Source organism: Pan troglodytes, chromosome 20 (assembly GCF_028858775.2).
Source record: "Pan troglodytes isolate AG18354 chromosome 20, NHGRI_mPanTro3-v2.0_pri, whole genome shotgun sequence".
In the NCBI taxonomy this organism is placed as follows: Eukaryota; Metazoa; Chordata; class Mammalia; order Primates; family Hominidae; genus Pan; species Pan troglodytes.
In genome coordinates, this window is record NC_072418.2 from 21,601,692 (window position 1) to 21,866,555 (window position 264,864).

General features: G+C 52.1%; 8 protein-coding genes across 99 annotated transcripts; 3 read left to right on the top strand and 5 right to left on the bottom strand.

Moving 5' to 3' along the window:
• Window positions 1–43,653: 43,653 nt before the first annotated feature.
• Window positions 43,654–86,635, bottom strand: SUGP2 (SURP and G-patch domain containing 2). Of its 50 annotated transcripts, none has more exons than XR_010153749.1 (14): window positions 86,261–86,355; window positions 83,705–83,836; window positions 77,370–78,977; window positions 71,857–72,025; window positions 62,571–63,058; window positions 61,032–61,143; window positions 56,907–57,385; window positions 54,358–54,419; window positions 47,913–48,049; window positions 47,135–47,255; window positions 46,416–46,508; window positions 46,045–46,233; window positions 44,101–44,503; window positions 43,654–43,910 (listed from the first exon to the last, which is right to left on the bottom strand). XR_010153749.1 is itself a non-coding variant. In XM_063801377.1 (11 exons), exons 2-10 carry the CDS (start codon window positions 83,823–83,825, stop codon window positions 47,135–47,137), a joined length of 3,297 nt encoding a protein of 1,098 aa, XP_063657447.1. In that variant the 5' UTR covers window positions 83,826–83,836; window positions 86,534–86,635; the 3' UTR covers window positions 43,654–46,508. The 50 variants fall into 50 exon arrangements, 16 of the variants coding, with proteins under 16 accessions (XP_063657447.1, XP_063657452.1, XP_063657448.1 ...); XR_010153753.1 differs by having other exon boundaries at window positions 71,857–71,977; window positions 86,209–86,324; XR_010153752.1 differs by having other exon boundaries at window positions 46,406–46,508; window positions 71,857–71,977; window positions 86,209–86,324.
• On the top strand, window positions 86,313–113,024 carry ARMC6 (armadillo repeat containing 6). Of its 23 annotated transcripts, none has more exons than XM_024351163.2 (10): window positions 86,313–86,702; window positions 86,902–87,009; window positions 95,483–95,649; window positions 96,769–96,851; window positions 104,403–104,976; window positions 106,936–107,105; window positions 108,049–108,180; window positions 108,575–108,712; window positions 110,197–110,439; window positions 112,045–113,024. In XM_024351163.2, exons 2-9 carry the CDS (start codon window positions 86,981–86,983, stop codon window positions 110,407–110,409), a joined length of 1,506 nt encoding a protein of 501 aa, XP_024206931.2. In that variant the 5' UTR covers window positions 86,313–86,702; window positions 86,902–86,980; the 3' UTR covers window positions 110,410–110,439; window positions 112,045–113,024. The 23 variants fall into 23 exon arrangements, with proteins under 23 accessions (XP_024206931.2, XP_003316264.2, XP_054528877.1 ...); XM_054672902.2 differs by having other exon boundaries at window positions 86,566–86,702; window positions 112,048–113,024; XM_054672903.2 differs by having other exon boundaries at window positions 86,619–86,785; window positions 112,048–113,024.
• A 3,702-nt stretch (window positions 113,025–116,726) lies between these two features.
• Window positions 116,727–165,664, top strand: SLC25A42 (solute carrier family 25 member 42). Of its 4 annotated transcripts, none has more exons than XR_010153769.1 (9): window positions 116,727–116,822; window positions 148,882–148,996; window positions 154,576–154,681; window positions 157,706–157,731; window positions 158,352–158,518; window positions 159,060–159,176; window positions 160,673–160,824; window positions 163,345–164,474; window positions 164,954–165,664. XR_010153769.1 is itself a non-coding variant. In XM_016935560.3 (8 exons), exons 2-8 carry the CDS (start codon window positions 148,916–148,918, stop codon window positions 163,650–163,652), a joined length of 957 nt encoding a protein of 318 aa, XP_016791049.1. In that variant the 5' UTR covers window positions 116,727–116,822; window positions 148,882–148,915; the 3' UTR covers window positions 163,653–165,664. The 4 variants fall into 4 exon arrangements, 2 of the variants coding, with proteins under 2 accessions (XP_016791049.1, XP_001138344.1); XR_010153768.1 differs by having other exon boundaries at window positions 116,770–116,891; XM_016935560.3 differs by having other exon boundaries at window positions 163,345–165,664.
• Window positions 165,665–173,114: 7,450 nt separating this feature from the next.
• Window positions 173,115–192,035, bottom strand: TMEM161A (transmembrane protein 161A). Of its 4 annotated transcripts, none has more exons than XM_016935561.2 (12): window positions 191,918–192,035; window positions 188,275–188,407; window positions 186,602–186,682; window positions 186,128–186,225; window positions 185,823–185,979; window positions 183,649–183,800; window positions 175,257–175,317; window positions 175,023–175,166; window positions 174,806–174,919; window positions 174,490–174,664; window positions 174,263–174,359; window positions 173,115–173,681 (listed from the first exon to the last, which is right to left on the bottom strand). In XM_016935561.2, exons 1-12 carry the CDS (start codon window positions 192,018–192,020, stop codon window positions 173,428–173,430), a joined length of 1,569 nt encoding a protein of 522 aa, XP_016791050.2. In that variant the 5' UTR covers window positions 192,021–192,035; the 3' UTR covers window positions 173,115–173,427. The 4 variants fall into 4 exon arrangements, with proteins under 4 accessions (XP_016791050.2, XP_512520.4, XP_016791051.2 ...); XM_512520.8 differs by having other exon boundaries at window positions 188,275–188,378; window positions 191,918–192,011; XM_016935562.2 differs by lacking the exon at window positions 186,602–186,682.
• A 7,018-nt stretch (window positions 192,036–199,053) lies between these two features.
• MEF2B (myocyte enhancer factor 2B) lies at window positions 199,054–223,728 on the bottom strand. Of its 5 annotated transcripts, XM_063800216.1 has the most exons (10): window positions 223,631–223,728; window positions 210,482–210,598; window positions 204,144–204,226; window positions 202,699–202,902; window positions 201,185–201,319; window positions 200,523–200,670; window positions 200,229–200,362; window positions 200,042–200,135; window positions 199,760–199,871; window positions 199,054–199,509 (listed from the first exon to the last, which is right to left on the bottom strand). In XM_063800216.1, the coding sequence occupies exons 3-10, from the start codon at window positions 204,195–204,197 to the stop codon at window positions 199,284–199,286; spliced, it is 1,107 nt and encodes a 368-aa protein (XP_063656286.1). In that variant the 5' UTR covers window positions 204,198–204,226; window positions 210,482–210,598; window positions 223,631–223,728; the 3' UTR covers window positions 199,054–199,283. The 5 variants fall into 5 exon arrangements, with proteins under 5 accessions (XP_063656286.1, XP_063656287.1, NP_001192124.1 ...); XM_063800217.1 differs by lacking the exon at window positions 199,760–199,871; NM_001205195.1 differs by lacking the exon at window positions 210,482–210,598 and having other exon boundaries at window positions 223,631–223,715.
• A 6,613-nt stretch (window positions 223,729–230,341) lies between these two features.
• Window positions 230,342–245,355, bottom strand: BORCS8 (BLOC-1 related complex subunit 8). Of its 6 annotated transcripts, XR_010153473.1 has the most exons (8): window positions 245,213–245,355; window positions 240,006–240,118; window positions 239,147–239,211; window positions 235,974–236,084; window positions 234,091–234,166; window positions 231,945–231,995; window positions 231,505–231,773; window positions 230,342–230,899 (listed from the first exon to the last, which is right to left on the bottom strand). XR_010153473.1 is itself a non-coding variant. In XM_016934034.4 (7 exons), exons 1-6 carry the CDS (start codon window positions 245,247–245,249, stop codon window positions 234,133–234,135), a joined length of 465 nt encoding a protein of 154 aa, XP_016789523.1. In that variant the 5' UTR covers window positions 245,250–245,336; the 3' UTR covers window positions 230,342–230,899; window positions 234,091–234,132. The 6 variants fall into 6 exon arrangements, 4 of the variants coding, with proteins under 4 accessions (XP_016789523.1, XP_009433311.1, XP_016789524.1 ...); XR_010153472.1 differs by lacking the exon at window positions 231,945–231,995; XM_016934034.4 differs by lacking the exons at window positions 231,505–231,773; window positions 231,945–231,995 and adding an exon at window positions 242,392–242,496 and having other exon boundaries at window positions 245,213–245,336.
• Window positions 245,356–245,560: 205 nt separating this feature from the next.
• Window positions 245,561–254,963, top strand: RFXANK (regulatory factor X associated ankyrin containing protein). Of its 5 annotated transcripts, none has more exons than XM_001139746.7 (10): window positions 245,561–245,686; window positions 246,093–246,233; window positions 247,066–247,260; window positions 250,079–250,162; window positions 250,302–250,367; window positions 250,637–250,737; window positions 251,223–251,348; window positions 251,773–251,839; window positions 252,270–252,350; window positions 254,746–254,963. In XM_001139746.7, the coding sequence occupies exons 3-10, from the start codon at window positions 247,074–247,076 to the stop codon at window positions 254,814–254,816; spliced, it is 783 nt and encodes a 260-aa protein (XP_001139746.2). In that variant the 5' UTR covers window positions 245,561–245,686; window positions 246,093–246,233; window positions 247,066–247,073; the 3' UTR covers window positions 254,817–254,963. The 5 variants fall into 5 exon arrangements, with proteins under 5 accessions (XP_001139746.2, XP_009433350.1, XP_009433352.1 ...); XM_009435075.5 differs by having other exon boundaries at window positions 250,082–250,162; XM_009435077.5 differs by lacking the exon at window positions 250,302–250,367.
• On the bottom strand, window positions 254,506–256,530 carry NR2C2AP (nuclear receptor 2C2 associated protein). 2 transcript variants are annotated; one of them, XM_009435071.5, is made up of 6 exons: window positions 256,117–256,530; window positions 255,885–255,975; window positions 255,570–255,675; window positions 255,409–255,498; window positions 255,028–255,122; window positions 254,506–254,660 (listed from the first exon to the last, which is right to left on the bottom strand). In XM_009435071.5, exons 1-6 carry the CDS (start codon window positions 256,152–256,154, stop codon window positions 254,571–254,573), a joined length of 510 nt encoding a protein of 169 aa, XP_009433346.1. In that variant the 5' UTR covers window positions 256,155–256,530; the 3' UTR covers window positions 254,506–254,570. The 2 variants fall into 2 exon arrangements, with proteins under 2 accessions (XP_009433346.1, XP_009433345.1); XM_009435070.5 differs by having other exon boundaries at window positions 255,028–255,144; window positions 255,431–255,498; window positions 256,117–256,508.
• Between the last annotated feature and the right edge of the window lie 8,334 nt (window positions 256,531–264,864).

Here is a 264,864-nt window from a genome sequence, read left to right on the forward strand (position 1 = left end):
AACAGGGGGCCTTGGGCCCAAGGCCTGAGAGTCTTTGGCACCTAGCCAGAGGTGGCAAGATCTGGAGGGGCATGGCCAGGCACGATGGCTCACACCTGTAATCCCAGCACTTTGGGAGGCTGAGGCAGGTGGATCACGAGGTCAGGAGTTCAACACCAGCCTGGCCAATGTGGTGAAACCCTGTCTCTATTAAAAATATAAAAAATTAGCCGGGTGTGGTGGCGCATTCCTGTAGTCCCAGCTACTCAGGAGGCTGAGACAAGAGAATCGCTTGAACTTGGGAGGCAGAGGTTGCAGTGAGCCGAGATCGCGCCACTGTACTCTAGCCTGGGCGGCAGAGCGAGACTCTTGTCTCAAAAAAAAAAAAAATTCTGGAGGGGTTGAGAATCAGCCAGCTCCATGGTGGATTGGTTTGAAGTCTTTTTGTTTTGTTTTGAGACAGAGTCTCGCTCTGTCATCCAGGCTAGAGTGCAGTGGCACAATCTCGGCTCACTGCAATCTCCCCCTCTCAGGTTCAAGCAATTCTGCTGCCTCAGCCTCCCGAGTAGCTGGGACTACAGGTGCGTGCCGCCACACCCAACTAATTTTTTCATTTTTAGTAGAGATGGGGTTTCACCATGTTGGCCAGGCTGGTCTCGAACACCTAACTTCAGGTGATCCGCCTGCCTGGGCCTCCCAAATTGCTGGGATTACAGGCGTGAGACACCACGCCCGGCCCAGGTCTGTTTTTGATGTGATACCATGGCCGGGAAAGGGGCTGCCAGGGGGTGGGGGTGGAGGTAGTCAGATGGGCCTGGTTTCATATCCCAAGTCCCACCAGCTTGCTGTGTGTTCCTGGGCATATAACCTTTCATGAACTCTTTGCACCTTTCCTGAGGGATGAAACAGGTGTAATTTAAAAAGGGTGCTTTAGGCACTGGGGGTCGGAGCATGGGCAAAGGCCCTGAGGTGGGGCCAGGCAGGACATGTTGCTGGTACATTAGAGAGGTGTCTAGAGTGGAGTAAGTGGGAGAAAAGCTTATGGGACTGCTGAGACCTAGGGGGTCACAGGAACTGAGCAGAGCCTTGTGGGTCTTGGTGAGTTGTGTGGGTTTCATTCTGAAGGCACTGGGGAGCCATGGGGAGTTTGGAGCCAGAGAGAGAGGGAGTGGTCACATTGACACTGCAGGCCCTGGGCAGGGTTTCAGCTCTTAGGAAAGAACGAGGTGTCTGTCCATGTGCAGAATGGTCACAGACCCTACCATTCTCTGAGCCTCAGTTTCCCCACACTGAGCAGAGTCCTGAGACTAGGGCAGCCCCAGAACACAGTGAGCCCTCTGCCGGGGAAGCCCCACTCTACCCTGGAGCTCCCAAATGCTGGCTGTGCAGCCTACACGGCCTCCTCCCCGCCTGTCCCCCCATCCCACGCTCCTTCTGTGGCCTTGGGGGAGCAGCTGTGGGAACAGAGAGCAGAAGCCCGTGGGGAAGGCAGCTCAGAGGGCCTCTGGGGGCCGTGTTCCTGCTTGGTGACAGCCCACGTGGGGCTGCCGCGCGCCGAATGTTCTCACAGCAGCCGGGTGACTCACATGCTACAGCCTCTTCCCTGGGTCTGCCAGAGGGAGAGTATTCCTAGTCCCCAGGCACAGGCCGGGGTCTCTGGTTTGGCCACCTGTGCCCTGGCTATGCCCTCTAGGATCCCCCCCACCAACACACACCAAGGGACCCCTCTAACTGGCGATGCTGCCCACCTTCTTGCTCCAGCATCTTCCGTGGCTCTCCTGGACACCTCAGAGAGAGGCTCAAGCTCCTCATTGCCCATTGGTCAAGCTGCTCAGCCCCACTTCAGAGCACTTGTACTGGGTCCCACGTATGGCCTGAAATGCCAGCTCTAAGGCCATCTCCTCCAGGAAGCCTTCCAGCCCTCCCCACAACTCTGACAATCCTGACCCCCAGGACGAGGATGCGTCTGTGTCTGGCCCTGCCTCCCTCCCAGACTGGGGGCTAACTGGAGTCCAGGCCCGGGACCCAGGCCTCTCAGGGGCTCCACTGTTATCCAGTATAGGAGTGCACAGCAGGGGCTCTGGGGGAGGAAGGCAAGGTCCAAGTCTGGACCCCATGGGCCTGACATGTAACCAAATTATTTATGTATTTATTTATTTTTATTTATTTTTTTTTTTTTGAGACAGAGTCTCACTCTGCCACCCAGGCTGGAGTGCAGTGGCGCGATCTCGGCTCACTGCAACCTCCATCTGACAGGTTCAAGCAATTCTCGTGCCTCCGCCTCCTGAGTAGCTGGGACTACAGGCACGTGCCACCACACCCGGCTAAATTTTTTTTTGTATTTTTAGTAGAGATGGGGTTTCACTGTGTTAGCCACAATGGTCTCGATTTCCTGACCTTGTGATCCGCCCGCCTCGGCCTTCCAAAGTGCTGAGATTACAGGCATGAGCCACCACGCCCGGCATTAATTTTTATTTTTTGAGAGACAAGGTCTCACTCTGCCGCCCAGGCTGGAGTGCAGTGGTGCGATCTCAGCTCACTGCAGCCTCAGCCTCCTGGGCTCAAGCGATTCTCCTGCCTCAGCCTCCTGAATCACTGGGATTAGAGGTGTGAGCCACCAAGCCTGGCTAATTTTTAAATATTTTGTAGAGATGGGGTCTTCCTATGTTGTCCAAGCTGCTCTCTAACTCCTGGGCTCAAGCAATCCTCCTGCCTTAGCCTCCCACAGTGCGGAGATTACAGGCATGAGCCACTCACTGCACCTAGCTAACCCATTTCATAGAAGAGAAAACTGAGGCTCAGGGAGCTTGTCAGTTCCCCAAAGTAAAAGTCAGCAGAAGGCTGGAGGTGGTGGCTCATGCCTGTAATCCCAGCTCTTTGGGAGGCGGAGGCAGGCGGCTCACCTGAGGTCAGGAGTTCAAGACCAGCCTGGCCAACATGGTGAAACCCCATCTCTACAAAAATACAAAAAAATGGGCCGGCCATGGTGGCTCATACCTGTAATCCCAGCACTTTGGGAGGCCGAGGTGGGCAGATCACAAGGTCAGGAGATAAAGACCATCCTGGCTAACACGGTGAAACCCCGTCTCTACTAAAAATACAAAAAATTAGCCAGGCATGGTGACAGGCGCCTGTAGCCCCAGCTACTGGGGAGGCTGAGGCAGGAGAATAATGTGAACCCGAGAGGTGGAGCTTGCAGTGAGCCGAGATCGCGCCACTGCACTCCAGCCTGGGTGACAGAGCAAGACTCCGTCTCAAAAAAAAAAAAAAAAGAAAAGAAAAAGAAAAAAAGAACCAGGCACGGTAGCTCATGCCTATACTCCCAGCACTTTGGGAGGCCGAGGTGGGTGAATCACCTGAGATCAGGAGTTCAAGACCAGCCTGACCAACATGGTGAAACCCTGTCTATACTAAAAATACAAAAATTAGCTGAGTGTGGTGGCACACGCCTGTAGTCCCAGCTACTCGGGAGGCTGCGGCAGGATAATCACTTGAACCCTTGAACCCGGGAGGCAGAGGTTGCAGTGAGCCAAGATCACGCCATTGCACTCCAGCTTGGGTGACCGAGTGAGACTTCATCTTAAAAAAAAAAAAAAGGCCGGGCATGGCGGCTCACGCCTGTAATCCCAGCACTTTGGGAAGCCGAGGCGGGTGGATCACGAGGTCAGGAGATCGAGGCCATCCTGACTAACACGATGAAACCCCGTTTCTACTAAAAATACAAAAAATTAGCTGAGCGTGGTGGCAGGCGCTTGTAGTCCCAGCTACTCGGGAAGCTGAGGCAGGAGAATGGCGTGAACCTGGGAGGTGGAGCTTGCAGTAGGCCGAGATCACGCCACTGCACTCCAGCCTGGGCAACAGAGCGAGACTCTGTCTCAAAAAAAAAAAAAAAAAAAAAAAAAAGTCACCAGGAGGCTGGAGGTGGTGGCTCATTCCTGTAATCCCAGCACTTTGGGAGGCCAAACCAGGCAGATCACTTGAGGTCAGGAATTCGAGACCAGCCTGGCCAACATGGCAAAAACCTGCCTCTAGTAAAAACACAAAAAATAACCCGGGCGTGGTGGTGTGCACCTGCAACCCCAGCTACTCAGGAGGCTGAGGTGGGAGAATTGCTTGAACCCAGGAGTCAGAGGTTGCAGTGAGCCCAGATCACACCACTCCACTCCAGCCTGGACGACAGAGTGAGACTTTGTCTCAAAACAACAACAACAAAAAGTCAGCAGAGAGGAAAGGCTGGTCCTGGAACCCCAGTCTGAGAGGCCAAGTCTGCTCCTTGCAACCTCTGGAGCTTTGCTTACCCAGGGAGCAGGTTGGGGGGTTTGCTCATCCACCTGCAGGTGGATTTGGTGCAGCCTGGGCTCAAACTCAAGGGGTCCAACAGCCCTTCCTCCCTGAGCCTCTGTTTCCTCCTCTGTAAAGCAAGGATTATTCATCATTAACTCATGTTTATTAAGCACTTAAGGCATCCAGGTCTGTTAGGACACCCTGCCCTCAGGGACCTCATGTCTGGTAGACCAGGGAATGAGGAAATGACTTCTGACAGGATTTTGCAAAAGAAAGAAAACCAGGCAAAGCACCAGGTCAAGACTGCAGTGGTTGCTGAAGGCTACTTTGTGGAGGTGGTGATTCAGGGCAATAGCACGCCCAAAGGCCCTGAGGCAGGGATGTGTTCAGCCCCTTGGGACAGCATTGAGGAGGCGGCTGTGACTGAAGCAAAGTGAGTTGGGCAGAGTAGGGAGGGCACCATGTAGGCAGGGAGGGCTACAGGCTGGGCATCAGGGACCTGTGGGTCCCCAGGAAGGAATGCAGACTTTATACTTAGAGCACTGGGGAGCCACATAAGGCTTTTGAGCAGGAGAGGGCATGATCTGCTTTTTTTGTTTGTTTGTTTTTAGACAAGGTCTCACGCTTTCACCCAGGCTGAAGTGCAGTGGCATGATCATGGCTCACTGCAGCTTCGACCTCCTGGTCTCAGATGATCCTCCCACCTCAGCCTCCCAGGTAGCTGGGACTACAGGTGTGCACCACTATACCCAGTTGTGATCTTCTTTTGTGTTTAAATATTTGCAGCCGGGTGCGATGGCTCATGTCTGTAATCCCAGCACTTTGGGAGGCCGAGGCAGGAGGATCACTTGAGTCCAGGAGTTCGAGACCAGCCTGGCCAACGTGGTGAAACCCTATCTCTACTAAAAATACAAAAATTAGCCAGGTGTGATGGTGCATGCCTGTGGTCCCAGCTATTTGGGAGGCTGAGGCAGGAAAATCGCTTGAACCTGTGAGGTGGAGGTTGCAGTGAGCCGAGATGGCAGCATTGCACAACAGTCTGGGAAACAGCAAGACTGTCTCAAAAAAAAAAAAAAAAAAAAAAAAAAAAGATTTGCAGCCAGGCACAGTGGCTCACACCTGTAATCCCAGGGCCTGAGGGAGGAAACTTGTCTTCATAAACCCTTTCCCATCTTCCTCTGTCTCTCACGAGGTCCTGGATGCTGGCCTCCGGGTCTTATCGCTGAAATCTCAGGCCTCCAACAGCAGGGAAACAGCTGCTTTCCGGAGTTCAAGGATCTTCCAGCCCGGACGGAGGTCACAGGGAAGGAGGATCGCTGAAACAAAGAGAAAGGGTCACACTTGGGCGCTGACTGCATCAACAGGGGAGACACTGGCCGGGTGCGGTGGCTCACTCCTCTAATCCTAGCACTTTGGGAGGCCGAGGTGGGTGGATCATTTGAGGTCAGGAGTTTGAGACAAGCCTGGGCAACATGGTGAAACCCTATCTCTACTAAAAATACAAAAAAAAAAAAAATTAGCCGGGCATTGTGGCACACACCTGTAATCCCAGCTACTCAGGAGGCTGAGTCAAGAGAATCGCTTGAACCTGGGAGGCGGAGGTTTCAGTGAGCCAAGATCACGCCACTGCACTCCAGCCTGGGTGACAGAGTGAGACTCCACCTCAGAAAAATAAAAACACACAAACAAAAATTAGCCGGGCGTGGTGGCACACATCTGTAGTCCTAACTACTGGGGAGGCTGAAACAGGACAACTGCTTGAGCCCAGGAGGTCAAGGCTGCAGTGAGCTCAAATTGCACCGCTGCACTCTAGCGTGGAGGACAGAGCGAGACCTGTCTTGAAAAACAACAAAGAAAAAAAAAAGAAAAACAACAAAGAAACAAATCCCAAAGTCAATGGGGACCAGAGTCTGGGGAAGGGTGTCAGTACACCCACATCTTGGGGTCCCCCCTAACACTTTGGGGTCCCTCAGGCTTTGGCATCTATCCTGGGACCCAGGAGGGATATAGCTGCTGGTGGCTGGGCCAAGCCCTTGGTGGTAACCCCACTGTTCTGGGGGGTACCATCCAGGGAGGTCATGACCAGTAGCTGAGGGGTTCCTGCAGGGCCCTTCCAGGTGGTAGGTGCTCAGGAGTTGGCTGTTAACAGGTCAGGAGAGTGAGAAACAGAAAGAAACATAGACATACAGACTTGGAGAGCAGTTGCTTGGGGGCTGGCCTCTCGCTTCTAGATGAGACCCTCTCCTGGGGGGCCACTCAGAGTCCATCTGGGACACCACAGCCATGCCCACATGCAAAACAGACATTGTGTAACTGGCCAGTGACCTCCAACTCACATCTGCCAGAGCCCTCCACCTTCTAGCAGTCACAGGGCCCAGGGTGGGTGTTGAGCGCATCTGGACCTGGCTCGAAGGCAGCTGTCTGGAGTCCTGTGGGAGGAGGGGCTGGCCCTTGAAAAGGCACCTGGGGAGACCAGGTTGGATACAGGGATGCAAGGCACAGGCGCACTAGGGCCACTACCAGTGTGACAGTCTACACTGGGCTCTTCAAAGGGTAGGCGGGGTGCTTAGAGAGTGTTGGGGCTCAAGCTACAACTTTCCACTTCCTCACATGTTCATGCACCCACTCAATGCCTATCCATCCATCCACCCACCTATCCACCCACCCATCCACTCATTCGCCCATCCATCCATCCATCCATCCACCCACCCACCCATCTGCCTGTCCATCCATCCATCCATCCATCCATCCATCCATCCATCCACCCACCCATCCATCCATCCATACACCTATCCATCTTCCCATCCATCCAACCATCTATCTGTCCACCCATTCTTCCATTCATCCATCCATCCATCCATCCACCCACCCATCCATCCATCCATACACCTATTCATCTGCCCATCCATCCACTCATCCACCAACCCATCCATCCATCCATACACCCATCCATCTTCCCATCCATCCAACCATCCATCCATCCACCCATTTACCCATCCATCCACATATCCACCTACCCATCCATCCATTCACCTATCCATCTTCCCATCCATCCAACCATCCATCCACCCACCCATCCACCCATCCACCCACCCATCCATCCATCCATACACCTATCCATCTGCCCATCCATCCACCCATCCACCCACCCATCCAGCCATCCATACACCCATCTGTCTTCCCAACCATCCATCCATCCATCCACCCATCCACCCATCCATCCATCCACCCATCCACCCATCCATCCCATCCACCCGCCCATCCATACATACATACACCCATCCATCTCCCCAACCATCCAACCATCCAATCATCTATCCATCCACCCATTCATCCATCCATCCATCCATCCATCCATCCATTCATCCATCCACCCACCCATCCATCCATCCATACACCTATCCATCTGCCCATCCATCCACCCATCCACCCACCCATCCATCCATCCATCCACCCATCCACCCATCCATCCATCTATCCATCCATCCATTCACCCAGCCATCTTCCCATCCATCCAACTATCCATTCATCCATTTACTATCCATTTATCTATCTATACACCCATCCATCCAACCATCCAACCATGTGTACACTCATCTTCCCATATATTCATCCATTCATCGATCCATTATTTATCCATCCATCTGCCCATCCATCCACCCAGTCACCCATCCAGTCATTTATCTTCCATCCCCCATCCATCCCCATCCATCCCACCATTCACCAATCCCCCATTCCTATCCCATCCATCCATGCTTCCATCCATCCACCCTCATATGCAGTCATCATCCATGATCCACCCAACTCTACTTCCACTTCTCATACTTCTACTCATTCTTCAAGCCCCAACTCCATGTGCCTTCCTCCTTGCAGCCCTTGGTGTGGCCCAGACCCTCCCTGTCCCTTCCTCTCACCCAGGCCCGACCCATGGAGCGAAGAGTGAATGCACCTGGCTCAGCTTTCAGACTGGAGGCTGCTCGAGAGCAAGGCCTGGGGCCGAGGTTTCTTGGGGGCCCAGCAGCACCAGTGTGAGGGGGCGCCGAGGAGAAGACCAGCAATTTCTGCCTGTGGGCCATTGAGGCATCAGTCCTCCAGGTCAGGGGGGATACCACCCCACCCACCAATAATAAAGCCCCTGTGATTTAAGCCCAATAAAAAGGCCCGGGGAAGGAATTAAGGCTTGGCCTGAGGCCACTCTGGGGTCAGCAAGAACTCCAGGGACAGATATATGTGGGTTTGTGCTCCACTTTGTCACATGTGCACTGTGTGACACTGAAGAGGTCACTTTACCTCTCTGAGCCTCAGTTTTCCCATTTGGAAATCAATCTGTCTCATGTTAATTGCACATTTACAAGGAGTTGAGGCCCACATCAGGCCCCATCAGCTGGGATGTATCAGCTCCACTCCAGGCGAGGGGCCAGGAGGAGCTGGGGCGAGGAGAACAGGAAGGGAGGTTGAGAAGGTGGATGGGGCCAGGCCCAGTGGCTTATGCCTATAATCCCAACACTTTTGGAGGCTGAGGCAGAAGGATCATTTGGGGCCAGGAGCTTGAGACCAGCCTGGGCAACATAGCGAGACCCCATATCTACAAAATATAAAAAGATTAGCTGGGCATGATAGTGTACACCAGTGGTCCCAGCTACTCGGGAGGTTGAAGTGGGAGGATGGCTTGAGCCTAGGAGGTCGTGGCTGCAGTGAGCCGTGATGGCGCCTCTGTATTCCAGTCTGGATGACAGAGTGAAACCCTATCTCAAAAAAAAAAAAAAAAAAAAAAAGGTGGATGGCACTGGTGGGGGGATGGGAGGGGTGTGGGACATAGGTGTGTGTTTCCTAATGGATTCAGAGTTCCATATTTTCTTTTTCTTTTCTTCCTTTTTTTTTTTTTGAGATGGAGTCTCACTCTGTCACCCAGGCTGGAATGCAATGGGATGACCTCGGCTCATTGCAACCTCCGCCTCTCAGGTTCAAGCAATTCTCCTGCCTCAGCCTCCCGAGTAGCTGAGATTACAGGCACGCGCCATCACGCCCAACTAATTTTTTTTTTTTTTTTGAGACAGAGTCTTGCTCTGTCGCAGAGCTGGAGTGCAGTGGCATGATCTTGGCTCACTGCAACCTCTGCTTCCTGGGTTCAAGCGTTTCTCCTACCTCAGCCTCCCCAGTAGGTGGGATTACAGGCACTCACTACTATGCCCAGCTATTTTTTTTTTTTTTTGTATTTTTAGTAGAGACGGGGTTTCACCATGTTGGTCAGGCTGGTCTTGAACTCCTGACCTCATTTTCTGCCCACCTCGGCCTTCCAAAGTGCTGGGATTACAGGCGTGAGCCACCACACCCAGCCAATTTTTGTACTTTTTAGTAGAGACGGGGTTTCACTATGTTGGCGAGGCTGGTCTCGAACTCCTGACCTCAAATGATCTGTCTGCCTCAGTCTTCTAAAGTGCTGGGATTACAGGCATGAGCCACCGTGCCGGCCTCTTTTCTGATTCTCCAAATAATGTGTGCTCATTGTAAAAACAGTTTTAGAAAGCACAGACACGTGTAACGTAAATAATCTAAATAGGTCCCTTGTCATAGCGTTTAATTTCCTTTATGAATTTTTAATACCTATTTACTTTATGCCTGGTGCTTATTGATAAATTTTAAAATGCTGGCACAGGAAACAAACTAAGTAAACAAATTCAGATGCCATCCTTGCCCTTGGCCCTAGCTGACACCGACCAGGTGCTCTGTAAATATCTGTTGAGTGAACAAAATTTTAAAAATAAAATCAATGCCCAGAAATAACTGTTACTAACACGATGGTCTATTTCCATCTAGATTTTTTTTCTTTCTTTCTTTCTTTTCTTAGCCCAAATGGAATTATACTATACACATGATTTGTCAGTCAAGGCCAAATTCCAGTGTACATTCTTGAGTTCAGAGACTTCAGCATCACTCATCTTGAAGCTTTTCTATGGTTTGTTAAACAGATCTCCTATGGTTGGACATCTAGGTCACTCTCTGGGGACAGCCTAACAAATAGAATAACACATTTTCTTTCTTTTTTTTTTTTTTCTGAGACAGTCTCACTCTGTCGCCCAGGATGGAGTACAGTGGCGCAATCTCGGCTCACTGCAACCTCCACTTCCTGGGTTCAAGTGATTCTCCTGCCTCAGCCTCCCAAGTAGCTGGGACTACAGGCACCCACCACCACGGCCGGCTAAGTTTTGTGTTTTTAGTAGAGATGGGGTTTTACCATGTTGGCCAGGCTGTTCTCAAATTCCTGACCTCAAGTGATCACCGGCCTCGGCCTCCCAAAGTGTTGAGTTTACAGGCATGAGCCACCGAGCCCAGCCAAACACACGTTTTCAAGTTTTCTCCTTCTCCTTTTCCTTTTTTTTTTTTTTTTGAGACAGGGGTCTCAGTATGTTGCCCGTCTGGAGTGCAGTGGCTATTCACAGGTGTGATCCCACTACTGATCAGCACAAGAATTTTACCTACTCAGTTTCCAACCTGGGCTGGTTCACCTCTCCTTAGGCAACCTGGTGGTGGTCTCCCGCTCCCTGGGAGGTCACCATATTGACACCAAACTTACTGTAGTCACCCAATTGGCATAGTGCACTACAGCCCAGAATTCCCGGATTCAAGTGATTCTTCCACCTCAGTCTCCTGAGTAGCTGGGACTACAGGCATTCGTCCCTGAACCCAGCTTTTCAGCATTTTTGATGAATACTTAAGACCACACCACCTTCCATACAGGGGACCTTACTTGGCTCCCAGCAGTGATGGATGAGTGTGTCCATTTCTCTGAATGTCTGACATTTGCAAATGGATGTTAGAGATATTTGCTTTGCAAGATGTAGATTAAAATCAGAAGTCATAAACCAGGCATGGCGCCTCGTGCCTATAATCCCAGCACTTTGGGAGGCCCAGGATGGAGGATCGCTTGAGTCCAGGAGCTCGAGACCAGCCTGGGCAACACAGCAAGATCCTGTCTCTACCAAAAAAAAGTTTTTGTTTTGTTTTTGTTTTTGTTTTTTTGAGACAGAGTCTCACTCTGTCATCTAGGCTGGAGTGCAATGGCACGATCTTGGTTCACTGCAACCTCCGTCTCCCAGGTTCAAGCGATTCTCTCGCCTCTGCCTTATGAGTAGCTGGGACTACAGGCACGCACGACCATGTCCGACTAATTTTTGTATTTTTAGTAGAGACGGGGTTTCACCATGTTGGCCAGGCTGGTCTTGAACTCCCGACCTCAGGTGATTCGCCCACCTCCTTGGCCTCCCAAAGTGCTGGGATTGATTACACACGTTTCCAAACAGTGGATCCCACAAGAAAAGAAGGTGTCATCGTAGGTGACAGAATGGAGGTCCCTGTCTGAGGGAGGGACCGCTGAGCCTCAAGTGAGTAGGCTACAAGGCTGGCAGGGAGGTCACCCCGTTGTATGGCCTAAGATTGTCCCCAAACATAAAGCTTGAACCCTGAGGCCCCTTGATTGGTTTCCTTGGTCCTTGGCCAGCATTTAAACTCTCCTTTTTTTTATTTTCTTGAGACAGTTTCTCACTCCGTCACCCAGGCTAGAGTGCAGGGCACAATCTCGGCTCACTGCAACCTCTGCCTGTTGGGTTCAAGTGATTCTCCTGTCTCAGCCCCCATGAGTAGCTGGGGCTACAGACATGCGCCACCATGCCCTGCTAATTTTTGTATTTTTAGTAGTAACAGGGTTTCACCATGTTGATCAGGCTGGTCTTGAACTCCTGACCTCAAGTGATCCACCTGCCTCGGCCTCTCAAAGGTGCTGGGATTACAAGGGTGAGCCACCGTGCCCAGCCTACACTCTCTTGACAAAGGTTTTTATAAATCCCAATTTGGCTGGGTGCCGTGGCTCATGCTTGTAATCCCAGTACTTTGGGAGGCTGGGGCCAGGGGATCACTTGAGCCCAGGAGATTGAGACCAGTCTGGGGCAACATGGCAAAACCCATCTCTACAAAAAATAAAATAAAATTAGCCAGGCATGGTGGTGCATGCCTGTGGTCCAAGCTTCTTGGGAGGCTGATGTGGGAGGATCGCTTGAGCCCAGGAATTAGAGGCTGCAGTGAGCCATGATTGTGCCACTGTACTCCAGCCTGGGTGACACAGTGAGACCCTGTCTCAGAAAATAAATAAATAAAAGACTGTCTGGGCCAGGTGCCGAGGCTCACGCCTGTAATCCCAGCACTTTGGGAGGCTGAGGCGGGCAGATTGCTTGAGCCTGGTAGTTTGAGACCAGACTGGCCATCATAGTGAAATCCCATCTCTACTAAAAATAAAAAAATTAGTTGGGTGTGGTGGCGCACACCGATAGTCCCAGCTACTTGGGAGACTAAGGTGGGAGAATCACTTGAGCCTGGGATCAAGGCTGCAGTGAGCCGTGATCACACCTCTGCACTCCAGCCTGTGTGACAGAGTGAGGCTCTGTTTCAAAACACCACCAACGACAAGAAAACCCATGACTGTCTGGGCGCGGTGGCTCGTGCCTGTAATCCCAGCACTTTGTGAGGCCGAGGTGGATGGATCCTGAGATCAGGGGTTTGAGACCAGCCTGGCCAACATGGTGAAACCCCATCACTACTAAAGATACAAAAAATTAGTCGGGCGTGGTGGCACGCACCTGTAATCCCAGCTACGTAGGAGGCTGAGGTAGGAGAATCGCTTGAACCCGGGAGGTGGAGGTTGCAGTGAGCCGAGATCGTGCCATTGCACTCTAGTCTGGGCAACAGAGCAAGACTCCGTCTCAAAAAAAAAAAAAATAAAATCTATGAGCACTCAGACCTGCAGCCAGTGAAGGCAAGGTAGAGATGGGACCCCACCCTTCAGCCTGTGTCTTACATTTTTAGGGGGCTAATTTAATTTAGAATGTCCAGCAGGGAAGTGTGTCTAACTGTTCAGTGAGGGGAGCCTCAAGCTATCTTCCCACGTCAACCTCCCAAACCACTGGGATTACAGGCATGAGTCACTGTACCTGGCCTGAAGGTCCCTTTTACAGATAAGAAAACTGAGGTTCAGGGCCGGCTTCTGCCCCTGCCCAACCTGCTGGCTTCTTCCTCAGCCAGCCCTCTCCAACTACTGCCTATTTCTTTTTTTCTTTCTTTCTTTTTTTTTTGAGACGGAGTCTCGCTCTGTCAACAAGGCTGGAGTGCAATGGCATGATCTCGACTTACTGCAACCTCTGCCTCCCAGCTTTAAGTGATTCTCCTGCCTCAGCCTCCTTAGTAGCTGGGATTACAGGCGTGCACCACCACGCCCGCATAATTTTTTTTTTTTTTTTTTTTTTTTGAGACGGAGTCTCGCTCTGTCTCCCAAGCTGGAGTGCAGTGGCGCTATCTCGGCTCACTGCAAGCTCCGCCTCCCGGGTTCACGCCATTCTCCTGCCTCAGCCTCACGAGTAGCTGGGGCTACAGGCGCCCGCCACCACACCGGGCTAATTTTGTTTTTGTATTTTTAGTAGAGACGGGGTTTCACCGTGTTAGCCAGGATGGTCTTGATCTCCTGACCTCGTGATCCGCCCGCCTCGGCCTCCCAAAGTGCTGGGATTACAGGCGTGACCCACAGCGCCCGGCTCTTTTTTTTTTTTTTTTTTTTTTTTTTTCTGAGACAGAGTCTCACTGTTGCCCAGGCTGGAGTGCAGTTGCGCCATCTCGGCTCACTGCAACCTCCGCCTCCTGAGTTCAAGCGATTCTCCTGCCTTGGCCTCCCTAGTAGGTGGGATTACAGGCGTGCACAACCATGCCCTGTTAATGTTTGTATTTTTAGTAGAGATGGGATTTCACCATGTTGGCCAGGCTGGTCTCGAACTTCTGACCTCAGGTGACCCGCCTCAGCCTCCCAAAGTGTTGGGATTACAAGTGTGAGCCATCATGGCCAGCCACTACTGCCTATTTCTACATCTCCTGTTCCAGACAAACGGAAGAAACAAGGCCATTTATTGAGCGCCGGTGGTATGCTGAGCGCTCAACCTGCATCCTCAAAGATCGTCGATCCAACAGCCTGCTAGGAGTGGATCAATCGAGTCACAGAGGGGGCTCGACCCCCACTCACTGTAGAGAGGGGAAAGCTGAGGTTCAGAGGTGAAACGATACTCCCGGGGTCACACGGCAAGGACATGTAGGGGCAGGTTTTGGTAAGAGGCTATTCCTGCATCCACGGTATAGAAAGAGAAGGCGAGGCGCAAAGGTCAGCAGGTGCTAGGGACCAGACAGCGGCCCATAGGGAGGAGTGGACTTGGGTCCGGGATGCGCCTGATGGGGCGGGGCTATCTTTATTGGGTGGGCAGTGCAGGACCGGGCTGCCCCATCAGGTGGAAGAGGGGCGAAGTGCACCTGTGCAGAGGGCTTGGGGGCGTGGCTAGAGGCTGAGATGCGCCGGGTGGGCTGGGGCTGGGGCTGGGCGGAGCGGGCGGCTCAGCACTGCAGCGGAAGAGCTTTCTTGCTAGACGCAGTTGAGGCTAAGCTACCAGCAGGATGAAAGGATCCTGCTGTGGGTGATCGTGCACAAATAAGGCTGCGAGGTCACGTCGTCCATGCACTGAGAGAAACGAGAGGACCCCCGGCCTCAGCTCCTAGTCCTGCAAATGGAGCCACCATCCTTGACTCCTGTCTGTGCCTGTCTGCGCCTCAGCAAGCCTCAGTCTCCATATCTGTCGAATGGGCATGGCATCCCCGAGATGGAAGGGACCTTTTGTGCACCAGAGCTGGTCCCTTCCTTGTGCCCCCACAGCCTCAGAATAAAGCCAAACACCTCATCTGTCCACCCTCAACTCCCTCCACCATCCCCCTTATTCACTGTACTCCAGCCACAGGCTTCCCAGTTGGTCTTTGCACAGGGCAACAACATTACCGCCCCAGAGCCTTTGCATATGCTATCTGAGCCGCCTACTCTCAATTCTTCCCTATGACTAACTACTCCTTTAGGAGTCGACTAAATGCTACCATCCTGGCCAAAATAGCCTTCCCTCTCTGCAGTTTCAAATCCATGGAGGGAGTGGATTTTGGGCTAACTGGATACTACTACAAAAAATATACATATATATGCCCGGTGCAGTGGCTCACGCCTGTAATCCCAGCACTTTGGGAGGCCGAAGCAGGTGAATCACCTGAGGTCAGGAGTTCGAGACCCATCTGGCCAACATGGCAAAACCCCATCTCTACTAAAAATACAAATAAATTAGCTGGATATGGTGGCACACGCCTGTAATCCCAGCTACTTGGGAGGCTGAGGCAGGGGAATCGCTTGAACCGGCGAGGCGGAGGTTGCAATGAGCCAAGATCGCGCCACTGCACTCCCTGGGGGATAGAGCGAGACTCTGTCTCCAAAAAAATAAAATAATAATAATTCCAAATGGACCTGAGATGTGAATATGCACCCTGCGAACACTAGAAGAAGCTATGTGCAGCCAGGTGTAGTGGCGCATGCCTGTAATCCTAGCATTTTGGGAGACTGAGGCAGGTGGATCACCTGAGGTCAGGAGTTCGAGACCAGCCTGGCCAACATGGTGAAACACTGTCTCTACTAAAAATACAAAAACTTAGCCGGTCATGATGGCAGGTGCCTGTAATCCCAGCTACTCCAGAGGCTGACCCAGAAGAATTGCTTGAACCCGGGAGGCAGAGGTTGCAGTGAGCCGAGGTCGTGCCACTGTACCCCAGCCTGGGCAACAAGAGCAAAACTCCATCTCAAAAAAGAATAATAATAATAAGAGGGTATGTGTGCATTTCTGTAAGGTCTGGGAAGGGAAAGAGCTTTCATAATGATCAATCAGAGCCCAGGAGCAACAATGGGAAGGACGTGTGTATTCATACATGTATGTGTGTGTGTAAGAGTAAAATAGGCCGGGTGCGGTGGCTCATGCCTGTAATCCCAGCACTTTGGGAGGCCGAGGCAGGCAGATCACTTGAGGTCAGGAGTTCGAGACCAGCCTGGCCAACATGGTAAACCCTGTCTCTACTAAAAATACAAAAATTAGCCAGGCATGATGGTGCGTGCCTGTAATCCCAGGCACTCAGGAGGCTGAGGCATGAGAATCGCTTGAACCCAGGAGGCGGAGGTTGCAGTGAGCCGAGATCACGCCATTGCACTCCAGCCTGGGGGTCACAGCGAGACTCTGTCTAAAATACAAAAAACAAAAAAAGAGTAAAATAAAACCTTTGGCCAGGCACAGTGGCTCATGCCTGAAATCCCAAAGCCTTTGAAGGCTGAGGCAGGAGGATCACTTGAGGCCAGGAGTTCGAGATGAACCTGGGCAATATAGCAAGACTCCGTCTCTACAAAAAATAAAAAATTAACTAGGCACATTGGTACGTGCCTGTAGTCCCAGCTATGCGTGAAGCTGAGGTAGGAGGATCACTTGAGCCCAGGAGTTTGAGGTTACAGTGAGCTGTGATTGTGCCACTGCAACTGCACTCCAGCCTGGGAGACAGAGTGAGAACCTGTCTCAAAATAATAATAATAGGCCAGGCCTGGTGGCTCACGACTGTAATCCCAGAACTTTGGGAGGTTGAGGTGGGTGGATCATGAGGTCAGGAGTTCAACACCAGCCTGGCAAACATGGTGAAACCCAGTCTCTACTGAAAATACAAAAATTAGCCAGGCGTGGTGGCGGGTGCCTGTAACCCCATCTACTGGGAAGGCTGAGGCAGGAGAATCGTTTGAACCCGGGAGGCAGAGGTTGCAGTGAGACGACATCACGCCATTGCACTTCAGCCTGGGCGATAAGAGCGAGACTCCGTCTCAAAAAACAAAAAACAACACCAAAACAACAAACAATAATAATAATAATAATGCATTGAACAATGATCATGAGTTTTAAAAAATGAAAAAAACCAAAACAAAACAATGAGCTGGGGCCAGGTGCTGTGGCTCACACCTATAATCCCAGCACTTTGGGAGGTTGTGGTCGTGATACAGGAGATAGAAATTATTTTGGCAGACAGTGAGGGTAAAAGAGTCCTGGGAATTTCCCTTTTAACAAAAAGCAGCCCCCCAAATCATTTCTTTCTTTTTTTAATTTTTATTTTTTGAGACGGAGTTTCGTTCTTGTCACCCAGGCTGCAGTGCAGTGGCACGATCTTGGCTCACTGCAACCTCTGCCTCCCGGGTTCAAGCAATTCTGTCTCAGCCTCCCGAGTAGCTGGGATTACAGGCGTGTGCCACCACGCCCGGCTGATTTTTGTATTTTTAGTAGAGACGGGGTTTCACCATGTTGGCCAGGCTGGTCTCAAACTACTGACTTCAGGCGATCCACCCACCTCGGCCTCCCAAAGTGCTGGGATTACAGGCGTGAGACACTGTGCCCGGCCTTCTTTTACGAGATGGAGTCTCACTCTGTCGCCCAGGCTGGAGTGGAGTGGTACAATCTCGGCTCACTGATACCTCTGCCTCCCAGGTTCACGCTACTCTCCTGCCTCAGCCTCCCAAATAGCTAGGATTACAGGCATGTGCCATCATGCCCAGCTAATTTTGGTATTTTTAGTAGAGATGGGGTTTCACTATGTTGGCCAGGCTGGTCTTGAACTCCTGACCTTGTGATTCACCCACCTCGGCCTCCCAAAGTGTTGGGATTACAGGCGTGAGCCACCGTACCCAGCCCCAACTCATTTCTTTTTTCTTTTCTTTTTTTCTTTTTTTTTTTGAGACAGAGTTTCACTCTTTTTGCCCAGGCTGGATTGCAACGGCGCAAGCTTGGCTCACCGCAACCTCCGCCTCCCGGCTTCAAGCGATTCTCCTGCCTCAGCCTCCCGAGCAGCTGGGATTACAGGTGCCTGCCACCACACCCGGCTAATTTTTTGTATTTTTAGCAGAGACAGAGTTTCACCATGTTGGCCAGGATGGTCTCGATCTCTTGACCTCGTGATCTGCCCACCTTGGCCTCCCAAAGTGCTGGGATTACAGGAGTGAGCCACAGCGCCCGGCCAACTCATTTCTTTTCTAACAAAGAACAGCCTAAAAAATCGAGCTGCAGACATGGATAAGCAAGCGGGAAGCTTCCAGGGGTGAATACCAGCAGCTGTGTCAATGGAAAAGGGCCACCTGAGGGCCTGGCATGTTCAACATGGGGGCTCCAGCTTCCCTTTTTTTTGGTCACTACGTGTACAGTAAAGAAACAGGTTTTAGTTTGGCTGGGCACAATGGCTCATGCCTGAAATCCCAGCACTTTGGGAGGCTGAGGCAGGTCGATCACCTGAGGTCAGGAGTTCGAGACCAGCCTGGCCAACTAAACCCCGTCTCTACTAAAAATACAAAAATTAGCCAGGCATGGTGGCGGGCGCCTATAATCTCAGCTACTCAGGAAGCTGAGGCAGGAGAATCGTGGGAACCCAGGAGGTAGAGGTTGCAGTAAGCCAAGATCGAGCCACTGCACTCCAACCTGGGCGACAAAAAAAAATGAACAGGCAACATGGCGCCAGCCAGCTAGAGAACTCGTCTGCATAATAAAAGATTAAGAAGCCAGGCGCAGTGGTTCATGCCTGTAATCACAGCACTTTGGGAGGATGAGGCAGCAGATCATGAGGTCAGAGTTTGAGACCAGCCTGGCCAAGAGACCAGCCTGGCCAACATAGTGAAACCCCACCTCTACTAAAAAAATTAGCCGGGCATGGTTGCAGGCACCTGTAATCCCAGCTACTCAGGAGGTTGAGGCAGGAGAATTGCTTGAACCAGGGAGGCAGAGGTTGCAGTGAGCTGAGATCGCACCATTGCACTCCACCGGGGAGACTCAAAAAAAAAGAAAGAAAAAAAAGATTAGGGTGGGAAGGCCAGCTTTTCACACCCTATGCAAATTACACACATAGCCTTAACCAGGTTTTTACACCCTATGCAAATGAAACACCTGGTCCAACCAATCTTTTGTGCCCTATGGAAATCAGACACCAACTCCTTAAGCTCATCCATAAAACTCACTGCTTTTTACTGAGGAAGTGGAAACCCGTTCAAGATCCCTCTCTCTGCAGCAGAGAGAGCGCTTCTCTTTCTTTCACTGATTAAACTTCCACTCTGAACCTCACTCTTTGTATGTCTGAGTCCTAGTTTTCCGGGCCTGTGAGACAACAAATCTTGGGTATTTGCCCCAGACAACAACACTACTCCAGTGGGAGGGAACACTTGAAGCCAGGAGTTTGAGGCCGGCCTGGGCAACTTAGTGAGACACCATTTCTATAAAACAAACAAACAATAAGCGTGGTGGCTCATGCCTGTAATCCCAGCACTTTGGGAGGCTGTGGCGGGCAGATCACCTGAGGTCAGGAGTTCGAGATCAGCCTGGCCAATATGGTGAAACCCTGTCTCTACTAAAAATACAAAAATTAGCCAGGCATGGTGTCAGGTGCCTGTAGTCCCAGCTACTTGGGAGGCTGAGGCAGGAGAATCACTTGAACCCAGGAGGTGGAGGTTGCAGTAAGCTGAGATCGCACCACTGCACTCCAGCCTGGGTGACAGGGCGAGACTCCAACTCAAAAAAAAAAAAAAAAAAAAGCTGGGCACGGTGGCTCATGTCTGTAATCCCAGCACTTTGAGAGGCTGAGGTGGGTGGATCACCTGAGGTCAGGAGTTTGAGACCAGCCTGGCCAACATGGTGAAACTCCGTTTCTACTAAAAATACAAAAATTAGCTGGGAGTGGTGGCACACGCCTGTAATCCCAGCTACTAGGGAGAGTGAGACAGGAGAATCACTTGAAAGACAGGAGAATCACTTGAACCCGGGAGGCAGAGGTTGCAGTGAGCCAAGATTGTTCCACTGCACTCCAGTCAGCCTGGGTGACAGAGAGAGACTCTGTCTCAAAAAACAAACAAACAAAACAGTCAGCAGGGACAGGCTCCAGGGAGAGACGTTCTGCTGCCTGGGTTGGGAGGGCTATGAGAAGTTGGCTGAAGGAGGAGCCTAGGGAGCTTCCTAGATTTTTCTGAGTGCTTGAGGACTCTCTCTCTGATTTGGGGAGGCTTAGGGAGCACTGGGCAGCTCTGAGAGTGGCCTGGGAGCCTGGCTGTGCCCCCTGCAATCCTGATGCTTTGGAGTAAGCAGGGGTTTGCCCCACCAGGCCGGAGGGCAGAGCAGTTCCTCTGGAACATCTCCCAATGCACAAAGGTTCTGGATGTGGGTATGACTGTGAACTTCCCCTCGGCAAATACCTCCCCCACGGTAATGCACACGCAGCCTTCTCCCTTGGAATAAGGCAGGAAAATAAAAAAATAAAAATAAAAAATAAATGTATAAGAAGGTGAAGTCACAACGGGCAGTAGACAGTTGGGGATATTGCACCATCCCTGCAGGAAGGAAGCACCTTGGAGCTGACCCAGGCCGCCTCACTCTGCTTCCTTTTGAAACGCTTGTGACTTTTCAAATACTGCATTTTGCTGACAGGGCAAAGCATGCTCAGCTGGCCATGATGACAGGCCCTCTGGAGACTTGGAGAATGTTCCAGGTTGACTCAGAGGAATGCAGGTTGGAATCCCTGCTTCATCTCTGGTTACCTCTGTGAGCTTGGGCAAGGATGGGCTTTTTATTTTTATTTTTATTTTATTTTATTTATTATTATTATTTTTTAAGACAGAGTCTTGCTCTGTTACCAGGCAGGAGTGCAGTGGCAGGATCTCGGGTCTTCGCACCCTCCACCTCCTGAGTTCAAGTGATTCTCCAGCCTCAGCCTCCTGGGTAGCTGGGATTAAAGGCACCTACCACTACACCTGGCTAATTTTTGTATTTTTAGTAGAGACGGGGTTTCACCGTGTTGATCAGGCTGGTCTCGAACTCCTGACCTTGTGATCCACCTGCCGTGGCCTCCCAAAGTGTGAGCCACTGTGCCCAGTCCCAGGCTTTTTAATAAACTCTTCTGGAGTAACTGGGTATCTGTGTGGCACAAAATAAACCTTGATCCCTACCTCACACCCTACACACAAAAATTCACCTTTGGGGAAAGCCCTTTCTCACTCTGAGTCTCTTCTGGGCCATGGTTTCCAACTCACAGAGCTGCTGTGGTACTGGGTCCCAGCAGCCCTGCCTGAACACTTCGCAAAAAGTAACTATCATTGGAGGTGTGGGGGTTCATGCCTAGAATTCCAGTGCTATGGGAGGATGAGGCAGGAGGATCACTTGAGGCCAGGAGTTCTAGACCAGCCTGGGCAACATATGCAGACCTCATCTCATATATATATATATATATATATATATATATATTTTTTTTTTTTTTTTTGAGACAGAGTTTTGTTCGTTCCCCCAGGCTGGAGTGCAGTGGTGCAATCTCAGCTCACTGCAACCTCTGCCTCCCAGGTTCAAGCAATTCTCCTGCCTCAGCCTCCCGAGTAGCTGGTGTGTACCACCATGCTTGACTATTTTTTTGGATTTTTAGTAGAGACGGGGTTTTACCATGTTGGCCAGGCTGGTCTCTAACTCCTGACCTCAAGTGATCCACCCACCTTGGCCTCCCAAAGTGCTGGGGTTACAGGTGTGAACCACAGCGCCTGGCCCCCACCTCTTCATATTGTCACATGGGTCTTAGGCTTCCACATATGAATTCCAGGAGGACACATACATTTGGGCCATAGGAGAGACAACACATCAGACTCTCAGGAAGGACTGAAGGGGTGGGAGTGGGATTCTGTATTCGATGGGACTCTGCAAATTTGAATTGTTCACATAGTATACAGTGATTCCCTTTTATCTGAGGTTTCACTTTCTTTCTTTCTTTCTTTCTTTTTTTTTTTTTGAGATGGAGGCTTGCTCTGTCTCCCAGGCTGGAGTGCACTGCTGCGATCTTGGCTCACTGCAACCTCCACCTCCCAGGTTCAAGTGATTCTCCTGCCTCAGCCTCTGGAGTAGCTGGGATTACAGGCACACACCACCACACCCAGCTAATTTTTGTATTTTTAGTACAGATGCAGTCTCGCCATACTGGTCAGGCTGGTCTTGAACTCATGACCTCAAGTCATCCACCTGCCTGGGCCTCCCAAAGTGCTGGGATTACAGGCGTGAGCCACCGCACCCGGCCTGAGGTTTCATTTTCTGTGGTGTTGGCTACCTTCCATCAACCTCAATCCAAACATATTAAGTGGAAAATTCCAGAAATAATTCGTAAGTTTTCAGTTGCCTGCCGTTATGAGTAGTGTGATGAAATCAGCCCCCGCCCCGCCCCCTCCCACCCTGGATATGAATCATCCCTTTGTTAAGGGTGCCCACGCCGTAGACACTACCAGCCCGCTAGTCACTTAGTAATCTTCTGGGTGATCAGATCAACCGTGTCAGTATTACAGTGCTTATGTTCCAGAAATCCAAATTTTATTAATTTTCTATTTTATTATGTTATTGTTGTTAATCTTTTACTGTGTCTCACTGATAAATTAAACTTTATCATAGGTATGTATGTATGCATAGGAAAAAAACAGTGCATACAGGTTTGGTATTTTCTGAAGTTTCAGGAATTTACTGGCAATCTTGGAACATATTCCCCACAGGCAAGGGGGAACTATTGTATTATTTTGGTATTCAAAATAAAAGAGGCTGGGCATGGTGGCTCATGCCTGTAATCCCAGCACTTCGGGAGGCCAAGGCAGGAGCAATCGATCCCTTGAGCCCAGGAGTTCAAGACCAGCCTGGGTAACATAGCGACAGCCCGCCTTTACAAAAACTTTGAAAACTAGCCGGGTGTGGTAGCTCGCGCCTGTAGTATCAGCTACTCTGGAGGCTGAGGTAGAATTGTCTTGGGCCCAGGAGGCTGCAGTGAGTTATGATCACGCCACTGCACTCCAGCCTGGGGGACAGCATGAGAGCCTGTCTCAAAAAATTAAAACAAAATAGCACACAGAAAAAAGTTTTTGAAATTAGCCTCAATAACTTGACAGTTTCATCCATGTCAGGGATCAAGCCTGAACTCTGGATGAATCACATATCTATTTTTTTTTCTTTTTTTTGGGGAGACAGAGCGAGACTGTCTCCCAGGCTGGAGTGCAGTGGCACGATCTCGGCTTGCTGCAACTTGTCTCTTGGCTTCACGCAATTCTCATGCCTCAGCCTCCCAAGTAGCTGGGATTACAGGCATGTGCCACCACGCCCGGCTAATTTTTGTATTTTTAGTAGAGACGGGGTTTCACCATGTCAGCCAAGGCTGGTCTTGAGCTCCTGACCTCAGATGATCTGCCTGCCTTAGCCTCCCAAAGTGCTGGGATTACAGGCGTGAGCCACCGCCCCGGCCTTGAACTTTAATTTGTCTCCTGTTCTGACCTGCCTCAGGTGGAGCTCTGCTGGGTGGGTGGGGCTGATAGCCTTTCCCGTCCTACATGAGTTGTAGCTATGTGTGTGTGTGTGTGTATGTGTGTGTATATATATGTGTGTGTTTATGTGAGTGTGTATGTGTGTGAGAGAGATGAATTCTTTTTTTCTTTTTACTTTTTTCTGTTTTTTTTTTTCTAGGCGGAGTTTTGCTCTGTTGCCCAGTCTCAAGTGCAATGGAGCGATCTTGGATCATTGCAACCTCTGCCTCCCGGATTCAAGTGATTCTCCCACCTCAGCCTCCTGAGTAGCTGGGATTACAGGTGCCTGCCACCATGCCTGGTTAATTTTTGTATTTTTAGTAGAGATGGGGTTTCACCATATTGGCCAGGCTGGTCTCGAACTGCTGACCTCAGGTGACTCGCCCTCCTCGGCTTCCCAAAGTGCTGGGATTACAGGTGTGAGCCACTGTGCCTGGCCAAGAGATGTATGTTGTATTTTTTTTTAAGCAGAGGAAAGAAGTATAAACATTAAATTTAAAAACAAAACTTTTGGCCAAGCATGGTGGCTCAGTCCTGTAATCCCAGCACTTTGGGAGGCTGAGGCAGGTGGGTTACCTGAAGTCAGGAGTTCGAGACCAGCCTGCCAACATGGAGAAACCCTGTCTTTACTAAAAACACAAAAATTAGTTGGGCATGATGGCGCATGCCTGTAATTCTAGGCACATGGGAAGCTGAGGCGGGAGAATCACTTGAACCCGGGAAGTGGAGGTTGCAGCGAGCCAAGATTGCGCCACTGCACTCCAGCCTGGGTGACAAAAGGAGACTCTTGTCTCCAAAAAAAAAAATTTTTTTTAATTATTTATTTTTTAGAGACAGGGGTCTTACTATGTTGTCCATGCTGTTAAACTCTTGGGCTCAAGCGATACTCTCCCCTTAGCCTCCCGAGTACCTGAGATTACGGGGCGTTTGCCACCACACCCGGCTAATTTTTTATATTTTTAATAGAGACAGGATTTCACCATGATGGCCAGAGTGGTCTTGAACTCCTGACCTCAAGTGATCCACCTGCCTCGGCCTCCCAAAGTGCTGGAATTACAGGTGTGAGCCACCATGCCTGGCCGTTTATTATTATTTATTATTATTTTTTTGAGACGTAGTTTCACTCTTGTCACCCAGGCTGGAGTGCAATGGCGCGATCTTGGCTCACTACAACCTTTGCCTCACAAGTTCAAGCAATTCTCCTTCCTCAGCCTCCTGTGTACCTAGGATTACAGGCACACGCCACCACGCCTGGCTAATTTTTTTTCACGCCATGTTGACGGGGTTTCACCATGTTGACCAGGCTGGTTTCAAACTCCTGACCTCAAGTGATCCGCCTGTGTCGGCCTCCCAAAGTGCTGGGATTACAGGCGTGAGCCACGGTGCCCGGCCGAGAGGTATACTTTCTGTTTATTTTTTCTCTCTGCTTATCTTGTTGGCTGTTTCTTCTCCAATACAGTCACATTTCTTGGATAAGAACAAAAATATAATAAGACCGTTTTGAAAATGCAGGCAAAGAAATGCTGGAAGGCGGTCATGAACATGCCAACGGAGATTATCTCTTCGAGCTGAGCGATTAAGGGAGGGGTTGCGGGGTTTTTATTTGTTTTCTTTTCTGCTTCTTTGTTTCTCCATCAGGAAATTGACCAACATTTTTTTAATTAGGGGAAATGACAGTTACCCCATGTGCACTTTTTGGCAGGACCTGGCCTTCAGCGTGGGTCTTGGGGCCCCCTGGCCAGTCTGAGCTCCTGTGGGGCAGTTTTTCTGGTCATCTGCAGAGGCCCTGGGTGCAGGCAGGGGAGCCCCAGCTCCTACGCGCTGCATTTCCTCAGAGGCTCCAGCACCACGATTTTTTTTTTTTTTTTAGACAGGAAATTTCTCTGTCACCCAGGCTGGAGTGCAATGACACAATCATAGCTCACTACAGCCTCGACCCCCAGGGCTCAAGTGATCCTCAGCTACCTCAGCCTCCTGAGTAACTGGGGCCACAAGCGTGTACCAACACCCATGGCTAAATTTTGTATTTTGCGTAGAGACAGGGGTCTCACCATGTTGCCCAGGCTGGTCTTGGACTCCTGGGCTCAAGTGATCCGCCCACTTTGGCCTCCCAAATTGCTGGGGTTACAGGTGTTAGCCACCACACCCAACCGAGAGCTTCATTCTCTCTGACGCTCTGTGAATAGAGTTTAGACTGTCCTCCCACCAGCACTGGGGTGAGGTAATGCAGGAAAGGGCTGGTCCCACTGGCCCAGAAGCAGATAAGAGCACCCTCCATCTACAGCCAAAAGTTAAAATCCAAAATCCAGAACCTTCCTGAGCCACCCTTTCTGTCTTTGGTGCTGGCACGGCACTGGCATGCAGTGGGTGCCATATTATTGCTCTCCAGCGGCATGGCAGGTCTTACCACTGTGGCATCAGGACCCCGGGTTTCTCTAGCTCGGGTGATGTGGATCACTTGAGAGGCCGAGGATCGCTTGAGCCCAGAAGGCTGAGCCTGCAGTCAGCCCTGATGGCACCATTACACTCTAGCCTGGGCAACAAATTGAGAATCTGCCGCAAAATAAAAGAAAAAAAGAGAGAGAGAGAGAGAGTTTCTCTTATTTGCAGTCTTGAGTAAGGCGTCCTGCAGGAATTTTTGTTTGTTTGTTTCTGTTTTGAGATGGAGTTTCGCTCTTGTTGCCCAGGCTGGAGTACAATGGCATGATCTCGGCTCACCACAACCTCTGCCTCCCAGGTTCAAGTGATTCTCCTGCCTCAGCCTCCCTAGTAGCTGGGATTACAGGCATGTGCTACCATGCTCGGCTAATTTTGTATTTTTAGTAGAGATGGGGTTTCTCCGTGTTGGTCAGGCTGGTCTCGAACTCCTGACCTCAGGTGATCCGCCCGCCTCGGCCTCCCAAAGTGCTGGGATTACAGGCATGAGCCACCACACCCGGCCATTTATTTTATTTTATTTTATTTTATTTTTTTGAGATGGAGTTTCACTCCTGCTGCCCAGGCTGGAGTGCAATGGCGTGATCTCGGCTCACTACAACCTCTGCCTCCCGGGTTCAAGCGATTCTCCTGCCTCAACCTCCTCACTAGCTGGGATTACAGGCGCCTGCCACCATGCCAGGCTAATTTTTTTTGTTTGTTTGTTTGTTTTTTTGAGATGGAGTCTTGCTCTGTTGCCCAGGCTGTAGTGCAGTGGCACGATCTCAGCTCACTGCAAGCTCCACCTCCCAGGTTCAGGCCATTCTCCTGCCTCAGCCTCCCAAGTAGCTGGGACTACAGGCGCCCACCAGCGCCTGTATTTTTAGTAGAGACGGGGTTTCACCGTGTTAGCCAGGATTGTCTCGATCTCCTGACCTCATGATCTGCCTGCCTTGGCCTCCCAAAGTGCTGGGATTACAGGTGTGAGCCACCACGTCCGGCCTAATTTTTGTATTTTTAGTAGAGACGGGGTTTTACCATGTTGGCCAGGCTGGTTTTGAACTCCTGACCTCAGGTGATACACTTGTCTTGGCCTCCCAACCTGCTGGGATTACAGGCGTGAGCCACTGCGCCCAGCCAATTTTTGTATTTTTAGTAGAGATGGGGGTTTCACCATGTTGGCCAGGTTGGTCTCAAACTCCTGACCACAAGTGATCCGCCCACTTCAGCCTTCTAAAGTGCTTGGATTATAGGTATGAGCCACCACACCTGACCTGGAGAATATATCTTTTTCTTTTTTAGATAGAGTCTTGCTCTGTCACCCAGGCTGGAGTGCTATGGCACAATCTTGGCTCACTGCAACCTCTGACTCCCTGGTTCAAGCGATTCTCCTGCCTCAGCCTCCTGAGTACCTGGGATTACAGGCATGTGCCACCACAGCACAGCTAATTTTTGTATTTTTAGTAGAGACAAGGTTTCACCATGTTGGCCAGGATGGTCTCGATCTGCTCACCTCGTGATCTGCCCACCTCGGCCTCCCAAAGTGCTGGGATTACAGGCATGAGCCACCGCGCCTGGCCGAATATTTCTCATACCAGGAAAAGTTGGAAGCAGCCCACAGATCTAGCCTGAGAGGCCTGGTTAAATTAGTGTCTGGCCGGGTGTGGTAGCTCATGCCTGTAATCCCAGCACTTTGGGAGGCCAAGGTGGGAGGATTGCTTGAGCCTAGGAGTTTGAGACCAGCCTGGGTGACATAGGGAGCCCCCATCTCTACAAAGAATAAAAATTCAAAAATTAGCCAGGCATGTGGCATGAACCCATGTTCATGCCTATGGTCACAGCTACTTGGAAGGCTGAGGTAGGAGGATTGGTTGGGCCCAGGAGGTTGAGGTTGCAATGAGCCATGATTGCACCACTGCACTCCAGCCTGGGTGACAGAGCAAAGCCTTGTCTGAAAAAAAAAAAAAAAAAAAAAAAAAGATTTGTGTCTGCATGACACACCATGATGTGGACAGGGAAGGGATGGAAAGGACACCGTGCATGCAGATAGGAGACCACATACACTGCAGCAACTCCACTTCTGTGAATGTATCCGACAGAAATGGGACCTTCATTCCGCTGGGTGCGGTGGCTCACACCTGTAATCCCAGCATTTTGGGAGGCCGAGGCGGGCAGATCACTTGAGGTCAGGAGTTTGAGAATAGCCTGGCCAACATGGCGAAACCCCATCTCTACTAAAAATACAAAAAATTATCCAGGCGTGGTGGCACATGCCTGTAATCCCAGATACTCGGGAGGCTGAGGCAGGAGATCTGCTTGAACTTCGGAGGTGGAGGTTGCAATGAGCCAAGATTGCGCCACTGTACTCCAGCCTGGGCAATAGAGGAAGACTCCGTCAAAAAAAAAAAAAAAAAAAGTCCTGTTGCAGTGGCTCACACTTGTAATTCCAGCACTTTGGGAGGCCAAGGCAGGCAGATCACCTGAGGTCGGGAGTTCAAGACCAGCCTGACCAACGTGAAGAAACCCCATCTCTACTAAAAATACAAAAATTAGCCAGGCGTGGTGGTGCATGCCTGTAGTCCGAGCTACTTGGGAGGCTGAGGCAGGAGAATCGCTTGAACCCGGGAGGTGGAGGTTGTGGTGAGCCGAGATCGTGCCACTGCACTCTAGCCTGGTGACACAGCAAGACTCCATCTCAAGAAAAAAAAAATAAATAAATAAAGAACATTCTCAAGAGGAAATAAATTATCCGTGACAGGGCTCAATGGTTCTCCTTCATTCATGTGAGGTTTTTAATGCTTTTTCATATGCCTTGGGGGAGAGTTGTCAAATCTTAACAAATCAGAGAAGAATTATAACTCGTAGAAGAATGTCAAAGGCATTTGGAGGGTGGAAGCTGCAGAAATTGAGCCCCATCTGCAAATGGGATGGACAGATGAAAGATGTACATTCTCAAGTCTGCGTAGGAATGTATATTAAGCCGAGCATGGTGGCTCACGCATGTAATCCCAGCATTTTGGGAGGCCAAGGCGGGTGGATCACCTGAGGTCAGAAGTTTGAGACCAGCCTGGCCAAAATGGCGAAACCCATCTCTACTAAATATACAAAAATCAGCCGGGCATGGTGGCACGTGCCTGTGGTCCCAGCTACTCAGAACGTTGAGGCAGGAGAATCGCTTGAACCTGGGAGGCAGTGGTTGCAGTGAGCCGAGATCGCGCCCCTGCACTCCAGTCTGGGTGACAGAGTGAGACTCCGTCTAAAAAAAAAAAAAAAAAAATTGATCCATTCCATCTTGCATTTTTTTAATAAAGTTTTTTTTTTTATTAAAAAACATTTTTTTTTTTGGTAGAGATTGGTGTCTTACTATGTTGCCCAGGCTGATCTTGAACTCCTGGACTCAAGTAATCCTCCCACCTCAGCCTCCCAAAGTGCTGGGATTACAGGCTGAGCCACTGCACCTGGCCTTGCAGATGTGGTTAACACCTCCAATCAACTGACCTGAAGTAAAGGAATTTATCCTCCATGACCTTGATGTTTCTTTTTTTTTTTTTGAAACCAAGTTTCGCTCTTTTTGCCCAGGCTGGAGTGCAATGGCGTGATCTCGGCTAACCGCAACCTCCACCTCCCGGGTTCAAGACATTCTCCTGCCTCAGCCTCCTGAGTAGCTGGGATTACAGGCATGCACCACCATGCCTGGATAATTTTTGCATTTTTAGTAGAGACGGGGTTTCTCCACGTTGGTCAGGCTGGTCTGAAACTCCTGACCTCAGATGATCCTCCTGCCTCGGCCTCCCAAAGTGTTGGGGTTACAGGCGTGAGCCACTGCACCCAGCCGATGCTTCTTATCTAATCAGTTGAAGTCCTTCAGAGAGCAAAAACAGCTTCTAGAGGGAAAAAGGAATTCGTAAGCTTGCAACAAATAAAGACTCCCTGTTTCCAGCCTGCTAGAGTGCCCTATGAATTTTGGGTTTATCAGCCCCCACGATTGCATGAGCCAATTCCTTAAAATACATCTTTTTTTTTTGAGAGAGAGATAGGATCTCTGCCACCCAGGCTGAAGTGCGGTGGTGGGATCATGGCTCCCTGCAGCCTCGACCTCCTGGGCTCAAACGATCCACCCACCTCAGCCTCTGGAGTGGCTGGGATCACAGGCACACACCACCATGCCCAAACTTTTTAAAAACTTTTTTGTAAACATGGGATCTTAAACTCCTGGGCTCAAGCAATCTTTCCATGTCAGCCTCCCAAAGTGCTAGGATTCCAGGCGTAAACCACCATGCCCAGACAAAATAAATCTTAAAAATTTTTTTTTTTTTTAGAGAAAATCTCTTTCTATATATGTAATATGTATATTTCCTGTTGGTTCTGTTTCTCTTGTGAGCCATTACTGATACAGGCACCCAGAGGCCCGGTGATGGGAAGGAGGTGGGGTTACTTTCCAATATATACTCAGGGAATTTCTTTTTTTTTCTTTTTTTGAGACGGAGTTTCGCTCTGTCGCCCAAGCTGGAGTGCAGTGTATGATCTTGGCTCACTGCAAGCTCTGTCTCCTGGGCTCAAGCGATTCTCCTGCCTCAGCCTCTGGAGTAGCTGGGATTACAGGTGCCCGCCACCATGCCTGGCTAATTTTCGTATTTTTAGTGGAGACAGGGTTTTACCATATTGGCGAAGCTGGTCTTGAACTCCTGGTCTCAAGTGATCTGCCTGCCTCAGCCTCCCAAAGTGCTGGGATTACAGGCGTGAGTTACCGCGCCCGGCCACTCAGGAAATTTCTGAGATAGTGACAGCTTCCGGTGGCAGGACCTCAGCTGATTGCCTTGGCCTTTGTCCGCTGAACCCAGGCCAGCTTCCTAGCCTCGGGCGCCACCCAAGACACCTGCAGATCAAGGACACACATTAGAGGCCTTGGGTTTCACGGTCCTGGGCAGGGCCAGGCCTGAGGTGCTGACCAAGCCTGCTACCCTCAACCAAAATAAACCTAGGGCAGGATGCTGCTTGATCAGCCATCCATAGAACACCACAGCCCGAGCCGGGTCACAGATCTGCTTTGGCTGGCCTGCGGACAGGGAGGTCCTCAGCCGCAAAAGGCCTGAGAGGTGGACACATTGGATTTGAAGACCAAAAATGGCCCCCTTCTGGTTGGGTGCAGTGGCTCACACCTGTAATCCCAGCACTTTGGGAGGCTGAAGTGGGCGGATCACTTGAGGTTGGGAATTTGAGACCAGCCTGGCCAACATGGTGAAACCTCGTTCTCTACTAAAAATACAAAAATTAGCCGAGCTTGGTGGCATGTGCCTTGTAGTCCCAGTTACTCGGAAGGCTGAGGCAGAAGAGTCACTTGAGGCTGCGGTTGCAGTGAGCCGAGATCGCACCACTGCACTTCAGTCTGGGTGACAGAGCAAGACTTTGTCTCAAAAAAAAAAAAAAAGGCCCCCTTCGGAGATGTGGGAGTTGGGGGTGGGGGCAGATTTCAAAGCCTGGGGGATTCGATCTGTCATCTGTGCAACCCAGCTGACTATGTGGCTAAAGTTTAACAAGTTTCACAATAATCATTAGACATTGACTGACACTGCCAGGGAAGTGCACCAGAGATGGGGAAACCCACGTCCACACAAACACCTGTCCATGCGTGTCCACAGCAGCTCTAGTCATGGTTGGCAGAAAGTGGAAACCTCCCCATGCCCATCAGCTGGTACATGGATAACAGAGTGTGTTCCATCCACACAGGGGGATATGATACAGCCATGGAAAAGAAGGAAGCACTGATCCATGCTACAGCGTGAATGAACCCCCAAAACACGATGCTGAGTGAGAGAAGCCAGACACAAAAGGCCACACAGTGTGAGATTCCATTGATCTGAAATGCCCAGAACAGGCAAATCCATAGACAGGAAGCAGATTGGTGGTTGCCAGGGACTGGCGGAGGGGAATGGGGAGTGACTGCTGATGGAGACAGGTTTCTTTTTGAGGTGATAACAATGAGCCTGGGTGGCTGGGAGTGGTGGCTCACGCCTGTAATCCCTGCACTTTGGGAGGCTGAAGGGGACAGATCACTTGAAGTCAGGAGTTCAAGACCAGCCTAGGCAACATGGCGAAACCCCATCTCTGCTAAAAATGCAAAAATTATCTGGGCTTGGTGGCACGCGCACATAGTCCCAGCTACTCGGGAGGCTGAGGCAGGAGGATCACTTGAACCTGGGAGGTGGAGGTTGCAGTGAGCCGAGATGGCACCACTGCACTCCAGCCTGGGCAAAAGAGTAAGACCCTGTCTCAAAAACAAACAAACAAACAATTTATTATCATTATTATAATTTAAGATGGCATCTCAAGCGACAGAATGAGCCTTCGTCTCAAAAAAAAAAGAGCCTGAGCAACATAACAAGACCCCGTCTCTGCAAAAACATAAATAAAATTAGCCAGGCGTGCTGGATACACCTGCGGTCCTAGCTATTCAGGAGGCTGAGGTGGGATCGTTTGAGCCCAGGAGGTCGAGGCTGCAATGAACTATCATTGCACCAATGCATTCCAGCCTGAGCGATAGAGTGAGATCCCACCTAAACCGCATTTATTGAGTATCCACTGTGTGCCAGGCACTGAGTTGGGTGCTAGAACAGAGCCCAGAGTGGGAGAAACAGCTGTAAACAGACGATCATAGTGCCAGGGGAATGCTTCTTTTTTTTCTTTTTCTTTTTTTTTTTTTTTCTGTTTTTTTTGAGATGGAGTCTTGCTCTGTCACCCAGGCTGGAGTGCAGTGGCATGACCTCGGCTCACTGCAACCTCCACCTCTCAAGTTCAAGTGATTCTCCTGCCTCAGCATCCTGAGTAGCTGGGATGACAGGCGCGCGCCACCACGCCTGGCAAATTTTTTTTTTTTTTTTTGAGATGGAGTCTCGCTGTATCGCCCAGGCTGGAGTGCAGTGGTGTGATCTTGGCTCACTGCAAGCTCTGCCTCCCAGGTTCATGCCATTCTCCTGCCTCAACCTCCTGCGTAGCTGGGACTACAGGTGCCTGCCACCACGCCCGGCTAATTTTTTGTATTTTTAGTAGAGATGGGGTTTCACCATGTTAGCCAGGATGGTCTTGATCTCCTGACCTCGTGATCTGCCCACCTCGGCCTCCCAAAGTGCTGGGATTACAGGAGTGAGACACCGCGCCTGGCCATTTCTATATTTTTAGTAGAGACAGGGTTTCACCATGTTGGTCAGGCTGGTCTCAAACTCCTGACCTCATGATCCGCCCACCTTGGCCTCCCAAAGTGCTGGTATTACAGGCGTGAGCCACCGCGCCCAGCCTGGATGTTTCTCTTATAGCACAGAGAGGGTAGAGATGTAGCATTTTATGAACCTTTGAAGAATGGAGGAGGGGGTGTGGGTGTTGGGTTTTGGGGGATGAATATGAGTTTGCCAAGTTGAAGGTGGGGGCTGACCATGAACTGAACTTTATGGAATCTAACCAACACAACAAAATAAATCTAATTTTCAAAATGAAAATGAAAATGAGCATATTCTCCTTTGTTGGCGTGAACTGCAGGAATGTTTATATGTGGACACTTCACAGGCCAGCCTGCACCAGGCCTGGCTCATGCCGGCCAGTTCCTTCCTGAAGCTATTCATGTCTGCTGCAAAGATGGGATTAAAAACAGCATGTCGGCCTCTTCATTCATTAGGAGAGTGGAGAAATGGGAAAATTTGGGCTGCCCAAACTCCTCATGATCTATGAGGATAAACAGAAAGTTCAAAGCCAGCCCTGACTGAGGACCCCCCACAAGGACTTATCTTCTATGTTTTTCTTTTCTTTTTTTTTTTTTTTGAGATGGAGTCTGGGTCTGTTGCTCCGACTGGAGTGCAGCGGCATGATCTCAGCTCACTGCAACCTCCACCTCCCGGGTTCAAGTGATTCTCCTGCCTCAGCCTCCTGAGTAGCTGGGATTACAGGCTTGTGCCACCACTCCTGGATAATTTTTGTATTTTAGAGATAGGGTTTCGCCACGTTGGCCAGGCTGGTCTCGAACTCCTGACCTCAAGCAATCCGCCCGCCTCTGCCTCTCAAAGTGCTAGGATTACGGGCGTGACCCACCACGCCCAGCCTCCTTGCTCTCTGAATCTGGATCTCACTTTCTGTAAATCCAATGTGACCTTTGGCTGTTTACTGAGTACAAGACGCTCCTGATGACCCATTTTACAGATGAGGAAATTGGGGCTCAGAGAAGGCGAGAGAGCAGAGACTGGGATTCAGTGAGGAGGGTCCCAGGGGGCCTGATGATGATGATTATTATTATTATTATGGAGACTTGCTCTTTTGCCCAGGCTAGAGCGCAGGGGCGTGATGTCGGCTCACTGCAACCTCTGCCTCCAGGGTTCAAGTGATTCTCCTGCTTCAGCCTCCTGAGTAGCTGGGATTACAGGTGTGTGCCAGCATGCCCAGTTAATTTTTGGGTACAGACAGTGTTTCACCATGTTGGCCAGGCTGGTCTTAAACTCCTGACCTCAAATGATCCACCTGCCTCGGCCTCCCAAAGTGCTGGGATTACAGGCATGAGCCACCCGCACCCGGCCGGGCCTGAATTTTTTTAAAGACAGGGTCTTGCTATGTTGTCCAGGCTGAAGTGCAGTGGCACAATCATGGCTCGCTGCAGCTTTGAGCTCCTGGGCTTTAGTGATCCTCTCACCTCAGCTTCTCAAGTAGCTGGAACTACAAGGCATGGGCTACCACACCTGGCTAGATTTTTAAATTTTTTATAGAGACTGGGTCTCCCTATGTTGCCCAGGCTGTTCTCCAACTCCTGGGCTGAAGTGATCCTCCCACTTTGGCCTCCCAAAATGCTGGGATTACAGGTGTGAGCCACTGCACCTGATTGATGGTGAGTTTGAAGTGGAAGGTGTTTGAAGGGGTGAAAGTGTCCATCAGAAAGCAGCTGGCCAGGCGTGGTGGCTCATGCCTGTAATCTCAATCCCAGCACTTTGAGAGGCTGAGGTGTGAGGTGGGTGGATCACCTGAGGTCGGGAGTTCAAGACCAGACTGATCAACATGGAGAAACCCCATCTCTACTAAAAACACAAAATTAGCTGGGCATGGTGGCGCATGTCTGTAATCCCAGCTACTCAGGAGGCTGAGGCAGGAGAATCGCTTGAACCCGGGATGCGGAGGTTGTGGTGAGCCGAGATCATGCCATGGCACTCCAGCCTGAGCAACAAGAGCAAAACTCTATCTCAAAAGAAAAGAAAGCAGCTGAGACCAATATAGCTAAGGAGTGAAGAGCTGGGTTCCGATTCTGATTCTGCCCACTTGCAGGGGCTCTTCCTAGTCCTTCTGTGAACAGCATCTCGTTGTGCTTGGGGTCTTTCTCCCTTCTTAGCCAATGAAGCCCTAGCTATCAGTGTATTGTAGCCCTCTGGCCACTGTGATTGGTTCAGAGACAGGCATATGCCCCGGGCTGGGGCAATAATAGACAATCTTGGTGTCTGATAGGTGCCACCCCTATCAGACAACAGAGCTCTTGTGATGTTGCTTAAATGGGTAAGGCTAGGCTCCGAGTTGCTGGCGTCCATCTTGCCTGCCTGGAAACAAAGGACAGCAAAGCCAAGAAATAGAGAGAGAGGCTACACTGGTGGTTTTGGTTGAGTGCCTTGATCCAGCTGATCCTGAAGGTGTCCTTTCCAATTCCATCCACCAATTAATTCCCTTTTTGGCTTTATGCAGCCCAAAGAGTTCCCATGTATTCAGCCCTTAGTGCTGCAGAGACAGCACTATAAACATGTCAGTTACTTCATTCATTAGGAGAGCAGAGAAATTGGAAAATTGAGGCTGCCCTCATTGCTGTCTATGAGGATAAACAGAAAGTCAAAGACCAGGCAGGCTGCAGTGGCTCCTGCCTGTAATCTTAGCACTTTAGGAGGCTGAAATAAGCGGATCACTCAAGCCCAACAGTTTGTGACCAGCCTGGGCAACATAGTGGACCCTGTCTCTACATAAAAAAAAAAAAAAAAAAAAATTAGCCAGGCATGGTGGTGCATGCCTGTAGTCCCAGCTACTTGGGAGGCTGAAATGGGAGGATCACCTGAGCTCAGGGAGGTTGAGGCTGCAGTGCCACCGCACTCCAGCCTGGGTGACAGAATGAGACTCTGTCTCAAAAAAAAAAAAAAAAAAAAAAAAGGCTAAAGACCAGCCCTAAGAACTGACCTTTCTGGAAATGGCTTGGACGTCCCACCTGCCTGCCCCAGAGAGTTGTTAACCAACGTCTCTGGGCCTCAGTTTCCTCGTCTGTAAAGGGAGCTGTGGTTGCCTAAGGTGAAAGGAGCACAGGTGCCAAGCGTTCTTTGCCATGCCTGGTGCTATAAGATATCCAGTGCTATCTAGGGATGCCCCCCGGGTGCCCACCCTGGACTCCTGCTTACTTGGACTTGGATAAAAGAAGGTTTTCTGGCCAGGTGCAGTGGTTCATGCCTGTAATCCCAACACTTTGGGAGGCAGAGGCGGATGGATCATCTGAGGTCAGGAGTTCAAGACCAGCCTGAGCAACATGGTGAAACCTCATCTCTACTAAAAATACAAAAATTAGCCAGGTATGGTGGTGCCTGCCTGTAGTCCTAGCTACTTGGGAGGCTGAGGCAAAATAATTGCTTGAAACTGGGAGGTGGGGGTTACAGGGGGTTGCAGTGAGCCCAGATCGAGCTGCTGTACTCCACCAGCCTGGGCAACAGAGTGAGACTCTGTCTCAAAAAAAAAAAAAAAAAAAAAAAAAAGAAGAAGAAGAAGAAGAAGGTTTTCTGAGTTCTGAGGGACACAATTGCTCCCAGACATCTCTGCCTCTTGCAACAACCTGCCAAGAATGTGGAGAGCCAGAAAGGAGAGGGTGAACATCTCTGGACTGAAACAGGGAAACTGTCAAAGGCTCTAGAGTAGGCAGGTGGGACGTCCAAGCCAGAAAGGACAGGTTTGCTCTGGGTTCCTTGCAAGTGACCTCCATGGGGTTCGGGGCTGAGACGGAGCCTACAACGTTGTCTAAGGCCACATTCCAGACAACTGCCAGAGAATGGTTGTTTTACCAAATAGCTGGCCAGCACACGGGGTCTATGTCTCTGTGTCTTTTGGCTAGGTTATTCACACCCCACCCTCGTCAGCTGTCAGGGTTACCCTGGGGAATGTCAATTCCAGGCACTTCTGGTTCCAGTGGGCATTCAGGCAAAGGGTGCTCCAGCAGCCCAGGGTAGCCCTGATACCCTGCACAGGTGCCTGCCATTAAATGGGGCTGGAACCGAGGGGTATAGATGAAACAGTTCAGAATTGCTTTCATTCCTGCCCTGCCCTTCCAGACTGCTCTTTTAAAAGGTGTAAATCAGGCCAGGCATGGTGATACATGCCTGTAGTCCCAGCTACTCAGGAGGCTAAGGCTGGAGGATCATTTCAGCCCAGGAGGTCAAGGCTGCAGAGAGCTATGATCATGCCACTGTACTCCAGCCTGGGCTACAGAGTGAGATGCCGTCTTAAAAATAATAATGATAATGATGATAAATTTTTTGTTTGTTTTTGAGACAGAGTCTTACTCTGTCACTCAGGCTGGAGTGCAGTGACGCCATCCCGGCTCGCTGCAACCTCCACTTTCCGGGTTCAAGTGATCTTCTCGCCTCGGCCTCCCGAGTAGCTGGAACTATGTGTGTGTACCACCATGCCTGGCTAATTTTTGTATTTTTAGTACAAACGGAGTTTTGCCGTCTTGCCCAGGCTGGTCTCAAACTCCTGACCTCAAGCGATCCGTCTGCCTTGGCCTCCCAAAGTGCTGGGATTACAAGCATGAGCCACTGCACCATGACAAAAGCCCCTCTCTACTAAAAAATACAAAAATTAGCTGGGCATGGTGGCGCGTGCCCATAGTCCCAGCTACTCAGGAGGCTGAGGTGGGAGGATCGCGTGAATCTTGGAGGTGGAGGTTGCAGTAAGCCAAGATGGCACCACTACACTCCAGCCTGGGTGACAGAGTAAGACCCTGTCTCAAAACGAAAACCAACAAATAAAAATGTGTGGTGAATGAATGAATGAATGAATGAGTGAACAGACAGATGTAAAAAGCCAATCAGAGCCTCTGCCAAGGAGATGTCAGAGGGTTTTTCACAGCAGCCTTTGAACAATGGCCCTGGGAGGAAGCCAGGCTTATTTCCCCATTTGACACAGGAAGAAACTGTCTTGGTTCAAATCTGATCCTTTTTTCTCCTAAGACCACAGCTGCCTCCGAAACAAAGGCCGACAATTGCTGCCAGCAAGTGCTTTGCTGTTTTTACTTCCTCTAAACATTCTTCAGTGGATTTTCCTTTCAAACTGGTTGCAAGGAGGCACATGGCTGGGTGTTGGTGGGGGGTGGCACCCCTGCCCGGACTCCACACGCTTCCCTACCACGTGGCCGGTTTGGAGTAGACCCATCTTTGTGCTGAAACACAGCCCAACATTGCCATATACGGGGGGCTTGTCTACATTTTACAAGATTTTTACAAAAATGATGCTACACTTTGCAAATGGATTTTTTTTTTTTTTTGAGACAAGGTCATACTCTGTCACCCAGGCTGGAGTGCAGTTGTACAATCACAGCTCACTGCAGCCTTGACCTCCCGGGCTCAAGTGATCCTTCCTCCTCAGCCTCCCAAGTAGGTGGGACTACAGGCATGTGCCACCATGCCCGGCTAGGGTTTTTTTTTTTTTTTTAAATAGAGATGGGGTCTTGTTACGTTGCCCAGGCTGGCCTTGAATTCCTGGCCTCAAGCAGTGCTCTTTCCTCTCCCTCCTAAAGTGCTGGGATTGCAGGTGTGAGCCACCACGCCCAGCTTGGAACATCTTTATTTTAAGATGAGCATGCTGGGGCCTCAGGGAGTGAAGTGAATTTTCCAAAGTCACTCGTTGTGACCAGGACACTGGAGTCAAGGCCCTTTCATCATGTCACGGGGTCTACGTAAGGACTCAGAAAACTTCATTTATTTATTTATAGATAGAGTTTTGCTTTTGTAGCCCAGGCTGGAGTACAGTGGTGCGATCTCGGCTCACTGCAACCCCCGCCTCCTGGATTCACGCGATTCTCCTGCTTCGGCCTCCGGAATAGCTGGGATTACAGGCATGCACCACCACACCCAGCTAATTTTTGCATTTTTAGTAGAGACGAGGTTTCACCATGTTGGCCAGGCTGGTCTCGAACTCCTGACCTCAGGTGATCTGCCTGCCTCGGCCTCCCAAAGTGCTGGGATTACAGGCGTGAGCCACCACGCCTGGCCTTTGTTTTAAGGAGGAGGAGTCAGCCAATGGGATGCCTCAAGGACTGGGTCCACTGACACAGAACAGTGGAAACAGATCAGCGATGTCTGAGTTCACAGCATGCGGGTGCTGCTCCTAAGAACCCTTCTGTAGATGCTACTGTTCTCCCCATTTGCAAATGAGGAAGCTGACACTCAGAGATGTGGATCACCCGCCCCAGGTTACACAGCACAGAGAGGACATGTTAGGACTGAGGATTCAAATTCTTAAGGTTTGTTTTCCTCCTGGCAAAAGCAAGTCATGAAGGCGTGGAAGCTGAAATCTCGAGGCTAACGCTCCCCTTTTCACACCTGGCCACAAGCTGCAAGAACTGGGAGTTGGTGCTCCCATGAGTCCAACCTGAGGATTCACTGGAGAAAAATTCAGCCAAGGAAAGCTCAGCTCGTGAGGTCCCCCTCCTGGGCTGTGAAGGAAGCGGATAGTGCCAGTCATTACAGAGCCGCAATCCCTGAGTGTTAAAGTTCTCAGGGCCATGAGTATGGACTTCGTGGGAAATAGAAGCACCGTGTAGACCTATGCATGTGTGTATGTCTGTGTGCACACGTGTGCATGTCTCTGTGTATGTATGTGCATGTGTGCACGCATGCGCACATGGCGTTGCACAGGGTGTGTCCATGTGTACGCAAGTGTGTGTATATAGGGAGCTTCTAAATCAGATGAAACCAACTGGAAATCCGGATACTGATGTTTAGAATTCAAGCTCTGGAGTCAGACTGCCCCAGGCCTCAGTTTTTCCATTGGGAAATGGGCTGATCCTCCCCGGATGAGAGCACTGGAGTCCAGAGAGGACAACGACGATCAGATTTATCTCAGTATATGGTCTGTGCTGTGGGCCTTGAGGTTGAAATTTTGTGAGCTCCTTTAATTCTCTTTTTTGTGTGTGTTGGGGGTTGGCGGCAGGGTCTTGCTCTGTCGTCCAGGCTGGGCTGCAGTGGTGCATTCATAGCTCACTGCAGCCTCCAGCTCCTTGGCTCAAGCAATCCTTCAACCTCAGCCTCCCGAGGAGCTGGGACTACAGGTGGGACTATCATGCCCTGCTAACAAAAACGTTTCTTTTTGTAGAGGTGGAGTCTCCCTATGTTGCCTAGGCTGCCGCCCCAGCATTCATTAATCATCCCCGGCTCCTACCTCTGCCCAGCCCTTAATCCCCCGAACATATGATGGGGATTAATCCCCCAAACCCTTGGGGGGATTAATCCCCCAAACCCTTGGGGGGATTAATCCCCCAAACCCTTGGGGGGATTAATCCCCCAAACCCTTGGGGGATTAATCCCCCAAACATATGGGGATGGGGGGACTCGTGACAACTTACCACTCTTTCCCTGGATAGCTCCTCTGTGGAATGTGGTAGAGTTTGGGGGCCACCCAACCCTCAGGCTGGCCAGGGAGGGGTGGGCAAGGGGAGCTGAGAAGGGCTTGGGGATCCTCACGAGGGAAAACTGAGGCCCAAGCGGGTGGGATGTGAAAGGATCAGTCGGTAACAAGACCAGTCCCTCTGAACCCTCTAAGAGAGGTCCTGGGTAACCGTATGTATTTAACCCTGCAAGCTGTTGGCTACATTTCACTGGAGAAAATGCAGGCGTGGAGGGTCCCACCGCTTGACCACCTCGGGGAGGACTGACTGTGAGCAGAGGGTCAGTAATAGCGTCCCTGTTGCTGGCACGTCTCTGGCCCTCAAAACACCACCCTCCACCATGGGTGGGCATTGGGGTAGTATGTGGACACAGGGGAGATAGAGGCCTGGCTGGGCCTCTCAGGGAACACGGTGACCCCAAACCACCACAGGCTCCTGCACTGTTGAGGTGGGGCTGGTGACAGGGTGGGGGTGACAGGGACAGAGTTGAGGGACCTGGAGGAGGTAGAGAGAGTCAGCAGTCAGGTCCATATCCCAAGGGGTCAGGGTTTGGGGGGTGAAGCTGGCATTGGAGCCCAGCCTAAGGGCCAGTGCCTGCCAGAGACACCTGCAGGAACCACAGCCCCCACTGTCCCGGAGAGGCAGGGAAACTAGGGAATTGGGACATCAGCAGGGTCACCCCAAAGTTAGATGGCACATGAACTGTGTGGAGGGAGGCAGCAAGGTGAGGAGACCCTCAGGAGGACCCTTTGTTCTCATATGCTATTTCCTGGACTTTGTCCACAAAGAAGCCCATTCTAGGATGTAGGGCCCAAACCCAAATGGCTAGGCGTGGAGAACCTGTTAGCTAAATGACAAGCCATCATACATACACGGGTATATGTAAGTTTATTTCAGGTTTGTATTTTTAGATATAGGGTTGCCCAGGCTGGAGTACTGTGATGCAATCTCAATTCACCGCAGCCTCCAATCCTGGGCTCAAGTGATCCTCCCACCTCAGCCTCTCCAGTAGCTGGGATTACAAGCACAGGCTGCCACACATGGCTTCAGAATTTTTTTTTTTTTTTTTTTTGAGACCGAGTGTCGCTCTTGTTGCCCAGGCTGGAGTGCAGTGGCGCGATCTCAGCTAAACGCAACCTCTGCCTCCAGGGTTCAAGCGATTCTCCTGCCTCAGCCTCCCGAGTAGCTGGGATGACAGGCATGCGCCACCATGCCTGGCTAACTTTTGTATTTTTAGTATAGATGAGGTTTCTCCATGTTGGTCAGGCTGGTCTTGAACTCCCAACCTCAGGTGATCTGCCCACCTCCACCTCCCAAAGTGCTGGGATTACAGGCGTGAGCCACCGCGCCCAGCCTCAGAAATTTTTTAAGTGAAAAAAAGCAGGGAGCAGAATAGAACTTGAAGTATAATTTGCATTTTAAAGGTTCCATCTAAAACACGATTGTGCCTACGATCGTTTACACGTGGAATATCCTCTGAAGCCAACCCAATACCTGCTCTTTTCCCACGGGCCATGGAGACTGCTGAGACAGCCCGTGGGGAGAGGAAGGCAGTCTCCGAGTGGCACCCTTGGAGTGTCCTGTCATTTGTTTTGACTTATGGGAGGAGAAAGCCTCTGTGCTCCATTCCGCATACATCTGGGTTTGGTTTTTCATCTTTTACAAGGAAAACGTCCTCGCGTGCTGCTTGAACATGCATGCGCACACATCTGTACGTGGGCATGCATGCACAGCAAAGGCCTGGACTGAAGCCACACCTTGCTTTTGCTACTGGGGCTTCTTGGCAGCGCCTTCTGCCTGTCTTGCCCCAAGGAAGCTCCAGGGAGGAGAAAGGCCATGACAGGGATCTTGTGGTTCCACTTAGTCCTAAATTATTAGGTTGGTGGAAAAGTAATTGAAGGTTTTGCCATTACTTTTGCACCAACCTAGTACAAGGCAGCAGGGGAGATTTTACCTTCCAAATGAGATCCTTCCCAGTCTGTAGAGGGGAAACTGAGGCCTGAGATCAAGTGACCTGCCTGGGTCAACGCCAGGACAGGCATCCTGGGCTGGAGACCACTCCTCCTGTCCTCCTAAGACACCCTGACCGGCCTTAGGGTGATATTAAGAGGAACTAGGGGAAGAAGGGTTCCACTACTGAAGAGAAATTCCTGGTGGTTCCTCACCCCCTGCAGGTGAGCCCCACATTTTCCCTGCAGGCTCCGGCCTTTCTCAGGGAGTGCCACTGAAGCTAGCGGTTAGACATCGCTAAGATGAAGGCAGGGTGAGGGTCTTGGCTGGCAATAGCTTCCCCCGGGACACGGTAGAAGTGAGGCTGGGGGTCCTGCCTCAGCTTCCTAAGGGCTCTGTCTCAAGGCTCCCGCTAAGCTGCCCACAGGGACCTTTCTACATGAGCATCACCTGCCCTGGGCACAGCGCCTTCCCCCTCCCTGCAGTCTGGCTCCTCCCCTCACCCTGGTCAGGCAGAGGCCCCTGCAGGCCCCCTGGGTGCTGCCTTGGTCTCTGCTGTGCCCTCTGCACGCCCCTCCTCACCTGGAGGGCCAAGGGGCTGTTGACAGAGGAACCATGGGCAGGCTGGCAGCACCCAGGGACGGCAGGGAGTGTGAAGATGACAGAGAGGCAGCTCCGCAGTCAGAGGGAGGCCCAGGCAGGCTCTGGTTTTACTCTGGCAGCTGGAACCCCAGCCCTGGGATGATGGGGCAAAGCCCTGTGGGGACAGGTGAGTCGTAGGCAGCAGGGGCACAGCTCCCACTGCCCTGATACCCCTCAAAGGCAGCTTCTGTACTTGGCGGTACCGATTACCCTCCCCAGCCTCCCCAGAAGGGAATTGCCCTCCCTCTGGTGGGCGCTTGGTCCCTTCCTGCTCTCTGGCATCTTCCAAGCTTTCCTGGTGACAGTGACACAAGGTCCCTCAGGTGGGGCAAGCCAGTGAGGAGGGGCCCGAGGGAGGAGCACCACGCCGGCGGAGGGCACGTCCTGGGAGGCAGCCATAATCTGGTTCTACACTGCACTCCCATCTGCGTGCACTGGTGTCTGATCTGATTTTAAAAACACAGCCATGGAGACCCCAGCACACTGCATTTCCTCTACATTTATTGCAACGGCTAAATGATTAACAACATTCACAACTTCTTAGATCTTAAAAAACAGAAACAAAAGAAAACTTCCATTTTGTAACATCACAAATGTCTTCTAGGCTTTATCAAGGACCAAAAACACTACAATTCTCTAAGTGATTTCCAGTGATGGAAACAAGCCAGAGACAGTAAAGCACCCAGAGTGGCGAGAGAGCACTTCCAGATGCCTGTTGTCCTCTCGGGGGTGACCCTGGAACTAGAACGACAGAAAAGACACTGTGACTTTGACACGGCTGTGCCACCACACATCACGCGCGACATGAGGATCCTGCAGAGCGGCCTCTGCAGAGAGCAAGGACAGCCTCGGTTAAGAGGGAGGGGCTGGGGGCACGGAGGGCCAGTGGCATCTCCTCTATCCCGGCTGGCCAGCAGCTGGCAGCACGCACCATGCTCTGCTGGCTCCCGACACCTTCACTGCCCCAGCGCTGAATCCACAGGAGAGGCGTCCTCTGAGAGTGTAGGGGGCTTTCTAGGTTCAAGGAGATGTGCCCTTTGACCCCTGCCAAGGACTCACAGAACCATCTCAGCTCAAACTTGGAGGAGTGGCAGGAGGTGGGGGGTGGTCAGTGGCCACACGCCACAGATTCCTAAAGCATTTAACTTTTTAGTAAAATGAAGTGGAGAAAGTCAAGAATGAACATGCTAGGACAAAGCACATGGAATGGTCAGGGCGATGCTGGAGAGAGTGCGCTTGATCCACGCTGCAGGTGTGTGCGCCTCGCTCGGGCCAATGGGCTGAGCCCCGCTTGGAGCTCCATCCATTCACCTGACCCATGGCCAACATGGAAGCTGTCGGAGGGGTCAGGAAAGGAGAAGGAGAAAGGAGAAGATGAACCCCCCGCACCTGTGACTCCCCAAAACCAGCTCCACTCCAGGCCCCCACAGGCTGGTTCGTTCGAGGGTTGGGTTATAAACCCAAGCTCCATCCTCCATGCTGGCACCTCTACTGCCATAAAGATCTGCCAGTTGCCAAAGCTACAGAAGCCACTGGAAGCAAGCAGAGCCCCTGGGGGTGGTGGCACTGCAAGGTGACAGGGACCAGGCAGACAAGGAGCTGGGACCACAGCCTAGGAAGTCTGTGGCTTAAACAAAGCCAGGATTTCCTTTTTTTTTTTTTTGAGACAGAGTCTCGCTCTGTTGCCAGGCTGGAGTGCGGTGGCACAATCTCGGCTCACTGCAACCTCCGCCTCCCGGGTTCAAGTGATTCTCCTGCCTCAGCCTCCTGAGTAGCTGGGACTACAAGCGCCCGCCACCACGCCCAGCTAATTTTTTGCATTTTTAGTAGAGACAGGGTTTCACCATGTTGGCCAGGATGGTCTCGATCTCTTGACCTCGTGATCCACCTGCCTCGGCCTCCCAAAGTGCTGGAATTATAGGTGTGAGTCACCGTGCCCGGCCTTTTTTTTTTTTTTTTTTTTTGGAGATGGAGTCTTGCTCTGTCGCCTAGGCTGGAGTGGAGTGGCATGATCTCAGCTCACTGCAACTTCTGCCTCCCCGGTTCAAGTGATTCTCCTGCCTCAGCCTCCTGAGTAGCTGGGATTACAGGTGCCCACTACCACGCCTGGCTAATTTTTTTTGTATTTTTAGTAGAGACGGGGTTACACCATGTTGGCCAGGCTGGTCTCAAACTCCTGACCTCAGGTGATCCACCCGCCTCAACCTCCTAAAGTGCTGGGATTACAGGCTTGAGCCACTGCGCCTGGCCCAAAGCCAGGATTTCTTTACAGCCAATACAAGTGGCATTTCCCGCTCAGTTCTGTGGCTGATGCCCTAGCCACTGCTGTGTCCCCTAATCCTGGGGTGTCAGGGGGATCCTAAGTTTTCCAGATTTTTGCCCATACTTAAAACTTCAACGCTCCTGCTTCACAAGGAAGGATGAGTGGAGAATTGAGTGGAGTTACACGCAGCAGAGTGCTGGGGAATCTGGAGAGCGGCGGCGATCACATGCCTGGAAATAGAGCAGCTGCAGAGCCCACCCCAGGAGGAGCCTGCCTCTCCTTACAAAGGCTGTAATAAGACAGCACTTGACGATGCCATACGTGCGAAAAGTGCAGAGTCTCAGAGGGTTTACAACCCCCATCCCTTTGTAACTGTAGTTTGCTTACACTGTGGATTCTAAAGAGACATGTAAATCTGGGGCCGATTTCATCTGTTTAATGATTACTCCCCACCCGATAGAGCTATTCTATACTGTTGCTAAAATTTCATTAAGTCTCTCAAGATGCATTGATGAGATGAGACACCATGAATAACACATTCATCAACTCAAGTATGGCAACTGTTCAGAGAGCTTCAGAGCTTTGGTACCCGAGTGCAGACTTGGTAATTACCGGGAATTTGTCTCCCCCGTATAACTTCTGGCGAACAACGAGAAAACACCATCTGTGATCGTTTCCACATCACGTTTGCTAACAGAGCACTTCTGGAGAGCAATGGCCAGTCCAACTGGAAAATCAGCCAGAGGAGCTGGTTCCTCAGCACTCACAGGCTGAGGTGCCTTTCGGGGGCAGCGCCACCTTCTGAAGGGGAACCAAGACAGATTTGGAGGGGACTTGCTGCTAAAAGCACGTGAACAGAGAGGAGAGGCAAAAGCACATTGAAAATGGTGCATGTTTTTTTCTTTGAGAGAAAGAAAAGCCAGCGAAACCTCCGCCCCAGAGACTGCAGAGACGTTTGTTTTCATGTACACACCAAACCGTACTTGGGCACTGGCTCCAGGCCGATCCAGGGCAGGGATGATGTTTTAAGGGCAATTGCTGCTTCAAGGCTTATCTTTCACATCAGTGGTTTTGATCTATTCAGGAAGAGAACGATTTTGTTCAAAACTGAGGTGGAAATTAGGTGAGGGGGCAACTAAAAAAAAAAAAAGAATAGAAAGATGAGGATATTTACAGGCCCAAGGCCCTGCAGAAGGAAAAGGATTTGAAGACCCTCACAAAGGGACACAGCCAACTGCCATCCTCTGTGGCAGTGGCTGTCACAGTCGCCCTTCCACTTGCATGATGGCAAGGCCCTCTGGACTAGGAACAGTCCGTTTGCTGGTCATGTTATGTGGTAGGTGGCTGTCATCTGTGAGAGAAAACTTGAGCAAGAGAAGAGACAGGCGTGGCCTATTTCCACACGCACATCCACGGAGGCTGGCCTGGAGGCCTTGAGGGGCTCACAGCCGGGGCACCAGGCAGGCCATGCGCAGCTGCCCTTGGCCAGTGTGAGGTTTGCTCCTTCAGCAAACCTGGAAGGTAAGAATGGGGCATATCCACATCCATAGACCCTTTTGTTTCCCTCACAGAATTTTGTGATTTTTTTTGTGTGTGGCATTTTTAGGGGAGCAGGGAACATCAACTTTGTTGGGGGAAATTTCTCTGCATACCAGCATGCCGGCGAGGGCAGACGGCCTTACACACTGGCCTGTGAACATACCTATTTGTTGGCCCGCTTGTGTCTGTACATCTGCATCATCCTCTGTCGGAACACATCGAATGTGTCTTCTTTGTGCTCCTGCCCGTCAGCACCCAACCCTTCCCCTTCCGAGGGGGTTCCCCTAGGGAGTGAAAAAGAGAGTCAGTTGTGCACCTGAGCCCAGGGCCTGGCATGCCAGGAACTGGGCATGGGCACAAACAGTCCATGAGATGCAGGTGTTTGGGACACACACTGAGACATCGAAGAAAGGGAAAATTAAGACGCGACTCACAGTGGAAACAAGGAGTACTCACCCTCGAAGAGCTGGCTTTTGAGGGGGTGCCCAGAGGGCCCTGGTTACCTCGGAATGCCTTACCCAGCAGGAACTAAGCTCAGTATTAAATGAAATGCCTGCTGGAGGTTATGATCGGGGTTTAATAAACTTTGGGCCTGTGTTCGGGACCCTGGCTGGCCCGGCTATGGGTTCCCGGGAATGGGAAAGCAGTTCCAGACGGAAACTACACAGAAATACCACTTAGCTTTTATGATGGTCACAAATGTGGCCAAAATGACCAGGGCCAACAAGCTGGTTAAAAAATCTACACCAGGACAGAAAGGAGCCCTGTAAACACCTGCACATGTAAATGATCAGCTTCTCATCTGAAGATGCCTTCTGTTTAAAAAACAAAAATCAACTGCCAGCTGTAAGCCATCTTGGCTGTGAAGGAGCCAAGCGGCAGGCTGCAGGTGGAAGGACTGAGGCCCCACCCACTCCCACTCCAGGCTGCCTGCTGCGTACACGCTGACCGGCTCCCTGATGCCCTTTCCGAGGGAGCCCAGGCCATGGCCCTCCTTCCAGCCCATCTTCTGCAGCATCTGGAAGCCCAGGTTCTTATCGGTCAGCTTCTGCTGGGCGAAGTCCAAGTCCTTGGGTTTCTGAGGAGAGAGGAGAGTCCAGGCATGTGGGCCACAGGGAGATGCCTGGATCAAGGGTCTGTCCTAGGCTATGCCTGGAGCCCCTCACCCCCAAATGCCCTCCTGACTCCCCAGATGCTCAGGCTCAAGCTCCAGTCACTTTCCCAGTTCTCTGCAACATCCCTGGGTGGGATGGAACTTCTAAGTCAGAGGTCACTGGCCTGAGGTCAGTCGTGCCTCTCAGCTACCACTATAACCCTGGTGCCAAGACTGTGAGGAAAACTGGGTAAGGGAATGGCCAGTCCCAGGGTCAAGGAGTCAGTAGGAAGGCCCTCAGCGGAACCCTGGATAAAGAAGGGTGGCCCTGTGATGACCACAGGGCGCAGCCCAGGGAAGAGTGGGGGGCACCAGGGCACAGGCCTGCAGGCAGGATGAGGGCCAGACAGTGGGTGAGAACTGGCTGGCAGCACCCTCCCTGAACCACGCCAACATACCCCTCCCCCAGTGCTTCATTCACTCCCTGGCTGCATTGTCTGTCTGTCCTCGGGACTGAGTTCTACTTGGACACTGGGGTCTGTGTCTAGCACAGAGCAGACCTCACTGAGAGCTAGTATAGCTGTGATTGCTCCTGTGGGTGGTGGGGAAGTGCAGCAATCTCTGGGCCACTAGATGGAGATCTGGAGACAGACAGGGCCCTGGGGCCTCTGGAGGAGGAGCCTGCAGGGCTGTAGCAGAAGGAATTTCTATTCACTCATGAGTATTCATGACACACTGCTGTGTGACAGAGCCCAGCTGGGCAGTCCAAGACCTTGCCATGTATTCCTTGGCTCTTCACGAGTCAACTTGTGTGGGTGGGCTGGGCATGGTGGCTCATGCCTGTAATCTCAGCAGTTTGGGAGGCCGAGGTGGGTGGATCACTGGATGTCAGGAGTTCCAGACCAGCCTGGCCAACGTGGCAAAACCCCGTCTCTACTAAAATACAAAAATTAGCCAGGCATGGTGGCAGGCACCTGTAATCCCAGCTACTTGTGAGGCGGAGGCATGAGAATCGCCTGAGCCTGGGAGGCAGAGGTTGCAGTGAGCAGAGACCGTGCCACTGCATTCCAGCCTGGGCAACACAATGAGACTGTCTAAAAAAAGAAACAAAATACAAAACTTGTGTGTTTTTTTTTTAAATATAGAGTCTTGCTATGTTGCCCAGGCTGGTCTCGAATTCCCGGCTTTAAGTGATCCTCCCACCTCAGTCTCCCCATTAACTGGAACTACAGGTATGTGCCACTGCACCCAGCTTTTGATGTTTTTTTTTTTAAGATGGAGTCTTGCTCTGTTGCTCAGGCTGGAGTGCAGTGATGCAATCTCAACTCATTGTAACCTCCGCCTCCTGGGTTCAAGCGATTCTCCTGCTTCAGCCTCCCGAGTAGCTGAGATTACAGGCGTGTGCCACCACGCCCACCTATTTTTGTATTTTTAGTAGAGACGGGGTTTCGCCATGTTAACCATGCTGGTCTTGATCAAACTCCTGACCTCAGCTGATCTGCCCACCTCAGCCTCACAAAGTGCTGGGATTACAGGCATGAGCCACTGCGCCTAGCTGATGTATTTATTTAAGGCATTTACTGAACGACCTGGGGAGGCTGTGAGGGTTCATGTGCTCTTGAGAGGGAGGGAGGAAGGTGCTGAGGAGGATCACGGGGGCTGGTGCTGGGGGTCTGAGCAGCGGACAGGTGGGAGTGGCTGGGAGAGGGTTAGATGACCCTGGGCATGGGAAGCAGGGTGAGAAGGGCATGCTGAGTGCTGTGAGCTCAGGTCTTCGGGCAGTCAGCCCTCATCAGCTTAGCAACCTGCCCCATGATGTCATGCAGGCCTCATGAGGTATAATTCAACCAAAAGACAAATCCCCCCCTTGCCATCTGCATTGAGGTGCCCAGGAATCAGCTTCCCTAACGTTAGGGGTGCATGTGGGAGGCACTCCAGAGACAAAGGAGCTTGGAGACAAGGCACAAAAGGCTGAGCCTGGGGGAGCCAGGGGCTGGGAGAGGAAAGAGAGAAGGGAGAGAGCAGGGCCTCAGGTCAGGAGGGAGGGAGGGAGGAGAGAGCAAGTGCTCCCATAAGGAAGGCCTGGGCCTCTGGAGCTCCTGGGGCCTCAGTGTTCTCACCCTAGAAAGGGACAAAACAACCTGGAGAGGTGCTGAGAACTCAACATGCAGCAAGATGTAGGGGGTCAGAAACGGATACCCTAAGGCTGGGCGCGGTGGCTCACGCCTGTAGTCCCAGCACTTTGGGAGGCCAAGGTGCGTGGATCACGATGTCAGGAGTTTGAGACCAGCCTGACCAACATGGTGAATCCCCATCTCTACTAAAAATACAAAAATTAGCCAGGTGTGGTGGCGCGCCCCTGTAATCCCAGCTACTCTGGAGGCTGAGGCAGGAGAATCCCTTGAACCTGGGAGGCAGAGGTTGCAGTGAGTTGAGATCATGCCATTGCACTCCAGCCTTGGCGACAAAGGGAGACTCCGTCTCAAAAAAAAAAAAAAAAAAAAGAAAGAAAGAAAGAAAGGGATACCCCGAATTATAGCACTTTGACAGGTGGGACTAAAGTAGCAGCCTCAAGGTCCCTCCCAAAGCACAGGAGGAAGCTGTTTTCTTCAAGTTCCCTATCTACCTAGAAACTGGACTTGCCAAAGAAGAACACAAGGGCCTTGGATCCCTTCCCTGAAATGTCATTAACCAGAGTTGAAAACTCCTATCACACAAGAAGAGATGGAACATGAAACACCACACCTAGAGCCCAGACCACTGGCTGTTCTCTAGTCCCATTCAATTCTCAATGAGGATCATTCACAAGATGATGCCTGCCTCCATTCATCTCTCCTAAAATCATCTGCTTCCCCTCTAAAGTTACCTACAGCCTCCCATCTGCCCTCTCCCCTACAAAGAAGTATTTCAGCTTCAACCACCTGGCCCTTCTTTGAGTTTTCATAATGTTTTATATGGCTCCTGTGCTTATGCACGTGAATAAATATGTATAACTTTTTTGTTTCAAGACAGGATCTTGCTCTGTCACCCAGGCTGGAGTGCAGTGGCTCCATCATGGCTCACTGCAGTCTTGAACTCCCGGGCTCAAGTGATCCCCCTGCCTTGGCCTTCCAAAGTCCCGGGATTAAAGGTGTAAGCCACCGCACACCTTTTTTTATCCTGTTAATCTTCTTATTGTCAGTTCATTTCAACAGGCTTAGACTTGGACCTTCAAAGGCGGAGGGAAATTCCCTTTGTTCTCTTCAGAGGCATCTCCGAGGGTATTATATAAAGTAGCTGTGTGTGTGTATGCATGTGTGTGTGCATATGCGTGCACATGTGTGTATCTTGTGTGTGTGTGTGTGTGTGTGAGTTACTGGATGCAGGTGGCCCCTCCATAATGGCATGAGGTGGTCTTGGTGAGGCGGTGTGGGCAGAAGTGTCTCTGCAGGGCAGTTAAGGAGGGGAGGTATGAAGGGAGGAGCTATGCTATGGGCTGGGACAGGAAGAGGGGCACAAACAGTGAAGAGACACCCCTGCAAGCCAGGGGACACCAGACAGGACCTGCTACACTGGGGGGCCCCTTGCCATGAGAAAGTGGCCTGGAGAAAAGAGGTGACAGAACCCACCGGCTGAGATGAGAAACGGGGCATCCGTCAGGCCCTCCTGGGAGCTGTGCACGACCTGGGCCCTGGGATGACGGGTAGGGAAGGAAGGGGAAAGGCTGGTCATGGCAGGGCACAGGGGTCCCCAGAGGGCAGGTCGGTACTCTTTTCCCTTTCAGGAAGGCTGCTTGGAGGTGCAGTGGGAGGAAGAGGGGTTGGCTCAGCCTGGAAGTTTCTTCGTGAATGTTCAAATCTGTGTTTAACAATCATGATGGTGGTTTCCTGGACAGCTGGAGGAAAGCCAAGCCCTGTGGGCAAGCTGGAGGTTTGCAGAGGAAAGCTGCAGCCACCACGGCCTCCCTTCCACCCACAGTCACTGGCAGACAGGAGGACAGGTGCAGAGCCCCAAGGAGACAGCAGCATGTGCAGGACACCCACCAGGAACCGCGTTCAGTTTAATCCTCACTGTACCTCCTACCTGCTGGGTAAGTGTGGCCATCCCATTTTACAGACAAATCCGTGGCTCGGGGGTTACACGCCAAGGTTACAAAACTACTCGGTGGCAGGGCTGAGCTAGAGTACAGCTGTGCCTGACGCCAAGGCCCTGCTGTGCCCTCATCTGGCCATGCCCTTATCCAGGCCACACAAAGGGGCACCAGATGCCAGCTCAGCCTAAAACCTGGCACATCAGTACGGACTATGAGCTCTGGACTCGGGAAGGTCCCTCCTTCCTGCCATAATTGGGGTCAGACTGACCTAGGTCACTCGGAAGGGGTTGGAAGCAACATGGCACTGCCTGACACCAGCAGAGCGATCTCGCCTGGCTCCCCGCCCTCCTCCCTGACCATGAAGGACTGGTGAAGTCTCTCCACATGTGTCCCAGGTGACCCTGCTTGCCCCCAGCACTGTGTCCCCCAGGCCATCTGGAGTGTACCTGCCCCCTTTCCATAACCTGGCTCCAGGTCAGTGAATGGCAGTTCTGTCCCTCTTCTGCCCAAGCTGACTACCCTGGGGTCATCTGGACTCCTGGCTTTTGCACACCCAGCCCACAAGCAGGTGTCACCCACTCCATCTTCACCCCTTCTCATTGCTCCTCATGCCCTGGTCCAACTGTCTTAAGTTTGAGCCTCCTCCTGGTTCCCACCCACAGGCTGCTCTCCACCCTAGTGGCCACATCCACCACAGGTCCCAGAGGTACCCTCCCTTCCCTGAGAAAGGGCCACAGCGTTAACATCTGTTGAGGTCCTGTGTGACCACTCCCCGGATTCCTCTGCTGCCACAAAGGCCTCTTGCTGCCCCAGCCTCTCTACCGAGGCTGTGCCCTTCTCAGATCTCTACACTGTTTCTCCTCAGCTCCTCCAGGCTTGTGCCAACGTCATCTGCAAGAGAGACCTCCCTTGGCTTTCCCAATTCAGCGGCATCCCCTCGACCCCACCTTATTCTCCCTCTCTTTGACCTGCTTCTCTTTGCCCAGAGCATCCCCAGGACTGCCTCATCCATTTCTCTTTCACTGTTGGCCCTGCTTGCTGCTGCCTCCAGGTGGACAGTCGGGACCTGGCGTGTAGGAGGTGCTGACCGCACACACCACGCTCTGCTTACTAGCAGATTAGTGAACTCTCTTCACCACCCTTCCAGTCTACTAAGCTTGAAAGTTTTTATGTTTTATTTTTTAAGGAGACCAGGAGGAGACATAGGTCTCACTATGTTGCCAAGGCTGGCCTCAAACTCCTGGGCTCAAGTGATCCCCCTGTCTTGGCCTCCCAAAGCACTGGGATTACAGGCGTGAATCAGTGCACCTGGATAACTTGAACTTTTTTTTTTTTTTGAGACAGGCTCTCAGTCTGTCGCCTAAGCTGGGGTGCAGTGGTGCAATCAGCTCGCTGCAGCCACGACCTCTCAGGCCCAAATGATCCTTCCACCTCAGCTTCCAGAGTAGCTGGGACTACAGGCATGCACCACCATGCCCAACTAATTTTTGTATTTTTTGCAGAGACAGGGTTTTGCCTATTGCCCAGGCTGGTCTTAAACTCTTGGACTCAAGCGATCTGCCCACTTTGGCCTCCTAAACTGCTGGGATCACAAGTGTAAGACACCCAATCGGCCTTAGCTTGAACTTTTTTTTTTTTTTTTGAGACGGAGTCTCACTCTGTCGCCCAGGCTGGAGTGCAGTGGCGCGATCTCGGCTCACTGCAAGCTCTGCCTCCCAGATTCATGCCATTCTCCTGCCTCAGCCTTCCGAGTGGCTGGAACTACAGGCGCCTGCCACCATGCCCGGCTAATTTTTTGTATTTTTAGTAGAGACGGGGTTTCATCGTGTTAGCCAGGATGGTCTCGATCTCCTGACCTTGTGATCCACCCGCCCCCTGCCTCCCAAAGTGCTGGGATTACAGGCGTGATCCACCACACCTGGCCTAGCTTGAACTTCTTAAGGGCCAAGACATTATCTCGTTTATCTCTCAAATCCCACTGCATCCATTACAGGGATCTCAACTATCCATTACACAGATGAATCACTAGTCTATGCTTTGGACAAAGGCAAAACAGTTTTCAAAAGCCCTCCCAAGAGAAAAGTCTCTGTTGTGTTTTACACATTAATACCTCAGTTTGAAATGTTAGCACAGCTTAATCACAAGCTGCAGCATCCTTTGGAACTCCAACAAATTCTAACCAACTATACTTTGAGTGAGGACTACCAATGATTACGCTCACCTTCTTTTTGGACATGGGACGACCCCGAGGCCTGTCATAGGCAATTCGAACTGGTTCATGGACTAGAAGACAAAAGAAAGAGACACATACACATACACATACATGTGCTTTTCCTAAATTACTTAGAGACTGAAGATCTTGCAGTCTATTTTGGCTAACAGTTCTCTGATGACAGAAGGTGTCTTAGGCTCTGCATGGCAGCTGCTGAGCCCCAGCTCCTCTCAAGAATGAACATGTATGACCCCTGGAGTGAGCAGAGACGGGACACGCTCAGGGTAGGCAGCTTGGGCCATAATGAAGGGTTCACTGAGCGGTGCCTTGCTTTTGGAAAGTCTATTCAAACCTAAGAGTCCCCACATTTATAACAAAAGATCCAATACATGGATTATTTTCCATGACTACAGAAATATATTTTGCTTCAACAAAATATTTGTGATACTGTGCCCTCCTAGTTTATCTGCAGCTAATTCACTGGGAAATAATTAAAGTCTGGCCAGGCGCAGTGGCTCATGCCTGTAATCCCATCACTTTGGGAGGCCGAGATGGGCGGATCACCCGAGGTTAGGAGTTCGAGACCAGCCTGGCCAGCATGGCGAAACCCCGTCTCTACTAAAAGTACAAAAACTAGCCAGGCGTGGTGGCGGGAGCCTGTAATCCCAGCTATTCAGGAGGCTGAGGCAGGAGAATAACTTGAACCCGGGAGGCAGAGGTTGTAGTGAGCCGAGATTGTGCCACTGCACTCCAGCCTGGGCGACAAGAACAAGAGTCCATCTCAAAAAAAAAAAGAATTAAAGTCTGCCTAAAACTTTCTAGTGAAAAACAACCAAGCTTCTCATATAGAGAACCAAATCATATCATTTTATTCTATTTTTTATGAAAGGGAGATTAGCAAGTCTGTTTTTTTTTTTTTTTTTTTTGAGACACAGTTTTGCTCTTGTTGCCCAGGCTGGAGTGCAGTGGTGTGATCTCAGCTCACTGCAACCTTCACCTCCCAGGTTCAAGCGATTCTCCAGCCTCAGCCTCCCGAGTAGCTGGGATTACAGGCATGCGTCACCACGCCTTGCTAATTCTGTATTTTTAGTAGAGATGGGATATCTCCATGTTGGTCAGGCTGGTCTCAAACTCCCGACCAAAGGCGATCCTCCCGCCTTGGCCTCCCAGAGTGCTGGGATTACAGGTGTGAGCCAGTACACCCGGCGCAGGTCTGGTTTTATCTCATCAACTACCCAAAGAACTGAGAGCTTCTAAAGCAGAAATAAAAAACTCCACCTCCCCCCAAGAAGAGCATACATAACAAGCACTCTGATACACTACCTGCCATCCATGACAAGTTTATTTACTTCATTTTTTTTACATTAATTTTTTTTTCTTGTAAAGATTAGGTCTGGCCATCTTGCCCAGGCTGGTCTCAAGCTCCCGGGCTCAAGCAATCCTCTTGCCTCAGTCCCGCTAAGCTGGGATTACAGGCGCGAGCCACTGCGCCTGGCCCCATGAGAAGTTTTGAAGGATGGTAAAGGTTATAGTAGAATGGTTAGCATTTCACTGCAACACCAAATTTTTCAAACACAAAACATGAGGACTATTCCAAAGCAGGAAAAACCATAAGGCCACTGTCACATGTAAATGTGACTGTCTGAATGATGTAGAACACACAGGTGACTGTTTAACACAGTCCCACAATGGGGCACCATTCACTACAACTTCACACATAGGTTTTGCAGCAGAAGTCCCATGTGAAAGCACGGTCCAGGCCTGACTGTGGGGAGACAGCTTGGAGGGCACTGGGGGCACAGGAGTCATCTGGGCCACGGCCTGCCCATCAAAAGGCCACATGCGATGCAATTCTATGTACTGACAGACTAGGAAAGATAGAATACCTGGGGCTTGGAAAACAGTCAGTGGTTGCTGAATCGGGCAGGGGACTGCAATGGGACAAGAGACCCGTTCTGGGAACAGGCTTCAGCTCTGCTGTACTGGTGGGTTCTCGCCTCTGCACAGTCAACAAAATTCAAATGGTCCACTTGAAAAGGGTGCGTTTCACTGCTGGTAAATTATACCTCAAGAACCCAGAACCTCCCCACAGGAGAGCAGGAGATGGCCTCCCATGGCCGAGGCAGGTCCCACTGACCACTGCCTGGGACCACCCCTGCTCTGTTCCCATCTCACTGTCATGACATGAAGCAGCTTATCAGCACCCTGGGCCTTCCAGGGGCTCAGAAGGGCCCCCAGCTGACAAAGTCACAGGCAGGAAAACAGCTGAGATGACCCAGGCCCATCCCCTCCACAGTTGGGGATGCCCCGACCTGAATCCAGGCAATCAGGGAAATGTCCAGCAGCAAGTAGAGTGCCAGAAGCCACAGGGTAGCAAAGAAACATGTCCTTAGAGCAATGCCTTCAGACCACTGGGAAACATGAGTGTCGGCTCACATTTTGGAGTGGTGCACAAAACTCTTTTGGATTAAAATGTCTCCACCTGTCTCTTCTAACTCTCACAGCCCACCAACCAAGAACTGTGCTAGAGGCAACTGTGCCGACAGGCGGGCACTCACCTTTTGGCTCCTGGATGAGACACACTCTCTTGGGAGCTGGAATCATGCCAACCTTCAATGACTTGCTGCTGATCCTCTTCCGAGGGAAGCAGGTACCTGAGGAGGCCTGTGACAAGGCAGGTGCTCCAGCCAGGTCGTCTTCAGCAGCCTCGCCGGGAAGGCCGTCGGCAGGGGTGCTGCCCTCAGACTTGCCCGCCCCTCCGGGAGCGGGGGCCTCCTCTCCCCCATCCTCATCGTCCTCGTCCTCCTCCTCAGGCATCACCTCTGGGCTCTCCAGCTCAGCCTCCCGCGGAGGGGGCTCGTCTTCAAACTCTCCTTCCCCTTCCATGAGGTCCATGGGGCTCTCCTGAGAACCCGCGGTGTCACCGCCACCAGTGTGAAGGTTGTGCGGAGATGACGTGAAACAAATTGATGGACATAGTTCAAACACTTTCTTTCGATAGAATTTGAAAGCAGAACTATTTTGGTCATGTAGAAACCTGGGGCACAGAGGAAATACATTGGGTAACCAGATGGAATCTCTCAACATTTTTATTTGCTGAAACTGCTGGGATTGATCCAAGGAAGGTGGAGGTGGGACAAGGGAAAGAATAACCTGACCAGTCTCTACGCGGCTATGGCTTGATGGTGCAGCCTCTCAATGATAGAAAATTTGAGGAGTACTAGTAACTTAATAAGGAGCTAGAATTCAAGAAGCCTAACTGCTTTCCAGGGGACAGAGGCGGACGAACAAGGTATGCAGGGCTTGGGAAAATGCTGGAATAGAGATCTGGCCTGAGACCCATCTCACCCTTTCTGGTTACATCGCTGGCCTCTCTGGGCCTCCATGTGCCCATTTTGACTCTGGTTCCTCCCAGGTATGAGAAGCATGGAGAGATGCCAGGAGGAGCTGCACAGTTACTGCTGGAACATGTGCACCATGGAACCGTAAGGTGCCCCCCGAGGAGGCTCCTCACCCCTAGCACTTCCCGCTCTGGGGCCTGCAGTCCACCTACATGGGCGTGGAGATGAGGCCTCTCTGTGCCTCAGGGGTCTGGTGGCCACCTCGACTTGTAACCACAGCTATGAAGCTGTGGCTGGTATGAGAAACTTAAAACACTCCCGAAAGCACCAAAGTCCACTTGGACCAAAGGAAAAATGGCCCTCGTAAGGCAACTCAACCTCATAAATGTGCCAAGTCCCCCCAGTTAGCATATTAATATATCCCAATAAAATCCCGTTCTGAATCAGGGCAAGATGGTTCTAAAGTTCATAAAGAAAAATAATATGTAAGAATATCTGGGAAAACTCTGAACAAGACTCATAAGGGGTTCCAGCCCCACCAAGCACTATAAAATGCCCAAAAGCCTCTAGAGTTAAACAGCATAGTAGTCCATAAGGCAGACCAAAGGAACAGAATAGAAAGACCAGAAACCCAGCATTTGATTAAGGTAACCTCTCAAACTACTACAAAAAAGGGGTGGGTCTTTCAAAGAATGGTATTGGAAAAGCTGGACGGCTTTGTAATTATTATTATACATTTTTAGAGATAGGGTCTCACTCTGTCGTCCAGGCTAGAGTGCAGTGGTGTGATCACATCTCACTGCAGCCTCAAACTCCTGGGCTCAAGAAATCTTCCTACATCAGCCACCCAAGTAGTTAGGACCACAGGCAAATGCCACTATACCAGGCTAACAAACACACACACACACACACCACACACACATACCACACACACATACAACTAAATATCAGCAGAAACAAATGAATCTGGGCCGGGCATGGTGGCTCATGCCTCCCAGCACATTTTGGGAGGCTGAGGCAGGCAGATCACCTGAGGTCAGGAATCCAAGACTAGCCTGGCCAACATGGTGAAACCCCGTCTCTACTAAAAATACAAAAATTAGCTGGGTGACACCTGTAATCCCAGCTACTTGGGAATCTGAGGCAGGAGAATCACTTGAACCCGAGAGGTGGAGGTTGCAGTGAGCTGAGATCACACCACTGCACTCCAGCCTGGGCGACAGAGTGAAATTCCGTCTCAAAAATAAATAAATAAATAAAACGGATTGTATGACAACTTTATAACATAACCACACCCACAAAATGAATTAACTCAATAAGCTTGAGCACATTAGAATTAAAATTTTTCTAAAGGCAAAAGAAACACAAAGTCATCTTGGCCCATTTACAAGCATGGCTGGATAGCGTCCAACACCTTGCCCAGTATCGTGGTCAGGATCCAGGGCTCTCCTTCCAGGGAAGGACAGGACAGAGTACTCTGAAGGACACTGCTCAGAAAAGGCTGTCACAGATGGGGAGGAATCACCCAAAACCCAACAAGTACTACAGCCCAAGTACCCAGGCTAATGCAAAATTCTCCTTTAAACTGTACTTTTCATTGAAAAAAAAGAAAATGAAAAAGAAAAAAGGACTCATGGGATGCCCCCAGCTGCCCTGCACTGAGCTGTCCTCCTTATCCAACCCTGCCAGAGGAAATCCCACATACACAGTGGACAGGTCCGACCCCGAGGTCTACAGGGCCCAGCAGCTCCCCAAGGCCACTACTGCCTGTAAAAGGCAAAACCTGACTGTAAGCCTGGTCAGGCCTCCCGTCTGTAGGTGGTCAGTGCCCCACAAGGCAGGTGGTACCTTAGTGCAGGACCCAGTCATAAGCCAAGGCTGCGGAGGGGAGTAGGGCTTGGCTTGTGCAATCAGGTCCCAAGCAAGTTGAAAGAGTATGTTCTGTCACCACTGAATCCCATAAATGCTCTGAGAAATGCACGTTTTCAACTGTAATTTTAACTGGATGAAGGCATGACTGTCCAACAAGCTAGGACCAGCACGAGGAGTTGAGAGCCCCCTCAGTAGGGTTCTGGCTCAGTAATGGGAAGATGGGTGCCTCCTACCAGCAGCCTTTCTCTGGAGGGGACATCTCATGTCACCCCGGGGAAAAACCCCAGGGGCAGTGCTGGCTCCTCACCCAGCACTTTCTTGCCTATGGGCTGTGTGCTTTTGAGCTGAGCTCCACCTATCCAAGGAATGGAGAGGGCAAAGGTACCTGCTCCCAGCATGAGCACGCCACCTTATCCCTGTGTAGAAGTGCCTGCTGTCAGACCTGGGCAAGGGCCGACTATCACTACTATCATGCAGTGAGCAGCAAATCCTCACCTCTCTCCCCTCCCCTGGCCAACTCCTATTTAGCCTTTGGATGCAGATTAAATGTCCCTCTGGGGAGGCTTTTCCTGATGCCCAAGATGAAGGCAGGTCCCCTAGAACAGATTTTTTTTTTTTTTTTGAGATGGAGTTTCACTCTTGTTGCCCAGGCTGGAGTGCAATGGCGCGATCTCGGCTCACTGCAACCTCCACCTCCCAGGTTCAAGCAATTCTCCTGCCTCAGCTTCCCCCGAGTAGCTGGGATCACAGGCACCCGCCACTACACCCGGCTAATTTTTTTTATTTTTAGTATAGAGACGGGGTTTCACTATGTTGGCAAGGCTGGTCTCAAATGCCTGACCTCATGATCCACCCGCCTCAGCCTCCCAAAGTGCGGGGATTACAAGCATGAGCCATCGCACCTGGCCTTTTTTTTTTTTTTTTTTTTTTGGAGATGAAGTCTCGCTCTGTTGCCCAGGCTGGAATGCAGTGGCTCAATCTCAGCTCACTGAAACCTCTGCCTCCCGGGTTTAAGCGATTCTCATGCCTCAGCCTCCCAAGCAGCTGGGATTACAGGTGCTTGCCACCATGCCTGGCTAATTTTTGTATTTTTGTAGAGATGGGGTTTTAGCATGGTGGCCAGGCTGGTCTCGAACTCCTGAACTTGGGTGATTAGAACAGATCTTTCTCCCTCAGGCCCCTGGCTCAGCTGAAGTGAAGTCATGACTTACTCCTGGTATAACCCCCATGGTAGGAATGCATTGGCCAGGCTGTGGGCTGGCTCAGGACATGCTTGTGGCGTGAACACACTCAAATCTAAAGGGTGTAATGGCCAGTTGCAGTGGAGCACACCTGTGGTCCCAGCTACTGTGGAGGCTGAAACAGGAGGATCACTTGAGCCCAGGAATTCAAATCCAGCCTAAGCAACATCCTTAGACTTTGTCTCTTTGAGAAAGAAAAAGGTGTGATGAGACCCGGGGGGGTACGTACCACAGGTCAGGGTTATCGGTGCTGTTTTCTATGCTGAATTGTTCGATCTCTGGTCCCACCTGAGCAACAAATCTAGCCAGTTTCTCTGCAGTCTCCATTGTCTTCATGTCAACTACAAAACATAAAGCACCTGTCAGGCATGACTCCTGAGCTGCTGCTCCCCGTGTAAACACTGCAGGGTTGTGGAGGCTGATTATAAAGATGGCCTGCATGTCCCCTCCCTGTAGCCTTGCCCTTCGTCACGTGTGGACCCTTTGTCACCAAGAAGTGAACTCTGTGTATCCCCACCTTGAATCAGGGCTGGTCCTGGGACTCACATCAGCTATAGAATGCGGTGGAAAAGCCCATTGCCAGTTCCAAGCCTGGGCCTTGGAGGACTTGAGTACTTCCACTGTCTCTCCTGAAGCCCCAACCCCAATTGCCAGGTGAACAAACATGGGCTGGCTGCTGGGGGGATGACAGGCATGTGGCCCAGCCACACCATCATCTCAGCTGACAGCCTGGACACCTGCCACTGACCGCAGATATGTGTGGGCTAGCTCAGCAGATGACCCAGCCACTGGCAAATTCACAATACCGGACGCCTCCTGGTTGGTTTGTTTGGTTTTTTTTTGAGACGGAGTCTTGCTCTGTCGCCCAGGCTGGAGTGCAGTGGTGAGATCTTGGCTCAATGCAACCTCCGCCTCCCGGGTTCAAGCGATTCTCCTAGCTCAGCCTCCCGAGTAGCTGGGACTACAGGCATGTGCCACCACGCCCAGCTAATTTTTTGTATTTTTAGTAGAGATCGGGTTTCACCATGTTGCCCAGGCTGGTTGCGAACTCCTGAGCTCAGGCAATCCACCCGCCTTGGCCTCCCAAAGTGCTGGGATTACAAGTGTGAGCCACCACGCCCAGCTGATGCCTCCTGTTTTAAGCCACAGTTTGGAATGGCTCACGACACAGCAACACCTAAATAATGCAGCAGTTGTGGACACTTTTTTGCTCTCTCCTTCCCACTTAGTGCTTAGGAAGCACTGGCCAGAGAGCAGGCCTGTGGTACAGAGAGAAAGAAACAGCTAAGGTGACAGAAGAAACAGAAGGGGTGAAGTTAGTCGATTCGGAGGAAGCAGTGCAGGTCAGCGAACCCCAAGAACAGGAACTGTGGAGACCCTGGGGATGAGGAGGCGCAATGAGAGAACAAGGCAGCCCCGAAGACTATCAAGGGAGGCCAGGATATAGCAGGACATGGGATCCCAAGTTCAGGCAATGCACCGCCCACGGCCCCAGCAGCAGGACCCTGTTGGGGAGCACGAAGGCATGGGGCAGCACCTCATACCAGCTCCGCTCTCAGAAGAGGAGGAGGGAGCTGCAGGACTCGCATGCAGCTCTCTCAAGAAAGCAAGAGAGAAAGCGCCAACATGTACACTTGTCCTGGCCAGGTCCCTAGAGTTTTATCCACTGCCTTGCCTAGATTGCAGGCCCCCCCAATTCTAAAGAGACCCTGGAGATGGGAGAGTAGGGACTGGGGCCCAGAGGAGGGGGACAGGAGTGAGCACCCACTGTCAGCAGATGGGCAGGGAGAAGAGGTCTGAGGTGCTTCAGAGATGTCCACTCCTGCTGGCTTGGGGGATGGGCCTGAGGCTTCTAAGCTGGGGTCCTGAGGAGAAGGTCCAACTGGGTCTGGCGGGCAGTCCTTGGCAGCATCATTTCTGTCTGGCAGGGATGGTTTTGCCTGTGAGAGGCCTGGAGCCTGCCGGCCGTGGTGTTTCAGCCTGGTGCCTGAGGATAGGAGGGTCTGGGTCCCGGTGGTCGCTCTCCTCGCCTTCCAGCCCCGGAGCCCTTGAGCACGGAGGAGCCCCCGCCGCTGCCACGGAAGGAGTTTCTTCTTGAGGTTGCGGACAGCCCGGGAGTACAGCATGGCCCTCACTGCACAGTCTGCTGAGGTCGGCTTCTGGTCGGCACCTCGCAAGTTCTCGCTCATCCGCTGCATTTCTGCCAACTTCAGCTTGTAATATTTATACTCCAGACTATTTTCATCAGACAAAAACCTAGATAACAAAACAAGCACAACGGGACATTTATGAAAACACCACCAGGTCCCAAATTGTTCCTTCAAACACAAACCCTTTCTAAGTGGCCAACTCCTCACTGTCCTCTCCTGTCTCAGAGGCTCTGCCTGGCTCTACTGAGGACCCAGAGCTAGGCCCAAGACAGCTGCCCTGCTAAGAGTGACCACAGGGCAATCGGGAGTTTGAACTGAGTTCCTCCTTGATTTCCATCAGCAGCAGCCGTGAGGGAGCTCCCAGCTCTTGATGGCCTGGAAACACAAACCAGTCACCTTGGAGCCATAGCACCCTGGCAGGCAGAATTGACACCTTTTAAATGGCCCAGCCAGGATGAGTGCTCGGTGAGCTTTTGACTGCATCAAGGAAAGTGTGATGTGAACCACAAGAGAACATTAACCAAGGAGCCTGCGGCCCAGGTGTGAAATCTTATGACCCAGTCATCATGATGAGAACAGTAAAGAGAAGGTTGAGCTACATGTACTAACACAGAAAAATATTCAGCTGGGCGTGGTGGCTCACACCTGTAATCCCAGCACTTTGAGAGGCTGAGGCGGGAGGATTGCTTGAGCCCAGGAGTTCAAGACCAGCCTGGGCAACAAAACAAGATCCCATTTCCACAAAATAAAAAAATTAGCCAGGATGGTGGTGCATGCCTATAGTCCCAGCTACTCTGGAGGCTAAGGTGGGAGGATCACTTGAGCCCAGGAAGTCGAGAGGCTGTGGTGAGCTGTGATTGCACCACTGCACTCCAGTCTGGGCAACAGAGCAAGACCCTATCTTTAAAAAAAAAAAAAAATCCTTCTCCTTCTAGTGTCTTTACTTTTTTCATCATTTTCCTTCTAGCTTCATGAGTTGATTACAGCTCACCGCAGCCTCAACCTTCTGGGTTCAGGTGATCCTCCCACCTCAGCCTCCCCAGTAGCTGGGACTACAGGCGCGCACCACCACGCCTGGCTAATTTTTGTGTTTTTGGTTGAGAGGACATTTCACCATGTTGCCTAGGCTGATCTCAAACTCTTGGGCTCAAGGTAGCCACACGCCTCAGCCTCTCAAAGTGCTGGGATTACAGGTGTGAGCCACTGCACCTGGCCCACTATTTCTAATAAAGTCACCTGAAGTCACTCTTTCTCTTAAGTATTTTTATGACTGCATCTGGTATATAATGTTCTTCTTGCCACTTCCTTCTAAATTGCTTCTAATTTCAGCTATGATTACCCTTCACTCAAAAGTTATTCAGAAACATGTTTTATTTTGGTTGTTGCTGGTTTCTAGTTTGCTGTATTGGCATAATGTGGCCCACGTGAATTTCCTGGGTGTGCTGTGATTTTCTCTGTGATTTCATACATAACGAACTTTTAAGATGGGCGTGGTGGTTCACGCCTGTAATCCCAGCACTTTGGGAGGCGGAAGCAGGTGGGTCGCTTGAGCCCAGGAGTTCAAGACCAGTCTGGGCAACATGGCGAAACCCCATCTCTTTAAAAATAAATAAATAAATAACCACCCCACAACACACATAACAGACTTTTGTGAATATTTGATTTCAGTTTGTGTTAAAGAAGAATATTGCTTAGTAAGTATGGCAGTATTTCAGGTGGCTTTCAGATTGTTTGATATTAAGTAGCGACATATCAGTTATTAGATGAGGTTCCAGATTACCAGTGACAAGCCAACTAGAAGTAAGGTGGCTGTGTGTTGCACAGCATTGGCAGCACTGTGTGATGTGGCATGTCCCTGGCAGGCAGCTCCATACACAAGCTCCTGCTGACACTGTTAGCCAGTTGAGGTCTGTCTGGACCTGAGAAAACGACTGAGTACCGGCTCCACTGCTGCCCTGGCACTCTGTTGGGCTAATGGTGGCATCCTGCAAGATCATGCCCTAATAAGCAATAGTGCTCAATTAAGAGAATGCTGACCAACATGGGCACTCTGGTTCTCAAGTCAAACACAGCCCCAGCAAGGCAACTCCTCATCAAGGGCAGAGCGCAGAATCAGGGCCAGGTGACCTGACTGCCCCAGTCACTCATGACTCTGATGGCTTTCCTTGTTCCTGGACGGTTCTGATGCCAAGTGCAGTCCGAGGACGTCAGTCCCAAATGCATCTCCCAAGTTCCAGTGGAACATAACATCAAGAACAGAGAACACTCAACAAGCCAGTCTGCTGGCTTCAAATCTCAGCATAGCCACTTATTAGCTGGGAACCTTTCTGTGCCTCAGTTTCTCCATCTGTAAGACAGGGAAGATGATAAGCAGTAGCTACTTCATCATACAGCTGTGAGGCCTGCGTTATAAGCTTTTCACTAGGAGGCAAGTGCTATGAAAACTGCCTAGTAGTCATTAACCGCTCAACAAATATTAGCAGATTGTCTCTGTTTATGCTCATTTCCTGTGTTATAAAATCTTCCACAACCTTATTTGGATTACATCGTCTACGCATTTCAGAGAAACATTAATGTCTCCTACCATGGTTTTGGATTCATCCAATTCCTCTTATCATGGTTTTGGACTTAAATGATTTTTTTTTTTTTTTTTGAGACGGAGTCTTGCTCTGTCACCCAGGCTGGAGTGCAGTGGCGCAATCTCGGATCACTGCAACCTCTGCCTCCTGGATTCAAGTGATTCTCCAGCCTCATCCTCCCGAGTAGCTGGGATTATAGGCACCCGCCACCACACCCAGCTAATTTTCGAATTTTTTTTAGCAGAGATGGGGTTTCACCATGTTGGCCAGGCTGGTCTTGAACTCCTGATCTCAGGTGATCTGCTCACCTTGGCCTCCCAAAGTGCTGGGATTACAGGCATGAGCCACCGCACCCAGCTCTGGACTTAAATGATTTCTAAAGGTTGTTTATTTACATAGCTCAAAGCTATGTAGTGCAGGCACCAAGATTCACAATCTATATGTTCGTGATGACTTTCCCTTTTATCAGGAACTTCTTTTGCTCCTTTTAGTGCTGTTCTCCTTAAAGTCTTTTTTGCCTAAACAATTATCTACATCCTTTCTTTTTGGTAGCGTTCACCTGCTATGCAATTTTCCATCTCTGTGTTTTCCAATTCCTGTGTTTTTGCTTCTTTCTCTCTATAGTAGTATGGAAGTTATAGACCTCACTTCTGTTCCTTTAATGGCTAATCGACACACATACCTAAACTTTTATTTTGTATCAATATCCAGAATTACCCTTTAGCTCTATCCTCATGTCAAACAAGACAAAGGCCTGCACACCTACCTCCCTCCTTCCCCTTGTGCCTCACATATTTAGATCATCTGGGATTTTAGCTTCTTTTATTTCACCCCAAACATCAATTATTTAGATTTTATGTTAACTTTGGGGTGCCTGGACAATCCTGCTGAGGCTAGACCACAGGGATTCTTAGCCACTTGTTTTCCTGAGTGTGCGAACACGTAGGACCTGGTGGGCTCTCCCTGGAGAGCATGGTCAGGGCTGGCCCACTCCCAGGGGACAATTTAGAAGATGAGAGAAAACAAAGTATGACATATTCCTTCAGCTTTATATCCTGCACTGTTGTTATCATTTTCTAGGCTTGATGCTTTGCGCTCTCTCATAGAAAAGGACGGAAGCCTGCCCCTTGGTGTTCCAAACAAGGAAGCAAAGCCATAGTGGATGTGTCTGTCTATACTTCTGATTGATTCATTGATTGATTTGAGACGGTGTTTTGCTCTTGTCGCCCAGGCTGGAGTGCAGTGGTGCGATCTCAGCTCACTACAACCTCTGCCTCCTGGGTTCAGGTGATTCTCCTGCCTCAGCCTCCTGAGTAGCTGGGAGTATAGGCAGCCACCACCATGCCCAGCTAATTTTTTATTTTTAGTAGAGATGGGGTTTCATCATGTTGGCCAGGCTGGTCTCAAATTCCTGACCTCATGCGGCCCACTCGCCTCGGCTTCCCAAAGTGGTGGGATTACAGGTGTGAGCAACCGCACCTGGCTCTTCTGACATCTTTAGTGCACGACACGAGGCAGGTCACCTCGGCAAAGAGGCAATGGCCAGTTCTGTCCACAAGGCTCCAGTGGGAACAAATCATGCTTGTGGGGTGTGAGGGTGGAAGGTCTCAAATCTCTGCTGGCCCTCAGAGGGTGGAGATAAGAAGCCCTTCTTATATCTGCCTCCTAGAGGTCTGACTTTTTCACTTGCTAACTAATAAAAAGAATTTATTAAGGCTGGACATGATGGCTCATGCCTGTAACCCCAGTGATCTGGGGGATCGCTTGAGCCCAGGAGTTAGACACCAGCCTGGGCAGCAAAGCAAAAACCCATTTCTTAAAAAAAAAAAAAAAAAAAAAAAAAAAAAAAAAAAAAAAAAAAAAGCTGATAGCTGAATGTGGTGGTGTACTCCTGTAGTCTCAGCTACTTGGGAGGCTGAGGCAGGGGGATTTTGTGAGCCCAGGTTGAGGCTGCAGTGAACTATGATCATGCCACTGTGCTCTAGCCTGGGCAACAGAATGAGAGCTCATCTCTTTAAAAAAAAAAAAAAAAAGAACTTATTAATCCACATATATCTTCAGAGAATGTCAATGGTCATGCATAAAACTGTTCAGTCAAGAAAAGGAACATAGGCTTATTAAGAGATACAGAGGTAAGCCAGGTGCGGTGGCTCATGCCTGTAATTCCAGCGCTTTGGGAGGCCAAGGCAGGAGGATCATGAGGTCAGGAGATCGAGACCATCCTGGCTAACATGGTGAAATCCCGTCTCTACTAAAAATACAAAAAAATTAGCCGGGTGTGGTGGCAGGCGCCTGTAGTCCCAGCTACTAGGGAGGCTGAGGCAGGAGAATGGTGTGAACCCGGGAGGCAGAGCTTGCAGTGAGCCAAGATCCCGCCACTGCACTCCAGCCTGGGGGACAGAGCGAGACTCTGTCTCAAAAAATAAATAAATAAATAAATAAATAAATAAATAAATAATAAAAAGAGATACAGAGGTAGCCGTGAGAAGTAGTTTGAAGAACTAAGTGACTGCCTTCAAGGAGTGGAACATGGAAACAGGTCACAGCAGAAACATTTGGCTTTTCATTATGCGTTCAATTGACTGTTTTGTTAAATACAACATACAAGGAGCATTTTGACTTAAGAATTCAAACATGCACACCAGAAACCTAAGTTTAGCAGTTTCTTTACTTATTGCTGTGCTTTTGTATCACACTGTTTCCTCTTACAGTCTCTTGGTAATTCCTTCTTTTTTTTTTGAGACAGAGTCATGCTCCATTGTACCCAGGCTGGAGTGCAGTGGTGCGATCTTGGCTCACTGCAACCTCTGCCTCCGGGGTTCAAGTGATTCTCGTGCCTCGGTCTCCCAAGTAGCTGGGATTACAGGCGCCTGCCACCACGCCCAGCTAATTTTTTGTATTTTTATTAGAGACAGGGTTTCACTATGTTGGCCAGGCTGGTCTCGAACTCCCAACCTCAAGTCATCTGTCCCCCTCGGTCTCCCAAAGTGTTGGGATTACAGGCGTGAGCCACTGCACCCAGCCAGGTAATTCCTTGTGAAGGAGTTTTTGGATGATAAAGTCTCTGGGACCAACTCCTAAATCTTTCCTTCTTCAGGATCTATTCTATCAGCCAACCGCTGAGATTTTTATTTCAATCTATTTTTCATTTCCAAGATCCTTAATAGAATCGTTTTCATAGCAACCAGTGTCTGTTTCATGGATACAATATACTCTTATTACCTGAGACTATTCATTACACATACATATTTATAGACTACACCTCCTCTTTCTCATAGTGACTCTGTCTTCTAGGGTGTCAGGAGTTGGTTGAGTTTGGTGATTCTCTTTCATGATACTGGTTTACCTCAAATATCAGTTCTTAGTTTGATGCTTATTTCTGGAACTACAGGCACCCGCCACCAGGCCTGGCTAATTTTTTTTTGTATTTTTAGTAGAGACAGGGTTTCACCGTGTTCGCCAGGATGGTCTCGATCTCCTGATCTCGTGATCCACCCACATTATAGGTGTGAGCCACCATGCCCGGCCGCTTATTTCTGATTTTGTACCCTGCCCTGCCCCCTATCCAAACATACCCCTGACTCTGGCTTCCGTCTGCTGCCCCTGGTTATCAGTGGTCATGAGACCACTGGGCCATGTGCAGGGGTCATGGGGCAGAGGCACCAGCCCCCAGGCCTCTCAGGGCCTCCTATTCCTCCAGCCTAATCACCTTATCAACCACCTGTAAAGTGCCCCTGGGCCTTCTAAGTCTGGATGCCTTCTTACCAAGAGGGTCGGTATCTGCTTGCATCTGTCAATCTGACAATCCTTCAACATGCACACTGGTTCAGACCACAGACCCTGGATTTGAATCTCAACTCTGCCTCTTACTAGTTGTGGATCCTCAAGGCAAGAGGGCTCTTGGAGCCTCAAAGTTTCTTGTCTGTAAAATAAGCATAGCAATAGACCTGCCTCCCAACGTTGTTTATGAGGATTCAACCAGCTAGTGCTTAAATCAGTAATGTGCTTAGAACAGTACCAACTGCACAGAAGGCACAAGTGTTTATTAAATAAAAAGTATTCAATAAATGATGCTGGGACAATTAGGTTATTTGGGAATTTTTAACTTTTAAGTTACATGCCTACCTCATTCAATACATGAAAATAATCCAAACTCAAGAATTTTGTAAAAATAAAACCACAATAAGCTCCAACCTTCCCCTTGGTAAATCATGGTGGGTAGGACCAAAGACATGGAAATGTATGCCTTTCAAGCATCTTTAGTAATTACAACAGCAAGCATAGCAAGTCCAGTATGGGTACAATCTGACTACCAAAAAGGGCACACTCAGGAGGTCAAGGCTGCAGTGGGCTGTGATAGCACCCCTGCATTGCAGCCTGGGCAACAGAGTGAGATCCTGTCACTAACAAAAAACAGAAAACAAAAGAGGGCACAGCACACTTACAGAGTAGCAGTGAGAAAGTCAATTAGTACAGATAACCTATGGAGAGTAATCTAATGATAAACATCAATGGTCTCCATCAGGGGCAGCTCTGCCTGCCATGGGACACCAGGCAGTGTCTGGATGTATTCTGGGTTGTTACTAGTGAGATAGAAGGTCCTACTAACATCAAACGGATAGAGGCCACAGATGCTGCTAAACAGCCTGCAATGTCCAGGACAGCTCCAACCCTAATACAGAATGATCCAGCCTCAGTGCTGCAGCTGAGGCTGGGCGCGGTGGCTCATGCCTGTAATCCCAGCACTTTGGGAGGCCGAGGCAGGCGGATCGCATGATTTCAGGAGTTCAAGACCACCCTGGGCAACATGGTAAAACCCCGTCTCTACTAAAATACAAAAAATTAGCTGGGTGTGGTGGCGGGCACCTGTAATCCCAGTTACTTGGGAGGCTGAGGCACAAGAATTGCTTGAACCTGGGAAACAGAGGTTGTAGTGAGCCGAGATCGCATCACTATACTCCAGCCTGGCGACAGAGCAAGATTCCGTTAACAAATAATAATAATAAAAATAAAAAGTGCTGCAGCTGAGAAACTGACATAAATCAAAAGCCTCTAACATGAGCTTTAACCCAGCAGTTTCACGCCCAGATATCATAATAAACTGCCAGAAAGGTAGGCAGAAATACAATCAAAGCACTGATCATCACTTTTTTTTTTTTTTAGAGAAATGGTGTCTTAGCCCAGCACAGTGGCTTACGCCTGTAATCCCAGCACTTTGGGAGGCCAAGGCAGGTGGGTCACCTGAGGTCAGGAGTTCGAGACCAACCTGGCCAACATGGTGAAACCCCATCTCTACTAAAAATACACAGATTTGAGACCTTCCACCCTCACACCCCACAAGCATTATTTGTTGCCACTGGAGCCCTGTGGACAGAACTGGCCATTGCCTCTGCTGAGGTGACCTGCCTCATGTCGTGCACCTGTAATCCCAGCTACTTGGGAGGCTGAGGCACGAGAATCGCTTGAACTCAGGAGACGGAGGTTGCAGTAAGCCAAGATTGCGCCACTGTACTCCAGACTGGGTGACAGAGCAAGACTCTTCTCTGGCTTGTTCTTTACTTTCTCTAATAAGAAAGTACTATATTTAGGACACAAACTGTAATTTTAATAAGTTGTTCGGCCGGGCGCGGTGGCTCACACCTGTAATCCCAGCACTTTGGGAGGCTGAGGCAGGTGGATCATGAGGTCAGGAGATCGAGACCATCCTGGCTAACACTATGAAACCCCATCTCTACTAAAAACACAAAAAATTAGCCAGGCGTGGTGGTGGGCTCCTGTAGTCCCAGCTACTCGGGAGGCTGAGGCAGGACAAAGGCATGAACCCGGGAGGCGGAGGTTCGGTGAGCCGAGATAGCGCCACTGCACTCCAGCCTGGGCGACAGAGCAAGACTCCGTCTCAAAAAAAAAAAAAAAAAAAAAAAAAAAGTTGTTCTATTTACATAAAGAGGCAATTAAGCAAAAGACAGTTTAACAAATATTAGCAATAAATTGCAAACAACTGCAATGATGTATTACTAATCTTACTACCCTTACTCTGTATTCTCTGCATGCACATCTCACTGCAACCTTAAAACAGCCCAGCAGGGACTTGGAGCTGTAGTCACAGGTGAGAGAAGGCCACCCACCCAGCTGGCCTACCACTGGTCTGCAGCAGAGCTGGGGCTCGCTGAACCCACCTAAATCTGAGCCACCCTCATGCTCTTCTCACTGGAGAACACCACTTGCTCAAGTATCTCACCCTCTGCTCTCAACACCATCAGAGTGACCCAAATTTTGCCATATACTCCATGAGAGGGATTCACAGGGTGGACATTTAAAGACCTACCAGTAAGCAGGGTCCTCTTTGAGAAGAGTTCTCTCTTTGGGAGACAGGCTGCCTTCGATGACACGTTTCACAAGCTGGTCGATGGTGCCCACTACCCTGTGATCTGCTCGCTGGGGGACGGCTGGAACACACAGAACAGCTTCTCTGAGAAATATGCTGAATGTGGGCTCTGGGAAGACGAGGATAATTGAGTAGTTGGGGGCTTAGTGCTGAACCCAAGCAGGCATCAACAACCGAAATCCTCATTCACAAGACACCAGCATTGAAAAGAGGAAAACAACCAATATGCAAAATCTCCTCCTAAAAAATGTAACAGTATAACCACTAGGAGAGAAACAGTCACAGCTTTCAATGACTGGACAGAGCAATTTATGTATATGCTCTAGAAAAAGAAAGATATATAGCAATTTGATACCATTTTTCACATATTACTTAATAATTTGAGTGTTCATAACATTAAAGTGGAAAATATAAATATCTAGTATAAAATATATAAAAATGTATCTAGGTTATGGTTCTCAATATAAAGGTGGGAATAAAAAATATAAATATGGATACATAGAAAGAAGACTATAAGGAAATATGTTAGGAAATATGTTAACAGAGGTTATGGGGGTAGAATTATCAGGAATTTCATTTTCCTTATGCTTTAAGAACTTAAAAAAAAAACTTGTGTTTTGTAATCAGAAAATATATATATCAATTCACAAAAAATTTTCTCCAATTAAAAAAAAAAAGAAAAAAAAAAAAAGGTCAGCCGGGCACGGTGGCTCACACCTGTAATCCTAGCACTTTGGGAGGCTGAGCGGGGTGGATTGCCTGAGCTCAGGAGTTCAAGACCACCCTGGGCAACATGGTGAAACTCCGTCTCTGCTAAAATACAAAAAAAAAAAAAAAAAAAAATTAGCCAGGCATGGTGGGATACAGCGAGACTCCATCACAAAATAAATAAATAAATGAATAAATAAATAAATAAAAAGGTCAGTGATCCCAAATTACATGTTCACAGAAAATATCTGCTGAATGTATAAGAAACAAATTTTGGCCAGGCACAGTGGCTCACGCCTGTAATCCCAGCACTTTGGGAGGCCAAGGCAGGTGGATCACGAGGTCAGGAGATCGAGACCAGCCTGGCTAACACGATGAAACTCCATTTCTACTAAAAAAATACAAAAAAATTAGCTGGGCATGGTGGCAGGCGCCTGTAGTCCCAGCTACTTGGGAGGCTGAGGCAGGAGAATAGCGTGAACCCAGGAGGTGGAGCTTGCAGTGAGCCGAGATTGCGCCACTGCACTCCAGCCTGAGCGTCAGAGTGAGATCCCGTCTCAAAAAAAAAAAAGACAAATTTTTCCTTTTTTGAGATGGGGTCTCACTCTGTTGCCCAGGCTGGAGTGCAGTGGTCCCATGACAGCTCACTGCAGCCTCGAACTCCTAGGCTCAAGCAATTCTCAGGCCTCAGCCTCCCAAGTAGCTGGGATTACAGACATGCGCCACCACGTATAGCTTTATTTTTTTGTACAGACGAGGCTTCGCCACATTGCTCAGGCTGGTCTCCAATTCTTGGGCTCAAGAGATCCACCCTCCTTTACCTCCCAAAGTGCTGGGATTATAGGCATGAGCCACCATGCCCTGCCCAAAATATTTTTTAAAGTGTGAATGTCCTCCAATATGACTTTAAATTTACAATGCTGCCAGCAACACAGAACATGTTTCTTCGAATGGTAAGATTGTTTAGTTTCCTAACAATTGGCTAGTTTTAAAAGTACAGAATGATGGCCGGGCACAATGGCTCATTCCTGTAATCCCAGCACTTTGGGAGGCCGAGGCGGGCGGATCACCTGAGGTCAGGAGTTCGAGACCAGCCTGACCAACATGGAGAAACCCCGTCTCTACTAAAAATATAAAATTAGCCAGGTGTGGTGGCACATGCCTATAATCCCAGCTACTAGGGAGGCTGAGGCAGGAGAATCGCTTGAACCTGGGAGGCGGAGATAGCGGTGAGCCGAGATCATGCCATTGCACTCTAGCCTGGGCAACAAGAGCAAAATTCCATCTCAAAAAAAAAAAAAAAAAGCAAAGAATGGTCTATTTGTTCAGCCACTCAACTCAATTAAAATCACTGCTGAACTAGCGAGGTTTTCCAGTTTGTTCTGTAAATGATTGCATAGTCCTGTGCCCGTCTGTGTCCATGTTGCAGCTTTCAGCTTATTTTAAACACTAGTGTGAGCTCCTCACACATGATGAGTCAATCCTTCAACTGCCATGTTATTCCAAGTATGTCCCCTATGAAACTGCTTTTTTTTTCATGGCTCTCTTTTTACAGAGCTACTAGTTTTACATGATTTTACAAAAGATGTTGAGGTTTACAGTCAGCAATGAAATTTAGGGACCCCTGCAAATTTGGTCATCTTTAGCTAGGATGACCATGAACAAGGGTCAGAAAGTGGGTCACAGCTTTGGCCCAGCAATCCTACTCCTGAGAATGTACCCTTTCAAGGAGAATTAAAAACAATAAAACTAACAGTAATAACCAAAGCATTCAACCAAAGATGTCATTCCAGCATTTTTTTTTTTTTTCTAGATGGACTTTTGCTCATCACCCAGGCTGGAGTGGAGTGGTGTGCTCTAGGCTCACTGCAACCTCCACTTCCCAAGTTCAAGCATCTCTCCTGCCTCAGCTTCCCAAGTAGCTGGGATTATAGGCATGTGCCACCATGCCAGGCTAATTTTTGATTTTTAGTAGAGACAGGTTTCGTCATGTTGGCCAGGCTGGTCTCGAACTCCTGACCTCAGGTGATCCACCTGCTTCAGCTTCCCAAAGTGTTGGGATTATAGCTGTGAACGACTGCACCCAGCCCATTCCAGCACTTCTTTTTTTCTTTTTTTTCTTTTTTTGGAGACAGAGTCTCGCTCTGTCGCCAGGCTGGAGAGCAGTGGCAAGATCTCGGCTCACTGCAACCTCTGCCTCCTGGGTTCAAGCGATTATCCTGCCTCAGCCTTCCGAGTAGCTGGGACTACAGGCACATGCCACCACGCCCGACTAATTTTTTGTATTTTTAGTAGAGACGGGGTTTCACCGTGTTAGCCAGGATGGTTTCGATCTCCTGACCTCATGATCCACCCGCCTCGGCCTCCGAAAGTGCTGGGATTACAGGCATGAGCCACTGCGCCTGGCCCATTATAGCATTTCTAACAGGAACATAAGCAGCGGTGGGGCAGCCTCATGAGATGTGGGCCCTGCCGCCACCTATCCCGCTATCCAGACAGGGAACTGAGGCTTGCAGATGCTAACTACATGTGAACCCAGGTCTGTCTGGCTTCAGAAACCTCTAGTAAAAGGCAGCATGAGTCCAGCATCAAGGGAAAGGTGAGGTAATTTACATTAGGTCAATATCAGGATGTAGCAAAGGCTGTGGAAACAAAGAGGGCTTTCTGGCAATCATGTAGAAGAGCAGGCGGTAGCATTTTCAGTCCAGCATGCCTGCAGCTGCAGGAAAGCAGGGGGAACATCAAAGACTGTGGGAGGGTAAGTGGGTGGGTTATAACCACTTTAGGTTATCGGTGACTTTTCTTCCTTCATACAGTATGCCATCACTTTGTGAGGGATTGGGGAGTAGGGTCCCTTAAGCCCTGAGCCTACTTCTGGAAGGATCCCTCTCTGGGAGTAGGTGTGGCCACCTGTATGTGGTGGGACCTATCCAGTGTCTAGTGCTGTTGGGGCTTCCTGAGGGTGGTGAAAGAGCAAAGAAAGTCAGGAACAAATGAGACTTCCCCACTGGACTGGGGGCAATGGAAGGTGAAAACCACATCAGTGGGAAAAGTGCTTTCTCCCTATCACAAGAGTTAAGACAGCATGGTTACCATGTGTGCTCGTGACCTCTGGGATGTCTGGGCTGTGAGAGTCCATTCTGGGAGCTTAGGAGGAAGGAAGAGGGAAACCAAACAGTTCATCACTTCTATTTCTCCTCCTTGGCCTTTTCCTCTCCCCAGAAAGCCAATGATAACTGCTAATTAGCAGGTGTACTTAAGTGATTCACCAACTTTAGCCAGTCTACAAAAGTGAGTAGGGCGAAAAGGTGTATCCACTATGTGGAATGACCTGGCTGTTCCCTACACATCCCTCAATACAGCTCAAGCACGACCTCTCCAACTTTCCAGGCTAGACTGGAGCCTCTCCTGTGTCGCTTTAATTCTAGCACAGGGGTGACTGTTTTTTTGTTTTGGTTTATTGAGAGACAGGGTGATTCTAGCCCAGGCTGGAGTGCGGTGGCTATTCACAGACGCAATCATAGGTCACTGCAGCCTTGAACTCCTGGCCTCAAGCAATCCTCCCTCCTCAGCCTCCCAAGTAGCTGGGATTTCAGACATGTGCTACCACCCCTGGCTCACAAGTGACTGGTCTTTGTGATTTTCTTCCCTCAGGAGCCTGGGGATTCCTCAGAGACAGTGCTCTGTGTCTTTTCTCCCTTCTAGTAATACCTTGTGGGGACATGTTGGAACAAGGGTTCCAGGCCAGGTGCAGTGACTCACACCTATAATCCCAGCACTTTGGGAGGCTGAGGCAGGTAGATCACTTGAGCTCAGGAGTTCGAGACCAGTCTGGGCAACATGATTCTCTACAAAAAAATACAAAAAAAGTTAGCCAGGCATGGTGGTACATGCCTATAGTCCCAGCTACTCAGGAGGCTGAGGCGGAAGGATCACTTGAGCCCAGGAGGTCAGGGCTACAGTGAGCCATGGTCATGCCACTGCACTCCAGCCTGGGTGACAGAGCACGACCCTGTCTCAAAAAAACAAAAACAAGGAAAGAAAGTCAACCCTTCTTTTTTTTCAAAGGTTGAAAAGAAAAAAAAAGGAACAAGCGTTCTTAACCTTGGCTGCAGAAAGGTACGAATCCCCCGGATGATATAGGTAAAATTGTGCATGAATAGATGAGCATTTTTTCTGGCAATGGCCACAGCTTTCTACCAAATTCCCAGAGAGGTATTTGACCTAAAAATGTCTAAAAATTTTTATTTTTCTGAGACAGAGTCTTGCTCTGTCACCCAGGTTGGAGTGCAGTGGGGTGATCTCAGCTCACTGAAACCTCCGCCTCCCAGGTCCAAGTGGATTCTCCTGCCTCAGCCTCCCGAGTAGCTGGGATTTCAGGTGCGTGCCACCACACCCGGCTAGTTTTTGTATTTTTAGTAGAGATGGGGTTTCACCATGTTGGCCAGGCTGGTCTCAAACTCTTGGTCTTAAGTGATCTGCCGCCTCAGCCTCCCAAAGTGCTGGGATTACAGGCGTGTGCCACCACACCCGGCTGTCTAAAGACTTCTATGGTAAACAGCAGATTCCTAATACACATTCACAGAATGAATGGCAGACATATATTGGCCAATGTGCGTTTTCTACTAAAATCCTGATATGTTTCCAATTGGCTAAAGAACTTCTGTGTAAAAAAATCTCGAATAAAAGACATTACCAAAGAAACACGAAAAACAACAAATAGAAACTTTGGCTGATTTCCTTACCATCACTCAGACTACTTGGAGCCTTGGCCTGAATTTCAGGTTTCATAGGAGGAATCATTTTCTCCTCCTCTCGCGTCGGCTCTGGTTCGGCTTTCTTAACCTGGAGGGGACATCCGCTGCTGACTAGCCAGGCCTTCAGGTGGTCTATGTACTCTCGCCCAAACAAAGTGGAGTCTTCGAAGTTTGGAAACGCAGCAGGTGAGGGAGCTATATCTTGCAGGCCGACAGCTTCTAAGATTTTCTCCTGCCGGAAAGAAGAGGCCAAGGAAAATGTCTGTCCCAAAAGGGCCAAAGACTTCCGGCAGAGAGAGTTGGTGGTTTCTAGGGCAAGAGCCAAGTCCAGGGGGTTACTGAGGGTCTTCATCTTGACACTTAGCTCGTAGGCATTGCAGGCCATAAGCAAAGGTGTGACACTCTTCAGAAGCCGGTCTTGAAGTCTCATTATGTACTTGTCAAAAGGCTTTATGATTTCAAAAAAGCAATTTTTGGTCTTCACAGCACCTTTGTCTAAAAGCATGTTTAAAAACTCATTATCAACTCTGGGTGTTTTCAAAGCAGAGTGCTTTAAAAATTTGATAGTAAAAAAGCAAAAATCTCTGTGCTCTGGTTTTAAGGAACATTTGAATGAGGCAAGCATTTTAGCACAGGTTTCTGTTTCAAGTTCAAAGAGAGTCTGGAAAAGTTGGGAAAATTTAATATCATCTTTTATGGTGTGGAATCCTGCCCATTTGATTATTTCTATCCCAAATCTTGAAAAAACATCAGACTTATCTATGATGTCAAAGCTCATCTTTCTTCTGGGGAGCCGAAGATTCTTCAGATCCAGCCCCAGAGGGATCTTCTGAATGGGGAACTGGATATCTTCTGTCCCTGGGTTTGTCCCCAGGGTCACATCAGGACTTGGAGTGTTTTTCTGGATTTGGTTAGTGCCCTGAGTTTTGGGAGTAATACGATTCACGGTGGGTATTTTTTTTGTGCTCACATTTCTCAATGTGACAAGTTTCCCAACACCCCCCTTAGCTGTGAGCAGGCCCTGAGTCTCCCCCTTTCCTAGGAGGGAACCTTCCTGGTCAACGATGTTTAGAGCTCGACCTCTGGCCTGGACTTGACTGCTGCCCCTAAGCACAGAGTCAGCCTCCCCAGGATGGTCCACGTCATAATTCCGACTCTCCTTCTCCAAACACTCTTTCTCAATCAGCCTGGAAGATCCAAAGTCCCCCAAAACTGCAGAGGGACCAAAACTATACTCCTGTGACCAAGAGGACTCTTGAGAAACTGGATGGCCAAAGTCTTGTTCCCAAGAACCACGGAGCGCAAATTTCCAGTCCTGAGAACGGAAATGCCCCAATTTCCGGTGGCCAATGACCTGGTCCCGAGAATCAGAGTGAGAAAATTCCAGATCCCGGCCACATTCTTTGCGAAAGTAGCTGTCATCACTGATGGAAGGGTTGCTTGATCTGAAGGAAGGCCCTGGAAATACGTCACTTCTCAGGCCTTCTCTTCCGGCATCTCTAGAGTGAGCTACAGATCCACTGAGGGAGTATCTGCCATCGCTGTGGACGTCATCATACATCTCTGCTCTGGATCTTGGGACTGCCCTTAAGAGATCTGAAATAAACCATCCAAAAAAAAAAAAAAAAGAAGCCAAAAGATACTTTAGACCAGAGAATGCAAACAGTGCAAACAAACAGTCCACGGATCACCAGGCAGCAAAACTGCTTTATACACCTCAGTGCTTTTTGCCAATCTGTATTTGTTGCCAACATTTAAAATGCGTGTGGTGTCCCTTAAAAATCTGGATCGACTACTTACTAAAACAGAAGACCTATAAGCACCAAGCCTGAGTTTGCCCTGATGACGTCAACCCAGGCTGGGCAGCAGCAGCCTGACGGGCAAGACACAGACTCTCTAAGTTGGCACCAACAGCCCTCGCTCATTCAGATCCCCCTACTCTCTAGCCATCTGGGTTGACAATCCCTCTTTTAGTCTGAGGAAAGGGTGTTTGGTCCCCAAATAACCTGGATATTTTTACTGCAACTGGAGCACTTCTGTGTTTCTACTTCTATCTCAGAACAGACAGGTTTTACTGAGGCTACCTGCCTTCACTGCCTCTTAGAAGGAAGTCTCAGCCCACAGTGCCACCGTGAGGCTAGAGGAACCATAGCTAACACCACACCCACCACAGCTGACCCAAAGCTGGCTGAACCCATCCCTCAGAAAGGTCGGCCAGGCCAATCAACCCTCTCTCTGGAGCTGAAAAACCACAGACCGAGGCAGGCAGGAGGGAAGGCAGAAGCTTAACAAGATACATCAAGAGAGGCCATGATGGAAACTGAACAGTGCCCAATTCTGTCCTTCTCCATGTAGAAAAGGGGAAATGGGCCAGGCACAGTGGCTCAAACCTATAATCCCTGCACTTTGGGAGGCCGAGTGGGAGGATCACTTGAGCCCAGGAGTTTGAGACCAGCCTGGGCAACATAGCGAGACCCTATCTCTGTCAAAAATAAAAAAGGGCGGAGGGGAAGATGTACTTGCATTTGCTTAATCACACATGGAGAAACTGTAAGAAGCGAGGAAGAGAAGTGAACTACGGGCATATGAGAACAGTGGGCCTCAGGGAGAGTTTTCATGGAATGCCTTTCTTTCTAGCTTTTCAATCAGAATTGATGACCTAGTTAAAAAAAAAATCAAATGAACAGGGAAGGAGAGGTGCCAGGAGGTAGCAATAGGTTAAGAGGCCACAGGAAGCCAAAGTCGTATATAAATCCTAGTTCACTTGTTCAACAAGTACAAACTGGGCACCTACTGAGCGCAAGCACTGTACTAGGCACTGAAGTTACAGCAAGAAAATGAGAACTCTTCCAAACTTGTCAGTTGAGAGAGCCAGACAATAAACAAAAATATATCAGATGCAAGTTAAGTACCAAGAAGACAAATCAAGCACGTGGGAACCTGAGGAGGCAATGACATTTTGAGACAGGCTAGTCAAGGAGGGTAGCTCTGACGCTTTTTTTTTTCTTTTTTTTTTGAGACAGATTCTCGCTCTGTTGCCCAGGCTGTAGTGCTGGAGTGCAAGGGTGCGATCTCGGCTCACTGCAACCTCCACCTCCCAGGTTCAAGCGATTCTCCTGCCTCCGCCTCCTGAGTAGCTGGGAATACAGGCACCCGCCACCATGCCCGGCTAACTTTTGTATTTTTAGTAGAGACAGGGTTTCACCACATTGGCCAGGCTGGTCTGGAACTCCTGACCTTGTGATCCGCCCACCTCGGCCTCCCAAAGTGCTGGGATTACAGGCATGAGCCACCGTGCCCAGCTGCATAGCTCTGACACTTTATCTAGCAGCAGTGGCCTGGCATGAGGAGCCAGACTGTACAGTTACAAAGGGAAGCCTTCCAGGCAGAGGGGGAATGAGGACAAGACCCTGAGGTGGGACCAGTAGGGGGCCAATGTAGACAGAAGGGAACACAGGGAATGAAAGGCCAAGTGGTAGGAAGGCAGCTCCCAAACTCTGCTACTGGAGCCCCAGGGACCACCTCCCCAGACATTGTTACTTAATTAAATAAGGGCATGACCTGGGCATCAGGGTTTTTAAAAGGCCCGCAGGTGACGCTAACATGCTACAAAGTTAGGGAACCACTAATATAAGAGACACAAATGGAGAAGAAGTACCAGATCCAAGTCGGGCCCTCAGTGGTACTCTGGAATTTACTCTGGGAGAGACAGAAGGCTAGTGAAGAGTTCTAAGCAGAGGGATGATCTCACTGGCTGCTGCGCAGGGAACAGATTAAAGGAGATGAGCACAGACGTGGATGTTCCTGCAAGAAATCCACTGTGATAACCCAGGTATTGATGATTGGTATTGATGGCATGATTAGGGAGGGAACATTAGTGAGAGAGTGATGGCTGGATTCTACTCAAGAGAATTTTCTCATACCCTTTATGAGGAGATGAAAAGTTCAGAGTAGAGCAGAGAAACAGAGAAAGGCTAAACGATAGACTGCTTTGCAACAAAGAAATGTTCCAGAATCACCTAGCATACTGCTAGGTTTCTAGTCCTCTCCCACCCACGGCCCCCTCATCTGTCTTTTTTTTTTGAGACGGAGTCTCGTTCTGTCACCCACGCTGGAGTGCAGTGGTGCAATCTCGGCTCACTGCAACCTCCACCTCCTGGGTTCAAGCTATTCTTCTGTCTCAGCCTCCTGGGTAGCTGGGATTATAGGGGCCTGCCACATTTTTGTATTTTTAGTAGACACGGGGTTTCACCATGTTGGCCAGACTGGTCTCAAACTCCTGACCTCAGGTGATCTGCCCACCTTGGCCTCCCAAAGTGCTGAGATTACATGTGTAAGCCACTGCACCTGGCCATCTTTTTTTGAGACAGGGTCTCACTCTTTGGCCCAGGCTGGAGTATAATGGCACAAACACAGCTTACTGCAGCCTCGACTTCCTGGGCACAAGCGAACTTCCTGCCTCAGCCTCCCAAGTAGCCAGGGCCATAGGCGCATGCCACCATGCCCAGATAAATTTTTTTTTTTTTTTTTGAGACGGAGTCTTGCTCTGTCACCCAGGCTGGAGTGCAGTGGCACAATCTTGGCTCACTGCAACCTCCGCCTCCCGGGTTCACGCCATTCTCCTGCCTCAGCCTCCCGAGTAGCTGGGACTACAGGCGCCCGCCACCACGCCCTGCTAATATTTTTAGTAGAGACAGGGTTTCACCGTGTTAGCCAGGATGGTCTCGATCTCCTGACCTTGTGATCTGCCCACCTCGGCCTCCCAAAGTGCTAGGATTACAGGCTTGAGCCACTGCGCCCGGCCATTTTTTTTCTTTTTTTTTTTGAGATGGAGTCTCGCTCTGTCGCCCAGGCTGGAGTGCAGTAGAGCAATCTTGGCTCACTGCAAGCTCCACCTCCCGGGTTCACGGCATTATCCCGCCTCAGCCTCCCAAGTAGCTGGGACCACAGGCACCCACAACCACACCTGGCTAATTTTTTTTATTTTTTATTTTTAGTAAAGACGGGGTTTCACCATTCACAGGATGGTCTCGATCTCCTGACCTTGTGATCCTCCCAGCACTTTGGGAGGCTGAGGCGGGCAGATCACAAGGTCAGGAGTTCAAAACCAGCCTGATCAACATAGTGAAACCCCATCTTCACTAAAAGAAATATAAAAAAATTAGCCGGGCATGGTGGCAGGCACCTGTAATCTCAGCTACTCGGGAGGCTGAGGCAGGAGAATCGCTTGAATCCAGGAGGCACAGGCCACAGTGAGCCAAAATTACGTCACTGCACTCCAGCCTGGGCGACAGTACAAGACTCTGTCTCAAATAAAAAAAAAAAAGAACTAGTAGAGCTTAAACCTGGGCAGCGGTGACGGGGATGGAGCCAGGAAATGGATCCAAGAACCTGTCTTGGGGCTGGGAGCAGTGGCTCACGCCTGTAATCGCAACATGCTGAAGGCAGAGGTGGGAGGATCGCTTGAGCCCAGGAGTTGCAGACCAGCCTGAACAACATAGCAAGACTCCATATCTATTAAAAAAAACAAAAAACAAAAAAAACAAAAACATAAAAAACACCAAAAAACAAAACTGGGCTGGGCTCAGTGGCTCATGCCTGTAATCCCAGCATCTTGGGAGGCCAAGGCAAGTGGATCACCTGAGGTCGGGAGTTCGAGACCAGCCTGGCCAACATGGTAAAACCTCATCTCTACTACAAATAGAAAAATTAGCTGGGCATGGTGGTGCATGCCTGTAATCCCAGCTACTCAGGAGGCTGAGGCAGGAGAATCGCTTGAACCCAGGAGGCGGAGGTTGCAGTGAGCCAAGAGGCGGAGGTTGCAGTGAGCCAAGATCCCTCCATTGCCCTCCAGCCTGGGAGACAAGAGTGAAACTCCGTCTCAAAACAAACAAACAAACAAACAAACAAACAATAAACAAAACTGTCTTGAGGTGGGTCGGGGAGGATATCCGGTGAGAAGCTCCAGATAACTACATAATGATGACTGACAGATCAAAACATTATCCCCTGACCAAGTGCAGTGGCTCATGCCTATAATCCCAGCACTCTGGGAGGCAGAGATGGAAGGATGGCTTGAGCCTAGGAGTTCAAGGTTGCAGTGAGCTAAAACTGCGCCACTGCACTTCAGCCTGGGGGAGAGAGTAAGACCCTATCACAAAAAAGAAACCAAACCAAAATAAAAACCTTTATCTCCTCCTAAATAAGGAAACTAAGGATCAGAGGACTGGTATTATTTGCCCAAGGTATTGTAATCTTCCTGCCTTGGCCCTAAGATACACCCCTACCAAAACAACAACTACAACAACAACACTTTATTTTACCTTGAGCTTTAAACTGAAGAGTTTCGCTTACAGCCTCACCACTGGCATCCATGTGATATCGTTTGGCTTTTTCTTGTAATACAGCATCAAAAGTCTCCTGTGTAATTCGTCTGGCTGCCATGTTATTTTGCCCTATGGTGAGAGAGAAAAAAATACACTAAGAGCAACAACTTGGGGCTGGGCGCGGTGGCTCATACCTGTAATCCTGGCACTTTGGGAGGTCGAGGTGGGCGGATCACCTGAGCTCAGCAGTTCGAGACCAGCCTAGGCAACATGATGAAACTAAAATACAAAAAATTCAGGCTGGGTGTGGTGGCTCACACCTGTAATCCCAGGACTTTGGGAGGCTGAGGTGAGCGGATCATTTAAAGTCAGGAGTTGGAGACCAGCCTGGCCAACATGGCAAAACCCTGTCTCTACTGAAAATACAAAAATTAGCCGGGCATGGTGGTGCCTGCCTTTAATCCCAGCTACTTGGGAGGCTGTGGCAAGAGAATTGCTTGAACCCAGGAGGCGGAGGTTGCAGTGGGCCGAGATCATGCCACTGCACTCCAGCATGGGTAACAGAGTGAGACTCCGTCTCAAAAAAAAAAAAAAAAATTTCACCAGGCATGGTGGCACGTGCCTGTAATCCCAAATACTCAGGAGGCTGAGGCATGGGAATTGCTTGAACCAGGGAGACAGAGGTTGCAGTGAGCCGAGATCATGCCACTGCCCTCCAGACTGGGGGACAGAGCGAGACTCTGTCTCAAAGAAAAAAAAAAAATGCGTGCTCACAGAACCTGCTCTATTTCACTTAATCCTCGAAGTAAGGAGGCAGTAATCCATAATCGTCGCATGGTACTTCAGAGGCAAGCTGGACCCTTTTTATTTATCTTTTTTTTTTTTTTTTTTTTTTTTTTTTAAGTAGAGACAGGGTTTTGCTAGGTTGGCCAGGCTGGTCTCGAACTCCTGACCTCAAGCAATCTGCCCAAGCAATCCCTTGTCTGGACTCTTTTAAGGGGGTCTCTGCCCTCACGAAGTTCACAGGTGTGTGCTGGCTGAAAAGGAGCAAGACAAACCTTCTCTGGGCCCAATTCCTTGGAATCCATTAAAAGCAGCTCTGTGAAAGCAGTTCTATCTGCTGGAGGAAGGTGTCAACCAACACACATAACTGAGCATAACAGAGTAGGAAGGGTGGGACCACAACCCTCGCAAATCGTGGTTAGGAAAGAAGAGATCAATCTTTTTTTTTTTTTTTTCCTTTTTTTGAGACTCTCCCTGTTGCCCAGGCTGGAGTGCAGTGGCATGATCTCGGCTGACTGCAACCTCCGCCTCCTGGACTCAAGCAATTCTCCTGCCTCAGCCTCCTGAGTAGCTGGGATTACAGGAGTCCGCCACCGCATCCGACTAATTTTTATATTTTAGGTAGAGATGGAGTTTCACCATGTTGGCCAGGCTGGTCTTGAATTCCTGACCTCAAGTGATTCGCCCGCTTCGGCCTCCCAAAGTGCTGGGATTCCAGGCCGTGAGCCACTGCGCCTGGCCCAGGATCGCTCTTTTCCCATTCACAGACTCAGCAGGGCACAGAGGCTCTGAGAACTTCCTTCCCTTCTAAAAGAAGCCTCTCGACAGTGAGTGGCGGGACCCCCAACCAATGACAATGAACTAGTGACAGTTCATTCTGCGCTGGGTCCTTGCGCGATCTCCCAACCACCCACTGAAGAGGCGGGTCCTGTTATGAATGACATTAGGGTGAGGAGGCAAAGGGAGACAGACTCAATGACCCATTCAAGACCAGACAGCCCAGATTTGAACCTGGCAAAAAGGGCATTCGTGCATCCAAAGCCCCGAAGAATGAGTAAAAAGATTAAGCAACATTTTGGGGTCCAGGGGCTGCATCCTTAACCATCAAGATATCCCGCTTCGCAAAACCTCCAACTTCAAGAGACAACCAGTAGAGTCCATTTCCCATCACGATCACCGCCGCCCCCACCCGCCTCCCCCAGTCCCATCCTTCAGCCCTTTTCCCGGGGCGCCCCCTTGTTCTCTGCTGGCAAAGGACAGGGTTCCCGGGTCAGGTGACCCAGGTTCAAATCACACGATCCTAAGCTTTCTGTGCTTCCGTTTCCCCACCTATGGAATAGGCAGCCAGTAAAGGGGCTGGTGTGGGGGCTGAACCGGTTCTAAAGAGGGCAAGGGCCCGATGCAGCGCTGGGCGCCGTTATCTCCTCTCGAGCGGGGGCCGCTCCGAGTTCGGGAGGAATGAATGAACGACTGAACCAATGAGCCTTTGTGGACGCGGCCCGCCGTCTCCCGGCCTCTGCGGGCGAGGAAATGGGGGCGCCGGGCCCGGGAGGCCGCAGCCGGCCACCCAGGCCAACCCGGCGGGGACGCGGCCGCCGCCGCAGCCAGAGGGCCGAGCCTGCGACGCCATCACGGAGCCCGGGGCGGGCCCCCAAGGCCGAGCCCGAGCTTCCCACCCCGGGAGCCACCCACCGACGACGCCAGGGCCCGGGCCTCACCCCGAGACCACCGCGCGCGGAGCCACCCCCGCCGCCGCCTCAGGCTCCTCACCCGCCGCCGCCGCCGCGCGAGGCGGGGACATGCAAATGAACCAACGGTCTCCGCAGCGCCGCGCCGCGCAGGCGCAAGCCGCCGCCGAGTCCTGGTGCGCAGGCGCGGGCCGCCGCTGCCCGGCTCTCTTGCGCAAGCGCGCTGTCCGCTTCTTCTGGGCGGACGCTCTGGAGGCAAAACATTTCCCTGCTGGGGGCGGCGACCACCGTGAGCGTCCCGGAAGGGGCGGCAAAGACGCCTCCGTCGCCCACGAGGTGGTCTCGTTGGCTTTACCTTGGTTCGCGGTCGTCCTTGGTTATCGTGAGCGTCCGCGGGGCTCTGGGAGGCCAAGACTAGGGGCGCCACAGCGCCTGCGCGCGTACGGCGGCCGGAAGGGGCTAGAGGCGGCTCCCTGGGTGACAACCGCGCGCCCCACCTTTCCCCACGTGGCCGCGAAGACCGGGTGAGACGCTGCGGCTGCCGAGGCCTGTCGCGCGCGGACTGGGGAGTTGGGGTGCCGCAGGGTCGGGCTGGCGCGACCCTCGGGTACGTGGTTTAGGGGGAAAAAAAAATGAAAGAATTTTACAGAAGCCGCCTGGGGACGAAGTTCTCGGCTTCCCTGGCATTCGCTTTATTTTCATTCATTTTATTTATTCATTCAGCACCTGTGCACTGAGTGCCTGCTGCGTGTCGGGCCCCGTCCTAGGCAGTGGGGACAAGGAGGCTACAGGGTACAAATAAATGAGTGAACGATGTCGCTCTAGATACAGGTAATGGTGTGCAAATAATAACAGAGTGATGGGACGGGAAAGCAGGGCTGCTCTTTACCTAGAAGTGGTTTTGAAGGCTGTCTCTTGAGTGCTGGGAAGGATGAGAAAGGCGGGGAAGAGCAACTTGGAAGGCTTAGATAGAGAAAGTGCGGATAAGGAGGCTGGGTTTTGTTCTGAGAAGGTTGGGAAGCCACTACCGGGCTTTGAGCACGTGAGTGAGGTGGAGTCTAGGCTCTGGGAGTGGCAGGTGACGCCGCCCTTAGGGGAGGCTGGTGTTTGAACCAGAGTGGGTGTGGCTGGTAGAGGGAGATGTGGATGGAGTCTTTTAGAGTCCCCAGCATGTCATGGCACACGTTTAATTTTCTTTTGAGACGGAGTCTTTCTCTGTCGCCCAGGCTAGAGTGTAGTGGTATGATCTTGACTCACTGCAACCTCCACCTCCCGGGTTCAAGGGCTTCCCCTGCCTCAGCCTCCCGAGTAGCTGGGACTACAGGTGCGCAACACCGCACCTGGCTAAATTTTTTTTTTTTTTTTTTGAAACGGAGTCAAAAGGAGTTCAAGCGATTCTCCTGCCTCAGCCTCCTGAGTAGCTGGGATTACCGGTGTGCACTATCTTGCCTGGCCTTTTTTTTTTTTTTTGAGACGGGTCTCGTTCAGTCACCCAGGCTGGAGTGCAGTGGCACAATCTCAGCTCACTGCAAGCTCCGCCTCCTGGGTTCAGGCCATTCTCCTGCCTCAGCCTCCCGAGTAGCTGGAAATACAGGCACCCGCCACCACGCCCGGCTAGTTTTTTTTTTTGTATTTTTTTAGTAGAGACGGGGTTTCACCGTGTTAGCCAGGATGGTCTCGATCTCCTGACCTCGTGATCCGCCCGCTTCGGCCTCCCAAAGTGCTGGGATTACAGGCGTGAGCCACCGTGCCCGGCCTTGGCTAATTTTTTGTATTTTCAGTAGAGACAGGATTTTGCTATGTTGGCCAGGCTGTTCTCAAACTCCTGACCTCAAGTGATCTATCCGCCTCAGACTCCCAAAGCGCTGGGATTATAGGCCTGAGCCACCGCACCTGGACAGCACAGTTTTCTTGATGAGCAGATTCCTGGCTGAGAGAAGGAAACTGGCTGCCAGTTAGGGGCCTTACTCATCTTCTGTTTTACCCTCAGCATGCCCTGATGGATAATAGGGACTGGTAATGCTGCTTCCCCCTTTTAGCCTAGGCTGTTCTCCAGGTAATTCTTACTTGGCCATCTCCAGGCACCATCTTATGTGTTCCAAATCTGTACTTTCCTCCTCCAACTCAGCCCTGTACCAGATCTAGGGGACCTTGGAGGACTCAGGTCAGGGGTGGTCACAGAGCCAGACCTTCCCAACTCAGTCAGCTCAGGGGTGGGTGGAAGGGAGGGGTTGTGGGTTGGGGAGTGAAGCCAGAGAGTGTGGGCTCTCTCTGAGTGGCCAGGAAAGGCAGCCACCTGGAAGGGCTGGCAGAAGCTCCACAGAGGACTGAGAATCCGAAGTATTTGAGACAGGTGTCAATCAATTTAGAAAGCTTATTTTGCCAAGGTTAAGGACATGTCTGTGACACAGCCTCAGGAGGTCCTGAGAACATGTACCCAAGGTGGTTGGGGCACAGCTTGCTTTTATACATTTTAGGGAGACGTGAGATATAAATGAATATGTGTAAGATGGTCACAGGTAGAGACAAACGATTGCGTTCTTTTGAGTCTTTGGTCAGCCTTTCACAGAATACACGATTTATATGGGGTACAGGGCAGGTAGAGGAATAGTCATTTATGCCTCAGTCCGACTCATGAATCTGAGGTTTTGTTTGTTTGTTTTTTGTTTTATTTTTTGAGATAGAGTCTCGCTCTGTCGCCCAGGCTGGAGTGCAATGGTGCAATCTTGGCTCACTGCAACCTCCACCTCCCGGGTTCAAGCAATTCTCTTGCCTCAGCCTCCTGAGTAGCTAGGATTACAGGCGCCCACTACCACGCCCAGTTAATTTTTGTATTTTTAGTAGAGACGGGGTTTCGCCATGTTGGTCAGGCTGGTCTCGAATTCCTGACCTCAGGTGATCCACCGGTGTCAGCCTCCCAAAATGCTGGGATTACAGGCATGAACCACGGAGCCAGGCCAAATCTGCATTTTTACATAAACATTAGGGCAGAGAGAGCAACTGGATATGCATTTGTCTCAGGTGATGACTTTCTGTCCTGCACTTGTGAAGATCACCTGTCAATTTACATTGCCAGGGTGACATTCAACAAAATTGTTTTCAGGTAAAGATCTTGAGGGCCACAAGGAATTTCCTGGCCTGGCCGGGGTGGTGGGAGTAGAGTCCCCTACTCCTTTCTCCCTACTGAGAAACTCTTTATATTACTCTTCCTTCACCTTTAACCTTGGAAATCCATAGCAGCCCTTAAAGAGCTCCCTTTTCTTCTGGGGCAGAAAGGAGAGGGGCCTATCTGCAAAAGAGTGAGATGGGACTCCTGCATAAACTTGCTGAATTGCCTCTTAAGTAACAAAGGAAAGGAACTAATAGCTAACATTTATTGAGCCTGTCCATATCCTGTTCTGAGGAAGGTATAGGAGTTGGCTGAATTTTTCACTACTGCCCTATGAAGTAGATTCGTGTTTATCTCTGTTTGACACATGAGGGAATTGAAGAAAAGTGCATCTGGCTGGGCGCGGTGGCTCATGCCTGTAATCCTAGCACGATGGGAGGCCGAGGCAGGTGGGTCACCTGAGGTCAGGAGTTCGAGACTAGCCTGGCCAACATGGTGAAACCCTGTCTCTACTAAAAATACGAAAATTAGCTGGGTGTGGTGGCATGGGCCTGTAGTCTCAGCTACTTGGAGGCTGAGGCACAAGAATCGCTTGAACCCAGGAGGCAGAGGTTGTGGTGAGCCAAGATCGTGCCACTGCATTCCAACCTGGGCGACAGAGCGAGACTCTGTCTCAAAAAAAAAAGAAAAGGGCATTGAAGTGGAGGGCATGGGAACTGGGTTCTGCAGGCTGGCTGCGAGCCAGTCCTTCTCCCGTCAGGCAGTGTGCAGTCCATGGTGGGCATCTGCAGGAACACAGATGGAATGTGTATATCCCATGCCACTGCCTGAAAAGAGAAGCATGGGCCAGAGTGACCTGTTTCTTCTTCCTTTTTTTTTTTTTTGAGACAAGGTCTTACTTTGTCACCCAGGCTGGAGTTCAGGGATGTGATCTCAGCTCACTGCAGCCTTGACCTCCCTGGGCTCCCACCTCAGCCTCCCAAATAGCTGTAACTACAGGTGCATGCTACCACACCTGGCTAATTTTGGTATTTTTTATAGAGATGGAGTTTCGCTACCTGTCCAGGCTGGTCTCAAACTCCTGGCCTCATGTGATCCTTCCGCCTCAGCCTCCCAAAGTGCAGGCCACCATGCCTGGCCTGAAGTGGAAACTTGATAATTCCAGAACGGAAACTTGATATTACTGCAATAAGCAAGGTGGATATATTGAAACAATTAAAATTTAAAAAGTTGTTAACCTCTGTTAGGCTCTGGACCTAAGGTCTGTTCCTCCTTTTGTTCCAAAGGGATGGTGGCAAATGTTAGGTTCACTCGTACCCTGTCAAGACCTTCTGGTTAAGATCATCTACAGCAGGGGTCCCCAGTTCCTGGGTCACAGACCCATACTGGTCCAGTGGTCCCTGGCCTGTTAGGACCTGGGCTGCACAGCAGGAGGCAAGCGTAGGGTGAGCGAGTGAAGCTTCATCTGTATTTACAGCAACTCCCCATCACTTGCATTATGCCTGAGCTCTACCTCCTGTCAGATCAGCAGCATTAAATTATAGGAGCACGAACCCTACTGTGAACTGCACATGCAAGCGATTTAGGTTGGGCACTCCTTATGAAAATCAATGCCTGATGATCTGTCACTATCTCCCATCACCCCCAGATGGGACTGTCTAGTTGCCAGACAACAAGCTCAGGGCTCCCACTGATCCTACATTACAGTGAATAGTATAATTATTATATTACAATGTAATAATAATAGAAATAAAGTGCACAATAAATGTAATGAGCTTGAACCATCCTGAAACCATCCCCACCCTAGCCCCACCATATCCATGGAAAAATTGTCTTCCACGAAACTGGTCCCTTAGGCTAAAAAGGTTGGGACTGCTGAGCTACAGGTTTGAAACAGAATTGCAAAGGGATTTGGTGTTTTTACCAAGAGTTTTATCTTACTTAACCCTATGTCTTGTTCCCACCTGTCAGAGGGGAAGGTACTGCCCAAGGTTAGTGGGTCATCTAAGTGTTGATACCTACCCCTGGTTTCCAGGGTATGCCTGTACTGGGTTTTACTTGTTTGTTTATTTATTTTTTGAGACGAAGTCTTGCTCTTGTTGCCCAGGCTGGAGTGCGATGGCATGATCTTGTCTCACTGCAACCTCCACCTCCCTGGTTCAAGCCATTCTCCTGCCTCAGCCTCCCGAGTAGCTGGGATTACAGGCGCCCCACTAATTTTTGTATATTTAGTAGAGACGGGGTTTCGCCATGTTGGTCTTGAACTCCTGACCTCAGGTGATCTGCCTGCCTTGGCCTCCCAAAGTGCTGGTATTACAGGCATGAGCCACCATGCCTGGCCTTACTTGCTTATTTTTATTTTATAAGGTGGGTTTGTGTGTATACACACACACACACACACACACACACATTTTTTTTAAGCGATATGGTCTCACTATGTTGCCGCAGGCTGGTCTCTCAAACTCCTGTGCTTGAGTGATCCCCCGCCCTAGCCTCCCAAGTTGCTGAGATTACAGGCACAAGTCATTGCTCAGTTCTTTTTGTTTTTAAACAGATTAGCACTTTAAGAAATTGAGCTATAATTTACATACCATAATATTCACTCATTTGATTTAGTAATTTTTTTTTTCTTCTGGAGACATGGTCTCCCTCTGTCATCCAGACCAGAGTGCAGTGGCCCAGTCACAGCTCACTGCAGCCTTGAACTCCTGGGCTCAAATGATCCTCCTGCTTCAGCCTCCCGCGTAACTTCAACCACACGCAAATGCCACCACACCTGACTATATTTTTAAATTTTTTTGTAGAGACGGGGCCTCACTATGTTATCCTTGCTGGTCTCAAACTCCAGACTTGAAACAGTCCTCCCACCTTGGCCTCCTAAAGCACTGGGATCACAGGTGTGAGCCACCATGCCTGGCCTGATGTAGTGATTTTACGTTTTCACAGAGTTGTACAACCATCATCACTATAATTCAAGAACGTTTTCATCACCCAGAAGGAAACCCTATACCCATTAGAAGTTACTCCCCATTCCCTCTCCTCCAGTCCCTGGCAACACCCGGTCTGCTTTTTGTGTCTGTGGATTTGCCTGTTCTGGATATTTCATGTCATTGGAATCGTGCAATATGAGGCTTTTCGTGTCTGGCTTCTTTGACGAGACATCATGTTTTTGAGGTCTATCTCCATTGTAGCATGCTTCAGCACCTCATTCCTTTCTCTGGCTGAGTAATATACCACCATGCGCGCAGACCATTTTATCCATTCATCTGTTGGTAGACTCCGTCTCCTTTTCTTTGTTCTTGTGATTTATTTGTTGAAAACTCTGGGTGTTTGTCCTCTAGTTGACATTCTCTTCCCTAGTAGGGATTTTGCAGATCACATCCCCATGGTGTTGGTTAAGGTGTCAGAGCTGTGCTGTGCAATACCGTAGTCACTCGTCACACATGGCTATTTACATTAACAAATTAAAATGAAATAAAATTACACACTCAGTTCCTCAGCCACACTGCCACACTTCAGCTGTGTGATAGCCACAGAGGCCAATGGCTTCTGTACTAGGCAGTGCAGATAGAGAACGTTTCATCATAGCAGGAAGTGCCCTGAATGCATGATCAGATTCGGGTTTGAGATTTTGGCACGATGACTTCACAGGTGCATTTTGTTCTTGTTCAGGAGGTAGGTGTTGCTGGTTTCTCTTGATGATGTGAGATCAAGCAGTAGACTGAGTTCCTGTCTACCCCTTGTCGGGCTCCCATCAGTTTTACACCTGATGGTTTTGGATCCTGTGGGATCATTATCTGTTTCTCTCCTGTCACGGCTGATCAGCTGGAGTCGGAAGCAGAACTTTTCCTCATCCTCTTTTTATAACCTGGGACCCATTTGTACAAGGGAGGCAGGTTAAGTGCTAGGTTTTTTAAAAAAAATTGTTACTAATTATTGTAGAGACAGTGTCTCGCTACGTTGGCCAGGCTGGTCTTGAACTCCTGGATTCAAGTGATCCTCCCATTTCAGCCTCCTGAGTAGTAGCTGGGAGTACAAGAGCATGCCACCACTCCCTGCCAAGAGCTGGATTCTTGGCCAGTTTTCAGAAGCCTGAGCTGTATTTGTTTTAGTATTATGAAAGCACAGAGTTTGATTTTTTTTTTTTTTTGCAACATCGTCTGACTGTCAGCCAGGCTGGAGTGCAATGGCATGATCTCGGCACACTGCAGCCTCCGCCTCCTGTGCTCAAGTGGTTCTCCTACCTCGGTCTCCCCGATTGCTGGGATTACAGACGTGAGCCACCACACCTGGCCCAGATTTTGATTTTGATATGTACTGGATTTTTTTTTAATGCTCACTTGTCTCATCTGTAGCTACCAGGCACCCCTTAGGGTTTGGAAGCTTCCTTGCTTCCTGGTCTCACAAGACGCCCCAGCGTTACCTGCCCCATGACCTGCTGGGACTTGGAATCAGCCATTCCTCCAGAAGCCCTGGCTCCTTGTTTTTAAAGATTTTATGTAGAGACAGGGCCTCCCCATGTTGTCCAGGCTAGTGTCGAACTCCTGGCCTCAAGCCATCTTCCTGCCTCAGCCTCCCAAAGTGCTGGGATTACAGGAGTGAGCCACCTAGCCCTGGCCCCAGCTCCTTTTCGTGGGAAATGGTAGAAACCATACATGGTGTTAGAGGTATTCAGTGCTCCTGTGCTGTCATTTCTTCTAGGCATTTTTAGTTGCTATGACTAGAAAATTAGATCTTTGTTTACCTAAGAGAAAACACATGATGGGTTTATATGGATATTCCCATTTCATATATAGGAGTTCTGAGATTTTTTTTCTCAACTTTATCGAGGTATAGGATGTACTTTTTTTTGAGACGGAATCTTGCTCTGTTGCCCAGGCTGGTGTGCAGTGGTGCAATCTCGGCTCACTGCAACCTCTGCCTCCTGGGTTCAAATGATTCTCCTGCCTCAGCCTCCCGAGTGGCTGGGATCACAGGTGCCCGCCACCATGCCCGGTTAATTTTTGTATTTTTAGCAGAGATGGGATTTTACCATGCTGGCCAGGCTGGTCTTAAACTCCTTACCTCAGGTCATCCACCTGCCTCGGCCTCCCAAAGTGTTGGGATTACAGGCATGCGCCACTGCATCCAGCGAATTGTATTTAATATAGTGTATATCTTATACTATATATGGTACATAAATGATACAAATATATTGCATATGTTTACATTATACAACTTGACGATTTTATATGCATGCAGATTGTGAAATACTCACCTCAATCAACAGTTACCTTTTTCTTTTTTGTGGTGAGAACACTTAGAATCTACCCTCTTAGCAAATTTCAAGTATACCATACAATATTGTTAATTATAGGGAGTTCCGAGTTTTTAGTTGATAGTACGATGTTAGAATCTTTTTTTTTTCTTTTTGAGTCAGGGGCTTGCTCTGTTGCCCAGGTTGGAGTGCAGTGGCACAATCTTGGCCTCCCAGGCTCAAGCGATCCTGCTACCTCAGCCTCCTGAGTAGTTGGGACTACAGGCATGTGCCACCACACTCAGCTAATTTTTATTTTTATTTTGGTAGAGACAGACTTTTGCCATGTTGTCCAGGCTGGTCTTGAACTCCTGGGCTCAAGCAATCCTCCTGTCTCAGCTTCCCAAAGTGTTGGGATTATAGGCATTGACCCACTGCGCCCAACCAGAATCTTTTTTCTTTTATTCTGATTCCTAATAAGATAATCATTATTATTTGCTACATCCGTAATAGTTTCAGAATAACATTACTAGTATCATTATATTAAAGAACCACCTTTCTTAGATAAAATGTAGTAAACTCTGTGTTCTCTCCTACACTTTGTTTTTTTTTCCCAAGACAGGGTCTCACTCTGTGGCCCAGGCTGGAGTGTAGTAGTGTGATCATGGCTCACTGCAGCCTTGACCTCCCAGGCTCAAGTGATCCTCCCACCTCGGCCTCTCAGAGTGCCGGGATTACAGGCTAAGCCATCACACCCGGCCTCTTCTGTATTTGCAGAAGTTCTAGGGAAGTAGGGATATCACCCTTTCCTGTGATAACAGGTGGGAAGAATTTCTCCAGGGTGGTTGTAGGGCTCTGGTCGCTGGTAGATGCTTCCTAAGTGGCGTTTTCAAGGTGGCCAGGCCCTGCCATTGCCTGCTCACCCTTGAGGTAGCTCTCTCTTTGCCCTAACCTTTCAGCTCAGGAGCATCTATCGGCTGCACGCCAACATCAACACAGGCGAAGATGGTCTCCAAGCGCATTGCCCAGGAGACCTTTGATGCAGCTGTGCGCGAGAACATCGAGGAGTTTGCGATGGGGCCAGAGGAGGCAGTGAAAGAGGCCGTGGAGCAGTTTGAATCGCAAGGTAGGGTGGTGTGACTGTCACCTACCATCCTTGGCTCTTAGATGCAAGAGCGATGGGAGAGCCCTGCTGCCCCGCCCCACTGGGGGTGCCACATGCCTGGCATAGAAACCAGGTGCCCATTGGGCCCTGTCCCCTCCAGGTTCTGCCCGAGGCAGGCTGGTTATCCTGCTCCCACCTCTCACCTGCTTCCACCTCGCCCAGATATTTGTGGGCTGGATCCTTCTCATGAGTCTCATTTGATCACTTCCTTGAAGAGACTTTCCCTGACCCTGGCCTGGGAAACAGGGCCCCTGCCTCCCTTCCCTACTCTACCCTACCTTGAGCTTACAGAGGCAGAAGCAGCCTGTGGAAACAGGTGGCATGTTCAGACCAGGTGCAGAGGAGTGTGGTTATGAGGGGCTGTTTGCAATGGTGTGGGTGGGGTTAGGAGACCACCCCTAGCACAACTAGCTCCGGCAGAGACCCTGACTGCAGGGAGCAGGAGTCCTGGGCAGGGGCCACATGATGGGTGCTGGGCCCTGGGGCAGAGGCAGGGGGCTGGGAATGAACACCCCACACTCCCCTCCTCCTGCCCCCATCTCAAGTTCACTTCCCCATTGAACAAACCCAGGGTACAGCCTGAGAGGTCAGAGGTCAGCCTCGTAGGCACAGAGTGGGGTATAGAACACTAGACAGGGGCCAGTGGGACAAGCAAAAGCGTCCAGCACTGTAGGGGCTCCCTGTGGGGGTGCCAGCAGGGGCAAGAATGCAGCCAGAGCCAGGAGGGATGGGAGCCCCAAGGGAGAAGACTGTGGGGTCCCTCCCTCCCCCACCAAGCCCACCAGGCAGCATGTGGCACCTCACTGCACAGACGTGGCCTGTGATGACAGCCTTGTGTGACAACGGCCTCACTACCACTCTGCTCCCTTTGGCTGGCCCACGGACCAGTGGCAGAAACACCCAATACCCTCTACACCCCCGTGATGATGTGGCATGGGCGGGAATAGGGAGGTGGGAGGCTTCTGGAGTGGGGTGGTCCCAGCAGAAGGGTCCTGAGGTGTGATTCCAGCAGGCCCACGGGGATGACAGCTGTCACTTTCTTTCTGACCCCTGTGTGCTTGCTTCCCCCACCCCCAACAGGGGTTGATCTGAGCAACATTGTAAAGACGGCGCCTAAAGTCTCTGCAGACGGATCCCAGGAGCCCACACATGACATCCTGCAGGTAGGAGTGGGCATCCCACACAGCAGGTCCTGCGTCACCTCTGTCTGGGGGCACCTCTTCCCTGTTTCCTGGATGGCAGAATACAGGCTCTGAAGGTCATGCCCTCCCCAGCATGCATGGGCAAGCTTGAGTTTGCAGCCAGGTCTCCCTGAGTCCATGTCCGAGGACGGCATGCCTTCCAATGCAGGGGATCCCAGGCTCCTGTGGTGGCATGTATGCTGAAATCAGGTAGATGGCTTGGTTGTCCCTGCTGCTGGGATCCCAGAGTCAGGGACACCATAGTGGTGCCCCTCTGGCTTCCCAGAGACAGATGGTCAGGACTCATAGGACGAGAGAGTGGGCTCACAGTAAGGCTGTCACTTACTGAGCACTGACTGTTTACCAGCACTTTCCAGCCAGTCCGTTAGCACTGAAGCTCACCAGTGAAGTAGGTGGTGTCATTCCTGTCTTAGTGATGGGGAAACAGGCCAGGAGCTGGCACTTAACCTCTCCAGAGACCGAAAGAAGGAAGGTAAAAGAACTTCAATGCTTTCCGTAAGGTCGCCCATCAAACTTTGTAATACAGCAGAAGGCTCCGGTGTTTGAGAACCGACTGTGGGCCTGGTTCTGTGCAGGTACTTTTTTCCTGTCTTCTTGGTCACTGTCCAAACAACACCTGCAAGGCTGGGATTTCCCCATTGTAGAGATGGGGACATTGAGATCCAAAGAGAAGAAAAGTCATTGACGTGGGAGCAGGAGGTGCAGTGATAGGAGAGGAAGTTGGAAGAGATGGCTCTGGGTGTAAACCCGGCTTGCCTAAGGCATGACACTTACTTCTCCCTACCTCGGGGTCCTGCCCTCTCCTGCCTTGAGGAGGTCTTGTGAAAATTGCCTCGTTGTTGTTAGTTTGCTTTTTGCCTTTCTTGCCTAATAAGGATGAATTTGTTTTATTATATATTTATTTATTTATTTATTGAGACAGAGTCTCACTCTGTTGCCCAGGCTGGTGTGCACTGGTGCGATCTCAGCTCACTGCAACTTCCACCTCCCAGATTCAAGTGATTCTCCTGCCTCAGCCTCCCGAGTAACTGGGATTACAGGCACACGCCACCACACCTGACTAATTTTTTTGTGTTTTTAGTAGAGACGAAGTTTCACTATGTTGGCCAGGCTGGTCTCGAACTCCTGACCTCAGGTTATCTGCCTGCCTTGGCCTCCCAAAGTGCCGGGATTATAGGCATGGGCCACGGTGCCCAGCCTGGATTAATTTATTTTAAAATGAGTTTGTCTTCTGGCTATCTTTGCATTGGGTGATTCATCTTTTTCCTACTGATTTGTAGATGAAGTTTATATAGGAAGGATCTCAATAACAATATCGTCTATATTGTCTAGCAGTTACTGCTTAAGTACTTCTTAAGTGCTCAGCATTATGCTAAATTCTTTTTTTTTTTTTTTTTTTTTGAGACAAGAGTCTCACTCTGTTGCCCAGGCTGGAGTACACTGGCGTAGTCTTGGCTCACTGCAACCTCTGCCTCCTGGGTTCAAGCAATTCTCCTGCCTCAGCCTCACAAGTAGCTGGGATTACAGGTGCACACCACCATGCCCAGCTAATTTTTTTTTTTTTTTTGAGACAGAGTCTCGCTCTGTCACCCAGGCTGGAGTGCAGTGGCGTGATCTTGGCTCACTGCAAGCTCTGCCTCCCGGGCTCACGCCATTCTCCTGCCTCAGCCTCCCGAGTAGCTGGGACTACAGGCGCCTGCCACCATGCCTGGCTAATTTTTTGTATTTTTAGTAGAGACGAGGTTTCACCATGTTAGCCAGGATGGTCTCCATCTCCTGACCTCGTGATCCGTCCGCCTCGGACTCTCAAAGTGCTGGGATTACAGGCGTGAGCCACTATGCCCGGCCTATTATGCTAAATTCTTAAAATATGTTCTCTTAATCTGTGCTCAGCCCATCTTGCTGGTGAGGTATCTGAGGCTTCCCAAGGATCAGTGACGACCCCCCTGCACCCCGAAAGGTCAGCTGGTGAGAGGCAGAGCTGGTACCCGGATCCAGGAAGCAAAGCACTGAAAGGCCGTTCTACCAGCAGTACAGGAAACTCCGTGTTTGTTTATAACATTCGCTCCTTTTTTTTTCTTAACTGTTCTTTTATTTATTTATTCATTTATTTATTGAGACAGAGTCTCGCTCTGTCGCCCAGGCTGGAGTGCAGTGGCGTGATCTTGGCTCACTGCAAGCTCCACCTCCCAGGTTCACGCCATTCTCCTGCCTCAGCCTCTGGAGTAGCTGAGACTACAGGCGCCTGCCACGACACCCGGCTAATTTTTTGTATTTTTTAGTAGAGATGGGGTTTCACTGTGTTAGCCAGGATGATCTCGATCTCCTGACCTTGTGATCCGCCTGCCTCGGCCTCCCAAAGTGCTGGGATTACAGGTGTGAGCCACCATGCCCAGCCTATTTATTTATTTTTTGAGATGGAGTCTCACTCTGTTGGCCAGGCTGGAGTGTAGTGGCCCTTCCTCAGCTCACTGCAGCTTCCTTCTCCCAGGTTCATGCAATTTTCCTGCCTCAGCCTCCTGAGTAGCTGGGATTACAGGCGTGCACCACCACGCCCAGCGGATTTTTGTATTTTTAGTAGAGATGGGATTTCACCACATTGGACAGGCTGGTCTTGAACTCCTGACCTCAAGTGATCTGCCTGCCTCGGCCTCCCAAAGTGTTGGGGTTATAGGCATGAGCCACTATGCCCAGCCTATTTTTTCTTTTGTAGAGATGGGATCTTGCTATATTGCCCAGGATGATCTTGAACACCTGGCCTCAAGTGACCCTCCCACTTTGCCCTGCCAACATGCCAAGATTACAGGTGTGAGCCAACATGCCTGGCCTTAAATTTTTTTTTCTTTTTCTATTTCTTTTTTTTTTTTTTTTTTGACACAAACTCTCACTCTGTCACCCATGCTAGAGTGCAATGGCAGGATCTCGGCTCACTGCAACCTCCACCTCCCAGGTTCAAGTGATGCTCCTGTCTCAGCCTCCTGAGTAGCTGGGATTACAGGTACCTGCCACCATGCCTGGCTAATTTTAAATTTTATTTTTCATTAAGGAAGAGTGGAAATACATTCTTAGCATAAAAGATTCAAGCAATACTCAAGCATTTATAGTAAAATCTGAAAGTCCCTGCCTTGTCCCTCCCACCAGACACCGGGGTTTGCATCTCAGCGGTCAGTTCACAACTGAACCAACCCCCTTCTCAAATGCCCTGCAGCATAATTGACCTTTGTGCATCTTGGCTTAGATGTGTAAAAAATGCTTATCTGTTGAGGGAGAAAAAAATTCAACATTGTGATGGCCGTTGAAATTAATCTGTTTGTGTCATAAGATTTGTTGCAAACAGGCTTGTAGAAACAGAAGGAAAATAATGTCTGGAGACTGTCCAGGGAAAAACTGAGCCAGCCAGGCCACATTTATATGTGGGAAGTTGTAGAATGAAAGGCATTAGTCACAGAGACTGAATGACTCCAGGAGTCAATGGGTAAAGCCCCCCTCCATGAGCAAGGTGGTGAGCGCCACAGAAAATTGTCATAGGTAGAACACAGCTGGCTCTGCCACCTGCATTTTAGCAACCATCTGTCGATGAAAATACTCTATAAAATATTTCAAGAGATTTATTCGGAACCAAATATGAGTGACCAAAGGCCCATGACACAGCCTCGGGAGCTCCTGAGAACATGTGCCCAAGGTGGTCGGGCTACAGCTTGGTTTTATACGTTTTAGGGAGACATGAGATATCAATCAATACATGTGAGACGTACATTGGTGTGGTCTGGAAAAGTAGGGCAGCTGAAAGCCAGGGCTTCCAGGTCATAGACACATTTAAAGATTTTTCTGGCCAGGTGCTGTGGCTCACATCTGTAATTTCAGCATTTTGGGAGGCTGAGGTGGTCGGATCGCATCAAGCTGAGGAGTTTGGGACCAGCCTGGCCAACATGGCAAAACCCTATCTCTACAAAAAATACAAAAATTAGGCCACGTGTGGTGGCTCACACCTGTAATCCCAGCACTTTGGGAGCCCAGGCAGGTGGATCACCTGAGGTCAGGTGTTCGAGACCAGCCTGGCCAACATGATGAAACCCTGTCTCTACTAAAAATACAAAAATTAACCGGGCATGGTGGCAGGTGCCTGTAACTCCAGCTACTCAGGAGGCTGAGGTAGGAGAATTGCTTGAACCCGGGAGGCAGAGGTTGCAGTGAGCCAAGATTGCACCATTGCACTCCAGCCTTGGTAACAAGAGCGAAATTGCATCTCAAAAAACAAAAAACAAAAATTAGCTGGGCATGGTAGTGGGTGCTTATAATCCCAGCTACTTGGGAGGCTAAGGCAGGAGAATCACTTGAATCCAGGAGGCGGAGGTTGCAGTGAGCCGAGATCATGCCACTGTACTCCAGCCTGGGCAACAGAATGAGACTCAGAAAAAAAAAAAAAAAAAAAAGATTTTCTGATTGAAAGAGTTATCTAAAGACCTAGAATCAATAGAAAGGAATATTTTGCTTAAGATGGGTTGTGGAGATCAAGGGTTTATCAAGGAAGCCTCCAGGTAGCAGGCTTCAGAGAAAATAGATTGTAAATATTTCTTATCAGACTTAAAAAGGTGCCAGACTCTTAGTTAATTCTCTCCTGAATCAGGGAAAAGACCTGGAAAGGGAATCTCTGTAGAATGTAGCTTTTCCCCACAAGAGATAGCTTTGCAGGGCCATTTCAAAATATGTCAGAGAAATATATTTTAGGGTAAAATACTTTGATTTCTTTCCATACTGTATTAGTTAGGCTGGAACTTGGTGTCTTATTGCTACAAAAAAGTCTTACGATGATCAGTTATGTCTGACTTCCAAAGGCAGGAAGATAAAATGAGACATATTTGACCGCCACTTCCCATCATGACCTGAAGTAGTTTTTCAGGTTACCTTTGGAATACCTTTGGCCAAGAGGAGGGGTCCTTAGTATGGATGAGGACTTAGATTTTTTTTTTTTTTGAGACAGGGTCTCCCCAGCTAGAGTGCAGTGGTGTGATCTTAGCTCACTGAAACCTCTGCTTCCCAGGCTCAAGCAATTCTTCAGCCTCAGCCTCCCATGTAGCTGACTACATGGTGTGAGCTACCAACACCTGGCTAATTTTTGTATTTTTTTTTTAGAGACAGGGTTTTACCATGTTGCCCAGGCTGGTCTTGAACTCCTGAGCTCAAAGCGATACACCTGCCTTGGCCTCCCAAAGTGAAGAGATTACAGGCATGAGCCACCATGCCCGGCCAAGAATTTTATTTTTAGTTTACACATCCTTGCTAACTTAGTAATTCCTTGTGAAATCTTGGTAGTTCTAACCCCAATACTGTGCATCCTCAAAGGCATTTCTGTCAGGAGCTTTTCAAGTTTCTTACAGGGTTTCTGCTGAAGTGCTACACCGCTGTTTGTTATGTAAAATGTGCATAAAAACATTTACCATTGTAACCATTTTTAAATGTAGAGTTCAGTGTCATTAAGTACATTCATAATGTTGTGCAACCATCATGACTATCCATGACTTGCGATACTGAAACAAACTCCATGTTCCTCTTCCCCTCAGCCCCTAGCAACCATCATTCTACCTTCTGTTGCTGTAAATTTGACTACTCCAGGACCTCATATAAATGGAATCACAGGCTGGGCACCCTGGCTTATGCCTGTAATCCCAGCATTTTGGGAGGCTGAGGTGGGCAGATCACTTTGAGGTCAGGAGTTAGAGACCAGCCTGGCCAACATGGTGAAACCCTGTCTCCACTAAAAATACAAAAATTATCCGGGCGTGGTGGCACATGCCTGTAGTCGCAGCTGCTCAGGAGGCTGAAGCGGGAGGATTGTTTGAACCCAGGAGGTGGAGGTTGCAGTGAGCTGAGATAGTACCACTCCACTCCAGCCTGGGTGACAGAGGAAGACTCCATCTAAAAAAAAAATTTTTTTTTTAAATAAATGGAATCACAGTATTTGTCTTTTGGTGACTGTCTTATTTCACTTAGCGTAATGTCCTCAAGGTATATCCATGGTATACTATGTGCCTGAATTTCTTTGTTGTAATTGTAGTGTTTTTTTGTTTGTTTGTTTTTCTTTTTGGAGACAGTCTCTCTCTGTCGCCCAGGCTGGAGTGCAATGGCATGAGCTCAGCTCCCTGCAACCTCCAACCTCTTGGCTCTGATGAATCATGCTGCTATGAACATGGGTGTACAGGTATCTCTTTGAGACTGTGCTTTCAGTTCTCTTGAGTGTATCCCCAGAAGTGGAACTGATGGGTCATACAGTAATTCTGTTTGATTTTCTTTTTTGAGATGAATGCTCCGTATGTTGCCCAGGCGAGTCTTGAACTCCTGGGATCAAGTGATCCTCCTGCCTTGGCCTCCCAAAGTGCTGGGATTACAGGCATGAGCCACCACGCCTGGCTTCTCTGTAGGTTTGAATTGCATTTTTCCTAATGATTAGTGATATTGAGCATCTTTTCATGTATTAGTGGCCATTTGTATGTATTCTTTGTAGTAATGTCTATTCTAGTCATGCACACTGGTGTTAATTTTTGTTGTTTTTTGTTTTTCAGTTCTAATCTCATTTTAGCAAAAACTTACCTTTTTAAATATCCTGTTGCATTGTAACATATACTTAGGTCCACAAATCTGAGCTCAGTGAGAATTATCCCGTAGGCTTCTTTGTTTTTCGTGTCAGTCAATGCCAAATCAAAGCCCTTTGGGCTGGTGGTTTCTGTAGAACCACCCTGATTCAGTCTGAGGGCAAATAATCTCCTACACTTCAGGCTCACAGATTCATCTTTGGCTCATGCTAAGACATGTCCCGAGGTCATGTAGTTGAATGGCAGCTAAACTTATCTGAGTTGTTTAAAGTATTTTCTCCCCAGTGGCTTAGAGTTGAATTTGGATAAATCTGCTCTCTGTACAGTGTAACCACATTTGGCAGGTGCTCAATAAATGTTTGTGGAGTGAATGAGAGAGATGAAAGGAGACATCAGGATGGGTATGTCTGGTGAATGTGGCTTTCTCCTTCCTTGGAGAGCTGACCATTGACAGGTGTGCCAGTTTGTTACAGCTGTGTGACAAACAACCCAAACAACAGGCATCTTATTGTTTCTTGTGATTCTGCCTGGTTGGGCTCAGCTGGACGGTTCTTCTGCTGGTATCGCTTGGGGCCTCTTGATGGCAGGTAGGGCTGGAATGTTTAATAATGTCTGCATTTATGTGTGCAGCCCCTCGGCAGGGACACTGAGTTGTCTGGATCTCTCTCTCTCTCTGTCTCTGTGTGTGTGTGTGTGTGTGTGTGTGTGTGTGTGTGTCAGTCTTCCACGCTATGGCCTCTGAAGCTCAAAGCTCCTAGAATCACAGGTCTGGAAGTTGCCAGAGCTGTAACTTGCCCCACATCACTTCCACTGCAGGCCCAGATCCCAGGGGAGGGAACCTTGCAGGGGTCCAGACACTGTTGCTGTGGCCATGGGTTCCTCTTGCCTGAGCTGATGCTGAGGTTTCTCCCATGTCTCCCAGACGCTCAGTAACCTCCAGGAGTCTGTGGCCAGCTCTTGCCCCCAGGAGGTGTCAGCATACCTCACCCGCTTCTGCGACCAGTGCAAACAGGACAAGGCCTGCCGCTTCCTCGCGGCCCAGAAGGGGGCCTACCCCATCATCTTCACTGCCTGGAAGCTGGCCACTGCAGGTGACCAGGGCCTTCTGCTCCAGTCCCTCAATGCCCTGTCGGTGCTGACTGATGGCCAGCCAGACCTCCTGGACACCCAGGGCCTGCAGCTTCTCGTGGCCACGCTGACCCAGAATGCTGATGAGGCTGACCTGACCTGCTCTGGGATCCGCTGTGTGCGTCACGCTTGCCTGAAACATGAACAGAATCGGCAAGACCTGGTGAAAGCTGGCGTGCTGCCTCTGCTGACTGGTGCCATCACCCATCATGGCCACCACACTGACGTGGTCAGGGAAGCCTGCTGGGCCCTGCGTGTCATGACCTTCGATGACGACATCCGTGTGCCCTTTGGCCACGCCCACAACCATGCCAAGATGATTGTGCAGGAGAACAAAGGCTTGAAGGTGCTCATCGAAGCCACCAAAGGTAAGAGCTGGGGGCCGACACGAGCCAGCGAACAAAGTGGGCGGGTCAGATATGACCAGAGTGAGAGTCAGGGCTCAGGACTGCTTTAGGCACGGCAGGCTCAAGGCTCCACTCGCCCCTCGGCTTAGACCTGCCTGCATGGCAGCCCTCGTGAAGAGTCTCCCCATGTTTTCTAGTGGCTCCAGGAGAATTCCAGGCCAGCACTCAGGGGCCAGGAGCAGGCCACAGTCCCATCTCTGGAGCTGTCTGGGGAAGGGGCTTGCTGTGTCCAACTCCAGGGGCTGAGAGTGGGGAAGGGGGACCTCCCCAGAGGGAAATAAGAGGACTGGGGGAGGCTGGCTGGCATGCACCATGGCAGTCTCAGCTGGATGTGTACATGCTTGATCATATTCAGCCACAAATCCTTAGGCATATTCATGTGTCTGGCTCCAGGGTGACCATGGTGAGCCAGCCCTGGGAGGTCACAGTGCTGACCGTCAGACCCTAAAGCTTCTGTCTTAACCCCTACCCCCATCCCATCCACTGAACCCACCAGAAAAGTCCTGATTGACACACAGAAGGTGTCAGAAGGATGAGTTCCCCTTTCTTGCCTGCCCCGTCACTCTGGTTCTGTGGCCAGGCCTGTGTGGGGGTTCTGGCTCTGTCTGCTGAGGAGATGGGCCCACCTCAGTTTCCCTTCCACACCTCCAGCAAGGCTGAAAATGAGTCCCGACCTTCTGCAAAGTCAGGCTGCTTTTCCAGGAGGTAGCTCACATCTTTCCTGTTTTATTTATAGGAGCTCCAATCAGTTAGGTTTCTGCCAGAGACAGGATATGTATATATGAAGAGACTTTTTGGTAAGGAATGGGGTCATGCAATTATGGCAAGTCTGTACTCCATAGGGCAGGCTGGAAACCCCCAGGCAGTCCCCTTTTCGGGGAAACACCTCAGTTTCCTTCTAAGGACTTCAGCTGATGGAATGAGTCCCATTCACATTGTTCAAGGTCATCTCCTCTACTTAAAGGCAACTGGGCTGGGCATGGTGGCTCATGCCTGTAATGTCAGCACTTTGGGAGGCTGAGGTAGAAGGATTGTTTGGGCCCAGGAGTTCAAGACCAGCCTGGGCAACATGATGAAACTCTGTTTCTACTAAAAATACAAAAATTGCTGGGCGTGGTGGTGGGCACCTGTAATCCCAGTTACTTGAGAGGCTGAGGCACAAGGATCTCTTGAGCCTAGGAAGCAGAAATTGTGGTGAGCCAAGATCACGCCACTGCACTCCAGCCTTGGTGACAAAGTGAGACTCTGTCTCAAAAAAATTAATAATAATAATAATAATAATAATAGATAGCTGATTGTGGATGGTAACCATGTGGACAGAATACCTCCACGGCAACACCTAGATTGGCATTGGGTGGAACTGCAGAGGGCTACAGGTGGTCACAGGAACTGACCGTCGCAGCCCTGTGTAGGTGCAGGATCTTCGCCCTCTTGGCGTGAGTGCCAGCACCTGCTTCCTGGTGCAGCGCCTCTGGGCTCCATCTGCGGCTCCTGTGTTCAGTTTTGGCCACGTCAACCCAGTCCGTATGTGTCCCTCTATGGTTCTGGAGTTTCCTGTTGCACTTAGAGAAGCCATTCCTACCCCATGATCATAAAAATAGTCTTCAGATGTCTTTTTTTTTTTTTGCACTATTATAGTTTTCTTTTTTTAGGTGAGACCATGAGTTGGTATGGAATTTATTTGGGGCATGATGGAAGGAAGCGGGTTGGGGGGCACATTCTTAAGTCTTCCCAGCAGCCAGCAGGGGGCACTGCAGGCCCAGGTAGCCCCTGGTGTTCCCTGGGGCCTTCCTAGTGCCCGTGGCCACTCCAATAGGCAGAAGGGCTGGACTCTTCCAGTGGAGCAGGATCTCCACCAAAACGGAGGGCCCTGCGGCTGGTTCTTCCCGCCCCCACCACCGTCTCCCTTTCTCCCTGCAGCGTTCCTGGATAACCCTGGCATCCTGAGCGAGCTCTGTGGAACCCTGTCCCGCCTGGCCATCCGCAACGAGTTCTGCCAGGAGGTCGTCGACCTCGGGGGCCTGAGCATTCTGGTGTCCCTGCTAGCCGACTGCAATGACCACCAGATGAGGGACCAGAGCGGCGTTCAGGTATGAAGTCCCCCTGGCCCATTGCGTGCTGTCCTTCTGGGTCCCAGTCAACCGGATGAGCTATAGTCAGAACAAGCCAGCCCTGCCTGCCAATGTCGGAACCAAAGTGCAGTTTTTCTTTTCACGGACCCAAGGGCAGGAACCAAAAGTCGGGGGGGAAACAAACCCACCCGTTCTCCCTTATTGTCCTTTTGCACCAGGAAAAGGATGGTAGGAAGCACAGGGTTGGGGTGTGTCGGCCAAGGCTGGGATACTTGGGTTAGTTCCCGCACCTCTGCCTCAGTTTCCCTAGCTACAGAATAGAGCAGTGTCCCTACTCATTACTCCGTTTAGCAGCCGATTATTGAGCCCTTCTCCATGTGCCCATCCACAGCAGGGAGCGAATCAACAGGTGCCTCCCTATCCAGCTGCAGCTGCAGGAAAGCCCCCAGGGGTGCCACGGTCCTGCGCCCCCAAGCCCAGCTGTTGACGTCAGCCAGCCTCTTTCTGTGCAAGTGGCCAGGAGCTGAATGGGAACCAACTTCAGCAAATGAAGGGATACATTTTGCCCTGTACTCCTGGGCAGTTGGGGGCAGGGTCCTCAGGTTCTCCATCGGGGGATCAGCAGTCCCAGTAGCACCTCATCCACTGTCCTCAGTGCAGGGCAGTTAGCGCCTACCCTGGGTCTGTGGCCGTGGACAGGGGGACCCTGTGCTCTGAAGGCCGGCCTGAGTCACATGCCCCTGCTGCCCCTGTCGGGGTAGGGGATCAAGTCACCTGGATGGTACCGTTTGGACACAGGCAGCCTGAGCCACAGGCATCTGCCACCCCTTCTCGTTAGTCACACCCTGCAGTCACACCATACCTGTTGGTCAAACAGCAAAACAGCCCCACATTCTCCCTCAGAGCCCTCTCCCACAACCAGCGGCCTGGCTGGAGGTGAGCGGGCCTTTCCCTTGTGCAGGAGCTCGTGAAGCAAGTGCTGAGCACCCTGCGAGCCATTGCAGGCAACGACGACGTGAAAGATGCTATTGTCCGTGCTGGCGGGACGGAGTCCATCGTGGCTGCTATGACCCAGCATCTGACCAGCCCCCAGGTATCCACCTCGGGGGGCACACACAGTAGCAGGGTGGTGGCTGGAGTCCCAGTTCAGTTTCTGTATCTGCATGAAGCTCTATTCCCCTGCAGGGCCAGGGCAGGGCTGGTGAGGGTCGTGGGCATTGGCTCTCAAATGCTGACCTGCGTATGCATGACTTTGGGTGTCCTGGAGTTACCACCAGCACCCTGCAAAGATCTGACCAGGCCTATTGCCCTTGTCACCCCTAAGAGCTGAGCTGATATTTTTGTCACCCTGCCATTATTACACAGGAGTTGCCAGAGACCCACGGAGGGGAGGCCGCAGGGTGTTCACCAGGGGTTGGTGGCCACGGCAGGATGTTGTGGGGGGTCTATCTGCTGCATCTCAGCCTTTCTGTGACTGGCCCCTGCAGGTGTGTGAGCAGAGCTGCGCGGCCCTGTGCTTCCTGGCCCTGCGTAAGCCCGACAACAGCCGCATCATCGTGGAGGGTGGTGGGGCTGTGGCAGCACTGCAGGCCATGAAGGCACACCCGCAGAAGGCCGGCGTCCAGGTGGGCAGGGCAGGGGATGGGGGCAGGCAGGCTGGGGTGGGATGTGCAGGTAGGTGCAGAGAGGTCATGGGAGCAGGTGCAGTGTGCGGGTGGGTGATGGGGCAAAGGCTCAGTCCCTATCCCTATCCCTGTCCCTGTCCCTCCCACAGCCGAGCCCCATAGGGCCAACTTCTTTCTCATCTTGCAAAATGTGCTGAATTCTGCCTGCATTTGCCTCCTTCTCTGCCTTTGTTTTTTCTGCATTTACTCTCCTTTTTTGGGGAGGGGGTAGTTTGGAGGGGCTTTCTGGTGAAACCCTGGAAAGAAAGCTATAACACGTAATCTCCTTCTGTGGGTTTTTTTTTTTTTTTTGAGACAGTCTCACTCTGTCGCCCAGGCTGGAGTGCAGTGGCGCCATCTCAGCTCACTGCAACCTCTGCCTCCTGGGTTCAAGCGATTCTCCTGTCTGAGTCTCCCGAGTAGCTGGGATCACAGGCATGGGCCACCACGCCCAGCTAATTTTTGTATTTTTAGTAGAGACAAGGTTTTGCCATGTTAGCCAGGCTGGTCTCGAACTCCTGACTTCAGGTGATCCACCCACCTCCACCTCCCAAAGTGCTGGGATTACAGGTGTGAGCCACCGCACCCTTAATCTCCTTTTTTAAAAGTCCCTATAGAGAGATCTGGGGAGAAAGAAGTTGGGGAAGCGTGGATGGGGATCTGCCTGGGGTTTCAGAAAGGTTCCTGCCCCCTCCTTGGGCTGCTGGTCTGAGTTCTGGGTGTGGGACACCCTGTCCACACCTCCCTGGCTGAACCCAGACTCCTCCCTGCAGCCCCCGGGGCCCTCCTCGCCTCCTCACTCCCAGCATAGGATTCTTGGACACACCAGGCTGGGACCCACAGGGGGCCTTTGCTCTCGCTGGCTCTACTCTGGGACACTGACCCTTACCTGGTCTGATCCCTTGTCCACTTCTGGCCACCCTGGCCAGCAGTTCCCCACTCTGCATGCGCTTCCCACCTGCTCTCCTGCTGGTGGTGGGAGCCACCCTGGGAAGCTTCCAGGCAGTGCCCCGCGCCCACCCACAGCAGGTGCACAGGGCACAAATGTCCACTGAATGGGTAGGGATGTAATTGACAGGTGCCTGTGCACAACCACTGTCTTCCCGTGGCCTCACTGCCCCCTTGCCCTAGGGCCCCTTCCTTGGCTCTGTGCCAGCCTCGGGGGACCTCAGGCTCACCAACTCTGAGGCTGAGAGTTCCAAAGCCATAGGATAGATCCTGGAGCTTCCCTGAGCCTGTTTCCTTGCCTGGGAGTTAGCCACGCCTTGTGGGGCTGCCAAGAGGGTAAAGTAGAGAGATGGGTCTAGCTTGATACAGTATAGGCAGCTGCTGGATGTCAGCTGTGGTTATGATCACCTCCATCTTGTTATGATGAAGACCCTGAGGTCAGAGTGGACCCCACCCCAAAGCCCCATCTGGCAGCTCACAGCTGCTCTCTCCTACAGAAACAGGCTTGCATGCTGATCCGAAACCTGGTGGCCCACGGCCAGGCCTTCTCGAAGCCCATCCTGGACCTGGGGGCTGAGGCACTCATCATGCAGGCCCGATCTGCCCACCGTGACTGTGAGGATGTGGCCAAGGCCGCCCTGCGGGACCTGGGTTGTCATGTCGAGCTCCGAGAGCTGTGGACAGGCCAGAGGGGCAACCTGGCGCCATGACCCCAGGCCCAGTCTGGGCCGTGACTCTGGGTGAGTCGTGTGACTCAGGAATGGGGGTAGATCCATGTCCTCCACTGTCCCCCATTAGTTCTGTCCCCTTCACAATGAGAAGTGTTTTCTGGCAGGCCCTAGGTAAAGGGTCGGGGGAGGGGGGAGCCTTGTAGGGAGGCCTCTACACAGAAGAAAGCAGCCCCCATGTCCCAGCCACTTCTGGGTCCCAGCCAGCAGCACGGATGTTACTGTCCTGCTCCTTCCCCCTAGCCCCACGCCCTACCAGAAGGGGCAAAGGGCACGTCCCATCACTCACTGCCCTGTCTGAAATGTGGCAGCCACTGTGGGCCAGGCTTAGGGCAGGGCAGGTGATTCCAGTGGGGTTGGGCTCCCTGGCGCCTGCTGCTTACTGCAGTTTCATGCAGGTCTCTGCTCCTTGTCTTTCTTACCTGTAAAATGGGTCTCAGATGCCCCGCCCTGCTTGGCCCCAGCTTGTCTGTCTCTGGGTCCTGGGCCAGCCAGGGTACCTGATAATAAAAGATCATTGGGTGAACAGCGGAGGGGTCTCTTCCATAGCTTGGCTGAGCATGGGGGGCCGCAGTCAGTGGCCTCAGAGTGTGGGGGAGAGACAGACATTTTGGTGGGGGGGCCATGGAGTCACTGAGGATAGCAAAGGGGTTTTGGGAACAGCCAGGGATCTAGGATCCGCTGTCACCCTCAGACAGGCAGGCGCTGAGGCCATGGTCAGGATCACTGTTTCTGACGTGTACCACCTGCAGGGCCGGAGGGCTCCACGTTCATCCCCTACTCAGCTCTGCGGCCTTGAGCAAGTGAAAGAACCTCTCCGAGCCTCAATATGCTCCTCCTAAAGTGAGGAGTAGGGCAGTGATAGATCGCCCTCTGAGAGGTGTTGGACCAGGCTGAGCACATGGAGGGTGTCCAGTTGTCTTAGGCTGGGTGTCCTAGGTACCCAACCTCTTGTCTCTGAGCCTCGATTTCCCCATCTATAAGATAGACATCGGCTGGGCACGGTGGCTCATGCCTGTAATCCCAGCACTTTGGGAGGCTGAGGTGGGTGGGTCACTTGAGGTCAGGAGTCCGAGACCAGCCTTGCCAATATGGTGAAACCCCGTCTCTACTAAAAAAATACAAAAATCAGCCCAGTGTGGTGACGTATGCCTGTAATACCAGTTACCTGGGAGGCTGAGACAGGAGAAGTGCTTGAACCCGGGCAGCAGAGGTTGCAGGGAGCTGAGATCACGCCACTGCACTCCAGCCTGGGCAACAGAGCAAGACTCTGTCTCAAAAAAAAAAAAAAGACATCATTGTTGTTGCCCTCAGTGACCACCCCACCCCAAGCATTCTGGGGGTGCCCAGACAGCTGTGGCCCTGCAGACGCCAGCTCTTCTGCTCTGAAGTCACACTCAGAGGTCACACCATGGTCACTAGGTGGCTTGTGCATCTCTTGTGGCCTGACGGGGGTCCGGGCAGCCTCATGACCACTGGTGTGTGCCCCAGCCTTCCTGCCCACACCTTGGAGGCCTCTCCCCTCTTGGACCCTCGCCCCTGCTTGTCATGTGCCTCCCCGAGCCCCAGGATGGCCTGGGCTCAGTCCTTGACCTCAGTCCTTGACTCCTTTCCCAGCAGGCCCCCAGCTTCCGTGGAATCCAGCCGATGCAAACAGCTGAGGAGCGTCACCCTGGCTGCACCTCTCCGTGGTGTCCCCGTCTCCCCTGCCCCCAGCAGGAAAGGGTGCTCTCAGCTCAGCAGGGCTGGCCCAAACCTCTGACCCAGTCACCCCGCCCTATCCCTCCTCCCTGGAGACTCCCAGGATGTGGGAGAAAGATCTCGAATCTGCCCCAGACTGCCCTGACTTAACTTCTGGGCCAGTGTGACCTTGGGCAGTTCTCAAGCATTTCTTCATCTGTCATGTGGCAGGGTAGGTGCTCCTGAGCTATTTCGAGGACGGCCTGCAGTGCTGGCCCTGTCATTCCTGCTCCAGCCTTGCTCTCAGTCTGCCCATGGCTCCCCTTTGCCTTCTACATAAAACCAAACCTGTCTGTGGTCCCAGCAACTTGGGCTAAGGCGGGAAGATCACTTGAGCCCAGGAGTCAAGGCTGCAGTGAGTTAGGATGGCACCACTGCACTCCAGCCTGGGTGACGGATCAAGAGCTTGTCTCAAAAACAAACAAACAAACAAAAAAATGCACTTCATGCCCTGCAGACCCAGTGTGGCCCAGGCCTTGCCCATTTCCCAGTCTTTCCACTGCACTCACTCCCTATTCCCCCACCCCAGGGCCTTTGCACAAGCCCCCATGTGACAAGCCATGCCCTCTGCCTAGAAGTGCCCTTCCCTTGGCCTTCCCCGTGGCCGGCTCCTCCTAGCACATGAGGTTTCAGCTCACGTTGCCTTCTCCAGGAGAGACCCCCATCTTATCACCTCATGTGCTCTGGCTCTGACACTGGGCCCCATCTGAGGTCACCTCATTTGTGAACTCTCCTGTTTGTCTTGCCCCCACCATCGGCTGGCTCCCTGCAGGGAGGCCCCTGTCCCCACTTGCTGTGCCTTCAGCTTCCCGTCAGTGTTCTTGAATGTTCACCTGAATAAACTGACAAGCACTCGAGGTCCCTGCCAGGTGGCCCCAGCGTCCTCCCCTGGGCCTGGGCCAAGCTGCAGGCTTCTTCAGGAAGGGGTGGTTCTGCCTTATCTGTCCCTCCCACCTTAGCCCAAGGAAGTGGGTGTCTTCAGTAGATGCAGCTAGCATGTTTGGACAGCCTCAGGTTGGGTGGGGGCCCCTCACCAAAGATCTCACATTTCCCTGGGGTTATGGCCTGGCTTTCCATCCCCCCTCGGCCACTTCAGGCATATCACCTCCCGTCTGTGAGCCTCGGCCTTCTCATCTGAACTCAGGCTAGATCTGGCACACTGGAGGGCCACAGCCCCTAGCAAGGCGCGCTTCAGGGGATGTCCAGAACATAACTCCCCCCAGCCCCCATCCCCGTCGCCTTCCCTTTTCTGTCACCCAGGCTGGAGTGCAGTGGCGCCATCTCGGCTCACTGCAAGCTCTGCCTCCCAGGTTCACACCATTCTCCTGCCTCAGCCTCCTGAGTAGCTGGGACTACAGGCGCCTGCCACCACCCCCGGCTAATTTTTTTGTATTTTTAGTAGAGATGGGGTTTCACCTTGTTAGCCAGGATGGTCTTGATCTCCTGACCTCGTGATCCGCCCGCCTCGGCCTCCCAAAGTGCTAGGATTACAGGCGTGAGCCACCGCGCCCGGCCCTGGCCTTCTCTTAAGTAGCTTTTGCTGTCCTCCTTGATGACATCGAGACCTGGGCTGAGGTGGAGCCTGCTGCAAGGATGGTGCGAGTGTGTTCAGGCCACGCCTCTGCTACTGTAGGCTCTTGGTGAAGTGGCCTGACTTATCTGAGCCTTGGGAGGTGAGTGAGGCCACTCTGACCCCAGCCAGGCTTGGTTGTTGTCACTGCTGTGTTCAGGATGTCTCCCTCCAGCCAGGGATGGGCTTGGGCTCCTGGGAAAGGAACACAGATTTTTTCTGTTGTGAACATACATCTCCCAGAGGCTGGACTAAACCTCATTTTCCAGATAGGAAATAGACTCATGGGCATTTGAGGGGCTGCGGTGGGATGAGACCACAGCTTGGCCTGCCTCCAGGCCCCTCATCTTTTTTCAAAGCTGTTAACCTGACCTTGGGCAAAAGGCCTTTGGGCCTCAGGTGATTAGGCCTGGACGCTGTGCCAGGGCCTGGCTCACAGATGATTCCTGGGATCCCCAAGAGGTAGAGGAGACTGGAGGGCGAAGAGGCAGTGTCCTGTCCAGGGCTGGCCAGCCAAAGCAGAAGAGCTGAGATCCTGGGCACCCTAGCTGGGCTCACATGAGTGCCCATGGTGGGGGTGTCCATTGCTATTGCCAAGGTGCTTTGCCTGCCATTGCTGGAAGGCGGTAGGGAGGTTGGCTGGCGCCAGCCTGCTAAAGAACGAGCAGAAGCTAGAGAGGCAGCCCCAGGCTGGGCCAGAGCCTGACCTTTGCCTTAGTTGGCTCTGTCCCTGGAGGCACTGTGGGACCTTCCAGGAGCTTTGTCACCTCCCCCTCCCAGGGCCTGGCAGGTGGGCACTGGGAGTGGGCGCTCCTCAGCGTAGATATCTCCCTCTTGGTGTGGCAAGCCACGCCCATAGTTGGTCTATGTCCATGAAGCGCTATTTACAGAGAGGGAAACAGGCCCAGAGAAGAACAATATATCATCACCAGCCTTCCATGAGTGCTTACTGTGGACGAAGCCATTGTAAGTGTTTTGCTTCCATTTCATCAATGCTCACATCAGCCCTAGGAGACAGCCGGGAAACTGAAGTGGGGAGCTTGTGTTATTTGCTGAAGGTCCTGTGGCTGTTACTGGCCATTACTTATGTTAAAAAGAGCAGGGATTCAAACTCAGCCCTGGGTCCTTCCACCAAGGAATATTCTCCACCATAGGCTCAGTTTTCTCATCTGCTAAGTGGGCAGTCACCTCCACCTGGAAGTGAGGTGGGGAGATGGTATTGGAGAAAGCCCAGTGGGGACTTGGCACCCAATTGATGTTCAACTGACCTCAGCTTCCTCCTCTTCTCTGGAGGGCAGAATGGAGGCCAGATCCTGGAAGTTGCCAGGAAGCAAACCACAGGTGGGAGGTATGGGAGAGGAGGTCCAGGTAGGCATATCGTGAGAATATTAGGAGTTTGATGATGGCCTTGGGCTAGTGATTTCCCGTCACATCCTCCCCATTTGAAACTTGTGGATCACACACTTAGCAGGGGCTTGTGCAGCCCTGAAATGTGAGCCCTTTCTAAGGTTGGTTTCAGCCTTGCTCCCTCCCAGGATTCCCTGGTTCTGAACTTGATCTCCACCAACCCTGGCCAGCACCTAGAGGAAATAAGAGCTTGTATCTGGAAACATTTGTATCCCTCTCCATCCTGAAGATGAAGGGTGAGTCAGAGAACAGAGTGGCTTCGGGGGAGGTGCCGATGACACAGCCATGCCTGGGATGGCAGGTGTCTCCCTAAACTGCGGGCATTTTTCTGCACTTCACAGAGGAGCTGAGGCTCACAGGCCGCACATGACCTGCTCAGGGTCAAATGCTTTCACCAGATAATTAAAATGAGAGCTGAGTTATAAATTTTCCCAGGGAAGCAACCCCAGAGAGGAAAGATCAAGGCATAGGAATCATTTTTCCCCCTCTTTTCCAAATGAAACAGCTGAGGCTCACAAGGGCTTTTGCCCAAGGTTGTGTGGTGGGCCAGTGATTGGACAAGGATTCAAACCCAGGTCTCTGAGGCCCCCAGTGGCTCTTCTCTGACACACTCTTTCCAAAAAGCAGGCTGCTCTAGATTCATTCTCTGGTTTAGCAACCAGAGAATGCTGTGTAACCTTGGGCAAGGAGCTTGACCTCTCTGTGCTCTGGTTTCTGTAAAAGGAGCCAGTGGTCTCTTTGACCTCATGGGATTGTGGTTAAGATTCAGTTAATTCAAAAAAAGACTTGGCAGAGAGCCCAACAGGGATGTCACTGGATACCGTGGCGGGGAAAGCTGGAACGCAGAGAGGTCAGACACTCAGAAAACCACGCAGCGCGTTTCAGTAGGATTCCGCCCCTTATTTCCATGTCTTCACACCACCTCGAGATGCAGAGGGCAGTTCAGAGTGACCTCCAGCGAATCTGCCCTCTCCGTGTCGTCTGCAGGGGATTAGTGGGGAGTAAGGGGATAGAGAATTATCCAGGAGTACTTCAGCCTTGATGGTCCAAGTTCACATCCACTTCTGTGCTAGGTGGCCAGAGGGCGGGCTCTACACGAGAGCCTCAGGGGACCCTGCGCCAGGCGTCCGAGGCCACCTCGGGTTGCCGCGCTCCGAGTCGGACTGCACCTTGAACGCTCCAGCCCTCCCCTGGGGGCGTACCGCCCACGGCCGCTGCGACTGGCCGCGGGGCCTGCCAGTCTTCGGCTTTGCGGCCAATCCCGGTCTCCCCCCAGGCTACGCCCTCCGTTCCTCTCGCCTCTGCCCCGCCGGTAGCGCCAGTTTCTTCGTAGCCCTGCCCCTGGCCCCCAGCGATTGGCCGACAGTTCTGCCTGTTTTCTGCCAAGATTCCAATCCTCGCCTGCCTCCAGGCCCTCGCCTCCCAGCGCCTAGCACCCTGAGGGACCACCCAGGCACCCCAGGCCTCGCCCAATAGCCCCACCTCTGCCAATCAGCGATTGGCTTTAGGGGCTGCCCATCTGCTTCATACTCGCCAATCACTGTCGCTTCCAGCGCTGACTGGCCAGGGAGCAGCCAATCGGGGCGTGGCATGGACCCCTCCCGTGGCGCGCTCTGGGGGTGCGCGAGGCGGGGCCGTGGCGGCTGGAGGTAGCGGCGGCGGCGACGCGTCCGGGCCGGTGAGGGGGCGCGGGGGGCGCCGGGGGGGCCCAAGCGTCAGCGGCCCGCGCCTGTCGGGCTGAACTGAGGTGAGGCACGGGTCCTGTCATGGATCCCGGGGCGAGGGGCGGACGAGGCGGGGCATGACAGTAGCGTCGCGAGGGCAGGAAGAGGTTAAAGACCCCCCCCTAACCCCACACTCCACGTCTACTGCCCCCTGGGGGCTACTGCATCCAGGTTTGAGCCCCTCACCCGCAGTCCACGCACGCCTGACACCACGTCCCTTTTGGTTGACATCCCCCATACACTTTAGACTGTCCTTGCTGACATCTCCCACACCCCTGGGGCCTTGTCCCCGGCGCCCCGCACAGCTGGGTCTGACATCCCCCTCACACACCTGACACCGCGCCCCCACTCACGAACACCCGCCCCCACTCACGAACACCCCCCACATCACCTGAGACTGTCCTTGTCGATGACACCCCCACACCCACACCTGAGCCTGTGACTCCTAACTCATGGCCTCGCAACTCACACCTGGATCTGGTCCCGTCCCCCACTGCCTTTCCTCATATCCCGGTATCTGCTCGCTACTCTCGTGCCCACTCCCCCAGCAACCTGTGTCTCTCTTCTCAGGGACCTTCCCCCTGGCACCTGCCCTCTGCCCTGGCAGCCCCACACCTCTGTCTCCCCCTTTTCTCTCTCCCACCTTGGGCTTTCTACCACGTGCACCTGTGTTCGCACACCCTCTGTAATAATCCCCCCGAATCCCCCAGGTCCTTCAATAGTCCCCCAAGCCTTGGTATCTCAGGATCGCTGCACCCTCCCCTCCCCAAACAAAAGCTTACCCCAGTGTTCATTTCTAACAGTGCTTGACAGTCTATAAAGTGATTTCCGTACCTTAGAATAATCCCATCGGTCAGACGAAACCGGAATCATCTCCATTTTACCAGCCACAGACCTAAACCACTTGAATGCTAGAGGCAGAGCCTATTCTATCCTGGGCATCGCTGACCCTCTGCTGTGGACCCACCGCGTTTGGGCCCATCTGTTATGTTTATCTCAGAGGGATTGGCAGGAGTCGTGACTTTGACTGGGTCCGGAAAGGCTTAGCTGGAAGGGACGGCCCCTCTGCCAAGCGTGTGTCTCGGAGTCCTGGGGCAGGCTGGCGGTGGAGACGCTGCCGGAGGAGGGGGGCTCATCATCTTGGGTGCCTCCTGCAGGATGCCGGAGAGGGAGTTGCCGGGGCCGGGGCTCCCAGCTCTTGCAGACCCGGGACCCCTCTCCGACACTCCTTGGGCCCTTGAAGCCGATAAAGAGTAAGGAAACACTTTAGAGTGAGCCAAACGAATGTTTCAGCTGTTTAAAGCTAACCTGCAAAACGAGCCTGGGTGGTGCTAGGAATGATTCTTCTGGAATTTTTTAGTTCCCTTGAGTCTGATTTGCAAGCATGCAGCATAGAAGGAGGACAGTGGCTTTGTTGTTGAAAAGCAATAACGTGCCATTTCCTGTAAGGCTCGTGGAGCATTTCTTACCCCCTCCCACCTCTCCCTGCAAAGACGGTACCAGAATGTTTCAGAGGGTCATGTCACCTTCAGCTTCTCCTGTGGAAACTGAAGCCATTTGGGTTTTCTGTCCAACTTCAATAGGAGTCATTTAAAACATATATGGGCATGTATGTATATATGTATGTATATGTGTGTGTTGTACACATATGTACATGTACCTATAATATTCATATGTTTATATACATATTTTATATATACATATTTCGTGTGTGTTATATATGTACATGTGTATAAACTTTGGCAAGATCATTGAGTATATAGTTTTTGGGTTTTTTTTGAGACGGAGTCTTGCTCTGTCGCCCAGGCTGGAGTGCAGTGGTGTGATCTCGGCTCACGGCAACCTCTGCCTCCTGGGTTCATGCAGTTCTCCTACCTCAGCCTCCTGAGTAGCTGGGATTACAGGCATGTGCCACCACACCCAGCTAATTTTTGTATTTTTAATAGAAACGGGGTTTCACCATGTTGGCTAGGCTGGTCTCGCACTCCTGACCCCAAGTGATCTGCTGGCCTCAGCCTCCCAAGATGCTGGGATTACAGGCGTGAGCCACCACACCCGGCCTATTACATAGTTAAAAAGAAAAAATCAAACAGTACAAAAGGTCACATAGTAGAAATCAGTCAGGTCTTCCCCAGCCTGTACCCCGTTCCTCCTCAGATGCACCTGCTGTTGATAATTTCTTATGTTTTCTTCCAGAGGTAGTCTATGACTGGGGTGGCAGAAAGGGGTCGGGGGAGGTGTATATCCCCCACCCCTTTTAAACCACTGGTAAATTTGCATTGAGCAGACATATGCATTCTAAGGCCAGTCCCTTACTGATGGCTGTTTAAGCTGCAGCCCATATATTTTTTTCTTTTTTTTTTTTTTGAGTTGGATTCTTGCTCTGTCGCCCAGGCTGGAGTGCAGTGGCGCGATCTCGGCTCACTGCAAGCTCCGCCGCCCGAGTTCCGCCATTCTCCTGCCTCAGCCTCCCGAGTAGCTGGGACTACAGGCACCCACCACTACGCCCGGCTAATTTTTTCATATTTTTTTAGTAGAGACGGGGTTTCATCGTGTTAGCCAGGATGGTCTCGATCTCCTGACCTTGTGATCAGCCTGCCTCGGTCTCCCAAAGTGCTGGGATTACAGGCGTGAGCCACTGCGCCCAGCCACTGCAGCCCATATTTAGCTTTTACAAACAGAACTGCAATGGATAGATGCATGCATCAGCATGTACTAAATACACATTGAACGTATTTGGGCTCCAGCCGTGCTCAGACACTTCAGACCCCCCTGTCTTGCTGGCCGTGCCTGTAGTCCACAGTTACTCAGGAGGCTGAGGTGGGAGGATTGCTTGAACCAAGGAGTTCAAGGCTGCAGTGAGCTATAATCATGCCACTGCACTCCTCTCCAGCCTGGATGACAGAGGTAGACCCTGTCTCAAAAAAAAAAAAAAAAAAAAAAAAAAAAAAAAGGGCCAAGTAAAAGGGCATATTCCTCCTCCTCCTCTCAACTGTGAAGTTGGAAAGCCTGATTCCTCTCCTGCGGCCAGCTCAGTTATCTTACTATCAAGTTTTGTGGTCTGTCCCATCTGATAGGTAAAAAACAGCACAAGAGATCCTTTTGAACATCACTTCCATGCTTCCTACCCCTGTCTTAGGTGTTCTGGCTTGTGGGGTAGGGATTAAACATTAGACTTGTTTCTCTGCCAATCAGACTAAAGTTCAAGAAATATTTGGGGCTGGACGCAGTGGTTCATACCACCCAACACTTTGGGTGGATGAGGCAGGTGTATTGCTTGAGCCCAGGAGTTTCAGACCAGCTCGGGCAACATGGTGAAACCCTATCTCTATAAAAAAAATTTTTAAATTAGCCGGGCGTGGTGGCGTGCGTAAATAGTCTCAGCTAGTTGGGAGGCTAAGGTGGAGAACTGCTTGAGCCCAGGAGTTCAATGCTGCAGTGAGCTATGATTGCACCATTGCACTCCAGCCTGGGCAACAGAGCAAGACCCTGTTTTTCTGTTAAAAAAATTTTTTTTTGAGTTCCTGCTCTGTGAAGCTTGTCCCTATAGCAGGGAGCAGTGGTGGTGCTGAGATTTTGGCTCAAGGTACCTCAACAAGAACAGTTGCTAGAAGAACCATTTAGCTGTTGCTGATTTTTTTTTTTTTTCACTTGGGTCTAGGAAAAGAAAGATGAGGGCATCATGAGAGATTGAGACGAGTCAGATGTTAAATCTGTCTGGGAAGCTGTTTCGAGACTCTCTCCAATTGTCCAATTTCTCACCACTGGTGCCAGATGGAGGGTGTCGTCATACTGAAGTCAGGCCTCTGCCCACGTGTCATACAGTTTTTTTTTGTCTGTCTCTTCTATTTTGGCAGTTAGACATTAAGAGGGGATTATTGAGATAATCAGAATCATTCGCTCGTTTGGGTTTTGCAAGACAGAGCTTTTAAAAGTGCATTTGCATTTTTTATTTTAAACATGAAATACTTCTTCATAAAAAGTATATCGGCCGGGCACAGTGGCTCACACCTGTAATCCCAGCACTTTGGGAGGCCGAGGCGGGCAGATCATGAGGTCAGGAGTTCAAGACCAGCATGACCAACATGGTGAAACCCTGTCTCTACCAAAGAATACAAAAATTAGCCAGGCGTAGTGGCATGCGCCTGTAATCCTAGCTACTCAGGAAGCTGAGGCAGGAGAATTGCTTGAACCTGGGAGTTGGAGGTTGCAGTGAGCTGAGATCACACCATTGCACTCCAGCCTGGGCGACAGAGCGAGACTCTGTCTCAAAAAAAAAAAAAAAAAGTATATCATGTCGGGCCAGGCATGGTGGCTCACGCCTTTCATCCTAGCACCTAGCCGAGGCAGGTGGATCACTTGATGTCAGGAGTTCAAGACCAGCCTAGCCAACATGGTGAAACCCCGTCTCTACTAAAAATACAAAAATTAGCCGGGCATGTTGGTGGGCGCCTGTATTCCCAGCTACCCTGGAGGCTGAGGCAGGGAGAATTGCTTAAACCCGGGAGGCGGAGGTTGCAGCGAGCCAAGATTGTGCCACTGCACTCCAGCCTGGGCAACAGGGCAAGACTCTGTCTCAAGAAAAAAATAAAAACAAAAATAGCCGGGTGTGGTGGTGCATGCCCATAGTCCCAGCTACTCAGGAGACTGAGGCAGGAGAATCGCTTGAACCCTGGACGTGGAGGTTGCAGTGAGCTGAGATGGCACCACTGCACTCCAGCCTGGGTGACAGAGCAACACTCAGTCTCAAATAAATAAATAAATAAATACATAAATAAATTAGCTGGCCTTGTTGGCATGCGCCCATAGTCCTAGCTACTCAGGAGGCTGAGGTGGGAGGATCACTTGAGCTCAGCGGGTTGAGGCTGCAGTGAGCCATGATTTGTGCCACTGCACTCCAGCCTGGGTGACAGTGAGGTTCTGTCTCTTTAAAAAAAAAAAAAAGTATATAACATGTATGTGAAAAGAAAGAAGATTTAACCAATAATAAAATTAGCACCCAACTCAGGAAGTAGAACGATGTCCCCTGGAGGCCCCACCCTGTTCACAGAGCTATTTTTAAAATATGCTTGTCAACATTTGTTTTCTTCACTGAGCACCTTTTGCTACTACCATCTTGGGCAGAATGCTTGAATTCCAGGGGCTCAACAAAGTTCTCTGCTGGCCAGATTTTCTGCTGAGCTCTCTGCCAGCCCAGCAGCCTGTGAGGTTCTGGCAGGCAAATGGCTGAGGACAAGCCACCAGCTGAGGGGCAGGCCAACACTTGGAGGCTTGGCCTCAGTTCCCTGCATATTCGTTTCCCGTGGCTGCCATAATAAATTACCACAAACTGGGGGGCTTCAGACAACAGAAATGTATCCTGTCGTAGTTGTGGAGGCCTAAAGTCCAAAATCAAGGCGTCAACAGGACTGGTTCCTTCTGGAGGCTCTGAGGGAGTCCTTCCCAGGCCTTTCTCCGGGCAAACCTTGAAGTTCTTGGCTCATGGCTACATCACTCCAGTCTCTGCCTTTGTATTCATGTGGCTTTCTCCCTGTTGTGTGTGTCTTTGTGTCCTCTATTTTTTTTTTTTTTTTTAGAGATGGGGTCTCACTATGTCGTTCACGCTGGAGTGCAGTGATATGATCATAGTTCACTGCAACCTCTAACTCTTTGGCTTAAGTGATTCTCCTGCTTCAGCCTGCTGAGTAGCTGGGACTATAGGCGCAGGCCACCACTCCTGGATCTCCTCTTCTTTTTTTTTTTTTTTTTTTGAGACAAGCTCTTGCTCTGTTGCCCAGCCTGGAGTGCAGTGGTGCGATCTTTGCTCACTGCAACCTCTGCCTCCCAGGTTCAAGCGATTCTCCTGCCTCAGCCTCCCGAGTAGTTGGGATTATAGGCATGCACCACCACATCCAGCTAATTTTATTTTTTATTTTTTTGAGACAGAGTCTTGCTCTATCGCCCAGGCTGGAGTGCAGTGGCATGATCTCGGCTCACTGCAAGCTCCACCTCCCAGGTTCACACCATTCTCCTGCCTCAGCTTCCAGAGTAGCTGGGACTACAGGTGCCTGCCACCACGCCCGGCTAATTTTCTGTATTTTTTTAGTAGAGACAGCGTTTCACTGTGTTAGCCAGGATGGTCTCGATCTCCTGACCTTGTGATCCGCCTGCCTCGGCCTCCCAAAGTGCTGGGATTACAGGTGTGAGCCACCCTGCCTGGCCATTTTTTTTTTTTTTTTTTTTTTAGACAGAGTTTTGCCCTTGTTGCCCAGGCTGGAGTACAGTGGTGTGATCTCGGCTCACCGCAACCTCCACCTCCCAGGTTCAAGCCATTCTCCTGCCTCAGCCTCCCAAGTAGCTAGGATTACAGGTGCGCACCACCACATCCAGCTAATTTTTGTATTTTCAGTAGAGACAGGGTTTTGCCATGTTGGCCAGGCTGGTCTTGAACTGACCTCAAGTGATCTGCCCAACTCGGCCTCCCAAAGTGCTGGGATTACAGATGTGAACCACTCCCGGCCGATCCCCTCTTCTTATAAGGACACTAGTCCTTGGGTTTAGGGCTCACCCTAAATCTCAAGGTGAACTCATCTTAAGATCCTTAACTGATTGCATCTGCAAAGACCCTATTTCCAAAGAAGGCCATGTTCTGAGGTTCCAGGTGGACATGAATTTGGGGGATGTCATTCAACCCTTATACTTGCTGAGCTAGTATTTCCAACAGGACATTATTAAGGGAAATGCTTGTTCAGGTACCTCTGTTACTTCAGGAAGAATAGGCCAATGGGGTCGGACACGTTCCTCAGCCCCTCCAGATGGCTCATGTTGGCAGCTTCGCTTACTCACCTGTCTCCCTCGGAAGGTGGAGGCATCTAGATGCTCTAAGCCACCAAGGACCTGACTAGTGAATGCATACCGTCTTTTTTTTTTTTTTTTTTTTTTTTTTTTTTAATGCAGGGTCTCACTTTCTCACTTTGTTGCTGAGGCTGGAGTGGGAGTGCGGTGGCAAGATCACAGCTCACTGCCACCTCGAATTCCTGGGCTCAAGTGATCCTCCTGCCTCAGCCTCCCAAGTAGCTGGGACTATAGGCATGCACCACCATGCCCGGCTAACTTTTAAATTTTTTGTAGAGACAGGGTCTCTCCATCCTTCCCGGGCTGGTCTCAAACCCCTGGGTTCAAGCCATCCTCCCACCTCATCCTCCCAAAGTGCTGGAATTAGAGGTGTAAGCCGCCGCGCCCAGCTCCAAGTGTGTACATCTTAATTTTGCTTTCTGGGCTGTGAGCTTGGTCCTGTGATTATCTCCTGTTGATACCTGGTCTCAGAAGGATGGGGAGCATGGACACACATCAGACCACCACCAAGTGATTGGAGTTCCATATTGGTCAGTCTTGAGGAGAAGCTGGGGTGCTACGGTCTGATCTTCAGGGGGCCAGGGAGATTTTCAGGAAACTCTGGGAGATCTGAAGCTAATGAGGAATTAACTACATGGCAGAGCCAAGGGCTAGCAGAAAGCAAAATTAGGGCTGGTGCGGTGGCTCACACCTGTAATCCCAGCACTTTGGGAGGCCGAGGTGGGCGGAGCACCTGAGGTCAGGAGTTTGAGACCAGCCTGGCCAACATGGTGAAACCTATCTCTGCTAAAAATATAAAAATTAGCCAGCTGTGGTGGCAGGCACCTGTAATCTCAGCTACTCAGGAGACTGAAGCAGGAGAATCACTTGAACCTGGGAGGCAGAGGTTGCACTGAGCCAAGATTGCACCACTGCACTCCAGCCTAGGCAACAAAGCGAGAATCCGTCTCAAGAAAAAAAAGCAACTAAAAAAATAAAAATAAAGGGATATTCTTTGATGAGCAGCGGGACAAATCATCTAAGTTTTGTTTCACATTGTAGGGAGATTAACCTGTGGGGGGGGATGCTCAGACTGGCATGGGGCGACCCAGGATGAATGAGGGTCTTCAGGTGGTGAGATTAGGCAAGTGGGATCTTGCTGTGTTGCCCAGGCTGATCTCCAATTCCTGGGCTCGAGCTGTCCTCCCACCCCAGCCTCCCAAAGTACTGGAATTACAGGCGTGAGCCACTGTGCCTGGCGAATGTGTACATTTCAATCACGGATCATGGGGAAGCCATGTGTCAGTGTCTCAAAAGCATACTCAATAGGCCGGGGCCGTGTTAAATGGGATTTGCCCCAGCCCTGTCTGATTCCTTATTAGGGAGAACGATACTTACCAATACTTGTCACCCACTCGAGTGGCACTATCCTGTGAAGATGGTGACAGATGAGGAAATCAAGGAATGGGGAGGTTTATTTTTTACTTTAAATTTTTTGTTTGTTTGTTTTTTCAGAGTCTCACTGTGTTACCCAGGCTGGAGTGCAGTGGCCTGATCTTGGCTCACTGCAGTCTCTGCCTCCTGGGCTCAAGTGATTCTCATGCCTCAGCCTCCTGAGTAGCTAGGATTACAGGCGCCTGCCACCACGCCTGGCTAATTTTTGTATTTAGCCAGGCGTGGAGACAGGGTTTCGCCATGTTGGCCAGGCTGGTCTCAAACTCCTGACCTCAAGTGATCTGCCCGCCTCGGCCTCCCAAAATGCTGGGATTACAGGCATGAGCCACCTCACTCAGCCAAAAAATTTTTTTTAGAGACAGGGTCTTGTTCTGTTGCCCAGGCTAGAGTGCAGTGGTGTAATCACAGCACATGCAGCCTCGACCTCCTGGGTTCAAGTGATCTTCCCACCTCAACCTCCCGAGTAGCTGAGACTATAAGTGTGTGCCACCATACCTGGCTAATTTATTTTGTAGAGACAGGGCCTCACTCTGTCACCCAGGTTGGAGTGCAGTGGTGGGATCATAGCTCACTGCAGCCTTGAACTCCTGGCCTCAAGTGATCCTCCTGCCTCGGCCTCCCAAAGTGCTGGGATTACAGGTGTGACCCACTGTATGTGGCCTATGTGGAGGTTTAGTGACACATCCAAGGTGTCACATGCTAGACCCCATCATCCCACAACACTGTGTGGTGGCAGGGAGCCTGTGCATGCTGCTGTGTGGCTATGAGGAAGAGAATGATTGAAGTGGTGCATTCTTGCTGCTGTGGGAGGGATGGCTGAAGAGCAGGAGGACAGGACAGCAACAGGCAAAAGCACCTGTCTGCAGCTGTTATGTTTCTGCTTCCTTGCTGGGCATGGACACTGAGTGTGACATGGACCCTTGCCTTCCAGGGACCCCTGCCTTCCAGGGACCCCCAGCCTGGTTGCAGGGAAGCAAGTGGAGAGTGGCCCCTCAAGTGCAGCAGAGAACCACAGACTGCTCAGTGCAGGGCAGAGCAGTTAACTTTGGGGGCAGTGAGGCCAGGACATTTAGGAGCTTTGAAGGATGCAGAGAAGTTTGCCAGGATGGGAGACTGCGGCCAAAGCAAAACTTGGCATGTCCAGGGAATTAATTCACTTGTCCAGCAAATAGTTGTTGAAGGCCAATCAAATTGCAGATTGCTGTGCCAGGTTCCGTGTGGTAAGAACATGGGACTTTTTTTTTTTTTTTTTGAGTTGAAGTCTTTCACTATCACCCAGGCTGGAGTGCAGTGGCATGATCTTGGCTCACTGCAACCTCCGTCTCCTAGGTTCAAGCAATTCTCCTGCCCCAGCCTCCCGAATAGCTGGGATTACAGGTATGTACCACCATGCTGGCTAATTTTTGTATTTTTAGTAGAGACGGGGTTTAACCATGTTGGCCAGGATAGTCTTGAACTCCCGACCTTAAATGATCCATCTGCCTTGGCCTCCCAAACTGCTGGGATTAAAGGCGTGAGCCACTGTGCCCAGCTAATTTTTGTATTTTTGTAGAGACAGGGTTTTACCATGTTGCCCAGGCTGGTCTTGAACTGGTGGCCTCAAGTGATCTGCCCACCTTGGCCTCCCAAACTGCTGGGATTGCAGGCATGAGCCACCACGCCCAACCAAACATAGGGCTTTTGAGGCGAGGACAGTTACTGAAGTAGACCCTCTTAGTGGAGGAATGTGAGTACCATTCAGTACCTTGGATTGTTTTAGATAACATCTAACGGCCTTTGGTGACAGGTGTGGGCAGCACTGTCTGCAAGGACAGAGGACAGCAATTGATCATAGAATTTCCTGGATCTTTCAGGGTGTTTAACCCATAGAGACCGCAACAAGGGTTGCCTTAACCAAAGATTGTCTGAAAGGCACACAGGAGCAAATGCAGCAGGAAGAAACTCCCCATTTGTGAGGCAGCCTGTGGGGTCGGGGTTAACGGGCAGCAGCCATTATGTAAGATGTGCCCGGATCCCTTAGGCAGAGTTAATGCTTATTAACTAGAAAAGAAAACAGCCTTTATCGGCTGGCAGATAGGATGTTAATTGGCTTCCGTTTACTGAGAGATTACAGGATCCATTTCACGGCTGCTTATAATAAACTCCATCCACAGATAAACTGTCCCCACCCCCACCCAACATTTGTACAAACATTTCCTGAGTCCCAGGGGGTGGAGCTGGCAGTTGTATGGTGGTCCCCACAAGGTAACAGCATAAACGGTGGGCCTGTCTTATGGCTGGTCGGGAAGCTATGAGACAGGCTCAAGGGAATCAGGCACATGTGCATATGAGTCTGTGTGTGTGTGACAGTGTGTGTGAGAGAGAGTGTGTGTGTGTGTGCGCATGTGTGTGTGAATGTATGTGTGAGCGAGTGTGAGTGTGTGTGTATGTGTGAGTGTGTATGTATTAGGATAGCCTATGTACATGGGGCTTATAGGATGCTTGGGTTTGAAATTGCCTGATTCAGAACAAGAAGCAGCCTTGTGGCTGGGTGCAGTGGTTCACACCTGTAATCCCAACACTTTGTGAGGCAGAGGCAGGTCGACTGCTTGAGGCCAGGAGTTTGAGACCAGCCTGGGCAGCGTAGCAAGACCCCGTCTCTACTAAAAATAATTTTAAAATTAGCTGGGCATGATAGTGTACACCCATAGTCCTAGCTACTCAGAGGCTAAGGTGGAAAGATCACTTGAGCCCAAAAGATGGAGGCTGCAGTGAGCTATGATTTTACCACTGCATTCCAGCCTGGGTGACAGAGTGAGACCCTGTCTCGAAAAAAAAAGAAGTAGCTTGTCCTGCCCTCTCCCAAGCAACTGTCAACTTGCTTGGAACCAGTGTTCCCATTGCTCTGGAGGTTCTATGCTGAGGCCGGTGTGATCATGAGTTATTGAAGATCCCATGCTCCAGGTTCACGTTTCCTGAATAATGCTGCTTAGTAAGTCATTTCCTATGTCATCCTCCCATACCCCGCCGAGCTTTGTTTTTTGTTTGATGAATGGAAAGACTGCATGAACAGAAGCAGCATGGGAAAAGATACACGTATGTTATTTGGGGCTGGCCCCCCTCTGCCTGGCCGCTGGTAGTCACCCTTGTGGGGACACCTGAATCCCAGTTCAGAAAGCACTGGCATCCTAGGTACTCGTGAAAGGTACCTAGAGTGAACGTGGCAAGGCTGGGCCTCGGAGCCACAGGACACTGTCATCTGTGGTTGTAAATACTATGTGGGGCTGGGGGAGTACGAGGTACCTACCCCAGCACAGCATACGAGTCAGGACTCTGGCAGGTGCAAGTGACAGAAACCCATCCTATGCTGACTGAACTGGAAAGGGTGCTTCCTGGGCTCCATGACAGCAAAGTCCGTGTGCTTTTGGCACCACTGGCTGCCAGATCCCCCTAGCCTGCAGGTATCCTCCTTCACCTCCTGGCCTTGCTCTGCCCTCTAACTCTGTGTCAACTCTGCCCTGCAATCTCACACCCTACTGGCTTCCCCTCCCCTGAAGAAAGAGGACTTCTCCGGCCCGATGGTTCCCTCAAAAGTCCCAGATCTTGGTCTTTGGGGGCAGCACCCTGAACCTAGGGGAGTGTGAAGTCTCATTACCTGACCATGGCCACCTGGGTCACCCTGGAGTCAAGGGGAGGATCAGCCCCACTTTCTCCACAGTGACAGGGAGCAGAGCGAGTGGTTTCCCAGAATGCTGTCCTCAGAAGGGATGGCCACTGTGCGTGTGGACCAACTGTAGAGCTTCAGTGCCTCCTCCAGACTTTCATCACTGCTAAGATCATCAACAGGTATTCTCGGCCAGGTGTAGTGGCTCATGCCTGTAATCCCAGCATTTTGGGAGGCTGAGGCGGGTGGATACCTTGAGGTCAGGAGTTTGAGACCAGCCTGCCCAACATGGTGAAACCCTGTCTCTACTAAAAAAAAAAAATACAAAAATTGGCCAGACCTGGTGGTGTGTGTCTGTAATCCCAGCTACTGGGGAGGCTGAGGCACAAGAATCACTTGAACCTGGGAGGTGGAGGTTGCAGTGAGCCGAGATCATGCCACTGCTCTCCAGCCTGGGCAACACAGCAAGACTCCATCTTAAAAAAACAAAACAAAACAGGTGTTCTCCACAGGTTGGAGGAAAGTGGGAAAGAGCAAGCTGAACACGTCCACTCCCAAAGGCCATCCATTCAAGTCCCCTGGGAATTACAAATGGCTTGCCTGCCCCACTCCCAGGTTTGGCGTCCATTGGCCTGGGAGGGGGTGTGGCAGAGGTGTTTTGTTTGCACTGTTTAAACATTTTAAATTCTGATATAGCTTACATAGAATAAAACACATAAATCCTAAGTGTATATATAGCTCAGTGAATTTTTATGTATATATGCATCCTTGGAACCAGATCAAGACAGTTTTCAAGCCCCCAGCTGGCTCCTTCCTGCCCCCTCCCTGATATACCCCCTAGAGGTAACCAGTATTCTAATCTTTATCACCATAAATGTGTTTTGTACTTACGTTTCTTAAAATTTGTGGTGGGCTGTGTGCAATGGCTCATGTTTGTAATTCCAGCACTTTGGGAGGCAGAGGCTGGAGGACAGCTTGAGCCCAGGAGTTCAAGACCAGCCTGGGCAACATAGTAAGACCCCATCTCTACAAAAAAATTTAAAATTTAGCTGCGCATGGTGGCCCACACCTGTAGCCCCAGCTACTCAGGAGGCTGAGGTAGGAGGATCATTTGAGCCGGGGAGTTGGAGGCCGCAGTGAGCCATCATAGTGCCACTGCACTGCAGCCTGGGTGGCAGAGCGAGAGACCCTGTGTCAAAAATAAATAAATAAAAAGTGTGGTAAAATACACAGTACTTAAAAGTGCCATTTTTAAGTGTTCAGTTCAGTGGCATTAAGTACATTCACACTGTTGTGCAACCATCACCACCATCCGTCTCCACAACTCTTCCGTCTTGCAAAACTGAAACTGTTCCCACTAAACAGTAATTCTCTGTTCCCCCGCTCCCAGCCCCTGGCACCTGCCATTCTACTTTCTGTCTCTATGAATGTGATGACTCTAGGGACCTCATATAAGTGGATTCGTATGGTATTTGTCCTTTTGTGACTGGCTCATTTCACTCAGCATGACATCCCCAGGGTCCTTCCGTGTGGCAGCAGTTATCGACATTTGGATGTGTATAAAACATTTTGTTTACTGAGCTTGACTGTTATGCAGACAGAATCATTCAGTATGCAGCTGGGCGCAGTGGCTCACACCTGTAATCCCAGCGCTTTGGGAGGCCAAGATGGGCAGATCACCTGAGGCCAGGAGTTCGAAACCAGCCTGGCCAACATGGCGAAACCCCATCTTTCCTAAATACAAAAAATTAGCTGGGTGTGGTGGTGCACGCCTGTAATCCCAGCTACTCGGGAGGCTGAGGCACAAGAATCACTTGAATCCGGGAGGTGGAGGTTGCAGTGAGCTGAGATCGTGCCATTGCACTCCAGCCTGGGCGACAGAGTGAGACTCCAACTCAAAAAAAAAGAATCATTCAGTACGCAACCTTTTGTGCCTGGCTTCTGCCTCTTCACTGGTGTGTCTGTGAGATCCATCCGTGTTGTTGTCGCATGTAGCAGCAGTTTGGTGTGTTACATAGTGTCCCATCATGGGACATACCACACACGTGTTCCCATTCTCCTGTGGGTGGTCTTTGGGGTTGTGTCCATAGAGTGTGCTCATCATTGCCATGATATGCTGCTGGGCAGGTCTTCAAAGCTCCCAGGGCTGTATATGGGGAGGCTGGAGGGAGAGGCCTCTATGGCAGGCGTGGCTTGTAGGAATCTTGGCTGTACTGGGCAGAAGCAGAGGTCTGGAGGTGGGAGACCCAGCCGGCATTGGGCGGTGGGGGTACTTTGTGTCTCCCTACAAGCACAGCCTGCAATGGCCCACTTGCATTCAGCATGAAGGTGCGTATGCCTGACACAGCCTCAGCCTGTTTGTTTCCCTGGTCAGCCTGAGCTCACTCCAGCCTTGGGTTCTTCCTTCTTGCTGTTCTCCCTCCCTGGTGTACTCCTTCCCTTCCAGATCCCAGGACAGACCCCTTTCCCCCACCCCATGTCCCTCCTCCTACATAGACTCTGTGCATATGGTCATCCCTGTGTGGGTCATTTGCAGTACCGATAGAGCCCGTGAAGGTGTGCCTCTGCAGAGCATGTACGCAGCGAGCATGTACGCAGCAAGCATGCAGCAAGCACACAGAGGGAGTGACATACGAATGTCCAGCAGCTAATCTAATTCCAAGTAACCTAGTAGGGAGGGAAGGATCCGTAAGAAAAGGGAGACCCAAGGTCATGAACACTGCCTGAGTCAGCCCAGGGTGTACCCAGGCTCCCACCACCCTGTTATCCTGCCAGAGCAGAGAAGGGCCTCCCAGGGCTGGTAGGAACCTGGGCAGGTTTTTGTATGTGTGTCAAAATGCACATAACTTGAAAGTTACCATTGTGAGCTTTTTTTTTTTGAGATGTAGTCTTGCTCTTGTCCCCCAGGCTGGAGTGCAGTGGCGCGCTCTTGGCTCATTGTGAGCGTTTTAAAGTGAACAATTCAGTGGTATATAGTACAGTCACAGTGTTGTGCAACCACTGCCTTCATCTGATTTCAGAACTTTTATTTATTTATTTATTTTTATTTTTTAGACAATTTTTAATTTTTTTATTTTTTATTTTTATTTTTTATTTTGTATCTTGCTGTGTCACCCAGGCTGGAGTGCAATGGCGCAATCTCGGCTCACTGCAACCTCCACCTCCCTGGTTCAAGCGATTCTCCTGCCTCAACCTCCTGAGTAGCTGGGATTACAGGTGCATGCCATCATATCCAGCTAATTTTTGTATTTTTAGTAGAGACGGGGGTCTCACCGTGTTGGCCAGGGTGGTCTTGAACTCATGACTTCAAGTTATCTGACTGACTCAGCCTCCTGAAGTGCTGGAATTATAGGTGTGAGCCACCACACCTGGCCAATTTCAGAACATTTTCATCACCCCCAAAAGGAAATCCCATCCCCATTAGCAGTCACTCCCCATTCCACAGCCCCCAGCCCCTAGCAACCACCAATCTGGTTCCTGTCTCTATGGATTTACCTGTTCTGGGCATTTCATATCAATGGAACCTCACACTATGTGGCCTTTTGTGTCTGGCTTCTCTACTCAGTATCGTGTTTTTGAGGTTCATCTATGTTGTAGCATGGATCAGTGCTTCATTCCTTTTCATGGCTGAGTAGTAGTCTGTCATGCGAACATTTTGTATATCCATTCATCTGTTGATGAGCAGTTGGGTTACTTCCACTTTTTGGCTGTTGTGAATCTTACTGCTAGGAGCATTCATGTACAAGTTTCATTGTTGTTGCTATTGTTTCTATTGTGTTGGGGTCTCACTATGTTGCCCAGGCTGGTCTTGAACTCCTAGCCTCAAGCATCCTCCTGCTTTAGCCTCCCAAAGTGCTGGGATTATGGGTGTGAGCCACCATGACCAGCCCCATGCACAAGTTTTGTGTGGACCCTTTGGTTCTGTGCCTGGGAGTGGAATTGCTGGGCCACAATAATATCTCCCTGTGTAACTTGTGAAGGAACCTCCAGGCTGATTTCCACAATGGCTGCCCCATCTAACATTCCCAGCATACAAGGACACCAGTTTCTCCACTTGCTCGCCTGGCAGGTTTTAGTCAGATGCTTGGCAGGATGGGAGTCAGGAGGAGAACGGGTGTTCCGCATGTGTAGGCTTGTCAGCCAGCACTGGGGTGGGATGGTGAGACCAACTCTCAGATGAGGAGGCCGAGGTCCTGGGAGCTGGTACACTTGCCTGAGAGTGCTCATCTGGTGAAGAGCAGAGGGGGCTTGAATCTGTGACCCTGCCTTCAAGTTCACAAAGGGAAATGCTTCCTCAGCAGGTGACTGAGGGTGAAGGGTCACTGCTTGTGCCCCAGCAGTGACATTTTAGGGATAAGGACAGCCCCACCCCCCACCCATTGGATCCATGAGTAAGGAGACAGAAAAGGAAGGAGGCAAGGGGAGGGGCTCTCACCCAGAAGTACAGCGTCCTCTTCCTTCATTTGGACCAGGCTCAGGGCTCAGGGTTCTGCTGATGAAATAGGTCCCTCCCAGGCCAGGCGCAGTGGCTCACACCTGTAATCCCAACACTTTGGGAGGTTCAGGTGGGAGGATCACTTGAGGCCAGGAGTTCGAGACTAGCCTGGGCAACATAGCAAGACCTCATCTCTACAAAAAAATTAAGAAATTAAGGCTGGGCATGGTGGTGGTGCATGCCTGTAATCCCAGCACTTTGGGAGAACAAAGTGGGCAGATTGCATGAGCTTAGTTTGAGACCAGCCTGGGCAACATGGTGAAACCCCGTCTCTACGAAAAACATAAAAATTAGCTGGGCTTGGTGGTACCTATCTGTGGTCCCAGCTACTTGGGAAGCTAAGGCAGGAGGGTCTCTTGAGCCCAGGAGATCAAAGCTGCAGTGACCTGAGATTGCACTACTGCACTCCAGCCTGGGCAACAGAGAGAGACCCTATAAAATTAAAAAAAAAAAAAAAAAAAAGGAGGGAGAGAGGGAAATTAACCAGGCATGGTGGTACACATGTATAGTCCCAGCTATTCAGGAAACTGAGGCAGGAGTTTGGGGAATCCCTTGAGCCCAGGAGTTTGAAGTTACAATGAGCTGATTGTGCCACTACACTCCTACCTGGGTGACAGAGTGAGACCCTGAAAAAATAAAAAAAAGAAGAAAGAAAGAGAGAATAAAGAAAAGAAAGGAGGGAGGGAGGGAGGGAAAGAGAGGAAGGGAAGAAGGAGAAATACCCTCCCCACAGACTTGTCATTGGGGCACATTTCTGCAGGATGTCCCAAGTGGCCCCAGGGTGACTTTCCAGCACTGGACCCATAAGGAACCACAGGGACCACCACTATGACCAGCCTGGCAGGGGGTGATGATGAGAGGAAGTGACACCCCAACAACAGAACCTGGAAAGAAGTGTTTCCAGTGCCAGTTGGCCCGTCTGTTTTTAAATAAACAGAAGCATGTTTCATGTTTTGTCCTCATAGCGTCCCTGGCAGTGTCATGGGACACTCAGGTGGTACCACTAGTTCTGACAACCTCTTCTCGCTTGGGAAGCCGAGGTGGGGGCTGATGGGCGTAGACTACCTGTCCCTTATAGTGACAAAGAGGAGAATGCCACTGAGGGTGGGGGTCATGGGAACTGGGGCTTCCTCCTCGAACCCATCCAAGCCTCCCTGTCCCAGGAAACGACCTCACCACCTCCAGGTCTCAGGCAGAACCTGGACAGGCTCCTGAGGCGCCCGCCACCTCCCTCCACTGCAGCCTACCGTCCAGGCCCTACGCTGTCACCCGAGTGGTCCCGTGGTGTCCTCTGGCTTCCTTGCCTCACTGTCCTCTTCGCTCCTTTAGCCGAGTGACCTCTGTCCCTGGAGACCCATTCCTTCTCTCACTAGCCCCATGGGCTTTGCATTTTGTGGCTGGAATGTGGCTCTGCCGTGCCTTGGACACTGCCCCTCAGGGAGGCCGACCTGATCACCTGGTCACTGGTCGCAAGTCTGGGTACACGTTGTCATGGGAGTGATTGGCCTCCTGGGACCACTCCCACTAGGGCTGGCAGCTCTAGTGTCTGGTTATTTGACGTCAGCCTGACGTCCACCTCCCGTCACTCCCCTGGCCACTGGCCCAGTTGGTCCTCTTCCCTTGTGACAGCCTGTGTCCACTTCCTTTTGCCGCCATAACCACCACAAATGTGGAGGCGTAAAGCAACACATCTGTCATCTTTAGGTTCTGGTCATCAGGAGTCTAAAATAGGAGTGCAGGGCTGGGTTTCTTCTGGAGGCTCAGGAAGAGAATCTGTGTCTTTGCCTTTCCCAGCTTCTATCCCCCAGGGCCTCTCCCTCCACCTCTAAAGCCAGCAGCAGAGGGCACTCACATCTCCAGTTCTCCTGCGTCTATCTTTGTTCGTTCTGGTCCTTTTCCTTTTCCTTTCCTTTCCTGACAGAGTCTTGCTCCGTCACGCAGGCTGGAGTGCAGTGGCGCAACCTCCACCTCCTGGGTTCAGGCAATTCTCGTGCCTCAGCCACCCAAGTAGCTGGGGCTACAGGAATGTGCCACCACACCCGACTAATTTTTGTATTTTTTGAAAGAGACAGGGTTTTGCCATGTCGACCAGGCTGGTCTCGATGCCTGACCTCAATTGATCCACCTGCCTTGGCCTCCCAAAGGGCTGGAATTACAAGCATGAGCCACTGATCTTGGCCTTTTTTTGTTTTGTTTTTGAGACAAGGTCTTGCTGTGTCACCCAGGCTGGGGTTCAGTGGTGTGATCACACCTCATTGCAGCCTCCAACTCCTGGGCTCAAGCCATCCTCCCATCTTGGCCTCCTACAGGTATGTGCCACCAAGCCCAGCTAATTTTGTTGTTGTTGTTGTTGTTGAGATGGAGTCTCCCTCTGTCACCCAGGCTAGAGTGTAGTGGGGCGATCTCAGCTCACTGCAACCTCTGCCTCCTGGGTTCAAGTGATTCTCCTGCCTCAGCCTCCCTGAGTAGCTGGGACTACAGGTGCGTGCCACCACACCCAGCTAATTTTTTTTGTATTTTTAGGAGAGGTGAGGTTTCACCATGTTGGCCAGGATGGTCATGAACTCTTGACCTCAGGTGATCCACCTGCCTCAGCCTCCCAAAGTGCTGGTATTACAGGTGTGAGCCACCCAGCTAATTTTTAAAATTTTTGTACAAATGGGATCTCACTGTGTTACCCAGGCTGCTCTCACCTGGCCCTCAAGCGATCTTCCCACCTCCCAAAGTGCTGAGATTACAAGGCGTGAGCCACTGCACCTGGCCTCTCCTGCATCCCCACATCGGGACCCTGGTGATTACATTGGGGCCATCCAGATAATCCAGGACAGTCTCCCCCATCTCAAGACCCTTAACTTCATCACATCTAAAAAGTCCCTTTTGTCATGTAAGATCACATATTCATGGTGTCTAGGGTTTAGGATGCAGACATCTTTGAGTGCCATTATTGAGTCTAACGCAGCCCATTATGGTGGTCCTTAAGGTTCCCCTTTCCAGGGAAGTCACCCCAAATGTCAGGACAAGAGGGTTTCAGGATCTCCAGCCTCGGCTCTCTGGCCTCCTGCCCCCGCCCTGCCCAGCAGCGTCATTCAGCCTCTTCTGGGGCTCCTCTTACCTCAAGGGCGAAGGCCTGAATTGGCAAACCCTCAGCACTCACTGCACAGGCACCAGGCCAGGCCAGCACAGTGAACGAGTGTCATGGAGGGAAGTCACAGGAGCAGTGAGGATGCAGAGCAGAGGTACAGCCTGGGCAAGGGGCAGAGAGCCCCAGAAAAAGTGAAAGGGTACCTCACTCCTGCATACCCCACTGCCCCAGCATGCACCTCTTGGCCCCTGCACACACCATCTGACACCCAACTGCCTCTAAATGCATCTCCAGGGCCCTGCACACACCTGCCCACACCCCACCACCCCAGCATGCCCCTGCAGGCACCTCCTGGGCCCTGCACACACCTGCCCACACCCCACCACCCCAGCATGCCCCTGCAGGCACCTCCTGGGCCCTGCACACACCTGCCCACACCCCACCACCCCAGCATGCCCCTGCAGGCACCTCCAGGGCCCTGCACACACCTGACTGCACCCCACCACCCCAGTGTGCCCCTGCAGGCACCTCCAGGGCCCTGCACACACCTGCCCATACCCCAGCACCGCAACATGCCTGGACCCTGTACATACCTGCCTGCATCCCACCACCACAGCGTGCCCCGGCAGGCACCTTTGGGGTGTTGCACACACCATCTCCCACCCAGCGTCCACCACAGGCCCCACCTCCCCTCTACATCTGCATAGTCAGGTTTGGGGCCCACAGATGCTCTGACATAGGTATATCCAGTTCAGCTTCTCCAGCCACCTGAGTCTTTGGGGCAACCTCTTCATCGTAGTGAAATCTCCACCCACCTTCCCTCCCCAAACCTGCTTCTTTGTCTATGGCGGTGGATGTATAGCATCACATCCCCAGAGGGTAATGGAGCATTTGGGTTTAATGGACAGTGCAAAGTGAATATCCACAAGGCCACACAGATAGGAATCAATGACTGAAAAAATAAATGGGGGAGGAGAGACAGCCGTCCCTGTGGAATAATTCCAAGTCCTATCCATCGATGCTCCCCCTTCCGGGAGGTGGAGCTTAACCCATCCCCATCCCATCAGACTGGGCTGCTTCCAAAGAGTAGAGTAGGGAATGGGGAATACCCACTTGACAGAGGCCCCTGGCTGAACCCACCTTACCCAAGAGGTCCAGGTGCAGGTCACCTGGGGGAAGTTGCCCTCCTACGCCCCTGGAACTGGCTGTTCCTTTAGGTTAAGCAAAGTCTTGAGTAAGGGCACGTGGGCAGGGCAAGGTGGTTCACACCCATAATCCCAGCTACTGGGGAGGTGAGGTAAGGCAGGAGGATCACTTGAGCCCAGGAGTTCCAGATCAGCCTGGGCAACATAGCGAGACCCCATCTCCAAAAAAAAAAAAAAAGGTGGGGGTACATGGTCCTCTAGAGTGCTTGATGAAATGGTGTTGAGACTCACCTCAGTGGCTGTGGGCTGCCTAGGGGCCAGGCTCCATGGACAAGGACCCGGTTGTGGCTTTCAGATCCTGCAGTGGGGCCTGAGTTCCCTCTGTCCTTGGACTTGGCCAAACTTCCCTGTGTTTCATCTGCAGAGTAGGGAAACAGCACCTCACCATGAGGGGTAAAGAGGAACCACGGTGCCCCCAGTCATTAGCGGCAGTGATTGTCACCATTGTCTTCAGCCCAGCTAGGCCCCACCAGCCAGTGGCTGTGGCCTCAGGCAAGCACTCAGACTGCCTCAGCTTCCCCAGCTGTGAAGCTGAACTGAGACTCCTCAGTTAAGGCTGGGAGGATTCCAGAGCACAGGGGCAAAGGGATCTCTGAACAATAGCCACATTTTTTCTTTTTTTTTTTTTTTTTTTGGAGAAGGAGTCTCGTTCTGTCACCCAGGCTGGAGTGCAGTGCCGCGATCTCAGCCCACTGCAACCTCTGCTTCCGAGGTTCAAGCTCTTCTCCTGCCTCAGCCTCCCGAGTAGCTGGGATTACAGGTGCTCACCACATGCCCAGCTAATTTTTGTATTTTTAGTAGAAATGGGCTTTCGCCATTTTGCTCAGGCTGGTCTTGAACTTCAGGTGAGGCCGGCCTTGGCCTCCCAAAGTGTTAGGATTACAGGTGTGAGCCACCACACCCGGCCAATAGCCACTATTGTGTTGTATGGGTGCCTGTGTCTTCACCCCATTCTCACCCCCACATGCAGAGGCAGAAACAGGCCCTGGAGGAAGGAAGGCCTTTGCCTGAGCATGGCCCCAGACACCCTGAGGGGAGGGGAGAGGGGAGAGAGGAGAGAAGGCAAGAGGAGAGGAGGGGAGAGGGGAGGGGAGGGGGCCAGCCAGGGTCAGGGTGCACTCTGCTGAGAAGGGCAATGGGTTCCCTGAAAACCAGGGCTGCCAGCGCCCTTCCCTGCCCCTCAACACTGAGCCTCTGGGTGTAGCCACGCTAGCTTAGAGTCACCCTCCACAGTACCCCTTGGGACCATGTGCCCTGGAGGGCCTGGACCGAGAGGAGTCAGATCACCCGGCCAGTCCTTCTATAGCCACAGACACCCAACGTGTGTTTCCTGGACTTGGCATGCCCCAGAAGCTGCTGGTTTTCTCCAGGCTTTCTTTGTTTTAGCACTTTATGAGGGAGAGTCTCGCTCTGTCACCCAGGCTGGAGTGCAGTGGCATGATCACTGCAACGTCTGCCTCCCAGGTTCAAGCGTTTCTCCTGCCTCAGCCTCCTGAGTAGCTAGGACTACAGGTGAGCACCACCATACCTGGCTAACTTTTGTATTTTTAGTAGAGACAGGGTTTCACCATGTTGCCCAGGCTGGTCTCGAACTCCTGACCTCAGGTGATCCACCTGCCTCGGCATCCCAAAGTGCTGGGATTACAGGCATGAGCCACTGCACCCAGTCCAGAGAAATTATTAAGTTTCCTGTGGGGAGATGCTCAGAGGCCACGCAAACACTCTATTTCTCATCCTGTTTTCACCCACTCATTGGAGCATCTGCCCATGGTTTTGTTTTATTTAAGGGTAGTCCATTTTTTTTGAAATAACATTTTAAAATTGTTTATATTTAACGTATACAACATGTTGTGTGGTTTTGGGGGGTTTTGCTTTTTTTGTTTTGTTTCGTTTTGAGACATAGTCTTGCACTCTCACCCAGGCTAGAGTGCAGTGGTGCGATCTCAGCTCACTGTAACCTCAACTTCTTGGTTTCAGATGATCCTCCTGCCTCAGCCTCCTGAGTAGCTGGGACTACAGGTACATGCCACCACACCTGGCTAATTTTTGTATTTTTTGTAGAGATGGGGCTTTTCCATGTTGCCCAGGTTGGACAATGTGATGTTCTGATATATTTACTTTGATATACATATATAGTGAAGTGATTACTGCAGTCAAACAAACTACAAACTAATATAAAAATCATCCCATATAGTTACCGTGTGTGTGGGGGGGTGCGCTGGGTGGGGAGGGTGAGGTTACCAGTAATTGATACAATGTTATTAACTATAGTCCTCATGCTGTCCATTAGATCTCTAGCATACTTGCCTTCCGTAACTGTAACTCTGTTCCATTTGACCTACAATCTTCCCATTTCCCCCTGCTCCTGGTAACTGCCATTTTACTCTATTTCTATGTATTTGATTTTTTTTTCTAATTCCACATATAAATGAGATCATGCAGCATCTGTCTTTCTGTGCCTGGCTTATTTGGTTATTCATGTATCTTCTAAGTTCATCTGAATTGTCACAGATGTCAGGATCTCTTTTTGGTGTGTGTTTGTGACAGAGTCTCGCTCTGTCGCCCAGGCTGGAGCGCAGTGGCACGATCTCAGCTCACAGCAACCTCCACCTCCCAGGTTCAAGCGATTCTCCTGCCTCGGCCTCCCGAGTAGCTGGGATTATAGACGCACACCACCACACCCAGCTGATTTTTGTATTTTTAGTAGAGACGGGGTTTCACCATGTTGGCCAGGCTGGTCTTGAACTCCTGACCTCAAATGATCCACCCACTTCGGCCTCCCAAAGTGCTGGGATTACAGGTGTGAGCCACCGTGCCCAGCTGTCCCCATGGTTCTTGATGGCAACAATTAATACTAGCCTTTGCCTAATGGTGTTTTCTATTTCCATCATTCCATCTGCATTTATTAATTGAAATTCAACTGTAAGGAAGTGCTGTCTCTTCTCCCCCATTTATTGAGCTACTTGGAAAAACAAAGACCATCCAAATGAGAGCAGCACAGGCTGCTTATTCAGAGTTTGCAAGGGAGTCAGCCGAAGCTCCAAGGCAGGCAGGGGAGAGGGAGAGCTGTGGAGTGGAAAAGGGCAGGCTCAAGTGAGCCCACAGGAGGCTGTTGGCCTGGGGAAGCTGAGGGCAGCCAGCTAACAGCAGGTGTCCTGTGGGGTTGCTTAGGGAAGCACAATTGGCTTTCTCTGGTTGGTCCTAAGTTGGAAGGGGGGCCAGTGTTAGAGAAGCTGCAATCACTGACCAGGTCCTGAGCATTGCTGCAGAGGTTGGTGGTTGGTTTCCGGAGCTGGTTGCTGCACAGGTTTTGGGCCACAGTTTTGTTGCCATGTATGGATTGGCCATTGTCCTGCACCTCTTCTGCCTCTTACCAGGAGTTTCTAAGGAACGGTTCCAGACCCCACCCCAGCCCTGTATATAAATCTGATCTTCAATTTTTTTTTTTTTTTGAGACAAAGTCTCACTCTGTCACCCAGGCTGGAGCGTAGTGGTGTGATCACGGCTCACTGCAAGCTCCGCCTTCCGGGTTCACACCATTCTCCTGCCTCAGCCTCCCGAGTAGCTGGGACTACAGGTGCCCGCCACCACGCCTGGCTAATTTTTTTGTATTTTTAGTAGAGACGGGGTTTCAACGTGTTAGCCAGGATGGACTCGATCTCCTGACCTCGTGATCTGCCTGCCTCGGCCTCCCAAAGTGCTGGGATTACAGGTGTGAGCCACCGCACCTGGCCCGAGATGGAGTTTCACTCTGGTCACCCAGGCTGGAGTGCAATGGCGCAATCTCAGCTCACCGCAACCTCCGCCTCCTGGGTTCAAGCAATTCTCCTGCCTCAGCCTCCTCAGTAGCTGGGATTATAGGCATGTGCTACCACACCCGACTAATGTTTTTTTTTTTTTTTTTGTATTTTTTAGTAGAGACAGGGTTTCACCATGTTAGCCAAGATGGTCTTGATCTCCTGACCTTGTGATCCCCCCGCTTTGGCCTCTCAAAATGCTTGGATTACAGGCATGAGCCACTGCGCCCGGCCTTTTTTTTTTTCGTTTTCTTTTGTTTTTTGAGACAGCGTCTCTTTCTGACACCCAGGATGGAGTGCAGTGGCACGATCTTGGCTCACTGTAACCTCTGCCTCCTGGGTTCAAGCGATTCTTCTGCCTCGGCCTCTCAAGTAGCTGGGACTACAGGCAGGCACCACCACACCTGGCTAATTTTTGTATTTTTAGTAGAAACAGTGGTTTGCCATGTTGCCCAAGCTGCTCTTGAACTCCTGGCCTCAAGCGATCTGCCCTCCTTGGCCCAAAGTGCTGGGATTACAGGCGTGAGCCACTGCGCCTGGCCAGTGATCCTCAACTTTGATTCAAATGGGCACCTGTTCTTTCTGTACTTCCTGAAACAAAGCATGGTGGCACCCTTTAGAGAGAGCTCAACTTATACTCTGAATTTGACAAATGTGCAGTTGAACTTTAAAACAGATTCCAGGGCTGGGCGCGGGGCCTCACGCCTATAATCCCAGTACTTTGGGAGGCTGAGGCGGGCAGATCACGAGGTCAGGAGTTCAAGACCAACCTGACCAACATGGTGAAACCCCATCTCTAGTAAAAGTACAAAAAAGTTAGCCAGGTATGGTGGTGCGTGCCTGTAATCCCAGCTACTCAGGAGGCTGAGGCAGGAGAATTGCTTGAACCCGGGAGGTGGAGGTTGCAGTGAGCTGAGATCGCAGCAGTGCACTCCAGCCTGGGTGACAGAGCAAGACTCCATCTCAAAATAATAATAATAATAATAATAATAAATTATATATATAAAAATCAGATTCCAGGCAGCCAGGTGTGGTAGCTCACACCTGTAATCCCAGCACTTTGGGAGGCCAAGGAGGGTGGATCACCTGAGGTCAGGAGATTGAGACCAGCCTGCCCAACATGGTGAAACCCCGTCTCTACAGAAAAATGCAAAAATTAGCTGCGCATGGCAGCGCACGCCTGTAATCCCAGCTACTTATGAGGCCAAGGCAGGAGAATCACTTGAACCTGGGAGGCAGAGGTTACAGTGAGCCGAGATCACGCCATTGCACTCCAGCCTGGGTGACAGAGCGAGACTCCGTCTCAAAAAACAAAAACAAAAACAAAAACAAAAAACACCTCTAAACTCTAACAAATGAGCTGAGAAGAGTAAGGCATTTCAGCAGGAATGTCTGTTCCACTGGGGGTCCCTGGAGGGAGAGCAGGAGTCTGCCTTCTGAGCTTTCCTTGGGCCCTTTCCAAAGATTGTTTTCTTAGGCAAAAACTTTGACAAGTGGCCAATCTAGTGTCCTGTCCCACCTTGGCCTGCAGATCCTATTTTATATAAATCATCTTTGAACTTGTGAGTGAGTTACATTTTGAGAAGGCCAAGTTTGGGTTTTGAAGCAAAACCAGCGTGTCTGTCCCCCAACCCCCCAAATGATGTCTAGGAGCTCCCGTGTCAGTTTCACCCCTTCTTGAAAGTCACAGCCAGGTGTCTGCTTGCTCATTAAGGGGCAGAGGTGCCACCCCAAGTGGCCGCCCCATGCAGAAGAGGAAAATATCTTTTTCTCACTCATCTTAGGTTCATGGCTGAGGCCCCTGTAACAAAAGACAGATTAACAAGATAAAAGCAGACAAATTTATTTAAAACAAGTTTTACGTGTCTTGGGAGCCTTTATACGGAAACAAAGACCTCCCCCCAAAACAGGTAAACCTGCGTATGTTTATGTTAGGTTTGATGAAGATTAGAGTCATGGGCAAATCTGATTACAGGACAAAAGGGTCTGTTCTGGCTGGGCACCGTGGCACACACCTGTAATCCCAGCATTTTGGGAGGCTGAGGCGGGAGGATCACTTGAGTTCAAGACCAGCCTGGGTGAGACCCCGTCTCAAAACAACAACAACAACAACAACAACAACAACAACAACAACAACAACAACAAAAAGCTTCTGATTTAATGATAATAACCTTGGGGGAACTTAGCAAGGCCTGTTTGTTCAGGTTCTTCTTGGCATCTCTGCATCTTCTGTTTCCCTCCTCCAGGTACAGGGGAGGCACCTCCCACCTGAGGGTCTCATGACCTGCTTCTGGGGAGAAGGGAAAAGAAACAGTGCTTCCTGCTTCTGTGTTCTCAAAGGCCAAGGTCATATTTTAGGCTATTATGTCCCGAACCCCATCCCTTGTTCTCACTGTGGTCCCCGGGGTCCGGGATGTCACATGGCTTTTCCCTTTGCCTTCTTGAGCTGCAGCAAACACGGCTCACTCCTGAACACAGGGAGCATCTTTCTGCTGTGACAAAAGACAAAAGCGTGACTCTTGGGCCCGTTTCTGCTGAAATCTTCAGGGACCTCCTCCCCCAGTTCTGCGGTCTGTCCTACCCAGTTCTAGAATTCACTTCATGGGTGTCTTTTCTAATTTAAATTCATGTAAAGGTAGTTTGGGCTGGGCGCGGTGGCTCATGCCTGTAATCCCAGCACTTTAGGGGGCCAACGCGGGCAGATCACCTGAGGTAAGGAGTTTGAGACCAGCCTGGCCAACATGGTGAAACCCCGTCTCTACTAAAAATACAAAAACTTAGCCGGGCATGGTGGTGCGCGCCTATAATCCCAGCTAATCGGGAGGTTGAGGCAGGAGAATCGCTTGAACCCGAGAGGTGGAGGTTGCAGTGAGCCAAGATTGCACCACTGCACTCCAGCCTGGGCAACAAGCATGAAACTCTGTCTCAAAAGTAAAATAAAATAAATAAAATAAAAATAAATAAAGGGTAGTTTGTATCACTACCTTAAAAATAAATTCAATATTTCTGCAAAATGGGAGGTGATGGGGAAAAAACAAATTAAGTACAGTGGAAACAGAAGAATGTTATGGCCGGGTGCGGTGGCTCCCACCTGGAATCCCAGCGCTTTGGGAGGCTGAGGCAGGAGGATCACTTGAGCCCAGGAGTTCAAGACCAGCCTGGGCAACATAAGAAGACCCTGTCTCTACAGAAAATTAAAAACTTAGCCAGGTCTGGTGGCATGAGCCTATAATCCCAGCTATTCAGGAGGCTGAGGTGGGAGGATCACTTGAGACCAGGAGGTCGAGGCTATAGTGAGCTATGATTATGCCACTGCACCCAAGCCTGGGCAACAGAGCAAGACCCTGACTATAAAACAGCAGCAACAACAAAAAGAATGTCATGAAAACCTGTGTCTCTGATGGTTGCAGGCATTGGTGCCCTGGGGCCCTCTTCCTCTTGAGACAGGGAGGGTGGCGGGTGCTGGTGGTGCTGGGACTCCCTCCTTGGCCTCACGAAGGGATGAGGAGGCAGCTGGAACAGAAGCAGGCCGCTCTTGTGCTGTGGGATCATGCACTGGCTGTGGTGGCCCACCGTGCTCCAGGCCTCATCCTCAACCCTCCCCACTGTGTCTGTGTCTCCTACTCTGTCTCTTACAAGGACACCAGTCATTGCACTTAGGGCCCACCCTAACCCTCATCTAGAGATCTTGCCTTAATCACATCTGCACAGACCCTTTTTCCTAAAAGCGTCACATTCACAGGTTCTGGGGGCAGGGTGTATCTTTCAGGGGCCATCGTTCCACCCCCTCCAGTTACGTCCCCCAGCCCCAGCTGCCCTCAGTGCTCTGTCACCTGCAGGGCCTAGCACACTTGTGTAGTTCCGGCCAGGTTGTGCAGTGACTTTGTCTATGTCTGTGGGTGCCACTCGAGGCTGAGCCCTGGCCCTGGGCAGGTGATCCAGTGAAGGATGGTACCATGGGCACTGCAGGCAGCCCTGTCTGGTGGCTCTTCTTGTTCACAGAGGCTGGGCAGGTGCAGCCAAGGGAGGGTCTGAGGCCGCAATGCCCTTCTGGGGAGACTGTTCCTCACAGGACTGTGACCTCCTGAGGAGCTCAAAGCAAGAGCCCACAGGAGGGTGGGAGGGACCCCCTTCGGCCAGGACCCAGGCCTCGGGCACCTCACCCACTGTTGGGGTATAGCAAATGGCTGAATCCTTTCTGGGGAAGGTGACTTTGCAGAACATGTCCAGGCCACCTGACCCAGCACCTCGATTCTAGGAATCAAGGAGTAGAGAGGCTGCGCCGTTCTCACCCAAGCGCCCAAGTGCAAGGACAGCCCCCAGGGTCTGTAGCGGCAGGGGTGGTGCTGGGCAGTAGTCAGACATGGCTGATTGTTGCGGGGGGCGGGGTGAAACAGACGCAGTGCATCCCATGGGCTGATGATGAAAGATGCCGACCCCCAGCAACCGGCTGGGAAAGGTCTTTAGGACCTGGTTTCTGTCTGTTTGCAAGCAGTTTAGTTTATTTTTATTTTTTGAGACCCAGTCTTGCTCTGTCACCTGCGCTGGAGTGTACTGCTGAAATCACAGCTCATTGAAGCCTCAACCTCTTGGGCTCAGGTGACCTTCTCACCTCAGCCTCTCGAGTACCTGGGACCACAGGTGCATGCCATCACATCCAACTAATTTTTTTCTCTAGAGATGGGGTCTCACTATGTTGCCCAGGCTTGTCTCAAACTCCTGGGCTCAAGCGATCCTCCTACCTCAGCCTCTCAAAGTGCTGGGATTCCAGGTGCGTGCCACCACGCCCAGCTGAGAGCAGTTTTAGATTTACAGAAAAATTGCAAAGGCTGTACCAAGTTCCCCGACACCGCACACATCTAGCGTCCCTTACGCATAACCTCTCACAGTGCTGTGCTGCATTTGCCTCACTAATGAACAAGTGCTGAGATGGTATTAATATTAATGGAGCTCCACACTTTATTCACGTTCTTCCATTTTTCCTGAATGTCCTTTCTCTGTCCAAGGATCCCACCTGATCTTTAGTCCTCACATCTCCTTAGACTCCTCTGGGCTGAGACGGTTTCTCAGGCTCTTTGTTTTTGGTGACCGTGACAGTTTTGGGGAGCAGTGGTCAGGGCTGCTGGAGAATGCCCCTCTGGTGGGATGTGTCTGGTGTTTTTTCCTTTCTTTCTTTTGAGACAGAGTCTCGCTGTGTCACCCAGGCTGGAATGCAGTGGCGTGATCTCGGCTCACTGCACCCTCCACCTCCTGGGTTCAAGTGATTCTCCTGACTCAGCCTCCTGAGTAGCTGAGATTACAGGCGCCTGCCACCATGCCCGGCCAATTTTTGTATTTTTAGTAGAGACGGGATTTTGCCAGGTTGGCCAGGCTGGTCTTAAACTCCTGAGCTCGTGATCTGCCCGCCTCAGCCTCCCAAAGTGCTGGGATTACAGGCGTGAGCCACTGCGCCCAGCCTGATGTTTTTCTCACGGTCAGATGGGGTGATGGATCTGGGGGAGGAAGATCCTAGTCATCACACTCCATCAGAGGCACATGCATCCACCTGACTTATCCCAGCCAGCGTTGTCCTGGATCACCTAGCCCAGCTGGGATCCATCAGGTTTCTGTGCTGCAGTCACTGACAGCCCCCTTTCCAGACTGCACTCTTTGGAAAGAAGCCGCTAAGCGCAGCCACACCTGAGGGCAGGAGGCATGGCCCCTCCTGGAGGTCCGAGCTGCTGAGCTATTTGGGAATCCTTTGCCTGGGAGATTTGTCTCTTCCCTACCATGTACTTACTTATTCTGTCATTTCTTTATATTATATGGACTCATGGTTATTTTATAGTTCAGGCTTTCATCCATGATGCTTTATGTTTTTTTCCATTTCTACTCAAACTGTTCCAGCTTTGGCCATCAAGGGTTCTTTCGGTGGGTGCCCATGACCCCCTCGCCACACCCATCTGCTTTGGTTTCTGTTTCTGAACATGCCCTCCATGACTGGCACCTCCACGTACGTGCTCTAGGCTCATCCTTTCTCTCTGGCCCCATCTTTGAAGCAGGTGTTTCTCCCAGAGCCAGTGCCCATGGGTCCATGTTCACTAGGAGAGTCAGCAGTGGAGGCTGGTGTAGCAGAATCCCAAGTGCACTTTGTACAGCGTCACTCACCGGCACTGATGCCTGCTCTGGGGCCTCTGCACCCTTTGCTTCACTTTGCAGTAATGCGTTTTCATTTACTGGATGATTTTAAAGCGTGAGAACTAACCAGGCACCGTGGCCATGCCTGGAATCCCAGCATTTTGGGAGGCTAAGGCCAGAGGATCGCTTGAGCCCAGGAGTTCCAGACCAGCCTGGGCAACATAGTGAGTCCCTGTCTCTACAAAATATACAATGAAAAATAAAAATTAGCCAACCCAGTCGGACGCGGTGGCTCATGGTTGTAATCCCAGCACTTTGGGAGGCCACGTCAGGAGGATCACATGAGGCCAGGAATTCAAAACCAGCCTGGCCAACATGGCAAAACCCTAGCTCTACTAAAAATAAAAAAATAAAAAATAGCTGGGTTTGGTAGTAAACGTCTGTAATCCCAGGTACTTGAGAGGCTGAGGCACAAGAATCACTTGAACCTGGAAGGCGGAGGCTGCAGTGAACCGAGATCATGCCACTGCATTCCAGCCTGGGCTACAGAGGGAGATTCTGTCAAAGCAAAAACAAAAACAAAAAAAAACACCCTTAGCTGACCAAGTGGGAGGATCACTTGGGCTCAGGAATTTGAGGCTGCAGTGAGCTATGATTGTTCTACTGCACTTGAGCCTGGGTGGGGGAAAAAAAAAAAGGGCGGGTGCGGTGGCTCATGCCTGTAATCCCAGCACTTTGGGAGGCTAAGGCAGGCAGATCACCTGAGGTCAGGAGTTCGAGACTAGCCTGGCCAACATGGTGAAACCCCATCTCTACTAAAAATAAAAAATTAGCTGGGTGTGGTAGTGGGCGCCTGTAGTCCCAGCTACTTGGGAGGCTGAAGCACAAGAACTGCTTAAACCTAGGAGGTGGAGGTTGCAGTGAGCCAAGATCGTGCCACTGCACTCCAGCCTGGGTGACAGAGTGAGAATCCGTCTCAAAAAAATAAATAAATAAAAAATAAAGTATTTTGGTGGACAGAGACCCTCGGGTCCAAGCTGACACAAGCCCACTGGATGTTTGGCCTGACAGTGGTGTTGGCACTGAGCACCTCGGCCACGCTGGCCCCACAACCCGCTGGTAGCTGTGTGACCTTGGCTGGCTGCTTAACTTCTCTGAGCCTGTTTGCTCCCTGGGCACCAGATTTGGAAAAAGAACAGACTGTTTGTGAGGATTACATTCCAGTACCAACAAGAAAGGCTTTTGTAAATGATTAAGCAGTACACACAGGACCGTGGCTGCGGAATGCAGTTGAGGGCATCCCTCCCCACGCAGGGAGCCAGAAACTGGGATAGGAAAAGGCTGGTGGAACACCCACCATCTCTCAGGATCTCGCCGTATCTTACCACCTCCCCTTACCCCTCCAGGACCGAGTCTCCTGCCATTCCGAGCAGGCCTGGTATGGGTAATGGTGTGAAGGAAGGCCCGGTGCGATTGCATGAGGATGCTGAGGCTGTCCTGTCCTCGTCCGTCTCATCAAAGGCAAGTACCCCGGCCTCCTGGGATGGGTGTTCTCCTGGGGCCCCAGCCTCCCCACCCCCCCTCCCAGGCTCCCTGCCTCCTCCTCCCAGCCTCTGCACCCCCTCCAAACAGGCTCAGGGATTCCTCTGCTGTGCTCCATGCAGCCCATCACAAATCACCCTGTACCTAGGATGTGCATGTTGGTACCCCTTCCTACCTGGGCTGAGGGTGGAGTGGTGGAGCCTCTCTGCTCCCACGGCCCCAAATACTCCATCATGGGATGGAGGATGCCAGCCACCCTCTATTCCACCAAAAGCCCCACTTGTGATGTGAATCCAACCAGCCCAGCCACCTGGTAAGAGGCCAAAACCTAACCCAGTGCCAGCGTGGGGTGGGAAGCCTGAGGTATCAGACATGTCTTGGAGCCCCCTTTTCTCCCTCAGATTTTGGAACACTAAGGAATTAGCCAAGGCCAGGCATGGTGGCTCATGCCTATAATCCCAGCACTTTGGGATGCTGAGGTGGGAGGATCATATGAGACCAGGAGTTTGAGACCAGCCTGGGCAACATGGTGAAACCCCGTTTCTACTAAAAATATAAAAATTAGCCAGGCGTGGTGGTGCACACCTGTAATCCCAGCTACTTGGGAGGCTGAGGCAGTTGAATCGCTTGAACCTGGAAGGCAGAGGTTGCAGTGAGCCAAGATTGTGCCACTGCACCCCAGCCTGAGCGACAGGGTGAAACCCTGTCTCAAAAACAAAAAAAAAAGAGCCAAATGCAGAGAGCCAAAGGGGGTGGGCATGCTTGGTCTTTACTCTGCATTTCCAAGTTCACCTCTTAAGTCCACAATTCCACTGAAGAAAAGATATTCTCTCAAAGCAATTGGGTCAGCCCTGTTGTTCACCATAGAAACCAGAACCCCCACTGGCCCCTAAGTCCTCTCAGCTGAACCTGAAACACAGACCGACCCAGCCCCACGCAGAAATCATCGCACTCCCAGGGCCTGACTCAGGCCGACCGCACAGGCAGTTTTCAAAGTCCATGGGGTCAAAGGCTGAGGTGGCGTCATCTTCCAGGCCTCCCGACCTTTCCCCAGATTCCAGGTGACATCTCAGAGCAGCAGGTGGGCGGGAGGACTCATTCACCGGGGTCACCACCAGGTGACTGAGGCACAGGGCAGGCACGTGCCTTGAAGTTTAGTGAAGGTCCCAACAGAGCTGGAAGAACACCTGGATATGGCTGTTGCTCTGCATGCCGGAGAGGAGGGGGTCTGCAACGTGGATCCCACCACGTGGACAAGCTTGAGGCAGCGGTGGCTGCTGAACCACACGCAGAAATGCGCCAGTGCTGGTCACTTGCCGGGCATCACACACGCATGCCCATTCTCCTCTGTACTGGCAGGCCCCAACAACATTGCTCTTGGTCCGCCTGGCCAGCCCCAAGGTGGGAGGGACTCACTCTGCAATGTCTCTTTTCTTTGGTTAAGAAGCTGAGCCTTGGCTGGGATGGTGGCTCACACCTGTAATCCCTGCACTCTGGGAGGCCCAGGTGGGAGGATTGCTTGAGGTCAGGAGTTCGAGACCAGCCTGGCCAACATGGTGAAACCCCGTCTCTACTAAAAATACAAAAATCGGCCAGGCGTGGTGGCACGCACCTGTAATCCCAGCTCCCCATAAGGTTGAAGTGGGAGAATTGCTTGAACTCAGGAGGTGGAGGTTGCAGTGAGCTGAGATCACTCCACTGCACTCCAGCCTAGGCGACAGAGTGAGACCCTGTCTCAGAAAAAAAAAAAAAAAAATACTGAGCCTCTTCCCACGGTGTTTATGGCCAACATGCATCCCATCTGGGATTGCCCACTTTCTCTTGTCAGCTGCCTGGCCGACAAATCCTTCTTTCATAGGATCTCCCCACGTGATGGATCTTGAAACTTCAACCCCTCAGTGATGCCTGCTCCCAGCTCTTTGGATAATAAGGTGTTTGTGTTCATTAGAGAGGAGCTGGAAGTATCAGCCAGAGGCAGCAGCCTCCACTGAGCATGTGAACTGGCCCCAACACACGTCCTCCAGGTGCCACTGGTGGCTACCTGGAGAGGTGCAGTTTATGGACGTGTGTTCCTGATACTAAGATTTGGCATTGGCCAGGCATGGTGACTCACACCAGAGATCCCAGCACTTTAGCAGGCCAAGACGGGAGGATTGCTTGAACCCAGGAGTTTGAGAACAGCCTGAGTAACATAGCAAGACCTTGTCTTTGCAAAAAAATAAAATTAGCTGGGTGTGGTGGCACACATCTGTGGTCTCAGCTACTGAGGAGGCTGAGGTGGGAGGATCACCTGAGCCCAAGAGGTCATGGCTGCAGTGAGCTATGATCATGCACTTGCACTCCAGCCTGGTGGCAGAGTGGGATCCTATCTCAGAAAAACAACACAGAGTTGGCTTTGTAACATTAAGAGCCTCGGCTGGGCCCGCTGGCTCTCGCCTGTAATCCCAACACTGGGAGGCCGAGACAGGCGGATCACCTGAGCCTCAGGGGTTCGAGACCAGCCTGGGCAACGTGGAGAAACCCCATCTCTGCTAAAAATACAAAAATTAGCCAGGCAGGGTGGCGCGCAGCTGTAATCCCAGGTACTGGGAAGGCTGAGGCAGGACAAACAACCACTTGAACCCAGGAAGCAGAGGTTGCAGTGAGCCAAAATTGCGCCACCGCACTCCAGCCTGGTGGACAGAGCGAGACTGTCTCAAAAAACAAACAAAACGACAAACTGATAGGAGGTAACCACCGAATGGAGGAGGTGGAAGAACTCTGTGTCTCCAGCAGGGTGCAGGGAGGCACTCTCCATGGAATATTCCATTTGCACACAGAGGCCCATTCCATAGGGGAGCAGCTGGTCTGACTGATTCAGAGAAGAAACTGGCCTGAAGCTGGTAAGGCCTTGGACTGCTGCTGGGACCACCAACAAGCGCCCGCAATTCTCAAAGCTCATGGAACCAGACGTCTGCAACCTGGCTGCATGTCCCAGAAAAGGCAGAGGTCCCCAAAGACAGCCTCCGAGAAGCTAGGAGAAGATCAAACTCCATGGCGAAGTTTGGCCTCAGAAACAAAATCGCTGTGCAATCTGTCCCTTTGAGGAAGGGAGGGCTGGGCTGGTGGAGGGGACCCTGGGAGCATTGAGGAAAAGGAGGCTGTGTTCTGTGGAACCAGACTGGGGGTGCAAGGCTGCTGGGTAGCCCAGGACATGTGGGAGAGGGTCTGAGAGCTGGCACCTTGCCGTTGCAAAGATAGGACTGGGAGACCAAAGAGGGCACCCTCTGCCTGAGCTCAGTCGGGCAGAGCCGGGATTCAGGCCAAGTGTGCGGACAGACTCAGGCCCAGCCCTTTACCCCGAGCCACACACTGAGCTGAGCAAACTCCAGAGGTGGGGGCAGCCATGCTCAGTCCGACTCCGGTTGCCTGTTACACCTGAGTAGTGCGCCACATCCCTTCCCCATCTCCAGCCTCCACCATATCTATCCTGGGTTTCTGCAGGAGCCGCTTCTACCCTGGTCACATTTTTATTTGTATTTTTTATTTTTTCAGACACTCTGTCACCCTGTCTGGAGAATAGTGGTGCAATCACGGCTCACTGCAACCTTGGTATCCTGGGTTCAAGCGATTCTTCTGCCTCAGTTTTCTGAGTAACTAGGATTACAGGCACCCACCACCATGCCCGGCTAATTTTCGTATTTTTAGTAGAGATGGGGTTTCACCATGTTGGGCACGCTGGTCTCGAACTCCTGACCTCACGTGATCTGCCCGCCTCGGCCTCCCAAAGTGCTGAGATTATAGGCATGAGCCACAGTGCCCAGCCCCACTCTGGTCATATTAAAAATGGCCCACTTCGGCCGGGCGCGGTGTCTCATGCTTGTAATCCCAGCACTTCAGAAGGCCGAGGCAGGCAGATCACTTGAGGCCAGGAATTCGAGACCAGCCTGGCCAACATGGCGAAACCTCATTTCTACTAAAAATACAAAAATTAGCCAGGCGTGGTGGTGCTTGCCTGTAATTCCAGCTACTCAGGAGGCTGAGGGAGGAGAATCGCTTGAACCCGAGAGGCAAAGTTTGCAGTGAGCTGAGATCACACCACTGTGTTCCAGCCTGGGCGACAGAGCGAGACTGTGCCTCAAAAAAAAAATAAAAATAACCCATTTATTTGGGCAAAGATCAGCCTCCTTGCCAGGCTTTGTAGGATCTAGCACCCACCTCTCTTTCCCATCTCCTTTCTCTTCTCTGGGCCCCCTCCCTTTCCCTGTGCCAGCAAATCTGCCCTCCTTGTGGTCCCCCAGGGTCCCCTGCTCCTTTTCACCCTAGCCTCTGAGTATTCATTCCTCCCCACCTAATACTATGACACACACCCCAAAGTGACCTGCACCTCATCCTTCAAGCTCAGCCTCTCACCTACCAACCCAGAGTTCTTACAGAACCCTGGGCCACCTCCTCGCGGCACCTTCCCGATGGGTGGCTGTATTTGCTTTCATCTGATGATTCTGTTGGCATCTGGCTCTCTGTGTGGACCAGTGGCACCACGGGGACAGGAAGGGTCTTGTACACACCCCCACCCTGCACTGTGGGGCTCCAGGCCCTTCAGGATGCCCTTGCCTGGTGGGACTTCGCAGATTCCTGGGAGTCACTGAACAACCTGCCCTTCCACGTTACATTCAGACAGCAAAGCATTGCAGGCTGAGGCAGAAGAATGCTCTCCCCTACTTCTCAATGAGTCCCATGGCCGAGTCCACTGGGGAAATGGAATCAGAGCAACTCCCGTCCAGAACTTTCCAGAATGCTCTCTGCCACTTCTCAGTGAGAGTCCCGTGGCCGAGTCAGCGGGGGAAATGGAAACTCCAACCTGATGGGCAGGTGGTGCCTGTGGGATCCCACAGGGCTCGGACACACTGCTGTGCGGCGTGACCTTCCAGGGAAGGAGGGAGGGCTGTGGGGGAGCAGGGGACTTGGGCAGCTCCAGAGGACTCCAGAAAGCGATGGCTCTCAGGCTGGCATGGGAGCAGTCAACGCGGGTTGGCAGCCATCATCAATGTCACTGTCACCCCCTCAACTGGGCTGGATGAAGAGTCATAGATGCCTACCTCTGGAGTCCTGATCGGAAGTTGTGGGAAGGGACACGCTGGCACAGAGTCAGGGTCTGCTTGCCTGATACCCACTGCCAACCTCCCGACCCCAATGGTCCCTGGTGCCTGTTTTCAGTCCCTGTGTACCTACAATGCCACAGTGCCGTAGTCAGGTGCACACAGGCTGTGGAGGGAACTGAAGTTTGCACGTGGGCCAGTCCTATTGTGAGCCTGTCTCTGAGAATGTGAAACCTGCACACCTCACCTCCAAAGTGGATGGTACCTGTCATCTTGGGAGGTTTTCACTGTGTCCCTAGTAGGCTCTGTGGCCTGTGGACCCACCACAGATCACCCAGAACCAAGCAAGGCCAACATACTCAGGGTGGGGTACATCCCTCGGCCCCGGCCCAGAGGGTGTAAGGAAGGCACTTCTGGGGCAAGGTCCTCTGCGGAGCCGCCCCCCTGCCCTCTGACCTCTGATCACATGTTCTGTTGCAGCGTGACCACAGGCAAGTGCTCAGCTCCCTGCTGTCCGGGGCCCTGGCTGGTGCCCTTGCCAAAACAGCGGTAGCTCCCCTGGACCGTACCAAAATCATCTTCCAAGGTAAGTGTTGGCCATCCCCAGGTGCTAGAGAAGCTGCCAGGCGGTCACCTCCTCCTTCATGGCCCCCAAACCATGCTTCAAATTGGCTTTTATTTTTAGATTTATTTTAGAAATAAGGTTTTTTGTTGTTTTTTTTTTTGAGACGGAGTCTCGCTCTGTCACCCAGGCTGGAGTGCAGTGGTGCAATCTTGGCTCACCGCAAGCTCTGCCTCCCGGGTTCACGCCATTCTCCTGCCTCAGCCTCCCGAGTAGCTGGTACTACAGGCATGCGCCACCATGCCCGGCCAATTTTTTTGTATTTTTAGTAGAGACAGGGTTTCACCATGTTAGACAGGATGGTCTTGATCTCCTGACCTCGTAATCCGCCCGCCTCGGCCTCCCAAAGTGCTGGGATTACAGACTTGAGCCACCGCCCCCGGCCAGAAATGAGGTTTTTCTCTGTTGCCCAGGCTGGCTTCAAAGTCCTGGGCTCAAGTGATCCTCCTGCCTAAGCCTCCCAAGTAGCTGGGACTATGGGTGTGCTCCACTGCACTCAATTGAGTTTTTTTAATGCCTCTTTAAAATCCACTCAGAGGCCCTGGCGCAGTGGCTCTTGCCTGTAATCCCAGCATTTTGGGAGGCCAAGGCAGGCAGATCACTTGAGGTCAGGAGTTTGAGAGCAGCCTAGCCAACATGGTGAAACCCCGCCTCTACTAAAAATACAAAAATTAGCTGGACATGGTGGCGGGCACCTGCAATCCCAGCTACTCTGGAGGCTGAGTCAGGAGAATCGCTTGAACCTGGGAGGCGGAGGTTGCAGTCAGCCAAGATCGCGCCATTGCACTCCAGCCTGGGTGACAGAGAGACTCTGTCTCAAAAATAAATAAATAAATAAATAAATAAATAAATAAATAATAAAATCCACTTCGAATCTGTACGAGTTTCCTGGGGCTGCTGTCAGAAAGCACCACAAACCAGGTGGCCTCAAACAACAGGAATTTCTTCTCTCACAGTCCCAGGGCCAGAAGTCTGAAGTGAAGGTGTGGGCAGGGCTGCGTTCCCTCCAGAGGCTCTAGGGGAGGATCCTTCCTTGCTTCTTCCGGCTTCTGGGGGCTCCTGGTTCTCCTTGGCTTGTGGCCGCATGGCTCCAATTTCTGCCTCTGTCATCACGTGGCCTTCTCCCCTGTGTGTGTCTGTTTTCTCTCTCTCTCTTTTATTTATTTATTTTTGTTTGTTTGTTTGTTTTTGAGATAGAGCCTAGCTCTGTCACCCAGGCTGGAGTTCAGTGGTGTGATCTTGGCTCAGTGCAACCTCCATCTCCCCAGTTCAAGCAATTTTCCTGCCTTAGCCTCCCGAGTAGCTGGGACAACAGGCACGCACCACCACGCCTGGCTAATTTTTTTGTATTTTTAGTAGAGACAGGTTTCGCCACGTTGGCCCCGCTGGTCTTGAATTCCTGTCCTCAAGTGATCCACCCGCCTTGGCCTCCCAAAGTGCTGGGATTATGGGCATGAGTCACCGCGCCCGGCCTGTTTTCTCTTCTTATAAGGACACCAATTCGCATTTAGGGCCCACCCTAACCCAGTATGACCTTACCTTAACTCTATTACATCTGCAAAGGCCCTGCTTTCAGATAAGGTCACCTACTTGGAGACTAGGGGTTAGAACTCAGACATAGCTTTTCAGAGGACAGAAATTAAACCCTCAACAGAAACCCTCGCCCTCCCTCGCTAGGGTTAGTCACAGGGTCCTCTGAAGAGGTGGCCTTTGCCCCCTTCAAACAGTTACCAGTTCCTGCCTAGGGCCCAGAAGCAAGATGGTTACGGCCCGGGCCCTCTGCCCCTCAGCTGTTTGGGAAGAATCTGCAGGCTTGAGCCAGGCCCTTCCCACCACCTTGAGCCGATCCCCTACCCTCCCTGTGTCCCAGTTTCCTCCTCCGTAAAGTGGAGGCATGGATATCCGCTTCCTCCTTGGCTGGCATGGGCATCCAGTGAGCTGGCAGGCCTTCGAAAGGGACAGCCTTATTTATTTATTTATTTATTTATTTATTTATTTAGAGACAGAGTCTCTCTCTGTCCCCCTGGCTGGAGTGCAGTGGTGCGATCTCGGCTCACCACAACCTCCACCTCCTGGATTTAAGCGATTCTCCTGCCTTAGCCTCCCAAGTAGCTGGGATTGCAGGAGTCTGCCACCATGCCTGGCTAATTTTTTTGTACTTTTTTTTAGTAGAGTCAGCGTTTCACCATGTTGGCCAGGCTGGTCTCGAACTCCTGACCTCAGGTGATCCACCCGCCTCAGCCTCCCAGAGTGCTGGGATTACAGGTTTGAGCCACTGCACCTGGCCAGGGCAGGCCCCTTTAAGTGCGCATGAGCAGGTGCAGGGTGTTGTGTTCTGCAGGGAACTGGGGTTCAACCCTTGAGGCAGCAGGCATGCATGCATGTTGCACACACAAGTGGTGGGTGGTGAGGGGTGAGGGAGGCGGGCTGCCAGACCACGTCAGAGGCTCCTGGTGACCGTTTGTGGCCTGTTTTTCTGGGTCTCTCCCAAGAGTGCTTATGGCCCACCATGGCTCGGGTCCCCCATGCCCAAGGGCAGCACAGAGCCAGAAAGGGAACCTGGCAGCCACAGGGGGTGGGAGAGGCAGGATAGCGGTGCCTGTGCTGGGGCCCTGGGAGGGGCATGTCCGGGAGAGAGGGCAGACCCTACTTGTAGACCCCTGCAGGCCTTGTTCTGAGAGAGCCAGGGCTTCTCAGCTGAGACCCAAGTGCCTGGAGGCTGGGACACCTTCCCTGCAGGGGTTTGGGTGAATGGTAGTCTAGTCCAGGGACAGGGTGCTGAGTGTCAACCCATCTCAGACACGTTCTCCTCTCAATGGAGACCCTCACTATTCTGGGGGTTGGGTGTCAGCTCAGCTCCCATTCCTGGGACAAGATTAGGGGGGAAAAGGAGGGTGACTCTGCTAGTGGGTACCAGGGGTGGGGCCACGCAGATGGGAGGTTCTGTCCTTTGCATCTCAGTGGCTTTTGTGCTTTTGTTTTTTCCAGTGTCTTCAAAAAGATTTTCTGCCAAGGTGAGCCACTATGTCACCGCCCCGGCCTGGGGACAGTCACCACTACCCTGATGGGCTGGCAGGAGTTAGGCAGGTGGTCTGAGGAGTCTCAGGTGTGGGGACAGGACTACCTGTCTTCCCATCCCCAGCTCTGCCTGGACACAGCCCAGCCTGGGAACTGACGGGACATCCCGACTGTCCTTCCGGCAGTGGGGTGGGGAGACTCAACAGCTCTAAAACAACCTTTTCATGTTTGATTTATTGTTAAACAGAGAGCAGGTGCTACCTTCTTAATAAAGGAAAAGATAAACTGTAAAAGCTGGAATGCCAGACACCAACAGACATGCCCTTGGGCAGGGCTCCGAGCTGCTTTGCAGCCTGGTTCGCTTTGCAGTCCCCAAGAGAACTTGGTGGGGTGGGAGGCCCAGAAAACATAGGGAGGAAGGACGGGGCTGGGGTTGATAATGTCAGTCTGGACAAATCGGGGTGGGGCCCTCACATGGGGGTGGGGTTATGTGCTGTGCATGGAGATGGGGTCACCCCGGCCCCGCCTCCGCACTTTGGGCGCTCTGCTGGTCACAGAGGCGCGCAGGGAGGGCAGGCAGAGGCAGAGGGATGTTGACCTTCCCGCTTATCTCCAGGAGGCCTTCCGGGTCCTCTACTACACCTACCTCAACGAGGGCTTTCTCAGCTTGTGGCGCGGGAACTCGGCCACCATGGTGCGCGTGGTGCCCTACGCCGCCATCCAGTTCAGCGCACACGAGGAGTACAAGCGCATCCTGGGCAGCTACTATGGCTTCCGTGGAGAGTGAGGCCCCGCCCCGCCCTGCCACAGAATCGCCCCGCCCACGCCCGCCCCTCTCTCTTTCTTCTGCACGCCCCGCCCCCTCCTCTTCGTGCCTTGCCCCTAGCCCTGCCTTCCCTCTTCCCACAACGAAACACTGGGAGACTCCTCACCCAGGCACTCCTGAGGGGCCCCCTGACTCTGTCACATGCCCTATTCTGTCTTCAGAGCTCCTCTCCTTTGCCTGTTTGTCTCCAGACGTTTCTCCACCCCCACGCATAAATCCCAGAGGGGCAGGTTACTATGCCCCCAGGGCCGTAGGGAAAATACGCATCATTAATTTATGCCAGCAGGGGGGAAGGGAAGGCAGCCATGTAAACCTCAAAATGAGGCCCACTCCAGAGACCCCATCAGCTTGGCCAGGAGGAAGCCAAACCCGCCTCGTGTTCCTCGGTCCCCACCCCTGTCCCCGCCCCAGCAGAGACGTGCGGGTGCTCCAGGCTGGGCCTCTGTGCATCTGCAACCCCCTCACTGCCGTCTCGCCTTCTCCTCCTGCCCTGTTCAGAGCCCTGCCCCCTTGGCCTCGCCTCTTCGCCGGCGCACTGGCTGGAACGACAGCCGCTTCACTGACCTACCCCCTGGACCTGGTCAGAGCGCGGATGGCCGTAACCCCGAAGGAAATGTAAGTCCTTACATCGGTGATGCGCATCAGCCCCGGGGGCTCTGTGTCTCGGGGGCTCCCAGGTCGGAATCCCTCTCTCTATCGGGCCCCAGGGGTTTGCATCTGGGCCTCCGTGTCCACAGGGCAGGCCTGATGTGTCATTCTGCAGCTGTTCCAGAAAGGCAGCAATTTGTTCTCTTAGCCTGGGGGTCACTTTCTGCTTAGATCAAACCAAGAGTCTTCATTTTGAACTGGGCACAGATGCAGTAAAAATATGTAAGAATACGGCCGGGCGCGGTGGCTCACGCCTGTAATCCCAACACTTTGGGAGGCCGAGGTGGGCGGATCACTTGAGGTCAGGAGTTTGAGACCAGCTTGGGCAACATGGTGAAACCCCGTGTTTACTAAAAATACAAAAATTAGCCAGGCGTGGTGACACGCACCTGTACTACCAGCTACCTGGGAGGCTGAGGCAGGAGAATTGCTTGAACCCGGGAGTCGGAGGTTGCAGCGAGCCGAGATCGAGCCACTGCACTCCAGTGTGGGCAATAGAGCCAGACTCTGTCTCTCAAAAAAAAAAAAGTCTGAGACTAGAATGCTTAATTCAAGGAAGATACCATGATCATGAAAAATGTGTAAGAATAGACCGGGCTTGGGCCCAGGTGCGGTGGCTCATGCCTGTAATCCCAGCACTTTGGGAGGCCAAGGCAGGAGGATCGCTTGAGCCCAGGAGTTTGAGACCAGCCTGGGCAACATAGCAAGACCCCATCTCTACAAAAACTGAAATATTAGCCTGATGTGGTGGCATACGCCTGTGATCCCAGCTGCTCCAGAGGCTGAGGGAGGAGGATTGCTTGAGTCTGGCAGCTTGAGGCTGCAGTGAGCCATGATCACGTCACTGCACTCCAGCTGGTCCACAGAGTGAGACCCTGTCTCCAAAAAAAAAAAAACAAAAACAAAAAAAGTGTAAGAATAGAGGCCGAGCATGGTGGCTCATGCCTGTAATTCCAGCACTTTGAGAGGCTGAGGTGGGTGGATCACCTGAGGTCAGGAGTTCAAGACCAGCCTGGTCAACATGGCAAACTCTATTTCTACTAAAAATAAAAAATTAGCCAGGTCTGCTGGCATGTATCTGTAATCCCAGCTACTTGGGAGGCTGAAGCAGGAGAATCACTTGAACCCAGGAGGCAGAGGTTGCAGTGAGCCAAGACTGTGACACTACACTCCAGCCTGGGCAACAGAGGGAGACTGTCTCAAAACAAAAACAAAGAAACAAAAAAAAAGACAAGGGCTGAGCACTTGCTGCCCGTGGCGAAGGTGGAGTCTGGGCTTACGCATGCATTTCCCCTCTAATAACAAAGCTTGAGTGATGGGGTTATATGTCTTGAAGAAGGAAAACATCAACATCCAGACACACCCAGGCCCAGCCGGCTTCGGGAGGAGCCGAGAGCCTCTGTGGCTCCTCCCTGTGCCTGGGAAGCCTGAGTCCCACCTGCTGGGCTGCTCTGTCCTGGCAGGTACAGCAACATCTTTCATGTCTTCATCCGCATCTCGAGAGAAGAGGGGCTGAAGACTCTGTACCATGGATTTATGCCCACCGTGCTGGGGGTCATTCCCTACGCTGGCCTGAGCTTCTTCACCTATGAGACGCTCAAGAGCTTGCACAGAGGTAAGGAGAGCTGGGAGCATGAGGAGGGGACGTTCAGGAAGCATTCCCTGGGGACAGCAGCTCCACCTGGGTCACATAGACCTGGAGACCAGGCGGAGTGGGGTACGACCCCTGGGTGGGGCAGGCTGTAGACCCACATCCAAATCGGGAGAAAACACACTGTGTGCAGCCGCCACTGAGGAACCTGGACTCACTGCCTTAAATGCCTAAGTGAGAGGAACTCTGGCCGGTGCCACGGCTCGTGCCTGTAATCCCAGTGCTTTGGGAGGCCGAGGTGGGCGGATCACTTGAGGTCAGGAGTTGCAGACCAGCCTGGGCAACATGGCGAAACCCCGTCTCTACCAAAGATACAAAAAAATTAGGCATGGTGGCACACACCTGTGGTCGCAGCTCCTGGAGAGGCTGCGGTGGGAGGATCACCCAAGCCTGGGAGGTCAAGGCCGCAGTGAGCTGTGATCTCACTGCTGCACACCAGCCTGGGTGTCAAAGTGAGACCCTGTCTCAAGAAAAAAAAAAAAGTGACTCTGGGAAGCCCAGTGTGTCACCTAGAGCATTGACACCTCACCTCTTCACAAGCACACACGCAAAGCATATGGGTAAAACCCAGATGGAAAGGAAGTACTCTTGCTTGTTTTGGTAGTTGGGAGAAAATCAAAAAGTACAAAGAACGATATAATACTCATACCTGCCACTGCATGTGAACAGGCATTCACATTTTGCTACATTTGCTCCCAGATATTTTGTTTTTTTCTTTTTTGTAGAGATGGGGTCTCCCTCTGTTGCCCAAGTTGGTCTCAAACTCCTGGGCTCAAGCGATCCTCCTGCCTTGGCCTCCCAAAGTGCTGGGATTAAAGGTGTGAGCCGCTGCGCTCAGCCCACTCCCAGACATTTTTTGTCAAAGAAATAAAATGTTAGGGGTAACGTTGAGGGCCCAAGTCTCTCTCCTGAGGCCTCTTATTAGAAGTGAGGGTTGCACCCCTCAAGACTGCTTTGAAAATACTTCTGTATGTATTTATCTGTGGCATGAACAAAACCATGTCACCTTTCACAGGTATAAAAAATGCTCCGAGTGGAGTCAGCTCACCCGGGAGTGCAGCTCCCAGCTCAGCTGGTTTGGGGTGCATCCAGCATCTGTGCTCTGTTCCGCCTTTTTAGTGGCTGCACAGTGGGCCTTACCTTCTTGGGGTGCCCTTTGGCTGTTGCCAGGTTTTCTGTGATCAGCCGACATCCAGGAGCTCGTCTCCTTGTGTGACTGTAAAACCCCATTTTCGGTGTTTCTCTCTGGAGTGCTTTCCAGCCCCTTGTCCCCACGTTCTCACCCCACGTGATGCCATCAGACCCCTTGTTTTTGCCCACCTGGTGAGCAGATCACAGTGTCTCCTGTCTGGCTGTTTTTTTGAGACGGAGTCTCACTCTGCCGCCCAGGCTGGAGTGCAGTGGAACGATCTCAGCTCACTGCAACCTCCACTTCCTGGGTTCAAGCCATTCTCCTGCCTCAGCCTCCCTAGTAGCTGGGATTACAGGCGCCCACCACCACACCTGGCTAATTTTTGTGTGTTTTTGGTAGAGACAGGGTTTCTCCATGTTGGCCAGGCTGGTCTCCAATTCCTGGGCTCAAGTGATCCGCCTGCCTTGGCCTCCCAAAGTGCTGGGATTACAGGCGTGAGTCACTGCACTCAGCCTTGGCTGTTTTAAATTCCTAGTTCTAAATTTACTATTACAAATGTTTAAAGAACCCCTACTGACCTGTTGCTGCTCCTTCCTCCTCCACACCCACACACCCCGTTTAGACCCGCAAGACAGAGCAGGGTGAAGTTCATGGTCACTTATGTCCACTCTGTGCAACAGCTCGCAGGGGCTCCCCAGGGAGGGCGCAGGTCGGGGACCAGGCACGGGAGCACCTAGAATGTTCCTTTACTAGACGTGGAGTAGAGCTGATTAGATGTGAGCAGTGGCTCTAGGAGTTGGTTCTATGATTCTCTGTGTTTCTGCCTTTTAAGAAATTTTATTTCTCAGCCGGGCTCGGTGGCTCATGTCTGTAATCCCAGCACTTTGGGAGGCCGAGGCAGGCAGATCGCCTGAGGTCAGGAGTTTGAGACCAGCCTGACCAACATGGAGAAACCCTGTCTCTACTAAAAATACAACATTAGCCAGGCGTGGTGGTGCATGCCTGTATTCCCAGCTACTTTGGAGGCTGAGACAGAATTGCTTGAACCCGGGAGGCGGAGGGTGCAGTGAGCCGAGATTGGGCCATTGCCCTCCAGCCCGGGCAACAAGAGTGAAATTACATCTCAAAAAAAAAATTTTTTTTTTTATTTCTCGAGTTTGAGTGAAAGGAGCGACCCGGAGGTGAGGCAGTGGGGCGTGTGGGTGCGCATGAGTGCGAACACACGTGGGGGTGCAAGTGCATGTGTGTATGTGCACGCAGGTTGCTCCTAGGGGTGCAAAGGCGCGCGCACGGGTGCGGGGTGCGCGCCCCCTCGCGGCGCCTTCACGGCCCTCCTGCCCCTCGCCCTGCAGAGTACAGCGGCCGCCGGCAGCCCTACCCCTTCGAGCGCATGATCTTCGGCGCCTGCGCTGGCCTCATCGGGCAGTCGGCCTCGTACCCGCTGGATGTGGTGCGGCGGCGCATGCAGACGGCCGGCGTCACGGGCTACCCGCGCGCCTCCATCGCCCGCACGCTGCGCACCATCGTGCGGGAGGAGGGCGCCGTGCGCGGCCTCTACAAAGGCTTGAGCATGAACTGGGTCAAGGGTCCCATCGCCGTGGGCATCAGCTTCACCACCTTCGACCTCATGCAGATCCTGCTGCGGCACCTGCAGAGCTAGGGGACCCTGAGCTGCTCTCAGGACGGTGGACCGGTGACCCCTTTGTATTCTGGGCCCATGGAACGGTGGGGGGGTGCGCTTGATTCTACTTCAGGAGGCACATGGGGCGCTTTATGGAACGAGCAGGTGGGCCTGAGGGGCCTGGGCTCAGAGTCCACGTCCAAACGCAAAGCTGGCAGCCCTGGAAGTGCAGTGTTGGGGCGATGGTGTGGGGGGTCCCGCAGCTCCCCTCTTCCTTCCTCTGCAGACGCTGGCGCTGTCTGCCGGAGGTGTTGCCCAAAAGGCCCTAGTGGGGCGTGGTCAGCTCCACCTCCTGATCCTGTGTGTCCTCCGACATGCTGCTGATTCTAGTGACCCCTGTCCCCACCAGGCTCAGAGCCAGACCGCGCCTGGACCTTCTTGTTCTGACTCCACGTGCCTGCCCGGCCTCCAGGGTGCGGGGGCGCCTTTCTTGCAGGCGGACCCTGCCCAGGATGGGGCCAGCCTCGTGCTCAGCTTTGGCCACAAATGCAGCCCCTGGCCCACCCCACCCTGCCGGCCCTGCCTTCTCCAGTATTTCCCACATGGCCACGACTCCTCAGTCACTAGAGCCTCCTGCTGGGAACAGTGTCCCCCAGAGCCTCATGTCTATCCCAGACCCTGCAAGCAGCTGGGTCCCCAAGAGTGCATCTCCCCCTAGAGTTGCCTGCCCATGCCCACCTGCTTTGTAACCTTCCCAGGAGATTCATGCTTGCTCTGCACAGCAGGGCTCGAAGCCCAGGCCATGACACGGAACTGCCTCAGGTTTGGGTCAGACCTGCATCCTGGGGCATCTGCTGAAATGTGAGCACCCAAACCACCTCCTTTGGCCCAGAAGCCCCCCAGGCCTAGCATCTCAGTGCCCCAACCCTCTGCCCAGCTGTGGTATCCAGCAGGTCCTTGGGTCCCCACTTGAGCAGGCACTTGGCTGGGATATGGAGCAATTTAAAGCCCACAGGGGTTGTTCAGTTTCTATGAAATGGAGCAGGGGTGCCTGCTAGCCTGAATCCCCCGAAGTGGGAGCCTCATGATAGAGTATAGCTTGGGGGTGGGAGGTGAGGAAAATCTGAGGTACCCAGGGGAACCCCCAGCTAACTGGTCTCTCAGAGGAGTACCCCAGGGCCCGCCAGGTATCACAGGGACTCAGAAACACCCATTTCCTAATGACATGGTGAGTTTCTTGATTTCTTTTTTTTGTTTGTTTTGTTTTGGTTTTCAACTTGGCTGACCCCGGGTCTATGATCTATTCACATCGAACCCCTGACTGGTCTGCCTGGTGCCAGGGTGAGCGTGACCGTGAGTGTTGCTTTCCACAGCTGGCTCAGCACACGCTGTGTGAAGGGATCTGAGCTTGTTCATCTCCAGTCGTGACTTCATTTCCCTTCCTTCTGTCCTCCTCCTGTTCTTGCCTTGGACCTGCAGGTGTGCAGACCGCTCTCTCTGCCTTCCTTGCATGTGGCCACCAGCCATCCCTGATCTTGTCCCCAGAAGCCCAGGCAGCCTGTGATGGCTGTGAGGGGCTGTCCCACTGTGTGGGTATCCCTTACCCAGCACTTAAACTTGGCAGGAGAGGCAGGGCAACCCTCACAGGGAGATGGGAGGGCACCCAACTCCCACAAGCATGCAACAGCAGTAGGAATTGGGGGTCTGCCCCAGGTGGGTGAGACCAAATGAGTGGATTTGGGGCCACAGGCTAGGCAAGAGAGACAAGGGGTAGGTGGGAGGGTCCCCCAGTCCCTGCTGACCCCAGTGTGTCTCCCCGGAGATGGCTCCTAGCTGAGTGGGACCCGGCAGGAGTTGGGGACAGTGCTGTCCCCCACCCCTGCACACAGCCAGGCCCTCAGGCTCTGCGGTCACTCGCCTCCCTGCTGGTCACTGGTCCTGGTCTGGAGTTATATTTTGATGCCATGAAGACACTGTTTATATCTAATGTTTATATATTTTAAAGATTTGTGCCAAGAGAGTATATTTAATAAAAACTTAAATGACTTCTTCTCCTGCTCCTGGCTCTTCTTTGGCTCTGACCCCCCCATCTTCCCCCATGAACCCCCAAACAGGGTTGAAGTGCTTTTGACACATTTGTGATAAAAGTTCTGAATAAAAGTCTTGAATAAAGAAGTTTTTAAATGCAATTGTTATTTGAATTAATACATACCACAATTTTCCAGAAAACACCAGCTGTCCACAAGGGTTTACAGTGAAAAGTAGGTGAACAGTTCCCTCTGCAGGGGGCCTCCTGTGACCATTTTCTCTTGTCTCCTCCCACAGAGATTCTGTGCATACACTCATCCCTTTCAGGATATATGTGGCCACCCACAAAGGCAGGAGGGGCCGTCTCTGTGCAGCCAGCACAGCCCAAAGTCTCATGGGCTTGAACATGGCCTTCCTTCCCAAGAGCCCTGCACTCTGGGGCTGGCTGAGGCTTCAGGCCTGAACGTCAGTCACCATCTGCAGGGGCAGCCACCAGAGGGTCTCCAGTGGCAATCCTGGCTCACTTCACCTGCAGCCCATTGGCCAGAGCAACTTGGAGGACCCACCACCAGGCCAGAAGTGGGAGCCTCTGCGTGCCCAGAGAGGAGGGGCGGCTGGGCCAGCACAGGCCTGGTGCTCTTGTTGGGGTGCGAGTAGGAACAAGTTCCACTGCGCTGACCCCCCACTGCTCTCCAATCTGCTCACGTGCAACAGGATTTCTTTTGAGTTGGTCTCCGTTGTGCACATTGTTTAGCAGCTGTGCGGTTTTCTCCTAGAGGATCCCCAGGATGAAATTTACCAGGGTGGGTGTGGTGGCTCATGCCTGTAATCCCAGCACTTTGGAGACTGAGGCAGGTGGCTTGCTTGAGCCTAGGAGTTTGAGACCAGCCTATGCAACACAGTAAGACCCCCCATCTCTACAAAAAAATAGAAAAATTAGGCCGGATGCAGTGGCTCACGCCTTTAATCCCATCACTTTGGGAGGCCAGGGTAGGTGGATCACTTGAGGTCAGGAGTTCAAGACCAGCCTGGCCAACATGCTGAAACCCCCATCTCTATTAAAAGTACAAAAATCCTAGCTACTCAGGAGGCTGAGGCAGGAGAATTGCTTGAACCTGGGAGGCAGAGGTTGCAGTGAGCCACTGCACTCCAGCCTGAGTGACTGAGCAAGTCTCCGTCTCAAAAAAAAAATTTTTTTTTAATTAGCCAGTCTTGGAGGTGCGTGCCTGTAGTCCCAGCTACTCAGAAATTCACACCTCCCTTATGTTACCAAACCAGGCTCGTTCTGCCCAGCAGTAGGCCAACAGAGATGACAGGTTTTGCAGCAAAGAGTTTATTCACGAGGCAGCCGAGTGAGGAGACAGGAGAACAGATCTCAAATCCGCCTCCCTGAAGATGGGATTTTAGGAATATTTAAGGGATAGAGGAGCAAGGTGGTCAGAGACGTGGGGAAAAGTGGGGCAGTCGGGGAACCGTGCATGCGTAGTCAAGCTTCATGGCTTTTCCATAGGATGTGTGTTCACAAAATGACATTGTTATCATGATCTGAGGGTGGAGTGTTTGGCCCTCTAACGTCAAAGGTCACCACCTAAATATACACAGGCCAAGGTGAATGTTCGGCTCTCAGCCCATTTGGATTGGACAAGAACTGATCCTGTTCCTGAAGAACAACTTAAGCAACCATTACCGTGGTGGCCCATACATAGAGATACTATCTATAAGGAAACTAGTGGGAGTTTTTTTGTTTGTTTGGGTTTTTTTGTTTTGTTTTGTTTCTTTGTTTTTGAGACGGAGTGTTGCTCTTTTTGCCCAGGCTGGAGTGCAATGGCATGATCTCGGCTTACTGCAACCTCCACCTCCCTGGTTCAAGCGATTCTCCTGCCTCAGCCTCCTAAGTAGCTGGGACTACAAGCGCCCGCCACCACACCCGGCTAATTTTTTGTATTTTTAGCAGAGACGGGGTTTAACCATGTTGGCCAGGCTGGTCTCAAACTCCTGACCTCAGGTGATTCACTCGCCTCAGCCTCCCAAAGTGCTGGGATTACAGGCTTGAGCCACCGCGCCCAGCCTATTTTTCTGTCTTTCTTTTCTTTTTTTTTTTTTTTTTGAGACAGGGTCTCACTCTATTGCCCAGGCTGGAGTGCAGTGACACTACCATGGCTCACTGCAGCCTCCAACTCCTGGGCTCAAGCCATCCTCCCACCTCAGCCCCCCTAGGAGCTGGGACTACAGGTACATGCCACCACGCCTGGCTACTTTTTGTATTTTTTGTAGAGATGGGGCCTCACCATATTTCTCAGGCTGGTCTCTAACACCTGGCTCAAGTGATCTGCCTGTCTTGGCCTCCCAAAGTGCTGGGATGACAGGCGTGAGCCACCACACCTGGCCTGGGAGTTTAGCTATATATTGTTTAGCTGAGTGACTTTTAACACTATGGGGTTTATAATCAACTAAAAACAAGTGAGGTAAGTTAAGATTGGTAGGTCTAATCAGGTGAGCCCTCAGTTCCCCTTATGGATGGGCAATTGTTAGGTATTGCCATGACAATGTGATAGCAATTTGGTGGGGGCTGCTGAACTCATCTGCACCCCGCCTCTGACATCCAGCCCAGATTTCTGATCTAAGTTCCACGTTTCACACCAGCCCCTGAACCTTGGTCAACCCCTCCCCTCTCCCACCCACCACTGTGGCATCTCCTAACAGTATAGAGGTGAGCCCGTGGACCTGTCTAGACTAGTGACAGTGAAGAAGATGTTTGCTAGCTGCGTCCAAGAAGAGCTTCAGGAGTCCTCTTTTTTTTGAGATGGAGTCTTGCTCTGTTGCCCAGGCTGGAGTGCAGTGGCGCGATCTCGGCTCACTGCAAGCTCCACCTCCCAGGTTCAAGTGATTCTCCTGCCTCAGCCTCACAAGTAGCTGGGATTACAGGTGCCCGCCACCACGCCCAGCTAATTTTTATATTTTTAGTAGAGACGGGGTTTCACCATGTTGGCCAGGCTGGTCTTGAACTCCCGACCTCAGATGATCTGAACGCTTCGGCCTCCCAAAGTGCTGGGATTACAGATGTGAGCCACCACACCCGGCCACCAAATGCTTTTTGCTATAAACAATTCCGCGCAGCCTAGGAGTGTCCTGAAGAAACACAACATGGTACCCCAGGTGCAACCGGCGGCTGATGACTGAAGGTAGGTGTGTAAGTAGCTTAACCCATGCCCGGACGTGGGATCATCCTGAGATAATTGCTCTACCCTGCCCCCCTAAGGCCCACAGCAGGACTGAGCCTGGTTGCCCACAGTGTCACCTGCTCATTGGTGCCCCCTGCAGGGCATCTTCCCTCCTCGTCTCAGCTCTCACCCGCCATGGGGGCTGCCTGGGGACACCTCCCAGGTAAACCACTAGCTCTGAGTCCTTTTGGGGTCATCTTTGGGGGAAACCTATCCAAAAAGGAATAGGAATGCCAGGTATTCCTGCAAATAGATCATATAGATTTATACCACATACTCACCCATATTTGATCTTCCATAATCTGACAAGTAAAAAATGGTATCTCAGCCGGGTGCGTGCGGTGGCTCATGCCTTTAATCTCAGCACTTTGGGAGGCCGAGGCAGGCAGATCACTTGAGGTCAAGGGTTCGAGACAGCCTGGCCAATATGGTGAAACCCCGTCTGTACTAAAAATACAAAAATTAGCCGAGAATAGTGCTAGGCGCCTGTAATCCCAGCTACTCGAGAGGGTGAGACAGGAGAGTCTCTTGAACTCGGGAGGCGGAGGTTGCAGTGAGCCGAGATTGCACCACTGCACTCCAGCCTGGGTGACAGAGCAAGACTCCGTCTCAAAAAAAAAAAACAAACAAAAAAAACATAGGTATCTTACCTGGTTGGTTGGCTGGTTGTTTTTTGTTTGTTTGTTTGTTTTTTGTTTTGTTTTGTTTTTTGAGACGGAGTTTCGCTCTTGCTGCCCAGGCTGGAGCGCAATGGTGCAATCTCAGCTCACTGCAACCTCCGCCTCCTGGGTTCAAGTGATTCTCCTGCCTCAGCCTCCCGAGTAGGTGGGATCACAGGGCATGTACCACTATGCCTGGCTAATTTCGTATTTTTAGTAGAGACGGAGTTTCTCCATTTTGGTCAGCCTGGTCTCAAACTCTCGACCTCAGGTGATCCACCCACCTCGGCCTCCCAAAGTGCTGGGATTACAGGTGTGAGCCACCGCGCCTGGCCTAGTTGACTTTTTTTTCCTCCAGTCTAGCTTAGAGCTCTTTCAAGAATAGCTCATTTGCAGGCTGGGTGCAGTGGCTCACGCCTGTTATCCCAGCACTTTGGGAGGCCGAGGCAGTTGGATCACTTGAGCTCACGAGTTCAAGACCAGCCTGTGCAGCATGGTGAAACCTTGTCTCTACAAAAAATACCGGGCATGGTGGCACGTGCCTGTAATCCCCACTACTCAGGAGGCTGAGGTGGGAGGATGGCTTGAGTCTGGGAGGTGGAGGTTGCAGTGAGTCGAGATGGCACCACTGCATCCCAGCATGGGTGATAGAACCAGACCCTGTCGCAAAACAGCAACAACAACAACAACAAAAACCAGTTAATTTATGGCCAGGCATGGTGGCTCACACCTGTAATCCCAGTTCTTTGGAAAGCTGAGGCAGGAGGATCACTTGAGACCTGGAGTTTGTCTCTATAAATAATTTTTTTTTGGTGGGACAGGGTTCTCATTCTGTCACCCAGGCTAGGGTACAGTGGCACAATCACATCTCACTGCAGCCTCAACCTCCCAGGGTCAAGTGATTCTCCCACCTCAACCTCCCGAGTAGCTGCGACTACAGGCGTGGGCCACTATGCCTGGCTAATTTTTTATATTTTGTAGAGACGGGGTCTTGCTATGTCACCCAGGCTGATGAACTCCTGGGCTCAAGAGATCTGCCCACCTCCACTTCTCAAACTGCTGGGATTACAGGCGTGAGCCACTGCACCCAGCCCTCTACAAATAATTTTAAAAATTACTTTAATATTTTAAAAGTTGAAGATTATATTTTGTTTTATCTATGAGTTTTATTTCCCCTTTTTATTTTGTTTCAGCTTGTCTGGAAATGGTATATTCCGTTTCTTCACCCATAGGGCTTCACAACATCAGCACTGCTGACATTTGGCGCTGATAATCCTCTGGGGTGAGGCCATCCTGGGCACCACACGGTGTTAAGCAGCATCCCTGGCCTCCATTCTTCAGACACCAAGAGCAACACCTCCACCCCTTGTGGTGACAACTAAAAAATGTCTCCAGACATCCACATGTGTTCCTTTGGAGCAGAACCACCCCGTCCTGTGAGAGGCACGGATATGGTGGTTACAATGGATACATCAACAAAAATTTAAATGTTTGGCTGGGTGCAGTGGCTCAGGCCTGTAATCCCAGCACTTTGGGAGGCCGAGGCAGGTGAATCACTTGAAGCCAGGAGTTCGAGACCAGCCTGGCCAACATGGTGAAACCCATCTCTATTAAAAATACACACACACTGCCGGGTGCGGTGGCTCACGCCTGTAATCCCAGCATGTTGGGAGGCCAAGGAGGGCGGATCATGAGGTCAGGAGATCGAGACCATCCTGGCTAACACAGTGAAACCCCGTCTCTACTAAAAATACAAAAAATTAGCCGGGTGTTGTGGCGGGCGCCTGTAGTCCCAGCTACTTGGGAGGCTGAGGCAGGAGAATGGCGTGAACCCGGGAGGCGGAGCTTACAGTGAGCCGAGATCGCGCCACTGCACTTCAGCCTGGGCGACAGAGCGAGACTCCATCTCAAAAAAAAAAAAAAAAAAAAAACTACACACACACACAAAAATTAAAATATTTATCTTCCCTCTGAGCCACACACAAAGACCTCAACCACCCCCTTCTATCTTTCCTATTTTTATTTATTTATTTATTTTGAGACAGAGTCTCGCTCTGTCACCCACGCTGGAGTGCAATGGCGCGATCTTGGCTCACTGCAACCTCTGCCTCTGGGGTTCAAGCGATTCTCCTGCCTCAGCCTCCTGAGTGGCTGGGATTACAGGCACCTGCCACCACACCTGGCTGATTTTTGTATTTTTAGTAGGGATGGGGTTTCACCATGTTGGCCAGGCTGGTCTCAAACTCTTGACCTCGTGATCCACCGACTCGGCCTCCCAAAGTGCTGGGATTACAGATGTGAGCCACCATACCCAGCCTGATGAAAATTTTAAAAAAGAAAATTTTTAAACCGTTCTAAGTCAGGGAACTGTCTGTATACATCTTACTTATACAAAAAGGTTACATATGCACCTTACATTGTTTTTGTTTTTGTTTTGAGATGGAGTCTCACTCTGTCACCCAGACTGGAGTGCAATGGCATGATCTTGGCTCACTGCAACCTCTGCCTCCCGGGTTCAAGCGATTCTCCTGTCTCAGCCTCCCGAGAGGCTGGGATTACAAGTGTGCGCCACCACGCTTGGCTAATTTTTTTTGTATTTTAGTAGAGACAGGGTTTCACCATGTTGGCCAGGCTGGTCTTGAACTCCTGACCTCAGGTGATTGGCCTGCCTCGGCCTCCCAAAGTGTTGGGTTACAGGCATGAGCCACGGCACCCAGCCTGCACCTTACATTGTAACACACATGTGCACACACCCTGGAGTCACAGCTACAGGACAATTTCAGAGTCCATGACGGCCCCACATCCCTTCCCTGGGTCACCAAGGCCTCAATATGCCCCTCCCCCCTCCCTGTGTGTGATCTCTATACAAGTCACCTGCATACCTGTAGCAGACGCTGGCATCACTGTGGGCTCCCCGCCCTCCCATTCCTCAAACTGGTTTTCCTCTAAGGTTTCCCTGCCCATCTAACCTTCTCCTGGCACTCCCTCATGGTGCATTTCTCTCACCTGCCCGTCCATCCCAGGCCACCTGCCCTCTCAGCTGGGACTCCAACTTCCCCTGATTTCTGGTCTCTTCCATCCTTCTTTTGGACTTTTCCTGGGACACTTGCATTTCTTCTTTTTCCTCTTTTTTTTTTTTTTTTTTGAGACAGAGTTTCACTCTGTCACCCAGGCTGGAGTGTGATGCGATCTCGGCTCACTGCAGCCTCCACCTCTCAGGTTCAAGCGACTCTTCTGGCTCATCCTTCTCAGTAGCTGGAACTACATGCATGCGCCACCATGCCTAATTTTTGTTATTTTAGTAAAGACTGGGTTTCACCATGCGTTGACCAGGCTGGTCTCAAACTGCTGGCCTCAAGTGATCTGCCCGCCTTGGCTTCCCAAAGTGCTGGGATTTGGGATTACGGGCGTGAGCCGCCGAGCCTGGCCTCCTTCTTGCTCTCCTTTCTCCTCCCAGACCTTTGCTCCCCTCTCAGTCCTGCTCCTCTCTCCCTCCCGCGCAGCCCCCACCCTGCACCCGGGCAGGTGCCACAGGGACGTGCAAGGCAGCTACCACCCTGCACACGCCCGAGTCCCAAACCACTCAGACCCTGTTTGTAAAAATCGGCGTGCTCCTTTATTTGTTCAGAAGAGCAGCCAGCATCACCCTCGCCACTCAAACCTGGCACATACGCTTCGGAGACAATGGCCTCGGGACCCTCATGCTGCTGGGCCCAGGAGAGACAGTTCTGAGGCAGAAACTCGGCGTCCAAGGGGGGCCGCGGGTCAGGCACTGCGGTGAAGGGAACGCCGGGGAGTCCGGCCCCACCTTGCAGCTGGGGACACGGGGGCGCAAACAGAGGGGGCAGGCTAGTGTCCCGCTGCCCCAGGACCAGACCTCAGGGCCCCAGGAGGGTCTGCAGGCAGCTAGGAGCCTGCCAAGTGCTGGTGGAAGTAGAGGCCGAAAAGGCTGGCGAGCAGCTGGCAGGCAGCCGTCCACCAGATGAGGTAGGCCAGGACGCCACGGAGGAAGAGGGGAGTAAGCAGGCCGCCCAGGGCCCCGGCAATCCGCGCTGCAGTCTGCTGGACTTCGTCCCCCCCAGAGCCGATGGGGGCAGCGCTGGCTGAGGATGGGTCGGGGGATAGTAGAGGAGCTGGGCCCAGGCCCCAGGAATAGCCTCCTAGGAGAAGAGGATGAAGCGAGGTATGGGTGGAAAAATGGGGGGGGTGGCGAGGGACAGGGCTGGCATGGGGGGCCAGGCCCATTCCTCCAGACACTCTCACCCCTGTCTCAGACTCCATCTCCTGCCCAGTCTCCACCCCCTCAGGCGCTGCCCCCTGTCCAAGGCAAACCCTACCCCAGGCCCCACCTCCTGCTCAGATCCTGCCTCACTACATGCCCTGCCCCCTCCCCAGGCCCCGCCTCCTGCCAAGACGCAACCCCTCCCCAGGCTCCACCTCCTAAGGCAAACGCCATCCCAAACTCCACCTCCTGCTCAGACCCTGCCTCACCACAGTCCCCGCCCCCTACCCAGGCCCCGCCTCCTGCTCAGATTGCACCCATCCCCAGGCTCCACCTCCTGTCCAAGGCAAGCCCCACTCCAGGCTCCGCTTCCTGCTCAGACCCTGCCTTACCACAGTCTCCGCCCCCTGCCTAGGCCCCGCCTCTCCCCCCCCACCGCGGCCCCCGCCAGAGTCCACCTCCACTCTGTTTTATCTTCCAGCTCCGCCCCTCCTCCACCCCCACACCGCGGCATCTCACCCAGCGTCTTGAGCAGAAGTGTGCAGTTGAGGGTGAGGATGAGCGGCGTCAGGTACTGCAAGCTCACCACGGTCACATAGCAGTAGACTCGGACCACCTGTGGGCAGGTAGCAGGGGTGGCTGCAGCAGGAGGCCTTCTGGTTTGGGACGACTCCACGCCCAAAGGACCAGGAACCCCACCCTGAGCCCCAAGTTCCCTCTGGCCTAGGTCATCGGGGCGTCCATACCCTCTGCTGGATTTCACGGGCTTCGATGCGGCCAGCCTCCCTTCGCAGCTGCTCCACCCGGGCCTTGGCCAGGCACAGGTAGGCCTGCAGGTGGGGCCGGGTCACCGCCAGCCGCAGCAGGCACAGCACCACCAGCAACCAGAGGCGCCCAGAGTCGAAGGCAGAATCGGACAGCCTGTGCGGAGAGGGCCGGGGGCAAGGGACTAAGAAGGTCGCCCCCGACCCCTCAGGATCTTCCCCAGGCTCCTCCCTGAATCTCAGAGGCAGGGGCACCCAGGGGAGCCCCAGCTACCTCCTAGCCCCACCCAATACGCACAGGGAGAAATGCGTCTGCCCAAACGGCGGCTGGTGCAGGAAGTCCCGTGCAATGGGCTTTGTCCAGAGCCACAGGATGAACAGGGGAGACAGGAAGCTGGTGTGCAGGAGGAACCTGGGGGGTGAGGGCAGGAGAGAGTGAGGCCTGGGTACCCCCTCTCCTCGAGTCTCTCCCTTAAGCTCCCTAGTCCCCCCACCCACCAAGCGACCCACTTAACTGCAGCATGGGTCTGTCCTCCGACATGGTCAGTGCGTCCCGGTGGGTCTGGGCCAGCCGCAGGCCTGGGAAGGTGAGGAAGGCACCCAGCACAGAGCCCACCACTGCCAGTCCCACGCGGATAGCCAGCTTGGCCACAGGAAGCCTAGGAGAACACCAGGTCACGAGCCTGCCTGGGGGACCCTGGGAGGGTCCCAGCCTGCCCTTGCCTCCCTCCCCCATTCCCAGGACTCACGCCCAGTCCCAGCCCTGCTTCTTCAGAAGTGGCTCTAAGTTCTGGGTCATGCTGGCCAGACCTGGGGATGATAAGAAGAGGACCGAGTAGAGTGAATTCCTAGGGTCTCTAAGGCCACTCTGTTCCCTAACCCCCCATCCCTCAGGCATCCGTTTGCTTCCCAAGTAGGAATGAACAAGGGTCTGCCAGGCCCTGAGCCGGGCACAAGGACAATTTTGTGCTCTAGTTACACAGTACTTTTTACAAGAAACAAGATCGGAGTGGTGGTTCACGCCTGTAATCCCAGCACTTTGGGAGGCTGAGGCAGACGGATCATCTGAGATCAGGAGTTTCAGACCAGCCTGGCCAATGCAGTGAAACCCCGTCTCTACTAAAAATACAAAAATTAGCCAGGTGTGGTGGCAGGTGCCTGTAATCCCAGCTACTTGAGAGGCTGAGGCAGGAGAATCGCTTGAACATGGGGAGCGGAGGTTGCAGTGAGCTGAGACCGCACCATTGCACTCCAGCCTTGGGGACAAGAGTGAAACTCAGTCTCAAAGAAAACGAAACAGAATGCACCAGGCAGACACTCCTGATTGGGCTGGGAACATTCAGGGGTATCTGTTGAGCCTGAGTCCCTAGGTTATAGAAGGAATCTAGAGGGGGATGAAGGACTCCTGCAGGAGAAAACCAAAGTCCTCCTGGAGGAAGGAATCCTCAATTCAGGACCCAAGATTTTTCAAAAACTAAGAGCAGGGCTGGGTGCAGTGGCTTGCACCTGTAAGTCTCAGCACTTTGGGAGGCCAAGGCGGGTGGATCGTTTGAGCTCACAAGTTTGAGACCAGCCTGGACAACATGGCAAACCCCCCCCCCCCATCTCTATAAAAAATACAAAACCAGGGGTGGTGGTACACGCCTATAGTCCCAGCTACTGTGAAGGCTGAGGTGGGAAGGATGGGTTGAGCCCAGGATGTGGAAGTTGCAGTGAGCTGAGATCATGCCACTGCACTCCAGCACAGAGCAACACCTTGTCAAAAAAAAAAAAAAAAAAAGGAGCAAATTCATATGAGCTCACAGGCAAAATCACCAAATGCATAAGGAAACAAATCACCATAAAGGAGAGTTAACAGAAAAACAACAGTCAAGTTTAGGCCTCAAAGACTTCAGAAATTGGTGCTGTCAATTATGTGTCAAATGACTAAGGAAATGAAAGCTGTAATCACAGAACAAGTGACATGAGAATTCCTTCAGATGACTGGGTAGAGTTGCAAAGGAACCAAATTAAACTCTTCCAAAGGAAAACTGTAAGTATTGAAATAATAGGTTGTTAAACAGCATATTAGGAACAGCCAAAGGAGGAACTGATGAACTGGAAGACAGATCTGAAGAAATCACTCAGATTCCAACTCAGAAAAACAAGTAGGTGAGAAATATGAAGAGAGGCTAAGAGATAAGGAAGACAGAACAGAGAGCCCAATGCAAATCAAATCAGAGCCCCAGAGGGAGGGAAGAGAAGGAATGAAGAATAAAAGGAATTACTGGAAGAGAATGGTTGAGAAGTTTGCAGAATGAAAGACAGACACAAAGTATATCAAACCATGTAAATAAAAAGAAATCCATACCTAGACATAATGGAGTGAAACTGCAGAACACCAAAAACAAAAAAATTACAAAGCAGCCAGGGAGTTAAGACAGATCACCTACAAAGGAACAACAATTAGGCTGACAGCCAATGTCAACTGCAACAACAGAAAAGGAACAAGTAGAAAGCAAAAAAGTAAGATGGTAGAAACAAAGTCAAATATGTCAGTAATCACAATAAATGTAAGTAGACTAAACTTTAAAGTTAAATGACAAAGACTGTCAGACTACATTGAAAATATCCAGCTACATGTTTTTTAAAGGATGACATACCTTGACATAAAGTCACTGGAAGACTGAAAGTAAAGGGATGTTAAAAAGATACAGCAAATACTAATCAAAAGAAAGCAAGCTAGAAAGGCTATACTACTACCAGCCAAACTAGACTAAGAAGTAGTATTAGAATAGGCCAGGCGCGGTGGCTCACACCTGTAATCCCAGCACTTTGGGAGGCCAAGACGGGCAGATCACAAAGTCAGGAGTTCGAGACGAGCCTGGCCAACATGGTGAAACCCTGGCTCTACTAAAAATCCAAAAAATAGCTGGGCATGGTGGCGGGTAATACCAGCTACTTGGGAGGCTGTGGCAGGAGAATCGCTTGAACCCAGGAGGTGGAGGTTGCAGTGAGCCAAGATTGCGCCACTGCACTCCAGCCTGGCCAACGAGAGCAAAACTCTGTCTCAAAAAAAAAAAAAAGTAGTATTAGAAGACAGAAGGGTTCCATACATCATGATAAAATGGCTGATTCACCAGGAAAATGTAACAGTTCTAAATCTGTGAATAGAACTAATCTGTGAATTGTGAATAGGCTGCAAAATATATAAAGAAAACACTGACAGAATTGATAGGGAAATTGAGAGCTCTCTTGTCCCAGAGGGAGATTAACTTCTGCTGACTGATAAGTCACAGACAAAAGGTTAGGCAAGATGGAGATTTGAATTTATTAAACTCGTAGAGCCAGGGAATATGTCCTTCAATTAGAACATGTGAAAAAAGGCAAAACAACAAAAACAGAATATGTCCTTCAAGAAAACAAGGAATAGTCACAAAATGTGATCACATTCCAGGCCATAGGGCAAATCTTACCAAATTTTAAAGAAATTATTTCAAATAGACCATCTGTGCAATTGAGCTAGAAATAAATATGTATTTTTTAAAGATCTATGTTTGAAAAATTTAAAAATATTTAATAATCCATAGGTCAAAGCATAGCAAGACCCCATCTCTACAGAAATCAGAAGGGAAATGTTAAAACACCCCAAACAGAATAATAAAAAATATCAGTCAAAACTTGGGTAAACTGCCAGGTGTAGGTGTGATGGCTCACACCTGTAATCCCAGCACTTTGAGAGGCCGAGGTGGGTGGATCACCTGAGGTTAGGAGTTTGAGACCAGCCTGGCCAACATGGTAAAACCCCGTCTCTACTAAAAATACAAAAATTAGCCAGGCGTGGTGGCGTGCACCTGTAATCCCAGCTACTCAGGAGGCTGAGGCAGAAGAATTGCTTGAACCCAGGAGGCAGAGGTTGTAGTGAGCTGAGATTGCACAGTTGCACTCCAGCCTGGGTGACAAGAGCAAAACTCCATCTCAAAACAAAAACAAAAACAAAAAAAAACTTAGGTGAACAAAAGTGAGACCTGGTAAAATATATATAGCATTAAATGCTATATATGCTATAAAATTAGAAAAGATTGGAAATTTATGAGCCAAGTAGCTAACTGAGAAATTGGAAACAAGAAAAGGAGGTACGCCAGTACTGTTCTAAAATCCAGAGGTCCTAGCCACACCAAAGGGGAAGGATCAGACAGAACAAAAGAAAACCAAAGAATCTGCAATTCAATAAAAATATAATTCTTTAGCAAGGTTAGTCCATGGAGACACTCAAATTTGACCCCTATATGATAACACAAAAATTAATGTCACTGTCCATCAGCGACAGTGAGTAGTTTAGGAGCTTATATGAAATGTAAAAGTTGAAATATTTTATTTATTGATTTTTAAGATGGAGTCTTGCTCTTGTTGCCCAGGCTAGAGTGCAATGGCGTGATTTCGGCTCACTGCAACCTCTGCCTCTGGGGTTCAAGCGATTCTCCTGCCTCAGCCTCCCGAGTAGCTGGGATTACAGGTGCATGCCACCTCGCCCAGCTTTTTTTTTTTTTTTTTTTTAGACAGAGTCTCGCTCTGTTGCCCAGGCTGGAGTGCAGTGGCGCGATCTTGGCTCACTGCAAGCTCCACCTCCCGGGTTCACGCCATTCTCCTGCCTCAGCCTCCCGAGTAGCTGGGACTACAGGCGCCCGCCACCACGCCTGGCTAATTTTTTGTATTTTTAGTAGAGACGGGGTTTCACGGTGTTAGCCAGAATGGTCTCGATCTGCCGACCTCGTGATGTGCCCGTCTCGGCCTCCCAAAGTGCTGGGATTACAGGCATGAGCCACCGCCCCTGGCCAGTCATTCTATATTTTCTTCTAAAATATTTCAGCCAGGCGTGGTGGCAAGCGCCTGTAATCCCAGCACTTTGGGAGGCTGAGGCAGGTGGATTGCCTGAGGTCTGGAGTTCAAGACCAGCCTGGTCAACATGGTGAAACCCCATCTGTAGTAAAAAATACAAAAAGTAGGCCGGGCGCGGTGGCTCACGCCTGTAATCCCAGCACTTTGGGAGGCTGAGGTGGGTGGATTGCCTGAGGTCTGGAGTTCAAGACCAGCCTGGTCAACATAGTGAAACCCCATCTCTAGTAAAAAATACTAGAGATCGCCCACTGCACTCCAGCCTGGGGGAAAGAGCGAGACTCTGTCTCAAAAAAAAAAAAAAAAAAAAGACAATGTAGAATGACTTTCTGATTTTAGGGAAGGATATTTTTCAAGACAAATATCAACTAAAATAATCAACTTCCATTCATCAAGACACTAGAGGTGACACTTACAACTACATTTGACGACTCAGCAAAGAAAGTGTGATGCATGTATGCAGACGGAAAATAATGCAAATAGTGGTCAAATGAAAACAAAAGAAGTATTGGCAATGAAGCGGATAAATTTGGAACACTTGTGCACTGCTGCTGGGAATATAAAATATAAAATGGGCTGGGCACAGTGTTGCACGCCAGTAATCCCAGCACTTTGGAAGGCCGAGGCTGGCGATTGCTTGAGTTCAAGAGTTCAAGACTAGCCTGGGCAACATGGCAAAATCTGTCTCTATTAAAAACACAAAAATTATCTGGGTGTAGCCAGATGTGGTGGCTCACACCTGTAATCTCAGCACTTTGGGAGGCCAAGATGGGCAGGATCACCTGAGGTCAGGAGTTAAAGACCAGCCTGGCCAACATGGCAAAACCCCATCTCTACTAAAAATGCAAAAATTAGCCAGGTGTGGTGGCGCACACCTGTAATCCCAGCTACTTGGGAGGCTGAGGCAAGAGAATCACTTGAGCCTGGAAGGTGGAGGTTGCAGTGAGCCAAGATCATGCCACTGTACTCTAGCCTGGGTGACAGAGGGAGACTGTCTCAAAAAATAAAAATAAAAATAAAAAAAAGCTGGGTGTGGTGGTGGGAGCCTGTAGTCCCAGCTACTTGGGAGCCTGAGGCATGAGAATCACTTGAATCTGGGAGGCAAAGGTTGCAGTGAGTGGAGATCACGCCACCACTGCACTCCAGCCAGGGCAACAGAATGAGACTCTGTCTCAAAAATAAAATAAAATGGTTCAGCTGCTGTATAAAACAATATGGCAGTCCCTCAAAAAATTAAAAGTAGAATTATCATATAATCCAGCAGTTCTACTTCTGGATATATACTCTCCAAAACTGAAAATGGGGTCTCAAAGAGATACCTGTACACTCAGGTTCACAGCGGTATTAGTCAAAAAGCCAAAAGTTGGGAACAACCCAAGCATTCATCTGTGGATGAATAAACAAAATGTGTTCCACCCAGACAATGAAATAGTGTTCAGTCTTTTTTTTTTTTTTTTTTTTGAGATGGAGTCTTGCTCTTTCACCCAGGCCGGAGTGCAGTGGCGCTATCTAAGCTCACTGCAAGCACCGCCTCCTGGGTTCACACCATTCTCCTCCCTCGGCCTCCCGAGTAGCTGGGACTACAGGCACCCGCCACCACACCTGGCTAATTTTTTGTATTTTTTTTAGTAGAGACGGAGTTTCACCATGTTAGCCAGGATGGTCTCGATCTCCTGACCTCGTGATCCACCCGCCTTGGCCTCCCAAAATGCTGGGATTACAGGCGTGAGCCACCGCGCCTGGCAGTGTTCAGTCTTAAAAATGGAATTCTGGCTGGGCCCAGTGGCTCACACCTGTCATCCCAGCACTTTGGGAGGCGGAGGTGAGAGGACTGCTCGAGGCCAGGAGTTTGAGACCAGCCTGAGAAGCATAGCAAGACCCCATCTCTACAGAAAAAAAAAAAAAATTAAAAATTAGCCAGGTGTGGTGGCATGTGCCTGTGGTCCCAGCTACTTGGAAGGCTGAGGTGGGAGGATCACTTGAGCCTGGAGATCAAGGCTGCAGTGAGTTGTGATTGCACCACTGCACTCCAGCCTCGGTGACAGAGTGAGATCCTGTCTCAAAAAAAGAAAAAAAAATTCTAACACCTGCTACAACATGGATATGCCTTGAGGACATTGTGCTAACTGAAATGAGCACGTCACAAAAGGACAAATACTGTATGATGCCACTTATATGAGGAACCCAGAGTGGTCACATTCACAGAGACAGGACGTAAAATGGTGGGTGTCAGGGGCTGCAGAAGGAGGAACAGGGAGTTAGTGTTTGATGGGCTGGAGTTTCAGTTTTGCAAGAGCAAAGAGTTGTGGAGATGGACGGTGGTGATGGTTGCACGACATCTAAATAGACTTTTTTTTTTGAGATGGACTCTTGCTCTGTTGCCCAGGCTGGAGTGCAGTGGCGCGATCTCAGCTCACTGCAAGCTCCGCCTACCAGGTTCACGCCATTCTCCTGCCTCAGCCTCCCAAGTAGCTGGGACTATAGGCGTGCGCCATCAGCCTGGCTAATTTTTTGTATTTTTAGTAGAGACAGGGTTTCACCATGTTAGCCAGGATTGTCTTGATCTCCTGACCTTGTGATCCGCCTGCCTTGGCCTCCCAAAGTGCTGGGATTACACATGTGAGCCACCACACCTGGCCTACATTTTTTTTTTTTTTTTTTTTTTTGAGACGGAGTTTCACTCTTGTTGCTCAGGCTGGAGCACAATGGCTCGATCTTGGCTCACCACAACCTCCGCTTCCTGGGTTCAAGCAATTCTCCTGCCTCAGCCATCCAAGTAGGTGGGATTACAGGCATGTGTCACCACGCCTGACTAATTTTGTATTTTTAGTAGAGACAGGGTTTCTCCATGTTGATCAGGCTGGTCTTGAACTCCCGACCTCAGGTGATCTGCTTGCCTGAGCCTCCCAAAGTGCTGGGATTACAGGCATGAGCCACCATGCTCGGCCATCTAAATATACTTAATGCCACTGAGCTGCACATTTAAAAATGGTTAAGATGGTGAATTTTATGTTTTGTCTATTTTACCACAATGAAAAAAAATTCAAAGAGAAAAAAGATACAAAGATGGGCAACAATGTGAACAGGTATTTCACAAAAATTTCACAGAAGAGACATGAATCATGAATAAACAGGAAAAGGTTCTCAACTTCCCTGGTAATCAGAGAAATGCATGTTAAGGCCACAGAGGGCATCATTCCATGTGACGAGGGCTAGGTTGGCAAAAATCAAGCCCTATCCATGGATCTTGATTCATTTAAACCTCACTGCCGCCCCCTTGGGAGATTGGTGCAGTCACTACCCCACCTACTTATTATTTGAGGGGTAGGTTTGCAGGTACTCATATGATTATTTTGCTTTATAATTGACATATACATCTTCTTTGTATATATCAAACATATATAATTTTAAAAACTGAAAGGCAGGGAGAATTGGAGAAGGTAAAACTCAAGCAGTCAGCAGGGTCATGTGGGCCATGGTGAGGGCTATGGTCTTTCTCCTAAGACCAGGGGAGTGTGGTGCCAGGCAGAGAAGTGATGAGGTCCAAATTATATGTTAAAAGGATCATTTAAGAGGCCAGGCACGGTGGCTCACACCTGTAATAACAACAATTTGGGAGGCTGAGGTGGGCAGATTGCTTGAGCTCAGGAGTGTGAGACCAGCCTGGGCAACATAGTGAGACCCTGTTTCACTAAAAATAAATAAATAAATAATTTTTTAAAATAATGAAAAAAGAGGCCACACACAGTGGCTCATACCTGTAATCCCAGCACTTGGGGAGGCTGAGGTGGGTGGATCACCTGAGGTCAGGAGTTTGAGACCAGCCTGGCCAACATGGTGAAACCCCATCTTTACTAAAAATACAAAAATTAGCCAGGCGTGGTGGTGCACACCCATAATCCCAGCTTGGGAGGCTGAGGCAGGAGAATCACTTGAATGCAGGAGGCAGAGGTTGCAGTGAGCCAAGATCGTGCCACTGAACTCCTGCCTGGGTGACAAAAGTGAAACTCCATCTCAAAAAAAAAGAAAAAAAAAAGAGCTATAGCCATGAGTGTCCATCAGAGACAGTGAGAGAGGGAATGTCCTGTCTTCCCCAAAGCCCAACAAGGTTCAGGAGCTGAGATGGTCACTAATGGGGACTGCCTTCACCCCAGGAGCCCACTCCTTTGCCTACTCGTGCTGGACACGGAGCCAGTTAAACCATCTTGGTCAGATTACATGAGGGAGTGACAGCTGCGGTGGCCCCACGTTGGGGGCTGCACTTACCAGGCTCCAGGCCCAGCTCGAGGGTCTCCTCCCGCACCACTTGCACCAGCATGGCCAGCAGCAGGAAGAGGAAGGCAAAGGTGAGGCAGACAGAGCGCTCACCCCCCTCCTCGGCGCTGAAGTACAGCCGTGTCACTGTCAGGAACATCTTGCTGGAGGCTGGAGCTAAGGAGGCCTCAGGTGCCACTGCCCCACTCTGCCCATTTCACCACACCCCGTCTGGGACCCCACAACTCCAGGGAACAAGCACTGCTGCACAAATAGGCCTTGGGGATGACCTAGAGGAGTTCGGTTTTGGGGTGCTGGATCTCAGATCAGGATGTGGGCTGGGGGTTCCTGTTGAGTGGGAGATGGCCTCATCAGGCCACCGTGTCTGTACAGCCTCCCGCCCTGGGTGACCCTGCCTCTTTCACCCACCTCACCTACTTCACATCCCTTGGAAAAGCAATCAGATATAGAAGGGCTTCATCTCCAATCTGCCGTCAAAATGCAGCATGGGGGCCAGACACGGTGGCTCATGCCTGTAATCCCAGCACTTTGGGAGGCCAAGGCAGGAGGATCACTTGAGCCCAGGAGTTCAAGACCAGCCTGGGTAACATAGTGAGACCCCCATCTCTACAAAAAATAATTAAAAATTAGCTGGGCATGGTGGTAGCCCCTGTGGTCCCAGCTACTGGGGAGCCTGAGGTGGGAGGATCGCTTGAGCCCAGGAGTTTGAAGCTGCAGTGAGCCCTGATTGCACCACTGCACTCCAGCCTGCACGACAGAGGGATATCTTGTCTCAAACAACAACAACAGGCCAGGCGCAGTGGCTCATGCCTGTAATCCCAGCACTTTGGGAGGCTGAGACAGGTAGATCACCTGAGGTCAGGAGTTTGAGACCAGCCCTGACCAACATGGTGAAACCCAGTCTCTACTAAAAATACAAAAATTAGTCAGGCATGGTGGCGCATGCCTGTAATCCCAGCTACTTGGGAGGCTGAGGCAGGAGAATCACTTGAACCCGGGAGACAGAGGTTGTAGTGAGCCTAAATCACGCCACTGCACTCCAGCCTGGGCAACAAGAGTAAAACTCCATCTCAAAAAACAAAACAAAACAAAAAACAAAAAAGCATGGGAATCTGGGGAACCAGTGGATTTTGAGACAGGTTTCCCACTCCAAAAGTCACAGGAGTAGCATTCTTTCTGTGCTTCCTCAGACTTGGGTCCCCAAAGTCATGTATTTGCTCTCTTTGGGAGGCCAAGGCAGGAGAATCACTTGAAGCCAGTCAGGACCAGCCTAGGCAACAAAGCAAGATCCTGTCTCAACAACAACAACAAATATATATACATGTACATACACACACACACACACAATTTTTTGGGAGGATGGAGTTTCGCTCTTGTCACCCAGGCTGGAGTGCAATAGCATGATCTTGGCTCACTGCAACCTCCACCTCCCGAGTTCAAGCAATTCTCCTGCCTCAGGCTCCTGAGTAGCTGGGATTACAGGTATGCACCACCACCCCCCGCTAATTTTTGTACTTTTAGTAGAGAAGGGGTTTCTCAATGTTGGTCAGGCTGGTCTTGAACTCCTGACCTCAGATGATCCACCTGCCTCGGCCTCCCAAAGTGCTGGGATTACAGGCATGAGCCACCGCGCCTGGCTAATTTTTGTATTTTTAGTAGAGACAGGGTTTCACCATGTTGGCCAGGCTGGTCTTGAACTCCAGACCTCAGGTGATCCGCCTGCCTCAGCCTCCCAAAGTGCTGGGATTACAAGCATGAGCCACCATGCCTGGAGTATATATTTTTTAAAATTTTGCCAAGGGACCATATCTTTCTTGGCCCTGATTGTGGACTGGCCTGGTGATTTCCTTAAACAAGGAGAATGTGGTAGAAAGAATAGGGATGGGGTGGGTGACTTTGGGCAAGGCATTCCCTCCTGCCTCCTGGCATTTCTACTGCCACCAAAGGGCATGACCATGTGGAGTGGAGATGAACCGACCTGCTGAGCCCAGCCCAGTCTGTCCACCCACAGAGCTGGAGCACATAAAATGTCTGCTTCATGTCACTAAGCTTGGGGAAGTTTGTGGCACAGCAGGTGAAAACTGCCACACCAGTTTAGGGGAGCCAGGGAAGCTCAGGTCCTGCTCCCACCCGCCCCACTGGCAGGGAGCAGAGAGGAAGGATACATGGAGAAGGTCACCGTGAGCAGGCACCAGAACACAGCGATGTTAGTCTCCTTGGCTGGTCCCAGCATGTAGTAGTAGGCCTCTGTGAAGAGGTACACGCCGCCCGAGTACACAGCAAAGTCCACAAACCACTGGTACTCCAGGAAGAAGCGCAGGACTGTGGGGGGCACTCTGCTCAGCCCTGGGGCCCAGCTCGCTCCCCTCCTAATAGAACATTCTTCCTTCAAATCCTCCCCACCCCCATGAGGGTGTGGAGACCTTCAGGGCTGAGGGAGTAGAGTTTAGGGATGGGACTGGGCTATTACCCAGGGCATCCACGGTCGTGAGGGGGCAGGTCTCCAGCTGGAACGGGGCATCTCGGGGCACAGACAGTGGCTTCTCCTCACTAAGGCCATTGGCCCACCTGGGAGGATGGTGACAAGCAAGAGGGACGGTGAGCACGCATTCCACTGGGGTCAGCCACCCTCAGAGCTCAGAGCAGCTGGCCTGGAGACCATCTCTTTCCACAACCTTGGCTCCTCTGCACACTGGGATATGGGGATCCCCCCCACCCACCCACAGGACTGGCTAGAGCAAACTGCCAGGAAACAGATGCTAACTTGACAGTGACCATCTCCTTGGACTAGGGTCTCCCGGTTCACCTGTGCCCAGATCAGCGCCTGGAAGTATGGGTGGGCCGGTCCTGTGTCCCTGAGCCCAGAGTCCCCTGAGCAGGGGTGAGGCCGTTCCTGGGGAGGAGCCACCCTCCCAAGGCTGGGGCTGGGGCCCAGCTCACTCACCGCTCTTTCCTGCCTCTGGGCCTCGGCTTCCCCGCCAGGGCCCGAAGCTCCTCCTCAGACGGGTGCTTGTATCGGAACAAACTGAGAGCAAGGACGGGCAGTCAGGGAAGCCCAGGCATGGGGTTGGGAGGTTGAGGCAGTGAACCCCAAATCCAGGGATTCTAGTTAGAGGGTAGCCTAGGCCAGGGGAACACTGGGAGGTAGGTGAGGGTACAGCATGGGGAAATTCTGGGGAAATCGTGAGACCAACAGATCTAGGCTGAGTGGGCTCGGGGGGCTTGGATACCCCTGAATCTGCTGGCTAACTCTCCTGGGGAAGCCAGTGTGTGCAACTTTTCTTTTCTTTTTCATTTTCTTTTTGAGACAGAGTCTCCCTCTGTCACCCAGACTGGAGTGCAGTGGCATGATCTTGGCTCACTGCAACCTCCACTTCCCCGGTTAAAGTGATTCTCCTGCCTCAGCCTCCCGAGGAGCTGGGACTACAGGCATGCGCCACCATGCCCAGCTAATTTTTGTATTTTTACTAGAGACAGGGTTTCACTATGTTGGCCAGGCTGGTCTCAAACTCCTGACCTCAAGTGATCCACCCGCCCCAGCCTCCCAAAGGGCTGGGATTACAGGTGTGAGCCACCTCGCCCGGCCTTTGTTTTTTGTTTTTGAGAGAAGGCCTTGGTCTGTCGCTCAGGCTGGAGTACAGTGGCACCATCTCAGCTCACTGCAGATTTGACTTTCTGGGCTCAAACGATCCTCCTGCCTCAGATTCCTGATTAGCTGGGATCACAGGCGTGAGCCACCATACCTGGCTAATTTTTAAAATATTTTGTAGAGACAGGGTCTTGCCATGTTGCCCAGGCTGGTCTCAAACTCCTGGGTCAAGTGATCCTCCCACCTTGGCTTCCCCCAGTGTTGGGATTATGGGCCTGAGCTATCATCTCTGACGTGTTTTTTTTTTTTTTTTGCCTTTGTTTTTGTCACATACATTTTTCTCAGGAGAGAATTCAGTTGCCACCAGATTCTCAGAAAGCATCAGAGACCCACGCAAGGACAAAAACCAGAGCGGGCGAGCTCTAGCAGATGCAGGGGTGGAAGGAAGGCTGGGTTACAGGGAGGCAGGAAGAGTGAGGGACGTGGGGAGTGTGGTGATGGTTCCACCCATGTGTACACCTGTCAAAACTAGTCCAACTGTGTACTTCAAATATATACAGTTTGTGTCAGGCATGGGAACTCACGCCTGTAATCCCAGCACTTTGGGAGGCCAAAGTGGTAGGATCGCTTGAGCCTAGGAGTTTGAGACCAGCCTGGGCAACTTAGCAAGACCCCATCTCTATTAAAAATTTAAAAATTGTCTGGGCATGGTGGCGCACACCTGTAGTCCCAGCTACTCAGGAGATTGAGGCAGGAGGGTCACTTGAGCCCAGGAGGTTGAGGTTGCAGTGAGCTATGATCAGGTCACTGCACTCCAGACTGGGTAACAGAGTGAGACCCTGTCTCTAAAAAGAAAAAGAAAAAACAAATATATGCAGTTTGTTGTACTTCAATTACACCTCAACAACGTTTTTCCCCCCACCACCCACCAACCAAAATCAAGGCTGTGCAATTTGTGAGGCGGGGCGTGGGGAGCCAGAAGGGGGCGTGACTCCACGGGCCCCTCCCACCGCCGGGGCGGGGCTCACCTGCCGTTACAGAGCAGCCAGCGCGCGAAGGAGCAGTGTGGCGCCAGCCTGTGCATGAGGGTGGCAGTGAGCAGGGTCACCACCAGCTGTACTCCGAGGACCGCCTGGGGGGAGGGGACATGACTGGCAGCACCTGCCAGAGGGTCACAAGTTCCCTCCCTCCCTAGGAACCCAGGCTATTTATAGAGAAGTCAGGCTGGATGGGGGAAGGGCGAGCCTCTTAGGCTCTAGCGGCTTCTTAGGGGAGAGTCCTGGGGTGAGTCTGGACTCACCTAGCATGGCCCTGCCCTCCCACGTCAGAGATCAACACCCACCCTCACCACCTAGCGGGAGTGTAGGGCAGTGGAGACCATGGGATTTGCCTCCCGCCTCCGCTATGGATTCAGGTATAATATTAATTTCCCGGAGTCTCAGTTTTCTCATCTGGAAATGGGTGCTTCCTATGTAGTCTCCTGTATTCCTCACCACCACCTTCCAGCCCCTAACCACGAGCCCGCCACACTCAGTGAAAGCGGCTCCCACCGCCTTCTGCACCCCGCACTCTCACCTAGGGAGCCACTGCGTCTCGGTTGAGCTTCTAGCTTTCTCCTTCACCTGGTAGCTCCTTCCCCTAAGTGTCTCCCACCTTAAGTGATCCCTGATGGTTCCATCACCCTCCTCCCTCTCCTTCCCTTTGTAATTAACCTCCTTGAAAGGGCGTCTATGCTCCTGGCCACCTCCTGTTTTGGTGTGAAGACCTACATGTCTGAGTGGGGTGAGCTTATTTATTTTTATTTATTTATTTATTTATTTATTTGGCAGGGGAGTGGTGGGGAGAACAGGGTCTTGCTCTGTCACCCAGGCTGGAGTGCAGTGGCATGCTGGGGTGCTCACTGCAGCCTCAACCTCCCAGGCTCAAGTGATTCTCCCACATCAGCCTCCCTAGTAGCTGGGATTACAGGCACTCGCCACCATACCCAACTAATTTTTGTCTATTTTGTAGAGACAGGGTTTCTCCATGTTGCCAGGCTGGTCTTGAACTCCTAGGCTCAAGCAATCCTCCTGCCTTGGCCTCCCAAATGGTTGGGATTATAGGCGTGAGCCACTGTGTCTGGCCTATTTTTATTTTTATTTTTAGAGATGGGGTCTTGCTATGTTGTCCAGGCTGGTCTCAAACTCCTGGGCTCAAGTGATCCTCCCACCTCAACCTACCGAGTAGTTAGGACTACAGTCATGTGCCAACACACCCAGCTATGGCTTTTTTTTTTTTTTTAATTAGGAATTTTCTCGCCCAGTTCTTAATTCAGAACACATTTTCATATACTTATTTTTAAACGTTTTAGAAGAATCAGTCTGTGGTGAAGCTGGGTTTTCCTGCTTGAATGTAGTAAATACCCATTTGCTGCCAGTAATTACGTAATTATGTAAAATTATGTGCTCAGGAGAGCTGTCTACTAGTGTTCTGGTATTATCATCAAAATGAAATAAAGTTTATTTAATAGTAAAATTAATTATGAAAATAATCCTTTAATCAGGCATAAATAAGCTAAATTTAGTCGGAAAAACCCTAATGTGATGGGTACCGGGCCTAGCACGGTAATTCAAAATGACTGCTGAGGCCAGGTGCGGTGGCTCGTGCCTGTAATCCCAGCATGTTGGGAGGCTGAGGCGGGCTGATCACTTGAGGTCAGGAGTTTGAGACGAGCCTGGCCAACATGATGAAACCTTGTCTCTACTAAAAATACAAAAATTAGCCAGACATGGTGGTGGGCGCCTGTAATCCCAGCTACTTGGGAGGCTGAGGCAGCAGAATTGCTTGAACCTGGGAGGCAGAGGTTGCAGTGAGCCGAGATTGTGCCACTGCACTCCAGCCTGGGCAACAGAGTGGGACTCTGTCTCAAAACAAAATAATAATAATAATAAAATAAAAATACATAAAATAACAGACTAATAGGACATTTTCTCTGTACCTGTGACTTGTAAACTGAGACCAGAAATCTTTTTTCAGTAATGAGGTTGGTGGCGGCATCTTTCTCATCTCTAAGTCCTCATTGCTCGCCCTCCCCGGGACCCTAGTGCAGACTGGCTGGCTGGCACTTAGGGACCATGAGTGCCAGCCCATGGGCCCCTGCAAGCCAGTGGGTCAGGGCTGTTGAAGCCCCACCCTTCCCCTAGGACCCTGCCCTCCCACCCCCTAGTCTGTTTTTCTCCTCTCTCTCCGACCTCTCTCCTGTGACCTGCCAGGGTTTTAACCACCCAATCAGCCAGCCCATCAAAACCTCAGCACGGTGACACCTCCAGCCCAGACCTCTCTGCTGAGCTCAACCAGTAGCCTCCTCCAGGCTCTCCTGGGAGATCCTAGCACTCACCCATCATCCCATACCCTTCCAGGTGGTTCAGGCCCTTCCTAGTCTCACAGTCAGCCCCCAACTTGGTTCTGCACCCTGCAGGCATAGCTAGAGACCATCCCTCCACCTCCCCACAGCTCAGCTCTCTCCTCAGCCCTCCCTGCACCCAACCACTGGAGTCTCAGAGGTCTTCCTGGACCTTTGGGCTCTTCATCAATGACCCCCCCCCCAAACCCCCCAAGGGAAAAGGTGGTGGAGGGGTGCATCTCTCCACCTAAGGCTCCCAGAGGTCTGTCCAGGGATGTTCTGATGGCCCTGCCCTCCACCCAGCCTCCTGTCTCAGGGTCAGGGCTCTGCAGACATCTGCAAGGATTTTCTGGAGTCTTCCATCAGCTCCTTCTTTTCCCTTCACTGGATTTAGGATTCTCGAACTCAAGAACCCTGATAAAATCAATGCAGCCTCCCTCCTCATTCCCGGGAGCCTGTGCCTTCATCTCCTACAGCGTCCTGCACCTCCGCCTGGGACGACGCCCCACTTTCAATAATTCCGGCCATCAGTGCCCTTCCTTCAGGGCCATCTCCAGCGCCCCTCCTCGGGGATGGTCCCAGGCAGAGACCCTCCAGTTCCACGTCCCTCTCTCTGCCCAGGCCGGTCCCGTCAGGGTTGTGGGAGTCCCCCATCTCCCTGCACCAGCCTGACCCCCAGGGGCTGGGCTAAGTTTTAAGAACACACCCAATGGGTTGGACCCAGAGCCCCGTGAGACCTGAAGGTTCCAACTTTCCTGTCTCCCACTCTGAGAACCTTGCCCGCCCTGAGGCCAACCAGACCTCCTGAGTCCACCTCCCACGGCCTCCCCTGCCCGTTCCACACACCCCGATATAGCAGGGACCCCCGATGGATCCTGTCAGCGCGGCCCCCACGCTCCTGCAGGACCCCCGTCCCCAGAGTGGACCCCCAACAGGACCCCACACCGCCTTAACCAGGTTCCAAATGTGCTGGGGTCCCCAGTCCCCTCTGTGGGACCACGACCCCTCAAAAGGATCCCAGACCCCTAAAAGGTCTCGAGGGCAGAATTCCCAGAACGCTTAGGGGCTTCTAGTCCCCCTGGGTACAACTCCCGCCGACTCCCTCGGAGGTCCTGTAGCGAGAGCAGGGCTCCCAGAGAGGGACACACGGCCTTCAGCGTGCCCCCGAATCCCTCAGAGCCTCCAATCCCCAAGAAGAAACCCCAATCCATTCCCTCAGTGTCTCCCTGGACCCCTTCGGCTGGACCTCGGCTCTGCAGAACCCCCCACTTCGCGGGACGCTCGCTCACCATGACGCGTGCGAGAACGCGGTGCACTCACCCACCGGCCTAGGGCTCCGGGCACTCTGCGGAAACTCGACCAATTAGAGCCCGACTCTGGTCTGACGAGCATCCCGTCCGACCAATCAGTATGTTCTGAGCCGGCAAATCACCAGGGACGAGGAGGCCGCTCGCGTTGCATGCCGGAAATTGTAGTTCAGATACGCTGGTTCGGCTCGATCAAAGTCAAGATTGTGTCTGGGAGGCCTGCGTGGCCGACCTCTCTTAAGGCTTAGTTTTCTCTTTCCTACACTTATCTCAAAGGTTTGCAGCGAAAGCATTTATTCCCACCTAAGGGACGTTTCTGAGAGTAGAACTCCCTCCCCCCCATCAAGAACATTCAATGGCTCCCACTTAGTAGACGAAGTACTTAGTACTCCTAAGTACTAAGTAGGCTAAGTACTCAGACTGAATTCAGACCCTTCTGCCTGACTTAAATCTGCTGCTAGCACTATTGTGCACCCTATAGTACAACTTGCACCCACCATGCTGTCTCATACCTCCAGGCCTTTGTAAATATCCTACATCTTGCAATGCCTTCAAGAATGCCTCAATCTTAAAGTAAAAACAAAACAAAAGCAAAAAAGAATGCCTCAATCTTTTTCACCTGGCAAGTGCCTTATTCATCTCTATCAGCTAGGACTCTGGCTGTGCTCCACAAAATATCAACTAACATGGGTTCAAGCAAAAAAGGAAAATTTTTGGCTCATGTGACAGAAAATACTAGCCGTAGTGTCAGCTTCAGGCATGGCTGGATCAAGGACCAAATGTCAGCTTCAGGGATCTGATGTTCTTTATTTCACCGCTAGGAGGAAAGCGCTTCTGGTGTTTGTGCCTCGGTTTTGCCATTTGTCTTTCTGTGGATGAGTGTGTCTGCCTGAGTGTAGACATATATTGGGTATGACTGAGTGTCTGAGCATCTTTATGGGGGTGGGTTCCTGTGTGTGGGGCCTGAGTAATTACCTTTTCGTTTTTACATTTTATTATGTATTTGTGTATTAATTTTTTTTTTTCTTGAGACGGAGTTTCGCTCTTGTTGCCCAGGCTGGAGTGAAATGGTGTGATCTTGGCTCACCGCAACTTCCGCCTCCTGGGTTCAAGTGAGTCTCCTGCCTCAGCCTCCCGAGTAGCTGGGATTACAGGCATGCGCCACCACGACTGGCTAATTTTGCATTTTTAGTAGAGATGAGGTTTCTCCATGTTGATCAGGTTGGTCTCGAACTCCCGACTTGAGGTGATCCGCCCACGTCGGCCTCCCAAAGTGCTGAGATTACAGGGGTGAGCCACCGGGCCTGGTTTATATTTTATTTTTTTTAACTTTCGGCTGGCAAGTGCTGAATCCTAAGCGCACTATCGCACGCCACCTCGTGGTGGAGGGCAAAAGCGCAGTCTCCCTGGGATGGAGAAGTCAAACCAGTCTCACTTGTGGCCCTGGGGGCTCCCAGCCTTAGAAAGCGGCCCATAGTTTTATGGACCTCACACTGGGTGCTTAGCCTGTGGGCACTAACATCAGGGACTGGCCTGACTTCTTGTCCACCGTGAGGGCGAGATCCAAAGGCTGGGAAGGCTCTTTCTGGCCATGCCTCAGTTTCCCCCAGGGTACCCGCTACCTTGACCCTTTTCCTCTTGCTCAGTCCCTGGTCCTGGTCTGGATGTGCGGGGTTGGGGTGCCAGTGAGTAGGTAGTTCTTCAGCCCATGTGGAAGGAAGGCCAGGATCATTGTCGGGGAGGTCCTCAGAACAGAAGGGTGGGTAACTGGCTGAAGAGTTTGCATCATCTGTGCATGTGGCAGTGGCGCTGCTGGAGGTGGCAGGGGCTGCATGCTCAGCTGGACCTCCACAGCCATTGATCACTGCCATGAGGACCGTGGCTCACCCCTCCTGAGTGGGGAAGGGACAGAAGGGACCAGGTGGGAAGTGTTGAAGACTTGAGTCCAGCCAGGCATGGTGGCTTGGCGTATGCCTGTAGTCACAGCTACTTGGGAGGCTTAGGCTGGAGGATCGCTTGAACCCAGAATTTTGAGACCAGCCTGGGCAGCACAGCAAAACACCCATCTCTAAAAAAAAATTAAATTAAAAAAAAAGTTAAATTAGCCCAACGTGGTGGCTCAAGCCTGTAAGTCCCAGCTACTCAGGAGCCTGAGGTGGGAAGATTGCTTGAGCCCAGGAATTTGAGGCTGCAGTGAGTCGTGATCATGCCACAGCACTCCAGCCCTGGCAACATGACGAGGAAAAAAAAAGAGGCTGGGTGCAGTGGCTCATGCATGTCATCCGAGAACTTTGGGAGGCCAAGGTGGGAAGATCACTTAAACCCAGGAGTTCCAGACCAACCTGGGCAACATGGGGAAACCCAGACTATACAAAAAATACAAAAATTAGCTGGGCAGGCTGGGCACAGTGGCTCACGCCTGTAATCCCAGCACTTTGGGAGGCTAAGGGGGGCGGATCACAAGGTCAAGAGATCAAGACCATCCTGACCAATATGGTGAAACCCTGTCTCTACTAAAAATACAAAAATTAGCTAGGCGTTGTGGCTCACGCCTGTAGTCCCAGTAGTAGTCCCAGCTACTGGGGAGGCTGAGGCAGGAGAATCACTTGAACCCAGGAGGCAGAGGTTGCAGTAAGCTGAGATCTTGCCACTGCAGTCCAGCCTAGCTGGGCAAGGTGGTGTGCACCTGTAGTCTCAGTTACTTGGGAGGCTGAGGCAGGATTGCTTGCACCCATGAGATCAAGGCTGCAGAGAGCTATGATTGCACCACCGCAGTACAGCCTGGGCAATAGGGCAAGACACTGCCTCAAAAATAAAAAAATAGGCCAGGCGCAGTGGCTCATGCCTGTAATCCCAGCATTTTGGGAGGCTGAGGTGGGAGGATCACTTGAGGTCAGGAGTTCGAAACCAGCCTGGCCAACATGGTGAAACCCCATCTCTACTGAAAATACAAAAATTAGCCGGGTGTGGTGGCAGTCGCCTGTAATCCGAGCTATTTGGGAAGGACGAGAATCGTTTGAACCCGGGAGGCAGAAGCTGCAGTGAGCCGAGATCCCGCCACTGCACTCCAGCCTGGGCAACAGAGTGAGACTTTGTCTCAAAACAAAAAAACAAACAAAAAAAACAATAATAATAAAAACAAAAAAATAGGCCAGGAGCGGTGGCTCACACCTGTAATCCCAGCACTTTGGGAGACCGAGGTGGGTAGATTACCTGAGGTCAGGAGTTTGAGACCAGCCTGGCCAACATAGTGAAACCCGGTCTCTACTAAAGATACAAAAAATTAGCTGAGCATGGTGGCACACGCCTGTAGTCCCAGCTACTCAGGAGGCTGAGGCAGGAGAATCGCTTGAACCCAGGAGGCAGAGGCTGCAGTGAGCCAAGATCGTGCCATTGCACTCCAGCCTGCATGACAGAGCGAGACTCTCTCTCAAAACAAAAAACAAAAACAAAACAAAATAATAAAAATAAGTAAGTAGAAAAGAAAAAGAAAAAAGACCTGAGTCTGGGTTGGGTGAGCGCAATCTCCAGCCGCACTTGGACACTCTGCAGAGGCTTCAAGTTCACCCCATCCAAGTCTCATTCCCCACAAGCTTCCACAGCACAGAGGGTGAAATGGGAGCTTCCAGTCACCCACGGCATGCTCTTCCCTTCACCTCCACCTCCGAGCCATTCTGGAGTCCTGGTGGGTTTGCCTCCATGCACACACAGAGAGTGATCATTCCAGGGGGCACTGCCTCCCCTCAGCTCCCAATGCCCCCTGCCACGGGAGCCTGGGGAGGGGCTTTTACACATTTTGATCATGCCATATCCCTATCCTGGAAACTGGGGCCCCAAAGCCCCCACCTCACTGGGGATGAGGGTGGCGAAGATGACGTAGGACAAACCTTAGCTGGGGTCTGGGGTGCAGATGGCATCCTATACTCCGCCATATAAACGAGTGCCCCCTCCGGGTTCTGTCACTTATATACTTTGTCCTGTCTCCCTATCCCTTAAAAGGCGTCCAGCCCATCATCTTGTCTAGGACTGTGTGCGCTAAGGGTGAAATGCAAGGTGCTCAGTTTTACTGAAGAAATCTCTCCCTGGGGCGCTGAGTGACAGAAAGGATTTTGAAATTGTCAGTCAACGTACCCCGCCCATTCTGGCTGAGCTGTGCCAACCAGCTCAGCTTTGGATCTTGGCAGAGTGATTGGAAAGCAGGTGAGTTTGTTTGTTTGTTTGTTTTTTGAGATAGAGTCTTGCTCTGTTGCCCAGGCTGGAGTGCAGTGGCGCGATTTTGGCTCACTGCAACCTCCACTTCCCGGGTTCAAGCGATTCTCCTGCCTCAGCCTCCTGAGTATCTGGGACTACAGGCACACACTACCATGCCCGGCTAATTTTCATATTTTTAATAGAGACGAGGTTTCACCACATTGGTCAGGCTGGTCTCGAACTCCTGACCTCAAGTGATCCACCTGCCTCAGCCTCCCAAAGTGCTGGGATTACAGGTGTGAGCCACCATGCCCGGCCTGTTTTTGTTTTTGTTTTTTTACTCTTTGAGACAGGGTCTTTTGCTCTGTCGCCCAGGCTGGAGTGCAGTGACTCAATCATGGCTCACTGCAGCCTTGACTTCCCGGGCTCAGGTGATTCTCCCACCTCAGCCTCCTGAGAAGCTGGGACTAGAGGTGTGCACTGCCACACCTGGCTAATTTTTTTTTTTTTTTTTAAGAGATGGGATTCACCATGTTGCCCAAGCTAGTCTTGAACTCCTGGGCTCAGGCCATCCTCCCACCTCAGCCTCTCAAAGTGTTTGGATTACAGGCGTGAGCCACTGTCCCCGGCCAAGGCGGATCTTGTAAGTCTTGATCTCAACACTCATGTTTTCCGTCTTCCTGTCCAAATCTGTGAACTCCAACTCACAAAGGTGTTTCTCAGCTTGGGACAGTGTAGAAGGTGTCATGGAGGAAGAGAGGCAGAGCTGGGCCTTGGAGGGTGGGAAGGAGTTTAAAAAGGAGACAAGTTGGGGGTTGAGGGAGGCGCTCCAGGAAAGACCAGTAGGGTCACATGTTGGTACTGCAAATATTTCTAAGGTACTGGAGAGGCTGGGACAGGGATAGGAGACCAGGCCAGACTAGGGTAGGGCAGCTGAGGAGCCAAACTTCCTTCTTAGGATGAGGAAAAGCTTCAAAGAGATGAGCAGAACATGGCAGAGGCAGATCTTTTAACTTTTATTACTGTTATTTTTAGAGACAATGTCTTGTTCTGTCACTCAGGCTGGATTGTAGTGGGCTGGTAATAGCCCACTGCAGCCTCCAACTCCTGGGCTCAAGGCATCCTTCCTCCTCAGCCTCCCAAAGGGCTGGGATTACAGGCAAGAAGTAATTTTTTTTTTTTTTTTTTTTTGAGACGGAGTCTTGCTCTGTTGTGCAGGCTGGAATGCAGTGGCACGATCTGGATCTCGGCTGACTGCAACCACCACCTCTTGAGTTCAAGTGATTCTCGTGCCTCGGCCTCCCAAGTAGCTGGGATTACAGGCATGGGCCATGAGGCCCAGCTAATTTTTGTATTTTTAGTAGAGATGGTCTCAAATTTCTGGCCTCAAGTGATCTGCCCGCCTTGGCCCCCCAAAGTGCTAGGATTACAGGTGTGAGCCACCGTGCCCAGCTAGAAGTCAGTTTTTTATGTTGTCGTTGTTTTTGATGTTATTTTTGAGATAGGGTCTCGCTCTGTTGCCCACGGTGGAGTGCAATGGCTCAATCACAGCTTGCTGCAGCCTCGACTTCCTATGCTCAGGCAATTCTCCCACCTCAGCCTCCTGAATAGCTGGGACTACAGGAATGTGCCAGCCATGCCCAGCTAATTTCTTTTTAAATTTTTTGTAGAGATCAGGGTGTCAGTATGTTGCCCAGGCTGGTCTCAAACTGCTGGGCCCAAGCCATCCATCCACTTTGGCTTCCCAAAGTGCTAGGATTACAGACTTTGGCCACCGCACCCGGCAAGAAGTCAGATGTTAAGTATTATGAAGATCTCACTGAATGCCATGTATGGTGGCTTGCACCTGTAGTCCCAGCTACTCTGGAGGCCGAGGTGAGAGGATTGCTTGAGCCCAGGAGTTTGAGAGCAGCCTGGGCAACATAGTGAGGCCCCAACTAAAAAAAAAAAAAAATCCCACTGAGACCACCTGGGGTGCGTGAGGCCAGATAGACCCTGCTGCACCTCAACTATTTTCTGGGAGCACCCCTGACCTCAGGACACCCAAGTCTGTCTTCACACACAGGACAAGCCAGAGTGGGGGCAGTTTGCAACCCCAGGAGTGGGTGTATAAACACCCTGCTCTCTTGTCCCCTGGGTAGAATCAATTGCTGGGTCAAGGGCTCAAGAGATACACCCATTCAAAAGATGAGCAGTCGGCGAGGCTGGGTGGCTCATACCTGTAATCCCAGAACTTTGAGAGGCCCAGGAGGGCGGACCACCTGAGGTCAGGAATTCGAGACCAGCCTGACCAACATGGGGAAACCCGTCTCTATTAAAAATACAAAAATTAGCATGGTGGCAGGTGCTTGTAGTCCCAGGCACTCAGGAGGCTGAGGCGGGAGAATCCCTTGAACCCGGGAGGTGGAGGTTGCAGTGAGCCGAGATCGCACCACTGCAATCCAGCCTGGGTGACACAGGGAGTCTCTGTCTCAAATAAAATAAAATTAAAATAATAAAATAAAAAATAAGAAGATGAACAGTTCAGGGGCGCTTCCAGCGCCCTGGGAGCCCGACATTCAGGATTCCCAGCTGCTGCTTTTGGGAGCCCTACGACCCAGCCCTAGGGCTTGCCCCTGAGCCCATGACCCACAGCGCCGGGAGCAGCCCTGGCCATTGGCCCTGGAGTGGAAAGAGCCGGGGCCCTCACCCCTGGAGTGGGACCATTCTAGGTGCACGCTCACTCTATGCTGTCCCCAGAACCCCCCGCGGGCTAAGCACCCTCTGCTTGTGCGCGTCCCCTGCACGGCTCCTCCCGCCTCGCCTCCCCAACCCTCCACCTGGCAGCCCTCCCGGACACCCCACGGGCTCTTGAGTCCTCGTCTCAGGGCTTCTGGAGGGGGCACCCCAAGCCAAGACTAGGCAAGAATGAGGCGAGTCACAGTCAGTCTGGTCCACGGACGCCACGCGCGTTTTATTTGTGGGTATACACACAAATAGGAAGAAGGAAAGGAGCCCCCCAGGGTGGATTGAGTCCAGCCGCCCACCTCCAAGCCCCCACCGCGGAGGGGGGAGTCACTGTTGGGTCTTCTCTGAAGAGGCCTGGAGGGAGGTGGGGTCCCCACGTGCCCTCGCCGTACCTGGCGAGCGCTCTGGGCTAGTGCCACCGGGTGATCTCCTACCGGGGCCAGCCGTCGGCCAAGGGCAGCCGGCGCAGGGCGGGCCCAGGCCGCAGAGGCTCTGCCAGGGACCGGGCGAGGAGCAAGGGATAGGGGAAGGTCTTAGGAAAGTCGCCGGGGCCCCCGGGGGCCGGAGAGAGGCGCTCAGACTTGATGCTGACTGGGGGGGTCGGCGGGGAGGCGCCGCGGGTTGGGGGACCCTCCTCGCCCAGGCTTCGGCCCCCACTGCAGGGGGAAAGAGAGAGGGAGGCCGTGAGCTCAGCGAGGAAGGGAAGGAAGCCAGGGGATGGCACAGCGTGGGCAAAGGCTTGGCAGGAGGACCCTGGGAAAGGAGGGGGTGGCGGTCCCTCTTGGGGCCTCAAAATAGCTGCCCATCCGCACCGGAAGTGCGCGCAGTACCAGGGATGGCCACCAGGGGTCAGCAGCGGCCGGGGCTTTGGAGGACTGGGACTTGCCGTCGTCTCAGGGCACTTACCTGGGCTGGGAGGGCACGGCGGGGGGCCCATCACCCCTCGAGGGCTGCCAGGGGGCCAGGGTGGGGGGCTGCAACAAGCCAGGGGGCGGTGGAGGGTCTCCCAGGCCATATTCTGGTGGGCAGGAATTGGGGGCTGAGGCCTGGACCTCTCCTTAAGCCTTCTGCAAACCTAACCACCCCCAGTGACAGTTTTGAGTTCTGGTGGGTGGGAGGGTGTGGAACCCCCAGAGGGCAGGAGTGCGGACGCTTCCCAGGCGGGGCACGGCAGGTTAGGGGATGTACCTGGGGGGCCTCCGGGGAGGAAGGGGAAGCTCCCCAGTGGGGGTCCGGGGGTTGCAGTGGAGCAGGGGTTCTGCAGGCCACTGTAGAGGCTTCTCTGTGCGGAGAGAGGGTGAAGGGGAAACTGAGGCCCACACCCAGGTCGCCCTGCCTGCCCTCATCAGCCCTGCCACACCCTCCCCTCACTCACGGAGGTGCTTAGTCCCCCTCGGGGCCCAGCCAGGCCACCAGGCAGGTCTGACCTCCGCCCTTCCGTCGGCAGGTACAGTGGGGGTGGTGTCTTGCTGGTGAGGTGGCTTGGTGAGAAGAGAGGGTGCACCAGGCCTGGGGGAGAGGAGACCCCAGAGAGAGAGGACAGGCAGGCCATGTCAACTAATGAAGTCTGAGGTTTAGAGGTGATGCACGCAGCCTGGCAATGCCAGAGCCAAGATGCACCCAAACAGCCCCTCAGGACCTCACCCCTGCCCCACTGTCCCATGCTCACCTGGGGGCCCGGCTTTGGGGGCTGCTGGTCGGAAGGGAGATGGGCGGCTCTGGGCGGGCAGTGCTTCCCCAAGCCCACTGGGGTCACAGCCTGGTGGCGGTAAGGCCCCGTATACCACATCTGGGCTGGGCATAGCAGGAGCTGCAGGCTGTGGGTAGAGAAGGGATGGGTCAGAGGACCCCAGGCCAGATGGGGGTGCCAAGTCCAAGGGAGAAAATCCTGATGAGTTCAGGGGCCCAGCTCTACCTTCAGGAAGCCTTTGCTCCACCTCCCACCAGGCTCCCTACCTGCTCCTCCCCCTGCCCTAACCCTACAGGCTGGGGGAGCTTCTGTCTGGCTCTGCCTGTCCTTGACAGGTAGGTCCAGAGCCAAGACCTCTCACTTAGTGTAGAGTTGGCACTGAGGGGGCTGCACAGAGTGTTTGATGAATCAAAGATGAAATGAAGGAAGGAACTGTTTGCCTGTTGAACTCTTATTCATCCTTCAAAGCCCCAGCTACAGTGCCCACTTCTCAAAGAAGCCTTTCCTGACCAACCAGGTGGAGACCTGCCTCCAAACTCTAGGATCCCTGGCTCTAAGCCCCTCTCTCAGTACCAGCCTCAATGACTTGGGCCTAGGAAGTAGGAGGAATGCCTCATTCACAGGGCCAGGGAGTCACTTACATACAGCCGGGGTCGGGGCAAGGCCGGATCACCCCCTTCGCCTGCCAGCCTCCGAAACTTCTCTCCTGGCTCCTCAGGCCCTTCATCCGGCTCCAGCTCTGGCCCATCGAGGCCAATGCCCCTCCGCTTCAGCGTCTATGGGGACAGGAGACAACAGGGTAGACCCTTACCCCTGCCCCACCCAGGGAACCCAGTTCTATGGGAGAGGGGACAGACCATCCCCACCCAGCTCCATGAGTGGGGAGGAATGCAGGCATGGCCTGCTCTAGCCAAATCCCACTGACCAAACCCCGGTGAGTTACCAGCTAGCAATTTCCTCCCCTGGGACCGAAAAGCCCAAGGACCTGCCCAGATCAACACAGCAGGAGCTGAGATCCATGCAGGCCTGTTGGCGCTGTCCTAATGCTGCTCCTGACATGACTCCAGGACCTCCATTCTGCCCCCACTTGCAGCCTCATAGCCTGGCATCAAAAGCTGCTTAAGAGGCCAGGCGCGGTGGCTCACGCCTACAATCCCGGCACTTTGGGAGGCCGAGGCAGGCAGATCGCTTGAGGTCAGGAGTTTGAGACCAGCCTGGCCAACATGGTAAGACCTCCATCTCTACTGAAAATATAAAAATTAGCCAGGCATGGTGGCGTATGCCTGTGGTCAGAGCTATTTGGGAGGCTGAGGCAGGAGAATCACTTGAATCCGAGAGGCGGAGGTTGCGGTGAGCTGAAATTTTGCCACTGCACTGCAGAGTGGGCGACAAAGCAAGACTCATTCTCAAAAAAAGAAAAAAACTGCTTAAGAAACGCCAGCAGATTTCCTGAGCTGCCTTCTCCTGGGGCCACAGAACCGCATGCTCCCGGACCCCAACCTCTTCTTTGCCAACTTCTGCCCCACGCTTCCAAAACACTGCGGACTCCCAGGCCTAGTCCCAGCCCGCTGCTCTCTGCAGCCCTTAGGCTTTAGCTTCCCATCCCAGTGAAGACTCCTCTGTCTTATTTATTTATTTATTTATTTATTTATTTATTTAGAGACAGAGTCTTGCTCTGTTGCCCAGGCTGGAGTGCAGTGGCTCGATCTCAGCTCACTGCAACCTCCACTTCCCGGGTTCAAGCAATTCTCCTACTTTAGCCTCCCAAGTAGCTGGGATTAGAGGCATGAGCCACCACGCCTGGCTAATTTGGGTATTTTTAGTAGAGACTGGGTTTTGCCCTGTTGGCCAGGCTGGTCTAGAATCCCTGACCTCAAGTGATCTGCCCACTTCGGCCTCCCAAAGTGCTGGGATTGCAGGTGGGAGCCACCGTGCCCTGCCCGATGTGCTTTATTTCTGCTGTCCCCAGAAGGGCTCCCCCACTCCCAAATGTTTGGATGAGTGGAGGGTCCCTTCTAGGGACAGCAGAAATAAAGCACGTCAGCCACAAAGCCAGATGAAGACGCTCATCTTTTGTGCAAACCAAGAGTCCCTGGGCTCTGAGAAAGCAACGTGCACGGGGCCTTGTGGGGCTGGGGAGGAGGACCTGGGGTACCTCGAGGATGTCAGTGTTGGTGCGGCTCTCGTGGGGCTCGCTGTACTCTGTGTACTTCAGCAGCACACGGTCCATGTCCGTGCTGGCATACTGGAAGAGGCGGTTGGCGCTGTTGAAGATGATGAGGGCTATCTCACAGTCACAGAGCACGCTCAGCTCATAGGCCTTCTTCATCAGCCCGAACTTCCGCTTGGTGAACGTCACCTGGACCCAGGACCCACAGGGGCAGGGGAGAGAAGAAGAAGAGATGAATGTGGGGTGGTGTAGGGGAATTGGCAGGGCCTAACCCTTCCTCGAACATGCCTCAGGATTCTTTCTGGCTGCGCTGGTAATTCTCATGTCACAACCTGGCAAACTCCTACTGGAGCTTCAAAACCCAGCCCAAATGTCTGGGAAGTGTGCCTTGGCTTCCCAGGCAGAGTCCACACGCTCTCTCTGGGCTTTCCCAGTTCTGGGCCTCCCTCTGTTCTGGCCCTCTGAGTTAGGTGTGGCTGTGTCAAGCTCCATCTCCCCTATGGCTGGGGTTCCAGTCATCAGGGAGAATAAATGAATAAATGATCATGAAAATGAGCAGGCCAGGTGCAGTGGCTCAGCCTGAGGTCCCAGCACTTTGGGAGGCCCAGGCAGGAGGATTGATTGAGGTCAGGAGTTCGAGGCTAGCCTGGGCAACATGGTGAGACCCCGACTCTACTAAAACTACAAAAATTAGCCTAGCCAGGCGTGGTGGCGAGCGCCTGTAATCTCAGCTATTCGGAAAGCTGAGGCAGGAGAATCACTTGAACCCAGGAGGCAGAGCTTGCAGTGAGCCGAGATCGCTCCACTGCACTCCAGCCTGGGCAACAAAGTGAACTCCATCTCAAAAAAAAAAAAAAAAAAAAAGGAAGGATGGAAGGAGGGATGGAAGGAGGGATGGAAGGAAGGAGGGAAGGAGGGAGGGAAGGAGGGAGGGAGGGAGGGAGGGAAGGAAGGAAGGAAGGAGGGAAGGAGGGAGGGAGGGGAAACAAGAAACACTGACAGACCAGGCACGGTGGCTCACGCCTGTAATCCCAGCACTTTGGGAGGCCGAGGCGGGCGGATCACGAGGTCAGGAGTTCGAGACTAGCCTGGCCCACATGGTGAAACCCCGTCTCTACTAAAAATGCAAAATTAGCTGGGCTTGGTGGTGCGCACCTGTAATCCCAGCTACTCAGGAGGCTGAGGAAGAATCGTTTGAACCCGGGAGGCAGAGGTTGCAGTAAGCTGAGATCGCACCATTGCACTCCAGGTTGGGCAACAGAGTGAGACTTCATCTCAAAAAAAAAAAAAAAGAAAGGCTGACATGGCATCAGGACTCCTCATGCCTCCTCATTCCCCTGCAGTTCAATTGGTCAGGTCAGTCCCTTGCCTAGGCCATGCCCCCTGCTAGGAATGTCTTTCCCAGCCACTGTTCCACCCAGTGAACTCACCTGCCGATTCCTTTGGTCCAGGATGCGGGAGATCTGGATTTTTTTCCTCCCCATCGTCCCAGGCTGAGTGGAGTGATCTTTGTCTAGGAGGAGAAGAGGGAGAGGACAGAGTGAGTGGGTGGAGAGTGGGGAGGGGTACCCCAGCCTCACACCTCTCCTCTGTCTGCCCCTGCCAGCCACTGAGAGGAAGATGATGGGGAAAATCAAGGCAGGCTGGGTCACTGTCGCAGACCCCGCCCCCGGCCAGCCTTAGGATGCAGTAGAGGCTCAATGAACATGTTTAGACCAAATGGGGCATGGTGGCTCATGCCTGTGATCCCTAGCACTTTGGGAGGCCAAGGCGGGAGGATCACTTGAGCCCGGGAGTTTGAGGCCAGCCTGGGCAACATGTTGAAACCCCGGCTCTACAAAAAATGCAAAAATTAGCCAGGCATGGTGGCACACGTCTATAGTCCCAGGTACTCCGGTGTCTGAAGTAGGATGATCACTTGAGCTGGGGAGGTTGAGGCTGCAGTGAACTATGATCTTGCCACTGCACTCCAGCGTGGGCAACAGAGACCCTGTCTTTAAAAGAAAAAGGAAAGAGAATAATAGAAACGCCTCCTGCTCTAGCAGGAGGATGCAGGCACACTCTGGAAAGGCCTCCAGCTTAGAGTCCTTGGGCCAGGGTGTGGGCCTGGCATCCACTTGGTGACTTGGAAGAAATCCTGTACCCCACTCAAGGAGATGTGAGATCGCCCTGGTAGGGGTCCCAGAAGGAGGAGACTGCTGGACTATGCTGGGGTCCAGGCCTTCCCCAGAGACCCCCACTCGAGGTTCCTGGGAACAATCGAATCATGTGGCCTGTCCTGCAGCCGCCGCCTTCTGTACAGACGTCCCCTGACACCACAGGGGACGTCCCCGCTCCGCCAACTGTGTGACCACACTCCACCTCCCAGCCTCTACCATGTCACAGGTGACTGAGGCTTCAGGCAAGGGGCCTCTCCAGGGTCACGCGGACCTACGCTCAGGCCTGGCCTTCCCTCTGACCCTCAGGGCAGCCCTCAGCACAGAAGACCCTTTCCCCAGGCCTCAGTTTGCTCTTCTGTGAATGGGCTGGTAGGAAATGCTGAGCACCCACCACCAGGCTTGGCAACAAGTTATCAAGAAATCCAGATCAGGCCGGTCACGGTGGCTCACGCCTGTAATCCCAGCACTTTGGGAGGCCGAGGCAGGCAGATCACTTGAGATCAGGAGTTCGAGACCAGCCTGGCCAACATGCTAAAATCCCATCTCTATTTTTTTTTTGAGACGAGTTTTCACTCTTGTTGCCCAGGCTGGAGGGCAATGGCGCGATCTCGGCTCACTAAAACCTCCGCCTCCCAGGTTCAAGTGATTCTCCTGCCTCAGCCTCCCAAGTAGCTGAGATTACAGGTGCCCTCCACTATGCCCAGCTAATTTTTGTATTTTTAGTAGAGACGAGGTTTCACCATGTTGGTCAGGCTGGTCTCAAACTCCTGACCTCATGATCCACCCATCTTGGCCTCCCAAAGTGTTGGGATTACCACCGCATCCTACCCGCCCCATCTCTATTAAAAATGCAAAAATTAACCAGCTGTCGTGGCGCACACCTGTAGTCCCAGCCACTTGGGAGGCTGAGGCAGGTGTGCCACTGCACTCCAGCCTGGGTGATAGAGCAAGACTCTGTCTCAAAAAAAAAAAAAGAAAAGAAAAAGAAAAAGAAATCTGGCATGGCGCGGTAGCTCATGCCTGTAATCCCAGTATTTTGGGAGGCTGAGGTGGGTGGATCACGAGGTCAGGCATTCGAGACCAGCCTGGCCAACATGGCAAAACCCTGTCTCTACTAAAAATACAAAAATTAGCCAGGCATAGTGGTGGGCACCTGTAGACCCAGCTACTCAGGATGCTGAGGCAGGAGAATCCCTTGAACCTGGGAGGCGGAGGTTGCAGTGAGCCGAGATCCCGAGATTTTGACAGCCTGGGCAACAGAGCGAGACTCCGTCTCAAAAACAGAAAGAAAGAAATCCAGATTGTTCTCTGGGAGTGTTCTCAGGGCTTCCCAGACCCCTGCCCAAGCAGTCTGGGCAAGGCGCTCCATTATCCCAGGGCCCAGCAGTGTCAGATACCTCGGCTGGCATATATGGCATGCTGTGTGACCCCAGGCACACCCTCTGCCCTCTCTGGGCTGGGTCTCTGAGCCCCCACAACTATGTAGAGCCCAAGCTGTCGGTCCCAGACCCTCAGCTCCGGCTTGACTTGCTAAATTTAACCTCCAGGGCTAATTTTAATCCCCAGCCGGAATCGGGCCTGTTCCCACGGCTGGGATATGTTGCCCCCACCCTGATGGGTCCCTGGGGGGTGGACGGGGGCCTTGGTCCGGAGGTCCCAGTGCCAAGATGACTCCGGAAATGCCCCTGATGCCCAGGGTCCCACGAGAGCAGCAGCAGGGCTGGGGCTTAGGCCTGAGTCTCTTAAGCCTGGAAGACCTGACTCAAGCCCCTTCTCACTCTGTCTGTCCCCATTTTAGACACAGACACCATGGCTAGGGCAGAGGTCATGTGATGGGGGAGAACTGGGAAGTCTCTCTCTGCACTGAGACCCTGAGAGCTGAGATAGGAAGTGAGTTCCAGGCAGAAGGAACAGCAGGTGCCAGGGCCCTGAGGAGGGACAAGAAACAGCTATGAGGTTGGAGGGAGGGTGGGGATGAGGCCACAGAGGTTGGGCCACTCTAGGCCTCCTTCTTTTGGGTTTCCTTCTTTTAATTTAATTTATTATTATTATCATTATTTTGAGACAGAGTCTCACTCTGTCGCCCAGGCTGGAGTACAGTGGCATGATCTTGGCTCACTGCAACCTCCGCCTCCCGGGTTCAAGTGATTCTCCCGTTTCAGCCTCCCAAGTAGCTGCGATTACGGGCATGCACCACCACACCTGGCTAATTTTTGTATTTTTAGTAGAGACGGGGTTTCACCATGTTGGCCAGGCTGGTCTTGAACTCCTGGCCTCAAGTGATCTGCCCGCCTTGGCCTCCTAAAGTGCTGAGATTACAGGCATGAGCCACCACGCCTGGCCATATTTATTTTTTTGAGACAGTCTTGCTCTGTTGCCCAGGCTGGAGTGCGGTGGTGAGATCTCAGCTCATTGCAGCCTTGACCTCCCAGGCTCCAGTAATCCTCCCACCTCAGCCTCCTGAATAGCTGGGACTACAGGTGAGTGCCACCATGCCCTGCTAATTTTTATTTTCTTTTTGTAGAGATGGAGTCTCACTATGTTGTCTAGGTTGGTCTCAAACTCCTGGCTGGAAGTGATCCTCCTACCTCACCCTCCCAAAGTGCTGGGATTCCAGGTGTGAGCCACTGTACCTGGCCCACTGTGGGCCTTCTGAGCTGGAGGAGGGCTGTGGATTTTGGTCTAAGAGTGATGTGGAGCTATGAGAGCATATTTTATTTTATTTCCTATTGTATTTTATTTTTAATATATATATATTTTTGAGATGGAGTTTCGCTGTGTCACCCCGGCTGAAGTGCAGTGGCGTGATCGCGGCTTACTGCAACCTCCACCTCCCAGGTTCAAATGATTCTTCTGCCTCAGCCTCCCAAGTAGTTGGGACAACAGGCATGTGCCACCATGCCCAGCTAATTTTTGTAGTTTTAGTAAAGACGGTGCTTCACCATATTGGTCAGGTTGGTCTCAAACTCCTGACCTCATGATCCGCCCGCCTTGGCCTCCCAAAGTGCTGGGATTACAGGCATGAGCCACCGCGCCCAGCCTTTTATTTTATTTTTTGAGACAGAGTCTTGCTCTGTCATGTAGGCTGCAGTGCAGTGGCACAATCTTCACCTCCCGGGTTCAAGCGATTCTCCTGCTTCAGCCTCTCAAGTAGCTGAGATTACAGGTGTGCACCACCACGCCTGGCTAATTTTTGTATTTTTAGTAGAGACAGGGTTTTGCCAAGTTGGCCAGGCTGATCTTGAACTCCTGACCTCAAGGGATCCGCTGGCCTCAGCCTCCCAAAGTGCTGGGATTCCAGGCGTGAGCCACTATGAGAAGGTTTTAAGCAGAGAAGGGATGGGGCTTGGTTTATTATTTTAAGACTCAGCTCATGGCTTCCATGGGGAGCAGGTCTGTTGGAGGCCGGGGTGGAGATCATGGGCGGCTGGAGACAAGGCAAGGGCTGTGTCCGTCTTGACAGAGACTGGGGGTAGGGCCCCCTCTGTGCTAGGCCTGTGCCTTGCACTTTAAGTCACTGTACTCCAGGGTGCTTTAGTCCTCCAGAAGCCAGCAGGCCCTACACCAACTCTGGAGGCAGGCCTGACAGGTGCAGATGAACTCACGCAGGAGTTTCACTCTCCTGAACCCCAGTGACATTGGAACCAAAGCCATCCTCCACTCTAGCCCCTGAGGGAATCTACCCAACCAAACACAGCTCTGAGCATGGCCCCCTCCTGCTCATACACTCTCCATGGCTCCCCACTGCCCTTATGAGAAAGTTCTAGCACCTAGCCTGGCATTCAAGTCCTCTTCCCAAATCAGCTCTTGCCTACTTCTCTCTCTTCGATAAATATCTCTGACTAGAAGGACCCTTTCCCCTTTTTCACCAAGCCAACTCCTATCCAAACGTCAAAACCCAGTTCAAAAAACCCATTCCTCTAGGAAGTCCTCCCTGCCATTCTTCTGGTCTCCCAGAGTCACCATCCTCCTCTAGGTCAGATTCCATGGCATTGGGGGTATATATATCCAGATTTGTCTCCTCCAGACTAAAAGCCCCTCTGGATCAGGGCCAGGAATGGACAGTAAGGTTTGGTGAGCAGAGTAGATCAACAGAGATGTCACTGACCCCCTCCACAACCCTACAGCTTCCCTCAACAACTTCCTCTCAGACTGCCCCAGCTGATACCCTGCCCAGAAATACATGCACATGCAAATCCAGCCACTCAGCATTGACCTGTCTCGGGCCCAGGTGTGAAGGGCCAGGCAAAGAATGCGGAGGCGGCAGGCCAGAGTGTGCATGTATATTTGTAGTCACATGCAAATCCCTGCCCAGAGCCGCAGACAGACCCTGGTGGCCCATTCTCCAGATGTTGGTGTGATCGGAACTGCTGGGGGAGGTGGCAGCACAGGCTGAATGTGCCAGGCACGAGGGGGGAAGCTGAGGTTTGGGGAGGCCTCTTCCGCACACACATACCCTCCCTGCTTTGTCCAGCCAGAAATCAGAGAGCTGTGGCATCTGCCCAGCACAGAGGCAGAGAGGTGGACCTATTGACCAAGGAATGGAGCACAGAAGAAAGAACAGGAGAAGAAACCCAGGAGAGCTTCTTGGGGGAGGAGGCATGTAGTTGGATGTAGATGCAGAGGCTGGATGGGAGCCTGAGTAGAAGGGGAGGTGGGAATTTGAAGCTAAGAGTCCAGTACCTTCCTACTCCTTTCGTTGCACCCTCATACTTAGCGTTTATTAAGTATCAACCTGTGCAAGTCACTGAGCCAAGCTGACCTCAGAAGAAGTAGAAAGCTTAAGTAGACCAACAACCATAGAAGATTAGAAAGGTGACTCAGGACCTACCATTAAAAAGGTAATAAAGTGGGCTGGGCATGATGGTTCACACTTGTAATCCCAGCACTTTGGGAGGCCAAGGTGGGAGGATTGCTTGAGCCTAGCAGTTCAAGACCAACCTAGGCAACATAGCGAGACCCCTATCTCTAAAAAAAAAAATTTTTTTTTTTTAAAGGCAATAAAGTTCAAGGCTGCAGTGAGCTTTGAGCTGCTGCGCTCCAGCCAGGGCAACAGAGTGAGACTCTGTCTCTAAAAAAGAATAATAATTTCAAAATTAAAATAATAACTAAAAAACATGTTTAAAGGCAACAGGCCCAGGTGGTTTTACAGCTATTTTCTCAAATCTCACAGAACAGGAAAGTGCAGCATTATTTCAGTGAACTTAGATCTTTGAAATAGATGGGATCTAGCCGAGTCACTTTTTTTGTTTTTGAGATGGGGTCTTCCTCTGTCGCCCAGGCTGGAGTTCAGTGGTGCAATTATAGCTCACTGTAGCCTTGAACTCCTGGGCTCAAGTGATCCTCCAGCCTCAGCATCCCGAGTAGCTGGGATTACAGCTATGTGTCACCACACCCAGCAAATTTTTAAAAACTTTTTATAGAGATGGCGATTTGCTGTGTTGCCCAGGCTGGTCTCAAACTCCTGGCTACTCCCAGATACTTCCAGCTACTTGAGAGGCTGAGGTGGGAGGATTGCTTGAGGCCAGAAATTGGAGACCAGCCTGGGCAACATAGCAAGAACCTGTCTACAAAAAAAGTAAAAATTAGCTGCACGCCGTGGCACACACCTGTAGTCCTGGCTATGTGGGAGCCTGAGACGGAGGATTATGTGAGCCCAGGAGTTCAAGGTTACGGTGAGCGATGATGATCTTGTAAGCTCTTCCACTTCCAGCTCTCATGCATTGCTGGTGGCAGAGGAAAAAGGGACAAGCACTTGGATAATTCTCTGGCATCTACTAAATCTGAACAGATGCCTACCCTGTGACCCAGGAATTCCGCTCCTCGATGTTCAATATTCACGCAAGAGAAATGGGTCCAAGTTACACCTGAGGACACAGACAAGAATGTTTTCTACAGCTTCATACATCATTGCCTCAAACTGGAATCAACCTGGAAGCCCTTAATGGGAGAGCTGGTCAACACTTTCTTGTTGATTCTATGATCAGTTATAGCACAGCACAGAAAAAGGGTGCACTCTCGCTGCACACAACCACGTGGATGAATCTCAGAGACCACTGGCCAATTCGACGATCCCAGACTCCATCGAGAGGATGCACTGTGTGATTTTATTTACATGAAGTTTCAGAACAATCAAAACTCACTGATGCAGCTGGGCGCAGGGGCTCAAGCCTGCAATCCCAGCACTTTGGGAGGCCAAGGCGGGCAGATCACTTGAGGTCAGGAGTTTGAGACAAGCCTGGCCAACATGGCGAAAACCCATCTCTACTAAAAATACAAAAATTAGCTGGGCGTGCTGGCATGTGCCTGTAATCCTAGCTACTCGGGAGGCTGAGGCAGGAGAATAGCTTGAACCCAGGAGGCGGAGGTTGCAGTGAGCCAAGATTGTGCCATTGCACTCCAGCCTGGGCGACAGAGCGAGACTCTGTCAAAAAAAACAAAAAACAAAAAACCCTCACTGAGGCTGATGGACATCAGACAGCACTTTGGTCACCCTGGGCAGAAGCTGTGATTAGGCAGTGGCCCAAGGGGGAAGTCCCAGGGGCTAGGGAAGTCCTGTTCCTGGATCCAAGGTTTGGGTACACAGATATGTTCAGTTTGTGCAAATGTGTTGAGCTCAACTCTAGTGGTTTGTGCATGTTTCTTCGTGTGATTTATTTCAAAAGGAAGATTTCTTTTTTTGTTTTTGAGGTGGAGTCTCGCTCTGTTACCCAGACTGGACTGCAGTGGCATGATCTCAGCTCACTGAAACCTCCACTTCCCGAGTTCAAGCGATTCTCCTGTCTCAGCCTCCTAAGTAGCTGGGATTACAGGTGCCTGCCACTGTGCCCGGCTAATTTTTGCATTTTTACTAGAGATGGGTTTTCACCATGTTGGCCAGGCTGGTCTTAAACTCCTGGCTTCAGGTGATCTGCCCACCTCGGCCTCCCAAAGTGCTGGGATTACAGGCGTGAGCCATGGCGCCCGGCCCAAAGGGAAGATTTCTTTAAAAGCTTCCAGCCAGAGCAACATAGTGAGACCCTGCCCCTAAAAAAAAAAAAAAACCAAACTAGGGCCAGGCCAGGCACGGTGGCTCACGCCTGTAATCCCAGTGCTTTGGGAGGCTGAGGTGGGAGGATCGCTTGAGCCCAGGAGTTCAAGACCAGCCTGGGCAACATGGCAAAGCCCTGTCTGTAGGAAAAAAAAAAAAAAAAAAAATTAGCTAAGTGTGGTGGCATGCCTGTGGTCCCAGCTACTCAGGAGGCTGAGGTGAGAGAATCACTTGAGCCCAGGAGGTGGAGGTTGCAGTGAGCCAAGATCACACCACTCCACTCCAGCCTGGGTGACACAGCCAGACGCTGTCTCAGAAAAATAAATAAACAAAAATAAAAAAATTTAGCCAGGCGTGATGGTGCACCCCTTAGTCCCAGCTACTCAGGAGTCTGAAGTGGGAGGATCACTTGAGCAGGGGGAGGCAGAGGTTGCAGTGAACTGAGATCCTGTCACTGCACTCCAGCCCGGGCAACATTGTGAGACTGACTCGAAAGTTTTTTTTTCTTTTTTTTGAGACAGAGTTTTGCTCTTGTCGCCCAGGCTGGAGTGCAGTGGCGCAATCTCAGCTCACTGCAACCTCCTCCTCCCCAGTTCAAGCAATTCTCCTGCCTCAGCCTCCTGAGTAGCTGGGATTACAGGCACACACCACTACACCCAGCTAATTTCTGTATTTTCAGTACAGACGGGGTTTCACCATGTTGGCCAGGCTGGTCTCGACCTCCTGAACTCAGGTGATCCACCAGTCTCGGCCTCCCAAAGTGCTGGGATTACAGGCGTGAGCCACAGTGCGTGGCCTAAAAAAAAAAAAAAAAAATTAAATCTAGCGGGGCATGGTGGTGCCTGCCTGTAGTCCCAGCTACTTGGGAGGCTGAGGCGGGAGGATCACGTGAGCCCAGGAGATGGAGGCTGCAGTGAGCTATGAGTGGGCCACTGCACTCCAGCCTGGGTGACAGAGTAAGACCCTGTCTCTAAAAATAAAAAAGCTCCTTGCTGCTTATGGCTGCTGTGGGGAGCAGTGTCTGTTCAGGCTAGAGTGAGGTGACAGGAAGAGGCTGGGCCAGTGGGAAATACAGAGTTTGAATGGAGACAGGGGTGGCACCTGGGCAGAAGTGGTGACCAAAGGGTGCAGGATGTGCTGGTGACCTGGGATAGAAGAGGAGCCTGGTGATCCCAGGCCTGAGCGATGTGGGGGTGAGGGGAAATTGGGAGGACAAAAGAAGAGCTCAGGAGTGCGGAAGCATCAGAAACTTGCTGGCAGTATCTGTGGTCACTAAGTCAATCAACAAACATTACCCTGAAGTCCTTCAAGCCATAGATTATCATCTCCCCAGCCTGGCGAGGCCCCTTAGCCCCCCAGTAATGGAGATGGGGTGCTGGAGGGAATCCCACCCTTCCACTGACCCTTCCCCTCTGGCCTCTTTGCGTGGTGGGACTCAGTTCTCTTACCTGTTAATTGGGGGTGAGAATCCTTCTCCCACCAGCTGGGAAGAGGGTAGGGAGCAGGGGTCTACTGAACTTTTTTTTTTTTTTTTTGAGATGGAGTCTCGCTCTGTTGCCCAGGCTGGAGTGCAGTGGCGTGATCTCGGCTCCCTGCAACCACTGCTTCCCAGGTTTGAGCGATTGTCCTGCCTCAGACTCCCGAGTAGCTGGGATTACAGGTGCACACCATCACACCCAGTTAATTTTTTATATTTTTGGTAGAGGCGGGGTTTCAGCATGTTGGCCAGGCTGGTCTCGAACTCCTGACCTCAAGTGATCTGCCTGCTTTGGCCTCCCAAAGTGCTGGGATTACAGGTATGAGCCACCACACGGGGGCCTCTATTGAACTTTTCTTCTGGCTTCTGGGAAACCAAAAGGAAGAAGGTCTGGGCCTTGGAACTGGGGGCGCTGAGTCAGTACAGCATCCTGCAAGACCACCTTGAAATACTGTCATCAGTCACCTGCTTCCTCCCCCGTAAAATGGGTCACAGGATCCTAACCTCACAGGCTTTGCAGCAGGGGTTTAAGAGAAAAGATTAGGAACAAGTCAAGTTCCCTTTCTTGGCACCCCTGCGGGACTTTACTGGGGGGATGAGCTGCAGAGTCACTTCGCCAGACCCCTGAGCCCGCAGGGAGGCCACGGCTTGGCAGAGGAACCCAGGCCGGGAAAGGAGAAGTGAGAGGCAGGTGGGTTGGGTGGGGGTGGGGGTGAGGGCCCGCGGGAGGCGGTGAAGCGGGGAGGGGGCGCTGCTCCCGGGCCCTGCAGCGAATCAGGCCTGCCGCCCCGCCTCACGCAACCCAGGCTGTGGTTTCATCACCTGCTCCCCAAGTACCTCATTATGGGCGACAGGAAGAGCCCCTTGGAAAGCCAGGACCCCTCCTCCCCTCTCCTGGGGGCTCCAGCGGCTCCGACCCCAGCTGCAGGCGACCCTCCCTCCCCAGCCAGAGCCCTGGGCCCGCCTCCTCCCCGGGGGCCTAGGGAGGTGGTACCCAGGTGGGGGGGCATGTAGGTGACCTGGCGGCCTGGCTCAGTTCACAGCGGTCCCTGGAGCCCCGCACCTGCCCTCAGGGACTCAGGGGAGACGGTGGGCTCGGGCAGTGACTCCCCTGTTGGTGAGCTTCTCTGGAACTCAGTTTCCTCCTCCAGAAAGTCAGGGGGCAGCAGGGGCCACCTGGCTGAACTGAGGGGAGGGGCTTCACAGTAAGGTGCTTTACAGATGCGGGGAGGATTTGTGGTCGATGGGTCCTGATGCCTCTCAGAAGGCCTTGGGGTCACCTCTCCATCCTGGGGGAACCCAGCTCAGATTGCGGGCCCCAAAAAGTCCCTGGTGGAGTGCTGAGGGACAGGGGCGGATGGGGTTGGGGGTCACTCCATCCTTGTATGGGCATAATGGGAGGTAGAAATATTCCCCACACACGGAGACCCCCAAACAGAGCCGCAGAAAATCCACAGATGCCCGAAACAACAGATCCCCCAAATACACAAGTATTCCTCCTGCGAAAGTCCCCAAAATACATGCGGTTCACGATACGCCAAACCCCCCAACCCACACAGCTCTCCAAACACACACATCCCCAAAACACATCCTATTCCCTCTGCATAGACAGACCCCAAAAACACTCAGACATACCCAGATGCCCCAACACATGCCAATCCCCCAAATGCACAGACACATACAGATCTCCCTAAACACATGGACGTCCCCCAAATACACACAGACCCCTTTCCCCTGAACAATGTGGAGACCCCCGCCAGATGCATGCAGACTTTTCCAAACATATGCAGACTCCCCCCAATCCATGCTGGTCCCCCATTACATAGGTAGGGCCCCCCCATCCCTGGAGTGATACCACCCACACTCTAGCTTTCTTCTTTTTTGTTTTTTTTTGTGAGACAGAGTCTCACTTTGTCACCCAGGCTGGAGTGCAGTGGCGTGTTCTCTGCTCCCTGCAACCCCTGCCTCCTGGGTTCAAGCGATTCTCCTGCCTCAGCCTCCCCAGTAGCTGGGATTACAGCCATGTGCTACCACACCCAGCTAATGTTTGTATTTTTAGTACAGACAGGGTTTCACCATGTTGGCCAGGCTGGTCTTGAACTCCTGGCCTCATGTGATCTGCCTACTTCGGCCTCCCAAAGTGCTGGGATTACAGGCCACCATACCTGGCTGGGTTTCCTCTTTTTAATTATTATTATTATTTTTTGAGATGGGGTCTTGCTCTGTTGCCCAAGCTGGAGTGCAGTGGTGCCATCAGAGCTCACTGCAGCCTCCAATTCCTGGGCTTAAGCATTCCTCCCACCTCAGATTTCCCAGTAGCTGGGGCTACAAGCGCACACCTAATTTTTAACCAGACTATGCTAGGCTAATTTTTTTTATTTTTGTAGAGAAGGGGCTTCATTTTATCACACTGGCTGGTCTTGAACTTCCGGCCTCAAGTTATCCTCCTGCCTCAGCCTCCCTAAGTGCTGGGATTACAGGTGTGAGCCACCACACAGGCCTGGCTGCCTTCCCAAGGCCGGGTGCTCTCCACCCACCAGGGGTGAAATGCAGGCTGGGGGCATCTGAGGCTAGATTTGAATGGGTAGTGTTTGAATCCAGGATTCTTAGAATGTTCCAGCTGGAGAAGGCCCCATGGGGGTCCTTTTTTCCATAGGTCCCTCTGGCACCCATGGGGAAAGTGAGGCCCAGTGGGGAGCCCTCAGACCCTCCTTCCCACCTCTCCCTGGGCCTGCTCCTGGGAGGGACAGCTCCTGTTCGAGGGGCAGGAGTCCACGGTGAGTGGGACCCTCTGTGGGATGCCCCCTCTGCTTCACTCCAGGATCCCATTTTGGCCATGCACAGAGAGGCCAGGGCCGGGGCTGTAGGCCAGTCAGTCCAGGATTCAAATCCTAAATCCACCACTTGCCCACTGCGTGATACTTTCTGAGCCTCGGTTTCCTGTGTTTGCAGGGGTCCCCACAAACTCCCCATGTACCCACCCACCTCTCCCCTCACTTGAAAAGGTGTCATCTACCAGCAGACTCCCAGCCCACCTTCTGCCCCTTTGGGGGCATCTGCAACACCAGCCCCAAACTGATTCCCTACTTGCCCATCACTCTCCCTTTGCCCGGACTGTGTCCAACCCCGGGACACCCTTCTAGGTTTGCCCAAGTCCAGGAGTGTCTCCATGTCCTCTAAAGACCTGCAGAAAATGCTCTTTCTGGAGGCACCAATCTTTTTTAATATTTATTTTAATTTTTTCAGGCAGGGTCTCATTCTGTCACCCGGCCTGGAGTGCAGTGGTGTGGTCTCGACTCACTGCAGCCTGGCCCTCCCGGACTCAAGCGATCATCCCACCTCAGCCTCTGGAGTAGCTGGGAGTAGCACGGCGCCACACCTAGCTAATTTTTGTATTTTTTGTAGAGCTGGGGTCTCCCTGTGTTGCCCAGGCTGGTCTCAAACTCCTGGTCTCAAGTGATCCTGCTGCCTCGGTCTTCCATAGTGCTGGGATTACAGGTGTAAGCCACCACGCCCGGCCGAATTCAACTCTTTCTGCAGCACCCAGCCCTATCAGACTTTTTGGTGTGTGTTTCTTTATTGCTTTCTTTGATGAGCATCTCGCCCTGCCGGCTTCCCAGCGCCTAGTACATAGAAGGCCCTCAATCACCCTTCCTTGAATCAACGACCAAACAACTGCTTCACAGACAGAAGAAACACTGGCAACTTGCTCAGTTTTCTGTTTTTCTTTTTTCTTTTTTTGAGATGGGGTCTTGGTCTGTCACCTAGACTGGAGTGTAATGGCACAATCTGGGCCTACTGCAACCTCCGCCTCCCAGGTTCAAGCCAATCTCTTGCCTCAGCCTCCTGAGTAGCTAGGGCTGCAGGCGCCTGCCCCTCCACATGGCTAATTTTTTGATTTTTTGACATCTTATTTTTTGTAGAGACAGGGTCTCACTAGGTTGCCCAAACTGGTCTTGAACTCCTGAGCTCAAGCAATCTGCCTGCCTTGGCCTCCCAAAGTTCTGGGATTATAGAGGTGAGCCACCACACCCAGCCCTACTTGTTTTTTCTTGAGATGGGTTTCGCTCTTGTTGCCCAGGCTGAAGTGCAATGGTGCGATCTCAGCTCACCGCAACCTCTGCCTCCCGGGTTGAAGCGATTCTCCTGCCTCAGCCTCCCTAGTAGCTGGGATCACAGGCACGCCCCCACCATGCCCAGCTAATTTTTTATTTTTAGTAGAGACAGGGTTTCTCCATGTTGGTCAGAGTGGTCTCAAACTCCTGACCTTCAGGTGATCCACCCACCTCAGCCTCCCAGAGTGCTGGGATTATAGCCGTGAGCCCGGCCCTACCTGTTCACTTCTCACTGAAACACCTCATGGTCCACACAACAAATTTAAGGCCCCATCCGGGCCACAGGCTGCCAGTTTGTGGCCCTTCCTCTAAACAACCTTCACAGCAAAACAGCCAATTGGACAGTGCTGATGCTCCTCTCAGGCCAAGGAACTGACCCTCTGAAGGTCCCACTGCCCAGCTTGGGAGAAAACCACATCCAGGTGACCATCCGTGGCAAACCTGACCTGGCACAGGCACCCTCACCTGCCAAGAAGGCCTGTTCCAGGCCGGGGGCGGTGGCTCACGCCTGTAATCCCACTACTTTGGGAGACCGAGGTGGGCAGATCACCTGAGGTCAGGGGTTTGAGACCAGCCTGGCCAACATAGTGAAACCCCATCTCTACTGAAAATACAAAAATTAGCCGGCCATGATGGCGGGCGCCTGTAATCCCAGCTACTCAGGAGGCTGAGGCAGGAGAATCACTTGAACCCAGGAGTCAGAGGTCACCCAGCCCATGGAGCCAAGACAGACCCCGCAGTCTGAATTTGACCCTGCTGTCCCATGCAGGCTAGAGTCTAAGGCCCTCTCAGGCCCCCAGTGATGTCCCCTAAGCCACAGTAGTGGCTGCAGGGACAGCCCAAGGTTTTCCTCTCTTTGTTCCAGAGAAAGCTCTCCCTGCGGGGCCTCAGAAATGGATCCCCAGATGCCCCAGCCTCCCTGCTTGGGAAATTAGCACATCTGTCAGCGCTGGGCAGAAGGGACCCTGCCCACAGCCCGGCAGCCCGAAGATGCAGCCAGCAGGGACCCCGAGATGGGGCTTTAGGACACTGTCAGTCCCCAATATCTTCCCGCAGAAATGTCTAGGAGCCCCTCAGGTGCTGGGGATGCAGGAGCAGGGGGTGGGCAGAGCAAGGCCTCCCCCCATCACCCAGTCTGATGGGGGAGGCAACAGCAGCCACATAACCGTATCTGGGAAGAAGGCCTTCAAGGAAGAAATTCAACAGGGGGAGGCAGTGGAGGGTGGCAGGGAGAGAGCTGCTTTGGACAGAGGATCCAGGAGGGTACCACACCTGTAATCCTGGCTACTCAGGAGGCTGAGGTATGAGAATTGCTTGAACCCGGGAGGCGGAGATTGCAGTGAGCCGAGATCGCACCACTGCACTCCAGCCTGGGTGACAGAGCAAGACCCTGTCTCTGAGGTGTCTCAGGGAGGTGGGAGCCAGGTGGACACAATGGCAGGTGCAAAGGCCCTGAGGTGGGACTGTGCTGAACAGGTGGCTTCCAGGAGCAGGCAAACCCCACGCGTCTGGGGTGGAGTGAGCCAGGGGTGGCCGGAGACAGAGAAGGTCAGAGAGGCATTGGGGGACAGAGAGAGGGTGGACCGTAGAGCAATAGGGAGCCATGGAAGGTGTGTGAGGAGGGGAGGACTGTGGTCTGATTCGGAATTTTCAGAAGACCCTGTGGCCTGTTGGAGCAGGAAGCCAGGCCAGCATCCAGCCAGGGATGGTAGGGCTTGGACCAGGCACAGGCCACAGGTTGGAATGGTGGGCAAGGCAGGCCCATGCCCACAGCAGCCATGACTCTTATTACAATCCACCTCCATTTCTCCCTTCCTCAGGCCCCACCTTGACCTTGGGTGAACCTGGGCTTGGAGGGAAACAGCACCTGGCAGAGGGCGGAGAGGAAAGGGGCCTGGATGGGCTCACAAACACCTCCACTTGGTCACAGTCCAGATGGAACCTTCTGTTATTGAGCCCTTACTGTCTGCCCGGGCCCACACCCCGCCTCATTTACATATAAGACCTGCCTGACCCCCAGACACCCCAGGGAAGCAGCGATAGTTGCCCTGTTTTGCACAGGAGTGGGCAGGCTTCTTCCAGGGCCACATGGTGAGACCTCCAGATCCCCACCCAATCCTGGGCTTGTACCCCAGGGCCATCACGTGGCACCTCAATCTCACCACCCCCACCCAGGCTGGGAAGTGGGCCTGGGCTTGTCCAGCCCAGAATCACCGTCACAGGGTCCAAGAAACTCAATCCTGGGCCGCAGGGTATCAGGGTAACCACACAAGTCCCCAAGATACAGCCCCAGAGAGGCCCTTTGGGGGCTGAGAAATGGGATTTAACTTCCTTGCCCACCCCATGGGGAATCACGGGCCAGGGCTGGGGCGAGTTCCCTGACCCCAAAAGGGATCCCAGACACATTTCTAAGTCGTCTCAGAAAAATGGCATCTGGTTGGGCTCATGCCTGTAATCCCAGCACTTTGGGAGGCCGAGGCAGGAGGACCATCTGAGCTCAGGAGTTGAAGACCAGCCTGAGCAACATAGGGAGACCCCCATCTCTAATTAAAAAAAAAAAAAAAAAAGCCAGGCAAGGTAGCACTCCCCTACAATCCCAGCTACTCGGGAGACTGAGGTGACAGGATGGCTTGAGCCCAGGAGTTCAAGGTCACAGGGAGCCATGACTGCAACACTCAAGGAAAGACAGAAAGACATCTGTCTCTAGACCACTCTGTGCCTTGAATCTTCCAGAAGGGCAGGGCGTGGTGGCTCATGCCTCTAATCCCAGCACTTTGGAAGGCCGAGGTGGGCTGATGGCTTGAGCCCAGGAGTTCGAGACCAGCTTGGGCAACATAGGGAGACCTTGTCTCTATAAATAAATAAATAAATAAGTGGGCCAGGTGCGGTGGCTCACGCCTATAATCCCAGAACTTTGGGAGGCCGAGGTGGGCTGAGTGCTTGAGTACAGGAATTCACGACCAGCCTGGGCAACATGACAAGACCCCATATTTATAATTTTTTTTTTTAATTAGCTGGTCACAGGCTGGCCACGGTGGCTCACGCCTGTAATCCCAGGACTTTGGGAGGCCAAGGCAGGTGGATCACCTGTGATCAGGAGTTTGAGACCAGCTTGGCCAACTCTGTCTCTACTAAAAATACAAACATTAGCTGGGAATGGTGGCACGCACCTGTAATTCCAGCTACTCAGGAGGCTAAGGCAGAAGAATCGCTTGAACCTGGGAGGTAGAGGTTGCAGTGAGCTGAGATTGTGCCATTGCACTCCAGCCTGGGCAACAGAGTGAGACTCTGTCTCAAAAAAAAAAAAAAAATTAGCTGGGTGTGCTGGTGTGAGCGCGTATTCCTAGCTCCTCAGGAGGCTGAGGCAGGAGGATCACTGGAGCCCAGGAGGCAGAGGTTGCAGTGAGCTGAGATCACACCACTTTACTCTAGCCTGGGCAACAGAGCAAGATGCTGTCTCAAAAACAAAAAAAGAAAGAAAGAAAGAAAAAAACCTCTTCCAGAAGGCCAAACACCCAACATGTCTACACTCACTGCACCCAAGTTGGGGTGAGCAAATGTTTTAAATTCCCCTTCTCTTCTTCATTTGCATTTTCCAGATGTCCACCTGGTTGGGTCATAGTTTAACCAAATAAATCATTCGTTGGGATGGGAAAGCCAAGAGTGGGTTCAGCTTGCTCCGCTCACAGGAGCTGCCACAAAGTTCAGAGAGGGGCAGCCACCTGTTGGGGGGTCACACAGAGAGGAGGGAGAGGAAGCTGGGCCTCGTGACCCCAGCCTCTGTTCTCTTGGGGGACTGAGGCATGGCCTTGAGCTCCATCCTTTTTTGAGGGGCCTAGTGTTACTACCTGGCCTCAGCCTTCCCTCCTGCAAACCAGCTTCCTGCTCTCTAAGATGACACCCCAAGATCCTAACTGTCCTGAAATTCTGTTTGCTGGAGGCCAAGCTTCCCCCTTCACTGAACAACAGGAAGGGGACATGAGGGAACAAGGCTGCCTTTTTAGAAAGCCCTTTTCATCTCTGGAAATCAGTCCTCACACACTGGTTCTCCGAAGTCGAAATACTTTTTTGTATCCAGTTTCCTTCACTCCAAGAGTCTGAGAGTTCTTGTCCCGAATGCCCAAGGTCCAGGGGCCCTGCCCTTCCCCAGGGATGATTCTTGGCCAGGCTAGCCTGAGGCCTTGATTATTGCTTTGTTTCTTTTTTCCTTTTTTTTTTTTTTGAGACGGAGTTTCACTCTTGTTGCCCAGGCTGGAGTGCAATGGCACGATCTTCGCTCATCGCAACCTCCGCCTCCTGGGTTCAAGCGATTCTCCTGCCTCAGCCTCCTGAGTCGCTGGGATTACAAGCATGTACCATCATGGCCGGCTAATTTTGTATTTTTAGTAGAGATGGGGTTTCTCCATGTTGGTCAGGCTGGTCTCGAACTCCTGACCTCAGGTGATCTGCCCGCCTCAGCCTCCCAAAGTGCTTGGATTACAGGTGTGAGCCATCGCGCCTGGCCATTTTTTTGTTTCTTTTCTTTCTTTTTTTTTTTCTTTTAGAGACAGGATCTTGCTCTGTCACCCAGGCTGGAGTGCAGTAGCTCAGTCATAGCTCACTGCAGACTCGAACTCCTCGGATCAAGTGATCCTCCTGCCTCAGCCTCCCGAGTAGCTGGGACTATACACATAAGCCACCACACCTGCCTAATTTAAAAAACAATTTTTTTTTGGCCAGATGCGGTGGCTTACTCTTGTAATCCTAGCACTTTGGGAGGCTGAGGCAGGCAGATCACATGAGACCAGCCTGGCAAACATGGTGAAACAACGTCTCTACAAAAAATGCAAAAATTAGCTGGTCATGGTGGCACACGCTTGTAGTCCCAGCTACTCGGGAGGCTGAGGCAGAAAATCAATCACTTGAACCTGGGAGGCAGAGGTTGCAGTGAGCCAAGACTGAGCCACTGCGCTCCAGCCTGGGTGACAGAGTGAGACTCTGTCTCAAAAAAAATTTTTTTTAAAGCCAGGTGCAGGGGCTCACGCCTGTAATCCCAGCACTTTGGGAGGTTGAGGCAGGTGAATCATTTGAGGTCTGGAGTTCAAGACCAGCCTGGCCAACATGGTGAAAGCCCATCTCTACTAAAAATACAAAAACTAGCCAGGCGGTAGTGGCACGCGCCTGTAATCCCAGCTACTTAGAAGGCTGAGGGAGGAGAATTGTTTGAGCCTGGGAGCTGGAGGTTGCAGTGAACAAAGATCACCACTGTACTCCAGCCTGGGCGACAGGATGAGACCCTGTCTCAAAAAAAAAAGAAAGAAAGAAAAGAAAAAAAAAAGAAAATGGGGGTCTCACTATGTTGCCCAGGCTGGTCTCAAACTACTGGGCTCAAGTGATCCTCCTGCCTCAGCCTCCAAAGTGCTGGGATTACAGGCATGAGCCACAGTGCCCGGCCAGCTATTTCTGACTAATTGGGTCTGCAACTAGGGGTTAGGGTGGCCAAGGACACAGGTCACCCATATCTGCAGCCCTGGACCCCAAAAGAGATAGGGAGGGAGGACTGTGACCGTGAAAGTAATGCTGCCACCACCTTGTCATGTGCTAACAACCACACGGGGATGCGACTCTTGTTCCTGTACCCATTGAGGCAAAGGGAGGAGAGTTGGCCCCGGCAGCTGTTGCTCCCCCGTTCCAAGGTTTTGTGCCTACCATCCTGCTGTGACAAACGAGTGTACACCCACAGCAAGAAGGCATAGGGTTGTGCACAGGGGATGCGCTAATGCTAAAGGAGTGCACATCAGGAGAGAGGGACATCACATGCCACATCACAGAGCTCACAGACACATAATAGGGCCTCACAGCACCATGATTTTGGACACACAGCTAACTCTCCAACTCCCCAACTCACACCAAATCTCAGACGCAGAGCCCTTGGACACACAACTTCCAGACCCACACCCTTCAGACACACACCCCTTGGAGACACAACCCCCTCCTGCCACAACCTCGGGGACTCACCACCCCACGACACACACCCCTTTAGACACACACCCCACCCTGGGACGCCCAGCAGTACACCCGGACCTCCAAAACCCACCCAGCCCGCAGAAGCCGTTCAGAGGACACCACAGGAGTCTCAACCCGATATGACACGCACCTGCTCGGCCTGGGCCCCGGGACGCTGGGCGCACGGACCCGCGGCGGCTGCACGAAGATCAGGGGCCCGCGGCCGCAGGTGCCTTGGGAGCGGGCGGTCCTGCCCCCGGGAGCTGATTGGGCGGGACGGGCTTATTTGCATACAGGGCGTCACCCTGGAGGCGGTGATGGGCGGGCACTTGGGCGTGGCCCCGCCCCGGGAGTTCAGGGGCCTGGGACTCAGACGCGAAAGGATGCTGGGGCGCCATGGGTGGGGGCGCGGATAAGGAAGAAGCAGAACGGAGGGAGGGGGCTGGATCAGACTGGCCAGGCTTTCCCCGCCCTCACTGGGCGCCCTTGACCTTACTGCCGACCCCTGACCCTACTGTGACCCTAACCCTAATTCTAAACCTTTTCCTAACTCGGCCCAACTTGCCTGGATTAATTCCATCCTGAGTGAAATAGACTCCGATCCCGGACCCCGTCGCCCCGAGGAACCAAGCCCTTCTCGCAGGCAACGCTGACCCTCGCGCTCCCTAGAATGGAAAGACTGCAAGACGGGGCTCTCGGGTGGCCTGTGTGGCCTCACTCAACTGTGCCTCCTGGGGCCAGATATGTGCTCCCACAGGGAGTGACAGACCCTCCGCAGCTACTGGTCCCTCAAGCCCGCACCGCCTGCCTCTCCACAGTCCAAGACAACCACACTGCTTCCACCAACCACTTCCCTCTCCTTCCCTCTCCCCGCTAAAGGCTGTTTTCTAAACTTCAAAGGTCAGCTGTGAGGGGCCTTCTAGGATTGGACCCCAGCCCAGACCTCTAAATCCACCCCTTCCCCTGGGATCCCAGCACAGGCCAGACCCACAGGAAGATCAGAGCGGGGGTTGGTGAATGTATCAATGTGAAAAGAATTACAGGATAAAGATGGCTCTGGGATGGGCACTTCTGGAGAAGCCCCCGGCCCGTCTGGGGCAGGCAGGGGATCCATGCACTCCCCTAACCCTGTGGGGTCAGGCTTGGGCCAGAGGAGGGATGGGAGGCTGGGACAGGCCAGAATTGGGGCAAGGTCTGTGCCAGAGGAGTCAGGGAGGGTTTCTCAGAAGAGAGGGCATTTGTGCTGGGTTTTCGAGTATGTGTAGGAGTTTGCCACTAGGAGAAAGGTTTTTCTTGTTTTTTTCTTCAAGGCAGGATCTCACCGTGTTGCCCAGGCTGGAGTGCAGTGGCATGATCATAGCTCACTGCAGCCTCGACCTCCTAGGCTCAAGCAATCCTCCCAACTTAGCCTCCCCAGCAGCTGGGACTACAGGCAGGCCACCACCAGGCCCAGCTAATTTTGTTTTTTTAAGAGAGGATGTCTCACTATGTTGCCCAGGCTGGTCCCAAACTCCTGGGCTTAAGAGATCCTTCCTCCTCGGCCTCCCAAGGTGCTGAGATTACAGGTGTGAGCCACTACACAAGACCCGAGAAGGGCTTTTTCAAGAGGGAAAAGCACTTGCAAAAGTGCAGAGGAAGAGCATAGAACATTCTCTGGCCGGGGAAGGTGAGGAAGGTGAAGCCAGTATAGCAGGCAGGGGGTGAAGAGGAGGGGCAGATACAGGTGGAGAGCAGTGGGGCTGCAAAGCTGCCTGGTGTCCATCTCCTCCAGAGAAGAGAGGGGCTGGTCCCCCAAACTCAGGGGGAGGCATGTGGCAGATGCTGGAGTGTGGGGGACACTGAGACAGGGAACAGGGGGCCTGGGAGGCTTGTGTCTCTCCCCACACCTCAGTTTACCCGTCTGTGACATGGGCAGTGTGGGCCTCTAGTCTGAGCACAACTTTCTCTTTGGACATGAAAACTATAGAGTTCATACTGTGTCATCAGTGGGTCCCTCCTGTCCCCATCCAGTGCCCAGTGCCATACACTGGGGTGCCCCAAGGACATGCCAGGGCCTGGGCCAGGCTGGGGGCTTCTGCCTCCACTCCATGGTGCAGAACAAGGCTTGGGGAGTGTGGAGGTGGCTGGGGAGCCCTGGGCCCCCGGAGGGCTGCTCTGTTTACCCGAGGCCACCCGCCCGCCTCTGATGCAACAGGCAGGCTCTGGTTACGTGAGGCCGGCAGCTGGGCCAGCTCTGGGGGAAGGGCTAGCCCAGCAGAGCGAAGCTGGCTGGGGCTGGCCCTTATGCACCCCAACTCCCCAGCCCCCTCCTTCTGGTGGGCACCATCTTGTTATTCATGGTCTGTCCCGTGTCCTTTTGCCTCTGTTCCTATCCTATACCTTCCCCAACCACTAATTGTGTCCCCTAGCAGGGCCACCAAGAGTCTTAACCTTATTCTTCTCAGATGAAGGGACACCCTTAGTTGCTAGAGTAAGAGGTTGGAAGGTAGAAGGGAAGGTTGTGAGGAGGAAGGGATAGAAGGGTCCAGAGTGGGTGGTGAGGGAGAAGAGTGACCTGGGAAGCAGGTCTGGGAGATGGGGGAGGCGGTGGGTGGGGGATGGAGGAGAAGGCTAGGGTGGGAGGCTGGGGGAGGTGGAGAAGCTGCCCCCGCTGTCTCCCTCCTCCAGATTCTCTCCCCTCTCCCAGGGGAAGGCTTTGAAGGACCTTCCATGATAAGGATGTGTGACCCAGTAGGTAGGGAGGGCCCTGAGGTTAAAGAACCCTGAGTCCCCATCCCAGCTGCGCCGCCCACTCACTGTGTGACCTCAGGATGGTCACTGCACCCCTTGGGGCCTCTTTGCTCATATGAGAAGTGTGGATAGGCTGGGCGCGGTGGCTCACGCCTGTAATCCCAGCACTTTGGGAGGCCGAGGTGGGTGGATCCTGAGGTCAGGAGATCGAGACCATCCTCACTAACACGGTGAAACCCCGTCTCTACTGAAAATACAAAAAATTAGCCAGGCGTGGTGGCAGGCGCCTGTAGTCCCAGCTACTCGGGAGGCTGAGGCAGGAGAATGTCGTGAACCTGGGAGGCGGAGCTTGCAGTGAGCCAAGATCGTGCCACTGCACTCCAACCTGGGCGACAGAGCGAGACTCTGTCTCGAAAAAAAAAAGAAAAAAAAAAAAAGCCAGGCATGGCGGCACACACCTGTAATCCCAGCTACACAGGAGGCTGAGGCAGGAGAATTGCTTGAACCCGGGAGGTGGAGGTTGCAGTGAGCCAAGATCGCGCCACTGTACTCCAGCCTGGGTGACAAGAGCAAGACTCTGTCTCAAAAAAGAAAAAAAAAAAAAAAAGAAGAAGAAGTGGGGATAATAGGAGCCCTTAAGGCCCACCTCCAATGTTCCCTCCTCCAAAAGCCTTCCTATCCTCTTACCACTTAGGATCCTTCCACCTCCCCACCCTTCCTTCCAGCTTAGCACTGATCCAGGGGGCGGGGTAGAGTATGTGGCTGGTTCTATGTCCCCCAGCCTGGGGGTTCCTTGGGCCCGGGCCCAGAGCGTGGTGGCACCAAAGGAGTGTCTCCACGGGTTTCTTTCTTTTCATTTTTTAGAGACAGAGTTGCTCTGTTGCCCAGGCTGGAGTGCAGTGGTGCAATCATGGCTCACTGCAGCCTTGAACTCCTGGGCTCAAGTGATCCTCTCGCTTCCATCTACCAAGTAGCTGGGACTATAGGAATGCACTACCACACCTGGCTAATTTTTAAATTTTTTTTTGAGGTGCACTGGGTGTCTCGCTTGTTGCCCAGGCTGGTCTCGAACTCCTGGGCTTAAGCGATCCTCCTGCCTTGGCCTCCAAAAGCGCTAGGATTATGGGTGTGAGCCATTGCGCACAGCCTCCATGGGTTTCTTGAAGAACTGGAGAATCTCAAAGAAGGTCTAAGCAGTGAAAGGGAGTGGGGGATAAGCCTGGGGCACCCAGAAGCCTTGTTCAGGGATACTGTAGGGAAAAGAAAAAAAAAAAGGCTTTCCAGGGGCCTGACTGTGCAGGACTCTCCGGGAACCCAGAGGAGCAGGTCTGAAATAAAAACCAGGACTCAGACCAAGGGCTAAGGACAAAAACCCAGCGGAAGTCTGATTCTTGTCCTGATCACTGTGGACGGAGCAGGGGGCAGGTCGCTGCCCTGTATGGGTCTCCTTTTACCCCATCTGCAGATCAGGGTTGGGATCCTTTCTGGGTGATCTCCAGCCTCGTGAGCACTATGCTTCTGTTTGGATGCCCCATGGCACGGAGAGCTCACTGTCTCTCTTCTAGCTGCCTACCTATCTCTGGAGTTCTGCTGGGAGTTAAATTTTTTTTTTTTTTTTTTTTTTGAGACGGAGTCTGGCTCTGTCGCCAGGCTGGAGTGCAGTGGCGCAATCTCGGCTCACTGCAATCTCCACCTCCCGGGTTCAAGTCATTCTCCTGCCTCAGCCTCCCGAGTAGCTAGGATTACAGGCGCTCACCACCACAGCCAGCTAATTTTTGTATTTTTAGTAGAGATGGGGTTTCACCATGTTGGCCACGACGGTCTCAATCTCCTGACCTCGTAATCCACCCGCCTCGGGCTCCCAAAGTGCTGGGATTACAGGTGTGACCCACCATGCCCAGCTGGGTGTTTTTTGAAATGGAGTCTACCTCTGTCGCCCACGCTGGAGTGCAGTGGCGTGATCTCGGCTCACTGCAACCTCCACCTACCGGGCTCAAGCGATTCTCCTGCCTCAGCCTCCAGAGTAGCTGGGGATTACAGGCATGCACCACACCCAGCTAATTTTTGTATTTTCAGTAGAGACGAGGTTTCATCATGTTGGCCAGGCTGGTCTCCAACTCCTGACGTCAAGTGATCCGCCCACCTCGGCCTCCGAAAGCGCTGGGATTACAGGTGTGAGCCCCCGCGCCTGGCCAGTAAATGCTATTGAGTGAGCTCTAGGAGTGCCCTTGCTCTCCACCCTGACAAGGGAGGCTGCGAGCTCTTGTTCTGAGAGCCCTCTGGCCTCTCAGAACCTCAGTTTGCTCTCTGAAAAATGGGAGCGAGGGCATATAGGGTGAAAAAGGGTGGAGGGTCACAGTGTGCCCACCAGGGCCAGCCAGGACTGCAGACAATGACCGCTTGGAGGCTGAACTTCCCGCCAACGCTTTGTCTCTTGCGCCCCCTGGCGGCTAGAGTGGGCGGGGCGCCCTCCAGGCAAAAAGGGCTATCGAGCATTCAAATGAGATGCAAATTAACCAGCGCCCCCACAAGCCCTTGGACTCGGGGTGACGAGGTGTCTGACAACCCAGAGTCTTGATCAGATCCCTTTTATCTATTTATTTATTTATTATTTTTTGAGACAGAGTCTCGCTCTGTCACCCAGGCTAGAGTGTAGTGGCTCCATCTTGGCTCACTGCAACCTCTGCCTCCCGGGTTCAAGCAATTCTCCTGCCTCAGCTTCCCAAGTAGCTGGGATTAGAGGCGCGCATGACCACACCCGGCTAATTTTTTATATTTTTGGTAGAGACAGGGTTTCACCATATTGGTCAGGCTGGTCTTGAACCCCTAACCTCAGGTGATCTGCCCACCTCAGCCTCCCAAAGTGCTGGGATTACAGGCATGAGCCACCATGCTCAGCTATTTTGTTTTTTTTATAGAGACAGGGTCTCTCCATGTTGCCCAGGCTGGTCTCCAACTCCTGGACTCAGGGGTTCCTCCAGTCTTGACTTCCCAAAGTGCTGGGATTACAAGCGTGTGCCACCACACCCGGCCTAGACTCCTTTTAAGAGATGACTGGGCTGGGCACGGTGGCTCACACCTGTAATCTCAGCACTTTGGGAGAACGAGGTCAGGAGTTCAAGACCAGTCTGGCCAAGATGGTGAAACCCCGTCTCTACTAAAACTACAAAAATTAGTTGGGCGCAGTGGCAGGTGCCTATAATCCCAGCTACTCTGGAGGCTGAGGTAGGAGAATGGCTTGAACCCGGGCGGCAGAGGTTATTGTGAGCCGAGATCGCGCCACTGCACTCCAGCCTGGGTGACAGAGTGAGGCTCCAGCTCAAAAAAAAAAGAGAGAGCGATGACTGTTAGTCGCTGGTTGAGGTTGCATCCAGGGGCTATGAGTGACTCAGAGCCCTAGAAGGGTCTGGTGGGGCCCCCCCACACCTGCCTCCCTCACCCCTAGCTCCTAGCGCCCCAGACATCCTAGGCAGGTCCTGAGAGGCAGGCGATAATCCCATTCTGCTGCCAGTTTCTCCTGAAGGTCTGAGCAAGACAGGGCTGGCTCACAAATACCAGTGTTTGCTGGAGAAATGGTCGCACGGAGGACAGATGGACATTGAGAGGTGCCTTCAGAGCAGGTAAGAAGGGAGAAGGACTCTGGAGGCCACACACCAATCAGTGCCCTAAATGGGGTGGCTTTAGGCTCCTCCCCACTCCTAAGCTGAGTAGGACAGTGGAGAGGCGGGATAATGGCACAGAGGCCCCCCAGTGTGACCTAGGAAGAGGAGAGGTAGGGCTGAACCCCCTTTCCAGGCCTTCAGACACCTTGACAGGCCCGATGTCCCAGCAGGATGCCCTCTGTCTCCCCTCGGGACACCCCTGCTCTTCCCATCCGTCTCCATCAACCACCCCACAGTGCCAAGCTGAGGGACCCTCCCAGAGCAGTGACTGGAACCTGCCTCGACCCCAAACAACTCTTATCTGACCTCCCTAATACATTGTACTGGAACAAGGGATTCTGGGGTAACTGCATTGGCACACAGCTGGCCTTCGAGATGCATAACTTGTGGAGGCCTGGTCACCCAGGCTTGGCATTCACAGTGGTCAGTGCAGGCCCTTCTGTAAACAGCAGCAGAAACGGACTCAAAGCCATTTTGGCAAAAATCATAATTTAGGGGTCCATGAAACTGAAGAAATGAAATTGGCTAGTGTCAGGTACAGTTGGATCCAGGGCTCCACGCAATGTTCTCAGGTCCCCCCTGGAACCCCTCGCCCCGGCCTGGTTCCCATACACCCAGCTCAACCTTCCTGATGCTCCTGGTAGAACTCCCAGGAAAGGCCGCTCATTGGGTCACGTGTCCATCTTGAACCAATCACTAGGAACCTAGGACAAGGGAGCTCTGATTGGCCAGGCCGAGGTGCCACATCCACCACTGGAACTAGGGGTGGCTTCTCCATGTGGCCTGAGCCTGGGGTGGGCGTTGCTGCTTGAGGCAGAATGCAGGTTGGGAGGGTAGATCTGCGAATGTCCAACTCAGCCTGTAGAGAAGGTGCAGTCCAGCCTTCCTTATCCAGATGAAGAAAGGGAGAACCAAGGCTGGGTGCGGTGGCTCACATCTATAATCCCAGCACTTTGGGAGGCTGAGGTGGGAGGATCACGAGCTCAGGAGTTTGAGACCAGCCTAGCCAACATGGTGAAACCCCGTCTCTACAAAAAATACAAAAAATTAGCTGGGGGTAGTGGTGTGCGCCTGTAGTCCCAGCTACTTGGGAGGCTGAGACAGGAGGATCACTTGAGCCCAGGAGGCAGAGGTTGCAGTGAGCCGAGATCGTGCCACTGCACTCCAGCCTGGATGACAGCCAGATCCTGTCAAAAGAAAGAAAGAAAGAAAGAAGGAAGGAAGGAAGGAAGGAAGGAAGGAAGGAAGGAAGGAAGGAAAGAAAGAAAAGAAAGGAAAAGAAAAAGAAAAGAAAGGAAGAAAGAAAGGAAAGGGAGACCCAGAGAGGGCCAGCACCAGGCCTATGTCACACAGCACATCAGAGGCAGGCAGGGCTGGGACCAAACCAGGCCGGGCTCTGCTCTTCTCTGACTGTGTCCTTTTTTTTTTTGGTGGGGGGGGCGGCGGGTGCGAAGTCTCGCTCTGTCGCGCAGGCTAGAGTGCAGTGGCGCCATCTTGGCTCACTGGAACCTCTGCCTCCTGAGTTCAAGCGATTCTCATGCCTCAACCTCCTGAGTAGCTGGGATTACAGGTGCCCGCCATCACACCCGGCAGAGCCTCTTTTTGTCCATATGTATTTGGGGGTGAGACCTGCCTTTTGGGGCTGAGGATGAAATGAGATGACCCCTGTGAAGACTTTAGCCCAGGGCCAGGGACTTGATAGGTGCATAATCAGGATTATTTTGATGGCAGTTATTGGTCCAAGGGTCGATGGGGCGCCAGTGAGAGTCCAGGAGCAGCAAAGCCACTTCTGGACTTCTGGGAACATTGACGGCTGGGCCTGGAGGCTCCGGGCAGGTGCAGGAGGAATGCTGGCCACACTCGTTCAGTCTTCAGTCTCTGCCTGGCCCAGCTTCAGTCAGGCTGGGGAGCAGGGGCAAGGGTCAGGGTGGTCTGAGAGGCAGACCCAAGGCATGAGGCAGCACCTGAGGGATGACCCTGGGCCAGACTAAGATGGAGCTTGGTGGTCAGAGGTCCGGGTGGGAATCCCGGCATTTCTGGGCGTGGGCGATGACCCTGAGCTGGCTGCCTTACCTCTCGGGGCCTCCGTTTCCTCTTCTGTAAAACAGGGCAGTGCTTAAGGTCCTGGGACAGGAGAGGGGGATGACTTGACCCTGCGAAGGTCACTGATGACCCCAAAGAGGCACAGTTTTGGGGGAAAAGTGGGAATGAAAGCCTCTGAGGCCGGGCGCAGTGGCTCATGCCTATAATCCCAGGACTTTGGGAGGCCGAGGTGGGCAGATCACCTGAGGTCAGGAGTTCGAGACCTGACTGACCAACATGCTGAAATTCCATCTCTACTAAAAATACAAAAATTAGCCAGGCGAGGTGGCAGGCACCTGTAGTCCCACCTACTCGGGAGGCTGAAGCGGGATAATCGCTTGAACCTGACAGGCAGAGGTTACACTGAACCGAGATCGCACCACCGCACTCTAGCCTGGGTGACAGAGTGAGACTCCATCTCAAAAAAAAAAAAAAAAGAGAAAAAAAGGCTCTGAGATGCGGCATGAGGCTGGCAGTTCTGGGGAGAGGCGAGGGACTCTGCAGGGACAAATGTGGATGAGACACAGCAATCCTGCTGGGCAGCAGCAGCGGAGGGGACAGCAGACCCTGGGAAGTGAGGAGGGCAGCGGGGCAGTGTCCTCGAGGCACAAAGTAGGAGGGACCAGGGTGTGGGGGATGGGACTGGGGAGACAGAGGCTGGGTTGGGGGTGTGGGCAGGGCTGCGTAGGGCACTGGGCTGGGCTGCTGACCCACTCAGGCAGCCCCTCCTGCTTCAGGCCCCCTGGAAAGCTCCCAGGCCACCCCTCAGCCTGTGGGATTCCTCACCACCCCACATCCAGAGCTAAGCCTGCTATGAACAGGTACTCAGGAAGTGTGCATCAACTGCCAGAGGTACTCAGTAAATGCTTGCTGCCTGTGGTGTCCAGTAAGCGCTCACTGATTGACTACAGTGCCCACTAAGTGCTCTCTGACTGCACACATGAATTCGGCTGCCTCTGGGCTCTGGGGCTACAGCTTGAAAGGCCTACAGAGGCTCTGTCTCCACCTACCTCCCCTCGACCTCTAAGAGGGCTTCCATGGCACCGAGGACAATCACAGTGTCTGGCCAATAGGCAGGGGCTCGGTAAGTCCCCAGGGCCTCTTTGACCTGCCTGCGTCTGCCCATCACAGATATAGAATGGTGACACATCAGATCTTTCCTGGCACCACACTCTCTAAGCGTGGTCAGCCACACCTCCCACAGCTCACGCTGCACTTGTGCGGTCCTCTCCCATCTGGTCCTGGGCCTGGCCACGTGACTGGCCTCAATGGATGGGCCACCCACAAATGTGAAACCAGCACTCTGCATGGGAGCCACTCTCCTGGCTGCCAGCCACCAGGAGAAACCCGGGCTGGCCTGCTGGAGAGGCCATGAGGAAAATCTGACCCCTGCTGCCAACAGTCCTGGCCAAGGGACCCCCTGACTATGCAGGTGCAGCTGAGCTCCCATGAGCACCACATGGGTGAGCCCCAGGGACAGCAGCAGAACCACCCAGCTGAGCCCAGCCCAAAGTGCAGAATCATGAGTAGGTTAATTACTGGGGCTGTAAACCACTGTTTTGGGATGCTGTGTTATGCAGCAATAGCCGACTGCTCCAAAGCACATCCATCACTGTGCCCTGCACCCTCTTGGTCACCTGATGAGCCACCTTTACAGAAAGTAAATGCAGAGACCACAGAGTGTAGTGAATTTGCTCGGTCACACAGCAGGTAGGCAGTAGATGGGTGGGGAGGTCCCAGAGATAGGTGGGTAATTGCCCATGCCGGGCTCTGCCTGAGAGACTGTGCATGGGTAAAGCAGGCTGCTGGCACGTGGTAGGATAGAGGAAATGTGGGCTCCCTTCTCTGTCTTCGGGGGTGGAAATCTCTGGGACTAGCATGGGGCCTATGGCCTGGAAAAGAGAGAGGAAGGTGGTGGAGAGAGAGTGGGAGAGATGGGCTGACATGGTCCCTGAGCAGCAGGGTGGAACATTCTGGACCTGCAGACACCCCTCCACCTGCCACCTCTGAAATCATCCCACAAGCCCAGTGAGAAATCCCAAGTGGTTAGACAAGCAGGTGCCTGCCTGGCTGCCAAGCGGGCGGGTTGGTTAGTTCAGAGCAGAGAGAGAGGCTCGTGGCTACCCTCGGCACTGACCTGGGTTGGCGGAGGCTGGGGGGCCCCGAGTCTCTTCCAGGATCAGGCTGAGGAGGGCGGGGGTGGTTCCTCCGGGCTGCAACAAAACATGTGCAGCATCCATGAGGCCAAGGTAAGAGGCCACAAGGCTTGCTCAGCTGGCTGGAGTGCATGTTTGGGTGATACTCTGGTCTCAAAGACCTCTGGCTTGAGCTTCTGGGGCATCCTCCTTAAAAGTGGGATGAGTGGGCCAGGCACGGTGGCTCACGCCTGTAATCCCAGCACTTTGGGAGGCTGAGGTGGGTGGATCACCTGAGGTCAGGAGTTCAAGACCAGCCTGGCCAACATGGCGAAACTCCATCTCTACTAAAAATACAAAAATTAGCCAGGTGTGGTGGCAGGCGCCTGTAATCCCAGCTACTCGAGAGGCTGAGGCACGAGAATCACTTGGAACCCAGAGAGGGAGGCTGGAGTGAGCTAAGATCGCACCAGTGCACTCTAGCCTGGGCGACAGAGTGAGGCTCTGTCTTGAAAAAAAAAAAAAAGGAACAAATGGCAGGGCCCAGTGGGTCACGCCTGTAATCCCAGCACTTTGGGAGGCTGAGGCGGGAGGATTGCTTGAGCCCAGGGGTTTGAGACCAGCCCAGGGAATGTATCATGACCCCATCTCTATTTAAAGAAATATATATGTATGTTTTAAAAAGTGGGACAAGGCACTCCAGAGGCCACGTCTGCAACTCACTCACACAAGACTGGGCACTTCAAACCCACAGGGCTTACAAAGAGAGGTGTCAGCAGCAACTCAAGCTGCTACTGTCTTTCAGGAGTGTGTTGCGTTTTTGAAACAGCAGGCACAAACAGGGCATATGAAAGCATTTTTGGAAACCCTGAGTTGACAGTAAGAGCTATGGCTTTTCAGTGAAGTCTAGTTCCAACTGCCAACACCAACCCATGGCAGAGAAGCCAGATGCCGCTCCTCTTCAGATGCAAGAGAGCCCAGATAAACCCTTCATGCTACCGTTTGAGGGAAGATTGCTACACTCCCATTCTTACACATACACTCAAGTCTTGTTTCTGCAATTTTTGCGTCTTAGTTAAGCAACACAGATGCTTTCTTTCTTTTGCCCAGTGGGGGACAGGCCTGCCAGAACCCCAATCTGTGGGAGCCAGACGCATCCCAAGGCGACGTTCCTGCTCCCGGCACGAGTGTGTGTTCATAAGCGTGTTTATTAACTTAGAATGCCAACAAAAACAAAAAGAAGGGCTACTCTTCAAAAACTCTCTTTCCAATGTTCAAGGACTGTGAGTGCTTTTCGTTTTCAGACCCCTGGTCCTGGGCTTAAAGCCTCCCTTGGCTCTGGGTCCTGGGACAGGGAGAGGCCCCTGCCATCTCCCTGGCCCCATCTCCCCCAGCTGGCCGGCTCCAGTGACAGAAGCCTTCTCGGTGCTTCTCGAACACTCCCAGGGATCCCAGCCCCAGAGCGTCTGCCCTCACCACTGCCCCACATGGAACTCCGTCTGCCCCCGGATCGTCTCTGTCTGCATGTAACTCATGCCACCTCCTAGGAGGGGCCCCGCGGTGTTCTTCACAGCGCATCTGACATGCTCTTGTCTGCCATGTTTACCTGGTTGTCGTATGTCTCCTTGTGAGCCTGTCTGTCTCGGTCACTGCTATGTCCCCAGTGCCCAGCCCAGGGCCAGGCACACAGCAGAGCTCAGGACCTCGGTATTAAGTGACTGAACTCAGGTTATAGATGCCACAGGACAAGAGGAGGTCACCAGACACCAGGACAAAAGGAAAGAGACAGTTTTCTAATAAGCGAGAAGCAGCGGTTCCCAGCGCAGCTGAGAGACGGTCCTTGCAGCTGAGAGTGGCAGTGGGGGCGGGCGGTCCCAGGAGCTACCTGTGGCCCTGGGCACTGGCATTCATATGGTCCCGGATGCTGATGGCCTGTTTGAGCAGACCCTCCACGCTGCGGAAGTAGACGCTGCTGTCCACCAGGTTCTTCACGGCGCTGAAACGGGAGGACAGGCCTCGTCAGCGCTCCGGACCTGCAGGTAACTGTCCCACACCCCAGCACTTGAGGTCACCACCAGGGCTCGGTGGGTACCTCAGTGATTCTGCGGGCTTCCCGAAGGACTCACAGTGGGCTTACATTTTAGATTTCCCTGCTATGACTAGATGACATCTGTGCAACACAGCACATTCTCTGCCACTGAAACATCTAATGTTTTGAAGGAGGGATCAGTGTATAAAGATGTCATAAAAAATATCTCGGCCAATACTGCTGATAATGGGGGTGTAAAAAATAGGAAAGAAAAAACACCTGGGCACTGTGGTTCACACCTATAATCCCAGCTACTCAAGAGGCCAAGGCAAGAGGATGGCTTGAGCCTAGGAGGTTGAGACCAGCCTGGGCAACACAGCGAGACCCCATCTCTTAAAAAGAAAAATCTGGGCTGGGCGCAGTGGCTCATGCCTGTAATCCCAGCACTCTGGGAGGCTGAGGCGGGTGGATCATGAGGTCGGGAGATCAAGACCATCCTGGCTAACATGGTGAAACCTCTGTCTCTACTAAAAATACAAAAAAATTAGCCGGGCGTGGTGGCGGCCGCCTGTAGTCCCAGCTACTCGGGAGGCTGAGGCAGGAGAATGGCGTGAACCCGGGAGGCAGAGCTTGCAGTGGGCTGAGATCGCGCCACTGCACTCCAGCCTGGGTGACAGAGCGAGACTCCGTCTCAAAAAAAAAAAAAACAAAAAAAAAACACATTTCACTACAGACAAATGTTCGCTGGCCTCCCGCCTAGCCCAGTGGTATCTGGGGCAACTTCTGTGGTGATGAAAATGTTCTTTATCCATTGAGATGGCTGAGAGGCACCTGGAATGTGGCTAGTGGGACTTGGGAGCTGAATATTTTTTTTCTTTCTTTTTTTTTTTTTGAGACGGAATTTCGCTCTTGTTGCCCAGGCTGGAGTGCAATGGTGTGATCTCAGCTCACTGCAACCTCCGCCTCCCAGGTTCAAGCAATTCTCCTGCCTCAGCCTCCCAAGTAGCTGGGATTACAGGTGCCCACCACCACACCTGGCTAATTTTTGTATTTTTAGTAGAGATAGGGTTGCACCATGTTGGCCAGGCTGGTCTTAACTCCTGCCGCAAGTGATCTGCCCACCTCGGCCTCCCAAAGTGCTGGGATTACTGGCGTGAGTCACTGCACCCAGTTTCATTTTAACGAGTTAAAATTGAAGTGTGCTTAGCCACCCATGGCGTAGGTTCCTGGATTAGATGGCACAGCTAGAGGAAGCAGAAGAAAGCATAGGTTTTTTGTTGGTTTTTTTTTTTTCCTTTCTTTTTTTTTTTTTTTTTGAGACGGAGTCTCGCTCTGTCGCCCAGGCTGGAGTGCAATGGCGTGATCTCGGCTCACTGCAAGCTCCACCTCCCGGGTTCATGCCATTCTCCTGCCTCAGCCTCCCACGTAGCTGGGACTACAGGTGCCACCACACCTGGCTAATTTTTTTGTATTTTTAGTAAAGACGCGGTTTCACCGTGTTAGCCAGGATGGTCTCGATCTCCTGAGCTCATGATCCGCCTTCCTTGGCCTCCCAAAGTGCTGGGATTACAGGTGTGAGCCACTGCGCCCGGTCTGTTTTTTGTTTTTTTGAGACAGGATCTTGTTCTGTTGCCCAGGCTGGAGTGCAGTGGTGCAATCTCCACTCACTGCAGCCTCAACCTCCCAGGCTTAAGCAATCCTCCCACCTCAGCATCCCGAGTAGCTGGGACTAGAGGTGTGTGCCACCAGGCTCGGCTAGTTTTTGTATTTTTTGTAGGAATGGGGTTTCACCAGGTTGCCCAGACCGGTCTCAAACTCCTGGGCTGAAGCGATCCTCCCACCTCAGACTCCCAAAGCGCTGGGAGTACAGGCGTAAGCCCCTGCACCCGGCCGTATTTCTTTTTTCTTTAGAGGAGAGGTCTGGCTATATCACGCAGGCTGACCCTGAACTCCTTTCAAGGCATCCTCCCACCTCAGCCTCCTGAGTAGCTGGAACTATAGGCGTGCATAACCATTCCCAGCTCTAGCAACTCCTATTTCTTTTCTTTTCCTTGAGCTAAGGAAGATACTGTCTGTCTGGTCAACCCTTGTCCCACCAAGGGGGCCAAGGCTGCCAATGGCAGAATGCTGCCCCAGCAGCAGGATTTCTTGTCTAGGCACCTTCGCCCACACAACCAAACAGCAACACACCAAGGGAACTGCTGGGAGCATCATTCAGCTGCCAATAAAATGGCCCACAGCCCATGTCAGGTGCAAACAGCATGTCTGTGCAAAGTCGAGGAACTTCCAAGGCCAACTGGGCAACCCGAGGCAACCGGAATAAGGCTTGGGAATACAGTCACGAGGAATGGAACCAAAGCACAGGAGGCAAGGGGTCAGTAACAAAAAGAAACACCGGCCGGGCGTGGTGGCTCGCATCTGTAATCTGAGCACTTTGGGAGGCTGAGGTGTGTAGATCACCTGAGGTCAGAAGTTTGAGACCAGCCTGGCCAACATGGCGAAACCCCATCTCTGCTAAAAATACAAAAATTAGCCGGGCAAGGTGGCGGGCGCCTGTAGTCCCAGCTACTCGGGAGGCTGAAGCGGGAGAACTGCTTGGACTTGAGAGGCGGACGTTGCAGTGAACTGAGATCATGCCACTGCACTCCAGCCTGGGTGACAGAGTAAGATTCTGTCTCAAAAAAAATTTAAAAATAAACAGCCATATCTGTGCTTTGGGCTTCCCCCTGGCTGCCATCCACCCCACTGGCCCATCTGTGGTCCTGGCTGTGGGAGAGAAATGCTGGTCCCCAGAGGCATCTTCCAGAATCCTTATCCCTCTTTCCTGTGGCAGCTGGGGAGGGGCTCAGCACAGGGAAGAGACCCACCTGGGGCCCTGGCCAAGTGAATCGTGGTACAGACCCCATACACCCACTTGGGTAGGCCTGGCAGGGTGGGGCTTACTGGGCAGTTGGCTGGGATGCCCCTGAACGCCCAGGAGGCCAGAGCAGCAAAAGGTGGCCCTGCAGCGGGGAGGCTGTGGTGCTCACCTGCAGGCGTACTCCACAGTGTAGATGGCTCCCTGGCTCTGCTCCTCCCAACGCTGCATGTCTGCCTGTAGGGGGCGCAGGAGATGTTTGGCAAGGGAGGCCACCCCCACCTAGAGGGCCTTCCTCCCAGCTCTCTTGGTTGGGGCTCTCCTGAGTCCTCATGGTGGAAGCAGAGACCTTTCCTCCTGCAACTCCCTTCCCTCACAGGTCTGGGCTTTCTGTGAACACCTGGCCACCATGCCTCAGGGCCTTTGCACAGGCTGTTCCCCCTGCCTGGCACATCCTTCCCTTAGATAGTCAGACGGCTGCCTCCTTGCCATGCAGGTCATAACTGTAACAGAATAGTATAGTTTGACTGTGTCCCCACCCAAATCTCACCTTGAATTGTAGTTCCCATAATCCCCATGTGTTGTGAGAGGGACCAGGTGGAGACAACTGAATCATAGAGGCAGTTCCCCTCATCCTGTTCTCCTGATAAGTGAGTTCTCACAAGATCTTGTGGTTTTAATAAGGGGCCTCCCCTTTCACTGGGCACTCATACTTCTCCTTCTTGCTGCCATGTGAGGAAGTACATGTTTGCTTCCCCTTCTGCCATGATTCTAAGTTTCCTGAGGCCTCCCCAGCCCTGTTGAACTGTGAGTCAATTAAACCTCTTTATAAATTACCCAGTCTTGGCTATGTCCTGATAGCAGCATGAGAATGAACTAATACACACATCTTGCCACCTCCTTCAAAATCTATCCCAGATCTGTCCACCACGCCTCTGACCTGGCTTTGCCACCACATGCCTCCTTGCTGGTGTCCCAGCCTTGACTCCTGCCCTGACAGCCCCTGCTCCTCCCAGCAGGCCCCAGCTCACCTTGTGCTGGGCCAGCTCGGGGAGGGAGCGACGCACATGCTCCTGCAGCCGGTACAGGGCCACAGATGGCTCGTTGGCCAGGACGTAGACGCTCTCAGTGAACTTGTCCGTGACTAGATACAGGTGGTAGGGATGGGAAGGGTGTGGGGAGACAAAGCGTCAGCCTCCTCATTGCTCAAGTGTTGAGCCCAGCCAGAGCAAAGGGGGCATCTGGCGTGTCCCTCCGCAGCTAGGTCACCCCTGGCCCATGACAGGCTGGAGGAAGTGGTCACAGCAGGGCTCACTCAAGAGGACATTAATGAGACCGGGTGCGGTGGCTCACGCCTGTAATCCTAGCACTTTGGAGGCTGAGGTGGGCAGATCACCTGAGGTCAGGAATTCAAGACCAGCCAGGCCAACATGGTAAAACCCATCTCTACTAAAAATACAAAAATTAGCCGGGCATGATGGCGGGCGCCTGTAGTCCCAGCTATTCTGGAGGCTGAGGCAGGAGAAATCACTTGAATCTGGGAGGTGGAGGTTGCAGTGAGCTGATGTCATGCCATTGCACTCCAGCCTGGGAAACAAGAGCAAAACTCCATCTCAAAAAAAAAAAAAAAAAAAAAAGAGGACATTAATGAGAGGACATAATGAGTGATGAGTTCATAACGAGTAAACTTCTTTTTTTTTTTTTGAGACAGAGTCTTGCTCTGTCATCAGGCTGGAGTGCAGTGGTGCAATCTCGGCTCACCACAACCTCCAACTCCCTGGTTCAAGTGATTCTCCTGCCTCAGCCTCCTGAGTAGCTGGGATTACAGGCGTGCACCACCACGCCCAGCTAATTTTTGTATTTTTAGTGGAGACAGGGTTTCACCATGTTGGTCAGGATGGTCTCAATCTCCTGACCTCGTGATCCGCTCACCATGGCCTCCCAAAGTGCTGGGATTACAGGCTTGAGCCACCACGCCTGGCCAGCTTGATTGAACTTTTTTTTTAGAGACAGGGTCTCGCTCTGTTGCCCAGGCTGGAGTGCAGTGGTGTGATCACAGCTCACTGCACCCTCGAAACTCCCAGCCTCAAGCCATCAACACGCCTCAGCCTCCTGAGGAGCTAGAACTACAGGTGCAAACCACCATGCCTGGCTAGTTTTTTCATTTATTTATTTATTTATTTATTTATTATTATTATTATTTTGAGACGGAGTCTCACTCTGTCGCCCAGGCTGGAGTGCAGTGGGGCAATCTTGGCTCACTGCAAGCTCCACCTCCTGGGTTCACGTCATTCTCCTGCCTCAGCCTCCTGCGTAGCTGGGACTACAGGCACCCGCCACCACGCCCGGCTAACTTTTTGTATTTTTTAGTAGAGACGGGGTTTCACTGTGTTACCAGGATGGTCTCGATCTCCTGACCTCGTGATCCGCCTGCCTCGGGCTCCAAAGTGCTGGGATTACAGGCATGAGCCACCGCGCCCGGCTCATTTTTTAAAATAGAGACAAGGTCTTGCTATGTGGCCCAGGCTGGTCCTGAACTCTTGGTCTCAAGTGATCCTCCTGCCTCAGCCTCCCAAAGTGCTGGGATTATAGGCATGAGCCACTGTGCCTGGCCCCCAGTGAACTCTTCTCATCTTTCCCTCCCAAACCCACTGGTAGTGGACACTGCTGCCTACTGCACTTCCCGGCATTCTTTTTGCCCCCGTGACCACACGCGGGACTCTTCAGAGCATGCCCACAGGACCTGAAAGTGCCTGGAAGTTCACATCCCAGGAGGGCCTCAGCTGCCACTCACCAGTGAGAGATATGAAAACCTGTGTCCCTCGCTGGGCACTGGAACAACCCAGAGCCTAACATCCCCCTGGGCTCCTGTGCAGGCCCAGGCTGAGGCCTCCCTCTGCAGATTTTACCTGAGGTGCCCCTCGCTCAGCCTCCTCACCAGCCAGCCCTGCCCTGTTTCCCCTTCTCCCCTGCAGGTGTCTCCTGATGAATTTTTTTTTTCTTTTTTTTGAGACAGAGTCTTGCTCTGTTGTCCAGGCTGGAGTGCAGTAGTGTAATCTCGGCTCACTGCAACCTCCACCTCCCGGGTTCAGGTGATTCTCCTGCCTCAGTCTCCCGAGTAGCTGGGATTACAGGCACCCGCCACCACGCCTGGCTAATTTTTGTATTTTTAGTTGAGATGGGGTTTTACCATGTTGGCCAGGCTGGTCTCGAACTCCTGACCTCAAGTGATCTGCCCACTTCGGCCTCCCAAAGTGCTGGGATTACAGGAGTGAGCCACCGCGCCCGGCCCTGATAAATTAATTGCACACAAATCCTCATTACAGGGTCTGCTTCAACAACGGCATTCCCAGCCAGCCAGCAGGGCCCGCCTTTCCTGTCCCATTCTTGGGCAGATCCTGATGGTTCTAGTCTCACCTGTTCGATTATACCAGACTGCCCGCACCGGTCCAGGCACAGCGAGGCACGGCCATCTCCTGCCTGGATGCCAGATCCACCTTCTCCCTGGTCTCTCTGCTTCCCCTGCTGCCAACAGTTCAACCTCCATGCAGCAGATGAGGCAAACTCCAAATGAACAAATCATCTATTCCCACCCTTGCTTTAAACTCTTCCATAGCTCCCACCTGCCAGAGAATAAAATCTGCCTTTCTTGCCCTGCATGTTCTGGCTGCTCTTGACCTCCCTGCCTTCCTTGCCCTCCACCCCTGGCTCTTCCTTGGACCTCCCAGCACTGCCCAGAACTTTCTCACTGCCCGAGAGGACAAGGTAGGAGGACCACTTGAGGACAAGAATTTGAGACCAACGCCGGGTGTGGTGGCTCACGCCTGTAATCCCAGCACTTTGGCAGGAGGATGGATTCAGCCTAGGAGTTCAAGACCAGCCTGGGAGACATGGCGAAACCCCACCTCTATAAAAAATTGCAAAAATAAGCTGGTCATGGTGATCTATACCTGTAGTCCCAGCTACTCAGGAGGCTGAGGTGGGAGGACTGCTTGGGTCTGACAAGTGGAGGCTGCAGTGAGCCATGATCATACCACTGCACTCCAGTCTGGGCAAAAGAGTGAGACTCTATCCCAAAAAAAAAAAAAAAATTAAATGCCCATATGTGACCAGTTGCTCCTTTATTCATTACAGCAGAGCTCTAAACACTTTGTCACCTCAAGGCCTTTGCACTTGCTATTCCCACCTGGAGACACCATTCCGTCACTGGCTCTCCTTCATCCCTCAGGTCTGCTCAAATGTCACCTCCTGGGCAAGACCCTCCCTGACTACCAAGCTTAAAAGATGACCCCTCCACCTCACGGAGGACCTTGGCAGGCATTTTGTTCCTTTCTCTTAATACCAATTTCAACTGATTAGGTTACATGTTCACAGGAAAAGTTAAAAGCTTGGACTTGGGAGAGCAGAGCTTCTCTGAGCCTCAGCTTCCTCATCCACAAAAAAAGAATAACAGCACCCGCCTCAAAGTTTGCTACAGAGATGAATCCAATGCCATCACCAGGGTGACTGCTCAGGAGAGAGAACCCAGGCGTGTCTGGGAGTCAAAGGAGACTAACACAAGTCTCTCCATCTCACCACTGTGCCTTGGGTGGCAGAGCCCAGCCTGCCACCTCCAAACTGTGTGACCTCTTACCAGATAGGCCTCCTCGCTTTGAATGTGAGCATAACGGCCAGGGGCGGTGGCCCACGCCTGTAATTCCAGAACTTTGGGAGGCCGAAGCGGGAGGATCACCTGAGGTTGGGAGTTCGACACCAGCCTGACCAACATGGAGAAACCCCGTTTCTACTGAAAATACAAAATTAGCCAGGCATGGTGGTGCATGCCTGTAATCCCAGCTATTCGGGAGGCTGAGGCAGGAGAAACACTTGAACCCGGGAGGCGGAGGTTGCTGTGAGCCATGATCACGCCATTGCACTCCAGCCTTGGCAACAAGAGCAAAACTCCGTCTCAAATAAAAAAAAAGAAGAAGAAAGTGAGCATAACAGACAAGGCACGGTGGCTCATGCCTCATACTCATGCCCTCCGTTATCCATGGTTCCCGAATCTGTGGATTCAACCAACCATGGATGGAAAATAGGAAAAAAAAAATTCCACAAAGTTTCAAAAAGCAAAACTTCAATCTGCCCTACACGAAGCACTTCTTTGAATCCATGTGAATGAAGTGATGTGTAGGCCTGTATTATGTATTCTAGATGTGAGTAATCTAGGGTGATTTAAAGTATAGGGGATTAGCTGGGTGCAGTGGTTCACACCTGTAATCCCAGCACTTTGGGAGGCCAAGGTGGGTGGATCACTCGAGGTCAGGAGTTCGAGATCAGCCTGAGCAACAAGGTGAAACCCCGTCTCTACTAAAAATACAAAAAAATTAGCTGGGCATGGGGGTGTGTGCCTGTAATCCTAGCTACTCAGGGGGCTGAGGTTGCAGTGAGCTGAGATCCCCCCACGGCACTCCAGCCTGGGTGACAGAGCGAGACTCCGTCAAAAAAAAAAAAATTAAAGAATTAGCCTGATGTGGTGGTGTGCACTTGTAGTCCCAGCTACTGGAGAAGCTGAGGCAAGAGGATCGCCCGAGCCAGAGAGATCGAGGCTACAGTGAGCCATAATCGCGCCACTGCACCCCAGCCTGGGCGACAGAGTGATACCTTGTCTCAAAAAAAAAAAAAAAGGAAACAAGACGCACAGCGATTACTACGCCCCGGGGATTCTTCCAATGCATTACAAATATCAGGTTGTTGAGTTTTTTTTTTTTTAAGACAGGGTCTCACTTGTCACCCAGGCTGGGGTGCAGTGGCACGATCGTAGCCCACTGCAGTGCAGCCTTGACCTCCCGGGCTCAAGCAATCCTCCCACCTCAGCCGCCCAAGTAGCTGGGACCACAGGCGTGCGCCACCACGCCCGGCTAATTTTTGTATTTTTTTAGAGACGAGAGCTCACTATGTCACCTAGGCTGGTCTCGGGCTCAAGCGATCCTCCCGCCTAGGCCTCCCAAAGTGCTGGGATTACAAAGCCACCACTCCCAGCCTCAGCTACTGAATTCTTGAAACAATCCTGGGGGGACCGGTAATTAAAGCAGACACGGAGCCTTTCTACAGGATTCAAAACTAGTCAGCGGCAGAGCTGGGGTTGGACGGCAGTTCAATCACTGCTCCTCGCACGGTCCCTCCGCGCCCGGCCTTTGTCAGGCCGCCCCTCCACAAGTTCCCGGCCCCTTCTGTCCCGCCCGCAGGCCCGCACCACCTTTCTTCCCCTTGAGCTGCATCTCCGGCTCCTCCATAGCGACCGCGGCCCAGCGAACCGGGAAACGGCACCGGAAGCCCGGAGGCTGGGACGCCCGCCTAAGCCTTCCCTGCTGAAACCGGACGCCGCACGGCTCCAGTTCCGGTGTCAGAGGGCCCGCCCTCCCCGCTCCTCAGTCTTTGCGGACAAGAAAGGGGCTGTGTGAGACGGAGGGAAGGAGGCACACCCGGGGGTGGCGCAGTGAGGAGGGGGCGCGACGGCCCGGAGGCTGGTGGAGCGACACCCAGGCAGGAGAGGGGGAAGAACTCTCTCCCTTTCTGAACCCCCTTTTCCTTGAGAGACGAGTTGGGGGAGTCCTCCACGCATTACCCACTCGGGCCGCATAAACTCCCTTCTTTAGCCCTCTGCCCCCGCCCTTGCTTATAAGCCTTTGAGACCGCAGAAGGGACCTTGTTGTGGAACGGGACGGCCAAGGTACGCTGCCCCTTTAAGTTCCAGACGCCCCGCGTACTTCCCCTACTTCTTCTTCTTGAGATAGCCCCGCCCATCTTACCCGAAGCCGGAGCCAATTGGCTCCCTCTGGAAAAATCTGTGGGCAGGGTAAAGGTGAGCGGGCGCAGGCGTAGTGAAATTCTCAGAGCCCTTTAGGCCCCGCCCATTCCCTCCGAGTCGGTGAGGAGGGGAAAAGAAGGCGCAGGCGCAACTGCCCTCCCAGGGCCCCAGCGGAACCCACGCCCTCCCCTAAGTCTTAAAGGGCCAGAGGCAGCACTTACTGCCCGGGCCCTTCCTCACTTTTGGGGGGCGGGGGTGCGCACGCGCAGTGGGGGAGCTCTGGGGTGGGGGTAGCGGTCGAGTATCAAGTTGCTTTCTGTCCCGGCAGAGGAAGCCAGATCGCTGAGGGTCCAGTCTCCAGCTTGCCTCCTGCTATATCCATAGGAAGAGAAAAGTTTGTGACTTGGGCCCCCAAGTTTTGAGAGAACTGGGCTTTCGGCGCGGGGGGACAGAGGAGGCTCGTGGGGAGGTGAGTGGACCTCCTGGATCGATTTAGGAGGCTTGGGTGGGACTGGGACCAATCGCACCTTTGTTGAGCCGTCACTCATTATGGGGAGCCCCTCCCAACAACCATAGCGAATATTTATTGAGCTCCACCCTTAGCAGACCCCCCAATAAGCTATGTACAGACATAATTCGTTGTAGGTCTCATTTCCACATTTTGTCGTGGAGGAAACTGAGGCTCAAAGGTTAAGTCACGTGCCCAAGTTCTCACGGCCTATAAATTGAGGGATTCGAACCCAGACAGCTGACCCCAGAGCCCCGGCTTTTTTTTCCTTTCTTTTTTTTTTTTTTTTTTGAGACGGAGTCTTTCTCTGTCGCCCAAGCTACAGTGCAGTGGTGCGATCTCTGCTCACTGCAACCTCCACCTCCCGGGTTCAAGCAATTCTGCCTCAGCCTCCTGAGTAGCTGGGATCACAGGCGCCCGCCACCGCGCTTGGCTAATTTTTGTATTTTTAGTACAGATGGGGTTTCACCATGGTGGCCAGGCTGGTCTCGAACTCTTGACCTCATGATCCACCCTCCTCGGCCTCCCAAAGTGCTGGGATTACAGCCGTGAGCCACTGTGCCCGGCCAGAGCCCAGGCTCTTAAACATTGCACATTGTAGGTGCTTTGGTGGTGGGGAATGGTAGACCTCGAAAGCAGTTGGACTCTGGTTTTCATTTCCCTGGCTCTGGTAATTAACCTGGACCTCAGTTTACCCACCCTCACAGTGCAAGGCTAGGTATGCAGTCGGTGCCTACTTTATTATAACTGTTGATAATTATTGTCATCTCTCCCCTTCTGACACCTCCGCCAGCTTTCCCCATGGAGCTTACCCAGCCTGCAGAAGACCTCATCCTGACCCAGCAGACCCCTGCCTCAGAACTTGGGGACCCTGAAGACCCTGGAGAGGAGGCTGCAGATGGCTCAGACACTGTGGTCCTCAGTCTCTTTCCCTGCACCCCTGAGCCTGTGAATCCTGAACCGGATGCCAGTGTTTCCTCTCCACAGGGTAGGATACCTCCTCTGGGATTGGCCCTCTGGGATTCCATGATGATGGAATGTCAGGCCCCAGATGGAACCTTTGTCTTGCTTTCGTTTTTGTTTTGTTTTGTTTTGTTGTTTTTTGAGATGGAGTTTTGCTCTTGTTGCCCAGGCTGGAGTGCAATGGCGCGATCTCAGCTCACTGCAACCTCCGCCTCCTGGGTTCAACTGATTCTCCTGTCTCAGCCTCCTGAGTAGCTGGGATTACAGGCTTCCACCACTACGCCCAGCTAATTTTTTTGGTATTTTTAGTAGAGACGGGGTTTCACCATGTTGGCCAGGCTGGTCTTGAACTCCTGACCTCAGGTGATCCGCCCACCTCGGACTCCCAAAGTGCTGGGATTACAGGCGTGAGCCACTGTGCCCGGCCTGTTTTTGTTTTTTGATACAGGGTCTCGCTCTGTTACTAAGGCTGGAGTGCAGTGATGCAATCATAGTTCACTGCAGCCTCAACTTCCTGGGCTCAAGCCATCACTCAGCCTCCCTAGGAGCTGGGACTATAGGCATGCAACCACACCTGGATAATTTTTTTTTTTTTTTTGAGAGGCTGGTCTCCACCTCCTGGGCTCAAGTGATCTGCAGGCCTCCACTTCCGAAAGTGCTGGAATTACAGGTGTGAGCCACAGTGCCTGGCCCTTCACACCTGTTTTTAACTCTTTGAGGGTAGATAGCTAGGAGTGAAATTACTGGGTCAGATGGTCATCCTGTTTTACTTACTGAGGAACTGAGGATTTATTTTTGATTGGAGTCCAAGAATATGCCTAATTTAGTTCCCTCCCACGACCTTTGTTGCTGCCACTCCTGTCTGGAATGCTCTTCCTACACTTCTTCCTATAGCTGACTCCCCTCCCTTCCCGCCTCCGTTTTTTTTTTTCTTTCTTTCTTTCTTTTTTTGAGATGGAGTCTCGCTCTGTCGCCCAGGCTGGAGTGCAGTGGCGCAATCTTGGCTCACTGCAGGCTCCACCTCCCGGGTTCACGCCATTCTCCTGCTTCAGCCTCCCGAGTAGCTGGGACTACAGTCCGTTTTTTTTTTTTTTTTTTAAATGGAGGTTTGCTTTTGTTGCCCAGGCTCCCTCCCCTCCCCTCGCCTCCCCTCCCCTCCTTTCCCCTCTCCCCACTCTCGAGACGCCTCCCGGATCCCCTCTCTTCTTGAGACGGAATCTTGCTCTGTTGTCCAGGGTGGAGTGCAGTGGCACTATCTTGACTCACTGCAACTCCCTCTCCTGGGTTAAGGTGATTCTCCTGCCTCAGCCTCCCAAGTAGCTGGCATGCACCACCACATCCAGCTGATTTTTGTGTTTTTAGTAGAGATGGAGTTTTGCCATGTTGCCCAGGCTGGTCTCGAACTCCTGACCTCAGGTGATCGCCCGCCTCGGCCTCCCAAAGTGGTGGGATTACAGGCGTGAGCCACCGCGCCCAGTCCCTGTAGCGGATTTCTTTGACTTCCTAAGATCTCGGTGGTGTCACCTTGGGGAGACCCTCCTGTTACCACCTTGTCTAAGAAGGACTTATTCCTTGTGCTCCGTTCTTTTCATCCTCTTCTACCTGCTTTTAAATTTTTTTTTTTTTTTTTTTTTTGAGATGGAGTCTCGCTCTTGTTGCCCAGGCTGGAGTGCAGTGGCGTGATCTCTCTCACTGCAACCTCCACCTCCTGGATTCAAGCGATTCTCCTGCCTCAGCCTCCTGAGTAGCTGGGATTACAGGCATCTGCCACCATGCATGGCTAATTTTGTGTTTTTAGTAGAGGTGGAATTTCACCATGTTAGTCAGGCTGGTCTCAAACTCCTGACCTCAGGTGATCCACCCACCTCAGCCTCCCAAAGTGCTGGGATTACAGGCATGAGCCACTGTGCCCGGCCTTAAGTTCTTTTGAACACTTATTTCAACTTGAAGTTTTTTATTATTTCTCTATGTCTGATGCACCTACTTGACCCCCGACTCCCTAGAGGGCAAAAACTATGTCTTGTTTGCTCAGAACATTGCCAGGCAGGGAGGAGAAAGATGCACCCTGGGTATTCAAGAGAGTAGAGTGAGTGAATGGTGGAGTCCCAGGCACTGCCTTCGGTAGCTCCAAGACCCCAGGGAGATACCGAAGGCAGTAGCATGGTAGCTCATGCCTGTAATCCCAGCACTTTGGGAGGCCAAGGCAGGAGAATTGCTTGAGCCCAGGAGTTTGAGACCAGCCTGGGCGACAGAGCAAGACTCCATCTCTACCAAAATATATATATTTTTAATTTGCTGGGTATGGTGGCACCTGTAGTTTCAGCTGCTCAGGAGGCTGAGGTGGGAGGTTGGCTTGAGCCCAGGAGGTTGAGGCTGAAGTGAACTGTGATCACACCACCGCACTCCAGCCTGGACAACAGAGCAAGACTCTGTCTCAAAAAAAAAAAAAAAACAAACCCCAATAGCTGGGTGTGGTGGCTCATGCCTATAATCCCAGCATTTTGGGAGGCTGAGGCAGGTGGATGATTTGAGGTCAGGAGTTTGAAATTAGCCTGGCCAACATAGCGAAACCCCGTCTCTACTTAAAATACAAAAATTAGCCAGGTGTGGTGGTGGGCGCCTATGATCCCAGCTACTCGGGAGGCTGAGGCACAAGAATCGCTTGAACCCAGGAGGCAGAGGTTGCAGTGAGCCGAGATCACGCCACTGTACTCCAGCCTGGGGGACAGACGGAGACTCCATCTCAAACAACAACAGCAACAAAAAAAAACAGATGGGCTTCTGTCCTGAAGCCTCAGAGACATCTACTGAGGGGAAACTGACGCCTGTTGTCTGTTTCCCAGCAGGCAGCTCCCTGAAGCACTCCACCACTCTCACCAACCGGCAGCGAGGGAACGAGGTGTCAGCTCTGCCGGCCACCCTAGACTGTGAGTGGGCCCACGGTCCCCAACAAGGAGAGGAGTAGGAGGGTGGGAGGGCCTGTGAGGAGCAATCGTGGACAGAGGGTAAACTGAGGCACAGAGAAGCAAGGGGATGAGTGAGGACTCTGCCTCTGTCCTGCCCCAGCCCTGTCCATCCACCAGCTCGCAGCACAGGGGGAGCTGGACCAGCTGAAGGAGCATTTGCGGAAAGGTGCGTGTCCACACACATGTGCTGGCATGTCTGCACCTGGCTGGTGTGTGCATATGGGTGTCCATACCCACTCATGACGTGACCTGTGAGTGTCCACGTGTGTGATTGTATCTAACTGTGTGTGTGACCGTGTCCATGTATGTCCATCAACATACGCTCCCCCTCATTCCCCTGTCTAACCCCAGCCCCCCACCTCGTCCCCATTTGGCAGCACTGGGGATAGGGGGCAGGGGTGCAGCCTGGTGGTATTGCCCGCCTCCTCCTGCCAGGTGACAACCTCGTCAACAAGCCAGACGAGCGCGGCTTCACCCCCCTCATCTGGGCCTCGGCCTTTGGAGAGATTGAGACCGTTCGCTTCCTGCTGGAGTGGGTGCGTCCCAGCCCAGCTGGGCAGCTGGGGGGTTCCCGGGGGCCTTAGGGTGGGCTGGGGTTTTGGCTGTGTCTGCTGGCGCCTTGTCTTTGAGATGCGGCTGCTGGCTGGGTGCAGTGGCTCATGCCTGTAATCCCAGCACTTTGGGAGGCCGAGGCGGGTGGATCACTTGAGGTCAGGAGTTCAAGACCAGCCCGGCCAACATGGGTGAAACCCTGTCTCTACTAAAAAAATACAAAAATTAGCCAGGCGTCGTGGTGGGCGCCTGTAATCCCAGGTACTCTGGAGGCTGAGGTGGGACAACTGTGTGAACCTGGGAGGCGGAGGTAGCAGTGAGCCGAGATTGCGCCACTGCACTCCAGCCTGGGCAACAGAGCAAGACTCCATCTCCAAAAAAAAAAAAAAAGATGCGGCTGCTGTGGGTACCCCAGGATTCCTGGTTATGCCCCAATCCATCCTACCACTGTCCCTTCTTCTCCCTGCAGGGTGCCGACCCCCACATCCTGGCAAAAGAGCGAGAGAGCGCCCTGTCGCTGGCCAGCACAGGCGGCTACACAGACATTGTGGGGCTGCTGCTGGAGCGTGACGTGGACATCAACATCTATGATTGGGTGAGGGACTGCCCATCCCCAGGACCTCTCAGCCTCCTGGCCTTCATTCCTGCCTCAAATGTTCACAGAGTACCTGAAAGGTGCAGGCCTGCTCTGGGTGCCGAGAACACGAGACAGCCCCATTCCCAGCCTCACAGAGCAGAGCTCCCCATGCAGGGAAGGCAGACATGGAAACAGGCAGCTGAGATGCAGTGAACTGCGCTGCGATGGCAGATGCACAGGTGGCTGCAAGAGCCCCATGTGGGCAAGGGAAATCAGAGAGGTCTTCCTGGAGGAAGGTGTCTAAGCTTGAGACCCCAGAAAGTGAGATGGGCCCAGTGATGAGCAGGAGGAACCACATTCAACTGGAGGCCAGAGAGTACAAGGCATTTTGAGAATGAGGAAGAGGTAAACCTTTGGTTTCTCCTGCCCCTACCCACGACAGAATGGAGGGACGCCACTGCTGTACGCTGTGCGCGGGAACCACGTGAAATGCGTTGAGGCCTTGCTGGGTGAGTGGGAGTCGGGAGTGGCCCTGGGGGCCCCAGCACTCCAGCGGGCCCTGCGGGAATCCTGAGGGCAGGGAGACGCCCAAGCGTTGCTTGAAGAGTTCTTGGAGCAGGTAGTCCCTGCCTGCTCTTCTCGGAGGGTGGATCAGAGGGGAGGAGGTGGTAGAACCACACGGGAGTCGGGGTCTGGGTTTAGGATCTGGCCAAGAGGCTAAGCACCTCCATCCTCCATGGTTCAGAGACCCTTCAGCCACGTTCTTCAGTGGAGACCGAGATAGCAGAGGTTGGACCCTTGTCAAAGGCCACATGGGCAACGGGCAGACCCACGGCTGCATTGTGGGGAATGAGGGGTGCCATGGGATCTCCCAGGTCCCCAGACCCCATTCTGGACTCCCAGGCCCCACCCTCCAGCGCCCTCCCCTCTCCTTTGCAGCCCGAGGCGCTGACCTCACCACCGAAGCCGACTCTGGCTACACCCCGATGGACCTTGCCGTGGCCCTGGGATACCGGAAAGGTCGGCCTGAGACACACAGAGCAGGGGTGGGGTCCCTTCCATAGGCAGGGTGACCATAAAGGGGTACATGGGACACCCCTTCAGTGGTCATACGCCGGCAGCGAGAGTGTGTTGACAGGTGTCGAGCACTGCTGTGTATCCCGCCCGGGAACATCCCAGTCCTGGCTCCTGGGGCTCCACATGTGCTGGGGTAGGGAGGACAATGGGTGTCAGTGGCTGTGGCCATGATGGGGGACACATAGGCATGAGAGGCCGAAAGAGGGGCCTCTCATCAAAGAGCCCCAAAGTGGCCAACAGAAGTCAGAGAGGCTTCCTGGAGGAAGGTGTCTTAAGGTTGAGACCCCGAGAAGTGAGATGGGCCCAGCCCTGGGATGGGGAGGTCAGGGAAGGATTCTGGGGGACCTGAAGGGAGGGAGAATGGCATCCAGGTGGGAGGAGTGGCCCCTGCGGAGGCCAGGCAGTGAGGACACCAAGGGGTAGGCGGCCAGGCCACACTGCACAGAGCCACAGAGGCCATCCCTCTCCGTGGCGGGCAGTGGGTTTGAACAGGGGCCATAGGCAGACCCCAGTTTGACTCCATTTTCTCTGTCACAATGGGACCCCAACTTCCCCATCCATAAAATGGGGAGATCCCAATTGAACCGACCCCCTGGGGTCATGGTAGAGATGGGGTGCTTAGGAAATATCCCCCTCCTTCCTTCAGAGTTTTACTGTGTTTGGGACAGAAATCATTCCTCATCCCTCCTCATGTTTTCGGGGGGTTTGTTTTTTTGTTCCAGGCAGAAAGTCTTGCTCTATCACCCAGGCTGGAATGAAGTGGTGCAGGCACAGCTTACTGCAGCCTCGATCTCCCAGGCTCAAGTGATCCTCCCACCACAGCCTCCCGAGTAGCTGGGACCACAGGCATTCGTCACCATGCCTGGCTAATTTTTTGTTGTTGCTTTTTTTTTTTTTTTTGGACATGGAGTCTCGCGCTGTCACCTAGGCTGGAGTGCAATGGCGCCATCTCGGCTCACTGCAACTTCCACCTCCCAGGTTCAAGCGATTCTCCTGCCTCAGCCTCGTGAGTAGCTGGGACCACAGGTGCACACATGACGCCCGGCTAATTTTTATATTTTTAGTAGAGACAGGGTTTCACCATGTTGGTCAGGCTGGTCTTGAACTCCTGACCTTGTGATCCGCCTGTGTCGGCCTCCCAAAGTGCTGGGATTACAGGTGTGAGCCACCACGCCTGGCTGTGTTGTTGTTTTTTTAGAAGAGACAGGGTCTCGCTATGTTGCCCAGGCTGGTCTCAAACTCCTGGGCTCAAGTGATCCTTCTTCCCCAGCCTCCTGAGTAGCTGGGACTACAGGCATGTACCACTCTACCCAGCTAATTTTTAAAATCTTTTTTATTTATTTTTTGAGACAGAGTCTCGCTCTGTCACCCAGGCTGGAGTGCAGTGGCACAATCTCGGCTCACTGCAACCTCTGCCTCCCAGGCAAACAATTCTCCTGCCTCAGCCTCCTGAATAGCTGGGATTACAAGTGCCTGCCACCACACCTGGCTAATTTTTTTTTTTTGAGATGGAGTTTCGCTCTTGTTGCCCAGGCTGGAGTGCTATGGCGTGATCTTGGCTCACTGCAACTTCCGCCTCCCAGGTTCAAGCAATTCTCCTGCCTCAGCCTCCCAAGTAGCTGGGATTACAGGCATGCACCACCATGCCCAACTAATTTTTTGTATTTTTAGTAGAGTCAGGGTTTCTCCATGTTGGTCAGGTGGTCTCAAACTCCCGACCTCAGGTGATCCACCTGCCTCAGCTTCCCAAAGTGCTGGAATTACAGGCATGAGCCACCACACCCAGCTGCACCTGGCTAATTTTTGTAGTTTTAGTAGAGATGGGGTTTCATCATGTTGGCCAGGCTGGCCTTTCCTGACTTCAAGTGATCCACCTACCTTGGCCTCCCAAAGTGCTAGGATTACAGGTGTGAGCCACCAAGCCCAGCCTACTTTTTAAATTTTTTTGGTAGAGACAGCGTTTTGCTCTGTTGCCCAAGCTGGCCTCAAATTCCTGAGCTCAAGCAGTCCTCCCCACTGGACCTCCCAAAGTGCTGGGATTATAGGTGTGAGCCACCATGCCCAGGCTCATCTTTTCATGAAAGTCACAATTCACACATTTTGCTTGGTAGGAAATATTTTTATATTAATTCTGAAAAGCTACAAAAGTGCATTTTTACAAACTTAGGGGAAGTTGAGGTTCCTGGGATGAGGCCTCGGTTCTCCCAGCTTTGCTCTGTAATGCAGGTCTCTGCAAGGGTCCCTGTTTGTCCCCTAAGGGGAGAGCGCAGGTTGGCCTGTGCCTCCACCCCCCTCCCGATTCAAGCTCACAGCCCACCTTTTCCCTGCCCCATCTCAGTGCAACAGGTGATCGAGAACCACATCCTCAAGCTCTTCCAGAGCAACCTGGTGCCCGCTGACCCTGAGTGAAGGCCGCCCGCCGGGGACTCAGACACTCAGGGAACAAAATGGTCAGCCAGAGCTGGGGAAACCCAGAACTGGCTTCAAAGGCAGCTTCTGGACAGGTGGTGGGAGGGGACCCTTCCCAAGAGGAACCAATAAACCTTCTGTGCAGAATGAGGGACTTTGCTGTGCTTCCCGGAGGGCTTCCTGGAGGAGACAGCCCCTAGAGGTCTCACACCTTCTCCCCAAGCACCCGCAGGTGGTAGATGATCACACGGCCAAAAAAGTCAGTGGCATCCTCAAACGTCACCTTCAGCCGGTCCACTTCAGCAGCTGGTATGGGGAAAGTGTGAGCGTGGGCAGTCAAGGGAAACTGGTGATTTCTGGTTTCCCACCCGCAGGCCCCCACCCCTTCCAGACCCAGCTCACACTCCACCGATGTGGGCAACCTGGGGAAGCTGCAGGTCCCTCTAAGCCTCCCACACAGAACAGGTGGTCATCAGCACCATTTTACAGAAAAAGTGTTGGAGTCCTAGAGGTCACGTGTTCAAGATCACACATCAGGGTTCCCATTCAGGTTTGGGTGAGTCCAAAGCTTCCAGAGGCACAGGCCACCCACCCCAGAAGCAGGGGCAGGATATCTGAAGCGAGTTGTTGTCCTCAGGGTAGAAATCTACAATCTTGCGGAGAGCCTGAGTGCCCTGTGAACCTTCAGCAGAGAAAGGCAATGAGTGTCTGGGGTGACCCCTGGAACCCCTGCCACCCAGGGCCTTCTAGTACCTTCCAGGCAGCCCCGGCGACTGGAGAAGCCACCCTGAAACTGGATCTGCAGCTGGGAGACACGGATGAGCTGGGGAAACTCCAGCGTCACCCACTGGGAGGGGCCCTGGAAGCAGACAGGGAAACTGAGGCGCAAGCTCACTGCAGGCACAGAGCCCTGCTATGCCTGTCTCATTCACATAGTTCTTGGAGTGGAGGGGAAGAAGGAAATTCGGCACATGTTCCTTTCCTGGCCACCCATGAGGGCCCCCTGACGTTCTCAAGGCATGAGATCTGAATCACCCTAGAGATGGAGGGTCGAGGGAGGCGCCTCACCTGGTCTGAGTTCCAACATGTCTCCTCATCCTGGTCGAAAAGATGTTTTTTTCCAAACTGCCGAGTGTTGCGATTCAGCACTGAACTCACCCTGGAGGCACCAGGATCAAGGCGAAAAGAGGGGCTGAGACCAGCTCTCAGCTCCGCGGAGGGCCTGACCCCCAGATCTGTCCACTGAGGGCTCGACCCCAGGCTTAGGGCCTCGCCACTGCCTGTCCCCACAGACTCTTACCTGCTCACTGTCTCTGGACAAACCAAAGAGTGGGTCATGTCGGTTCCACAAGACCTCGCAGGGCTTAGGATTGGGCACAGCCTTGGTTCGAATCCCGGCGCCTCCTCAAGCTACAGGGCGGCGCGATCTTGGCTACGCCTTGGCCTGCACGTCCTCACCTGTAACTTGGGACGAGAACCGCCACTCCCTCGCCCACCCCAGTCCTAAATGTCGCCTCGATCAATCCCCTGCCGGAAAATTTGGGAGAGAGGATCAGGGAAACCGCCAATGCCTGGAGGCCAGGCCTCTCACAGGAAACAGATTTCCCGCGGGTTTCGGGGGCGGTGGCTTTTTGTGCGAGGCTGTTTCTCTGCGAATAGCTCTTGGAGCCAAATCTTGGGACCCGGAACCGCGTGGGCTTGGCGCATGCGTGTTGTATTCAGGCGCCGACCGCGGACGCTCCAGAGGTGGGGTTTGGTTCGACCCCGCCCCTTCATGCTCGCTTCTTAAAGGGCCCGGGTTCAATGATTGAATTTACCTTGGTTCCCTTGAAGCTGTAGGGAAAAGGCTGGCTGCGCGCACGGGGCGCTGTCCCTCGGCGCCCGAAGGTGTAGAGCACTGGTTTTGGAATCCAAAAGACTTCCTTTTTTTTTTTTTTTTTGAGGCGGAGTCTCACTGTCGCCCAGGCTGCAGTGCAGTGGCGCGATCTCCGCTCACTGCAAGCTCCGCCCCCTGGGTTCACGCCGTTCTCCTGCCTCAGCCTCCCAAGTAGCTGGGAATACAGGCGCCCGCCACCACGCCCGGCTAATTTTTCGTATATTTAGTAGAGACGGGGTTTCACCGTGTTAGCCAGAATGGTCTTGATCTCCTGACCTCGTGATCCACCCGCCGGGGCTTCCAAAGTGCTGGGATTACAGGCTTGAGCCACCGCGCCCGGCCTTTTTTTTTTTTTTTTTGAAGTGGGGTCTCACTGTCGCCCAGGCTGGAGTACAATGGTGGGATCGCGGCTCTCTGCGACCTCTGCCTCCCAGGCTCCAGCAATCCTCCTACCCAGCTTCCCGAATAGTTGGAACTAGTAGGCGCGCGCCACCACGGCAGGCTATTTTGTTTGTTTGTTTGTTTGTTTGTTTTTTGGTAGAGATGAGGTTTCGCCATGTTGCCCAGATTGGTCTCGAACTCCTGGGCTCAAGTGATCCGCCCACCTCAGCCTCCCAAAGTGCTGGGATTACAGGCGTAAGCCACCGCGCCCGGCCAGAGAGACTTCCTATGACAATGTCTTTCTTCCTACTCTAAACTACTCTACCCTAACGGCTACCCTAACCTACTCTAACCTACTCTACCCTAACCACTAAATGCAGCCTGGGAATCCCTGAACTTCACTGCCTCCCGGAGGCCAAAGGCAGAGTTGTGGAAAAGGCCACGATGTTGGGAGTATCTGAAGTCCTCATCAACCCCTTTTGTTCTTGTTGGGACAGAGGAGCCCTGGCCTCCAAGTTTGTCTTTCCCAGAAAATGCTGCTGGGACATCAAGGAAGGCTTCTTGGAGGAGGGAGCATGCGAGGTCGGGTGTTTTTTGTTGTTTCTGTTTTGTTTTGTTTCGAGACGGAGCCTCACTTTGTTGCCCAGGCTGGAGTGCAGTGGTGTGATCTCAGCTCACTGCAACCTCCGCCTCCCAGGTTCAAGTGATTCCCCTGCCTCAGCCTCCTGAGTAGCTGTGACTACAGGTGCGCACCACTATGCCTGGCTAATTTTTGTATTTTTAGTAGAGATGGGGTTTCGCTATCTTGGCCAGGCTGGTCTCGAACTCCTAACCTCGTGATCTGCCCGCCTTGGCCTCCCAAAGTGCTGGGATTACAGGTGTGAGCCACCGCACCCAGGCTGTGAGGTGGGTTTTGAAGCATGAACAGGAGTTTGCCAAACATAAAGCCTCAGATACCAAGCTGAAGATTTGGTTCACTGATTCACTAGACACCTCCTGCAAGCTCTACTGTCACACTGTCATGTCCAGCCTTCTGCTGGATGATGCTGGGGACAGCAAGAGGCCTCAGCTCCAGGCCTGTCCCAGAGGAGCCCCTGATCTGGGCAAGACAGAGGTAGACATAGACACTCCTAGCCCCAAGGGAGAGATGGGGCCGGAGAAGCAGGGGCTCTACCTGGAGGAAGGGCTTCCTGGGAAAGGGGATGTTAGAACTGCACCTTAATAGGGGGTCAGGCGCCAGGAATTCACAAGGGTGAGAAAATCTGGAGTGGGGAGGGTGTCCCAGGCAGGGAGCTTAGGATAAGCAAAGGCCTAGTTGGGTGAAAGACCATGAATTTGAATAAAATATGTGGAGCCACATCCTGCTGGGCCCGGAGCAGTCATGGAAGGTGTTGGAGAAAGGGCAGGACACCATCCGTTCTGCATGAATGGAGGGTTCCAAGACAGAGCAGCCACTGGCAAGAGGCTGTTGTTCCTGGCTTTAGCTGAATGGTCTGGCAGCCAGCCCCTTTCTTCAAGGGCTGGAGGAATGGTCCTCCCGGCATCCTACTAGTGTCTGCTCAAACCCACCCCAGGCAGCAGGGGGTGGGGGCTGGCGGGGAAACTGGGTCACCAGCAGAAGGCCTGCCTCTTCAGCCCCTGCCTGCCAGGGCTTTCCGCATTTAGACAGAGTCTGGTGCCATCCAAACCCAACTTCGCTGGTCTCAGGGCTGGGGCTGGAGGTGACAGGAAACTGTGCCCCCAACCTCACCCCCGGAAGGAAGTTAGAAAGAGCAAGGACACTGGAGAGCCCAGATCTGGTTCAAATCCTGGCTGGACCACTCATTGGCTGTGTGACCTTAGAAAAGCACCTTGACCTCTCTGAGCCTCAGTTTCTCATCTGTGAAATGGGGGGAATTCTATTAACGGCACTGTTGGAGGACTCTGTGGGTTCTTCAGGTTGACACATAGTAACAGTAGCTGACTTTCACTGAGAGTCCACCGTGTGTCTGACTTGAAGCCATGTTCCGTCGCCACCCATTGGCTCGTTAAACCTGCTGTGGCTGGTCCCTGTCATTCCCATTTTATAGCTGAGGACACATCAACTTAGCCAAGTCCCCCCAGTGAGGATATGCATGGCTCCAGGGATCTCCACACCACTCCTGGCTTTGGCATGCGGCCTCCTTGCCCACGGGTATGAGGCCAGCTCCATACCCTCTTCCCGCCTCCTCACCCCACTGGCGCCTGGGCATGAAAGAGCCTCCTGTTTCTCCAGGGAATTAGCAGCTCTGGGCTCCCAGCAGGGCAGCCAAAAGTGGTCCATTCATTCGCTTGAGTGAGGAAAGACTAAGAGCTCCCACCCCCACCCCAGGGAATGGGGCAGGGAGGGCTCTAGAAGGTCCAAAAGCAGCTCCTCTGGTTCACTTGGGGAAACTGAGGCACAGAAAAGCAAAGTCATTTGGCCAAGATCACCAAGGGGAACTGGGATGCAAACCCCAGTCTCACTCTGGAGTTCCCCTAACTGGGCTTGGGTTAGCATTTTTCTGGGGAGAAATTGGAGGTTTAGAGAGAGTCAGGGACTTGCTGGCAGTCACACAGCAAGTTTGGGTCAGTGGGGACTCTCTGCCTTGGTGGTGTCTGGGGAGACAGCCCCACCCATGCAGAAAACAGGTCCTTCTGTCCATGATTTCATTATCCTGGAACAAGGCAGGGAATGGCCCTCAGATAGCTTCAAGCCTCAGTTTCCCCACTGGGAGATGGATGTAATCTTTTCCCTAAGGTCTTAGCCTGGGGCATCTGCAAGGGAGGGTTTGATGGGATTCCCTGAGCCTGGAGACCCCCATCCGGTAGGTCTGAGTCTGATTTATCTACCGGAGCCCATCAGGACCCCTCTCCGAGGAGACAGATGTTCACACAGTAGCAGCTGGGGTTATGAGTCCTGGTGCAGTGCAAGCCTGGGTCCCACTGGAGGTGACAGTGGGAGTGGGAGGGGTGTCTAGGTGTGAAAGGATTCAGGTGGGCGTGTATGGGAGCACCAGGAGCTGCGTGTGTGTGGCTGTTGTAACAGTGGCTGGGAGGGCTACAGATCTCGGGGTTGGTGGCATTGGTGGTGTTGGTGTGAACATGGTTGTGTGCTCACTACCTGTGGGTGTGTCTGTGACTAGAAACCTGGTTGGGTGTGAGCAATGTGGGGCCAATGTGGGCTCTTTGCTGCTGGCAGGAAGGCGAAGGTGTTGTGGGTGTGAGCAGCAGTGGGTGTGTTTGCATGTGGAGGGACACTGGTGCAGCCCAGCTCATAGCTTCGCCTTTGGTTGTGGAGCAAGTGTGACTTGTGTGTGGCCCAGGCCAGGTATGGTTGTGTGTGGCCTGACCAGGTTGGTTGTGTATGTGATTGTGTGTGGCCCATTGTGGCTGTGCATGACTGGGTGTGGTTGTGTATGGCTGAGTGTGGTTGTGTATGGCTGGGTGTGGTTGTGCATGACCAAGTGTGATTGTGTGTGGCTGAGTGTGATTGTATATGGCCAGGTTTGCCTGTGCATGGTTGATGAAACCTGTGTGTGGCCCGGTGTGGTTGTGTATGGCTGAGTGTGGTTTTATATGGCTGGGTGTGGTTGTGTATGGCTGGATGTGGTTGTCATTGGCTGGGTGTGGTTGTGCATGGCTGGGTGTAGTTGTGTACGGCAGGGTGTGGTGTGTATGGCTGGGTGTGGTTGTACATGACCAGGTATGATTGTGTATGGCTGGGTGTCATTGTGTATGGTCAGGTTTGGTCATGCGTGGTGGGTGAGACCTGTGCGTGGCCAGGTGAGGTTGCATGTGAGCCACCTGTGCTGTTAGTGTGGCTGGGGTGTGGCTGGGGTGTGACTGTGTGTGTCAGTGGTTGTTGGTGGCATTGTGTGTGACTTACCCATGTGTCACCTTGGGCATGTTCAGAGGCACTTTGGAGGCACTGTCCACCCCTGAGACCCAGCTCTCTTGGAGGGTCCAGCCTCCCTCCCCACCTCTGCTCTGGTCTGCCAGTCCCATCCCCCACCCCTCCCCCACTGGCAGCAGCCCCTGGCCCAGGGCCCCAGTGGGGTGGTGGGGACAGAGAAGGCACTCAGGGCTGGGGAGGGGTGCCCAATCCCAGCTCAGGCCTATAAATAGCTCTTTGAGCCCAGTAGATTCCCAGGCAAGGTTGCCTCATTCAAGCCCCCGGCAACAGCCCGCCCCTGGGCCCCAGGCCAGCCCCTCTAAGCTCAGCCCTGGCACCAGCGAGGGGCCGGGGGGTGGGGGCAAGGGGTGGGGAGGAGTGGAGAAGCGGGGGAAGCAGAAGGATGAGGATAGGTGGGGTTGGGGCTCAGCTCTGCGCCCACAGACCTTGGCTTCCACCTGGTCTCTACTCACTCTGTACATCCTCGGGCAGGTGATCCTAGCTCCTTAAGCCTCAGTTTCCCCAGCACCTGTAAAATAAACAGCAGTCCCTGCCTGTGTGTTTACTTCCCATTTCATTCTCCAAGCAACCGGTAACGTAGGGACATTAATTATCCCCCATTTTATTTATTTATTTATTTATTTATTTAATTTTTTCCCAAGATGGAATCTCACTCAGTCACCCAGGCTGGAATGCAGTGGTGCCATCTTGGCTCACTGCAACCTCCACCTCCTGGGTTCAAGCGATTGTCCTACCTCAGCCTCCTGAGTAGCTGGGATTACAGGTGTGCACCACCCCACCCAGCTAATTTTGAATTTTAGTAGAGACGGGATTTCACCATGTTGGCCAGGCTGGTCTCAAATTCTGACCTCATGATCCATCTGCCTTGGCCTCCCAAAGTGCTGAGATTACAGCCTTGAGCCACCGCGCCCACCCTCCCCCCATTTTATTTTATTCATTTTTGAAATAGGGTCTCACTGTGTCACCCAGACCAGAGTACAGTGATGCAATCTTGACTCACTGCAGCTTTAATCTCCTGGGCTCCAGCGATCCTTCCCCCTCAGCCTCCCGAGTAGCTGGGACCACAGATGTGTGCCACCATGTCCTGCTAACTTTTAAGTTATTTTTTGTAGAGATGGGGGTCTCATTGTGTTGCTCAGGCTGGTCTTGAACTCCTGGGCTCAAGTGATCCTCCTGCCTCTGACTCCCAAAGTGCTGGGATTACAGGCATGAGCCACCGGCACCTGGACTATCCCCATTTCAGATGGGGAAACTGAGACACAGAAAGATGAGATGGCTCACTCAGAGTCACATTGTTACGAATGGCAGGGAGGGGGTTTGAACCCCAGACTTGTGGAGGCTGAGCTACTCGGTTCTCACGCACGTCACGCAGCTGTTCTCAGCGTCTTTCTCAGTGTGAGCCACAGCCAACCCCCCAGCACGCTCCAGCCTCACCGACTAGTCATTGCATGCTGTTTGGGTGCTGCTGACACAGCTGTCACCTGCAGACACTCACATCAGCTGGGATCCTTGACCTCCATCTCTCCTCTGTGACACAGAGTCAGTCAGTGCAGCTTCCCGCTGTATCATCTGGGACCCCAGGGCTACCCCTTGCTCACCTGGGGTCCCCCCTTATCCCTCATTCATTCCTACCCTTTCTTTGATAATCTTTTTTTTTTTTTTTGAGATGGAATCTTGCTCTGACACCCAGGCTGGAGTGCAGTGGCACAGTCTCGGTTCACTGCACGCTCCGCCTCCCAGGTTCAAGTGATTCTCCTGCCTCAGCCTCCTGAGTATCTGGGATTATAGGTGCACACCACCATGCCTGGCTAATTTTTGTATTTTTAGTACAGACAGGGTTTCACCATGTTGGCTGGGCTGGGCTGGTCTCAAACTCCTGACCTTAGGTGATCTGCCTGCTTCAGCCTCCCAAAGTGTTGGGATTACAGGCATGAGCCACGGTGCTTGGCCTCCTTTCTTCTTCTTTTTTCTTTTTTTGATGGAGTCTCACTCTGTTGCCCAGGCTGGAATGCAGTGGCCCAATTTCGGCTCACTGCAACTTGCACCTCCAGGGTTCAAGCGATTCTCCTGCCTCAGCCTCCCGAGTAGCTGGGATTACAGGCGTCTGCCACCACACCCTAATTTTGATTTATTAGAGATGGGGTTTCACCATGTTGGCTAGGCTGGTCTCGAACTCCTGACCTCAAATGATCTGTCCTCTTGGCCTCCCAAAGTGCTGGGATTATGGGCGTGAGCCACGGCACCTGGCCAAGGCCTCCTTTCTTTGATAACCTTGTGGAAGCTATCTTGTCCCTCATTTGCCTATCCTCCTACCAGATGGACACGCACCCTCAGAGATGCTAAACACACACTCACAGATATAGGACCCAGGGTGGAGCGCTGCGAGCCCATTCTCAGCACAGAAACACCACAACCATAGGAAGGAAGGCAGGGGCAAAGGCTGCCCTCTCTGGGCACATTTCCCTCCTCATGGCTTTTTTTTTTTTTTTTTTTTTTTTTTTTTTGAGACGGAGTCTCACTCTGTCACTCAGGCTGGAGTGCAATGGCATGGTCTCAGCTCACTGCAACCTCTGCCTCCTGGGTTCAAGCGATTCTCCTGCCTCAGCCTCCTGAGCAGCTGGGATTACAGGTGTCTGCCAACACGCCTGGCTAATTTTTGTATTTTTAATAGGGAAAGGGTTTCACCATGTTGGCCAGGCTGGTCTTAAACTCCTGACCTCAGGTGATCCACCCGCCTTGGCCTCCCAAAGTGCTGGGATTACAGGTGTGAGCCACCGAACCCAGCCCTCATTACCATATTTTTAATGGTGGTCAAATACAGATAACATAAAACTCACCATCTTAAAATGTGTAATTCAAGGCCATGCGCGGTGGCTCACACCTGTAATCCCAGCACTTTGGGAGGCCAAGGCGGACCAATCGTTTGAGGTCAGGAGTTCGAGACCAGCCTGGCCAACATGGTGAAACTCCATCTCCACTAAAAATACAAAAATTAGTCAGGCATGGTGGTGGGCGCCTGTAATCCCAGCTACTCGGGAGGCTGAGACAGGAGAATCGCTTGAACCATGGGGGCAGAGGTTTCAGTGAGCCTAGATTGCACCACTGCACTCCAGCCTGGGCAACAGAGTGAGACTCTGTCTCAAAAGAATAAATAAATAAGTAAAATAAAATGTACAATTCAATGGCGTTAAGTACATTCACGTTATTGTGCAACCGTCACCTCTGTCTAGGTCCAGAATATTTTCGTCACCCTAAAAGAAGACCTGGTCCTCATCAGCAGTCACTCCCCATTTCCCCTCCCCCAGCCCCAACATCCACTAATCTGCCTCCTGTCTCTGTGGATTTGCCTGATCTGAGAATTTCTTTTCTTTTCTTTCCTTTTTTTTTTTTCTTTTTTGAGACAGAGTCTTGTCGCTCAGGCTGGAGTGCAGTAGTGCAAATATGCCTCACTGCAGCCTCGACCTCCTAGGCTCAAGAGATCTTCCTGCCTCAGCCTCCTGTGTAGCTGGGACTACAGGCACACACCACCATGCCCGGATATATATATATATATATATATATATATATTTTTGTGTGTGTGTGTATGTGGAGACAAAGGGGTCTTAGTTTGTTGCCCAGGCTAGTCTCGAACTCCTGGCCTCAAGGGAGCCTCCCACCATAGCCTCCCAAAGTGCTGGGATCACAGGAGTGAGCCACCGCGCCCAGCCTTGGATCTAGGCTTTAAAGATTGGGGTCTCCAGGCTGGGTGTGGTGGCTCACGCCTGTAATCCCAGCATTTTGGGATGCTGAGGCGGGCGGATCATTTGAGGCCAGGAGATCAAGACCAGCCTAGCTGACATGGTGAAACCACATCTCTACTAAAAATACAAAAATTAGCT

Excerpts from the sequence above, each read along its gene's own strand:
- SUGP2 (XM_063801371.1), bottom strand. The coding sequence starts at position 83,825 with ATGGCAGCCAGACGAATTACACAGGAGACTTTTGATGCTGTATTACAA. Across the intron at positions 78,978-83,704 it reads TCTTCAGTTTAAAGCTCAAG|ATCTCTTAAGGGCAGTCCCA; the intron begins GTAAAATAAAGT and ends GGTTTATTTCAG. Across the intron at positions 72,026-77,369 it reads TCCAAGTAGTCTGAGTGATG|AGCCCACATTCAGCATATTT; the intron begins GTAAGGAAATCA and ends TCGTCTTCCCAG.
- ARMC6 (XM_024351163.2), top strand. The coding sequence starts at position 86,981 with ATGAGTGAACGATGTCGCTCTAGATACAG. Across the intron at positions 87,010-95,482 it reads CGATGTCGCTCTAGATACAG|CTCAGGAGCATCTATCGGCT; the intron begins GTAATGGTGTGC and ends CTAACCTTTCAG. Across the intron at positions 107,106-108,048 it reads GGGACCAGAGCGGCGTTCAG|GAGCTCGTGAAGCAAGTGCT; the intron begins GTATGAAGTCCC and ends TCCCTTGTGCAG.
- NR2C2AP (XM_009435071.5), bottom strand. The coding sequence starts at position 256,154 with ATGACCCACTCTTTGGTTTGTCCAGAGACAGTGAGCAG. Across the intron at positions 255,976-256,116 it reads TGTCCAGAGACAGTGAGCAG|GGTGAGTTCAGTGCTGAATC; the intron begins GTAAGAGTCTGT and ends TGGTGCCTCCAG. Across the intron at positions 254,661-255,027 it reads TGCGGGTGCTTGGGGAGAAG|GGGACAAACAGGGACCCTTG; the intron begins GTGTGAGACCTC and ends CTCTCCCCTTAG.
- TMEM161A (XM_016935561.2), bottom strand. The coding sequence starts at position 192,020 with ATGCTCGTCAGACCAGAGTCGGGCTCTAATTGGTCGAGTTTCCGCAGA. Across the intron at positions 174,665-174,805 it reads GGGCAGACGCATTTCTCCCT|GCTGTCCGATTCTGCCTTCG; the intron begins GTGCGTATTGGG and ends CTCTCCGCACAG. Across the intron at positions 173,682-174,262 it reads ACTTCTGCTCAAGACGCTGG|GAGGCTATTCCTGGGGCCTG; the intron begins GTGAGATGCCGC and ends CTCTTCTCCTAG.
- BORCS8 (XM_016934034.4), bottom strand. The coding sequence starts at position 245,249 with ATGGAGGAGCCGGAGATGCAGCTCAAGGGGAAGAAAG. Across the intron at positions 236,085-239,146 it reads ACTGTGGAGTACGCCTGCAG|CGCCGTGAAGAACCTGGTGG; the intron begins GTGAGCACCACA and ends CTCCCGTTTCAG. Across the intron at positions 234,167-235,973 it reads GCCAGTGCCCAGGGCCACAG|CCCGGAGGAACCACCCCCGC; the intron begins GTAGCTCCTGGG and ends GTTTTGTTGCAG.
- RFXANK (XM_001139746.7), top strand. The coding sequence starts at position 247,074 with ATGGAGCTTACCCAGCCTGCAGAAGACCTCATCCTGACCCAGCAGACC. Across the intron at positions 247,261-250,078 it reads CAGTGTTTCCTCTCCACAGG|CAGGCAGCTCCCTGAAGCAC; the intron begins GTAGGATACCTC and ends TCTGTTTCCCAG. Across the intron at positions 251,349-251,772 it reads ACATCAACATCTATGATTGG|AATGGAGGGACGCCACTGCT; the intron begins GTGAGGGACTGC and ends TACCCACGACAG.
- MEF2B (XM_063800216.1), bottom strand. The coding sequence starts at position 204,197 with ATGGGGAGGAAAAAAATCCAGATCTCCCGCATCCTGGACCAAAGGAAT. Across the intron at positions 201,320-202,698 it reads CCAACACTGACATCCTCGAG|ACGCTGAAGCGGAGGGGCAT; the intron begins GTACCCCAGGTC and ends CTGTCCCCATAG. Across the intron at positions 200,363-200,522 it reads CCCCAAAGCCGGGCCCCCAG|GCCTGGTGCACCCTCTCTTC; the intron begins GTGAGCATGGGA and ends CCTCTCCCCCAG.
- SLC25A42 (XM_016935560.3), top strand. The coding sequence starts at position 148,916 with ATGGGTAATGGTGTGAAGGAAGGCCCGGTGCGATTGCATGAGGATGCT. Across the intron at positions 154,682-157,705 it reads TACCAAAATCATCTTCCAAG|TGTCTTCAAAAAGATTTTCT; the intron begins GTAAGTGTTGGC and ends TGTTTTTTCCAG. Across the intron at positions 158,519-159,059 it reads TACTATGGCTTCCGTGGAGA|AGCCCTGCCCCCTTGGCCTC; the intron begins GTGAGGCCCCGC and ends TGCCCTGTTCAG.